At 48.1% G+C, this 228,829-nt stretch overlaps 7 protein-coding genes across 11 annotated transcripts; 4 read left to right on the top strand and 3 right to left on the bottom strand.

The window, feature by feature from the left end:
* Positions 1–8,167: 8,167 nt before the first annotated feature.
* ALPK2 (alpha kinase 2) lies at positions 8,168–28,162 on the top strand. The gene is given in 11 exon segments (XM_030969263.1): positions 8,168–9,535; positions 13,032–15,867; positions 17,833–17,980; positions 18,665–18,792; positions 18,894–18,929; positions 19,891–20,165; positions 20,286–20,374; positions 20,624–20,841; positions 21,685–21,733; positions 25,325–25,445; positions 25,447–28,162. Coding segments are annotated over 11 exon segments (5,322 nt in total). The 3' UTR covers positions 25,501–28,162.
* Positions 28,163–51,324: 23,162 nt separating this feature from the next.
* Positions 51,325–131,495, bottom strand: NEDD4L (NEDD4 like E3 ubiquitin protein ligase). 3 transcript variants are annotated; one of them, XM_030968173.1, is made up of 31 exons: positions 131,385–131,495; positions 111,395–111,468; positions 102,361–102,442; positions 99,643–99,681; positions 98,199–98,252; positions 77,143–77,193; positions 75,190–75,251; positions 74,971–75,073; positions 74,580–74,743; positions 73,544–73,676; positions 72,870–73,046; positions 71,734–71,808; positions 70,303–70,362; positions 67,567–67,698; positions 67,010–67,129; positions 66,187–66,384; positions 65,728–65,805; positions 64,335–64,389; positions 60,447–60,505; positions 59,103–59,168; positions 58,407–58,636; positions 57,655–57,776; positions 56,821–56,891; positions 56,623–56,718; positions 55,506–55,579; positions 54,486–54,546; positions 54,128–54,187; positions 53,547–53,654; positions 53,135–53,231; positions 52,783–52,855; positions 51,325–51,827 (listed from the first exon to the last, which is right to left on the bottom strand). In XM_030968173.1, exons 1-31 carry the CDS (start codon positions 131,430–131,432, stop codon positions 51,725–51,727), a joined length of 2,925 nt encoding a protein of 974 aa, XP_030824033.1. In that variant the 5' UTR covers positions 131,433–131,495; the 3' UTR covers positions 51,325–51,724. The 3 variants fall into 3 exon arrangements, with proteins under 3 accessions (XP_030824033.1, XP_030824034.1, XP_030824032.1); XM_030968174.1 differs by lacking the exon at positions 70,303–70,362; XM_030968172.1 differs by lacking the exons at positions 70,303–70,362; positions 98,199–98,252; positions 99,643–99,681; ... (1 more) ...; positions 111,395–111,468; positions 131,385–131,495 and adding an exon at positions 93,867–94,555.
* Positions 131,496–145,063: 13,568 nt separating this feature from the next.
* ATP8B1 (ATPase phospholipid transporting 8B1) lies at positions 145,064–166,628 on the top strand. Of its 2 annotated transcripts, XM_030968900.1 has the most exons (30): positions 145,064–145,117; positions 145,384–145,553; positions 147,273–147,376; positions 153,442–153,634; positions 155,772–155,869; positions 156,165–156,278; positions 156,766–156,864; positions 156,961–157,022; positions 157,433–157,505; positions 157,613–157,683; positions 158,029–158,111; positions 158,265–158,423; positions 158,588–158,676; positions 158,953–159,143; positions 159,227–159,435; positions 159,859–159,902; positions 160,037–160,193; positions 160,585–160,773; positions 160,999–161,111; positions 161,334–161,498; positions 161,594–161,705; positions 161,907–161,982; positions 162,090–162,222; positions 162,449–162,734; positions 163,319–163,542; positions 163,949–164,032; positions 164,303–164,548; positions 164,701–164,839; positions 164,921–165,051; positions 165,537–166,628. In XM_030968900.1, the coding sequence occupies exons 4-30, from the start codon at positions 153,454–153,456 to the stop codon at positions 165,759–165,761; spliced, it is 3,753 nt and encodes a 1,250-aa protein (XP_030824760.1). In that variant the 5' UTR covers positions 145,064–145,117; positions 145,384–145,553; positions 147,273–147,376; positions 153,442–153,453; the 3' UTR covers positions 165,762–166,628. The 2 variants fall into 2 exon arrangements, with proteins under 2 accessions (XP_030824760.1, XP_030824761.1); XM_030968901.1 differs by lacking the exon at positions 145,384–145,553 and having other exon boundaries at positions 145,072–145,117.
* Positions 166,629–166,831: 203 nt separating this feature from the next.
* On the top strand, positions 166,832–174,292 carry NARS1 (asparaginyl-tRNA synthetase 1). 2 transcript variants are annotated; one of them, XM_030968903.1, is made up of 15 exons: positions 166,832–166,922; positions 167,508–167,590; positions 167,770–167,835; positions 167,942–168,034; positions 168,206–168,295; positions 168,446–168,524; positions 168,862–168,932; positions 169,375–169,461; positions 170,348–170,569; positions 170,672–170,871; positions 171,030–171,165; positions 171,796–171,909; positions 172,349–172,480; positions 172,663–172,794; positions 172,931–174,292. In XM_030968903.1, the coding sequence occupies exons 1-15, from the start codon at positions 166,880–166,882 to the stop codon at positions 173,060–173,062; spliced, it is 1,680 nt and encodes a 559-aa protein (XP_030824763.1). In that variant the 5' UTR covers positions 166,832–166,879; the 3' UTR covers positions 173,063–174,292. The 2 variants fall into 2 exon arrangements, with proteins under 2 accessions (XP_030824763.1, XP_030824764.1); XM_030968904.1 differs by having other exon boundaries at positions 166,865–166,922; positions 167,511–167,590.
* Positions 174,293–175,921: 1,629 nt separating this feature from the next.
* FECH (ferrochelatase) lies at positions 175,922–186,437 on the top strand. Its single transcript, XM_030969078.1, has 11 exons — positions 175,922–175,999; positions 178,158–178,263; positions 179,447–179,566; positions 179,894–180,042; positions 182,204–182,338; positions 182,563–182,669; positions 183,363–183,461; positions 183,569–183,676; positions 184,003–184,167; positions 184,572–184,631; positions 184,889–186,437. The coding sequence occupies exons 1-11, from the start codon at positions 175,951–175,953 to the stop codon at positions 185,021–185,023; spliced, it is 1,233 nt and encodes a 410-aa protein (XP_030824938.1). The 5' UTR covers positions 175,922–175,950; the 3' UTR covers positions 185,024–186,437.
* A 12,989-nt stretch (positions 186,438–199,426) lies between these two features.
* Positions 199,427–209,667, bottom strand: ONECUT2 (one cut homeobox 2). Its single transcript, XM_030968955.1, is given in 3 exon segments — positions 199,427–200,311; positions 208,542–208,817; positions 208,820–209,667. Coding segments are annotated over 3 exon segments (1,374 nt in total). The 5' UTR covers positions 209,631–209,667; the 3' UTR covers positions 199,427–200,024.
* Positions 209,668–213,076: 3,409 nt separating this feature from the next.
* ST8SIA3 (ST8 alpha-N-acetyl-neuraminide alpha-2,8-sialyltransferase 3) lies at positions 213,077–220,977 on the bottom strand. The gene is given in 5 exon segments (XM_030968616.1): positions 213,077–217,116; positions 217,297–217,854; positions 219,598–219,720; positions 220,763–220,824; positions 220,826–220,977. Coding segments are annotated over 5 exon segments (1,143 nt in total). The 5' UTR covers positions 220,943–220,977; the 3' UTR covers positions 213,077–216,833.
* Between the last annotated feature and the right edge of the window lie 7,852 nt (positions 220,978–228,829).

Raw genomic sequence — 228,829 nt, 5'->3', positions numbered from 1 at the left:
ATATGACCCTCAAAGGTGTCTTCCAACCCAAAGTGTTCCGATTGGAATGTGGCTGCCTGTCATTTCTTTGGGGGTTATTTTGACTGTTAGGGTCTCAATATCCTTATTGCTATTTCTGGATGAGGGTGGTTGGAAGTGCTGTATTTACTGCTGAAGACCTGTTTCCTATCTGTATAGATAACACTGGGAGCAAGAAGTATTTAGCACAGTAGTATCTTGTAACCAGTTTTAGCTGCACGTCTTTCAAAATGCTTAAGAAAAAACTTGGCACAAAAGTTGCTTTTCAGCCTCTTCCACATCCCTTGAGCTCAGGGCAGTTTGTGCAATTCATTCCAGTTTGCCCTGTGTGAGACTTGTGTCCTTGGGTACCAAGAGTGGAAATACTTTCTTAATTCAGGATTTGCTTATTTACCTTTGAGGGTTGAGAATCATTAGCTGAATTTCTGTGTAGAGATTATGAAAAGTTCACTGTCTACCTTTGATTTCCTCAGCCTGCTTGTTAGGTAGGTACTGTGGATTTTCGCATGCTCAGCAGAACTTTCGTGTGCTTAACTTCCAGCAAGTAAGAAATTCCCAATGTGCCTAGGAGAGCAGTTAGGCACGTGCTTCAAAACACAAGCCAGTGCTTTGTTATGAAAAGCTAAGGCCAACACTTCCTCTGTCTCAAGGCCATTAGGAAATTCCTATGGACTTCTATGGAAGTAGGATGTGCCCTCTCCTCACTGCCAATTCCCTGTCTGGCAGAGGTTTTCCCAGGAAGGGCCATCTGCTGCATGTAATGAAATCGTCTCTCTTAAAAGTCAGACTGTTCAGTGATCAGACTCCCTATCCTGAGGTCACACTCCAAAACACCAGCGAAGCCATCGGGCTGGCTTGCAGCTCCAAACAACACACACAAATTCAGCCTCCTTTGTCTCCAGCTGGGAAGCCCAGCCCAGGACCAGCCTATCCCAGAACATCCACAAAGAGCTCGAGGGTAAGTGAGGGGTCGGGGTGTTGGGACTTTGAAAATTATTTTTCTGCTTTTTTTCTTCTGTAGGCAAATAGAATGTGAATCATAAAAGTCTAATATAGGAAGAAGAGCATGTTAGTTTTATTACCAATGCACTACATGGATATAGTGATTTATACTGCTATTGACCAGGAAATGGGATTTGTTATTTCCTTCTGCTAAAGAAGAGCCATTTTTATCTATCCTGAAACTACACTCTGCTACTATTTCCACCAAGTCTCATTAAGACAAAATTGCAAAAATTGTACAAAAGCAAGCTTCCTTCTCTAAAGAGTGTGTAAGTGATACTAGGTATCCTGGAAAACAGATTTATTAATTCTAAATGTTTATTGCATGGTCTAATGCTCATTAGATAAAAAATTCCTCCATTCTTGAGAAAAAGGTCTGGTCACTTGGTAGTAATAGACGATTCCCAGGCTTCATGAATTGCTCAGTCTGACAGGGTCAGATGCTTGACAGATGTTAAAAATAGATTAAGACAGATCAGTGTTAAGAGTTGTGCTGTGATTGCTTATTTTAATTACTCTATATTAAGGTGTTTGTTTGACATGGGCAGAGCCAGTCATTTATTAGTCTACTTAGCTGATGAATTATGGCTGAGGTGTTTTTATAGTGTGGGGCTGTTTACAGTGGGTACTGCACTAATCAAAATGTTGTCAAAAAGCCCTGGATATTGGCAGCTGAAGAACTGCAATGTATCACAGAATTTTTGACAAGGGCATATTTTCCAGACATCTGCTTTTTGAACAGCCACAGCTTCACTGATGTTTTTCTTACCTAGACCTCGTTAATCCAACAAATAGTGTGATAACTGGTTTCGATAATACAGCGTTTCTGTCATTTGGTTTCTGACACTGTGCACTCTTTGACAAGTATGCTGCTCAAGGTGTTCCATTTGGTTGTGATATCTCAAAGGACTTGGAAAAGAATAATGTGGTTGTAGTTGTTGTTTGTATTTGAGACAGAACTGAACCAGGCAGAACTCCTGTGAGGTGAAGAAACAAGTAGAAAATGCATCGTTGTAAATCTGTGCACCCATGGGTTGTCATTACTACCCTATCAAATGTTACACTGTAGTAGGTTCAGTGCTGTATAAATCCTTACTATGGCCCTGTGGTGAGTAGAGTTCACAAAGTTACAGTGAATCTGGAATTCTGGTTTCTGTTCTCTTGGAGGTTGTAACTTTTACAAGGTAGCAGTTTAAGAATGCAACCATGATCGCAACACATTTGGAAAACGTTTTTCTGGTGTTCCAAGTTGGAAAGCTTCTATAGATGAGGAATGGTGGATCAGAAATTTCATGTGGAACTAGATTCCATTAGTACTTACAGATGCACTGAGCTTAAAAGATTCCCAATGTCAGTGTTGATGAAACTTTGAACCAAAAACTTTTGAAAAATTTGATTTCTTTTAAAGGAAAAGTTTAAACAGAGAACATCAGGAAAAGCATTTAAACATAGCAAAACATTCATGGCAACCTTTCTGGAAAGATAAAGTCATATGTTCCAGATCATAAGTATATTGTATGTATTTCCATCAGGGGATATAATACCTCATTTAAGAAATACAAATTGGTGTGTAATGTCTGTGTTAATTGTATAACTGAAAAGTCTTATGTTTTGTTTTACTTTGGAAGAAGAAAAATGTAACATATTAAAAGATTTCTGTTGAGAGGTGCCCTGCATGAGGAGTAAAAAAATATGTATGTTCCCAGATACAAAACAGTTGGCAGGGTGGGAATGGTGATTGGATGCAATTATACCTGTTGACTTCTTAGAGGAGCTAAACAAAACATATGCGAAGTTCTGTAGGAAAGCTAAGACATATTTGAGGGACATTCCAGGGAGAATGGCAAGGGAATTAGCATTAACCTTGGAGCATAGCAGCATTTAAGCAGGACACTCAGATTTCACAGGTGACAGGTTTTTTGTTATACATATGGTGCTGTAGTTGGTCAATCTTGTGATCCTGTGGTTAGTGGAGATTCCTTTCTTTTTTTTTTTTGATTGTTTCTGTTCTGCTTTTGCTGCTTTCTGTTCTTTAATCAATATTTCTTACATCCTGCTGTTCATACCAGCAAGCTTTCTGGTTGGATCTATGTAATATATAACCATTTCTGCTCATCATCAAGACAAGTTTTCTGGTTATTGGTGGTTTGGTTTGGAAATATTTCATGTTCATCTTACATGAAGTCTAATTATATTGACCAATTATATTCTATTTCTTTCTGGTTTAGCTACCTGCCAGTAAAACATCTCTTAAAGGGATGTATAGGAATGTATAATGTATGCTCAGGGAGGTGGAGAAAGAGCTTTTGCTAAATCTAAGAACAGTAGTAGGTAGGGTGGGATGGGATGGGATGGGATGGGATGGGATGGGATGGGGTAGGGTAGGGTAGGATAGGATAGGATAGGATATAATTATGTTTCAAAAGAATAACTCCAGATTCCAAAGTTCAGCCTGTGGAGTGGAGGCCATAGTAGGAAGCTCAGCTGGCAGCTGGGGAGTTGTCTCAGACCAAAAAGCTCAGATTAGAAAAAGCAAAGCACACAAGCACTGACTCTAAACAGGATCTGTCTGCTGGAGAAGTGTTCGAAGCACAGGTGAGCAGACCATGTGGGGTCACATCTACATCCTCCTCAGGTGCACCTACATACAAAGGAGGAAGGCTGGCCTTCTTGTGTGTACAGCTCTGGTGAAAGTTAATCCTTGATCACTTAAGGCAAGGGCTTCTGACAGAATTGGTGTGCCCAGCAGCAGGTCAGTTCCTGCGGCCATGGTCCACGTGCCCTGAGGCACACAGTGTTTCTGGAGCTCTCTCTCATGGTTCAGGTATCCCAGAACTGCTGTCAGCTCGGTGTAGAGAGCCCAGAGTGTTGGTTGATGAAAGGCTGTTTCCCAGGGTGAAGCACTGTGGCATTATCAGTGCCATTCCCCGGTGTTCTGCTGAGATATCCCCCGTGGGGGCTCACTCAGCCTCTCCCTTCCCTCTCCTCTGGCCGGGTGGGCGTGAGGCAGGTCCCACTGCTCTGGGTGGGAGCTTTGGGGGTCACAGCTCGGCTCCATCGAGGGGTGGCCATTGGCCAGGTGCTCTCTGTGCCATGGGAACGCGTGGGACGGGCCCCGAGCCCGGGGCTGGGGCCACACAGATAACAGGAGCTGCTTCAGCAAGGGCAGGGACCAGAGAGTGCTGCTGAAAGATAGGAGGGAATCCTACTGAAAAGGATGTGGGCCGAGCAGGGCCTGCACACAAAACAGAGATTACTCCGTGAATAGATCTTAAATAAAAGAAAAACACTTCAGAGAGGTCATAAAGGGTATTTTCCCACTGACTCTAGAGGACATGAACCTCACAGAAAGGCACAAATTAACTTCTGGGTTGCTAAAATGCATAAGCTTCCTGTAGAAATAATTTCTGTGATTATAAAATTGCTTAAAAACAGAAATCACTGCTTAGAGTTTTTAAAAGTTTAATGATAATAATAATAATGATAGTAATAGTAATAGGATAAAAAAGGACAATATTTCCAGTGCTGGGGAGGGGGCATACAGACAATGTTATCTTTACACAGTTACATCAATAAGATACATGCATATTCTTGTGTTTCATGCATTATTCAAACGTTCTTTTGATGTTTTGGGGACTCCTTTGTTTGACTTCCTCATACTCCAGCTTATCTGCATGACATGCTGGGTGTCAGGTCAATATATTTTATTTCTTTTTGTGTCTTCATCCTACTGTTTCACATCCTCTGATAAGATTTTAGTATGTCCTCCTTAATTTTAACACGGTATTCTCTAATTGTCATTCAGTGCTCTGGTTTGTGTCACGATTATCTTATCACTTGGACAGGTTGGCCAGTGAATGGCCTTGCACTGGTTTTGGTTACACAAAAGCCTTTTTCTTCACGTCTTATGTTTTGCTAAGGTCTATAACACAGTACATTAATCACACTATTATTTCCATAAGTGATACATAGCTATTATATTCATTACACTACTATTTCTATGAGCAACACAGTGCATACTTTAGCTGATGGATTATATTATATTAACATGCAGCTAAAACCACTTATAATTGATACTATTTCTGAATAATTATAATCACTAACAGCATGCATAGGCTAATACATAAATGCAAAAGCCAATATTATCTGGTCATTTTTCACAGGAAGATTTTAGTTTTGGTAATAATTTAATAAAGTAGGAAAAATGTGATGGGAGAGAGAAAATTTAATGGCCACTTTTTAAGTTTGATCAAGTTTATATTTTTTGTTAGTTAAATTTTTTTCTGACATTAGGAATAATCCCTCAGTCCCTGTGAAATCACTAGAAGTGGCTTTGTCACCAGAACTACCTACAAAATATAAAATAATTTATTTTTTTTTCCTTCCATGTTAAAGTGTAACTCAAAACTGTTTGGATCTCAATTGAAATAAATTACCAAATATTGAACATATTTAATAATGTATAAAAATAAGGTTCAATTGGGAGTGATGTCATTTCAAGGAAAATAATAATGAACAGTCAAATTTTATATTTAGAATTGGAATTTCAAACAATACTTTCACTATGAATAGTGAATAGGCTTTTCACAACCAGTGTGGAATTATGACAAAGTATGAATTTTAAATAAAAAAATCTCTTCTGGAAATTGACTTGAATTTGGTTTATTATATATATGCCTTACAGAAATGTTGGGTGATTGTTTTAGCCATTTTGATGCTTTTCCCAGCCATTCTTTTGTTAAATATTATTTGAGATTGATTATTTTTCACAAACCCTGATAACTTCCTGCCATCAAAGGGTTTTGGTGAAGCAGCTCCATCTGCCTCTTGCTGCCTTGTTAATCTGACTGTTGCAGGTTTGCATCAGTTCAGTATTTCTCCTCAATCACACCCAAGCACAGTGGTCAGGTTGCTGTTCTCATGCTGCTCCCAGCTTTGTTCTCCCTTAATCTCAGTTCCCAGGCACTGAGCTCAGGCAGGGGCAGACCCTGCTGAGCATGAACTTGTCTTTCATTTGCCTCTACCATAAAAATTCCCCATGGTTCTGATCAGTACGAAATGGAAAAGATTAGAGAGACAAGAAGATTTGAGAGCCAAACCAGGCATTTTTCCTGCCATGACCTGCTCAAACCTGGTGTGTGAATTCCTCCTGTGTGGCTGTGCTTCAAGTGCCTCTTGTTGTGAGCCAGGACCTGATTCAGCGAGTAACATCATTGGTTTTCAGAGTGAGAGTTGGGACAAGTAGCCACAACACCCTGGCATGTTCTCATGTCTTCTGCCAACAAGTGTTCAACTCCCAGTTTATCGGGAAGTGAGTTAATTTCAGGTTACTGGTCAATAGCTGATTGTAAATTACCACGGTCTCTCCCATTCCTCTTCCCTTTGTGAATTTCGCTGTGCATCCTCTGTCACAAGTTTTCCTGATGAGCTGAGAGGATATTGTACTAGAAGTTCTCTTTCCAGTTTCTGTCTAAATTCAGTAATTGATTTTTAAAAAAATCTTAATACTTTCTACTTTCCTCCCAGATTTACAAAAAATAGTATCTCTTTGTCTTGGGTGGAAACCCATGCAGTTTTCTCCTGGAATGTTATTTTGCTTTCATTTCTGTGGTTGTGTCTGACAGTGCATGGAAACCCAATGTAATTTTCATATGGAGAAATCTTGACAGCTCTTTTCCCCTCAGTGGCAGAGTGCAGCCAAACTGAGACAACGATAACTGTCTAGTACAATGGCTTTAGTAAAGGCTCTGCATTAGTCAATCTGCATTAAAAACATGTTGCTAGAGCTCTTTTCAGCTGGGGAAATTACCTGCTTTTAAAATAATTTGCAACCTCCAAAAGAGAGGAGAGAGACATCTGGTCTTCTGAAAAGCAAAAATGAGAGAAGTGTTGAAATGCAACAGGAAACATTAGGCAAATGCATATTTAAGAGGAGAGGCTGAAGTCTGAAGGCTATTTCCATGGTACTGTAATAAAATGGATGAGGAAAAGATTAATCCCTACTGCTCTGTTTTCGTCCTGTTAAATATATTCCTTGGAGTCGAAAAGGAAAGCAGTGTGATCAGAAAGGCTGCTCTGGTTGCCCCATGTGCTGTTTGTCCGGGCTCCTTGGTGTACATGGACTCAAACTGCCTGTCACACATCTAATGTTGTGTCTTTCCTGTTAACCACTTTTGTTCCCCACTTTTCACCACCCAGGTGACTGTGGAAGAGGTGTTGGTGGCAGGTTTGCCCGAAGGGAACTAAGGTATCTCTGGTTGCTTAGTGCTCTTTAGGGAGAGGCAGACTGCGGGAATGACAAATACCAAGCCAGAGCACAAGAGAATTGCTTTAAACAGAAATTGCCCTATAAAGTCTAAGCAGGCTGGTCGTTCTGGGTATTTCTACACACAGAGTTTGGGATTGATGATGTCCCTATGATGCCAATCCAAGGAATAGCCTGCTGTTGTGGCAATGTGACCCCCAAAGCAGCAGGTAGCTGTAGCAGTGGTGTCCATGTGGAAATGTGCATTGTCTGCAGGTTCCTGTTTGCATTTAGAAAAGTTGAAAGGCTGTGTGCTAGAGCCCCTGTCGAGGTGCCACATGGATGTGTGGGTGTGCTCAAGGTTTTGTTCTCCTAGCACAGATCACTCCAGACACTTGCAATGTGCTGCCAGTAAGTGTCATTGCTTAGACAGCCGGGTTAGGGTTACTGCCTTAATGTCTGATGTTAAATAATGATTACTTATTTTGAAAGTGCTTGCAAATATGTGTCAACTGCCACCTTTTAGAAAATACCTATAGCCATTGCAGAAGTAATTTTAAGCTTTGCATTTCTTTTACTTGCAGGTGCACAGAACAAGATCTGCACTTCATTGAGAGCTAGAATGACTTTTCTTGACCCAGAACCACATATAAAGAACAAAACTTGCCCACAATTTGTTGTTTTCCTAAATGAACTCGTGACAGTCTTCAGGGTAGAATGAGGAAAATGGGAAACATTTTGCACAATGCAAGAGTTCCCCTTGTGAGGGTGAGACTGTGTTGATTTCATCAGGTTCTGACTCTTCAAAAATCATTCATTTACTGCTTGAGAAACCCAGCAAAGCAGGAGTTTTGCCTCCACTTGAGAAATCCCTCAAGACACTTGCCTAACACAGAAGACAACATGGATGTTAAGAATGTAGTTAAATCCCAGGCAACTTTTTCCTGCCTGAGGGATTTGTCCGAGGATAGTGATGACCTGCTTCATTTTAACGGTGTGGTTGATGTCGCTGCTGGAAGAGCGGAGGAATACTGCAGCAGACAGGTGCCTTCCCACCCCACAGACGTAACCACTTGTCACACAGGCAACTGTTGCCTTAACACACAAGACTCTGGATCTCCTCAGTCTCTGGCCGATGTCCAGGCATGTAAAAGGACTGGGCTGGGCAGACCTCTAAGCAGGAATTCCCTGCTGGGTGAGCAGGCAGACACTTCCCTAGGTAATCTCACTGATTTTGGAAAATATGACTCTGGAAATTCTGCTGCTGTTCTGGAGATTTATGCAGAGAAAGCAACAAGCGTAAGTGATGACTTTTCTGATGATGACCTGGAGTACTTTGAATGTTCAGATGTGCTTACAGTGCATGAAGATGAAATCTGGAGAAAGAAATTAGAATTTTTATTGGAAAGTGATGAAGATGATCTAAAACTGAGTAAGGATTGTGATGGGTGCGCTTACTTCCTCAGTGAAATGCCTTGTGTGTTCCAAGTGTCAGATAACACTACGCCTATGGATACCCCCATTGGCTTCTGTGAGCATCAGTCAAAAATCAAAGGAGTAAACGTAAGGAGAGACCCCTCTATGTACAGCCAGTCAGCTCTGCAGACAGAGATGACTCTCACTGTTGGACAGCACCGAGATAAAAGTGCCATTTTGAAAGACAAAGAGAAGAATCAAGTGCCTGTTGCTGCTGCAGCCACTGAAAATGAACATCCCAGAAGTGAAGAAGAGACTAATGGAAGTGACCATCTGGCTGCAGGTTCCTCAAGGGACGGACCAAAACCCACGGACACTGTCCCTGCCCAGGTAGATTCCTCTGCCCATGGCACAGGTGCTGCTTGCACTGATCAGGCTTTGGGGACAAGGACAGAAACCAGCCCCGATGGGGACGTGCTGGGGGAAAGCTCACTGCTGCTGGAGGAGGGGAGAAGGAATGTGCCAGAGGGAAATGCAGGGCACGCTGTCTGTACCTTGACAGAAAGTCTGAGGAGAAACCTTTTCAAGCTGTTAAACCCTATAGAACTGTGCAGATATGTAAGTACCATAGGACAGTCCTTCCAGGCTGCAGCAGCAGGTAGGGAATCCAGAGCTCTGTCTCCCAGTCAGGAAGGTGTCTGTTCAGCACAGATTCCCGAGGAAGCAGAGAGTGTGCAAATGCAGGCTGGTCTGTGTCCAACAGAAGAGGCAGATAAAGACAGTCACTGGGAAAGGAAAAGGACTTGGGGGCCGTCTGAGCAAAACCAGGTGCCAGATGAGAACATCTTGTTTGGGGTAAGTGACATCTTTATCATTTAACACAAAGAGCTGCTCTGCTGAACTCAATGTGATTTATTCCTGCTTGCCACAAAATAATGTAAAATCAAAATTACTTTGAAAGATACTATTCATGTACTTCTGAATGACAGCTACGTCTGGGAGGGAAATCTGGGTTTAGAAAAGGCCCAAGTAAAGCCCAAGCTGTTCTAATTATAGAGTGAGCCTGATAATGGTGAGAGGCACTAATGGGCCTCTGGACAGCTGGATAGAGAAATCTGATATGGAGGGTATTGCACAGGTCTTAGTAAAGTAATGCTTCTTTCAACCCAGAAAGTTTCTCAAATACCTGTTGATATTTGAGCAGAGATTGCTTTGATTTACTTTCTTTTCAATCTATATGCAACAAACAAAACCATCCTCCACTAATGGTGCTGGAAACCTAAACCAAATCAGCAGGGCTTTGCTCTGGTTTTGTAACAACGAAGGGAATTCAATGCAGATAGTTCATGTTACAGAGGTGAATGGAGCTGTGTGATTTTTAAAAATAAAACAATGAAAGAGTTGGATATTACAGTTGAAACATACAAACCAATTAAAAGTTCAAACCCCTGTGGTACTCTCCATGTACTTGCATATTTTATGCTGTTGGTAGAAAATGAGCTGGAGAAATCACTACAGTTGTAGAGACTGGTATGATGCTCTACCAGTTTTCCTAAGTAGGAAAATTGAATCATCATTTTTATTTCACACTGTAAGGACTCAAGATATATAAATACTATTAAATCATGAATAATCTTATTGTCACCAGTTTTTCTAGCTTGAAGCTGTGTAACTAATTGCACAGAAAAAAAACCTCATTTGTCACAAAAAAAGTTTTTTCCAGTTGCATATGCTTTTCTTCATCTGATCATTTGGGAAAAATATCTCCCAGTTCTGGGTGTAGTGTCACAGTAGAGTGACTTTAATCTCACCACTGGGGTGTCTTCAGCAGTCAGAAATCACTGAATTCTTCTTCCTGAAAAGTCCTCATAGGTTTCTCTGGTTTTATGGTACATAAAATTCCAGTCCCATCTGAGGAGCACATGATGCCCTTATGATGGGGAATACCCCTCACGGGAATGAACCTCCTCAGAGCTTCCTGACAGGGTCTATGGCCGTGGTTTGCCAGAGGCTGTGTTTGCTTTTTTTTCCCAAGTCCAGTGCAATAATTTAAGTCCCAGAAGCCTCTTAGCCAAGAGCAGCTGTCAGGTGCCTGGCATAAATTTCAGAGCAGCCCCTTAAAGTCTTGTTGTGTCTAGTCAGTATATGTGCATTTCCATGGCCAAAACTTTTCACTGGATAAAAAATGAGTATCGGTGTACACAAAAGGATGAGAGCTGGGCACACACCAAACCCTATTTTTAAACATGTGTGTATGACAGTGAAATTCAGGTGTTGGTTCAAAATTATGTGGTCTTGGAAATGAGCCAAGCAAAAGCATCCCGCCTGAATACTGCTTCCTTTTTTGGAGCACTAGAAAAACGTGGACAGCTTCTCACAGCACCCATATAGTAAGCCAGGAACTCCTCAGAAATCTGCCTGTGTAATCTAAGAGGGGTAAGAGCGAATCTGTTGCTGCACACGGGTTTCTGTAGAAGTACCCTGGGGCGTTTGCTGGAGCCCAGAGCGAGACTGCTCTGCGGGAGCAAGGGGCGGGGCTCGCGGCAAACCCCACAGCTGACTGCTTTGGAAGGGTGTGATATTTTCCCTGTCCATGTGGGAATCGGGTCTGCTGAGGGGTACAGAGCAGCCACGGGATCACAGCACTAATGACCCAAGGATTTACACTTCCCCTTGGCGCCAAGAGTTCCAACTGGAACAACCTTTGCAGTGTGTCTTGTGCAGCACCTGCTGTGCTGAGTGACTCTCCTTCCATTAGATAGTTAAAGTGGGAGGCTCCGCACTCCTTTCACGACCTCATGGGCCTAGCCTCAGGTGAAATTCTTTATTTATCTGCTGCTTCAGAGCGGCTTCATTAATAATAGGTCCAAGACACCAAAGGTGCCAGCTGTGTGATGTTACATAGTGTACAGAGAGCCAGGAGGCTTTTCTGGGTGTCATTGGGAATCTGGTTCTGTTAGCAGTCAGTCAGCACCCTGTTCCTGTCAGTGTTCAGTGTTCAGCCAGAGCCTGCTCCTGTCAGAGTTCAGTGGTCAGCACCCTTGGGTCCCTGTCAGTGGCCAGTGGTCAGCACCCTTGGGCCAATGTTCAGCACTCTTGGCACAAGGTGCTGCTGTCACTCCTGGGTTACAGAGCCATTATTCTGTTTTTTTCCATATCAGAACAGCCTGTTCACATAAAGTCTGAGAGATCCTTGGTTTGACCTTACCAAGGCAAATTTCTGTCACTTTTAGATAATTTTGAATTTTGTTATCCAAAGAGGAGAGAAGCAGAGCTGACACAGAAGTTCCAGGTAATTGGGCATCTGGCTGAGATTAGAGCTCGGCGTTGCAAGGGAATGGTCTGGCCTGAGCCGTGCCAGAGCAGCTGTAGCTCTGTGTCAGAGCAAGCAGGGGAGTCCTGAGTGGAGTAACTGCAGCTCATGACACCAGCCCTGCTCGTTCAGTAGGATCTACCCTAGGAATGACAGTTAACATCCCATTTTGTTGCCCATGTCTTAAGTTGGCTCCAGTCTTTCCTGGCAGACACACCAAGAAAAAATCCCTTAGAAAATCTGTACCGCTCTGGAGCATGGACTCCTGAGAGCTGTGCATGGTCAGCCTGTTGCCCTGTGTTGTTGGCAGATAACTCACTTTCCAGCCTTTAAAATGTTATAGTCCTTAATCTTTTCCTGCCTTTTGAGCAGGAATAGCAGGAGGCTGGCAGGATGTGCCTGTCAGTCTGCAGGGTAAAGCACAGCTCAGGTCTTTTGTTTCACTTGTCTAAAGCAGTTGAAATAACTACAGATATTGAGGTGTTTCAGCTATTCCAGGGCAGGTGTGCCATTTGAAAGAGAGTGTCGTTTTAGGAAAGGGGAATTTGAGTGGCATTGCATGAAACAGGGAAGTGGTAAGATCCACTAAGGCGGAATGCTGGAGAACAATATAAAGTAAAAGCAGTCCCAAGTGTAGTGGATTTGAGGGAGCTGAGACCCAGAGACAGTGGGTCTGTATTCTAGTCTGTATTCTAGGGATTGTTTGTTACACTCCATTTGTACAAACAGAGGGATATAAATATAACATGGGGACTTTGCTTGCAAAGGAACATTACCTTGCAAAACTATTTCTGCTTAAAAAACAGTGAGAAACTGTGAGGTAAAGTTGATTAGCTTCATTACAAATCCTTCTCTAAGGAGCAACACTTTCAGACTCAGACCCAGGAGGTTGATTTCAATCCATTATGCTGATAGTTACAAGTCAGAAACTTGACTATTGACAAATATTTAAAAAAAAGTTAAAATGCAAGTCTTCAGGCCTGTGTCAAGCTGTAGTTCTAATTTTTAATTACATTGCTCTATTTTCCTTCTTTGAAGAGTCAAAGTGCTAATCTTATAAGTGTTACCCAGAATTGTGAGAAGCTCTGTGTGGAGCCCAGCGCAGGAAAGGAAGGCATCCTCAGCACTTGTGAGAGTGCAGGAACCAGCCAGCTCTCTGCTGAAAACATGCTGCAAGTGAAGAGTGCAGATTTACAGACCTCTTCTCTTCACTGTGCTCCTTTTGAAAAGAGAGAAGGTTGTCACCAACAGGTCTTCTCCAGGCAAGAAATTATTAGGAATGGCAAAAAGTCAAAGAATAACATTTCCCCTTCTCCTCTATGGGATATGGACTCTCTTCCGGATAAACAGGAACGCTTGTGTGCTGTTCTCTCTTCTGCAAAGCTGTGTGATGAGCCAGGGGAGGGAGAGCAGAGGTCTGGGCTTGGCATACATGAGAGCAGTAACCCAGATATTCTCTGCAGCCCATCAGCCAATGAGGCTGTGTCTGAAGCTAATCCCAAGTCAGTCCTGGAATCTGGAGAACCTGAGTGCAAAGGAGATGCTGATATATCTGCAGTGCATGACAAGCTCTGGAAACTTCTTCATGAAGATGACTCAGACTATCAAATCCCATTGGAAAACAGAGGCATCCCAAGTTTGGGTATGAGGCTGACAGATACCAAAGTCACAGAACTGAACTTTGTGCTGGAGACCTGTTCCAATCATCCTTTGTCAATGGATTTGATAGAAGGGCAGGGGCCCATCACAGAACCAGCTCATAACCCCAGAGCTGAGAAAGCTGACTGCAGTGTTTCTGATATCCTCCTGCAGAGAGCTGCAGCATGTGAGAGTGCATCCATAGGAAACATTTGTCTTGCACAAGTGGTAGGAACAGATGGTGCCTGCCTAAATTCTGGCACTGGGAACGAGAGGGAAAAACCATCCATTTGTGTTTCAGCAAGCAGTGTCCTCCTAAGTACCCAGGAGTGCTTGGAGCCAAAGCCAATGTCCACAGGCAGGAATGGATCCACTGTGGCTTGGGAAGGGAAGCCTGCTGTTAATAATGCTGCCCAAACATGTGAAGCAGATTCTCCTCAAGGGTTACAAAATACTCAGAGTGGTAATTTAGCATGTCCCAAAGCTGACATATCAGATATGTCACATGGGACAGTTGGACAGTTACTTCACACTGAATGCAACACAGCCATGACAAATGAGTCTATACCTGGAGAAGGCTGTCATTTTACAGACTGCTATCCAGTGAGAGGAGAACTGGCTTATTTCCCTGAAGAGGAAGACATTTTCCCCAGTGAAAACACCAGCCCGTTTACACATGCAGAACACTCTTCTGTTAACACCATACATAAAAGTTGTGTAGTGAATTTGCAAGAAAAAGGAAATCATTCAGGCTTGAGTGCACCAAATTTCACTAATTCTGACAGCTGCCATTTTTCAAAAAATAATGGCTGTCAGGATTTTCAAATTGTTTCTAATGCACAGAAATACAGTAATGTAATGAAATCGCCTAGTTTAATTCAGATTCACGAAACTGTAACACATAAGAATCTACCCCAAAATACAGACCAACTGACAGAAATAGCAGAACAAGAACGGGCAGTCTCTCCCCCTTCTGGGGAGCCATTTTTAAGAGATTTTTATCTAGAAGTGCCCAGCTGTGAACCATGCAAACCAGGAGGAGAACAGAGAGAGATTTGCATACCTGAGGAACACAGGGCTGAAGTTTCCTGTGACTCAGGAGTTAGTCCACTTTCAGAGAGTCAGACTGCAGCTTCCCCTTGTAATACCGCAGAACAGCATTCATTTTCTGTAGACAGCACCTTCAAGTCTGATGGAGGGTTAAAAATAGAGTCTTCAAAAAATCCCACCTATGCAGCTGGAAGTGTAACATCAGCCAGTGCCCCGCTGCCCAGGGAGGCTCAAAGTGAGCACCACAGCACAGCAAGTGGGGAGGATGGAGGTGCCCAGGACTGGTTACATTCCCAACAGCTGCTTGGAAACAAAACCCTGCCCTTCCCCACATCTGTAAGCCACTCAGAGGGCCTTCCCAGTGGATCTGCAGTGGCGTGTCCTGCCACAAGAAATGAGGGAAAAACTGGATCCATACAAACTGGAGTCAAAGTAAACGGAAATTTAATTACATTGGAAATTTCCTGCAAGTCATTGAAGGGTCTGTTCCAGAGGGTCCCTGGAGAAACCAAAGGAGAAGCAGCCTTGTGTGAAAATGAGCATGAGATTCCAAGAGCTATTGAATATAACCCAGATGAAGCTGAAGCAAAGGCTTCTTTGCACACTTTGACTGGCTCCCAGGCTCCAAAGCAGATGATGAATATTAACACAGAGCAGTCTTGTCCTGACTTGATCCCTTCCAGCAAGATAGCTGAGGTTGAGAATTCAATTAAGTCCACTGAGTATGATAAAATGGAGGAAGTCAGGACAGAAGAGAGTGTGGTAAGTGGTTTAGTTAATTTGCCACCAGTTGATTCAGAGAACAACCAGCGTTTGCAAGAACAACCACCCCGCAGAAGAACTCCATCATTCTCTTTGGCGTGGACCACGCTTGATCCATTCCCAGTCAACACAGAAAGTCAAAGAAATCAGGAAGGGTCAAAATCTTGCCAGATACCAGTGGCTGCTGCAGAGCCTGAGCCCATCAAATGTAAAGAGGACACAACAAAGAGCGGGCATGTAGCTGCTGGAGCTAAGAAGAAATTACCGCCAGCAACTCTGTCCAAAAAACCCAGGCTGGAGGAGAGGGGAAGTGTCAGCAAGGATACCAGCTGCGTTAAAAAGTCTGGCAAGAGCGAGGGAGGCGTGATTCATAAAGAGGATAGAAAAGAGCAAAGGAAACTCATTTTGAAAAAGGATAGCAAAGGTAAGAGAAAATGGATTTTCTTTTCTGTCCTTTCCCATCATTCTGGCTATAGTACAAAATTAAGATTATTGAAAGGCACTGCAAGCCTCTTTCAGACTGACTCGGTCAGCTAAAGGTGTCCTGCCCTCATGGAGCTTTATTTCCAGATTTGTGCACTTAGTAATGAGTGCTATGCCCATGCCACAGAGATGAACCCTTTTCCCAGCTGGCACGTATATTCAATTCATAAGCTTTGTAACCTATTTAAAATAATCACTGCCTCATTGGCCTCTTGGAGTAGCCTTGCATGGAGGAGCAGCATCATGGTACCACATAACTACACACCACGTAGCAGCTGCAAGCCCACTACTTGTTCTGTTCTCACAGGGCTGTGCTCCCAGTTATGCTCCTGCATTGCAGCTCCCAGCTGCAATTCCCCCCTCTTGGTTACCAAAGGATTTATTACTAGCAAAGTGTTATTGTTAGTAGTAGGGTACCACTGATAAACAATGTTTTGAGGTCCTGTGTGCTGACTTCTGACTGGTTCTGCATTGCTTTGCCCTGCTGCAAAAATGACATGGATGAAATGAGCTATATTAAACTGATAAGAGGAAACATATAATGGAAAGGAGATCCAGGTTGCTGCCAGAGTTTCTAGAAGGTTGCTAACACTGTAGCAGGATTATGACTGCTGGGTGGATGAGGGATTTGTTGTTTCTATGGGTAGTTTGCAAGGACCAAGGTCTTATTTTTACCTTCTGACATGACATTTCATGTTCACATCATAAAATGATTTAATAGTTCAGAGCAAGACTGAACAGTGACTAAAGGTAAGCTACACATTTGTGGAGCTTTTCACACACTCTAATTACTGTGCGGTCTCATGAGACTTCTACTTTTTCTAATCACATTTAAAAAAACCCCAGTCTTGTCTCTGTTCAAAGATGCATCCTTTTCCAGGGAACCAGATGTGTGGGAGGAGAGACACATTCCTTCAAAGCAGAGCAAGCAAACTGCAGTGACTGTGCAATGCCTGACCTGTTTCCATTGCTTGAGGCTACACTTGCAAAATGTTTTAAACATTCAGGCTGCATCAGATAACAGTGAATTTTATTCACCTGTTTCTGCTCTGCCTCAGTCTCGACTGAAGTATGTCTGTGCTGTAGAGCACAGTTGTGGCCCTTTCCCTGGCATTGTGGGAAGGCTGGTTTGGTTGCTGTGGAATATACTCAGTGTTCTTTTGCATTATTTCAGCTGCATGAGAGAAGGCTGGCCAGGCCAGGAACCTGGAGACATAAGTTCTATTTCTAGAGCTGTCAGGTCCTGTCTGTTTCACTTTAGCCCTGATACAGCGAGGTTCACATGCCCCAGGACTCAGGGACTGCTAGTCCAGGGGGGAGACCTGGACTGGATGGGGCCTGGAACTGGGAATGGGGAAAACCATGGCAGTGTGCCTGACCCTTTAAGTTGGGTGTTACTGGAGTAACACCAGTACACAGTAATCTGCAGGAATGGGATCCCCGAGGGGCACATGCCATGCTACCTCGTTCAGAGTGCAACAGCTCAGAATTAACACAGTTGGAAACAAAACATCTTGCATTTTACGTCTCTTGCATCGAGCAGGGATGTGTCACTTGAGGTGGGGCTGTGTTGTGATCCCAAAGCATTTCTCTAAGGATATGTCGATTCCCTTTCTTTCCAAGTCCCCTCCAGCCCTCTGCCCGCACCATGCCCATGTGCAAAGACACTGGAGTGTTCTGTGAGGCAGTGAAAAGTCCTAGCAGAGGTCCAGGCTGGCAGGACCTTTTGGGACTTTTCCCCAGAGTGTGATCAGCTAAAAAATTCTACTAGTTATTATTATTGAGACACAAGAAGTCATAATTACTTACTGGCGATTTCAGCATTTGTGTTCTTAACGTGAAATGTTAAAATGCCAAAACAATGTAATTGTCTTCAAATCCTAAACTGTGGTTCTTCTGTTTCAAGCCCCCAGGCTGCTGAAGAAGATCCAAGCAGAGTTATTCCCCGACTGCTCTGGAAGTATTAAGCTGTGCTGTCAGTTTGGTGACATTCATGGCGACTCCACCATTACATGGACTAAAGATTCCCAGGTACTGGCTCAGCTGCAGAGAAGGTAAGGGAATGTTTCTGAAGGATTGGGGGTTTCGGGGTAACTTTGCTATTCATAGGAGGCAGATCTTCTCACAGTGCATTGATATTGCTCACAGTTTGTGTTACATCACCTCTCAGCTTGTTCATAGCCAGTGTCATCCAGATTTCAAAAAAATATCAAAGAGGTTTGAACTTCATTTAACCTACAGAAGGGTGGAAATAAAAGCTTCTTAAGGGCATTAACAGCACCTACCGTTTTCATTTTAACGAAATCAGTTATTTTCCTTGTAATTCTGATATTTTCCTTGTAATTCTGTATTCTGATCTAAAAAACTGTTTAGAATGTTCCAAAAATACAAAATTAACATTATCCAGAAAAAAAAAAGAAAGAAAGAAAATACATTTCCATCAAAATGCTCACTTCTAAGAAAATGAAAAATTTTGTAGGAAGGATTCTTCTTAGATGTTCTTTTAAGTGGAGAGAAAAAGTTGCATGAATTGGTTAAACTTTCTATTCTGATTCTTCTTGTTTTAACTCTTCTGATTTTGATTGTTGTATTGTAATATTAATTGTAGTATTAATACATGTCATTATCTGCTAAATAATTGTGCTGTGTCTTAACAAATAGTGCAGAGAGATCAAATGTATCAGTTTTTCCAGTGAAAACAGGTAAAATATGTGATAGGACAAAATGCTCTGTTGCAGTGCCCAGGATGACTCTCCCGTCTCTCTGGAAATAGCTGAAGCCAGTTACCAAGACCAGGGGATGTATTATTGCTGCTTGAATAACATGTATGGAAAGGTGACTGCTGAGTTTCATCTGACTGCTGCAGGTAAGCCCCAGTTTAGAGTTTTGATTAATAATAACGACAATGACAGTTTCCATTCAGTTTTTTACTACAAAATTATTGGTTTTTTTTTTGTTTCCTCCTAGTATTGGAACGTCTTTCAAGTTTTCAGAGTTATGAAGGTAAATATAAAGTGAAGTAGCATTGCATGGCATCGTACAGAGACACACACATCCACACTGGCAGCTCTTTGGCACAAACACATGGTTCTTGCAGGTCACCTGCTGTGTAACTGTATCCAGGAGCAAGGCAGGCATGGAGCTTTGGAATGCTTTCCCTGTGTGTTAACTGGTGTTCAGTGACACCGGGCATGTGGCCTGTGCTGCAGCTAAAGATAGTGCCTTGCCAGTGGGGTTGTCATTCCTGAACAGCCTGCAGAGATCCAGGCCTTCAGTTGGCATGGTGACTTTTCTTTCTTTTCCTTGAAGAATTAAAATTAAGCATTTATTTCCTTATGCAGAATAAAGACAGGACTTTTCATGCAGCAGCACTGTATAACTTTTAATCAAAGAATTTTAGGTGGAATTAAGGAGTGTTCTAATTCTGGCCTTATCTGTGCAGTGTTTCCTCTGTGCTTTGAAGAGAGGCACTAGTGTACAGAGGCTAAACCAGAGGTTTAGCAGGGGACAGCTGGAAGGAATTCCTTTTTGTGTAGTTCTGTTCTCCTATTTATCTTCTTTACTGATGGTCCTTGAAATGTTATTATTAGAGACACTCGAAGTGCAGTTAGGATGTTTTAGTTTCTCCCAGTGCTTAACTTTTTTCCCCCTTATGAATTTCGTTTGCATTTGGATTCCAATGATCATTTAAAGGTGTGAAATCCAGAGTCTTCCTTGATTTCATCTGTAATAGACTTGTTCACTACACTCTGGCTTCTCTCCGTATGACCCTGAGCTGCCACTTTCTCCATGCTGGCTTTAGATACAGGCAAGCAGCTGCATTTCAGGAGCTGCTTGGGGTCCCAGCCCTCAGGAGCACAATTTCTGCTTCCACTGAGCATTTTTTCCTCCTCTCTGGAGAGATGCATCTGCTGTCCCATGCCCACCCCTCCACGTGCCTGCAGAGATTCCTGTTCTGTTTTAGGTGTGGAAGAAATCGAATTCATGCAGCTGATGTTCAGAGAAGACCCCCTGAGCTCCAGCTACTTTGGTGGGACACTGCACGGAGCAATAATGACAGAGGGGCTGCACTTCGGCGAGGGGATGCACCGCAGAGCCTTCCGCAGCCGCGTGCTGCAGGGGCTGGCGCCCGCCTTCGCCCCCGGCCACCCTTGCGTGCTGAAGGTGCACAGCGCCCTCACCTACGGCACCAAGAGCAGGGACGAGCTGCTGCAGAAGAACTACAGCCTGGCACTGCAGGTGAGCTGCCCCTGGCCTCTGTCATCCGGACTTGTGGGCCAAAGCTGCCCTCAGATTCAAACAGATGATCTGTTGAATGTTTTGAGCAATATTCCCATAGGCATGTCTGTTGTACTACAGGAATGCTATGTCCAAAATACTGCAAGAGAGTATGCAAAGTTATATGCAGCTGAAGCTGAACCCTTGGAAGGCTTTGGAGAAGTACCAGAGTGAGTATAAATATATATTTTATATACATATATGCTTATGTATACCATCCTGTGCCATGGCAGCCCACTGATTGCTAGGACTAAAGAGGAAAGAGGAAACCTGGGACCAGTGTTACAGCTCTTCCAGCTTGGTTTAGAGTTGGTAGCTGTTCATTCACTCTCTGAGATCACTGGCCACTTTTGTCTGTTTCTTACCCTTTCACTGAAAGAATTCTCAGGATTTTATTAGTTTCTATCCCTTGATTTCAGAATCATTCAGATTTTTCTTATTCATCGCCCTGCTAATAACATCCCCTATGCCACAGTGGAGGAGGAGCTGGTTGGGGAGTTTGTGAAATACTCTGTCAAGGATGGCAAGGAAGTGAATTTCCTGAGAAGAGACTCAGAGGCTGGCCAGAAGTGTTGCACCTTTCAGCACTGGGTATATGAGAAGACCAATGGGAGCTTGCTTGTCACTGACCTGCAAGGTGAGTTGTCTGAGTAGGGGCAATTTTTATTAGCTTATGTTTTTGTAAGAGCGCAGTTCGGAAAAGGAAACTAAATCTTACACTCTTAATGGAGGAGTTGTTCTTTTGCATGTACCTTAGTGAATCTGGACTCTCAGCATGAGCCAAATCTACCTTTTTCACTCACCACCCAGAGATTAATGAAATAGCTGCTGAGTGAAAGACTTCAGGTGTTAATGACACCCTAGTCCTTCCCCTTTCTTTGCTTGTCTTTGAATACTCACCAGCAATCACTCAGCAGTGGAATGCTCCACATTTGGGTCCTGGTTAGTTTTGAAGAAATATATTCCTTCAAAAAGAATAGTGAAGAAACACCCTCATGTTTGCTAAGTGCTACCTCAGCTTCCATGGGTGTGACTCCTCTTCGGTCCTGCAATATATTTGGAACAGGGGAAGAGAGACCCTTCTTGAAGAAAAACAGAAAAAGCTGGAATCTTAGGAAACATCCTATATTCTTTAACATGTGAAGGCAGAAAAAATAGCAAAAACGCATCTAAACAAGATCCCTGAAGTAATTTAAAGGAAGGAGAAAGAACAAAATCCTAGCACAGGAAACAAGCTGTGCTGTTGATCACCCTGACAGCTGTAAAACAGTGGCATGAGCCTGACTTCTAGAAACTGCTGGTGACACAGAGAGCATCCTCTTCTTAACTGGGGTGCTTTAAAATGCTTTGAAAAAAATGTGACAAGTAATTAAAGTGAAAAATGTGACTCAATAAATAATATTTAATGCCTCCATATGTGAATATTGTCCTAGAAATTCCAGCGTAAGCTAAGCTCTGTGTTTTCCTTGCTGCCTTGCAGGTGTAGGGATGAAGTTAACGGATGTTGGCATAGCAACCCTGGCCAAAGGGTGAGTGAACGTGATTTCTCAGCAGCATGGTTGTGCTTTACTCCTCTGTCTCTTCACAGTTAAATGTGGATGGGGGAGGGTGCCCTGGAAATTCATTCTTGCTTTAACTTTAGAAGAAAGCAGTCCTTATCTAAGTGTTTTAACTTCTTCATGTTCATATGTATGGAAAACCCGCCTGTAAAGGAAACACTTTTATTTTGTTATGAAAGAATGGGGCTACCCTGTAGATTGAGCTTTGTTTTTCCTGCATGCCTCCCTTGAAACGGGCTTGTCCAAGGGGCATTTCACAAGTGACACGAAGGGTTCTGGTGACAGCAGGTAAGGCTCCTGGTGGTCCATCAGCTGGAGGAAGGTAGGGCTGAACACACAGGGCCAGCACTGGCTGCAGTCCAGGGTAAAAGCCACCCCAGAATCACTCCTGCAGCCAGCAAAAGTGCCAGAACTTTAGGATATGTATTTGTGACACAAGCTTTTATAAAGACTCTTCTCAGTGGGATGCTGTGTTTTGGCCACTTCCCTGATAAACAAGGACAATTGTGAAGGGATTTGATGGTATCTCTCCCCTTTCTCTCTCAAAAACACCAGTTCTGAGCCTTAACAAAAGATTGCTCAGGGCACTGCTAGAGCCTGTTTTCTAGTGGTGTTGCAAAGGCTTCAGCTCTTTTGGGGAAACTTAAGTGTATGTGTAAAGATGTAGACCTGTAATATTCTAACTTTAGTCCACTTCTCTTAAGTTAATTAAGGCTTCTAGTTATAACACAGGCCAGCAGAGCTGTGGATAGGAGTAGGCAGTGGCTGCTGGACAGGGAAAGGGGATGGGGGTAAGTGCTTTAATTTCATATTCCCCTTTGAGATCTGGCAGGAGAAAGAAGATGTGATCATGTATTCAGCCTTTGTTCTAAAGACCTTGTCTGTATACCTGGGATACAAGAAGAAACCTCACAGTATCATCTAAATTATTAGAGCGTTATTAATATTATATAATAACGTATTATTAAAAATGTGACTCTAGAATATTCTGGGAGAATCTTGAACATTTGCAGGCTGGCATCCATTCAGTTAGGCTGATTTAGTGATTTACTCTTGCAGCTGTAGATCCAAAGTAAAAGCAGTTAAAATGAACGTACATCATCCTGTTACAAACCAAAAGAGTAATAAATGTTTTATTTAGGCAACACCGTTCTCAGGAATCAGAAGATTTATAAAAATGCTTCAGTGAATGTTGTCCAGCTCACTGTGGGAAATTATTCCTATAAAAACACACATTGTGCTGGGGAGGAGGAAGTGAGCACACAATGCAAGTTGTAGTAAGGATCACCTCAGGCATATAGAAAGGAAAACAATTTCCCCAAATGAACAACCTCCTGAAAATGTTGAGTATCATTTTGTTTGTTATTTAGCTAATGGTATTCCTGCAAGATGACAGATTTTTCCTGGTCCTGTATTTTGTTTGCATGCTCTTTTCCTGGAAAGAAGATCTCTGTATTAATGTCTGCAATTGGATTTTGAATTCTGTGAACATGGGTGGGGAAAATCAACTCAGTGCCCAGAACTCCCGTGTGTTGCTGCTTTGGGTGTGTTCAGCCGAACTGCGGAGAGCTAACCTGGTCCCATGAAGGGGGAACACAGGGTTCTACTGAGCCAGAAATGCAGAGTGGGACTGCTGTGGCTTGCACTGTGCTGGCAGAGGGGACACAGAACATATCTCTTCTGTACTCCAAAACAGAGTCCACGATGTGTGGAGGAAGGAATTTTGATCTTTTGTCCTCGCTCTGTGTGTTTTGCCAGGGAACTAGAAAGCAGAGGAGCCCAAAGCAGTGGTGTGGTGAATGTGCTGCAGGAGCTGCGCTGCAGTTCTGTCAGGAGAGGGCGAAGTGGATCTAGGAACGCCAGGGAAGCATTTTTAATGTGGTCACAGTGCCACTCCTGAGTTTAAAATCAGCTGCTCTGTAGCTTCTCTGGCGAATGGAAACAAAAATACCACAGCCCAGTGCCTGGCTGTGTGCACACAGTGTGCATGAGGGCCCAGGGATTTACCCAGGAATGGTGCACACAAAGGAGGGAATCAGGAGCACGGTAACCCACGGTTATGGTCATTAACTGGAGCACTGGTTGCCAAGTCTGGATCTGAAACTCTGCCTGGTTCCAGGGCACTGACAAGTTTAGCTTTACTCCACATGGTAACAAGAGGCATTGGGGAGTTTAAGGGGGAAAATCCAACATTTCCCATTCAGATTTAAGGAAGATTTGGTTTGGTTTGGTGCTGGATAGAAGAAATTCCCTTGCTGAGGGCAGGTGTGCTTGCCTGTGGAATTCCTGTTCTGTGGGTGTGTCTGGTGCATCCACCAACACAACACATATCTCTGAGCTCTTGAGAGCAGCTCAGTAAAGTCTGAAGTCTCCAAGGCAGCAAGAGAACCACTGATGACCCTGCTGGACTCTTGGTTACTCTTGGGGTAACAATGACATGGCTCTTCGACCTGCTTTGGTTAAACAAACACAGAGCTTACTTGGAGAAGAGGGGAAAATCCCTTCAAGGTTCACCTGCTATTCAGAGCCAGCTGAGTGGGGTCTCCAGAGCAGGGTCTGTCTGTCAGCAGGAGCCTGACCTTCTCAGAGCAGCAGTATTCTCTTTAGCACTGTGTAGTCTGCTTGAGGAAGGATGCTCTCTGGATGCTGGGAATGAGCATCCTCTGTTCATTTAAGAACCAAATCTTGTTTGGCTGGCTTTGGGTAGTCACAACTCACAGCTCACCTCTGAGGACACTGGATGTCCAGCAAGCCAAGAGAACAGGGTAAAACAGGCACTGATTAAGGTTAAAAAAGGAGAGGAGCCCCCTGGCCTTTCTTTTTCCTTCTCCATCCTGAGAATTTAACCAAAAAGGCTCCTTTGAAGAGCAGGTGCACCTTTTAAAATAAGCTGATGCAGCTTACAAAGCAGGCCCTGGGAGGAGTGTCAGCATCCAGAGCAGGGTGAGGAGAAAAGGGATACATGTGCCCTGTAGTTCTCATGGTGGGAGGTACAGTAGGGGCTGGATGAAAGTGCCTTCCTCAGGAACATTCCTTCATCTTCCCTGAGGGGCTTGGCTCCTTGAGATCCTGTAGGCAGCCAGGGGAGGGGAGCAGCACAGCATGGAAATTATGTACATGTTTAGATGGAAATAGCTTCTAGTTCTGAAACTCCTTGTGCAGCAACCTTGTTTCTTCATGGTGGCCAACAGAACAGCTCATAGAGAATGATGTAGCATGGATTTGCTGTGTATGTGTTACTGAGAAAGGCAGCCAGCAGACAATTTTATTCCCAACTTAATGCCATGAAAGACAGTGCCAGGACCCAGCCCACTGAGCTTTGCCTCTAATGCTTTTCCCTCTTCTGTCACCATTTGTTATCTGGTTCCTCTCACATCCCAATGACCCAGTCTGAGTTTCTATGGCAGTCGATGCTTCTCAAGCCAGCATGGGCAGAAGAGATTTGCTTATTGTTTTCAAGTTGCTTATGAGTCAGCAGTCATACTCTGCCTCCCTGTGCTGAAAATGAATCTTGAATTCCCATTTGGTTTGTTGTTTTTTGTTTTCCCTTTGTTACTACAGATACAAGGGGTTTAAAGGCAACTGCTCCTTTTCCTTCATTGAGCAGTTCAGAGCCCTTCACCAGTGCAATGAGTACTGTGAGATGCTGGGGCTGAAATCTCTCCGAACCACTCATCAAAAACAGAGGAAAGCAACACCCACTAAAAGCAAAAATCTGCCAAACTCATCAACAGTAAAGAAAACGGTGCCCAAGAAGGCAAGAGAACCTAGAGACTTCATTTCTTCAGAGCACTGAGTCTCACTATCCCACCTTGTGAAACTACTCTTGAGGACATGGAGCAGTGACACACACCAGTGACCTGAGGGGATAACTTCAGTCTTTTGCCTTTTGACATTGTTTTGGAATCATCCTGATGCTGATGCCAGCAGCCAAGGAAGAAGCTGATCCTCTGCTCTTGGTGCCTGAGATTCAACATTGGGACAAGATTTTGGAAACAAACTAAGCCATCTCCTGGATTTCCTTACAGGCTTCTGTAGACTGGTATTGGAGAACATCTCTGTGTCTACATCCATGGCCCTGTGGTTCAGCTGCTATGGAAACATCAATATATTTAAGATGCCAAGTACAGGGTTTGCACAGTATTGCATATGCATATGCATGCTGGGTTAATTAGAACTAGAAGTCAGGAAAGATGAAGTTTGGAACACACTGATGAATATTAAAGTTACCACTTCCATTGCAAATCAGAGCATGACAAATCTCGGGACTGTTCAGTGGGATTTAAGCTTCTCAGTGCACTGCTGGTACCTGGCTTTTGGAAGTCCCTACAGATGATGCCTATTCTTTACAATAGTGTTCAGAAGAATTTCTGTGAGGACATTGTGACTGTTTCCAAAACAGGAAGTTTAGAACATAAGGCAAGGGGCTTGAGCGTGGTGGGACGGGAACAAAGCTAAAAGCGTTGGATAAATGGTGTTTCAAGTTAGAGGTAATAGATTTTTATCAGAATTTTGGGAAGTGTTCTGTTTGAAAAATGCCATGAGCATCTCAGCCAATTGATATTACAAATGTATGTTGTAGTTTGGTCCCAAAGTCAGAGATGGAGTTTCACTCTATTGGCTAATTGCCTTCAGTTTTATTGTCCTGGTCAGTTCAATGAAAATCACAAGCTGACCTCTCAGAGGTAAACACAGCCCTATTAATGCCAAGGAAATCCACATCCCTAATGATGACAGTATAGTGATGATTCCTTAAGATGTCTGGTGTGCTTTACAGTGGGGATCTGGAAGTGCTTGTGTGAGAGTATTGATTTCTCCCATGTTCTGGTGCTTTTGCCTCTAAAAGAAGGAGAAGAGTCATCCTCCTGTACATGTACCACAGTTATTTATTCCTCAGCACAGTGGGAAGATGGACTGCCAGAAGTCCCAAACCTTCCTGATCCGATGTCTTGTCTGCCAGAACTATTTAGTGTGATAATGGCGTTTGATAGACTGGACACAAACACCATTGTCACACTCCACAGCTCCGGGAGCAGGTCCTTACCTGGGGAAGAAGTGTTGGAGGCATGCTGCAGTGCGTGAAAGTCTAAGCCCGACTAACCCACAGAAAAGGCACCTCAGCAGCCTAGGTGTGACAGCCACGTGGCCTGCTCAGCCCTGGCTACCGGCAGGAGGCAGGCGCTGCACACTTCAGCAGAGGGGGTTTCAAAGACCTGCAAAACAGACACAAGACCAGGTTTGTGCATATTTATATGTGGCACATCAGGGTCCTCACAAGTGGGCGGGACACGGGATCCTGAATTGGTTTGAGGTGAATATTGTGTCTCTGCTAGCTGTGAGAATGTAAAAGCTATGTGGCTTTGAATGCCCTTACAGACAAGGGAGATGGACAGCACCTGAGCAAGTAATCTGTACTATTCTAGAGGCAAATTCCTGAGGAGAGGGATGAGTCATTTCTGCAAGGGCCTGGGTCTTCCTCTAAGTGGTGGAGTCAGCCCAGAATGTGCCTATGCTGCAGCTGGTGAGAGTGAGAAATGAATGCCAAAGGGATGGAGGTGCTGTACCTGGCTTTCTAATTCACCTCAGTGTTGGCGTCTTCCCTTACCTTTCCTCAAACACATTTTACTCAGCTTTCTCTCTGCAACAGAGGGGAAGGATCATGCCAATTCATACTAATGAAGCTCCCTGAGGAAAAGGCTGGCAATCTTGTGCAGAGCAGGAAAGCCCAGAAATCCAGGGAGAAGGACTTGACTTCACTGCAGAACATGTAAGGAGAAAGCAAGGCAGCTGATGCCACTGCAAATAGGCAATTTTTAGTCCCTCAGCTACGTGGAAGCTTCCAGCAAATCAACAGGAATACTTCCAAGACAAAATAGCATGCAAGAAAGAGAAATGGCCACTAGTTTTTAGTACTGCAAGGGGGAAAAAACCCCAAAATAATAGGAAAGTTACAGAGAGAAAACAAAGCATAAACATCAGAGAAAAATCCCCCTTTTGCTTCTCTTCTGCTGGACATTTGTGTAAAGAACATCATTGGGATGTTCCAATGCAGAGGGCATTGTGAAGAACAAATGTGTTTTCAAGAGGGTTTTTTGAAATGGGTCACAGAACCTGTCCTTCCCACATGGCCAGACCTGGAAGCATTCCTGGTCCCCCAGAAAGTCTGTCAGCTTCCCCACCACCCCATTTCTTAAAAACAATAAACAGGGTGGCTTACACTACCCTAACAAAAGCCTAATCTCTTTCCAGGTGCAGGCAGAGATCACTAGGTTCAAGACATTAAATCCTGTTAAATTACACAGTTGAGCCCTGGGTATGCGTGGATATTTTAGTATGCCGAAGTGCTTAGTGTCGGAAATCCACCTGCACTATGTTATTTTTGTTAATCTCTTTTAGCATTTCCTTTTCCTCACATGAATTTTGCTCAGGAAGACACTTACCATCGGAGACAACAGCCAAAGGATCCTCTGGTTTGTTGTTAGGGCTTGGCAGAACTGGGATTCTCTCGCTGGACGTTTTGCTGACTGTCTGTACTCGAATCTTTGGAGTCGTGGTTTCTTTTCTGAGTTCCCAGCAGTGGGCAGCTGCTGCAAGCCTCTGCTTCCAGTGGACACCTTTCCCTCTCCCTTTATGGGATCCTGAGGTTTTAAAGTAAACAATTCATTCTTGTTCTGATAAGTCATATTAAAATATTGATCTGGGGGAGGGAGATGACCCTCGCTGCACTGAGGCGGAGTCACCTTTAGTCAGACTAAAGAATGGAAAAAAGCTCAGAGACTTCAATTTTCTCTGTTCCTTCAGAGAGCACATGTCGGGAGGGAAAAATGCAAAAGATAAGGGGGTTTCAGCTCTTTGTTTTGCTGAACCCTGAGATGAAGAGTGTTTACTCTGGCTGCATATTAATTGCTTACTTCTGCCAGTGAGACTGATTTCGTCAGTTTCTCAGTGCTCATCTCTGTTCACTGCTGAGGCTTCCCAGTCTTTTTTCTTTCTTAAATTTTGATGTACTGTCTGTTTTGCTTGGTAATTTTTAGGTTTTACTTTTTCCAGCACACATGGGAGGTAGAGGGAAAAGCCTGGCTTCAGCTGGGCCTGTCTGAACAGCACTGGCGAACCCAAGAATGGTACACACCTTCCAGGACCTCATCCAACAAAGAGACCATTGCATAAACCTCCAGTTTAGGGCCTGATGAATTTAACTTTTTAGGCTAAAATAGGATTTGAACCTGAGATTTTCTCTGAACATAAAATAAAATCACATTTTGGGTATGAGAACATTTGCTAGTTAACTAACAGTTGTTTCATCACTTACTTCCATTACCATACTTCTGTTCCATTAGAACGTTTTGGAAAAGTCTGAAGTAATAGTTTGGGAGTTTAGGAAGCAAAGTTTTCAATATAAATACTTCACAAAAGTGAGGAACCAGGTAATTTTACTGATTTTGGCTGGATATGTCCATCCAGCAGCAGAAAACCACCATGAAATCAAATTTGGAAAACATTCTGTGTCTTGCCCTCTCCTCCTTACACCCTCTTTGTTACCAGCTGATGACACATCTTTTTTGCTTAACTTTGTCTTGGACTGCAAATCTGTCATGGCAAGAATAATCTACAGTTTCCTAAAATGCTGATTTCTAATGCCAGTCCTGTTATGTAAATAGTTATTCCTTGTTTGGAACTGGTACATGCACACAGTGTAAAGGTGACAAAAATACTACTTCTACTAGTTCAGAGTCTGCCCTAGTAGTAGAACATGTTTTGGGGAAAGCAGGTATCTAAAAATGACCTGTAAAATTATATCAGCATCCTGTGTGCAAACTCCTTATGCTACTCGGAACTGCTCTGAAAGTACTGATGTGCATCAGAAGATATATGACAATATGCTTAATCAGAAAAAAAGGGGACAATATTAGGTCAAGAAGACCTCATATTAAAAAGAAAACAACCAACCCAAAACCAGAATGCCACATGTTGTCCAAAACTAGCAGAAAAAACCCTAAAATGTGCTACTTTTAATCACAGCAGAAACACCACTTACTTGGTGTCTGTGGGTTGTGTTTCTGGGGAAAAGAAAATCCAGTTTCCCTCAAAATGGGGCTCTGCAACTGTAGGTGAAGCACTGGTCACTCCACAGGGAGCCTGGGGAAAGTCTGGAACTGCATTGCAACATCCAGCACTGCTGCAGACTGGTTGGGGTCCAGTTCTCTGAAATGAAATGCCAAAGTATTGGGAAATTCCTGGAAAAAGAAAAGGAACTGGTTTGTTTAAATGTTACTAAAGGTGACACAGGGGCAGATAATGCAACATACATTGCACACAGACCTGAGGGCCAGATTCTTCCCTTGGAAATATGTACCTATGACCCCAGGCAAAATCATCTAATTTTGAAGTGCAATCTAACTGTGAGGCTGGCACTGCTCAGAGCAGAGGACTGAGTCCTGTGATCTCCAAAAGTCCCTTGCAGCCTAAATGATTCTGTGCTTCCATTTTATATGCAGAGTTCCTGGTGAGTAAGGTGTCACTAGACAAAGGACACGATTTGATCCCTACACAAGATCTTTCCTCTCATTTATCTTATATACAATATGAAAGATATGTTGAAGGAAATGCAAATCACAGGGATGGTGTCTTTTCTGTGCAGAAACAGTGGAAGAACAGCTTCAAAACTGCAGGAATAACTGCAGGGGCAAAAACCCAAGCTGTATCTTTGTGGATTTACTCCAGCACATAATACTCTTCAAGAGATCTGGGGCTGGCTATTATCATCTTTGGAAAAATCCTGCCACTGTCGCACCAGCCGTGGGCATGGCTCCCTTGGCTTAAGGGAGTCAGACAAATCTGGGTCAAAGATTTAGGCCAGAATCTTTTATGGAGAAAAATTACACATATCCAACAGTGGAACTGAATTTATCCCTTTGCTTTCTTAATGTCAGTGACTGTGCTGACTCATACTCACTTTTGGATGTGGCCGTATAATTTTTGAGAGGACATTGCTACAGGAATTCTTGGGCTCAGAGTAGGCAAAGGTGGTGTTTATCAGCTTATCCCAGAGTAGTGCAGCATTCAAAGGGCATATTTACCACTATCTCATGGACAGAGGTAAGGGCTACAAGTGCTGGGACAGCTCAGATCCCAGAGGAGAAAAGCTGTGATCCTTGTCAGTCAGTGGCCACTGGTTAACGATTACCTGCGCTGGTCACTCCGATGGCTGGGTAGAGAAAGATTAACTCAGAGCAGCAGAAAGTTGAGCAAAGGTCTTTAACCTGGAAGCCATGATCTCTTCTGATTTCTGCTGGGCATCAGTAAACAAAATTGATTAGAGTTTCCCAATCATCAAACTCATTACATCAGTTCTGGATCACCCTGGCATTTCCTGTAACCATTCACCCTCTGACAGAGAGGGGTTGGGAATTATCTTCAGATTAGGAGAGTAAGGTCTGCCTGACAATGTACCCTCCGTGACATTGCTTCTTCCCCAGCAAAATAGTTGTGGGCAGAATTAAAGCAATTTTGCTGTAAACAAAAGGCTAACACAAAACCCTTGTATTTACCAGTCCCTCAGGGTGGCTCCCCTTCTCCCAGGAGATCTGCTGGCTCTGCAGACAGGTGCGCTGGGCACACCAGTGTACAAAGGATGCCCTAGGGGGGGTTTGAGGGAGCACTTCCAGCTCTGTTAGTCCCCTGTCCCCTGAGCCACACACGAAGATAAGCAGCTTTATTAATTTTTTGTCTCTGCAAGTAAAAATTCTGTTTCAATCCACTTCTGAGAACTTGAGGAGACTTTGGTGACCTGAACTCTGCCAGTCCCTCGCGCAGTCTGTGCCCGGGGCTGAGGGTGGCTCTGCTGAGGGGCCCTGTGCCCTGCCCCTGTCCCTCCACAAGCCCAGCCCCAGCAGACAGGCCTGGGGCAGGTCTGAGGCAGAGTTTGGGGCAGCGTGGGTGCCCTTGGCTTGCTGCAGCCAGCTGTAATTGACTGCTGCTTGTTTGAATTGCAGCGCTGCAGTACAGCCAGGAGCAGGGTGACTCCCATGGCTCAGGAGATGCCTGTCACACAGGTGCAAGTTTTGCTCTTTTGAGAAAAGCAAAAAAATCAGTTTGGCCCCTTGAAAAATTGCGAAGACAAAGTTTTTACAGTGGTTTTATAACTCCATGCAATGTTCTGCCTGGGTCCAGTGGTGACTGGAGGAGCTCCCTACTGGAGGAGCTAGTCTGGCCGCCAGGAGGGCTTAAAGTCAGGGGCCCAGAAGTAGCCAAGGGGCCTCAGCTTGGCACTTGGACTGGACTTGGCTTTCCTTTTCTGTACTCATCTGCTCCTAATTCCCCAGTTACACAGAAAAACAGTGCAGCCGTGATGGTGAAAGAAGAGCTAAAGTGGGGAGGAAAGTGAGGCAGCAGCTTTTGTGAAAGAGTTGAAGTGCTCTCTTTCCACAAAGACAAATATTTGTAGCATTGGTAACTGGAGAATGCTCCAGAAAGGATTTGCTCCCAGTGGGCAGAGGCCGGTTGCCAGTGGCAGCCCGAGCCCCTGTTACCTGGCCAGGGATAACTGGAAGTTCCCATGTCAAAGCTAGAGAATCCCAGAATGCTTTGGGATGGACATTAAAGATCATCTCCTTCCACCTTCATGGGCAGGGATGTCTTCCACTCTCCCAGGTTGCTCCAAGCTCTGTCCAACATGGCCTGAGACACTCCCAGGGATGGGGCAGCCACAGCTTCTCTGGGCACCTGTGCCAGGGCCTCATCACCCTCACAGCTGAGAATTTCTTCCCAATATCCCATCTAATCTTGCCCTCTGGAAGTGTGAAGCCATTCCTTGTGTCCTGTGAGTCCAGGACCTTGTCCCAATTCCCTCCTCATCCCTCCTGTGCGCCCCTTAGGTGCTGCAAGGTTGCTGTGTTGGAGGGAACCTGCACACAGAAACAGCAGGGGGGTGAAATACAGATCTTGAGCTCAAAATAAAGTGAGCATTGGCAATTCCCAAGCTAGCACCGGGAATTGCAATATTGTGTATCAAAGGAATGGAAAGAAGAATCATTAATGTCTAGTACAGGCTGCAGAAGCAGGCGTGGGAATTTACACAGGTGTTCAGGTGTGCTGGAAGTCAGTTAGTCCTGACTAGGAACAGGTGTGCTTCAGGGGCCTTGTAACGGTGCTTTAGTCTAAGGTGGTTGTCAGCGTGGTGAGGCTGCCAAATTGGAGAAGCTTATCTATTGTATTGAATATTAAATTTACTAGATAACAACAGCTCTGGAGCTCCTGAGACTGCTCTTCTAGACTGACTTGCCTGGAGAGACTTAAAACTGACAAGTAAGTGGACTTCTATTTTTTGTGGTTGGAATGGGGTGACTGAGGTTCCTGTACTCGGCAATTAAAATAGCTGGTGGTGTGCCTTGGCATGTGTTAGATTTGGTGAGCTTTATGGAATGATTATCTGTGGGAAATGTGCTGGATCAGAAAGAAGTTACCAGAAAACTTTTTGCCTGCCTGCCTGCCAGCATCTTCATGCTCTCTGAGGATAGCTTAGAAAGAGAAAAACTGAAATAAAACAGGGTGTGGTTAGTGAATCAGAGGTGGCCTTGTGTTTCAGCCTCTGGATAATCAAGGGTGATGGTGTCTCGATCCTGGACACTTCTGCATGTTTCCTGAAGCCTTTTCCTCAAAAACCTGATTTCAAGACCTCAGAGAAAAAGAAGCTGCTATGTTTTCCCAGTCTGTCCCTGTGGGTAATCCAAAGCAACAGGTTTGAGGGGCAGGCTGTGGCTGCGCAGGTGCAGCTGGTCTGTAATTACTTAGGTTGGTGCAGGTACTGACCATCAGACAGCGTCAGGTGTTCAAAGATAGCTTTGAGTGAAAAGAAGGACTAAAGTGGGGAGGAAAGTTAGGCAGCAGCTTTTGTGAGAGAACAATTCCCTGTGTTCCAGGGCGTTTTCCAGACCAGCTCTTGGAAATCAGTGGGTTTGTACTGTGCTCACTGAGCACCGTGGCACAGAGCTCCCAAAGGTATTTAGCTGAAGTGTAATCCCAAATACTGTGTGATGGACTAGGTTGAGGTATTCATGTGCCCGCATTTCAGAACCCCCATGTGATGTTTGTACCCGGCATCTGCTTCAGTGTGTGAGAAACAGGAGCACTGTGGGCGCTGGAGTCCCAGCCACTGGGGCAGGCGGTCACTTTCTGCCTCTTTGGGAGCCCTGGAGCTCAGTGACATGGGCATGGCCGAGGGGCGGCTGCAGAGTGCCGGCTGTCCCCCGGCACCCGCTCGGGGCGTGCTGTGGAGCTGCGGGAGGGCTGGCCGCCCCGCAGGCCGGGCTGTGTTTCCAGGCGGTCGCAGGGCGCTCGGGGGCTCAGAGCAGCGCGGCAGGGCCCCTTGTGCTGCCCCGGGGGTTGTGGCACTGCCTGCCCACGGGGCCAGGGTCACCTGGCAGGCTGCTGCCCCTGGGCCCCGGGCAGCGAATGCTCCTGCGGGTAAAGGGCTGGTGCGTCTGCTGGCATTAGAGAACAAAGAACAGCCTCTCCTCTCGCTCGCTGCGAAAACAGACACAGTCACTAACCTGCTGCTCCGTGTCCGCCTTTGTCCCGCACACCGTGGAGATGTCACTGGGCAAACGGGGCGGCCCGGGGCCGAGCTGGGCTTAAAAGGACACGGGTTCTTGCTGGGTGGGGAGGGGAGGAGTGCCCAGCTCTGTAAGGAAACATCTGGCTGTCTTTAACCACTAGGAACTGCGTGCACGACCTGCCTGTGTAATCACATACCAGTTCAGCTCACCAGAGCTTGAAATCTACTGCCATAGCCTCACAAGGTTTCCCAGTTACACAATGTTGTCCTCAGAATACAGTTAAAGAAAAAATATTTTGAGAATTCCTTTTTATGTGTTTCATTTCTTACTGTTTCACAGCGTTAGCAGTATTAGTGTTTGAGAAAGGAACTAGTTTGCTGGTTAAATTAATTAATTTTTTTAAATAGAGAAATGAGATCCAACAGTGAAAAGTTACCTTTTTTAAAAGAAACACAAAATAAGGGAGAAGGGAGGAAAATTCTGTTTGATTTCCAGCCAATGCCCACTTTATATATCAATGTATTGATATTCTTATTTGGAGATACTGCTAAGGTGTTTCAGTAAATTGTTTTTGGACCAAAGGTACCTGCTCTGTCAGTCTGTATCAGTCTCACCAGGGATTATATGGCACAGCCACTGTAGAGCCTGTTAATGCTGTATGGGACCCCTCTTTTGCTGAATCATTGATATCAGCTTGCTGTGTTTGGGAGTGTTTTTTTATTTTAAAGGCTAAAACTTTCTACTGGCTCTAAAACAAAACACTTTCCAGCCTGTTGGAATTTTTCAGTTGTATTGGAGAACAATTCAAAACATGCAATTCTTGTTTTAGTGATCTTGGTGAATGAATCTTTATTTTCATTAAATAGGAGATAGAATGTGCCCATTTAAAGATCAAGAAACAATTAGTGAATTTCATGTCCAAGTGAAGACTCTTAAACTATGTAATTTGCAGTTGTTTCAACATTATTTGCTTCCAAGACTGATTCAGGCATCTAGATATTATTCTTTCTGCTTACTAAGAAAAAAACCCAAGGTTTAATTAATGCTTGCAGGATTAATTCTGTATGAACTGAAGTTTAGAACTCGCCTGCTGTTCCTAGAATACTCCTGAAAACTTGGTTTTCTTCCTCAGAAGTTTATTATGACTAGGAAAAAACAAAACACCGCATATACAAATCTGAATCTTTATCCCCAGTGGGAAGTGAGTTATTTCCTCCAGATATCAGCTGACGCTTTTCCAACTTAGCTGAGAGCTTTCTGCCCCTGCCAGGCTGTGGAGCTGTCTTTGGCATGGATGGGGTGGCCCTGGTCCCTGCCAGAGCCTCCAGCCACGTGTGTGGCTGGAGCTGGGCTCTGGGAACGATCCCAGAGACTGCCCCGGCTCTGGCTGTGCCAAGGGGCTGTGCCAGGGGGCACCTGGGCTGCTCTGTGCCCCCAGACAGGCTGTGCCAGGGGGCACCTTGGCTGGGCAGCCCATGGCACAGGAGGGGCCGGAGCTGGTGGATCTCAGCTGCTGGGGACACGTGGACGGAGATCTTTGGATCTTTGGGGCCTGGCTGGGAGCAGCTCTGGGGTGGCAGGGACACGGGGTGTGGTGACACCTGCTGCTGGTGGCACAGCTCCTGTGTTCCCAGTGTGCCTGGTGAATTAAGGCACCCTCTGCCCATGGCTGGCATGTTGGAGCTATTTCACATATGTGAGCTGGAGCACATTAGACATTAATCATTCCTCTCGAGCCTCTGTGGGCGTGGGCCAGGGCTCTGCTTTACCCAGGTCAATGAACAAGGCTCTGGGGCCATGTTTGAAGCTAAGTGGTTGTGTGGCAAGATTATGTGTGTTTCACAATTCTTAAATGCTAGTAGAATATTCCTGAGTGCTAGTGGAGTGTAAAGTCCAATTTTAATCTAGCATCAGTGAGTAACTTAACTAGACATGAGTACCATACTGCTGTGACAGGCAGTCTGGGAATTCCTGAAGTTTGTTGAGGCTAATTTCTCATTACAAGCGCTCAGCGAGCCAACTAGGAAAGGTGCTCTGCCACAGGGGTTTGTGAATAAAGGACTCATGGCAGGAGTGATGGTTCTGGTCACAGTGACCATGAAATGGTTTGATTTAAATTTTCTGGTGTAAAAGCACAGTTGTTGTCCTGGATTTCAAACTGAAGCTGCCAGGGGCAGTTGGCCACATCCCCTGAGGAGCTGGTCAGGTTTGACTGAAAAGTGCAGGAGAGGCAGTGCCATTCAGGCAGAAGCCAGGTGGGGGGCATAGATGCCAGCTTGGCTGAACAGAGCTCGCTGCTCTTGGCTCCCTGGAAGCCAGGCCAGGTGCCACAGGAAGAGGAGAGCCTGTGGTTTGCCAGCAGAATGCTTGGGTCTCAATCCAAGGGCTCACACTGCTCAACGCTGTTATCCAGGGTCTGGGTGCAGGAGGGAGTTTGCTGAGGATGCTGAAGTGGGAGGGGCTGTGGGCTCAAGGGACCAGAGGGATCTAGAGAGGTGGAACACTGGGCAGTCATCAGTGGCAGGAAATCGAACAGAAACAGCCGTGCTGCTGGCAGGAGAATTCCTGGTGGTTTCTGCAGGGCCTGGATTTCACCCAGTATGTACTAGTGCAGCGCTTATTGTGTGAATTACAGGATTTTGCTGAAAAGCATAAAGATTAATGACTGTACCTGCTGGGAGCATGGGATGAAGTTCTCTCACAGTCAGGCAGTGGCAGCCACAGGTTTGTGAGGACTGGCTGACTCACCTTTACTCCAAACTGGGAATTTTTTATCAAATTAAGTTTTCCTGAAATGCATCATTTGACAAAATATTCCTACTCTGCTGAAATGGTAACTTAAAAAAGCTTCTATTTAATTTGTAACTGTATTTTTATTTAACTCCTGAAAGCTGGCATGAGTGTGGCAGTTTGAATTAATGTTGCTTTTAAAGAGTTGTTTAAAGTTGTGCTTTTATTTACATTAAGTCTTGGGGGTTTTGTGGTTGGGTTTTTTTTTAAAGTCAGCTTTAGATAGTACAGTTTGAGCATAAGAACAGGAGGAAGCTGAGTGAGGGTTGCTATGTATTTCTTATGTGTGTTTGCTGATCCAGCACCTAGTGAAGTAATGGTGCTGGATTAAGTTTTTGGGTTTTTGTCCCCCAGCACTTTCTAAAGGCACCCAGTTATTTTCAGTACCAGATAAATAATGATTTTGGTGCCGTGCTACATGTCTGAACTATGCTTTACCGACAGAGAAGTTTCCACAGCTATGCTAGTAAACAGAGAGCCGTCCTGGCTCTCTGGGGCGGCCCCCTCTGTGCATGCAGGAGGTGTAGGAAGGGCTTGGGTTGCCTTGTGCCTCTCCCAGGCTGTTTTCCCAGCAGTCCCTTGCCCTGCTGAGCTGAAAGGAGCTCAGGAGTTGATGTGGCACTTTCTTGGTGCCTTTCTTCTCTCATGGTGCCAGGTGAAAGCTCTGAAAGGTGATGTTAAGCAAACTGAGTCCAAAATGTGTGTGTTGTACCCAGGCATTGATAAATCATAGAAGGACAATTTGTACTTACGTTATTATTACATAATTGGAGACGGTGAAGCAGCTGCTTGCTTGCTGAGCAAGAGGAACAGTTTCAAACTTGACAATTTTCTTAAAAGCTGTGGTTGACAGAAGTAATGCACTAGGACAAAGGAAATTACTGGTGTGGTAGGGAAAATGTTGTCACTTGTGCAAGCAGGTGGCCCTCAGTTCCCTGAACTCTAGGTGGGCTGCAGAGGAAGGTAATTACTGGACTTACACTGTTACCCCACTTTTAGGCAGCTGGAAGTTATTTAGTGGTTGTGCTCTGTGAAGAACCCCTTAAAACTAAATATCTGTGCTGCACCAGCACACTAAAACATGTAGAGGTACAGCATAGAGGTATCTGCCCGTGGCATGCAACTAATATTTGCCAAGTATTATCTAGTGTGCATGCATCTCTTATCTTTTAGCTGTAGTCCAAGGTTCAAAGTTTACCTTTTGTTTAAAAACTGATTTCACAGGGAGGTCATGTCCTTTAGCTAATCCAGCAGCAGTTGAGGTCTGTAAAATGGAAATTGGGTTTACCACTACTTGGAGGAAAGCCCTGAAGCCCACATGGAAAGCCCCTGTGGCATAGAGGTGTATCCACTGACATGGCAGTATGCAGAGAGCCTGGACAAGTGACCAAGTGGAGGAAATAATTAGTCTGCTTTGGAATATTGTGGTGTTGCCAGACCCAGCCTCAAACCAGGAGAAGATAAGCCCTGACCATTTGCTCCTGACCCAGGCACACCCACAGCCCCTTCCCAGGGTACTGGTCACTCATCCCCACCTTCATATTTTCACTGCAAAGAGTCAGTTGAAATTATTCCCCCAAGCACACTGGGAAAGGCAGGTTTACCACAAAATAAATGGCCACAAAAAAAAAAATCTTATGTAGCAGAGGGTGTTAGTTTTTACTTCTGGTTTTCCTTCATAAAGTTATGTGCATTTATATATAACAATCTGTAAATAGGGGTGAGGAAAATCTCTCCCTTTAGAGGCAGAATTAAGTGATTATGCATCAAGAATTTACTCACAATTTTAAAACTGAAGCGAGCACAGAGTAGTTCCTGTCCACAGCAAGTTTGGTGCATTTCATTTCTATTTAAGTGGCACTGGCCACTCTGGCCAGGGCTGTCTCTGTGTCTCAGGCACTGGGGACTGCAGTGACCAAGGCATGGACAGTCTGAAACCAGAGCAGATCCCTCTGGATCAGCAAGCAACACGCTGGGGACAACTGGGGACAGGAATGAGCAGAAACCATCAGCTCTGGGACAAGGACTTCATTTTAATCACACAGATCATGCCCCATGTAGGGATACAGATCCTCAGACCCTCTTAGCACAAAAGCCCATTCTCATCTAGTTCTCCTGTCCTCCACAAAAACCACAGGAATTCGAATTTTGGGCTACCTTTACAAACTGCATTTCAGCTTTGCTAAAGCCAATCCCTGAAGGCCCCTGCTTTCCACAGCACCAGTCCTTACTGATCTCCAGTTCCCTGGAAAACCTGCCCCAGTCCCAGTCTGAGCCAGCGACAGCCGCAGCCTGGCTGAGCAGAAATCTGGAGAGGATTTCTGGACTCCCCTGGACTGCTGCGCTTGGAGTGAGATCCAGCTACAAATGGAGCTCTGGGAACAGCCTCCAAAACGTTCTAGAATCAGACCTTTAAAATGGCTCTAAAGAGCTCCAGCATGAGTCCTTGTCCCAGCCCTGGCTCACGCGCACACAAGAAGCCAAGGGTCACACAGGCCCTGCTTGCAGAATTCGTGATCCAACCCCACCTTTTGTGCCCAGCGCTGAGGGAAATCTGACAGAGGATTAATAAAGTACCTTTGCAGAGAGCAGTCATCACCCCAGGCCTTCAGGCTTTGGCAAGATTTTGTAGTGAACGGACCCAAATTCAATTCTTTAATCTGAATCTCTGACAGCTCTTGTTAGAAAGATACCAGACAGTCACGCAGGCCACAGAATTAAAAGGCTGCAGAAGGAATAAAAGAAGCTTTTCTAGTAATAACAGAAGTTCCTTTCTTCCCTCATCAGTCTGGGACTGTAGGACTAAATCTTTGCTAACGCTTAAACCCCTCACAGGTTTTATTTCTCAGACCTGGGCCGGTGCTGAGCTGCTCCCATGTCTGCAGTGCTTTCGGCAGGGGCAGGACAACATCCCGCTTCTGCCTGGATAAATGTCAAGCTCATAGGAAGTAATTTCCCTTCCCTCTCTCTCTGCCCCGTAGTGCTGCGGGAAATGGTGCTGAGGTGGTGGGGTCTGGGTTGGGGTCGGGTTAGATGCCTTTCCGTGCCATTTTCCGTCCCTACCCAAAACAGCGCCGCCCTCTTTGGAAGGACGCCCGATCTGTGTCTCTGGTGTCAGGAACTCCACTTTTCTCACCGTGCTGGGTTCTGACAGGAGCCACTGGTGGCCACTGGTGTGGGTGTGCTGCTGGGGCAGGGCTGGCTGCAGCTCCAGCTCTGCTGCTGCCAGGGCTGCTGGATTCACCTGTGCTGTGCCAGGACAGCAGCAACAAGGGAAACAGGCTGCCGGAGCTGGGGCCCACCAGGCTGTGTTTCCCTCTGAGGACAGTCTCCATCCTTCTCTGGAGAAGGGAATGAAAAACGGGAAAAATGAGGCGATGAGTAGGGAAAATTGTGGGAGTAAATCTTGAGAAAAGCTCCGTGGTATTAAATGAATATTTTGAAGTAAAAATGAGGGAATTTGTGGAAAAGTAGGGGAATTTTGGGGGATAAAACTTAAAAAAAGTCTAAGAATGAGTATTTTTGGGTAAAAAAATAAGGTAAGGAAAATTTGGGTTGTAAAACTGGAGATAGTCCCTAGAATAGATGATTAATATTTTCTTGTAAAAATGAGGAAATCAGAAGTGGAAAGATAGGGAAAATTTCAGGAGGAAAATTGAAATAATCCTCAGAGATTCAGGAATTAACATACTGAGGTAAATTGAGGTCATCAGTTGTGGACATGGAGGAAAAATTTTGGGTGTAGAAATGGATGTTTTCTCCAAGATGGAGAATGAACATTTTGAGGAGAAAATAGGATTACTGGTAGTGGACAGGTAGGGAAATTTTGGGGATAAAGAGTTAATCTACATGGAATAAGTAGGGGATGTTTTTGAGGGAAATTGGGCCCAGAGGTGCAAGTCAATCCAAAACCAATCCTGCTTCACCTCTAAATCCCAGGATAAATTCTACAAGCTGCCAGTTGCGGGACTAAAAATTCAAAAAAATGGAGCCAAGAATATTAAGGTTTCTAAGAATCCCATCCCAGTGTTGTCATTGAATTTTTAACAGATCTTGAAACTTTTGATGACAATAATGCATTTCTCTTGCCGTGGACTAAGTGAACCCTCAGGACTTGTTTTGCTCATTTCTCCCTGGAAAAGGATGTTGCACCTTCTGAGCCATTGAGGAAATGCTGGAAAGGGCAGGAATGTAAAATTGTTTGGAGGAGCTGTATGCTGTCTTGTCAGGCATCAGCCAGTTCTGCCTTAGGGTAGTTCAAGGGGCTTAGTGTGTAAAACAGCATTAGCAGAAAAGAAGGAGCAGCCATTCCCATCCTAGCCCTTTCTCGTGATCCCAAAACTTGCTTAGGAGCTGAGAATATGAATATTCTGAGTTCAACCCCTAGATGGGCCAATAACTTCTCATCATTTGACCTGATGATCCTTGGGGGCCTTTCCAATTCAGAATCTCCTCTGCTCGGGAAAAAAGGAGGTAACAGGGTCCCCTGGCATTTTAAACCCAGGGGTTTTTCCATTGTAGGGAGCCACAGTGAAAGCAGGGGAGAGGAAGGAGAGCATCAGGTCTCACCCGGCAGGTGTCGGATGAGCGGCCCGAGCAGGGCCCCGCTCTCACCCCGGGCGCGGTCGAGAGCGACAGAGGGGGAACGGCTCCCTCTGCCCGCGGCGATCCAGCCCCGCTCGTTCCGCTGCGTCCCCGGGGGCGCGGTGGCCTCGGGGGCCCGTGGGGGGGCTCGGTGTCCCCGCGGGGGCTGCGGGGCGGCGTCGTGTCCGCCAGGGGGCGCCACGCGGGGCGGGCGGCGGCGCGGAGGGAGCGGCGGGGCCCGCGGGGTCCCCGTGCCCCGCCCGCTGCCAGCCGCGATCCGGCGGCTGCTCCAGGGAAAAGCGCCCCACACACCGCCCGCCGGGGAAGAAGCGGCTCTGCCCAGCTTCCACAATAGGCACCGGCGGGACCAGGACCCCAGTCCCCGGGCCCAGATCCCGCTCCCGGCCCTACCGGAGCGCCTCGGGCTCCGCGCAGCGCCAGGAGCAGCCCCCGGTCCGAGTTCCCGCACAGCGCCGAGCGACGGTCCCGCCGCACGCCGAGATGAGCATCCAGCGCAGAAAGCGGGGCGGGCGCGGATCCGCCGGGATTTACGGGCGGGGCGGGGCCTCGGGGGCGGGGCCGGCACAGGTGCGAGGGGCGGGGCCGGCACAGGTGTGAGGGGCGGGGCCCCGGGGGGCGGGGCCGGGCACAGGTGCACGGGGCCCCAGAGCGGCTGCGCAGGGCGGGGCTTACAGCATTTAAACCGCGGAGAGGGCCTGGCAGAGCCATTTGCTCCTCGGCGCTCGGTGAGTGTGGCTTCAGACGGCCGGGCTCTATAGTTCTTTTTCCCTGTATTTTTCTACTGTGTTTCTTTTCTTTTATATTTCTTTTTTTCTATACCTCTTCTTTCTACCCTCCCTTCCTCCCTCTCCCCCTAGCCCTGCCCCCCAGGCGCTCCCCCTTCCCCACGCCCCCCTCATCCCCTACTCGCCCCTACCCTACCCCTCCATCCTCCCTCTTGCTTCCACCCTTCCTTCTGAAACACAGTAGAAATCCTCCACAGTAGAAATCCATTTTTATTTAATTGAAATGTACATCTTTGAGTCTGTGGTTAGAAAACATAGCTATGTAGCCTTACTGCAAAAGCCTAGGCTCAGAGAAACTGTTTCAGTGAAAGACAGAGATAAGGAAGAAGACACAGAAGGTAATAAAGAGGTACAGAGACTGCTGTGAGAGCAGGTCAACCTGACCTAAGAATTCTTTCTGATAAAGAAGAACTAGCAGCAAATGTCACGCGAAATTCCTAAAAATGAATATGTATTAACCTATTGTGAAATTGTATGCATATGTATTTGAGAGTGGGATAAAAAGAGACCTGAAGTTCCCAGAGCTACGCATGTCTTTTAAATGGAGTAATCTCCACATGCGTCCAGCGCTGTAATAGACATACCTGCTTTACAACTTTCACAAAGTTGTAGAGTTTTTAGTTATCTCCGCAAAACACTTCCCTCCCCAGCTGGGCTCCTCTCTGACCCCTCTCCCTGCTCCCCTTTCCCCCACCCCGCAGTCTCTCCGCACATGCCCTCTGCCCCCCTATTTCCAGTCTCCATCTCCTGCTCGCGCTCTCTCTCTCTCTCTCTCCTTCTCTCTCTCTCCCCCTGTCCCCCTGTCCCCCCCTCTCTCTCTCTCTCTCTCTCTCTCTCTCTCTCGTTCCTCGCAGCCGCGGGGCTCGGGGTGCCGGGCAATAATAAAGCCCTGAGGGCCGGAGCCCGGCGCCCCCACCCTCGCTGGGTCCCCACACGGGGCCGGACCCGTTCTGCGGGTCCCCCCATTCCAGCCTAAAGCACCGCCCCACACCGCCGGGGTTCCGGCTTTCCCAACATCACACTGGGGGGGTGGGGGGTGCGAGTTGCAGGGGCCCTCTCATTAGGAGGGGGTCCCGGGGGGGTTAGGAAGGGCCCCCTCATTAGGAGGGGGTCCGGGGGGAGGGGGGGCGGTTAGGAAGGGCCCCCTCATTAGGAGGGGGTCCTTGGGGGGTTCGGCCCCGTCCGGCCCCCCCCCCCCCACCCGCCGTAATTGTCATAATAGATTCCCAATTTCCCCCCACCCCCAAATTTTTACCGTAATTCTCCTAATACACTCCCAATTTCGCTAATTTTAAAACCGTAATTCTCCTAATAGATCCCCAATTTGTTCCCAAATTTTTACCGTAATTGTCCAAATAGATTCGCATTTCCCTCCCAATTTTCTACCGTAATTCTCCTAATAGAGCACCATTTACCGTAATTCTCCTAGTAGAGTCCCAATTTTTTACCGTAATTGTCCAAATAGAGTCCCAATTTTCTACCGTAATTATCCTAATGGATTGTATTTTAAAAACCATAATTCTCCTAGTAGATTCCCAATCTTCTCCCGTAATTCTCCTAATATATTCCCCAAAATTTTTACCGTAATTATCCTAATAGATACTCATAGTTTACCGTAATTCTCCTAATAGCGTCCCAATTTCGCCCAAGTTTTTACCGTAATTCTCATAATAGAGTCCCAATTTTCCCAGAATTTTAAACCGTAATTCTCCTAATATAGGCCCAAAATTTTTACCGTAATTCTCCTAATAGATTCTCAATTTTATCCCGTAATTCTTCTAATAGCGTCCCAATTTTCGCCCAAGTTTTTACCGTAATTCTCATAATAGAATCCCAATTTTCTCAGAATTTTTAACCGTAATTCTCCTAATAGAGTCCCAATTTCTACCGTAATTCTCCTAATAACGTCTCAATTTTTACCATAATTCTCCTAATATATTCCCAATTTTCTACCGTAATTCTCCTAACATAGGCCCAAATTTTTACCGTAATTCTCCTAATAGATTCTCAATTTTCTACCATAATTCTTCTAATAGCTTCCCAATTTTTCGCCCAAGTTTTTACCGTAATTCTCCTAATAGAGTCCCAATTTTCTACCGTAATTATCCTAATAACGTCTCAATTTTTACCATAATTCTCCTAATATATTCCCAATGTTCTACCTTAATTCTCCTAATATAGGCCCAAATTTTTACCGTAATTCTCCTAATAGATTCTCAATGTTCTACCATAATTCTTCTAATAGCTTCCCAATTTTCGCCCAAGTTTTTACTGTAATTCTCCTAATAGATCCCAATTTTCTACCGTAATTCTCCTAATAACGTCTCAATTTTTTACCATAATTCTCCTAATATATTCCCAATTTTCTACCTTAATTCTCCTAACATAGGCCCAAATTTTTACCGTAATTCTCCTAATAGATTCTCATTTTCTACCATAATTCTTCTAATAGCTTCCCAACTTTCGCCCAAGTTTTTACCGTAATTCTCCTAATAGAGTCCCAATTTTCTACCGTAATTATCCTAATAAAGTCTCAATTTTTACCATAATTCTCCTAATAGAGTCCCAATTTTCTACTATAATTCTCCTAATATAGGCCCAATTTTTTTAACCGTAATTCTCCTAATAGATTCTCATTTTTCTACCATAATTCTTCTAATAGCGTCCCAATTTTCGCCCAAGTTTTTACCGTAATTCTCATAATAGAATCCCAATTTTCTCAGAATTTTTAACCGTAATTCTCCTAATAGAGTCCCAATTTTCTACCGTAATTCTCCTAATAAAGTCTCAATTTTTACCATAATTCTCCTAATAGATTCCCAATTTTTCTACCGTAATTCTCCTAATATAGGCCCAAAATTTTACCGTGATTCTCCTAATAGGTTCTCAATTTTCTACCATAATTCTTCTAATAGCTTCCCAATTTTCGCTCAAGTTTTTACCGTAATTCTCATAATAGAGTCCCAGTTTTCTCAGAATTTTTAAACTGTAATTCTCCTAATAGAGTCTCAATTTTTTACCATAATTCTCCTAATAGATTCCAAATTTTCTCCCAATTTTCTCCCGTAATTCTCCTAATATATTCCCAAATTTTTACCGTAATTCTCCTAATAGAGTCTCAATTTTCTACCACAATTCTCCTAATAACTTCCCAATTTTCGCCCAAGTTTTTACCATAATTCTCATAATAGAGTCCCAATTTTCTCAGAATTTTTTACCGTAATTCTCATAATAGAGTCCCAATTTTCTACCGTAATTATCCTAATAGAGTCTCAATCTTTAAACCATAATTCTCCTAGTAGATTCCCAATTTTCTCCCGTAATTCTCCTAATATATTCCCAATTTTCTCCCAATTTTCTCCTGTAATTCTCCTAATATATTCCCAATTTCCCCCTTTTTCTCCCAAATTTTTTTACTGTAATTCTCCTAATACAGTCACAGGTTTCTCCCAATTTTCTCTAGTAATTGCCCTAATATATCCCAATTTTACCGTAATTCTCCTAATATATTCCCAAGTCCCCCCATTTTTACCGTATTTCTAACAGATTCCCATTTTTGACCATAATTCCCCTAATAGATTCCCTATTGTCTACCAAATATTAATTAGCGATTGTAAATATTGATTAATCAAGTATAGGATCTATTAATGGGTCAATGAAGGTAATTGTTATTATCAAATCAAATAATTGACAAAAAATTAGAAATCATTTCTGGAAATCCAATTTGAAATAAAATAGGAAATTAATTAGAAATTAATAAATGTTGGATTTAATTAATGAATGGATGGAATAGTTTATTAAGTGTAAAAAAAATTATTTTAATAGTAATAATTTTATAATTAATTAAATAACAAATTCTAATTAAGATATTGATTTTATGAATTGGCAGGGTAAATAAAAATATTGAATTTATTCAAAATAGCAGCTAAGAACTTTATAATGAAATTATCTGAAATAATCATCAAATACAAAAGACTGAAATAAATAAAATTTACTAATTAAATAATAAATTTTTTATTGTGGAATATTAATGAAATAGAAATAATAAAATACATCAAAATAGAATCATTATATTAGTTGTTGTGAATATTAATTAAGTACATGAAATTAAATTAATTTAATTTAATAATTAATAAAATTAATGAAATACATGAAATGAAATGAAATTAATATAAACTTCTTCATTATTATGGAATAGTACACCCTGAATACACTGTACATAACTGCACACCCTGAATACACTGTACATAACTGCACACACTGAATACACTGTACACAACTGTAGATATCTGTACACAAACGTACACATTTTACACGACTGTACCTTACACACCGCACACACTGTACATAACCTAACACAACTGCACACACTGCACACACTCTAGCCAGTCCATATCCTGCCCGCACTGCCCACAGATCCCACCGCTCCGGGGCTGCTGCCCCGCTCTGCAGGGATTTTGCCGCCTCATGCTCTGCCATTGCTGCCGTTCTATTGTGGGTTTGAAATTTCGGCGGTTTCACTTTTTGTTTTTCACTTGTTAATATGGTTCCATATTTTTCCTTTGTGGTATTTTTCCGTTTTTCTTTTTTTTTTTTTTTTTTTAATTTCTAAACTTGTTCAGGATTTTTTGGTTATTTAATTATTTTTTTGGTTAATTTTTTTTAATTTTTATTTTTTCTATTTTTTATTCTATTCCTTTATTTTTTATTTTACTTTATTATTTTATTATTTTATCTTTATTTATTTATATTTCAATTTATTTTAGTTTTCAATTTTATTTTTATTTAAATTTCTTCAATTTCTATATTTTTATTTTATTTACTTTAATTTATTCTGCTTTTACTTTCCTTAATTGTATTGTATTTTTATTTTATTAATTTATTTAATTATTCTATGACTAACTTTTTTATTTTGCTTACTTTATTTTATTTCATTTCTCTATTGTATTTTCTTTATGTTATTTTTTTATTTTAAATTTATTTTTATTTAATTAAATTTTATTTTGTCCTACTTTATTAAAATTTCTTTTAATATTTTTATTTTCAATTTTTTTGATGGTTTTCTTTAAAATTATTTTATTTTATTCTACTTTATTTTACTTTCTTTTATATTGTCCATTCCTTCTTTCCCCTCAGCCGCGGGGCTGGGGGTGCCGGACAGCAATAAAGGGTCCCGGGGGGGAGGGGAAGCAGAGGGGGGCGCGTCACTCTGCGGCGTGAAACGCGTGTAAAAAAAACCCACACACACACACGAACGGCCCTCCCGCCCGGCCCTAATGAGGGGGCCCTTCCTAACCCCCCCACCCCCCAGTGTGATGTTGGGAAAGCCGGAACCCCGGCGCTGTGGGGCGGTGCTTTAGGCTGGAATGGGGCGACCCGCAGAACGGGTCCGGCCCCGTGTGGGGACTCAGCGAGGGCGGGGGCGCCGGGCTCCGGCCCTCAGGGCTTTATTATTGCCCGGCACCCCGAGCCCCGCGGCTGCGAGGAACGAGAGAGAGAGAGAGAGAGATGGGAGACTGGAAATAGGGGAGCAGAGGGGCTAGTGGAGAGGAGGGTTACAAGGACAGAGGGCATGTGCGGAGAGGCTGGGGTGTGCAGGGCAGCAGGGGATGGGGCTGGGGGGAAAGCAGGGCGGAGAAAGGAAAGGAAGCATGGAAGGCAGGTTGAGGGGAAGGAGGAGGAAGGTGTGGGGGAGAAGGTATCATGCAGAGCGGGCAGGTGGAGCCGGGGTAGGGGGGAAGGAAGACTGGAAGGAGAAGGACTGAAGGCAGGTGGGGAGAGACTGCGGGGAGGAAAGGGGAGTACGGAGAGGGAGCAGAGAGGAGCCCGGCTCGGGAGGGAAGGACGGGTGGAAGCAAGATGGAGGGGTAGGGTAGGGGTATGGGGGGGGGCGGGGGGCGGCCGTCGGGGGGGAGGGAGGGGAGGGCTAGGGGGGAGAGGGAGGGTGGGTATAGGGGGTGGGGGAGGGGAGGAAGGGAGGGTAGAAAGGAGAGGTATACAGCAAAAGAGATACAAAAAAGGAGAAAAAGAGATACAAAAGAAAAGAAACGCAGTAGAAAAACAAAAGGAAAAAGAAATAGAGAGGCTGGCCGGCCGCAGCCCCACTCACCGAGCGCCGAGGAGCAAAAGGCTCCGCCGCGCCCTCTCCGCGGTTTAAATCACCTCAGCCCCGCCCCGCGCAGCCGCTCTGGGGCCCCGTGCACCGGTGCACGTCCCACCCGCCACACCTGTGCCGGCCCCGCCCCCCGAGGCCCCGCCCCTCGCACCTGTGCCGGCCCCGCCCCCGAGGCCCCGCCCCGCCCGTAAATCCCGGCGGATCCGCGCCCGCCCCGCTTTCTGCGCTGGATGCTCATCTCGGCGTGCGGCGGGACCGTCGCTCGGCGCTGTGCGGGAACTCGGACCGGGGGCTGCTCCCGGCGCTGCGCGGAGCCCGAGGCGCTCCGGTAGGGCCGGGAGCGGGATCTGGGCCCGGGGACTGGGGTCCTGGTCCCGCCGGTGCCTATTGTGGAAGCTGGGCAGAGCCGCTTCTTCCCCGGCGGGCGGTGTGTGGGGCGCTTTTCCCTGGAGCAGCCGCCGGATCGCGGCTGGCAGCGGGCGGGGCACGGGGACCCCGCGGGCCCCGCCGCTCCCTCCGCGCCGCCGCCCGCCCCGCGTGGCGCCCCCTGGCGGACACGACGCCGCCCCGCAGCCCCCGCGGGGACACCGAGCCCCCCCACGGGCCCCCGAGGCCACCGCGCCCCCGGGGACGCAGCGGAACGAGCGGGGCTGGATCGCCGCGGGCAGAGGGAGCCGTTCCCCCTCTGTCGCTCTCGACCGCGCCCGGGGTGAGAGCGGGGCCCTGCTCGGGCCGCTCATCCGACACCTGCCGGGTGAGACCTGATGCTCTCCTTCCTCTCCCCCGCTTTCTCTGTGGATAGCTCTACCCAAGTTTGAGGGGAGAGGGACGGGGGAGGAAGGGGCAGAAAGAAAAGGAATACGGGGAGAAAGAAGAAGGCCTAGGTGGGCAGGGCGGTTTTGGGGGGCAGAGGGGACGGGGAGAAGGAAGAGGAATACGGGGAGGAGAAAGGAGTGATAGAGGGGGGAAAGGAGCGGTGGTTTTTGGGGGGCCGAGGAAAGGGGAAAATGGGGAGGAAAAAGGGGAATACGGGGAGAAGGAAGGAGGGCTAGGTGTGGGGGAGAAGGCGGGGAGGTTTTGGGGTAGGGGGAAGGAGGAGAAAGAAGAATATGGGAAGAAAGGAGGGGGAGAGGTGGGGAAGCCGAAGCCCCCACGACTCACCTGGGAAGCCGGGCCAAGGAGCTCCTACTCTCACCGCGCTCATAGTGAGCAAAGGGCCGACGGGCGATTTCCGGGGGTTAAATCACCTCGGCCCCGCCCCGCGCACCTGTGTCGGGCCCGCTCCTGAAGCTGCCTGGCCCCGCCCCTGATGTCGCCCGGGCCCTGCCTCGCGGGACTCTCCGGGTTCCGCGTTAGAGTCAGCTGTGCTTAATGTACAGGTCAGTGGGAATACCCGGATTTATCTCTTCTATCCCCAGAGCCAAGCAGTCAGTCCGGCAATCCTGTCTACTCTGATGCCAGCCACTGTCTTGTGTTCCAACTCGCTCCTCAGATGGAAAAGGTCAGGCAGGAATGTCAGGAAGCATATTTAATAGAGAGGGAATCTTGAACTGCATTCAAGTACTGCCCTAATCTTCCTCAGGACTGGGACCGTAACTGCTGACTGCTACTGGCAGTGAGGCTTCTTCCCAGCTGGGTGATGCTGTATCCCAGGCTCCGCAGCGTGGCTGGACGCAGGCTGGACACGCAGGTAAGGCTAGGGCTCAAAAACTGTTGGCGGTGAGGTGGAAGTTTGTTTTGGCAAGTGGTGTCATCTTGCTTGGATGCTGGGGAGCAGGCTGGGGCAGAGCTGCAGGTCAGTGGAACCAGCCCTGCTCCAGCAGTGCTGTCACCATGTCACTGCACTGGGGCAAGCACAAATCTGTCACCTTTAATCTGCCAGAAAACAGATGCAACTCAGACATTATAGATTAGGCATGCAACATATCATAGGTAACAAAATGAATTAGATAGCAGTGTATATTAAATAAATCTTTGTAAGTAAAAAAGAAATCACAGAAACAATTACTGAGGAACACGTCTGCAGGCTCCGGTCTAGAGCTGGTGGGGTTTTCTCTTACACAGCAGCAGCCAAATTCACCATAGAAGGACATGTGTAGTGGGAAGGAGTAAAATCCCATTAACTTTATGCTCAAACCAGGTCTGCCTCCCTGGTGGTACAGAAAGTGCCTTCAGAGTCAGTGCTGTTAGAAATGAACAACCCCAGTGTTAATTAGGTTCATTAGCAAGTGCACACAAACAGGAGCCAGAACAGAGCTGTGTTCCAGAGTGCAGATTTCATTTGGAATGCCTCCATTGCAAACAGGAATGCGGAAAGGATGGAAAACGAATCACTGTACAGAGAGAATGACAGGGTTCAGCGTGTTCTCCTAAAAGGCTAAATGCCAGCCCCAGCCCAGATGCTTTGTAGCACATGTACAGCTTGGCAGTAACGAGGCAGTTTCAGTAGAACAGAGATCTGGACATGCTGTGTCAGGGCTCTGCTGTGCCTTGACACTCTTCTAGTACTTATACAAAAATGCAACATCCAGCCGATACTTCTGGATACAGAACAACAGTGATGTGCTCAATGAAGAGAGTTGCTTTTGAGAGACAGCCTGTGGAGGGAAAGCTTCCAACAGAGCTTTCTCCTACTCTCCTGGTTTAGGAACACAAGGCTCAACGTGCTTTGAAAAAAAAAGTCTGGTATGAAATTAAGAAAAATGCTCATTTTTCCAAGTATATGATATTTAATTGTAATGAAATAAAATCTGAAAATGCTTAAATCAATTAAGAAGTAAACATGAGTTGTAATACTATACCTGTAAAATGATTAATCCCGTTCATTGCCATTAGAAATTGTGTAAAATATTTATTAAGGGCTTTGCCTACAGAGGCACAACATAAATAGAGTAAGTCCTGCTGAAATGTGATCAGTTCGCAACGGCTGCGGGAACATCAGCAAGGCCACCCCAGGTGCCAGCCCCAGCCTCGGGGCTCGGCCCCCGCACTGCCGGGCTCTGCTCCAGAGCCAGCGCCGGGCAACTGCTGTGCCACATGCCCTCCGAGTCCCTCGGGCAGGTGCCAGAGGCAGCAGAACGTGCTTGGAGAGGGAATGGCTGCTGCCAAGTTAATCCACCCCTTCAAACCCTTGGGCATTCTCCACGGCCATGAGGAGCTTCTCCCGCAGGTCCTCGAAAGATTCATACAGAGGTAAGTCTAGGCGGTTAAAGCTGGAAGGGACAAGGAAAGGGTCACTCAAATAATCCATGGGAGAACAGAGTTTTAAAGAACTAGAAAAGATTAAATAATTAGGAGCCTCGATTAAGAACGTAGCTTGTGGTCCACAGTGTTCCCTGCATGCTTCACACCTGCCCAGGGTGAGCTCTCCAGTAACTGTGTGCTGCCTTCCTTTGGAAAGCTGGAAGCAGGAATTTGGTAAGAATCATTTCAGAGAGGAAAAAAGCCAACAGAAAGCCCTTCACTGTATTTAGATGATGGAAAACAATCTTTGTCAAAGGACTGATTTCTTGAAGCTCAGCAAAGATATTCTGGATTTAGAGGACAGATCCTTTGCTCTCTGGAGGGGAAAAAGATTAAACATCCAAGAGTAAATCTTCCAAAGGTAAAAGCTAGCAGAGAACTGGAACCCAAAGAGGATGGGTTGATTTTGGAGCATGTTTGGGGTAGTATAGTTGTTTGTGTTCGGTAGGCTTTGTGTTTTTGTTTTCAGGATTTTCTTTTTTTTTTTTAAACCTCATTATTCTGTAGAATTATTCGTTTCACAGAAAGATCTCCTAGTCTGTACTGATAGTCTATTCAGCACCATTTTTCTTTAAAAAGCCACATTCCTGAAATGTAACAGAGCAAGACAAATTTGTACTGGATGCTTTCAATGTTTGCAAAATCTATAAACCAGGGTTAAATTATTTTATAATCTTACATTTGTTTTGAATTCTCCAACGATTTATGGGCTTTTTATGGCTGTTTGGTGATGTCTGACTTGCTGTAGCTCATTACATCCACTTACTAGGATGTGGGAAATAAAATAATATCCTTCAGTTTGTCAGTTTGTGAAGGCACTGGGGACCCACAGGATCAAATGCTGTTTGATGCAGAGCTGAGCGTGGTCAGCAGCATGGCCCTTCTGGCAGGAGCAGCTCTGGAATTCATGCTTTGGTGACTTACCAGGTGTGAGCCCGGGGCAGCTTATCAGGACTTCCCCACTGCTCTATTGTAAACAGCTGAGGACCATTTGAACCTGGGTGAAAATGAAAACCATATGAAAAAGAAACTGCTGGACACTACAGAGACTGCCTCAACATTATTTTTAACGTGAAATGTTGGCATCAATTGTGGGCTGGATTCTTCACCTGTAACAGGTACATTAAAGCAACATGAATGTGGTTCTTTCTTTCCAAGCCCAGTGAGCTGGTTTCAGAGCTTGCATAATGCCAAGGAGCTCAGCTCAGAGATCAGCATTTGCAGCTGAGTGCTGTGTGTGGGTCAGAGGCTGGCTGGATTGCCATGAGCAGCTCACCGTAAAGTTCAGCAAATCCGTTCATAGGCACGCGTGACGTCCCGGTCACAAACTGCAGGAGCCGGATCCGTTTCTCAGCATCCATCAGCAGAACAGCCTGTTGGCAAATGGACACTGTCAGCCTCAGCCTCCTAGCCTGGCCTGGATGGGCCCTAAGAGCAGCCCAAAGGCAGCAGGAATCTCCTTTTGTGTGAGCCAACCCTCAGGACACAATGGATTGTCTCTGCTGCAGGTGCCATCTGTGGGCTGCTCTAGCAAGAGCTACACCTGCCCTCGCCCGAGGGAGATGGGAGCAGGTCCTGCCCCCAGCACAACACCTCCCATTCTTAGCAGTTTGCATGAAGAAAAATGATTGCAAAAAAGGGCAATAACTTTCACTGACAGGACCAGTCAGAGGTGGTGCCAGTCTTACCTTCCAGAACCACTGGATAACAGGATGATTTGGGCAGTAACCATTTTTGTAGATGGTGTGTTGTCTCCAGTCATTGACATCCACATCGCCAAGGCCACACATCAGTAACTGCAGGGAACACAACGGTGGGATGTGAATGAGTGTGTGTTTCCCTGCACTCATGGGGCGACAAGGTGTCACTGCCCCTCAGGACTCTGACCTCCAGTCATTTATGCACACACAGGGGAGAGTCAGAGCTTCTTCACAGAGTACTCCAGTCACTGCAGAATGGCTGCACACTGCCCTAATGTGACAGCAACTTCCATGTGTTTGGCTCAAATATGACCGGCTGAGGCATGATGGCACTTACCCACTAAGCTACTTCCAGGCTTTCAGAGGCACACCCTCAACCACCTCCCTGAGTGCAGTTCTTTGCATGCCATGAGTAGATTTATTAATTAGGAAGAAACATCTAATTTCCAACTCTGAGCAAGACAGCTGTGTCTGCACATTCCCTTAGGGAGAGGGATGGATGACTGAAGAGCCCAGAACATGGTGCATCTCTCAGAGAACTGTCAGCTTGGGGCACCAAATTGACTCACCTCCAGTTCATTTTCATCAAAAATTTTAATCAGATCAATTGGAAGCAGTTCTGTGAATCCCTAAAAAGAAAAAGAGCAAAGTTAAAACTCTCATCCCACATAAATCCTAATTAAAAACATCAATGACCAAATTACTTCAAGCTCAAATAATTAAACTTGAAAGAAAATGACCTTATTCTCAAAAGGGAAAGATGATATATTCTTACACAAGGTAAAACTGAAAAATCATAAACGTAAGTATTCTATTTGCATTCCCTGCCGAGCTCCCTGCTCCCTTTTCACAGACATCAGTGGGTAAGAAATCTGTGTTAGAAAAAAATCCCTACTTTTGTGAAAGAAAGGAGCTAAAGAGCCTCACCTCCAGAAAGGCATTCATTTGTTTCTGCACTCTGTTGACAAACCGCCACTGGATGACCAGGCTGCAGAAAGAAACAAAACCCCATCAGAAAAACAAACTCACTAGCAGGTCTCAGCCAAGTGTTTAGGTAACTAAGCAGCTTTCACCAGCTGTTCCCATTTATTGGCTGGTGTCTGATGGAATTTTGAAGAAACAAACCAAAAACCCCAGTGACTATGACCAAATCACAGTGGGAATATTTTTGCTCCTGTAGGTACCTATGTGAGCAGACATTTTATTCTTCCAGAGCACTGAGTAATTAAAAATTCCCAGCAAAGTCTGCAAGCTCAGAGGAGAGCTGTCAGGACATCATCTCACCTATAAATAAAGAAATAAACTGCAGCATCAAAGGGACACCTTGCTTTCAGTACCAGTCACCCACAGCACAAACACCTCACAGGTGCAACCATAAAAAATCAGTTCCAGGCATGGAATTGGTCCAGGTCCAGGCACTGGAAATGAATTCCCAATTTGCATGAACGTATCCATTTTAATGTCCTTCACCTTGGAACAGGCCCTGATTTAAAATGCCAGCAGGTATAAGTGAATTTAGCATTTTACATCCTGGTAGGCGAAAGAACTGGGAAAGCTGAAAATAAAACCTAGTTTCAGATTTGGCCAATTTTTGCTAGGAATGCTGGCACTGGAATCCTGGCTCTGGTCTGTGACTGGCAGAGGAGGACAATGGGATGAGGGTCAGGCTGGAGAGCACCTTCTGGCTCATCTGAACTTGAGCCAGATATTGGAGATGCACGTTTCCATGGGGGGGGAGGGGGGAATTCCAGGAGAACAAAGCATGGCATTTAATTTACTCTTTGTTCTTATGTCTGACTGGATATAACCAATGATAACAGTAAGGGTTTTTTTTTCCAGCGATCCCTGATGCTCCTGTGCAGTACAAAGGACAGGAATTGCAGCAAGGTCAATTGTAAGTACAACTGCTCTTTCTTACCCCCAGGCATGTTCCATAATGATACTTACTCAATGTATTCCCGCTTGTTTTCATTTGTCACCATGATTTCGGACCCATTGGGCTTCAGGTCCACTTGATATGTCTATATTTCAGAAGACCAAAAAACCTCCCATTATTTGAGGACATTTGGGACTTTCTCCCAGAACCCACTCTCCCTGAGCAACATTTTACAAGCAGGAAATCATTAGTAAATTGATTTACACTTTTGAACAAACTTGAGCAACAGAACAGAAAACTGGCAGAGAGAGGCTGGCCATTTACTAATAATATTATTTATAATAATAAAATTATATATTTATATAACCACTAAGTACGTACTTTACATATACAAAATTATAATAGTTTTTATAATAAAAGAAGCTAAATCACATATTGAAACTGCCAAAGCCAACCAGTGTATTACAAAACCTCTATATTCTGTGGCTTCAATACTCTCCCTAGTTCTCCATATAATCCATAACCTTATGTTGCTTCAAGAAAAAGGCAGTACACACTGAAAAGTGGATCAGAATGTTTTTGACAGGACATTGAGTGCATAGTTTGAATTGTTGAAGTAAGTTTTTATAAAAAGCCCTATAGTCCCCAGGTCCAGTCGTACCTGGAGCCAGGATCTAGGTCTCGGAAGTAAACAAAGGGAAGACACTAAAAAAGGTCATAAAAGCCTCTAAGCAAATTAATTTAATTCAATGTCTACAACATTTTCATTTGTAATGGCAAAAGTTACCCATTGACTGTGACCCTTTTAAACCTGGCAGCTTCCCCCCGTCACACCAGCTGCCCCTGTGACAGGCAGGACAGAGAGGACCTCCCTGGCATCATTCTGCCATTCTCCTCTGAGAACACCTTTGACGTCAGAAAGCCAAGCAGTCCCTGGGCTTGCACCACATCCCAGCTGGACTGTGGGACACCTTTATTGCTCCTCATTGCAAGTGTTTTACTCAGGTGCATTTCCAGCTTGTCCCGGAGATGTCACAGCTCCCTGGCAGGAATGTGGCACCCCCAGTCCCAGCTGGGAACACAGCGAGGTGAAGGCTGATCAGTGCATTCACCACCACGAGACTCTGCTCAGTACTGAGGTACTTGTTGGCAAGAACCAGTTCTAAGATGTAAATAACCTTTGCGTACCTGTCCAAAGTTTTCCTCGTCTATGCAGAACATGAGATCCAGCTCTGTAGGGTCATTTTCCAGGATCCACTTCAGAGAGTTGTAGTATTCGCTATCCTAGGGCAGATCACAATTAGGCAGTTTGAAAATGGGCAATTAGTGCAGAGTTGTAGAAACCCATGGCCTGTGAGCCCTGGCATGGGTTAAATGGGGTCTTACCACTGATTCCATGTCCTTCAGCGTTATGGGCTTGCCCAGCATCATCTTGTAGAAAGGTCTGATGAAGAAGCCTGCAAGAGAGAGGAGAGTGTTATGTGCCCTGCTCTGCACCTGCACCTTCCATAAAGGTACGACTGCTTGAGGGCACCACCCCTGGCATTTCCTCTTACTCCTCACTGTAACAGTCCTGCAACTGCAACAGCATCATAGCAGCTCAGCTTTACTGAGGCACAGAAAGTCCAGTTTTTCAGTTTCTACAATTATCCACTAACTCCCATACTCCACTGACCACCCTAACACTAATGGCAGAGAGAGCTGGGGAATTGAGCTCAGGGCACACTATCCCATTTAAAATCACTGCTCCTCTGTCCAAGGAGCTGCCTGAAAACCAGGCTGCTGAGCTGCCTCTGTTCAGGATTCCTCTGTTTCCTCTTCTGCACCAGGGCTCAGGAAAATCTGATCAGTAATGTCTGCCTGGTGTGAGATTTCACAATGCAGCAGAAATTGTAATTAAATCCTTCAGCAGTAATTTTACATATCAAAATATGCTGCATGTGATCCCCCTAGTTTGGCTGCAGGTTTTCATGGAAATGACTGACACAAATTCCATGCTTTTCCTCGAGGGACAGTGCTCATGCTGGTTCTAGAGTTTTAACTTGAGTGGAGAACGGAGCAAAACTTTATATGAAACCCACTTGTTGAGTAAGCCACTGTAATTTTGTGAATCACCATTTAAGTCTCAACAGTGCCAGTCCCAGACTGTCCCCAGGGCTCCCAAGCAGGTGCATTTCCTTCCCCAAAGCCCAGTGGCAGCAGCAGCAGAGCAGGACTCACCGTCCAGCAGCTTCCCGTGGTACACGGCCAGGCCGGCCACCCGACCAATGAACGTGAAGTATGACAGATGGTCTTCGTTACAGAGACCTGAATTAGGATTAATCTGAAGTGTATAGTTGTCCCTTTTTTGGGGAAAGAAAAAAAACAGCTAAAGAACCAAGTCTTTAAATAAGCACATACTCAGATACGTTAATAAACAACTTGTGCTTAGGGGCATGTCCCTTCAACAGCGCCATGGGGCTGTGTCCAAGTCCTTTCCAGTCTGTCCCACCACGGAGCCACTGAGGGCTGAAGGGCTGACCCAGCAGCAAACCAAACCCACTGTGAGCAAGAGACGCCCTCTCCCCTTGCACTAAGAGACTGCTCCATGATTTTAAAGCTGGGCAGCCCCCATTTTACAGTTCTGGGGGGCCACTGCTGTGTGAACGAGCAGCTGCATTCTGAGCTTGCTCTACAGCAGTGCTGGAGCTCTGGGCAGCAGAGGAAAGGGGCTTTTCTGTGACATTGGTCCCTTCACCATTACTGGCCTCAAATGCACTTTTGCTGCCCTGGATATTGTCTGAGCAATGGAAATGTTTTCTGGGTTCTCAAGGAGAACTCCAGAGGCTCTCTGAAGGGCAGCAGGAACAGGGCAGTGGGGCTGCCCAGGGCACCCCGGGAAGGAGGAGCTACTTCTGCCCAGAGCAACTTTGCCTCTTATGCAAAATATAATGTGTATCCCTTGAGAGTACAAATATTTAATGGACACTTACGTTGCTGAGTATTCAAAGAGACCATAGTAAGGGTTAAACATCTCCTTGGACAACAGAAAAAACCATTCTCTGGCCACACCACCATAGTCAAGTCCTTTTTCTGACTCAAATTCAATCCAGAGCCTGGCTTTTAGTACATCAGGTCTCTTCACAGACATGATTCTTCTGTAGGACTCTTCAAAAATGTTATTTCTGTGTAATTTCATCTCAAATCTGTTGGGTATGTCAGCCTGTTGAAAGAAGATTAGATTACCCTTGTTAGTCTCAAGAAGTAAGTCTTTGGGCAAATTACTGGTTGACAACAGCCCAGTGACAGCTCAGAAACCTGGTGTTCCAGTACCCCATGGCTTTATTTCCCAGTGCTCTCCCAGTCCACGGGCTGAGAGCATGGGGGAAACTGGGCCAGTTCCAGAACAGTGCTGCAGACTTCTATGGTAAATATTTGATGAAAATAACAAGAAAGTATCAAACAAACAAAACAAAAAAGGAGAAACATTGACTGTGCTCTATTTTAAGGGCATTTGCATTTATCTAGAAGAATGTGAGTCTTAAAGACTTAGAAAAGCTTTTTGTTGAGAAACCCATCAAATTCAAACTTTGCTTCATGTTTTTGGCTCCTACTTGAGCCCCTGATGAGCAGCACAATGGAGTAACCTGGCAGGTGTGTCCTGCAGCCCCCGAGCTGGTTCTACTCACAGGTTTCTTTAGCTTCTTGCGGAAATAGTCGTACTTCTGCTTGAACTCCCTGGAGTACGGCACCGCCTGTTGGGAGCAGTGGGAGGACGTGTCATTCCTGCTACTCAGCACTTTGATACCCCACAGCATTCAAAAGGGATGAACAACCCACACATTGTGCTATGGGCTCCCCTGAACCCACCCATGAGGCACAGCAGCCAGGAGAGATGTAAAAACCCCACAAAATGACATCATTTCACTCTGATCATTTTACTGATGTTAATATGACTTTACTACAGCCATTAAATAATCTTTCTACGTGTTTCCTTTATTTAAACACTATGTGAAATGCAATTTAAGTAATTCTGTTTGTCATGGCACCAGAAATATTATTGAAAGCATTCAGATGAATCCTTAGTGCCTCTGTGAAATTGATTAGCTCCTGCTTTCTCTTAAAACCAACAAACAAACCACTGTCAGTTGCTCAAGGAGACTGTGATAATTTCATTTCCTGCAAGCAAACTTTCTCAAATAGTCTCTCATTTATGCTCAGCGTTTCTGGGGAGAGGCCTATTAGCAATTTACACAGTGCTGTGTGTGAGGATCTCCAGTTTTAAATGCCTGATAAATGAGTAAATCCCTCCAAAAGCAACTATGGTCAAAAAGTGACTATTATTGATATTATTACTAAGCAATTGGAATTTAACCCTGCAGCAGGCTCATCTGCTGTGTTCTGGAACTCTTTAAGGTCCCATGGACTTATGCAGAATAAAAAGGTATTCTTGGCACCAGGAAACATCTTGGGATTGAAGTCTGATCACTCAGAATACCATAAAATGGCATAGACTGGCATAACCCAGCAGAAAAAGTCAAAGAATCACTCTTTGATATTTTTAAAATTTGATACTGAAGTAAAATGCTGTGTTTATTTTTTTCTAAGGCTGATAGTCTGAAACCATTGTTTTATGTCTCTTAAACTGACAGACCCATTTTTTGTCTTTTTCTTTCACACTTTGAATCTACATAGGCCCACCTCTCTCCTACCGAATGTAAAGAGCTTTTCATTGCCCAGAGATCCCAAAATCGACAGAACAGTGTGTCAGCTCAGTAAAATCCTACTGTCAGTAATGACCCAGGTCATGGCTCAATAGAAGCACTTCTCCACGACCATCCCCAAACCCTGGACAATCTGGGAGACTGCCCAGAGCTTGGTGTGACATTCCCAGCTTTTTCTGACTTAGGACGTGGACTGGCAGAGCTCCTGCTCCCCAGGCTGCCCACCCCTGATCTGGGGAGCAGGCAGGGCCTGCTGCTGTTCCAGCTGTACCCAGTCCATTTCATGGAAGAACCCAAAGCAGTACTTACGGGGCCCGTGATGGCTGGGTTCTGCAGTCTGGGGTCTTCCCACTGGGTAATTTTATTATCTGCAAATAACAAAAGAAATGATTCCATGGCTTCTCTGGTACCACACTGTGAATTTCTGTTCGTTTTTTCTCCCTAGCACTGCTCAGGTCTGTCAGGGTTAGCAAAGGCTTGTGTCCCCCCCACCCTCCCCAGCTCCAACACACTGTTTAGTTGAAAACATTCACTCAAAAACACAGAACTACCCCAGAACCCAGGGAACTTGCACTGCTTTGATGGCAACATCTGCAGGAGTGAGTGAACATGTTCATTTGAACATGGGCTGGGATTGGAGATGGACAGCCCGACAGGTAAAGGAATCCAGAACTTTTGGCAATGACACCCTAGGTTACTTTGAAATTTTGCATAGACAGCTGAAGTATCATACTTCTAGATTTGGAGGGAATAACATTTTTCCTAGACTCTGATTTAATGAGAAGGTAAAGGGAGGCAGAACTGTCCTGTTTTGGTGCAAGAAAACCACCCAGTTATGACCAATGCAGATGCTGGCAGCGGCACAACACAGCCCAGTTCTTTCCATCTACAGCTTTGAAGAGCACCAGGAGAGTGACAGGAAAGGTTCTACAGGACCATGGTGGGACTCCCCTTCCCTGCCTCCAGACAGCTGCTCCTCCCAAGATTCTGAACACGACAGAATCACAACAAAACAATGGTGTTGCAACAATAAGACAATGCTCCAAACCCCATCCCAGGTGCCACCTGCAATGGCGAGGTGTTGGTCACCCTTGGCCTGCCATCACTCTGTTTTTTACAGCCATTGCTCTGCGTTAGGAACTGGATATCAGGAATCAAGATTGCATTTTCCACGTCTCTAGAACTGGAAAAGCCCTGTAAGTTTGCATCCCAAGCTGGTTTAAGAGGGACTGGGATCTGAAAGGTGTCATTCAGCAAATGTTAACTGGGGAAAATTCTAAATGATTGCAAGCACATTTCAAGACATTTGATCTATTAGTTAATTTAATAGTAAAATACTAGTTCATTTCCTTTCACACATTAAAGCTATTTATCACTTATGGGAATGCTGGAGGCCTGCCAGCCTGAGCTCCAGAGACCCCATGGAGCAGAGCTGCTGCCAAGGTGGACACCCAGCCCCAGCCTTTCCCTTTTCAACTCCTACACTGCAATTCCCTTCTACAAAATTCTCTGGTCACCTTCTTGACAACAGCAGCCACAAACCACAGTGCCAGTTTTCTGTGGAATCAGAGGTAACTCAAGTGGAAATGACTGACAGTGTGTCAGCTCTTTGCTTTCTGCACTTCAGGGTGTGCGATGACACCAGTGAATCTCAGTCTAACTTTCTTTTCAGAGTCCTACAGGGACTCCATATTAAAAATGGTGTTCCAGGGCTACAAGGGTCTGGCACGAACCACTTCACCTGGAACTGTAGCTCAGGATTCTCTGTCCTATCCCAAGTGGACATGAATAACAAACTATTCTTTTTGAAGAACATTTTCAAAAATTTCAAAAATGTGAGTCTTCCCACCAATAAATTCTCTGTCATAAACCAGGCTCTCAGGCCTTTGAGGATTCCCTCTTCTCCCTGCCTTTCCAATGGGGCCACTATTTCCCTGAAGTCTGGGACCCCCTGCCAGATACAGAACTCTCACAGCCATTCCCAGTGCTGATGGCATCAGAAGGGTTACTTCAGGTTGGATTTAGGCACTCCTGTCAATACATCACAGGGTGAGATGGCTCATGACCAGTTGATGGTATTTTTCATGCCCTTTTCAACCCAAATTCTGCTAATTACTCCCATTCTGAGTAACACTTTGCTATTCTCCTTCCACAGCCTCTTCCTGCACACTGCAGTGGCCATTTGCCAGACTCACTCTGACTCCCCATCCCATTCCAGTGAGCCCCTCTCCCCTCTGCTGCCCTGCTGCTTCCTGCTGAGCTGAGGAGCACTTCCTCCTAATTCCCTGTGGAAATCACTGATGCATATTGTGAATATCACCATGTGCAGGTGGATGTGGACAGACTTTGAGGGGAGCCCATTCGGTGTATCCATCCTCCCTGTGCAGAAAATGGTTGCAGAATGGTTGTTTTCCCTTCTGATCCCTTCCAACAGGCAGACAGCACATTCCTGGGAGGCTCCCAGGAACAGCAGCAGTGTGCAGGGAACACCAGTGTGTCCATGGAAGGTAAGGGCCCAGAGAGCCAGGGAGAGGGGTTCACTGTCACACCCAGCCTCTAGTATCAGTAGCACGGGGGTGCTGCATCAGTACTCAGTGCTCCTGGGCTCTGGGCACAGCACAGGGGCTGTGCTGGCTGCAGGGGACTTTGGCACTTTCCTCCAGGGATGAGAAAAACATCTCAAAAACAGGACAAACAGCGCTGGAGAACTATGCAGCAGAGGTACAAAACGTAGCAGGGAAGCAGGACATGACCAGCAGCTGACTCTGTCACACTTGTCCTGCTGGTTTTGTGTCCTGGCAGTGGCACAGCCCCTGGCTCTCCCTCCAGGCCCCCCAGCCCAGCCAGCACAGCAGTGCTCAGGCACCAGGCTGGGACCAAAGGGACATCTGCTGGAAATGGGCAGCATTACCAAAAGCTTCCCTGAACTTTTGTGAAAAATGCTATATAAGAAGCTAAATCCACTCAGATCAAAAGAGACTAGAGGGAGAATTCAGATGCACATAAATTTTGCTTCCTAACAAATTCTTTGAGGAATTCTAATTAATGTATGATTTTAACATTCCATTTTAGAGACTAACACATGCTCAAATAGCTTTAGGAGACTGAAAAATTAAAGAGTTTTAAGAGAGATTGGGAGGCTCAGCAGTTACACAGGTGCTTTAAATGGGACAGCTTTATCCTGTGACTCCTTAGTTGCAGCAGTTAAGAATCATTGGCCATAGTTATATTTCCAGATCTCTGTTGGGAAAAACAATAACAGAAGGGATAAAGGATAATAACTCCGTACTGAAGTTTGGAAGAGGTTCATCGGGTGCTTAACAAGTGTATTATTTCTAATGTTTAGTTTAAAGTATACCATTTCAAAATTGGTATTTGAAAGCAGTCTTTTAATAATGACTTAATGTTGTCATCTCTAAGGACGAGCGTGGGAGTCAGCGATACTGAGGGACAAATCCAATTCTGCCAAACATGGGTGAGTTTAGGTTTGAACTCTCTGTGCACGCTCCTCTGATGGTTATGAGAGTTAGCTATGGCTGTGAAGAAACGTCTCATTATAAGAAGACCCAGCCCAGCCTTTGTGGGCTGCTTTGTTTCCAAACACCAACAAAACTCACACAGCAGTTCTGAGATGCTCTAGGAAGACAAATCTACAATGAAACATCACTTACACTACAACTCCACTAACAGAACTGGAGAATATTAATGGGCTGGTGCAGTTTCACATGCTCTAAATAGGAAATAAGATCAGAATCAGCACTGCCACAGACCTGAAAGCAGAGGAAAGTACTTCTCAGTGCTAATTGCTCCACTGCCTATATGTGGAGCTGTGGCTACAGGATCTTTTCTCATCTTATTTTCTATTCCTAGTTTATATTTTAATTTATTAAGTGCAAATAAGCCATGGGATCATCAACAACAACAACAACAAATCCAAAATATCAACAAGAACAAAATAAACCACAGAGAGGAAATGTTAATGCTTCACAAGTCAGAGAGGGACAAAGCTTGATGAGCCAATTAAAGCAAGCTTCCAGTGAATGTACAGTACCGTAGGAGGGCACTAAGTCTCTGGTATCAATGTCTCCACATATCAACACCTGGCTTCCTAAATGAAGAGTAAAATCACAAAGCTTTCACTTCAATACTTAGTACCTCCCTTTGTCTATTTGCTCTAGTACCTGAGTGCTTACTTACTATGGTCTATATAAAATGTTCTTCCATCCAGGTGTATTCTTTCCTCCCAGCCAGGCTGGAAATGGGAAATAAAAACAAAGAAAAGAGAGAGTAAGTGAAATAGTATCAGTGTCACACAGCCTGAAGCAGCGCATTGCTCACACCTACTGGACTTGTCTCAAAGATGTTTATGAGGTAGGAAACCCCAAGTGACCAGATGGATAATGGCAAGACCACAATTCCAAGCAGACTCAGACCTAGCTCTTATACAGGTGACTGCATCCTGTGCAGGGAATGTTTTTTATAATGGAAACCTCTTGCCTCAGGATTCCCACCCATCTCCTCTGTGAGCAAACAATCACAGAGAACAGATGGTCCATCGTGGCTTAGTTGGAAAGTTTCTGCTCCTACTTCTGAAAGCCATGTGGGTTATTTACTGTAAATGTGTAACGCAGGCTCCCTGTACAGTGGGACAAGAATGTCCTAACCTAGTCCTCAGTGCTTCCCTTTTCATCCCTTCCCTTTTCTCATGTCCCAAGGGCCTGCAGTGCAGAAAGGAGAGCGGATGGCAGGCTGTAGGGACAAGCAATGCTGGCCAGCCTGGGCTGCCAGAAAATACAGAGGAGAAATTATTTCACTTCAGTCTTGTTGGAGAAACTCGTGTGAAATTCTGTAGTCATCCCAACCTCGCTCCCAACCAGGAGGTTTAACTGAGGTGAAATCTGTTACTAACAATCTGTTGCTAGTGACAGGTCAGGCTACCCTGGTTTCACCGCATGTTTCGCCCCTTGCAGTTAACAGAACAAATTGTAATTGGGCCCCATGTACCTGGACAACTGCAAAAGCACAGCTGTTTCCTAAAGCCAAAGAGCATTCCTGCTGCTGTGACCAGGAATGTGTCAGCTTTCACACATTACTCTCTACCTTTAAGAGCTGGAAGTATTTTAAAAACAAAGCAAAGCTCTGCATTTGACATGTCTGTAAATCCCCATTATACTTTGATTACAAGTATGATAAAACTTCTGACATTAAATTGATGACTTGCTCTGCAAAATGTGGAGGTTTCATTGAAAAATCAAAATTTATTCTGATTTCTAAATGCTAGAATATGCTGGTGCACTGATAGAGCTTGCTTGGCACAATCTGCTCTGTTTTTGCTAAGCAGTGATTATGATTATCTAAAAGCACAGTCAGACACAGCCCAGGTGAGAGTATGCAAAGCTCAACACTTCAGTAGCACAGAAAAAGGCCATGAGTTAGGGCCTCCTGGGCTGCCTCTGGAGGGCCTGAGCCAGCCCCAGGGCACAGCAGGGCTCCAGAGCCTCCAAGAAGAGCTGCAGCAACCTGTGCCCAGAACAGAGCAGAGCCCTGGGACAGGAGGTGTAGGTTAGAACACAGGCACAGCATCACTTACAGGAAGAGGGCCCAAATCGTTGGGGTTCAGAGACGCTTTGGATCTCAAATGCACCGGAAACTTGAGCCGTGGATCCTCCTGGAACACAGGTATGCAACTGTAAATCCAACAGATCAAGGCAGATCTACAGAGTCAAGCACAGACTCTGGAAATCCTCCTATGTTATGTTACAGTTATTCTTTTCAGAGAATAAAACAAAACATTAGGATTTCTACAGTGCAATGAATAAGCAAGGGTAATGTAAGACCTGACTCCATTAAATGTGTGCTATATTCAGGGATATGCTTCAAAACCCATAGGCCTGTTCTTAGGATGCCTGCACTCTACAAGGGCTTTTACATGCACATGGACATTTTTGGCTCTTAAAAACAAAAAGACAAGTGCCATGCTGAAATAGGGGCATGCAGCAGGAAGACAGAGAGGGACCGTGGCCCCGGGCCTCGGCTGGAGCGCCCTTACCCAGGTGGTGGTCTTGGTGTTGTGGTCGATGAAGAAGGGGCGGCCGTTCGGGGCGATGCGCATCTCCCAGCCCGGGGGCAGGAAGCTCTGGGCCCCCTTGTGCTGCGGCTTGGGGGAGTTGTAGGGGGACGGCTGTGGGGACTGGGGGTTGGACAGGGTGTCCTTCACCGCCCTGCGCACCGGAGAGTCCTTCATGCCCTGCGCAGAGGAAACAGAACCATTGCACACACGGCACTCGGGGCTGCAAAACCAACCTAACCTGGCTTCACAGCAAATAGCTTTTCATTGCACGTGGAATTAATACCACAATTAAATGCTGGGACTGATTTACTAGAACTCAATTAGCTCTATCTGTGCCTTCTAACATGCTCAGTCTTTTGCTGTAAAGGACATGGTGTTCCATGCCTTCTTCTGCAATAACAATGCCCCCAGTATTTACACCTGACTGTACCTTCCTCTGGATGTGTCCACATTTCATTTTACCAAGGAAAAGACAAAAGCAGTGTTTTGTGCTTCAGAGGCAATACATCTCATTTACAAGAAAGCCTGTAAGTGCAAGGCTGTGTGAGTCACAGCTCTTCAGACTCTTAAGCATGAAGAGGAAATCTGAAGAACTGGCTCTCTTCAGCACAGCCATGAGTAGCTGAGACAAGAGTTTGAACCACACCACCACAAGTGAAACACGCACAGGCTTTGATCGGGTAGGGAGCCACTTCGGCTATTCCTCAGCCCCGTCACAGTGAACGTCAGTCCCCAGCATTTGGGAAGACACTTAGAAGCAATGCAGGGAGGAGTGTGGGCGTGGGACTGGCGGGGGGCTCACCTCGAGCGGCGCTGACAGGGTGACGGTGGGCGAGCTCAGGCTGCGGGGCCGCCGGATCTGTGGCTCGCTCAGGTGGTTGCTGCTGCTCGTGCCCGGCCCCACCATCCCGTCCTCGGCGAGCTGTGCAGAGCAAGCCCAGGTCACAGATGTCACAAACACTGCCCACGTGCGGGACATGATAAAACTGATGGCGTTGTTATCAACACTACTGTTCTTAACCAGATTTCCTTAAAGGCCATGAAGTGTATTTAATGTAATTCCACTGGAAGGGCCAAGAACCTATGGTTCTATTAATGGCTCGAGCCAGCTTTCACATTTAATCCAAAGAACACATTTGCCTCCTTTTAAGAGCCCTTCTGCATCTCTGGAAACTCCTTCTCTTGCAGGAATCACCTTAACCCTGTGCCTTAACATAATTAAAAGTTATTGCAGCTTTTTATGATTCATGTGTATTGTCATGACAATGATTAGGATTATTTCCTTTCAATTTCAGATTTCTGGAAGCTGAATGCCCCTCAGGCAAGCCAAGTGCTGGCTCCCAGGGTGCAGCAGGGTACCTGCATGATGGGCCGTGTCCACGTTGTGGTCCGGTTGTTGTGGTTGACGTAGTAGGTCCGGCCCTTGGCGTCCTTGCGCTCCTCCCAGCCTGAAGGCAAGCCCGGCGTGGTGTGCACGTAAGCCACAGAAGGCTGCTCAGGCAAGAAATCATTGAATTCTTATTTTATAATTGATAAAAAACCTTTACATTTTAAACTCTTGCTTGTAAAAAAAAAGCAACTTGTTAACTTACACTCTTCTTAATCACAACAACCATATGGAAAAATCCAGTTTCTGATTTAATTTAATTCAAGCTCTTTATCATGTGCCTTTGAATCAAATAATTTTTTTCTCCCAAAAGATCTTTTGGGTCAGTTTGACACAGATTCAGCAAACAGACAAGTTTATATGCCCTCAAACATTCTATTTTGTTACACATAATGACAAAAAGGAACTCTATGTTTTAGTGAGTTTTCCTTAAAAGGCTGAGGTTTTTTCCTTTTATCAGGATGGATAAGTAAGAGTTAAATAACCATAGAGTCAAGATCTCCCAAGTCCTGCTCTCTCTTCATTACCCCAGGGTATCTTGATTCAGTTGCCAGAAACTACTGTGGGTTTAGAAAGTTAATTTTAACCATTTTGCTCTGTCACAAATGCTGCACTCAGGGCTTCTGTGTCCCAACGAACACCAGATAACCCCAAACTGAAGCCTCAACTTCAGCATGACAAAAACTTGTAGTAAAAGCTCCACAAGCTCCCTGTACTAAGAGCAACATACAGGTAAGGGAAGAGTCACATCCTGCTGCCCACAGGAACTGGCCCTGTGTGTGGCTGACATTCTCTCGTGTCCTTCCTGTCCCCAAAACACCCAAGCATGAGTTCATAGACATGAGCTAGGAACTGGAACCAAGTGGGATGAAAGACCTGCCTAATTCAGAGGCTGAGACACTACAAGCTCTGGGCTTTTGCCATGAAACAAGGCAAAAGGCTCCTGCTGAAATCCAGGACACATTCTCTTCCTCCCCACTACATTCCTTGGTTCAGCAAGATAATGAACTTAATTCTTGTTCTTGCTTCATCTCTGCCAGACCTTTCCCAGAGCAGCTGCCATGGGCAGTGCAGGTGTTGTTTAAGAGCAGAGCACAGTTGACACAAGGAACTGGACAACTGTGGGGATAATGAAGAAAGGAAAGGAGAAAAGATACTGGATGGGTCAGGAAGCTGACATACTCCAATAGGGAACAGAAAACAGAGGGAAATAGATGAGAACCCAAGTGCAGACTCCCAGACTCATTTCCTTCTCTCCCGAAGAGCCAAGGGCTACTTTCCCCATGTTGTTCCCAGAGCTGGCAGGCCATGAGGAGAACACCTTGCCCCAGTGGTTGTCACTCAGTTACAACTCAGAGACAGGGAGAAGGACACTGCCTCTGGGCCTGAGCCTGGCTCCTGCTCCAAGGAGGGGCTTTGTAGGGGTTCTGAAGGCAAAATCAAGGTGACCAGAGACTTCTACTGCTGACAGGTTGTTCGTCTGCAAGCATCAGGTGCCCAAGGACCCAAGAGAAAGCAGCCTTTGAAGATAAAGGATTTAGACCATGAATCCTGTGTAAGCCCCAATTCCTCCACAGGTCTGGGACTCTGGGTGTAAATGCTGAACAAAGACAAGGGGGGATTAGATACTGCAGCATGGTGAGGTAAAACATCTTGGTATGGCTACACTAATGATGAGTCAAAATATTAGTATTTTGCTCTAAAAAGTCTAATCAAGACAAGATGCTCTACCAAGGGAGTACCACTACTGTGCAAGTTCACCTAGCACAATTAACTAACTACTAATGAGTCAGGCATTTTATTTAGACTTTGCTATTTGCAAGTGTGCTCCTCTGGTTCTAAAATTAAAAACCAGTGAATACAGACAATATAACAGAATGATGCATCAATACCCAAAGTAAGATTTATTTATTTCCCAGATGCAAATAGCAATTTATAGCAAGTATAAATTAAATTTCTTTCTCTGAAACACATTCTCTAGGAGGGCATAAATTCATAAAAGCCATTTATGATAGTCACTGTAAATGATTTCCGTCAAATAACTCACTTCAGACTGGCAGTTAATTAGGTTAAAGGTTCAACACATATAATTAGATTAAAGTTCAATATAGATTAAACCCACTTTCCTTGCATTACACTTTCAGCAAAGCATATCAAGAATTTTATGGGTTGATCAAACTACAGTCTCGGACTGCTGAGGAACTGCTGGAAAACAACACTGGCATTCAGTAAGACCATTAAGAGCTCTAAGCTATATCACTGTACCCCCAAGGCTCTCAAATTATGACCAACTTTAAGAACTAAAATTAATTAGTCTGGTGGAAAGTCATGGGAAGACAAGAAGACACAAGATGCAAACACAGCTACATGTACAATGATTTGATGTCTCTAATCACTGCAGCTTCCAGTACCTAAAAGAATTAGCTATTGTAGCTTTCAGGAGCCCATGGCATTTACTTAGTGCACAGCTTTGTCATAATTCAATGTCACATCTAAGTCCCTCAAACCATGCCAGTATTTGAGTACAATTGCAGTGTTTTGAGAAATGTTGAGAATATTTGGGACAAAAATATGTAAGTTTTCATTCAATAGCTGTATTTCATTCAACACATGGCTGCTTTTTTTAAAAAAAAAAGTTCCTCATTGTACAAGACCTACACGTCCCCCCATTTTATTTAGAGATAGTGCTTGATAAAGAGTTTTATTACCGTTGGCTCCTCTCCCCCTGTGACAGTTGAAGAACGGGCTCTCCTAGAGGGACCATTCTGCTGTTAAATGATAATTAATGTTACACAGATTAACTGAAGAAGGTCACAAGTTACTGTCACATCTTAAGGAGCAAGGCATCAGACACATTTGCCAAGAGAGAGCAGTTAGATGGGTAATAGCAAATCTGAAAGTCATCAGTCACTGGTTACCAAGCCAGAATCCCAGAGGAGCGCTGGATTTAGGAAGAATGTGTACTCAGTTGCCAGAAGAGAAATGATCATTAGCTCAGGAAGGATGAGATGTGGTTAAGCTCAGGTAAGGTGATGTTTAGGGCAATGCTCAGTGCTGCTGATTGGAACAGTGTCCCTCAAGAAGCAGGAGAAAGGCCCCCTCTCTCTCTCCCCAGCCCACGCTCAGCCCCTGGCTCCCGCATGCTAAACACAGCAAGAAAGCAGCACAGCAGCCCCTGTTCCCCCTGCAGCCAGGCACAGAGCTGCACTGGGACTGTTCCCAGAGCCAGGGACATGCTTCAGCTACACTAAATAACTGCTACAGCCAAGAGAAAACCTCTGTGGTTTCTGGAAATGTTCACCCAAGAGCAGCAGAGAGAACAAGTAACATAGACACACCAAACTTCTTGGTACGCACAGGTTTTCTACTTGCACATTCACTTGGGACATATTTATTTATAACTTTTAAAAAATGAATAAAAAGCTCTTGGAAAAAAGTATAATCTTTTGAAAGAATCTTTTGCAATCTGACCAGTTGTATTCAAAAGCACACCTTGCACACTCCTATTTTAAGTGGCCTCTGTACCTACTGCTGAGAGGTGGCAGAGAGAACAAACCTGCCACCTCTGCAACCCCTGCACGTGGGCTGTAGGAGAGGCACCACGTTCTGTCAGCTGGAGCACAGTGTGCATGGGTCTGATAGGAGAGAGAAGCTTTGTTTACAAAACAACTCTGTATCTTTTCCTGTTTGAACAATCTCCTTAAATAAACTTGCAGAAGTTGCCTCCTTTTCACTACAACCAGGCAAAACACCAATCCTTTGGGATTTTAGACAGATTTATATACTGCAAATAAAATCAATTTATGGGCCACAGAAATATGTCTCCTATCAGAGTCCTGTGGCTGCTCCAGTTCCAGGTAGAGCTGGCTCTCCTGCCCTCTTCTCCCTTGGAGGAGTTTCTCCACTGAGTGCACATAGGAGTGCAGTAACCTAAATTTCCATGGTAAGTAACTGGAGAGGGTGACTTGCTCAGTCTCCAAACATTTTTCTGTCCAGGAATGTCGTCCTTTTTTAGCTCACATGAATTTGGTTTGGGACAATCAGATGCCCACCTTGGTGCCTGACTAGAGCTGGCCCAAGGCAAGGTGTTATTCAGAATGAGAGAATATCCACCTGAAAAGGAAGGAGCTCTGGCTTACCAGGGATAACTGGGACTGCTCAGCGACTGCGTCTGTCACACTGCAGGACCTCAGTCGTGAAGAAGGTTCTCTTTGCTGCGAGGAAAAAACCAGAAAGGTGTCTCCACGTTAGCGTGTCTTAAAACATGATGTTTATTCAGGAAATTCAGTAATTATAGGTGCTAACCTCTGAGAGCTCAAAGTCTTAAAAATTAATTTACTTAAAAAAAATCTGTTTCAATCTTCCTCTTTGCTGCTAGCTTTTGAATTAGTTATGTCTTTTCCCAAGACACATCCTTCGTGACTGTGAACTAGAAACCAAACCCCCCTAAAAAAGCAGACATACATCACGTCTGACACTACACTGTAATTCCTCCCCACCAGTCCAGCTGGGCACTCCAGGGCTCAGCAGTGTTTAGGAAAAGATAGCACTGACACATCTGCAGTAAAACCAGTGGGGGGCTACTAAAACTGCAGTTCTCAACACAAGCCCAAGCACCTCTGCATGCAGATCCAGGAGAGCATCAGAGCTGTCACTGGCTGCCCAACCTCCAGGTGACATTCCCACCAGGCAGAGACCAACTGCACTGGCTCTTTGGGAAAAATGCACCTAATCAAGATTCTACTGGATGAGAACAAGAGTATTTCTTATCTCTTGAACTGCAGAGGTACCTTGAGAGCATTGTACTAAGAATAAAAAATAAATAAGAGTATAATGATCTGTTTAATATTTACAATTATTTTTGTAATCAAAGAGACATAAAACATTCCCCCACTTGTACATGCATTATCCTGATTTTTTAATGGCATCTGACTAATGAATAACACAAATAGACAGACCATTTTTTGGTTTTCCCTTTCCTTTGGAAATTCCTAGCTTGATACCCTTGACTCTCATCTACTTTGTTTCACTAAAGGTCTAACAAGTAGCAGAGTCTGAAGTTAAACTCACACAGAACTCTTGAAATCTGAACAGAGGAATTCTGTTGTCTGAGGCAGTTTGCTTGCTGGTGAAGCTGTTTTTTGGAAGGGAATTTTAACTACATGCTCAGGTGTTCCTGAGCCCAGCAGTCACTCCCCACGCATGAAGTGGTTCAGGTTATGTCAAAGAAATGCACATTTCTGCACTAGAGCTTTACAGATGGCACGTTACGTACAATCAAAGAGCCGAGTTGTTCCCCATTGGAATCAGGCGTGACCTGGAGTCTTCTGCTCAGCTCCTCAGAGAGCTCCTGAGGACTGGTCCGGGACACCGGAGATGCAGGAGGAGGTGGCAGTGACAAGCTCAAGGAATCCCCACTGGCACTTGCCTCCTCTGAAATGGTTTCCCAAGGCTAACAAAAGAGAAGAAACTAAGTTTAGGTTTTACACAGACAGAGTCTTCTTTCCCTCTGCCTTCTGTGTTATCATCTCACTGTGCCCAACACACAAACAGCTTCGCTTCACCCTAAATCAAGGCACTACAGAAAACTAAGCACAGGGCAGCTACAGCCAGTCCACTTCCCATTTTTTTATCTTTTATTCCACTGCTGTTTAGAGCAGAATATGAAAGTGTTTCTATCAGTGTATATAAGACAAGCAATTTGGAATGACAAATGTTTCTCCCAGCATTGACATGGGGCTCAGTGCTGTCCATAGGGCACCAGGCAGCTGCAGCTGCACAGGAGCCTGGCAGTGTGCCTCTGGCTGCACTGTCATTGTGCTGCTGGCATCTTCCCAAGGCAATGTCCACAAACGCCCTGTAAAACCACGACTTTCTGTGCAGCTCACATGTGAGAAGCACAGCAGCTCCAAGTTTAGTCAGCTCCTCAAGCCCAAGGCTTGGGCTTACCTCAGGAATGTCTCCACTCTCCACAGGCTCTGGCTCCAAATCCTCGCTGATGTGGCGCCGAGAGCGGAAGCGCCTGTGAGCTGCCTCTTGGTTTATCTGTCTGATATTGTTATCTGACTCAGATCCCACGTCGCTGCAGGGGGGAACCCAGTGCGGGAAGGAGAAAAGAACAAGAAAATAACCCAAGTTAAACTCAGCCCCCCATTTTGTCCATTGCCTTCAAAACCTCGGTAATGCTTTCGATTATAAAAATCATTATTCACGCATGTATCAAGCTTCATAATTGGGAGACTGTTAAATCCCTCTGTCGAAGGAAAATAAAACTGGAAGCACTTCACAAATATCACAGAACACCAGGTTGGGAAGGACCTCAGGGGTCATCTGGTTCAGCCTCTGCTGGCAGGGAAACCATGGCCTAGACAAGATGACCAGCACTCTGTGGAGCCCAACCTTGAACGCGCCCAGTGCAAGGGGGATCCAGCACTTCCTTGGACATGATTTAGCAGTCCAATTTGGCAGTGCAGGTTAAATACATGATCTCACTATAACTCCTAACACTGTCAGTTATACACTGTGTAAAATGTAAGCTTGCCACAGCTTTCTAAATCTAATCTGGAGAAGATATTGCCACAGAGCTCTCTGACAGCACACCACAGAGCTCTCTGACAGCACATCCTGGGAATGAAGTCTATTCACAGAATAATAACCAGGATCTCCTCAAAGCTAATCTGTTCAACTTCATTTAAACTTAGTAGAGTAGACTTTTTCCTTACCTCTTCAACAGTCTCTATAAACAAAGTCATTTACTCCTGTTAAATTACTTACTGAAAAAATCCTTATCTGTCTCCTAACATTCTAAGGTGTTTTGTTAATGTCCTGCCTTCCCTGGCATCCCAGAGCTCCTGGAATTTCCCAGAATACTCTGTGTCTCTGTGATGTGCTGGGGGCAAGCAAGTCTCTTCCAGGCATAAACAAAGCACGTTTTCCTTTGTGCCTTGAGCCTCAGCCTGGCTCTCCATCCCCCCCAGCTGCTTACATGAGGCTGGGCCGGTGCCACTGGGTGCTCCTGTTGTTGTGGTTCACGTAGTAGGTTCTCCCCAGGTTGTCCACCTTCTCCTCCCAGCCAGGGGGCAGTGGAGGAGGCGGCAGCTCCTCCTGACGAGATGCGGCATCGCTGGAATCCACCACGTCCCAGCCGTGCTTAGGAAGGAAGGAAAAACACCTCTGTGGTTACTGTGTGCACCTCACTGCAATGAGAAAAGAGCTAAATCCCCAGCGGTCTGTTGAAGAGGGATCTCCAAAGGTGGCTGGGTGGTGGCTTGGTGCCAAAGAGAACCAACTGCCAACTCTGTTTCCAGGGCTTTATCCTTCAAGTGCAGCTGACTCTACAATTTTTCTTGAATCCTTCCTTGAGGATTCAGCCTTACCTCAGAGTCATCCCTCTGATCACTATTTTCTTCCTCTTGGCCACCATTTTTGGGCATATACGCCATCTTCAGTCTCAAGAAACCCTTCACACGAGATTTGTGGCTACAAGAAAAGGAGATACATTGCTTTTAAGAACTCTTAAATAATTGTAAATAAAAAAATCATGAAGTAAGAAATGTTTTAAAGTCCTCAAATGTTTTAAAGGTCCTTCCTCTCACCTTCTTGGTCTGAGGAGGAAATCCTTAAATGTGTACGGCCTCTCCATGGTTGGGTCTTCAGTCTGTAAGCAGTGGAGAAAATGGCAAATTAATGGGCTTGCCCACAAGTCCAGCCACATAAAGAACATTCACACATCAGGCTGACAGATTACATCTCTGATTTGCACTGAATCCTAAGTTACCTAAAGCCTGGAACCTTGAAAACTTTCTATTCCTTGAGAATTTCAGCTTTCTTACTAAGTAAGTCACATCCTTCACATGTGCAAACACACAGCTGCTATGGGCACAGAACTAGGAGTTTCAGATGCCAAGGGAAAAGGATGATGAATCCATACACACACTTCCCCTGCTGATTGTCTGGGGAGCTTTACTCTAAACTTAAAGCATGAGCTGTGTTACTCTTGGCAGCCAAATCCCACAGAGCCTCTCCATTCACTGCCTGACCCAGTGTCCACTTTCTCTGGGAGAGACATGCTGCCCATTTTGCTCAGAGATGGCAGATCTGAACAAGCTCACCAGGACACCAAGGCATGCAGGATTCACACCGCTGCTCAGTGCTCAGCTGGAAGGGATGTGCTCCCAGTGAGGAGCTATATTATTTACCCAAATTCTATCCAGAGTAATTAGCTGGCATTGGAGAAACAAGGACTTTGACAAACAAATCAGCAGGATGAGAAAGCTGATTATTAATTTGCTAATAAATGCATCCCAATGGCTCCTACCAAGGTAAGGAGGGCTGAGTGCAGATGTACAGTGTGCACCCACACCTTCCCAACAGGTAACTCTCTCCCTGGAAAGGGCAGGAGCAGCAGGGAAGTGCCTGCAAGGTCACAGCTACTGAAGGAAGGACTGCTCTGAGACATAGCAGCTTTGCCATGGAAAATGTCTGAGGAGGAAACTCTTCCCACTGTCCCACCAGGGCTATTTAGATCATGTGTGTGCACAAGGACACATAAATGGAGATACCCACACAAGCCCAGGCCAAGCAATCCTGCACAGCACAGCTGGGATGACAAGAGCTCCCAAGAGAAGGGAGCCACACATTTGTCACCACAAAGTGTTCCTGATCCTTCCCTTGCAGCTTTCCACTGTTACAGTTTATAACCCAACAGGCTCCAGATCAACCATAACAGATATATCTAAACAAGCATCACAGTGCAAGTCATTACAAAGCAATTTTTCTCCTACAATAACATCCATCAATAGCAAGAAGTCAAAATCAGACTCAAAAAGCCAATTATGCTCAACTGACATAACTGGCATATGTTAAGATTAACATGCACAACATTTAAAAAATATTAACTACATTCAGCCAACGTCAGTCATCCAAAACAGTATATAATATCAGAAATGTTTGTACCAAGGCTAATGCAATCACTGTACATACATACACATATATATTTATTCCTATTTATAAATCTATAAATAGAAATTGCACTTAATTTAGCATCTAATTTTACAGCCCATGCAGAATCCTGGCTGCTGGGGGCAAACCAGACAACTTTACAGAATTACAGAACCAGCTTTACTCTGAATTCCTCCATTAATTAAGAAACAGAAACAAACATTACCACATTCAAACCAAACACCTCAAATGTCTATTGACAATAAAATTATTCAAACCCTGTGTCAAATTACTTTCAATTGATTGCTATTGAACACTTACTGTTGGCAAAGAATTCAATTTCAGCTAAAATAATGAACAGATGACATAGTTCTGGCAGCCTTTTGGCTTTTCATGCATTTGCTGAAGCAAAGCTGCTCTCATGAAGCTTTTTTTGCACAGGAAGTGCATCCCTTCCATGCACAGCTGATGCATCTCCCTGTCCCTGCACAAGTGAGGCTTGGTTGTCCACAAGAGTTTGTTTTAAGCTCTGCTGGGAGCGCTTGCTTTAAGAGAAAGTGCAACCAGCTGTACACAGCCCCAGGGGTTTCCAGAGATCTGGTGCTTACCGGGAGGTGACTGAGCGGCACATCCACCTGGCCCAGGAAGTCGTCTCGGGTCTGTCACACAAAAGTAAACTTACATCAGAAAAGCAAAAATAATAAATATCAATCTAGTCCCAATGAGACAAAAATAAAGATGGTTGAGTACCATTATTTTAGGAAACATTGGTTTGTACCCCCTTATTGTTGCCCATTATTTGTTGTTGTAACTCGTTTATCTTAGCACAGTATTTCTTGTGACACTCCAAACAGGTTTCTGAGCCCACAGCACATGTGGTGGTGCTGACACATTCTGCCTAGGGGAACCATCAAACCAATCCAGAGCCCCCAGGCACTGAGGAGCCCCAGGTGGTTTGAAGGAGGACAGGTCCAAGCCTTCCTTCATGGACTATAGCCCTACAGCTACCCACGGTGGGAGCAGCTCAGCCAGCAGGGTGAATTCCAGCTCTTGGGGCCCTGGCTTGAGGGACACTTGGGACTCACTGGGGCAGGAACTGTCACCATCAAGCAGTTGTGTTCTTCCAAACCCAGCCAGGGAACACAGCTTCTGTTCAGATACTGTTTGTGACACCAGATATCAGCCCCAGTGATTCCCAAATAACCTGCTGCCTATTTATAACCATGCTATGCTTGGAATTCCAGGAAGTGCATGCTGCTGCTGCACAGCCAAGTTTACATATTTCTCATAGCAGAGCATTAAGTTTAATATTAAAATTCATATTTTATATGATAACCTCATAAGAATTCTGTTTCTACTACAAAGATAGGATGACGTTTCGTGATCCCCACAGAATGGACACATCCTGCTGTGCTGGATGATACAGAACAACACAAAAAGCATGAAGGAGACCATGGTTTTTCCAATTTTAAGTAAAAAACAGGGAGTAGATGTTTCATCACAGAATTTTGACTGTTAACCTTCTTCCCAGCAAATACTAGAAAAACCTGGTAGCATGCCCTGTTTTTAGGGAATTAACATGTTTTCCCCTTGGCAAATCCCAAGTACTGGCCACCTCCTGCTTCAGTACAGTCACTCCAAAAACAACTACTCTGAAGAAAATACACACCTCTTGCTACATCTTTTCTTGCAGCTTTTAGCTCAAGAAAAATACAACTCATGGATACAGGAAATGTTCAGGTAGATTAGAAACAGCCTCAAAGAACCTGAACCAACAAAATATGTTTGCAGCTTGCAGTGGAACTGGAAACCCCTCAGCCTCAGCCAGCTCTGTAGGCAGAATCACTTCCTCATCTAATTCTGCATGCATATGGTCACCTCTGCCAGAACTAGGGCTCTTGTAAAGCTCAGTCTTTATGTAACACTTGACTGTACACATACATCTGTAAGAAAAGGGGGGCAGGCTAGTATATCAATATTAGTATATTCAGTATTTTTGTCTGTGAAAAGAATTTTCTCTTGCAAGCCTCCACAGCTCTAAAATTTAGGCATTCTCTCTTTGGGGCTTGCTGCTTCCAGCAAAGGCACCTCATGAGCCACAGGAATCTTTTCCACTGCCTTCTTTTTCCATTTCTCATTATAATGACGCTGTTTGGGGTCTGCCCTTTTTTTCTATGTTCTCTGTATTCTTCACACATATATTTCTAACTCTGTCCCCTATCGTATTAGTAGCTATATTTCCCAGTACTTTTCCACGGCCTTTCCCTAAGCAGAAAGACAAAACAAATTCCAAAGCTCCAAGCCCTGGGAGGTACAAGGCTCCAGTACTGTCTTGGTTCTTCCTGGGAATCAAGGCTGAGAACAACCCTTCAAGATACATTTTCATGGACAAAGTACAACTAGTGCTGAAGAGGGGGCTCCAGAGAAGGGGCTTAACTGGGGGAAAATTGCATCACCACTTGTCCTCCTAATTGGTGCTTTTTATCAATCATGCTAATTTCCTAAAACCTATAAAGATGTACTCACCCCTGGGGGGGTACGCTTTTGTGGACATCTTTCCATAACTGCTCCTGAATCTTCAAATAAAGATTATCTCCTTACTGAAATTATTTCCAGGTTGGGAAAAAAGCAACAATATCAGTGTCTGTTTTGAGAAACTCTCTGTCACTAAAATCCACAGAGCCACCCAAGGCACCAGCCTGCTCAGCTGTGTATCACAGTATCACACTGCTAACTCCTGCTCCAGTCTGATCCCCCCAGACAGTGAGTAATCCCTTCTCCACCACAAAGGCACAGGATGCAGATGCTCACCTTGAGTAGGACTTTCCCAGCCAGAAGGAGTGACCCCTCAAATGCCATTGCTCCCTGAGTATTGCTCCTGTCCCACCTGGAACGTGGCCTCTGTGTGGGCAGCAGGACAAGCACGCACAGGCAGGGGTGGGGCAGGGCTCAGATGCTTTGTTAGAGTCTTACTGCAAAGCCCAAGTATAACAAAAGCTATCCCAAAATTTCCTAATTAGCCTTTAACATTCAGAGCAATTTTACCAAGTTTCAACATCCCCTGGTCCACCTGTTGGGTTGGTTTAGCACATGTGTTGTGGAAGAGGAGAAAGTCAGACACTGTCCTATTTTCCAAGGAGCTCTTGAAATGAAAGGTAATCACTGCAGTGTTTTGGCAGACATAAACACCCTGTCTGTTGAGGAAACCCAAATCTGTCCAACCACCTTGCTCATTCATGCACTGATTCTGTGGAAAGCAGCACCAGGCTCACACACACCAGGCATGGCAGGGGTTCATTCTGTGCACTGAATTTTCCTGAGTGTGTGAGGGACCCCTCACACCTGCACAGACACTGCAAAGAAACCGGGTCATCACTGCATCCCAAGAACAGCCAACACCTCAGCTGTGCAGTGAAAGACAGTGAAAAAAAAACAAGGAAACACTTCATTAAGTGTAATCAGTACTCAGTCACTGAAAAAGCCTCAAAAACCAAGAGAACTACTTGGAAATTCTACCTTGTGCCAAACACCTCAGAATGCGAAACAACTCCCTGTTCATCTTAGGAGACTGAGGCGACAAGGTGAAACTCCCAAGCCTAATGTACATAAAAATTAGGCTGCAATTTGGTGCCTGTCCAAGCTGCAAGCCAGGAAGAAAAGCCTTGGATAAAATTGCAGTGCCCTAAACACCCTTAGTGTCCAAAGCAGCAGAGAAAGGAAAAGCATCCATTGACACTTCAGTGCAAACCAGAACGTTTAGCTGAGACTCGGGATTGTATACATGCACATCAGCTTTACTTGGAACCACACAAAAGTATGAATAAACTGAACTGTTGCATTGATGCTCATTTCAATCACTGAAGCTTGTTGTTTTCCAGAAGGGAAAGTGTCAATAATAACAGTTCAGCTGTTAGAGACTTGCTCATTTCAGCTCTGGAGTAAAAGGTAAACATTACCTCAGATGTGCACCCATAAATAAAACAGACATTACAGCTGGGTAATAGCTGAGCACACAAGCAACTACAACAGGCAACTCAACTCCACTTAGCTTTATTCCAGCCTGAACAGAAATCAGAAGACGGAAAACAGCAGAGGTACAACAGGTTAGTCAGGATTTGACTAAAAGGTCACACAAACAACGCGAAGGATCTGCGGGAGGGGGCAGGTCTCACAGGGACTAAATACTATTAAGCCCCCCCCAAAATGTGCACACAAGCTGACATCCCCAACACTAGCAGCTCTCCCAAGGAAAGGCTCTACTGCTGCCATGCAGCACCAAGCTGCAATGCTGTGCTTACCTGCTGCTTCCTTAGACCAACACCATCAGGACAGCTCTCCCAGCAGCCCTGCTCCTGGACTTTTCCTGCCTGTCCTAACCTGGACCAATACACCATGCTGGTACAGCTGATCACCAACAATGCAGAACAAACTCCTGGAAGTGCCTGAAAATTTCCTAAGGTTGGGAATGATCCAAAGGGGTTCGCTTGGAATGCCCCTGTATGAAAACGTGATCACCTTGGCCTGGGAACCAGCAAGAGCCACAAACCACAGAGCCATGGCTCACCCAAACTAAGCACTGGACAGAGCCAGTGACAAGCTGTGAACAGAGGAACAGGCCCCAGAACCCGTAGTGCTGCCAGCTGCCAGCCAGGGCTGAGGCTGGAGCACTGTGGGTACAGAGCTCTCAGAGGTGTTTTGCTTCCCTGGCCAGACACCAGGCTGGGAAATAACACTCCACCCACCTGCAGTTCCCTTGGCATTTTGAGATGATCAGATCAGGATGTTCCCAGCTTCCTGACCTGAAAATTGTTGCGTGCTATTTCTGGGCACTGTTTAAAGAGATGCAGCATTCCAACCCAGATATTGCTTAATTTCAGAGCAGGCAGATATGAGCCCTATGGTAAATGTAACTGGTTTTTAGTGGCCTTAAAGTAAACCAGAGTTCACACCTTTCTCAGACCACAACCACATTGTGCTGTGCTTCAGCACACAGCTATGTGCCCAAATTATTATGCAGGTGGAAACCCTGCTGAGGTTCAGAGCCCATCTTCTCTTGACATTTATTCTAAATGTATTACAGCCATGTTATTTCCAAACTTTTCAAATCACTGCAGCCCTGGCGGGTGACACGGAACGTAACGAGAGTGACTGTGAAGGTGCTCATGGGAACACCATGTGGAATGTGTGCCAGCAGGGGTTTGGTGGGAAAGAGGAGAGAGGGACAGGGAACCCAGCCCCTAGGGACACGGCAGCTGGCTTAAACCTGCTGATCCTGACAGCTACAGGCCAAAGGCACCGTGCAAGATGGGATAAACCCACTTGGCAAAGCCAAATCCCAGGCTCTCAAGAGGGCATTCTCACCTCCACTGAGCACTCAGCAGCCACTCTGGTACAACAGAAGTGAAAAATTAAGTACGAATTAAGCCAATTTTCCTGATGTAGTACTTAAAGCCAGCACTTGAGATGTGATGTGCCTTTACTGCCAAGTCCTGGAAAACTGCTCCAGGTTTCAGAGCAGGTCCAGACTGTCTGGCTCAGACAGCACCACATTTCCCAGCACAAATACAAGAGCTGCACACAGCAACAGGAAAAACACAAGAGCAGAAACCGCTGCTCCCTTCCCAGAGAGCTGCAGGAAATCACCTGTCTCGCCTGGAGAGAAAACTCTTCTGAACTGTACTTTTACCAAAGGCTTGAAAAATGAAAAGGACCCCAAAAAAACAAAGAGGATTTGTGTTCATGAAAGTATTGTTAATTATTAAAAAAAACCCAAAAAACTAGCAGCAAAACACAATTTTATTAATTGAAACAAAGCACATTTAACTGTGCTTGACTAAAACCTTAAAGTATTGATTAGACATAGATGTGTCTGTACACCTAAGGCTTATCAACTCCCTGATCTCATTCTCATAAATAAAGCTACAATGATACTTTTATGATATTCCTCTATCATTTGATTATATGATTACTAAATTCTTAGCTGGAACGTTTCAGCGATCTTTCTTTCTTTCTTTCTGAACTGCAATAAAACTCCATTTATATAAACTTTCAGAAATTCTGCCACTTGCCACTGTCACCACTTCTTTCTTAAGCAAAATATTTTCAGCAGCACTTCCCAAGCATAACTAAAATTCCACCTTTCATTTGCTAACAATAGCAGTTGACTATACTTTTGCAGTGGATCTCTGCGATCTGGCTCTGATATTTTCACTGTTATATTCTTAATCAAGAATACTGCACTGTAACCACAGAAAAAAAACCCTAATTGATGTGTGTGGGGGTGGTTTTCCTACTCCAAATCTATAAATGCAGGTAGAACAAACAAACACATCTGGGTTATTTCTTTAAAAATGATCTGCTATTCCTTCCCACCAGAGTAAACAAACACTGACTTTTCCTCCAGGCAGCTCAATACAACAGTGTCAGATTACACTTTCCCTGGTGCCTTCCCTCTCAACTTTCATTTTACAGCCCAATTGCTGCCCCAGGGTGTCAGTGCCACGCACGGAGCACAGGGAAGGACAAGGAGCTCCACGAGGCTCCCAGGGTCACACACAGCCCTCGCTTTCCAGCCTGGGACACCACAGAGCCAGGGAACACGCAGGCTGCTCCTGGGAGCCAAACCTGAGCTGAGATGAAGGAATGATGTTCTGAGCTGCAGTTTCCCAGATGAGGCACTGGTGCTCCAGAATCAGCACAGCTGAGAGACAAATGTCTCCTTCCTGGCACACATGGTCAACCACAACTGGATCAGCTCTTAAACGGATTAAGCAAATCACAAGCCATAAGCGCCAATTATTTAAATCCTGAATTATTTGTCTTGCACTGCCACTGCTTATTTAAACATAACAAAAACCCAAAAACCACCGGGCACCTCTGCCGAGATCTGCTATACTCCTGAAACCCAGTAACAGCCAAGAAAACTGCGGACAATGTGGGAAAAAAAGAACCAGTTAATCCTTACTCTGTTCACGACAGGAAAATGGCTTCCTAGTGAGCAGCCCACTGTAATTAAAGGGTGACACACAGGAGGGCTGCAAACAGGAGCTGCTCCTGCTCTCAGCTACCAAAGGCTCTTTATCTGTGATGGACAGAGCGAATGCCTGCTGCTATTACCATGGCTACATTACCAAGAGCCTCTGCAAACATAGGAATCCATTCCTCCTTAGACACTGAACAAATCAAACATGGACAAAGTATAGGAGTAGCAATGGCAGGAAGAACGAGCTGATGCCCAAGACACTTAAAACAGGCCTGAGCTGTGAGAGGATGTGGAAAACAGGAACAGAATCAATGTACAAAAGTGAAAGAACAGGTAGAAAGTGTAGGACAAAATAAATGTGTTAGGACAGCCTCTGTCCGATGTTCTGTAAGAAATGAAGGAGTTACTGAAAAAAACCACTCAGAACAAAAATTAAACAATCTTCTTATGAAGTTTCATCATAACTCCCCAAGAAACAACAGTGAGGCACAATGGGCTCAAATTCCCAATGCAATAGCCAGTAAGCACCACTAACTTCTAAACATTCTGCACAATAATCTGCTCTGTGGAGTAACAGAAAAACCTGCCCTCTGCAATCCATGTAACTGCAGCCTGTGATGCCAGCCAGCCCTCCCAGAGCTGCAGCATGGGCAGGAGCACAGAGCCCGGGACCCTGCTGACACGACCAGTGCCGTTCATGTCTCTGAAGCCACACGTGAGCAGGTGCCACCTCGGCAGCTCGTGCTCAGAGCTGTGCCCAGCAAAGCCAACCTTCCCCTGCCCACACCACGCACACTCTGCCATGGCAGGAGAAGGGCACTGTGCCAAGAACACTTTTCCAAAGAACTCTGGCTGAAACTCTTTGCTCAGAGCCCTCAAGCCTTCCTTACCGGAGTTTCAGAGCCAGAAAATCATGGAAGTAATTCTCATACCAAGTTTGGGAAACGTTGCTCTTCAAAAGAGCAAAGAAAGGTGTTTTATGAAGCAGCAGCAAAGTACATAGAGTACGTGCAGAGCTGTGGCACACCACGTGTAACACAAACACCTGCATGCCTTTGATAGCTGACGATTCAAAAGGTACAGAATTTCAAAAACAATGGCCTTCCAGCTGACAAACTGTAGATGTGAGGCCAGCTTGGTAAAGCCAGCAAGTGAAACAAAGGCAAATTTACAGCAGGAGGATTGTTCCAAGGAAGGGGGGCTGTGGCTCTCCAAAGCACCCAACAGCTGCCTTCTACTACTTGGAACTTGCACAGGGCCCCCCAACTGCTCTGGTGGCACTGCTGCTGCCTGGGGAGGTGCCCAGAGCACACTGCAGCACCCCTGACACCCAGGGACTCCCAGCAGAAGCATTCCCACAGGGAGGGGCACCTGGAGCTGGGACCTGCTCCTGCAGAGCCTGGCAAGCAGGCAAGGGAGGCTGGGGAAGCTCTGCTATGCTGTCCAGCACTGAGCAGAGCAAAACCAGTATAATTAGCTGGCAAATAGTTCATTAATGCTGTCTTCCTGCAGACACCAGGAACGATGCAAACAACAGACCTCTTACTGTCTCCACTACCACTTCTCCTCTGCACTCATCTACTTATCCACTTATCCTACCTTTTCCTTCTGCTCAGAGAAACGTCCTACTTTCTGTTTCTTTTCCTCATCAACGGCAGTTCAGATTTTTGGATATATTCAGACTTTTGGATTCCACTATATATCTGTCATGACCAACTTTTCTGTGTAAGTGCTTTCTTGGCAGAAAGCAGTTAAGAAATATAACCCTCAGAAAAGCCAAGTACTGTTAGAGTAGAAATGCTCTCCTGTGCTAGGGGGATTTATATTCCCCCTAAAGCTATTCCAGGGCTTCTAATATATCCTGGAGAGCTGCAGCAACTGAGATCTGAAGGGCCTGAGATGCAGAATGTATCCAGCTCCTGCAAGCATGCTGGAAGATGAGCAGCAGGATAGCTGGCTTTAACAGAAGGTTAAAATGGTCACCTTTTAAAACACCTTCACCTGCTCCTGCAACTTGAAGAAGGCAGCTGAGAAAGAAAAAAAATGTTCAGACTGTGACTTCTGTGGGAATTGAACAGAGACAAAACTGAAGAAATCCATAGATTCTCTCCCAAAATCTTTCAAAAATGGAACTGGTGTTTAAATAAATAGGTTGAAAAATAGAGGGATTAGGGGAGCATCACTTACAGAGGCATAATGTGTACATATTCTGCACAGACATGCTGAGTAAGCAAAACTGTGCACTTTGGAAATTTTCTAACTAATGATTCCTCTCTGTGCAGCTCTTCTATGATTCTGGTCAAATTTATTGCCATTTTTCATACAAATTAGAATAATTCTCAACTCAAGAACTCTGCAGCAAAGAACTGGTCTTGCAGAACAATGAAATTTTAGTCATCCATCCCACTGACGTAACATCCTTCATTACTGAGCACTATTCCTGAATATGCACACTGCTCATTTCAAAGCAGCACTAAAATAATATAAAATGACTCATGGCGAAGCAAAAGTCCCCAGCAGAGACACTCATTTCTGCCATTCCACCCTCCCCTTATCCACACCACAAACTGGGCCATCAGCCACTCCCAACAGTTCAGAGCAGCCTCAAATGCCTGCATCAATCCTCGCTGTAACCCGAGCATGACAGCCCAAGCTCACGGGACCAGGGACGGTTTGGAACCAAATGTTTGTCTGACCCGTCCAGAACCCCCAATAAACCCTCGTGGGCACACCAGCTCACACTCACACAAGCTGTGATTGCCCTGTGGGCACACCAGCTCACACTCACACAAGCTGTGATTCCCCGGTCAGTAGACTCCTGTGGGCACACCAGCTCACACTCACACAAGCTGTGATTCCCCGGTGGGCACACCAGCTCACACTCACACAAGCTGTGATTCCCCGGTGGGCACACCAGCTCACACTCACACAAGCTGTGATTGCCCTGTGGGCACACCAGCTCACACTCACACAAGCTGTGATTCCCCTGTGGGCACACCAGCTCACACTCACACAAGCTGTGATTCTACCCCAAACCCCCAAACTGTGATTCCCGGTGGGCACACCAGCTCACACTCACACAAGCTGTGATTGCCCTGTGGGCACACCGCCACATTCCTAATTTTTTTTTCCGTGGGCACACCAGCTCACACTCACACAAGCTGTGATTCCCCGGTGGGCACACCAGCTCACACTCACACAAGCTGTGATTGCCCTGTGGGCACACCAGCTCACACTCACACAAGCTGTGATTCCCCTGTGGGCACACCAGCTCACACTCACACAAGCTGTGATTCCCCGGTGGGCACACCAGCTCACACTCACACAAGCTGTGATTCCCCTGTGGGCACACCAGCTCACACTCACACAAGCTGTGATTCCCCTGCCAGTGTGGTGGCTGTCTCCAGCTCACACAGTTACAGCTCCCTGTGTGCCCAGCTGAACTCCTGCTCTCGGGGGAAGCTGAGGGTGCACATCTTTACCAGCAACAGCCCAGAAAGCTGCAGTTTAAGTTCACCTCCGTAATCATGTAGGATGAAGCCTTAGTTTAAAAATGACATCCTAGGACTGCAGCAGTGCTGTGAAAGCTCTGCTCTCCCCAGGAGTGTGTGAGTACCCTATAGACTGCCAGGGATGAGCAGAGCAGCCCCTGCCAGCACCTTGGTGCAGCCCTGTTACATCAGGAGCATCACCAGGCTTTTCTGGATCATGATGCACTGCTTTAGCTATGTGGGCTGGGGTTAAACAACAGAGAAGCCATGGCAGGGAAATCAAAGTCGTGAAAGGCTCTGCAGGCAGGGAAATGAGATTGTTGGAATGGAATCAGGGAAAGCACGCTGACATTTATTCAGCCTGAATTTTCCAAAGGTACTAAGTACGTTCTTTCAACTGGCTGATCCCAGCAGCACTTACACTCAAGAAGGCATTAGGCCTGGCAATATGTGACATCATATTTTTGCTTTAATGATTTTCCTAACGTTATGGAAAAAAGCAAGATCCACTGTAAGAGTTCTAAGGTCACTCCTCTGTGACATGAGACTTTGTTCTACTAGGTAATAATCAGAATCCTGAGGGGAAACATGGCTGTGCACTGACCAGAGGGAACAGTAAGGTACTTCATGCTTAGGCCACTGACATGCTAATTAGTGGACATTAACTACTCCTAAGTTCTGCAAATTAATAATCATTTACACCTACACATGTCCAAGCACCTCTTCCTTGCCGAGACCAAGAACCTTCACACCTGCTCGATTTTCAAGCAACACATTTGTTTGTAACAGAAAGGAGAGCCAAGATGATATTGACTAGTTCATGAGGATCAGTCACTAATATTTAGTGCCAGATTTTTTATAGTGGATAATTTAAATTGCAGTCAGTTGAAAACCCAGTGGGTTGCTGGTAATATGAACTCTCTGGGTGAAATTTCAAGAACACAGAAAAAAGCTTGAAAAGTTTGTTCCATGCTTTATTTTTTATTTTATTTGTATTCCGGAATTCTGCACAATGAATTAGAGCAAAAACTAGAAAAGCCAGAACTCCAGCACTATTGGCTGCAAACGTCTGGTCAGAACGGCCAATCCCCATTAAATTTAGGAGCAGAACAAAAGGCAAGGAAGAGTTCTGGCCAGCTCCAAGCTCCCAGGAAGCCTCTGCAGGAGCCTGCCTGTACTGGGAAGGGAACACACGGTGCCAACTCCCACATCAGCTCCGTGGAGAATGGAGCTGGCCCTGCCAGCCGGCGGCTCCGCATTCTTCCCTCCCTCCCTCCCTCCCCTTCCCGCATCTGTTTTGCCTGCACCTGGCACAAGGAGCCCGAGTGATGTCACCTGCCCAACCAGGCCCTCTGGAAGCCACTGCTGGGACACAAACAGTGCCCAGCACAGCCAGCTCGGCACCTGGGGGCACGAGGAACCCACAGCTCCAGCCGCCGTCCCCTCCCAGGCCTTCCCAAGCAGTGCCAGGCAACGTGACTGAGACATTTCACAGGGATCAGGTCCTACAGAGGGATAAAGGTGCATCCATTCAGGTCCTACAGAGGGATAAAGGTGCATCCATTCAGGTCTTACAGAGGGATAAAGGTGCACCTACTCAGGTCCTACAGAGGGATAAAGGTGCATCCATTCAGGTCCTACGGAGGGATAAAGGTGCATCCATTCAGGTCTTACAGAGGGATAAAGGTGCACCTACTCAGGTCCTACAGAGGGATAAAGGTGCATCCATTCGGGTCCTACAGAGGGATAAAGGTGCATCCATTCAGGTCCTACAGTGGGATAAAGGTGCATCCATTCAGGTCCTACAGAGGGATAAAGGTGCACCTACTCAGGTCCTACAGAGGGATAAAGGTGCATCCATTCAGGTCCTACAGAGGGATAAAGGTGCATCCATTCAGGTCCTACAGAGGGATAAAGGTGCATCCATTCAGGTCCTACAGAGGGATAAAGGTGCATCCATTCAGGTCCTACAGAGGGATAAAGGTGCACCTACTCAATGGGAAAGTATTCTTATGTACAGGCTGGCCAAAGTTGGGCAGTTCGTTAATTACACTGAATTCACAGGATTTACAAGCTTAGACAGGGACAGCAACCAAAGCCCCTACAGAAACTCTCCTCTCCCTCCTCTTTTTAACTGAACCTTCGTGAATGGACAACAGAATACCCAAACCCCAGCACAATGCAATGTTAATTCCCTAAGGAAAAAACACTGTGAGGCTTACTGGGAGATGGCAAGAGCAGGAGTAGATTGATTTCAGTTCCCTCACTAAATATAAAGCAGGTGAGGTTCGCCTTCCTGTAATACATTTGCACTGGGGCGCTGCTGTAAGGCCAAAAAGATATTAAAAAATGGTGACATCAGACCAAAACAAATCTGTTAAGACCAGTTCCCACAGTGCAATGTTTCCTGGAAGGTTTTCCCTACTCAGCCAGTGTGCCATTCCCCACATCTGCAAACAACAAAACAAAGTTGTATTTCACTTGCTCAGTTAAGATCAGGTATTTTTACACAGTAAATTAAAAACACGTAATAGATCTCAAATAATGTCACCACAAATTAACTGATTACTGAAAACCTCTTTTTCATACTTCATGTGTTACTAAACCCTTTCAGAACTTGCTGGCATCCAGCCTCACATCAGAGACAAGGCAACTGCTCACAAATGGAAATAGAATTTATTTCATTATGCAATTTTTATGCACAGAGCTGACTCACAAAAGTATACTTAGGCCCCGGATAACATCCAAGCTAATAATTAATTATGTTTTAAATTGCTTGCAGTGTAATTCCTACTATTTCTCATTTTACCTGTTCTTTTTTAATGTTGTAGGTATGACTGCACATGATTCACTGCTGAGCAAAAAGGGGAGAAACAAGAAGAGACTGAGTATTTGATGGACACATGGTAAGAGACAGAAGCAATTACAGAGTCAGCATCAGATTTATTTTCTAAAATAAATCCCAGGCTGAAAGGGAAGCTGCAGCTTTCCACCAAAGCACTGACAGCTCTGGACTCACACCACAGCACAAAGTGCAATTTTCATTTTATTTGAACAACTCATCTCATTCCTTTGCCTTCAGCTCTGGAAGCTTCTCCCACGCACCCTTTACATTTTTTCATTCCTTTCAGAGACAAAAACCTGGCTGGTCATAATGCCAATTTAATTTATTTTTCTGTACATAACTGCTGACTTTTGGAAGCTCCCAGTGTCATCCTGGTATTCATCCTGGACTTCAGATGAAGACATTACATACAGTAATGTATTTTACAATGAGATGTAAACAGGATTGATTTGGCTTTGGAATAGCTGCTGAACTAAAAACTTCAGTTCATGTGCAGAACTTCTGTTCTGTTTATGTGTACAAAACACGCACATTCTGAAACTCATCGTTACTTGACAGCTTTTCTCAAATAGGAAACCAGCTGAAGAGCACAAAAAGCAATCAACACTCTCTGCTTATCTGTAATTTTCTGTGGCTAGATCTGCACCAAGGCAGCTCTGGCTGGCACCTGCAGCGTTAAACCCATGTCAGCATTTCCATTATAAAGTCTCCACTTCAGAGATTGCTGTGTACCCAAACTCATATACAGATTTTCCATGCAGGAGCAAGGAGTTTATTCCTGCTATTTAAAAAAGTGATACTATTTCCATCTCTGCTGCTCAAAGTTTTATTCTGGTTTCTTCACAAAGAAGTCCCAACACATACAGTTTTCAAGGAGAAAAAGAAAAATGCCTGACACAAAATTCAGAATCCCAGGGAGCTCTGGGAATGTGGAGGGATGAGGTAAAAAGACAGCACTGCCAATTCTTGACTCTCTGAAAATCTGACTAAAAGTTACAGATGGGTTTCTTAATTCTGCAAGCTAATTTACACTACTGTGTAAATTAGTTATTAGCCGTTAATTATTTGTCCCCCACCCAGAGGGGGAGAAGAAAAAAAGCAAAATTTATTCAGGTCCTCAGTACTTGCTGCCTTGAAAACCAGCTCCTGCTCTGCCCAGGTCTGAGTGTGCCCCAACAGCCAGAGGGCTCCAGAACAGGCCTGCAAGCTGATGGACACCAGAATCAAGAAGGGTGATTTCCTGGGGAGAAGAACTGATTTTGTCCTTAACAGAAAAGCTAGAGACCCAAGGAATGGAATTCATCATCCTCTACCTGCAGCTGTCAACAAAGTCCTTATCCGCAGAGAGCAGAGGCTTTCCAGATGGCCATCTGCACTCCTTGCAGAGCGAGTGGAGAGCCAGGAAATTCACTGCGCTATTCATTTGAACCATTTAAACCTCCAGCTGCGGCCACATGAATTCTTTCCTAGAAATGCCTGTTAGGTGTCCAGGTAGCAATCCCTGAAGCAGGAGCAATATTTATTCTAAAATGATTTCTAAGAAAGGAGAGGAAGAGCTGAGCTGTGAGAAATGCAGGCTTGCCAAGCCCAGAGGTGCCGCTTCTGCTTGTTTACTAAATATAATTCAGTCCTACTCCTGCAACACTTTGTTAGGGCACACTGGCTTTTGCTCACAAAGATGCCTTTGTCAGCTCTCTCCAGCAGTTGTCCAATACATTTTTGAAGCGTTTCCCACAAATCCAGCTCTGCCCTCACAGCCCCAATGATAAACAACAGCAGTATGTGGGATATGCACAGTGCACAGACATTCTATTGCATGGCATATAAAATGTCAGAGCAGGCAAAAGACCTTTCAACAAGGCTTCCAAATAAAATTTTTCACAGCTCGGCATGAGCTCAGCCTTTACTTAATATTTTACCCTGTCTGGTAATGAAAGACATCCTGCCTGCCCCAAAGCACTTGTCTAAAAGAGCAGATATTTGAAAGGTCACAACCACTCGGAGCAGCAGGACTGCAGACGCCCGCTCGGATGTTTGCTCTGAGATAAATCAGGCTGCAGCAGCTGCTGCTCCCAGCCCCAGCCCAGGCCCTATATCAATCACATCCACATAAACTTCTTGCACTGGGACACACCACAATTCTTTTTCTTTCACACTATCAACTATAAACCATGGCAACCTCTCCCCTCAGCACAAGAGATCAGGTATTTCAGGCACTCCCTTACTCACATCACAGATCTTTCAAACAAACTTCTGTGGGACAGATTAAAAATGGCACCTTAACAAGTAATGTTCTGTGGTCAAAAAATGCAACAAAACGCACACCAAATGCTTCCATCCCCCACACTTCCCATGGCATCCTGCCCAGTCCATCACCTCTACCCACAGTATTTCTGGATTTACTACAAGGATGAGAAACACCACAAAAAAGGTCTAAGTTTCGGTTAGTTCTTTTCCTTTGAGAGTTTCTGCCCTGCAGGATGCAGTGCCATGTGGGCTGGGCTCCTCTGTGCCTGCCATGCTGCACAGCTGCCTCAATCCATTCCTCACGGTCACTCAAACCCAGAGCACAGAGGAACAAATTTCCTCATTCTCCTCTGGGAACACTGAAGCATGTCCTTGGGATGGGAATTGTTACTCCAGGGGGGATGAAAGCAGGGACTTTGAGGGGAGATGCTTCAGGAAAATGAGAACTGCTGCACAGACTCCAGGGCACATCTCTGCAAACCTCTGCTGCCTCTGTGCTGGGTCTGACACCCCACAGCCACTTACAGAACTGGCTGTAGTGGGTCTCCATGAACAGCTGATCTTGGAACGGAGCGAGGGATAACAAAGAGGAAAGGGAAAATCAGACATATTTTTTTCTGCTCCCTTACATGTCCTGGAACCAAATCTGTACCAGGAAGGGATTTCTTTCTATTTTACGCATTCAAGAGGCTCCCAGAAAGAAGGCTGGCAAAACACGGCATCCAAAAGCTTTTCCATGGGAAAGCTGCAGAGTCAGCCCTGGCCTTGCTGCGGGGAGCAGCTGTCCCTGTGCTGCATTTCAGTGCCTGAGAGCACAGGAGCCATGGAGCCTGAAATCTCCTCAGCGCCCGTGCCACAGCTGGAGCCAGAGCTCGCTCTGCTAAATACAGCAGCCCCGAGCTGGGAACTCGAGTGGGCCGTGTTGGATTGCACAGCAAAGCAATTTAAGCAAATGACTAATCCAAACCCTTCAGTTTCGTTCCTACTTTGGGCTTTGAAAAAGTGGCTGAAAAACATCAACCATCAACCCTCACCTGCTGTAACAAAGCAAACCCAGAAGATTAATTCTGCCATCCTAACACCAAATCAAGGCAAATCCAAACAACAAGACTGTTTACTGAGTTGTGCCAAGCCACTTGCACTTGGACTTGGATCAGGACTTGTGGCATACAAAAGGCATGACATGTTTATCACTTCCAGAAGGAAGAAAGAAAAATTACTATAAGATTACTATAAGAAATTACTAAAAAAGATTATTTTTCCCCCAGACTTTGTGGTACCTTAACTAAGTCACTACTTTGACTGAAATTACCCTAAAATTCCCAGAGTCTTAACAACTATTTCATTACAATACACATTTTAGAAGTGTGTAGAGGTACATGTGTGTCCATTACACTTAGAAAGTGCCAAAGTATTTGTTTTTGAAACCAGAGTGCACAAAGAGCTCTTCATGCAGCAAGATCTCAGGCAACTAAACTAACAGGAACATTTAATTTGCTATTTCAATGCTCTGGTTTTAAAAAATCTTTCCAGCTGACGTAACAGTGAATTAAGAAACATGTGACAGTAAGATCTGAAAATATTTCACTGGATGTAATCATAACTGAGAGCAAAGTTACATTAGATTAGAAATAAAGCTGATTTGTGGCTTGCTCCACAGAAAGGCAGAACATTCCAGCACTACCAATGGAAGTGCTGCAGTTGGCTGCAGCCTTTGTAAGGCAATCTGTGTTTTAGCAGCACAGCACACCCAGCATCAATACTTACTGCGGTGCCGGCTGCCGCAGGACACGGGGTGCCACGACCCTCCTTACCAACACCCTGACTTTGTTCCTCTGGCCCACGCCTGACAAGAATCCTGAAGTGCTGCTGCCTCATGTTTTGATCCGGTCTGATTTTAAACAAGCATCCCTGCCCTTGAGGCATCCGCTCTACTGAATTGCTTCTAGGTATTTCTGCCCTGTTCCTGCTGTTTCCAGGCAGCTCCAAATTCAGCCCATCACTTGTAGGGCTAATTCCTTCTGCTGGTGGCTGGACAGGGTAGGAAGTACTCCTTTCCAGCCGTATCCGAGGGTACCTGACCAATCTGTCCCCTTTTGTTCCGGTAAAGCCAAAGTTACCTCCACCTCCTGCACCCGTACTGTTTGTCTGTGGCTGCTGTAACTGGAGAACAAAGAACTTTTTCCCTGAATTTGCTGACAGATCTGGCACATGCTGCAAGGACCAGCGCCGGGGTTCAGAGGTGGGAGCACTATTTGGAGCCTCGGGACCAAAGGGAAGTAAAGTAACTTGAGGCACCTCAGCACTTGAGGCCCGATGCTGAATCCTCACACCACTTATGTTTAAACCTGAAGCCGCTTCACTTGCTTCCTCTCGTTGGGCAGTCGGCAGAGCCTCCTCTCTCTGGGGATTAGCACTACAAAACATTCTACGGTTACAGCAAACAGTTCCATCTGTCTGCTGCCCCAACTCTTCCAGCAGCCTGGGTGAAGAACTTTCAGCAGTCACCTGTGGAGCGCTCGGAGAAGAGCGCTTTCAGCGGGGGATGCGTAATGCTCCCTGAAGTCTGAGAATTTCCAGGGAAGCATCTCCTTGGGAGAGTCCGGGGCTGCGCACTCGTCGGCGCAGCCGTCGGCAGCCTTGCGCTGCAGTGAGATCTGCATGGACGAGCTCCTGGTGGGGCGCGCGTCCACGCCGTTCAGCAGCTGCGGGATAAACATGGATGTGCTCCTCTTCAACGAGCCCGCTTCATGCAAACCTCCATCGCTGCCATCCTCCGCTCCGTGCCGCGAGAACGCGTGAGGGCTGCTTCTTCTTGGCAAGGTGTGGAATGCCATGAAAAAGTCATCTTCCCTCTCCCGGGCGAGGATCTCCGATTCGGGGGCTGTGTTGCTTCTCCCAGAGCCAAAATGAAACCGCAGCCGATGGGCCATGGTTTTACAGAGAGGAGAAAAGGAGAGGGAGAACAGCAACAATTCAGGCACTGCCAGAAGTTAAAAACCAAAGACATAAACTCCAAGAAAAAGTGTCCCATCTGCCAAACGGTTAGCACTGCAGCCCTGGGAGCGACAGATAGCAGAAATAGCCCAAGTGGCAAGCGGCATTCCAGGCATGATTGGGCAGGAGCAGTCAGCGCTCCTACACACACGGTGACATAGGGTAGGACGGTGGCAGTCACGTGGCCTGGTTCCCCCTCTCCAATGTAAGTGCGTGTGAGGAGTTTGTTTTTTTTTTTTTTTTTGTAATGCCAGCAAGAGCCTGAAACAGCACCTTCCCAGCTGCTCCTTTTCCATCAGGGAGGAGCGGCCCCAGTGGGAAAGCTCTCGCAGCTGACAGAGGCAGCGAATACACTCAGCACTGCTATAAATCTAAACCACATCAGATTCACAGGGCACACTTGGAGAAAGTACTTGCAGAAAAATGTAACTACAACAAAACACTTCCATTTTGTGTTAAAAGTTTAAGTCAACACCACGTGCAAATGAGGAAAATTCTTTCAAGCATAACACTGGTGTGTTACAGCTCTGGGCTGTCACGGCAGGACAGGAATAAATACAACATGGTTATGCTTTCCATTTTAACCATGCTCATAACACAATTAAGCAACAAACTTTTGTCTTTAAAAATCTCCAACAGCAATATAACCTGCATTTCTCTTTGAGCAACTACAAATTACAAACAAAGCAATCATATGTATGGCAAAGATCTCTCACACAGTAAAACCAGCAGAAACATGCAGGAGAGCAAGACAGAAAGCTCCTTTTCCAGATTTACCAGGCAGTACAGGTGAGGGAAAAGCGGAGCTGGGTGTTGCATGTCCGTTTGTACCGATTTGTCTCAGACCCTGCACAGAACTGCCTGCTCCTGGCTGGCCTCCAGCGAGGGAGTCAGCAATGCCACCACGCGTGGCACTGCCAGCACGGAGTACAGTTACACTCTGAGAGTCAGAAGAGCTCAGGAGGACAGGCAGACAGGATACACCAGAACGTGAAGCAACCACCCTAAATCAGCTCTGCTACAACAAAGATACTCAGTGCCCTGAGGGCACTCACACGTGAAGGGACACTTGGCACATACCAGAAAAGAAACTCTGGTTAACCAGAAGGGCAGCTCCATCTCAGGGCCTGGACAGCTGTTCCCTGAGAGAACTGGAAAGCCTAAATCTTGTCAACAGCTCTGAAAACCTGTATGTGGCAGGTCAGTCCTCTGCCATCTGAACTCTGCTTGCAAGCAGCTTGCTTTCAAAAGCCAGAAAATTACCAATTCCAAGAGCAATGGCAGCTCAAACTGATGAAACTGCCAGCAGCCAGCACAATCCCACAATTTTTTATATGGATTATGAGACACAACAAAAATGTGAACAGCTTCCACACAGCAATGGTCTTGCAGATTGCCTTGTAGAAGCACAGGTGTTGGTGTTACCTTAATTTTCAGCTAAAACATGTTACTCAATAATACAGTCTCTGCATCCAAAATGAGGCTCCATCACATTTACTCTGTTGAGATTGGGGAATAGAAAGGCAAAGACACCTGCAGAGACAGAGCGTGCTTTGGTAATTTGGGAAGAAGAAGGAACTAAGTCCTTCCAATAGAAGCCATTTAAGTACTGACAATAAGTATGTGAGAGGAAAGCCAAAATAATCAGTTCAGTGTCTCCTCATTCTGTAAACAGAATCTGATAGAAACCTGCTATTCCAAACCCCCCAAAGCAGTCACCTTGCCACAGACGTCCCGCAAGGAAAGCCATGGCTCCTAACCCCAGGTGCTGCCTTGGACAGGAGGTTCCAAGCCCAAGGACAGACTGACTTTGGAGGCAGGACCAGAAGGAGAATACACACAAATTGGTTCAACAATAAAAAGTGCTGAAACTGCCAGGGTAAGGCCAGTACTGCACACTCAAACTCGAAAATCCAAAGCAGTATGTCTGCAATGAGTATCCCAAACCTGTCATTTCCCAGCTGTCACTGCATACAAGGTTTTTCTCTAACCCACCTCCCTGCTCCTGTGGCACCTTTGCATTCCAATGGCAGTTTGAGTAGGGCAAGTGGTCAATATGAGCATTATATACAAATAAATATGCTCCTGGTCAGCCACCGTAGAGGCACAGTGCCACCAGTTCACTAATTTACTTCCTCCTGAGGAAAGATCCAGTCAACTATTCAGCTGCCAAATCCTCCTCCTCCCCAGATTACAGCTTGTGTGGTTTCCTTTGCTCTTTATTTATTAGGAAGATAGAAGGAAAGAACCTATTTGTTGAAGACAGATGCTTTTACACTGTCTTTTTTTAATGAAAGTATCTTTGCAACTCTGATCCTGATCTTCAGAAAGCGAACAAGTTCAGTAATGGTTGTATTTCCCTCAGCCCAGAAAATGTTAATTCCCGATCTCAGGAACAGAGATGGTGTTACAATGTTCAAAAGGCAAACACCCAAGAGCCATTCACCAGTGTGCCACTGCACTGGCACGTTTAACCCCGGATGTACAGAGGGACAATGCCACTTTTCCCATGGATCAGAACTGTAACAGAAGCTGTAACAGCAGCAGTCAGATGGTGAAAGCCTCCTCCAGAACAGCTACTGCATCAGCCAAACACAGTGTAAGACAAAACCCACTAACAACATGTGAGCGTTGTGAGGCAGAGATGAAACCCAAGGGAGCATCATCCTGCCATGACCTCAAACCTTCACACACGCACTGTGAGCACAAGGTGCAGCTCTGTAAGCTGATGCACCTCCCCAAGCAGGATGCAGAAACATTAAAGGACTGGAAAGGGACGCTAACATGATAAAGCAGCTGCTTTATCAGCAACTAAAAGGGTCAGGACTTCATTGGTTTGAAGTGGAGAGGCCTGCAGAAGGACAGAGTGAAGGTTTTGCTGTCAGAGGGCTGGGTGAGGAGGACCATTTTGGTCTGACCCAGAAGGGCACTACTTTAGTAGTGCCCTTTTAGTCCCAGCTCAAATGGTTTTTACGCCTCTATTTGTGTTTCTTGGCTCACTGAAACGACTGTCTGAAGACACCTCTAGGCTGTGTTGTGTTTCTATCAGCTGTGGCACACAGAGCCTGCGATTAGTGTAACACAACTAAGACAAGCACTCACCAGTCTGTTTTCATCAAACACCTCGAACAGGAGTCGATGGTTGGTTGGGTTTACCTGTGAGAAAATCCAAATGTCACTGCAAGTTCAGGAGCTGGACAATAACAATCTGGGTACCAGCTCAGGCAGCAATTAAACCAAAGTAATTAGGACAGGACTAACAGGTCTGATGTAAATCTTTACTTGAATTGGAGCACCAGAACCTTACTGCAACTGGGAAGAGCCTGGCAGTTGACATGAAAGCTTTTATTTGCTGTGCTCAGTTACTGCATTTCCCTGGCAGAGGAGCCCAGTCCCAGGCTGGACAGACTATCAGGACCCCCTGACTGACTGACTGATTTACGAGGAGCAAGAGTTTTGCTGCATTTCCTTCAGAATTGCATATTCAGCTATGTTTCTGACTGTCCATTGCTCACCATCTCTAGCCCATTTAGCAAGCACCCTTGGAACTCCCAGCAGAAATCTCCCCAACACATAAAACAGCAAATATACCTCCAGAAAATTATTTACTTAAACTGAAGCAGAAAGACTGCCAACATTTAAAAGGACAAAAATCAAACATAAAAAGAACTCTGTCAGAAAGACAAAACAGCTGCTATTAAACAACAAGTTTTATAATTTTTGATCCAGTTGCTCTGTTTTTTCAGAAAATCTTTGCAAGCTTGGTTACTATGACCAGCATGTTTAATTAAGAAAATTTAGAAATAATATACCACAATTTTGTGGCCTGGAGATGGACTTCCCAGTTTTGAGAAAATCAGAGAACTGTGACACACAGAATAGGGTCTAAATTACTTTACAGCTCCCATTATTGCTGAGGACATTCAAGATGTTTTAACAGAGCATCTGTGAACTATACCAGAGGTTTTGCAGCAGTGTTGTGCATTCCCTTTTCCTGAGATTTTAGATCTGTATTACTCAGAAAAGCTGTTTGGTGCACGTGTCCCAGAAGCATTCCCCATGGAACATTCTACTGGTGGCACTGCTGTCCCAGAGCTCCCCATCCTGGCAGCAGCTCCCCACAGACACCCACAGAACTCCCAGCCAAACCGTCCACCACATCAGCCCTCAGGCACTGCCTGAAATTAATGCTTGAAACCCCCTGAAATTCTGCCTGACCTGCTTCTGTGGCAGCTACAGCTGCACTAAAAAGCCAATTGTTCTTTGGAAAAATATTGTCTGCAACCGAGTAGCAAAGTTACTGCCCTTCACAATTATATAATTGCAGGTTGGGAAACAGTTTCTAAGGAACCCGGAGCCAATTCCTGCTGAGCATTCCATCCCCTCAGAAACACAACAGCAAGTACATCAGGGCAAGCAGGCCTTCGGAGTAAACACATAAACAAATAGAAAATAAGATCAGCTGTACAATCTATTTGATAAACAAACAGAAAACAAGATTAGCTGTTCATGTTCTAACAACGACTGCAAATAAAGAGAAACTTACTCTGAAGTAAAACTCTTCATTCCATTTAGGGTTCAGTGTCTGTAAAAGAAATAACAATATTTACATCTAATGTTTATATTTTCTGGTGTGAATTATAAAAACATACATGCAAGTGACAGTTTTCTAGGGAAATAAAAGAGAAAGAAAAGCATGTAATAAAAGAAATTGAAAAATATATTGCCAACTAGAAATTCTCTATTGAGTTAACCGAATGTGGGAGGATATTTGAGTCAGATGATCCTAAAATAGACATTAAATATAAATAGAATTTGATGATTAAAAGACAAATCATTGAAAACCTATAGAAATAAAATCTGAAGACATTTCATTCTCAAGATTAATTTAAATCCAGACGAATTTTTTAAACACAAAGGTAACTTTAGGGCTACAAGAATATGCTCAGATTTATACTGAAATATACAGAAAAAATTTAAAAAACAAACAAAAACAAACCCCAAAAAACCAAAACCAAACCAAAACAAGGTTATTCCTTGGAATAGGTAAGATATTCTTCCAGTGTCCTCCCAGCCCAAGGATTTTAACAACCTGACTAAAATGCACAGAATGAACATGCATATAGATTGCCAGCTGAAGTGAGCTCAAGCATGACATAATAAATTGACAAAAAAGAGATGAGAACTACAAACAGTAATTTGGGCAATTCAAGCTTGGTAAGTATAAAAACAATTGGACAATATGTCCAATGTTTTTGTGCTCATGCCAAATCATTCCCTCATGCTCTCACACAGCAGAGATTTACGGGCAGAGCTGACAGGAAAAATTGGCTTTACACCCACGACAATTCTGTTCTAGCAGAGAAGGGGAATCTTGGCTGTTTATTTTACTCCTTGCTAGAGATCCAAGAGATTCCTCATATGCAGGACATGGGGGCTGACTATACTGCATCTCTCTCTACAAACCGGGTATACAGGAGCTCATGGCAGAGCAGGAAATACTTCTTGGAAGAAAAGACCACTGTAAAGGGCAGGTAAATCAATGACAGGAAGAGCAGGAATGGGCTTGTGGACACAGAGAAACTTTCAGCTGTTTTCCCTGAAGGAGCACAATGTATTCAGTAAAACACAAATTAAAATGAAGTGGTAAGAAAATAACGTTACATTTTAACCACTTGTATTCATCAAATGCTACTGCTGTTGCAAGAGAGGATATATACAATTTAACAAACAAAGCACTGGCATAACAGGGGTTTTGAGGGCACTGCTGCCCATTGATAATCAATTAATTCTGAATGCTGCTTAACCACAGAGTTCAGGGAAATCTGATGGACAAGGCAGCAGAGTCTTTGGTAAACGCCTGGTAACTCACAGAAATCTGTCCCACCTTTACAGGCCCCACTCTTAGAAAGTGCAGACTTGTCCTAGCGCCAGCACAGGAGAAGGAACTGCAGGAATGGCTCCATACAGGACTTGAGCAGGGAAACAATAACAAAATTCAACCTCAAGAAGAGCCACATCCTAAAAAGGGCAAGTGCTGCACACATAAAGGACTGCCAGGAGTCAAGCTGAGCTGGACCTTCCCCGGGTAGTCAAAAAAGGGTTTTCATTCAATCCTACACAGAAAAGGAGGACACGGAGACAAATGATGCTCCTGAACACCAGAGCTCAATGGGGAGACTGGACCTTCTCAGAGATGGAGATATTTTTAATATTCCATATGGGAAAGGTAGAAGTCTTTGGAGCTCAGCACAGTCAAGGTGAAGAAATTGAAGAAACTGGAAAATCTTCATCTGAACTTTTAAATTCCAGCAGGTATTTAAAGAACACACTGACCACATTACAGGATTGAAGCCAGCAAACAGCAAATCCAGCTTTGCCTGCTTCAGAGAGAACCTTTTCAGCAGGGCATTCCAAACACGGCTCCAAAACGAAGCACAAAGCATTAATCTGACCTTACAGTTGCATTAACTATGAAGGGAGATAAATTGAAACAAAAAGCCTCAGAAATTTAACCCAGGTAGATCATGCCACATGAAGCTGATATTCTTCTGGTAACTTTATTTTTTCAGAGTAAGGAAACAATGTGCATTTAACCCCTTTGGCTGTAATGAAGCACTTGCAGAAGCACAGTCCAGCTGTGCAGTAGCATACAGGACATAGAAAAGGAGAACAAAAAGGGGACACTGCAGTTCCTTCTGTTGTCCCAAAAGCACTCCTGCAAGGCAGGGCTGCACAAAGTTACCCATTCAAACTGAGGAACACAAAAACGAGGAGAAAAATGAGGAACTTGTGAAGGGTTAGACACAGTTACAGAGATGAAGGAGGTAACTGCTAGTCAGTCATTCCTCAGATCGACTGTACTTGGTTGTTTTAAATTTCCACATTAGGAAAATACTTTGAAAATGGTAATTTTGAACAGAATGATAATTTTTGCTGAAAGTCAGATAAATGATAGTTAAAACAGCACTTCTCAGTCCTTTATTTCAGCCACGTCTTCTGATGAAATATGAATCTGCAAAAGAACCTGTGCATGGTGCAGCCAAGCTTTAGGGAACAATATGCAATATTAGGCGCTGTCTCCAGGCCAGAAACACTGAGGTGCAGGCGCTTGTTCTCAGATTTTGCTTAGGAGACAAGCACACTATCCAGTTGCTAGACAGGTATGTAATGGTTCTAATTAGTGCTGCATTATGTTATACAGTTGTGTTCCAGTGTTCTTAATCCTTCCAAAGCCATGGAATAACAAAGAGTATATACATACCTTTTTGATAGTTTTTGTCTGCACAAGAGCAAGTTCTCTGTTCTCATCTGCTACATACAAGGAAAGTTTCACATACGGGTCACTGCAAAAGAAGACATCAGATTTAATGGCCTACCAAAGAGCACTGCAGAAGGAATTTTTCATTTAACTGGCTAACAACAGCACCTCCAAACACTTCTAGTGGACTTGTCTTCGGTGAAAGCTCAGAACTCTGGTAAGCTACTGACACATTGAAAATGAGTGTTTGAATGTTAAACCCTGCCCATAGCAGCAGAGATCATTCCCTGCAGCTCTGTCCCTGATCCCACACAGTTCCTGCCCACAAGCATGCCCGTGGCACTCCATTAAAACCAGGCAGGGAAAATGTGAGCCATGGGCTTTGGAAGAGCTGCAGCTAATCCCTGGAGGCTGACACAAGTGCATCAGGAAGTATTTGGAAGCAGTGGTTATAATTGTTTTGAACCATAAAACCAAGCTGCACAGTATCAGCAGTGATTCAGACAGACAGGGTAGAGAGCAACCTGCTGTAGTAGAAGCTGTTCCTGCCCACAGCAGAGGGTGGAACTGGATGGTTCCTAAGACCCCTTTCAACACAAACCATTCCATGGTTCTGTGCTCTAAGCTGGGACAAAGAGCATCCTGCAGGAACAGACGAACCTCACACAGGTACAACGTCAGGAGGTGGAACCAGAGCAGAGCCTCTGCTTGAAGGGGGAAATGGGTGCCTGAGTAAAAGCAGGACCCTGACCTGCTCTGGTGCTTCCCTGTCAAGGCTGCAGCACACTCTGCTGGATGGTGACCCAAGGTTTCTTGAAAGCATCAAAGAGAGACACTCACAATACCACCAGACACTCAGATTTACCAACCAAGTCAATGAAATGCTGATACTTTTTGAATTTAAGGAGCTATTTTGTGACAGTATCACTACAGAACAATCAGCACTTGCATGTTCATTACATTGGATGTTCCATGTATCGAATACAAAATGCCACAAAGGTGGAAACAAGAATAAACAAGACATCTTGTGGGATTGATTATTCCTATCAGTAGATGCACATAAATGCATCTACTTAATCTGCAATTAAGTCGAGCATTAAGCAGCAAGGTTTAGAAGAAAGTAAAGCATCATTGTGATTATAAAGAAATGCTGGTGCTGCTTTGAATTGCCTAATGTACCGTACTAATATTTACAGGTATCCTCCCAGATTTGGGTTATCAATCCATACTTGGGCAATGTTCTTTTCAGAAACCCTTAGAAATAGTGCAATTTTTTAGTGCTAAAATTCCCTGGATGAATCTTCTGCCTACAGAAAATGAAAACTGTGGCACAGTGGCAGAGATTATTTTTTAAATCTATTTCTATTTTAAAAAACTAGAGAACAATCAAGTTTATTACAAATTTCAGTAAGGAAATTTTGCTTTTACTGAACAGACTACTGACATCTCTGCCTGCTCTAAAAGTGGGACAAAGTGAGTCAGACTGAGCTGAGCAGCCAAGCTCTTGGTCCTGAAGGTGAAGTTGGAGTTTACCCAAACGACTGGATATTTGAGACTGTTTACTTACATGCATTTGTTTACTCAAAACGAACTGGAGAGCAAGGAAAGCTGACACTGCCCCAGGTGGAAGTGTCTCACACAGCCCTGCACTGCAGCCACCCGCTCTGCCCCCTGGGCTGCCCAGCCCCAGTGGCAGACCAGCTCTGCATGGAGCTTGCACAGGAACACAGCACAGAAGGGGATTTAAAAGGGCATGCTGGAAAAGCTCAGGAGTGTAAGTGACACTGGATGAGCAGAACGAAGCCCTTCCACTCACACAGATAACATGATGTAGCTGACATATGGAACTAACAGTTCTGCACCTTGCTAGGAAAGCTCGCTGCAGAGCTCACTTGGAGGAAAAGTACTGGGTTTGCCTGGGGAAGAGGATCAAGGATTCAATGTGGAAACATCGCAAAACAGAAAACTACAAGTGGAAAACTTTCTCTACATCAATTTTTACACTAGTACCAGGGCTAAAATGCCATCCTAGTGAAACCTGCAGCACAACAAATTGGCAGTCATGGACTGCTAGGAATCTGTTAATGTAGGAAATGTCCAAGTGGCATCTACACGGTGTTCTGGTAGAATCACTGTAACACCAGAAAATGGACACAGGAAATGAACTGCAAGCCTGGAGCCTGGGGACACTACAGATGGCCAGCCCATCCCCAGAGTTCCACTGGCAGCACTCAAACAGGGACACCAACACAGGGGCACGACAGACTGACAGAGAGTCGCCCAATGCAGCCCAAGAGGTGACCCAAGGGAAGCCACAGTGATAATAAACCTACATGTAGAGCAACAAAGAGAAATTTCAAAGCACCAAGTCATGTTTAAAAGAGAAATGAGCCCAGTCACCATCAGACCAGTGACTGGAGATGAAGAGGAGTTGATTTGTGGACACCTATCTAAAATGCTCCTCGCTACAAAATCGAAAACTATTAAAAGCACCAAATCTCATCTATCCGAACATGACTGGCCAAAACCTAAAGAGAACATCAGTGCCTGCCAAGATCAGGAGAACCTTGAAACTGATAACAGTTCTCTAGATAATAAAAGGGAACCCTAATAAAATGATACTAATAATCAAAGTTATATTAATCATAATCACAACTTAGTACAAAGCAAGTTTGGCAGAACAGCCATCAAAACAATCTGAGGCTTTAAGAAATCCTTTTCCTGACCTCAGGAATCCCTCAGACATCCAGAATTAGCTATGTGCCGTGGTTTTGTCAACTTGCAGTATTTGGCATTTTCTTAAAGCTCATGCAACTGCAGATATATAATTATCATCTTTCATTTGAATCTCAGTATGAAAAGGCAAGCTTCCAGCTCTTCTTCTGGAGGACAATAAAAGCACTGATGACTTAAAAACTCCAGCAAAAAATCTCGAGAAAGATCAGCCTCCTTTAAAAATCACATTACTTTAGAGCAGTGTGAAACTGGGGCCAATGAACAGCGTCCCATTTGTTCACTTGAGTCTGGAATCACATTTGCTCTATACTTTTGAAACAGTTTTGAAAGCAAGTCTCAAACTAGCTTCTGCCAGTGACATGATGTATTATTTACTTATTTTAAGCTCTAAAAGAAGGGGGTGGAGAGCACAGGCACATGTGGAAGAACAATGGAACTATCAAGGCCTACATGGCTCTATTTTTATTTTAAAAGCTGAAACCGCCTCCCCACATATAAAATTTAGTAACACTTGTTATGCAAGTGCGTGAATGCCAGGCTTGTCACATGCAGGCAAACTTTGCATTTCAAAATAGCCTGACTAGTTTCCTTTGAAACAGTCTTGCACAAGATAATTTTGCTTCTGTAAGAAATACACAACCATTCCCTTTGTGCTGCCCCTTTTCTGCCTCACATATCTGAAAGAACTGATCAGCAGCTCCTGTAATTCTGGCTGCAGAAATACCAGCACACTCCAACATGAAGGCAGAGAAGCCTCTTTCTCTGATTCTTTCCCTGGTCTTGAGGAGACCACTCTTTGGCTATCAGTTAATCTTCATCCATCCACTCTTCCCACCCCTCACTCCATCCAGCCTAGCTGCACTCTCCTCAGTGCAGGTATACATAGAACAACACCCTTACTGAGCCCTTAAGGTATGTGCCTCTTTGTACTCCTAAGTCAAAGAAATCGAATGTTTCCAAAATCCCCAAAATGAGCACCTTCAGATTTCTGCCAAGAACAGGGAAGACCTCAGGCCACCTCCTCCCCACGGGACTGGATGGCTGAGGGCTCTGGTTTTGCCTGCTCTGGGGATCCCTCCACCTGTGGGCAGGTTCGGAGGCAGATGTGCCCAGTACTCAGCACTGCAGGGACCGACCTGCTCCACAGGGACACGCTGGCAAACCTGCAGACTGGGGGCTGTACAGGGGAAATGTGCTTTTACACACATCATGCCTTCAAGAACACCAAACTCTTACAAACTCAGATCCGTAATGTACACTGTCTTCAAAAACATTCATCTCAAGGAGTCTCCACAAAGTTATGGGAGCCCTTGGATAGCAGTTAACATCAGGGCTGAAAAGCAGGTTATGCTTGGCAAAAGGAAATTCTGTGAACCTGGAAATGTTTTTCAGAATCATTTAATCATACTTAGAGAAACTCTGGCTGTGCATGCACTTAGTGGAGCTTTAAAAATTCCAGATTTTTTTTAACTCCAATGTTTTGCTTAGTCACTTTTAGATCCAAAGAGATGAAGGAAACAAATTCCCAAAACATGCATCTTCAAAGAAGATTAGAATTATAATGAGACACTTCTAACCAAGCTTTATGGAGAGCAGTAAAAACAATGTTCTAAGGCAGAGCCTCTTACAGTCGCTGTCATTTTATCCCTATAACCATTCCCCGGTGACTTTCCCCATGCTGCACAGTAAGGAGAAGTACAAGAAGAATACACAGCAATTAACTACAAGGAATACTCCAGAGCACACTGCCTGTGTTTGCTCCCTGGCTTTATTTTAGCACGAGCCTTCTGGGTTTCATCTTTCTGCCTTTACTGAGTAACATCCATTAAGAGTTTTTCTCAAAGAGAAGGAAGATTTTGACCTCACTGTCTTACAAGTCTCATGTCCTGTGACACAAAGTGTCCAATACACAAGGATAAAGGAATATCAGCTTCAGAAAAGAAAACAAAACCTTACCTTATCCTTCACCACAAAGTCAAACTTGCAATCCACTGTGCCTAAGCATCCCAAAATCTCATTCCTCCATACCAAATCCCAGAGTCGTTTTACAGACCTCCCACTTCCCTTCTAGTGTTTTATTTTGCAAAGAAAGGCTCACACTTCTGACTCTACAAGAAATGTAGCGAGGCTTTAGCAAAGAGCTGCTAGAGATAATGACTCACATCACAGACAGCTGCGAAGAAGTGCCTGTGGGTGAAAAAAGGAGTTAAAAATTATACCTCAAACCCCACCTCCAGTGTCTCCACCTTCCTTTACCATGTGTTGTTCTAATAAGGAGTAATGAGATGGATTCCTTTTGTATTCCTGCTCTCTTGGAAGTCTCCCAGAGCATAAAGAATATTTTAATCTTCCAAAACAGATGGAAGTGTAAATATGGGTTTTTTTTCCTCCCTGAGGCCATTTTTTTCCGCAAAGGTTAAATGAATGCTCTAACAGAATATGCATACATCAGCCCCTGGAGCTGAGGGGCTGATGTATGCATAGATCTTCCTATGCCATTTCACACTCCCAAAATATCTTAACAAGTTCCAAAATTCAGCGGGGGTGGGGAAGGAGAGAGAGAACTCCATGACACCTGGCTTTTGGAAGAGAAAAGCTCAGCACAGTAGTTCTGCCTTAAATATTTAAGACCAAAATATTTTCCTTAGATTACTTTATTGACATGCCCCTTTTTTCCTTTTAAAGATACCAGATTCAGGTTAACTCACAGCTCACAGTAGACAGCAAGCAGGTAGGAAAGCTGAGGAGCTGAATGCAGAAGCTTCCTTTCTTCAAGTAACAAGAAACATTTTATGTTTCTGTATTTGTACAATTTTTCCACTAAGCAACTATCTGATGAGAATTATTTTTCACTATGACATTATAACTGTCAGGAGTTATTACCAAATCCTCTTATAAAGTAGCAAGACCACATCTTCGAAAAAGCAGCGTTTCTCCATTTAAAGCTCCTGAAATATATACCCGGTGCATCCTAAAGACCATGTAGAAATGGGTAAAAAGCTGCTGATTTCAGTGGAAAACCTGACAGCCTAATTCGGTCGGAAGCCATCAGGTACCGGTTGGCGGCGGAAGCGGCGGAAACGCTCTGGCGCCCTCTGCTGCCAGGCACAGCCCCGGGCCCGCCCGCACCGATGTAAGGGACGCACGGATACCCTGCGCCCACACCTGGCGGCCCAATATTCATTTCACACACCTGTATGAGCACCAACATGACGGTTTCACAAACAAAACTATCGATTACCCAGCATATTTCTGCCCTGCAGCCAGCAGTGACTGCACTCATCTCAGCATCTGCCCCCAGCTGCTCCCTGCACCCCACGGCTTTTATGGGAGCACACTTCGTTCCCCAGGGAAAGCACGAGCCACGTGTGCTTGCTCCTTTCTTTCCTTTCCCACACTGGTAATAACACTTAATTTCCACTACACTGGGAAAACTTCCACTGCAAATCAGCTAGAAAAACGAAAAAGCAACAACAGAGTATGAACTCTCCCCTAGTTGAGCAGCTGCCCTCTAGTCAAGTGCCTCTGGGAATTCAGTCCCAGCTCTGTTCTACCTCCAGGACCTCCCTCGGCCAGGACGCACACAGCACTCTCCCTCTGGCACATGTGCAAGTGCTGAAGAGGCATTCAGGAGCCAGATTATTTTTTTAATAGTTTGATTCATTTGTGATAGCACCTCCCTTCAATGGATTTGTCTCTGCTCGTCAGGGGAGCCATGGGTACAAGAAGGGGAACAGGCTGTTATCCAACCCAGTTCCAACGCAGCACACGCTGGAGGAGATAACTCCAGATCCAGTTTTCCCAATAGTTAAAACCAGACATACCATAACTCAAAGTGGACTAGAAAAGTGATAACAGACTTAAAATAATAGGTACAGGGTAAACATCTGCTATCTTTGTCACCTGCAAAGCCACAGCCACATGTGCTCTCCTCCCATCATGAACCACAGTGACAGAACACACATGAATTAAAGAATTCAGCCACATTTCAAGCAGCCTTGCTCACAAAAGGAGTATACAGCATGACTTACAATCCTACCAGCAGCCTGGAGCCTGCCTTCCCCAGCTCCATCATGGATCCTGGACACATGAAATCAAACCAGAAAAAGGGCTTTTCAGAAAAGAGCAGGTAAAAGCAATAAACCCAGAGGCAACCCATACCTAACTCCTATGCCATTAGAAGCACAGCTCCCTGACAATGAAAAACATCTGCAATTTTAACTGAAAAGCACCTTACATTTTCAACTTCCAGACAGCCACAATTTTCACTTACTTCATGATTTAGAAGGCAAAATACAGTAGCCAAGGCACCCCATCAGCTGTACCTTTATGGGATACACACTGTCTAAGTTCACCCACTACTTGGATTCTTGTATGAAATTTATTAAGACGCTTCAATTAAGAAGTTGGAAGGAGATAAATATCAAACATTCAGACATGTAAGCTGACACTAAATTCACAAAATCCCAATCTGCAGTATCTACAGTTCGCCATCAGTACACATCACAGACTTGTAATTTTACAGGGCAAAATATAAAGCAGGTTACAGACCCCCACTTACATCTACACTAACCAGCCCCTTGTGCCCACCTCCACTGCACCTATGCAGATGAAATGCCCCACATTTAACCATCACCTCAGGGTGCTCACACTTACTAATCCACTCTACATTCTAGTTGCTTTGAGTCACTGCAACTGCAATTCCATTAATTTCTGAACTATTAGGAGAATCATAGGAAACTATGAGGTTGGAAAAACCCTCCAAGATCACTGCGTCCAGCACAAGTCCATGTCCCCAGGTGCTACATCTAAATGGCTTTTAAATCCCTCCAGGGATGGGGACTCCACCGCTGCCCTGGGCAGCCGTGCCAGGGCTGGGCAGCCCTTTTGGGAAAGACATTTTCCCTAATACCCAACCTAAACCTCCCCTGGCACAACCTGAGCCCTCTCCTCCTGTCCTCTGGAAGCAGAGCCTGACCCCCACCCAGCAGCACTTTCCTGTCAGGGTGCTGTGGAGAGCAAGGTGGTTTTCCCTGAGTGTCCTAAGATATCCTTACTTGCTGTTAAAAAGATTTCCTAAGTCAAGAAGTCCAAAAAAGCAAACTCAAGAGCACTGAGATTTCTTTACTGTTACAATCTTCAGAAGAAAAGTACAAGTTCCTCCAGTGCTCTACACTGTAAGAGACTTTCCTTAGATTTAATCAAGAAGGAAATGGCTTTTGGACTCTGCAAGCCCACAGGCAGTGTTTTATAATGGTAAAGTTGATTAAAAATGGGCAGGACAACCCACTGAGAGGCAAAACACAATGTACACCTTGTAGCCAATCCTGCACAGTCAGGCAGGAACAAAGTAACTGTTCTGCTCCAGTCTGAAGCCCTGCACAGCTCCACCACGCGAGGCACAGCAGCTGCTGGGGCGGCCACTCTGCAACACCGTGTTTTCACATCGCTGCACATTAACTCATTTGAAAGATTCAAACAAATTTAAAAACACATGTAGGGAATATGTTTTTAACTCTGTTTTTATGGAAATCCTACTCATCTTGAGACCAATTTCCTTAAAATATGTTAACGACTACATCAATAGGATTCAGTACTAATTACACTTGGATTTAACTTCATGCATTTTGAAAGATGAAAGTTATGTTGCTTATGGTCAGCATCAAAAACTGTTCTTCAAAACAACACATTTGGAGAAAGAAAGTAAAAAAACTTTGGCATACTATGTTCTGCACACAGCTACCAAAGGAACGCTTGTTGCAAATTTCACCCAAAATACTAAAGTTGATTAAACTTTTAATTGCTGCTTTCATGTAGTTTTAAGCTAGATACACAAGCTAATGAACAATTTGTAAGCATCATTAAATAAATACAGGAAAACCCACAGGGAGGCTTATTCATACATTAAGAAATTAGTCATTTCAATAAAAGCTAAAATTGGATACCACTAATTTCCAGCAGATAAAACCCTTCTAAGTAGATTGGAACACTTGCAGTAGAGCATTTTGTCATGCTTAGGCTTACGAGAGCAGGAATGTCAAGCCCAAATTAACCGTCAGAAAATTACTGGGTTTGGGTTCATTTTAGCTTCAGAACCAGCTTGTCCCCCAGCTATTCCTGGCTGGGTTCTGCAAGCCTGGGCCTTGAGCTGCTTCCTGGGCTGGCAGAGCAGAGGGAAGGAGCGGGCAGGAGCAGCCAGAGCTGCATGACAGCTGTGCCAGCGCACGCCCAGCACCTGCAGGGCCCTTGCCCTGCCCGGCTGATCATGTTCCAAGCATCACAGGTGCTGCACAACACCCACCTGGCTCCAAAGATGTCCTTCTTGGCCAGATCGATGCCAGAAACCACCTTCACCCTGAGGATTCGAGACTCCTCCTGCAGCAGAAAAGAAATAAATGGGTTTAATGTTTATTCTCTATGCCATTTTGCAGCTCAGCAGCTGGCAAGAGGTTAGCAGATAGCAGGAGTCTCTCCTAGGGAGGATTTGGAAAAGAACCACCTCTTGGAAGGCTTATCTGAGCCCAACCATGAGGAGTATTCGACTCCAGTCAGAGCTGTTAAGAGTTCAATAAAGGCAGAGCAGAAGTAGATAACAGTAATAACATCACAGCAATAATACTGTAACAATAACAGCAATAAAAGTAGAAGAATATTTGCTGAACAGGGCCATTTCACATCCTGAGTGATCCATATACCACAAATTCATTCTGCATTGACACTGAAACTTTTCAAACACAAGGGAAACTATTCATAACATTTTAGTAACGAGAGATGTCTGTAGTGTAAAAATCGAGGATGCACAGTTAAAAATAAATACTTAAAATGAATTTTGTAGGCCTGTCTCACCACCTTGGTGTATGTGGAGAGCTCAAAATCAGCATTCACTGACAGATGGCAAGTCCTGCAGATGCACATCACTGGAGCATCAGCCTGATGCTCAGTTTATCATTTCACTGCGTGAAGCGCCTGAGGAACATCACTAAAAATGGTCTTTTTTCACTTTGGTTTTTTTCACCGTGTTTGAGCAACAAGAAGAGGCCACCAAAACAAAACCTGGAAAGTCTTCTACAGAAACAGGTTCTGCAGTCCCCCATATCAGTGATACCTTCTCTCCCCTGATAAGCCTCCCAGAGCTGCAAGATACTGGATTCAATTACAGTAACTTGAGACTGTTCCTTGAAGCCTGTTCAGAAAACAATTACACTTTCCCACAGGTTTCTCCTGGTCTGTTTGCTTTAGGCAGCTGATAGTCAGACACAGCTTTGTGTCAGCTGTCTTGGCACAGATTTCTCCAGCTGTGAGGAAGGTCAGGACCAGCTCCAGAGTAAAGCCATACCCAGGCAGCCCAACTCATCCCTCTGGAAGGAGGCACAGACAGAGGATCAGAAAACAACAGTCTCATTGAACCTGTCGGCAGGGCAAGTTCCACCCTGGCACAAGTCCTGCCCGAGGAGCTGGGCTGCAGCAAAACAACACTTGAGACACAAACCCTGCCTGTAAACCTGGCATTTGGTATTCTCCCCAGCAGCACTTAACACCACAAGGTACTTTCTAAATAGGGAACAGGATTTTTTCCCCCAAAAGAGCCCAAAGCTTACCTGAGAGGTGACAAAACAGCCATGTGAAAAAGAACAATCCAATGGACTCACATTAGTGGACATTTCCTACACACCATGTGCCTGGTTTTCTAGAGCAGTTTTAATATACAAAAGGCAATGAACTTGCAAATTGCGATCAAGATAATTCCTTCAATAAGAGAAGAGAGCATAGGAAAAAAAAAAGCAAAAACTCAGACTGCTCAGACCCCACTGAAGTAGAGCTACAGGGGAAGTTGCAATAGTTGTTTCTATCTGAGTGCTACTCAGATTCCCTCTAGCAAAGTCCAACACCAACTTTGCTAAAGTGGCATCTTTCTCCTCCTGAGGGCACCTCTGCATATTAACTGATTCAAAAGAAATCAAAGAAAAACCCAAACAAACAAACAATCCCCCCACCATCTTTGAAAGAGGAAAAAATGCAAGAGGAAGTCCCAGTGCTGGAGGATCCCTAATTGAGTTCTGCAAGATACAAAAGGTGATGCTGCAGATGATCTAAACAGATGCTCAAAAACATACCTGAAGGGTCACATCCACTTTAATGATCCCAGAAGCTACGACCCTGTTCCCTCCTGCCAGAAAGCTCTCAGCCTCTACTCAATATTCCAATTTAACAAGCAGAACAAGTGCTTTTGCAAATGTTTGCTCTAATTTTCACATGCATGAAATATGAATACATATATATGTAATGTTTAAAAAAAATTAAGCCACTTCCTCAGTTAGTGATGAGGTCTACCATATGCACCATATGTATTAACTTTTGCTGACTCCTTGTATCTCAATTTCGTCCTTTATTTCCAAGTGTGCTGTGTCTAGGTAAAAAAGGAGTTAAATGATTACAGCAACAGCGAGGTGATCTCACCTCATTGTCCATGAAAAAATCAGATAAAGGATTGCTTGGCTGGGCACAGCCTGAGACTCACAGAGTACCAATTACCTGATGCAGGTTTCCACCCAGCCCTCTCTGAAAAGACTCTACAAGAAAATTGGGATTTTGGTTGGTTTTTGTTATAAGCCCAGGGCCCAATGACAGGATCACTAACCAAAGAAAAATTCTGTGTGAGAAGACCCAGGATCCAAATCCCAAATAATAAAGGGATCCCCAGCACAAGCAGAGAATGGGATAAGGAGACAGATTGAGAGGATTAAGAAGAAGTGGGGATCTGACATGGCAGACAGTGAGGCTGAAGGATAACAAGCGTACAGCTGGAGTCCTAATTTTCAAGTAAACAAACAAGAGCCAGCAAAGCAGGATAACCAGGCTGATCAGAGACACAGCACAGCTCAGAGGGACTCGAGTCAGGGAAGCAGGTACACACACGGCAGGAACAAGGCTCCCTGGGGAGGAGCCACACAGAGGGAAATGAGGGCTTCCTCCAGCACCAGTGGCTGACCGACCACAGACACCCTGCTGCACTCTAAAAAAGCACTTGCTTAATTAGCCTGGCCGTATCTTCAAAAGCAAAGAGATGCCAGAAGCAATGGTGCAACCGTGAGTTCTCTCAGCTGAACAGCTTCAGGTCCCACATGAACTGACACTGCTGCACACACACACAGACTCAAACAGTCCAGACCACAACCCGATCCACACAAAAACTGCACAGCACAACTTACTGGCAGTTAAGTACCCTGACTGAAAGACTTCCATCAGTGATCAATCACCTAACAAATTTTAAAGAGCAATTTCCCAACACAAGCTCCCATCTTCTGGCAAGACCATCTGATATCCTTTGAGTCAGCAAGCAGTGGAGGCAACTGCACACTACAGGGCACAATCTTGGGATACTCCTTGCCTTCTCCTGCACCCAAGAGGCCAGCACCCACCCTCATCTGCTTATCATCCCACCCCATCCTTCCATGAGCAGCCAAATTCTCCTCCGTGCAACATCACAGAGATCAGGATGCAGGAAACGGCAACCTGGGAACAGTTAAGGGGAGATAAGTCTTCAGAAGCCACTTGCCACTTGAGTTGCCATTTGCCAAGAGAGAATCTTTGGTTCTGCCCAGAGTTGAAACTACACAACAGAAAGACGTTGTCTGGTGATGAGGCTAAACTACATTCACCTGTGCAGGAAGCGAACACCTGACTGCAATTTTTGTGTTCCACTGAATTCCCTGTGTTTCGTAAAGCACATATCCTAAGCTGCTTTTTGAAGCACAGTTTGAAAGAGAAGTTCAGCTCACCCCACAGAGATATTTTTCTATCCATCCTATTTCAACCTTGCCTGGAGCATATTGAGCCTGGAAGGGGCTCCAGGTGCTGCCTCTCCCTACTCTGGGTGGCTCCTGCTTCCCCAGGCCAGGCTGTGCTCAGTGCAGCCCCAGAGCCGATGCTGCAGCTCCATTCCTGCCTGGCTCAGGTTTGGCACCTACAGTGCAGAACACAGGCAGGGATTCCAACAAGTGCTGTCCTGAGCACTGTGACTCAATCCACTGGCTGCTGGGAACACGAGGCTGTGTGTGCAGGTGGGGATGGCGGTAGGGCTGGCAGCATGTTGGCAGCTCCCTGTGGACATTCTAGCAGCTGTCCCTGCCCACGCTCCTGTCCTGCCCCCAGACATGGCCTCCCCAGCTGCTGCAGCAGCCTGCCCTGAAGTGCCCGGTTACCTATTAGTGCTGAGCTCCACTGCGCCGCACATCCACACCGACTTCTGCTTTGTCCAATCATTAACACAAAGTTTACATATTCCTGCCTTCCCAAAACATGGCAAAGGTTACAGAGTTCTCCTCTCTGCTGAAGGAGAACCTCTACACAGTTCGTGCTCTCTTAGCTGCAGTTCACAGTGCCATTTCAGAGGACTCAGCTTATTTAGGTGGAACCAAGCTGTGGAACTGGAAGCCTATTATAGATCAAAACCCAGACTTCAACAACAGTGAACAAACCTCAACTCACCTCAGAAAAGATGAAGGAAAACAGATGTATTTCCAGATTTAGCAGACTGTTGTATGTATATTTATCTGTATTATTCACATTTTGTTAGTTCTTTGTTAAACACACACCACATTCCCTTTCTCCAGTTGCCCTGGAAAGCCAAGTAATTTCTTAGACCCATTAAAGTACTCACATAAAGAAAACTTATTAAGTTCTCCCCTTGGATTAGTAAAATACCCTGGAGCTGGGGAGTTTAGAGAAGAGCTGTGACAGCAGAGAGAAAGAATGAGGGCCAAACACAGTGTCCCAAGCTGCTTTCTCCCCCACAGGCAGGGTGAAATGCTGCCCGTTCAAAGGGTGATCCAGGAGACACAGCTCAGCCAGCACCAGCTTCAGCGACATAGAAGTGCTGTAAAACCAACCTGAACAAGCTTTGCAATACACATCTGTATGTTCTGAATGCACAGAAAAGCAAGCCGCAGCAATCCAGCCTGGTGTAAGAAGGAAAGCTGCAGATGTCAACTTCCAACAGGACAAACAATCCCATGACACATGTAGCGTACGCATTAAGAGAACAGCCTGAAAATAACAATCGATGGGGGTATAAAATTAGAAGGTTGACTCGTTTAAATGAACAGACAAGTGTGAAAGGCACAATGGCTGGATCAATGCAAACCAATATTTGAACAGCTGTCACGCAGACCAGGAAGATTAAATATTTAACGTGTTTTTCCAAAGGTATACAAAAGAGTCAAACACCCGAGGCAGGCAGGTTTGTGCCCCTCTGTTCTGAGCCACCCAGCCCGTGAGGGACGCCAGGCTGTCCCCCCGCAGTCACAGCACAGCCTCCGCCCGAGAGGCACCGAGAGCTGCACTTACCGCCGACCCCCGCGCCAAGCGCCCCGTCAGGCACCGCCGCTCGGCCGCCGCCTCCGCCCGCACACGCGGAAGTTCAGCAACGGCGGCAATAAATGGCCATCGCCAAGGCAACGAGGGGAAAGGCCAGCGAGCTTGGGTTTCACCCGGAGAGAGCTTCACCTGAGTCACCGTGGGGGAGTGTCGGTCGGGCCCAGTTTGGTTACTTTTTTCCCTTCTCTCTCTGTAGAGACATTTTTGATTCCAGCCCATGATAGGCGCCAGAGAGGTAAATTTCCACTAACTGCGAGGAGAGAAACCAGATCCCACTGGAATGTTACCTGCACATAGAGACTCTGTGAATCCAGTTTCATCCACTGAGCACCTCATCTCTAGTTTCATTATATCTCAAAGTTTGCAAAACATAACATACTGAAAGATAACAGATCTTTAAGTCAGTGTTTTGATGGCAAAACAAATCCAAATGGAAAAGACAACAAACCTTTAATTCAATGCTTTAACTGTGGCACTTCTGGTTTCCTGAATGAAAACTCACACACAGAGCCCTGTGTGCTACACACCCACAATCACCCAAACACACAATGCTCAGAATTCTCCCCGTTTGCACGGGATAATTCAACCAGGATGTGCAGTTCCAAAGCCAGGTCCACTGTGTGTCACCTACTTAAGGGCCAGTGTTGGCCACAGCAAGCCTAGTAACCATGTTAGACTTCTCCTAAATCTCCCAGCAACTGAAACCAAGTTCAGTGGCAGAAGAGTTGACCTGATTCTTACTTTGATTTGGTGGATTGAGCCAATCCACTTATAGCTGAGTGAAAAAAAAGCGCTTTAGGAAGCTATTCCACATCACCCTCCTGCAGAGAGTATTCCCAAATTGGCTTACCCCGTTCTGACTGGCACCTCCCTAACATCAAACAGTGCTGGGCAGCCCAAGAGGGAGAATCCAAGTGGGGTGCCCTGTCTGGCAGGCTGTCACCATCACCCCCAGGGAAGGCGGCTGAGAGCACCCCAAGGAAACAGCTCGGTCTCTGATCACAGTGACTTTCTAAAGGCCATAGCAACGGAATGTGGAAAGCCTCCCTGTAATTCCTGCAATATCTTACTAATCTTGAAATTGTCAGTGGCAATTTTGCCAACAGTGTTTGATAAAATCTCAGTTGTGCAATGCAAACAAAACCATGCACCAGGGCTATGACCCAAATCTCCACTCTCCTCTGCAAGTTCAGCACAGAAAACAAAAGGTCACTTGGTTACAACTCATCTGGCTCAAGCATTAAAATCTCCTTTCAGCTTCACCACAAGCAGCCTAGGAACCCAGCTCAGAACTTTGTTCTTGCATGTGTTCATCACACTCCTCACCAAATCCAAAGTAAATCAAACTGTGCCTTCCTTACCCACAGAGTTCTCAACCCTCACTGCAGGATGCAACATATTTGTAAAAACCCCATTATTTTCTCCACAGATCGTAAAATTAGAGCAACTAAACCTAAAAGCTTTTGGACAAAAGAAGGCTATGCAGTTTGGATCATAAAGATCCTCCTGGCTGAAATGCATTGGTCAGTTCATGGAGCATACCTGGTCCTCCAGAGCATTCCTGGCCAAGCAAGGATTCTCACACAGAAGGAATCATAAGATGAAGCAAACACCAGTAAGTATTAAAAGAACTGCAGAGTTTGGAGAACTATGGTATTCAAAAGCTCATACAACAGAAAAATAGTAAATGTTTTACAATAGTGATTCAGGTCCTATTTCAGACCTCTAAAGAAAAGGAACTATATTCATGTTTTCCTTAGCTAGAATGGCATACTCAGCAGAAAAAAACATCAGGCAAAATTTCATCAAGGCACCAGTTTGTCTTAGAGGGACACTGTAACGATACTGCTCTTCCAAGGGGACAAACCAGAAGAAAAGAGCACACAAAACCGGAATGAGCAACTTGGAACACAGACACCAGGAGTGGTGAGTAGGGATCAAAGGTACCCACACATCAGTGACTGTGCATGGGACCAGGAGTCCAGACACCCAGCCCAATGCCAAAAGCACACCATTAACAAACAGGCTCAAACCACAGCGCTGCCCATCTGCATCCAAACTGAACATTTACTGTGAATTTCAACAGAAAATTCCTAAAGAAAATCCGACAGAACTTCTTTTCCTTCCCTCTGGGGACACAAAAACCAAACTGATTAATTAAAACATCAAGGTTTTATTTAAACAAGTACCCACTTTCTGACATGCACAAACTACCATAAAACAAAGGAACGATGATTCTCTGTGTAGGATTTTGCCAGTGCCAGGGCACTGGCCCTGACACTGGCAAAAGAACAAGGCAGGTTGGTTAATTTCAAATCCTCATTATCCTCAGGTCAGGATCCATTACCTTCCAGCAGTAGTTCAAAACTTACTAGGCAAAAGAGAATCACTAAAAAGCCACGTCCCCAGTGGATGTCTGACAACCCCGTCCAGTAACAACAAAGAGTCTGAATTCCCAATTAGCAGCCTGCAGCAAGGACTCACAGAAGGACCTGACAGGAGGACTTGCTTTCAAAGCAGCTGCTCTAGAACAACACAAAGGATTTTACCTTTCACTAAATGAACCTCTGATACATTTATACTTTAATTGTCTTTTTAAAGAAATATTAAACATCTTGAACTGGTATTTTTTGATCTCAAAATGCATTAGGCCCTTAACATTCAAACTTTTTAAAAGTGAAAAATTATGCCTTACACTTAATACAATAATCTCCATTTTATCCTGTGTGAAATGGCACACAAATCCAGTGTAATGCTGTATTTCAGACAATCAGTTCCCACAAAAATCCACCAATGTATCCAACAGCCTCCCTCAGCGCTCAGCAGACACACCCACTCCCCGCCCGAATTCAGCAGCGATGTCACTCTGGTTAATGCCATTCCTGACTCGGGGCCAGGCCGGGCGGGGCTTGGAGCAACCTGGGCTAGTGGAAGGTGTGGCAGAGCACGCAAAGCTCCTGTGTCAAACGGGAAGTGGAGCTGCATTCAGTCCCCCAGCCCAGCTAGTTGCCAACGGATCACACAAACATGTTTATGTAACCACAATCTATACTCTTGTTAGATATTTAATGATTCCAGACCATAAACCATCAGTGGCTGCATTGTTTAATGACAAAACACACATTCAATAAAACCGTAATCCAACAATAAACTGTGATTGGAGGCTCATTTCTAACCCAGATAACTCCAGGGATCGATTCCACGGCACACACCCACAGCCCAGAGCCGCACAACTGGCTGCTTCACCTGGAGAAAAATGGGACAGGGAGCTTCTTAAACAGGCTTTGCTGGAAAAATCTTGAGAGAAGGAAAACTATGCCAACTGACATGAAAATGCCAGTGTCACTCTTAAAACCTGAAATAGCTCTGAACTTCTTCAGTCTCAGAAAGACACAAGGCTCAGGTACCCTGGGTGACGGACACTCAGCCAGGCTGGGAGAAACGTTTGCCAGAGGAAAGAGCTGGTTACATTGCAACTACTTTGGGAGACACCAGAACCCACAAGTCACCTCTCCTAACAGGCCATGGAATGTCTAATGTGAGGCAGTGCTCTTGTTACTGCTCCACAGAGGCTGGAAAAATGCATTTACTTGTGCCTCAATGGGCAAAGGGTGCTGGGGGCAGAAGCAGAGAGGCTGAAGGAGGGGGGTTTGCTCAGACTGGAGAAGGCAGTAAGTCCTAATTCCTATGGATCGCAGCCTGACATCTGCAGGGAATTCAGCCTGTACTTTTCACTTTCTAGCTGTTGTAATAGCTTACCTGCGGTAGCTTTAGCTCAGAGCAGAAGTTGGGAATGTCAGTTTTCAGAGACACTTCATTTTCTGACACAGTTTGTTTCATTGCATGAATCATCCTATTATCCAACCAGAAATTAAATTAGATCTTCCAGCTCTTGGCTGCAGTTAATAATTAATGTTCCGTATGAGTTTCCAACCTCCCCTGGTGAAAAAATTCTTCCAAACATATTAACATTTCAGTGAGAGGGTAGTCAGTCACTCCAGCAGTTCACTCCTTTGACTTCTCTTCTTCATCTTGATTAAGTTTCTTTTTCCAAAAGAATAACAAGTCAAAGCCTCTAGCAGTACTTCTTGTCCATTAAGGCTTTGCTCCCCAGGAATTTCACATTTGGGGGAAGAATCTCTCCATTACAGCCTCTGCCCCCCCCTACAGATTAGGGGACAAAAACCAGCCACTTAAACCAGTGAAAAGGCCAAGTCAATAGGGAAGGGATCTGCTCCCACCAGAAACATCTCGCGTCAGGCTTTTGGATCCTGGTTGTAGTCCTGGTGTCTCCAAACTACTTGCGCACTATGTTCTACCACCTCCTTCTACCTCTTCCTTTCCTGCTCCCTTTTTATCACAGCATTCCTTGACAAAGCTTTGACTCTTTTTTTTCATTATGAGTATTTATTTGTCATATAAATAGATAGCCTAGGGCTAGCAGGCTCTTCCATCTGAGAACTGTGTCTCACAAAGAACAAGAAAACTGCTCAGTTACTAATCCAGGCTTAAGGCTGACTAGATTTTGGCAACTGAGCAGGAGCAAGCACAGCCCCTCCTGGCTGAAAGACAAATCTTCTTCACTTCCTCCCCAGTGCATCCACTGACATACAGGGATATGTTACAAACAGCCAAACATGAGAACAGAATTGAAGTTCATGTGAAAAATAACTGGAGTGAAAAAAAAATATATTAACAAGAATATGCCCAATGCAGGAAAATGAGTAATTCAGCTGCAGAAGCTCTTTCCTATGCATACATGCATTGAAGGTGCTTTTGAAGAGGAAAAGTAGGTACTATCTTAATTTAAAGACATTTTCTTTTGTTAATGAAATATGCTTGTCTTTCACACACTGTAAAAGAACAGACTAAAGAAAAACAAATACAGTGATAGTGATACTGAGTGCTTTTTCGGTCTGTATCAGTTCTGCTTATACATTAACGTGGAAGGCTTGGAAGTGTTTCAGGGAGGGTTGGAGTGTTGCTTGCATTGGTTGTTGGATTTGGAGTGGCCATTTGTTTTGTTTTTTGGTTGTATTAATGGTTTATGGGAAATTCCTTGAAAAATTGTGAAATTCTATCAATAAATGGATTGTTGCCGGACCAAGCTCAGAGGTTAGCTCAGTCACTTGTTCCCAAAATGGTACTTGACAGTGACTAGACTAAGAAACACTCATTAAAATATTCACCACTCATTATCTAAAACAAAGGCTGCACTTTGTGTCCTGCCAGGCATTCTGGATGCAAACTGGGGCTCGATGTCCCAAACAAAAGGCACATTCAGAATCCATGTTTTGCAGAAGCGCTGCAATAGGGTCAGTCATTCAGCATCCCAGAGCAGGACCTTGTCCCGGGGAAGCACAGATGCATGTTCCTCCAAGAGGCAGAACAGGAAGGGAGCGGAGGGCACAGCAATGCTGAATTCCTCAGGCAACTTACAGGCAGTGGCTCGGCTTCCACAGCAACCAGCCGTGTAAAGAAACTGTTGCTTCTACCTGCTTATTCCTGACCCTGTATCACATTGCTACCTGCAGAGATGATGAGGTACACACAGGGCTGGTGCTCCTGACACCACAAGCACTTTGAGAGAGCTCAGTCAACAACTTGGGAATAAAGAATAGGATTTTTCTTCCAAGAACACAAATGCATATTACAGTGACTGAAGTACGGCAGTGAAAAGCTCTTGAGGTCACACAAATTAACATAAGTCTGAAGAACAAACTCAGTTTCCTCCAGGCAGGTTTAAATGAAGTCACACCCCCTTCCAGAAATAACAAGATGATCTACACAGAGTCCAATTCTGCTGCTAAATGGTGACTATGCTGTACAAAGCAAAGGGAGAAAACCAGCTTGGAGCTGCAGAGCCCAAACTGCAATGGCACAGAACTGCTTCCTTTAACAGGCTCCCAACTGGAGATAGGCTGAGGCTCCACAGCAACAGACAACCTAACACATCCCATGAGATGGTATTTGTCCTGTATGCAAGCCCATACTGCAGCTGCTTATACTGAACACAGCAAAATCTGCTCCAAAGATCAGAAAACACAAATGCTGGTAAGGAACTTGTGACACTAAGAAAAGTGCTAAAGTGGTCAGTGAAAAAACCAAAGTTGCCAGGCACAGCAATGCCCTGAGGGCAACTAAATCAAACCACAGCACCACCACACCCGGGTCAGCAGTTTGGTTTGTGAAGACTCAGTCTGTATTAATGCACAAGACCCAAAATATGAATGAGGGAGGCTTTTTTCTAAAAAAAGAAGGTGACACAAGTAGGCACATCATATCAGAAGGTGATCACAGGACTTGAAAACACATTAGCTACAAACTCCAGCATCTTAACTCTGCAGACTTTGAGGCCAGTCACTAACAGTTGTGAAGGGCCCATGGCTTCCTCAGCTTCCAAAGGGGCTCTTGTCAGGATCTTGCATGAGGAGCATGCAGGAACATGGTGACAAATGACCTGGCAGGTAATCCACACCCCGCCTGTAACCATTTAGCACGGTCTAGTTTACAATGTTTGACTTTCAAACTACAACAGAAACTAGTTAAGACAAAACCAAAACCTGACTGCAGCTTGATTTGGCACAATCTCTAGTACAGCTGCAGGATATCCCTGGAAAAAACAACTCTGACCTTGCTCCCAGCCTGGTCAGACCTGCCCAGCACAGCACCTGCAGGACAGGGGGGGTCTGCTGGCCTTTGCTGCAACCACCTGTCCCATTCTGGGGTTCCAGAGTGCCACAGCCACCACCCTTGGGATGCAGCTGGCCCTAAAACAGGGATAAGTAAAATCTCAGCCTCAACATGGGAGGAAAATGCAACACGTTCTTTATCATGCTAATCAGAACACAGAATGAGAAAGCAGCTTCTGGATAAGAGAGGTAATAGAAGCATCAGGATAATCCACTTTGTACGAAAAAGACAGTTTGGAAAAAATATCTATAGTGCTACCTTAAAAAGAGAACAACCCATTCAGGTTCACTGCCCCTTATGTCTCCTAAAGGCCCACATCCAGCTCTGGTTTCCAGACCTTCAGGCAGCCTCCCTGACGGCCAGGGGAAGCCTGTCCCTGTTCCTGCCCAGCTCTCAGGTCGCTGCACCTCCAGCGAGCACCCAGCGGCACTGCTGGAATCCTGATGTCATGGCCACAACCAGAGAGCAGCTTCTGAGGAAGGAAAACACACCCCGGGCACTCTCAGGCTACCCATGCCATGGAAATTGCTAGTTTTCAACGACAATGCTCTCGTCTCCTACAAGGCTCTTAGCAGCATGACTGGTAGGAGAGGATCAGCCCCAGAACTGTGGGCGACAAACAGCACCGGAGCCAGCCGAGGCAAGGACGGCAGAGGAGAAACCAACCCTCCTGCTGGGCTGGAGCGGCCAGGAGGCGCTGCCGACAGAGAAGGCAGGAAGCAAGATTCATCCCACTCACTGCGCTCCCAACGCTCCCTGCTCCAGCAGCAGGGACGGCGAGTCATCAGCACGGACGCTGGCAGGATCCCGGTGTGTCACCGCATTGTTGTGGACAGCCTACCCTGCCAGGGAAAACCACACTGCAAGGCTCCCTCCCACAGGGAACAGAAAGGAGAAGTGCCTCCTCGGGCCACGGTAGCGGGAGTGGTGTTATTCACACACAGTCCAGGCCAGGCATGCACAGGAATATACCTGACCCTGAGGACTCAATGTTTTTTTATAGACACTGGAAATAAGGAATAAAATAGTAAATGACCAAACTTGACCAGATGGGACTGAAACAAGCCAAACAGCCAGCAAGGATAAACGCAGAGGTCTTTCTGGCACCCACCCAAATGTGTGCCTCCAGCACTTATCCTACTGAAACAAGCGCAGGCTGTGCAAGGAATGTGCCTCTCACTGTGGCACACAGCACCCAAGCTGCCCAACTCACCACTCCTTGGATCGGGCAGTTCTCCATCCCAAGTGTCTACCCCCCCCAGTGGGACGGGTGTAAACTTTAGCACTAAGACTGCCTTTTAACAAAGGGGTGGGGGGAAGGCACATACGAAGATACCAAGTGAGGCAGGGAGGTGATCCTGCAATCCTGAACTCCAAACAGTGACACCATTCCCTCAGCTATAAAATGGTGCTGCATCTACACCGCTGCTGTATGCTCTCAGTTCACTAAAGCAAGGCCTGTCCAAGACAGAGCGTTTTCAAGTTCCTTCAGCTCAACTGTTACAAACAATAATCAGTATTTTATATTACCTCAAACATCACTGTACCAAGAGCAGAGGTTAAAGAAGCACATCCATTGCTCATCGCTGCACAGCAAAGCTGTTGCTTTGTTAACGAGGCTGAATCAGCACAAGCATAAAGCCCAAACTCACAGTTTTGTCCACTCACCACTTCTCCCTCTTACCACTCCCTTCACCACAAACAGCAGGAATGGTCAACTCAAGAAATCTTTAAAGAAAGGTTAAAAACTCCACTTGGTTGTTAGGGAATTCATCTATTTAACATTCTGCTTTTAGGCAAACTTGTCAGAGACTTAATCAGGGCCAGGATTCTAGCCAAAGCTCTGGATTCACGAGACCTACACAGCCAATGTCACAGCTCACAGCCACCAAAAAGCAGGTGCCCTACCCTCCCTTCACACACACCCCCCACCACCACCCCAGCTCCTCGTGCCACATACCTCTGACTTCCACCACCTTTCCACAAGTTACTGCAATTCAACAGCCCTGCAAAGACATGGGACGCTGTCCACAGGTGGTCCCAGGCTGTACAAGAGAAAGCAGCATCTCTCTTTCAGCAGTGCAAATCCACTGATTTGAGTGGACCCCTCCAGAAGCCATCAGCCTCAACTTCCTCTACTACAGGGTGGAGGTGCAAGTAAACTGTCCTGGGATCAACCACTAACACCAGCACCAGCTGAACGTCCTCAGCACATATTAAATACCAGCACCAGCTGAAGGTCCTCAGCACATATCAAGCACCAGCACCAGCTGAAGGTGCTCAGCACATAATAAGGACCAGCTGAAGGTCCTCAGCACATAATAAGCACCAGCTGAAGGTCCTCAGCACATATCAAGCACAGCACCAGCTCAAGGTCCTTAGCATATAATATTAAATATCATACAATATTAAATATATAATATTAAATACCAGCACCACCTGAAGGTCCTTAGCACATACAAGTCCAGCCTAGAAGCTGCATTCTTCCCACAACATCCTAAGATGTAACACCGATTCCTTTGTGACAGATAAGCTCATTCAGCACTCATAGCATGCCTGGTGATATTTTCAAAACAGAACACAAAAAATCCCGTCAGAAATCTGTTAACCGTAACTCCCAGTGCAAGCTGTGCCCCGGGGGTGAGGTGCCTGCTCATCAACAGGTGTGGGGCTCACAGTCCATGTTCGCTTCCCAGGAAAATGGCCTCTGTGCAGGGCAGAGGAAAACCTCCAGTTCCCATTTCTTGTTAAACAGCGCCCTCCAGCGGCCATCCCTTCACATGAAACGCAAGGAATGCTTATCCCCCTTCCCTAAGGCAGCAGCGGAACCATGGGCTACGCTACCTACACACCACCCTCAGAGGACAGGACAACAGCCGGGGGAGACAGAGCATCTCTGAATGGGGGTATAGCTAAAACTAACATTCCTCGTCTCCCTCAGACCCTCTTATTACCACAAGCCTCCTTCAATGTCTTTACATTAATTTTATAATAAAACTGGAATTTACTTAGTGTCAGCACTAGTGACCAAAACATGCCGATAACTCATCAAAAGCTGGTTTAAAATGCAGGCTGCTATAAAAATCTATTGACCTCCTGAGAACCACAGCCTATTTTGATATTCTGCCACACAAGTAGATATGCAAGGCCTGTCATTTATTAAATGTTTCCTTACCTGGACTTTTTAATCATCATTTAAGGTTTACATGTTAGCCCTGAAGCCAGTGCACTTAGTCTATAAAAACAATTCGAAGTCAATAAAAAAGTCACTATTCTGAATTGCTTATTGCTAAGACACTGTTGGTGCTGTGACCAAGGGAGGCCCCTCTCACACTCAGATGGCACAGTGAAGCTTTTATGTAACTGGAATATTCAGAGCAGAAACAACAGAGCTCTCATTTAAAGGGTCTGTGTTCAGTGGTGGTGACAAAGGGTGCATCTTCTCAAGGAACTCAAGGGTTTTTTCACATAAAGCCTCCAGGTTTCAAGAACACAGTGGGCTGGGCTGAGCTCATGGGGCCAGGGGTGCATCCCTGGGCAGACTGGCCCCCCCCACTGCCCCTTTCCACCTCACAGCTGAGGAGCCACAGCCACCCACAAGCTGCTTCTCCAGCACATCAGTGCCCTGGTCCTTCATCCAGCACTCCTCCAGTGCCACAGCAGCCGGAGCTCCAGTGCTGCTCCAGGAGCTGAACTGGAAATGAAGGGACATGGCTCTGGAACCCCTCCCCAGCACCAGTCCTGGCAGGGGCTCCGTGGGGACAGCCTGGGTTCAGGAAACATCTTTGGCCGTGCCAGCACAGCACAGAAGCTGGGTGAGTTGCAAGGTACAGCCTCACCACAAGACCACACAACAGGAAACGTCACTCGAAATCTAACTGCAACCATCTGCAACACTGACACTGCCCAAACAACTCAGGATTGCCATTACTTCCAAAGTTTATGGTTTGCTTCAAATGCAAAGTAGAGAGACCCAGCCCTGAACTCCCACATGTCACTGCTGCCACCAAGTCCAGGGAGGGAGGGAAAATCGCAGCCCTTTTCCTCCCCAGTAAATCCTGCTGATAATGAGCAATAATACCTTCTTGAGGCCTTTGCAGCCCCATCTCATGGATCTGTTAACATGATACTCGAGTACTGGGAAAGAGACACCCTCAAGGGAGATCATTCCAGAGCAACAAATCCATCAGGAACATGTAAACACGAGGCACAAAAGCCAACCTCCCATATGCCTCAGTCTGAAACAGTTTGCACAGACAGTTTATCCATCACAGCACGAGCTGCATTTCACCACAGCACCACTGTGGCAAATCCTGGCTTATTCCTTACCTTAATGCCAGATCCAGTACAGGTGAGCCTGTCCTTTACAGGAATCCATCCTGTCCATAGGAACCGTTTCCATCATACTCAGAGCTGGGTTTGTTTCCCTTTCCCCAAAGTGTGTCTCAGTAAAGCGAAGCACAATACAGGCTCCTGAGGTCCTGAAATCCTTCAGGATTCACTGTTCAGGCACAAGGCTTTGCCCAGCACAGCACACCAGAACTAAGATGAAAGGTTAGACTACAGTGACTACACACAGAATTATTTATCTTGAGGCACATGGGATTGTATCTAACACATTGAGATATTTTCAGGAACATAAGATCCTTTTGACAAATTCTAAGGCATGACAAAATGTCATCTCAGTAGGAAGCTTCTAATTCCAATTGACTCAATCAAAAGTCACAGAAGTTGAACAGAACTTAAAAAGAGAAGAATGCTGGAACTGCAGAGAGCAGTTTCACATATGAACCTCTTTTCCTCCTAATAAAGTATAAAAAGACACTCTTCAAGGATCTTTTTTCTGAAGTTCCATTTTTTATTAAAGCAAACAAGTTCCAAGGAGCTGCAAGTTTTGCTTCCATCCAAGGACACTAAGAAAGCAAAATGTTTGTGGATTTGTGTGAGTAACATCTGACTCTCAAGAAACCCAAACTGAAACAAACAAGAGGTGCACTTCATTCACAAATATTTTCCACTACAAAGGGCTGTAAGTTTTTATATACACTGATATTTAGAGATTGCATGAAAGCACCTAAGCTTCCAGGAGCCTGTATAAATACTATTTCACAGAATCACAAAGAGGTTGAGGTTGGCACGAGCCTCTGAAGGTCACCTGGCCTACCCCTGCTTAAGCTAGAGCTGGCTGCCCAGGCCTGTGTCCCAATGGTCCCAAACAGCCCCAAGGATGGAGCTCCAACAGCCTCTGAGCAGCCTGGCCCAGTGCTGAGATCATCCCGACAGTGAAAAATTGGCAGGGTATGAATCTGATTTACAACTCATTTTAACTAATTAATATAACACACTTTACAGTTCAGGTTTACAAGGAGACTGATCTATGAACACAACATCATCTGCGATGAAAAACTGCAATGGTTGGCTCATCCCCTGTGACTCAGTGATCCCCAAATCCCCAAAAGGCCTAGTGTTCCAACACTTGTCAGAGTCCTTGGGCAAAAGGGAACCACATTCACATGGAAGGCAGCCCCGTGCACAGGGATGAGCGCAGGCCCACAGTCTGCAGACACACCGGCACACGCAGCCCGGGCCTGCTCCACGCCTAGCACACACATCAGCTGTGGAGCGGGAGGGAAGCCTGTGCCTCTGGTCTGCAGGAGAGATTGCTGCTTCTCTCTCTGGAGAGCCACTCAGCAAGTCCGGCTCACATGTAAATCACTGCATTTTCCAATCAGCAAATGTGCCAGCAGTGGAAGCACTGCGCAAGGCCAACTCAAAGCCCTCCAAAACCCATCTACAACAGATCCGCAAACTGCGTTTCAAACCCAGGCAGGAACAAAGGAAATGAATAGGCTGAATGTGTCCACGTACGTAACTCAGCCTCTCACGGCTCTCTCACAGCTAATAGAGCTCTGCTTTCCAAAAAATGATGAGCCAAGTCCAGGCCAATGCTAGAGGGAAGTCATTACCCACAGGCCAGCATGCAGAGAACTGTCAGCACACCTTCCTCAGCCCACCTGAGCTTTACCTTCACTAGAGCTTTCACACAGCCACCTTCCTGAGAGAGACCATCCTCCCCTCCCTCCGTGCTCTCCTCTGCCCATTACTAGAGACTCAACAGTGGGTCAGGCTCTCAGGGTCATGAAAATACAGCCCAACAGGCTGTAAGTATCACCTGCACCCTTCTCCGTGCCACCCCTGCCTCAGATCCTTTTCCCTCTTTCTTCCATCCTATTTCCATTTGTGGACTCCCACTGTAGTTTTAGACGGTCACTGCTCTTCCTGAGAAGTGTCCAGCATCAGCAGATGCACAGCAAAGCCAGAGACAAAGCACAGTCTGCTGTCCCTCAGGCAGTGTGGCTGTGGTCATCATTGCAGCTGTGACATCGGTCACTGCTGAGAGACCAAAGCCTTTCTTTTCCCAGCAGCTCCTTTTCTAACAGCTTGGTTTTACCTCGGGAGGTGACTGACAAACACATCTCCTTGCCCACTGCTCCACAGGCCAAGTCCCCAGCATCTGCTGGGGCTGAGCATCATGGCAGGAACAGCCCCTGCTGTCCCAAGATCCCTCCACCTCCAAGCCAAGGTGAGAGCAGCCAGCAGATTTCTCCCTGTATCCATTTCTCTTTAGCATTCTGTGCAAGTACCAGCATATGTCGAGGCAGGAGGCAGGGACAAAAGACACAGCCAAGCGCACGCACAACAGAAAAGGCAGCAGCCAAGCTCCAGCGTGATGTTCTCAGCCACCTCCCTGGGACCTGGCAGGGTGGCTCCAGGTTTCCCTTTTCCTCACAGATCACACTTGCTAATATAAGCACAAAAGCACCTCCAACCAAATGTCTTGGAATGCCCATGCTGGGACAGCAAAGCCCTCTGCCTTTAGCTGTTCCCTAAGCGTGTGCAAACCCCCCCAGCAGCAGGCAAGATCACCACAGGCCCTCTGGAGCCCAGGACCAGCCAGGATTACCGCAGACCCCCCGGCAGCCCCGGAGCAAGCACGGCCCAGCAGTGGGCCCAGCTACCTGCAGGGTGAGGCAATGCACCGGAGCTGGCCCAAAGCTGCTTGGGGACTGGTGCCAGCCACTGCTGTGCTCACGCGAAGGCTTATGGAAACAGCCCAGGGAGGAGAAGGTTCTCCTCTGCTGTTGTGCTCGCTATCTACATCACCCAACGCTCCTGCAACGCCCTCTCCTCTCCCCTACCTTCAGACACACGCAGAGCGTTTGCAATCACTCTGCTCTCAGCTTTATAATTTAACAACAACAGAATGACACCCCCCCCTTACCAAAACACCCACTCCTGCCCAGGATCCTCCTTCCTAATGAGAATTAAACATTACATTTATCCAGACCCGGTGCCGCTGAAATACCAGGTAAGAAACACTGTCAGTTTCACAAGGCAGAGGATGTTTTTAATGTTTCTTCTACACTACAGACAGACTGACACATCACCCGTTGTGTTCAGCCCCACAAAACCGGAAGCAATGCTGTTATAATTACTATTCACTCCTGTAAAAATAAAAGACATACATGCGCTCCTAACAGCCGATACCCTGAAACCACAGCCCAGTAATGCAGCCTTGCCCATTGCTGATGCTCTACGACACTGGCTCCTAAGAAAAGGAGCACCTGACCAAGGCAATGAAACAAAAAGGGCATTAAGTAAGATTTTTAACATTCACCTAAAGTAAACTGGACTATTCTCCCAATGCCTGTATGATTTGCTTGATTCTGCAGAAGACATCGGCTGATAAAGCCGGCACACGGTGATTAGTTATCGCGGCTCCTACCCCGCTTATCAGCTCCATCTGCATTGGGGCCAGGCTGTGTCTGACACAGTACTCGGCGCACCGGCCCGGCGGCTGCTCCGCTCCGGCCCCGCGGCCGCTCCCTGGGGACACCGGCAGTGCTGCGGGGAGGAGGCGGAGAGGGGCGGCCGCCCCCGCCCGCAGCACCGCCGGCCGTGGCTCTTTGTTCGCCGCCGGCCTCACCGAGGCACCCGCGGGCTCTGGGCGGCCGCACCTGCCTGGGGTGCGGGCAGCGCTCCCCGACCCGGGCCGCCCCGGGCAAGTGGCCGCTGCGAGAGGGGCGCGAAGCCCTGAGGGGCGGGCAACGCTTGCCCTCCCAGACCGACCGCCGACCTTCGCCCAGCTCCCGAACCTCAGCCGTGCCTCCCGCCGACGGGGCCCCGGCACACCCCACTCCAGCCCGTCCGCGCCGACCCACCTCGTCCTCCGAGAGCCCGTACACCGGTTCCGTCGCCGCGGTCGCCATGGAGCCGCTCCCGGGCCCGCCGAGCCGCCCGCCGCCGCCTTCGCCCCCGCCGCCGCCTTCTCCTGCTGCCGCCGCTGGCCCGCGGGCGGCGGAAGACGCCGGGAGCCGAGCCCGGCGGAAAGGGGCCGGGGGCGGGGCCGCCGGGGGCCGCCCGCGCTGCCGCCGCCGCGGGCCGGGGCTGAGCGCGGCCGCACGGACGGGAAGCGCCGGCGGGGCGGGGAGAGCGCCGGGCCGGCCCAACGGCGGCGGGCGGGGCGCGGCACAAAGCGCGGGAGGGGCCCCGCTCCGCTCCCGCACCGCCCTGAGGGACGGGCGTGAGGGGGCGCGAGGGGCTGTGAGGGGCTGTGAGGGGCTGTGAGGGAGCGCGTGAGGGGGCGCGTGAGGGGCTGTGGGGGGCGCGTGAGGGAGCGCGTCGGGGGCGCGTGAGGGGGCGCGCGCGGAGAGGTGGGGGGGAAGAAAGGGGAGCGCGAGGGATGCGCGCGGAGCTGGCGCGCGGGGGCAGCGGGCGCGTGTGGGTGGCGCCCCCCAGTGGGCGGGAGCGGCGCCGCTGGGCCCGGACCGCGAGAGCGCTCCCCGTGCGGGCCCGGGCCGTGTCCCGGGACGCGTCCCCGTGCGGGACCGGGATGCGCAGCAGCGAAGCCCGCGCTGCTCGCGGCTCTCCGGAGCAGTCGGAGGTGGTCACTCACTGTGGCATTTCTTCCCTCCCCATCACGAGTTTTAGGGGAACAAAACACCGTGAGCCCTTGGAGGAGGGCACTTCTGGGCAAAATCAAGTCCCGCTTTAGCTCTGAATGAGGTTTTGATTTGCCTCGTGCCCCTGAGCTGGCTCTGCCCCCAGCCGTGCCCTTCCCTGTGCTACTCTCCCATTTATGATCTCTCGATGTGTCCTGGCAGTACGGTGGTGCTTGAGTGGAGGCTCTTGAGGGAGTTCCATGGCAGCGGTGCCCAGACACGTTTATGCTCTGCCACATTTACCTTTATGTACACAATGTGTCACCAAAGGCACGTGGGGCTACTGGCACGGGACAGATCTGTCACCACAGCCCAACACAGGGCTGTTCTGGGCACGTCAGACAAGTGCACTGGCTTCAGCAGCCTGCCTCTGTGTGCCTCTTTCTGTTCCACAGAGCCGAGCAGAAAATGGGAAAAAGGAGATCCCTTTTTCTGGAGAGATCCCACAGCAGTCTGTAGGCCAGAAAGTGTTTCCCCAGCCTTTCCAAAGCCCTTTGTGGGGCAGGAAGGATGTGACCTCTGCCCAGGCAGCAGTGCCTCAGAGCTGTTAAAGTCCAGCCTGAGGAGACATCAGCCTTTGCACTGCCCCGGTCCCTCCTGGCCATAAAGCACACGTGGTGCGGGCTGGGCTGGGCTGGGCACGGCAGGGGTTTCCCCAGCAGCACAGCCAGACTGCCTGTTCTCGTGGCCAGGCCTGTCCTGGGATGCTGGAGCCCAGAGGAGCACCTGGCACCGGGCTCACTCCACATTCTCTCCCCAAGATACATTCCCTTTGATTCCTCTTTGTTCCGAGCTCAGCAGACCATTCCCAGCTCTGGACGTAGCTTTGCTCCCCTGCTTTACACTCACTTACTTGGTTGCCTTAACAGAAGCATCTCTGCCACCTCTCACTTCTCAGTTCTTTGCCTCCCATGTCTTTCTGTGCTGACACCAGGAGCTGGAAACCATCAGGAACCTGCATGTTCCTATCCAAGAATCTTGGTTTCTGAAGGGCAGAATGAAAAAGAAACAGTTGTTGTAATTCAACATCTGTAACTGGACTGTATCCCAGCACAGTAAAGATGGTGATACATGGAAATCTCAGAATCCAGATTTTTTCTGCAGCACATGTTCATGTACATCCCTCTGAAATCACATCCATGGCTTTTCCCGTGCACCTCGCAGCACTGGGCTGCTGGTGGTGTACAGTCAGCCAGCATTCCCACCAACAGGTGCTCCCCAGGGACAAGTACACCTGTACAGGAGCAGGATGGAAGGATCTCTGAGGCCAGAGCAGAAAATTAGCACCACCAACAGCTCAACTGGGTTGCAAAGCTTTAGTATCAAATCCAGGCTGAAGATGACTTGTTTGTTTGCCTGTGCATGTCACATGCATAATTCCTCTTTGGAATTGTGTTTACAGTAGTAGATGGCCCTGGAGAGATGTAATTCATGTGATAATGCCAACATCAGAAATCTCCAGGTGCAGCTCGGATGATTTATAACTGGCCTCTTTATAGAACCAAGCCCCATGAATTATTTACCATTTTCTGAGAAAAATAGATTTAGTGTGTCTTGGGGCTGGCAGTTCTCCACCCACCTGTGCAGGAGGGGAGCAGTGGCAGTGGGGGACGCAGCACCCCTGCCTGCAGGAGCAGCAGCTGTCCCCACACAGCAGGGGCCGCATGGCCCCGGGCATGGGGACATGGGGACATGGGGACAGTGATGGCTCCCTGGGCCAGGTCTCCAGTGGCTGCTTCACTGCTTCCCTAGAAACTCCAGGCACCCCTGAGACAAAAATGCTGCCTGAGCATTGCCGTGTGTTTCACAAGGAGCCTTCGGGAGCTGCCAGTGAAACGCCTGGAGGAACACTGAAAGCTCAGCCTTCCCCACTCCTCACAGCCACTCTGCACTGCCAAAGCTCAGCCATTTCCAGCTTTTGTGGCTGCTCTTTGTTTCCCTGCTGGACTTAACTGTACCAGCTGTTACCCAAATATTGGAGATGCTGCTTAGAAGGTCACTGTAACGTGCCAGTAGTGAGACTTTACACTGTAAATCCCTCGTACTTTTAATCATCTACTGACAGCAGACACAAAGAGAATCCAAATAAACCACGATCTTCCCAAATACAGATGGTTTGGATTTTAGAGAATTGGCTTGAACAGATTAATAGAGCCCCGACCTAAGCAGAAAATGCTCTTTAGGAAATGAGCTGGATGCTTCCAGCTCACCAAACAGCATTATGAGAGCAAACTGCTGCCAGAGGCTGCCCAGAATGACTTGCTTTTTGCTGTTCAATTTATTATTTATTTATTCTCAACAGCTCTGGTGAAACACAAAATGGGAGTGCAGAGGTGAAAATCACCCAGACAAGGCTCCCTTTGGTTCAATGTGGCACCAGCTGCACATGGAGTTTGGTGATTCCTGTATCTTTTAAATTATTACTGTACTTCAGTGACTGCCAAGGGGTATTTAAAATGTTCTATTCACACTGTATTACTCATTCCAGTGAACTTAACAAATCATAAAAGTATAGTGGAAAGGTACAGATTTTATCTGATTGGCTCTTCCATCGTGGTTTAAAACAGGATTTCGTGATTTCTGCAGAGGAGGAAATAAAATCTGCATCACACTGGGCTGAAATGAGGCTGTGTACAGACACACCTCAGCATCGTTCAATATTTAATGGGGTTACTTAACAATTTTTTGCTGAAAAAAGGCTTTTCCCACTGCAAAGCTTCTTGCTAGTGATGACTTTTCTCCTTCCTTCTGGAAAAATTTCATAAGAAATGTTAATATTTTATCAGGTTGCTGTTGGACTAACATAATTGCCTCTGTGTTCTCAGTATATACCTTCCTTGAAGCATTATTGGAATGGCTGGGGGCTGAGCATGGTTCAGAACACAGAAAACTAGTAAAAGATTAACTATTTAAAAATATATCAGTATTTTATAATGTATTCTTGAGAATGTCATAGAAAAAAAGCTATAAGCCAAGTTGAATCAAGCTCCCACAAAACATAAATTGTTAATTGTTGCTCAGTTCCCAGTGACAATATAACACTGCAGGCATGAGCAAGGAAAGAAAGATTAACCCTGGAGAAGTCAAGAGAAGCCCCGTGTTTCTGTCAGTAATTGGCAGTTCACAGAAAAGGAAAAACCCAACATTTTGGGGCTATTTAAAGAGTAATAATAGAATTGCACGAGGTGTGGTGCCACAAGGCTTTGGACAGGGGCTGCTAATTGTTCTGGAAGGCCTTTGATATAGGCAGGGGCCTGTTTTGCAGACAATTCCTTCCAGCTCAGTGTCCCACAGCCTGGAAGTTCTGGACAGTGTGGGAGTGGAGGGGCCAGGTCCCCAGGGAGCAGTGCCACTGGCAGAGGCCTCTGGGCAGTGCTGTCACAGGGCAGGGACTTCCAGCTCAGTACTTAACCTGGGCATGTTTTACCTTGCTTAGCCCGTGAGCAATCCAAATGCCGTGAGATTTGTTCTGTGGACTCTTCCTTTCACTTGGATTTCACATTCTGTCTTTTAATACACCTTGGGTTCGTGGGGATGTGTGTGGTACTGAGAATCACAGGCAGGCATCCCTGGGGAGGGCAGCAAAAGAGAGAAAGAGGAAACATGAAATGAAGCCTGAAGCGTGTGTGGAAGTACAGTTGCTGAGATTCACCCTGTGTCAGGCTCACTGAGCAGTGTGTGAGTCCCAGCTGCGTGTGACACTCACTGTCTGGTGGGTGGCAGGAGGGACAGCATCCAGCAGACCCAGGGTTGATTGCTGGGGCTAGAGTCAGCCTCAGGAGCTTTCCACATCTTCCATGGCAATATGGGTGTTCAGGTGAGTTACGCGGGCCTGAGTCAGGCCAGACACTCTAATCTTTGGGGCATCTCCCAAGCAATGCTGTCCCTCCTGTTCCACCACACCACAAACCACTGCGGGCACGGGAGCTCTCCCTAATGCTCCCGGGGCTGCTCGCCCCTGAGGGAGGAAAAACCCCAGACCTAAAAGACTGGTGCAATAAACATTCAGGCTCACCATGCCTGGTCTCTTGTCTCTGGAACTGGCCAGAGTGGAAAATTACCTCCTTCTGTTGGCCTCTCTAGAATTCTGTCATTTGATTTCTCCTGGTTCTTGTATCATGGTACATAGGGAGTAAGTATCAGCTGTCCATGTTCTCCAGGGATTTGTGCTTTTACAGGCCCATAACCCTCTCCCTCAGTCCCTTTCCTGCTGCAAATCTGTAGCATATCCCATCCCTCCAAGATCCCCAGCTTTCCTTAACCTGTGAGAGCTTTCAAACAATCCATTCCAGTTCCAAGCAATGCCTTTGCAATCCTCATCCTCTTTTCCTCCCCTCCCAGCCCGTTACAGGGTGGCTCTTTGGGAGTAAGAGCCATGACAAGCATCACCCAGAGACAACAGACCTGCACCTTCCTGTAAAGCACTTTTTGGCTGCGGATTTGGTACTTGCAGCACTGGGCTACCCCCCAAACATGGCTTTTCTTAGCTCACATCCTGCTAAAGCTGGTGTGCCGCCTGAAGAGCTGTCACCACCCCAACACACAGCCCAGGTTGCTTGTATTGCTCATTCTATGCAGGATTATCAATAGGGAATTTGCACTAAAATCCCTCTCTGCAGACAAACTGGAGAGCTCTGGGAAAGAGCCCAGCTTTCGTAAATCCTCTATCATTCCTGCCCCAAACTGTAATCAGCACAGCCACCCCACCCATCCCACTGGAATTCCAAATCAGCATGCATATCTCCTTTCAGGGTGGAGATTTCTCCTGCACTTTGGGTTTCGTAACCCCAGTGTTTGGGTTGCAGCTGACAATCATTTCTCCTGTGTCTGCAGGGCACGGAATGGCTTCTGCCATTCCAGATGCCAGGTGCCTCACAGTAGCTTGGTGGAGGTTTACCCAAGTTAGGACAAGTCCTCCTCCTCAGGGAGGTTTTGGAAGCACGACGATAGATTTTCTCACAATGGGCTATCCCTACTTTTAATGTCATCTTTTTAAAGGAGAATTTGTTCCCTTACCTCAAATCCAGACAGCCTCAGGATTTTTGCTTCTTGTAGAATTGAAGGCAGATCAAACTCACAGTCTCACCTGACCCTGTCTGAAGGAGAAATAGGAGTTATCCCCAAGACATGACCTTTAGACCCTTTCAAGTGTGACAAGCATACAATTAGTTAACAGCCAAACTGCTTCAGTGGGGTTTGGCGAGAGATCTCAGCCCCCGTCTGTTCCTGTCCAAAAGAGAGAGGTTTGATATCCCTCTCTCAAAAGCAGCCATCAGCTTTACCATTTCCGTGCCTTCATCTCAGCTGTGTGAATTCAGACAAAACTGACACCTGAAAACTGGTGTAAGAAGCTTTCAACCATTTCCATACAGGGCTATAAAGATTTGGGAGAAAAGTGTCTTTTTGTGGTTTCCTTCACGTGATGTCCCCAAATCAAATCAAATCTTTTAGGAAATACCTGCTCTTTAATTAAACATGCTCATTAGAAGAAGGATAACAATAACCTGGAGACCCTGGAAGATCCTTGGGCACAGAAGGCAAGAGCATCCCTGTTAATGGGGTGGAAGATTTGGCTCCAAGCCCATGAAGTGCTTGCTGGGCTGTGGCACCGTCCCATAGCTCACACTGAGGCATTTGGATATTCCTGTTCAGTGAGCTGCTGGGTTCCATTCGGGTTTGTGTTGGTTTTTAAACAGAGGAGGGAAGGAGAGGAGGGAACAAACAAAACCAAGCAGAGGGAAACAAGAGGGATTAGTTAGAGGAGAACTGGGAGGAGAGTAGTGAGCAAAAGGGTGAGTAGGAGGAAAATCAATCTGAGCTGTAGGCGGGTAAGAGGTACATAAAGCCATGAAGATGGCACCAGATTAGAGTCGTGAGTCAAGCACTAAAGCATGAAACAAGTCTACAAAGGGTGTCCCAGGCTCTTCTAATTCACACAAAAACTCGGGGAAATAACCCCTCTGCCAGAGGCCTGTTACACAAACCCATTATTCATCATGTGCACTAAGTAATGCTCAAAGGTGAGTCACGGAGCTGATGCACACCTCTGGGGTCAAGTGGTGGCACAGGTTCCAAATGGCCCAAAATACAAGGAAGGAATAGAATGGGATTAAGAATTGTGCAAAAATGTAAAAACTGAGATTACTTTGAAAGTAGTTACCCTGAAAAAGGAGGAATTGGTATGGTTTATACTTACAGAGCCAGCTTAGGCTCTGAAGAGGAGTCAGTTCAATCCACCCAGCCTCTGACTTACAGTCATGGACATTTTTCCTCAATCAACCACACACACCCTGAAAACCAAAAATGGCCAGCGCCAGATTACACAAAACTGTGATGTTTCCTCTTGCTCTAAAACCTTATCTGCCTTACTATTTAATTCTGTAAGGTTACACTTCATAGCACCCTCTAAACTTCTGGCAGCCGTGGATGAAACTCAGGCTGAACTGGCTGAACCTCATGTGGAGACTGTTCTCCTGGTGCTGCCATGTTCATCTCCATCTGGTACACAGGGAAGAGGAGCCAGAAGGATGAGGTGAGTGACACCTCCTCTTGCCAGAAGACCCCGCAGGTAGTAGTTCATGCCAGTGGCAGAACACGCTCTCCAGGGATGGGATCACATACCTCATGTACTCAAACCACCCTCAAAAGAGCAAACTCCTTCTCTGGCACAGAAAGATCCAGAGATGAATCTTCATCAGCAAGGAAGACATACAGATCTGTCAAAAACACCATCTGAGGCTACCTGAGGTTCAGAAGATTGGCATTTCTGTGCCAGACAAACATGTTTTGCATTTCTCTTCATAAATTCTGAGCACAGTCGTTTCTGCTGACACTCACAGGGATGGCAACACATGGCAGAGGGAAGCTGGGGACAGCACAGCTCCATCCACCCAAGGGAGGCTCCTTGGAGCTTCTCTGGCAAGACAACAATTTGCAGGAATTCTGAGAGCAAGATTAGGAAACAGTAATCAAGCAGAACCTAAATATGTTGTTTATCCAAGGGTACAGGGTGAACTGCAGGGAACCCGATGCCCAGCCTCCCTAAACAGGAGTCAGGAACAGTTCTCCAGGGATGTGTTAAATTATTCTAGGGTAAGGCTGATAGCTGGCATCTGTGTGAGCTGTGCAGCTACTTTTCTTGCTGAGTGGGAGGAGGATTAGCGGAGAGAGAAGAAAGGCATCGGGGAAGGTGCTGTGTGTTGTCAGAAGCTGCAGCACGTGTCGCTGCGTGGGTGGCTGCACATCCTCACGGAGTCCCCGCGGACTGCGGCGGGCTCTGCCTGCTCTCGCCAGCCGGAGCTGGAGGCACCTCCTGTGGGCACACACCTACAGCACAAACACACTGGGCCTTCGGTTTGGTCCAAACAGCAGCACTTCTGAACAAGCTGCATCCATTTAATGCAGATGTGCCTACATCCAGATTGCTGGCATTTTTATAGAGCAACACACACAAAGCATAAATCACGTTTACCAGCAATCCAGTGCTAGGCATTTCCACTCTGCTTACTTTGGGAGTTTAATCAAAGGAATGCTATCACCATCTAACATCATTAATCAGCTGTTTTAAGCAGTAATGGGGGCTTAAAGTAGGATGAGTGAGTGAATTTCTAGTTAGCACATGCTTCTCTGCATATTAATTTTAAGTCTTGAATAGAATCATAAAATATCCTGAGCTGGAAGGGATCCACAGGGATCAGCAAAGTCCTACTCCCAAAGTCCAAGGAAAGGATGACCTCTCCTTGCCCTCGTTCTGTTTCAAATCAATCTTTGCCACAGCTCCACATGAGCTCTGCCCAGTGATTCCTTTTCTGGAATACTTTCCCCTTAATTTCAGGCTTCAAGCCACGTCTCTAGGGAACAGCATTTCAACTTCCATAAGGCACCTTCCTTGGTGCAAAGACCAAAGGGATTTCTTTTTCCTGTGTATATGGAGCCTGCAAAAGAACCATGGGAGCTCTAAGCCAGGAAAAGAAGAAAAGGGTAAAAGGATGCTGTGACAAGTTATAAATATGTGTATATATATATATATATATATATATTTATGTATATATGTGTGTGTATATGTGTGTATATATATATACACTGTAGCCACTTTATTGTAATGCCTCTATTATATATATATACACATATACACACGTACATGTATAATAAATATATATATATATACATATACATCCATAGCTATTGGTACAGGCCCAGTCATGAACACATTACATAAAATGACATTGTGAGGTGGCTAAAAGCAGCAACTTCCCTCAAAAACAAACAAACTGACTCACTTCCACATGTCCCTGGTAAAACAGAGGGACGCTGCACATGATGGATAAACCCTGTGAGTCCTGGGGACAGCTGCCTTGCCAGTCCCAGCAGAGCTGTGGGGTCCCTGGCAGGACCAGGGTGCTCTCAAGAGGCTCCTCACCTGTTCCTGTGTGCAGGGAACCGTTGCTGGAAATGTGTGCACAGAGCTGGGTGTCCTCCTTGCACACTGCTCCTGCCATAGAGTCAAAATAACAATCCACATAACCTGGTGTTCCTTTTGCGTCTCAAGCCGCTGCTTCCCTGCCCAGACACGCTGCCCATGTGCTGAGAGAGCAATGCTAGGGCAGAATAATCCATTAGGAGCATCTGAATGCATACCCTGCAGCCACAATTTGTCTTTGGCGTTCTTATTTTCTTCTCCTTAATTGTATTCCTTGCCTGCTGCTGTGTGAGCAGCATTTCAGTGGAATCACTTCACTAGGACATATCGCTTGGAGTTGCTTCAGAGATGATTTAATCTTTGCACAGTGCTTTGAATTCATAAGTAATATTATTGCTATGTACCTTGCTCTCTCCTGGAGGATTCCCCTACTACTGAGGATGTTCATGGAATTACAGCTAGAATTGCCTGGCAGACTGGTTTCTCCCATCTTTTTTTGCATGCCAGCCAGTCAGGAGAACAGCAGTGTGCACTATCTGGGATAACATCCCAAAGTAAACGCCCTCACAAAGGGCTCTGAGTAATGTTGTAGTAATTCCTGATCACAGAAGTGCCTCCAGGGAAACATGAGATGGATTCCCTCTTCAAACCACATAAAATAATAGCAGGGTTTTGTTGCTGCTCTAGTCAAGCCAACACACATTCCCTTCCCTCAGAAAGTATGAAAGCAGCAAATTGCCCCAAATGGCTCTGGTTTTGTGCAGACAACAATGCAAGTCATAAAATCAATAATATCCCAAAACAATTGCCCAGAGCTGAACAATGGGATACACTGGGTGAAAGCTAAGCAGAAATAATGCTCCCTTAAGGAAAGACTCCTCACAAATCACAGAAGACAGGATGCAGCAAGGAAGAGTGACAGCCAGAAAAGCCAGAATTTTGATTTGTGGCAACTGAGACTCATAGGAAGAAAAAAAAAGAAAAAGAAAAAGAAAATAAACCTTCTACTGTAAAAACAAACAAAACCCCTAAAAACAAAACCCAACCAAACCAAAACAAAAACAAAACCCACCACCACAATGAAAAACCCAAACAAAATAAAATCCCAAACAAACAAAAAAACCCAAACAAGAAATAGAGGACTTCCTAAGTGTACTCTGGTGGGAACATTTCCATGTTCAAAAGAGTCCAGAGACAAATCTGTGAGCAAAACTCACCTTCCCACTGAAATTCCAAGTGAGAACCTGAGAAGGAATGAAGTGCTTGAGCACTGCAAGGCTTCAGGACTAAATCAGTTCAGCTCTTTTGGGGAAAGGAAATTCAGAAAAGAAATACAATCGAAACAGGCACAGAACTCAGGTCAGTGACTTTCAGTTCCTCAGTCTTATCCCTCATTTCCAAATACCCTGCAAGACCACACGTATATTCTACTGCTCCAAATGTATCACTGCGCCGGCAGCATCTGTCATTTCCCAGATCCCAGGAGCTGCATTCCCTCCTAGGCTAATCCTGAGTGACAGCATGTAGATCTAACGCTTTTAGAGCGTTGTTTTAGGGCCAAATGTGCTCTGTCAGGAACACAGCAGCAAGGCTGGAAGCAGCGGCTCGGTCCGTGCTGTCCCGCAGAGCTCACGGCCGGAATTCTGCGGTGTGGTTCCCCATCTGTTGGCAGAAGCAAGGAGTAACACTGGAGCTCCTCAGGAAAACAGATTTGGATCCAGATGGAGTCAAAGGCCCCATCCTGTGTCAGCCCCTGATTTCACAGCTTGGGAAAAGAGCTATTCTCCACATGGGAAACATCCCTGCCATGCTTGGAGGAGAGGTTTTACAGAAACATGAGCTTGTATAAAATCCATGGACTTGATGGGTCACAGCCAGAAAGGGTAAAGCACAGGAAACATTTTTTGAATAGCTGGAGTAGGAAAAATCTCCACACCTGCATGTCCTTGCCATGAAGTTTGTGTTAGGATTTCTGTAAGCACGAGAGGATCCCTTATCCAGGGCATAACGAGGTGCATGCTCCAAGTGCAGCCACTGCTCTGTCTTTGTGGAATTCTCTGCTGGGCTGCTCTAACCCCAACTGTGGGAATTAACAATTCCGCTGGAATGGAGCCTGATTTAAAGCTGAGCTCTCTCCAGCAAGTGCCAGATGTGAGGCAGGAAAATACCTGGGCAGAGGAAAGCTCCCTGGAGAAACCTGTACACAAACGCACGAGTGTCCTGCCAATGTTCCTGCCCTTAGAAGAATTTCTAAGGTCTGGCACAACGTGCACCCCGCCTTTAACTGATCCAGTGACCATATTCCATCTGAAATATTCTCACACTGCTGTGTGAGGAGGCCCTAGGGCACAGGTATCCCTCTGCCAAGGGTTATCTCTGGAGCTGTGGCTGCTATCGATCTGTTGGTTCCTTCTCTCTTAGATATTGATTAGGAAACTGAAACTTCCAAAAGATCTGGGCTCAGCCTTCTTGACACTGAAGCAGGGCTGTAGCCTAGGAAGACCTCTAATCTATCAATTTTGTCTGAAAGTTTTTAATTTAAATGGGGAAGAAAAAAGGAAAAAGAAGAAACCCTCCACATTTTAATATAGAAAGGCACACTTCTTTCGGCATGCAGAATTGCCACCATCTATTTGCTGCCTACAAACTATACAAGCTGCAGCATCTGCCCTTTCCTCAAATTAATACTTTTCAAAATTACCATCTAAATTACTTTTGATTCCAGATTAGCTGAAAGGTATAGAGAATTAAACTCTTTCCCCCATTTGGATTAATTGATAGAGAAAAAAATGGAAAGATGAACAGGGAGAGGATTGCTTAGAAAGACAATCTGCATTATCCTCTGGTTTCTGCATATTAGGAAATGACTCAAATAAGAATGTGAATAAACAGTTGTGTTCAGAACTGCTTAAATACAGAATTACTGATATGTATAACCCTTTCAACACAGTTGTGTCCCAAACCCTGTCAAAACAAGACAAACAGGAATAGAGGTTGGGAAGGAGAGAAGCAGCAGTGGGACAGAAAGGAATGTATTTTTCCTAGGGCATGTTGCTGTTTTGGGGTGAAGGGGCACGAGTGAAAGATGAGAGTGATGAATAAAGGAGAGGATGGAGGAGAAAAGTCCTGAGGCAGAACTGGAAATACCTGCTGGAAGTGACCAGGAGCAGGGTCTGAGCAGGGTCTGGGTGGCAGATGCTCCTCCTCATGGCCCCAGTGTGGGGAACAGCTGCTGTTTCCCTCAGACACGGATCTGTACTAAGTGCAAAACTAATATTTGGGCCGGGCCATTAGTCACTGTTAAGGGGCCCTTTTATCTGCAGTAATCTCCTTCCTGACAGTGTGTCCCACAGACCAGGCTACTGAAGTCGAAGCCAAGCGTTCAGCCCTGGACAGGAATTAATGTCCTGCCCAGAGCAGGAATTGTCAAAAGCACAAGTAACCTCTGCTGCTTTGTTCAGCCAAAATGTTCCTGATTTTAATTAACTTTGGTTTTCTTCTGGTGTGAGGAATTTGAGGCAGGCAGAAAACCAGAAAAGTGCTGAAAGACACAGCTCTGGAACTCAGCACCACATTTTTGGTCTAGGAAAATCAAATCTGTTTGAACAAGACTTTTCTGGCACAGGAAAATTGAGTATTGTTGCTGCTGAAAAAGAAACTAAGTGATCTCTGCAATACCTGCCAGTCCAAAACAAAGATCACTTTCAGTACAGAGCAGCAGCCCATCATCACTTTAAGGGACAGAATTTTCCAGAGTTTTATACTTAATCAGATCAGTAACCATATCTGCATTCCACTTGCCCTAATTGCATTATTTGTGAACAAATGTGCACATAGCAGAACAGCACTACTGTCATCCCTAAATATGACCGCTTTATCTGTTAATTAACTTATCTACTTACTAATGAGCAAACTCATCGGTTAACTACACCACTCCTGCGCATCCCCCAACTCTCCAGTCCTTTCTCAGAAGGATTTGGGAACCAGGAGTCCATTCAGAGCATTTAAAAGGTCAAAAGGTTCAAATCCTGTAGCCCTTCCAAAGATCTCTAATGCGGTGCTGTCCAGTGAATAAGGAGCGATAAAGTAACCCCGTCATTTAGAACGACGCCAGGAGGGAGGTCCCGGCTATCACCCGGGCAGGGCTGGACCCGCACCTCGGCACGTTCGGCGGGTACCAGCACTCGCGGTCCCGCACCTCGGCACCTCCCGGGGATGCCATCACCCCGGCCCCGCACCTCGGCACCTCCCGGGGATGCCAGCAGCGGCCGGAGGGTCCCGCCGGCCCCGAGGGGCAGCGGGGAGGCGGCCGTGGGAGTGGCCCCGCTGTGCCGGGCTGGGCAGGGGGCCGGGCCCGCGGCCCCTCCCCGCTGCCCTGCGGCCCCTCCCTGCTCCCCTACACCCCGCCCGCAGAACCGGGGCAACCCGTCGGGCCGGTCTGACGGCGGCTCCCCGGGAGCCGGGGCGGGCGCGGGGCCGGCGGGGCTCGGGAGGCGCTGAACGAGCGAGGAGCGAGCGGGACCCCGCGGGGCAGGTGAGGCCGGGGCCGGGGGCTCCTGCCCGGCTGCCGGAGCGGGGCCGCGGGGCTCGAGGCTGCGGGGCTCCGGTGCCGGTGGCCCGGTGCTGCGGTGCATCCATCACCGCCGGGGCCGTCCAGCGCCGCCTCCGCAGGTGTCGCGCTCGGTGCGGGCCGGGGGTCGGGGCGGGCTCTGTCCCGGCCCGCCCCGCCGCACAGGTGGGGCCGGAGCTGACCCCGGGCGCACCCGGAACACCTTCCCTTCTTTTCTCTTTCCTTCCCAGAACATCCCCTGCTCGGAGCGAGGACTCCGACGCGTTGTTTTGGAGGGTTTAACCCCGCGGGAATCAGCGTCCCCCTCGCTCCCAGCCGCGGGATGTGCGGCCGGTGATGGGGGAACTTAGCGCAGTCTCTCCGGTCTGAAGTTTAAGAAAGCGCAGGAGTTTGCTGGAAGGTGAGCTAAGGCAGCTCGGCCGTCTCCGGTCTCCCCGAGTCCCCCGGGCACTGACTCCAGCTCATGGCTCTGGGCTGGTTGCCCTACTCCCGGCTTTTCCCCCCATACCTTTATACAATGAGAACAGCCTTCAGGGCTGCGGCGTGATTACTCATTAGTCAGTGTTTATACAGTCATCAGAGCAGCAATAGGTTTCTGCATTAAGGAGCAGTAATTCTGCAATAGAAAATGCTGGGCAAGTTACTTGTGAGGGCAGTGACTTGCTTGGAAAACAAAACAAAACAAATTCGGTGTCTTGGTCCTGTTAGCTGGTGCTTCGTGCCGGTAGCTTAAAGAGCATCCCTTGCTCGGAGCCGGGATGGAGCTGTGCTGAATGCAGCAGGGAATGGAGCATTTCCCCGCTGGCTCGGGGGTCAGCAGCAGCGCTCTGAAACCCAAGAGGCCGAACAGCACGGGAGCTCTGGCAGGGAGCGTGCTGGTGATCAGTAACAGCCGGGGTGGGTGTTTGGTCTCCGGGCTGAGGGGGGTTTGGCTCTGGAGAGCGGGGCCACTGGGATTTGGGCCCTTGAGCAATCCCCACCGGTGTGGCTGCTGCTGGAGTGAGTCCCTGGATTAACTCCCTGTAGGTGTCTGTGCTGGATCAGGCTGCTCAGGTTTCTCTTTGGTCGTGGGATTTGATTTGTCTTTGTCCTCAAAGCCTGGTTTAGAAGATGAGTAGTATCTGGCCATTTTTGAAGTTTTCCTTGTCAGCTTCTGCACTCGTGGTCACCTTAGAGTCTGGTTGCTTTTGTACCTGTCCCAGGCCTCTGTTTGTCTCTGTGTTAACTTGTAGCTATCACAGAGATTATTTTCAGTAATTTCTAAACTATTCTCACTTAATTCTGCCGTAAAGATAGCATGTGAATGTTCTGGACCTTTGCTTTGGAGTTTGGGATGGTGAATTCCAAAAGGCACTTGCACTGAAGTTATTTTAAAATGAGCTGGAATTTATTTCTCTGCTCTCTTGTCGGTGTGGCTGTTGTCTGAGGGCCGAGAGCTTGAAGCGCTGCCTGTTCTCAAATGTGGAAAGGGGGCTGGCTGTTGTTGTTTCAGATCCGAGGGGTTTTGATGTTCTTCCTGGCCATGGGCTTTGTCGGGGCTCTTTTAAATGAGCTGCTTTGTGCAGCTGTAATTGAATGCAGGACGTTGGCCAGGAGCTTCTGAAACCCAACCCTGGCTCTGTCAGTGACTTACCCAATGGCCTTGGGCAAATCACTTAACCTCTCTGTCTCTGTGCTTGTCGGGTGAAGGGCACATTCTCATTCTCTGAGCCCTCCTCGGCAGGTGCCCAGCTCTGTGACAGCCCTGCTGCTTTTTGGCAAGCTTACACAATCCCTCTGCAACGTGTGCTGCGTTTTCCCCGTGTGTTCTGATAGAAACTTGAAATGTGATTTTCATTTGACAATTTGACAATCGCTGGTGATAGGAAAGATGTACTAATGACTTTACAAACAGGGTGTGGGTGTTAATACCTTTGAAAGGTCTCTACCAACCTCAAGCCACAGATTTATCACAGAGCCCAGACACCTTAGGGTCATAGGACAAACGGCTCCACACAAAGCCTAAGAAATTTTGCAGGCAAATTAATTTCACTATTTTTCTACAGAATAGTTTTTTGTTATAGTGTGCACACAGGGTGGAATCGGCCAATAAACCATTTTCTACATTGTTTCATTGCAGATGGAGCCTGATTTGAAGATGAACACAGGGGATCCTCTGTGAGTGGCTGGTGCCAGCATCTGTGATGCAGTCTGGGCTTCAGTCACACACTCCATTGGATAAAGGTCAGTTTAGGAAAACGGCTTCAGTGTCTGTTGTAGGTGCTGCCAGAAGAGGTGTGTTAATGGCATCTCCAATCTTGGTAGCAGGAAGTAACCGTTATTTACTCCAGTTAAAAATACCTGCTGCTTTTGATCATGATGGTGATTGCTAGGAAAAATCTCTCTATGAAGTTCCAAAAACCTTTTACCCCAAACAGTGCAGTTTAGGTGTGCACAACAGTAATTATTTTTTCCTCTATTAACTTCAATATGTGCTGTTGTATAACATGAACCTCGAGACCAAGGTAACACCCTCTAAAAGGCAGGCTGAAACCCCTTCAGAGAGGGCAGCTTGAGCAAAGGTTACCCAACCCTCTTATCTTCTGCAAAGATAGCTTGCCTTGCCTTGGACTTTAAATGGCACAACTCTGCAGATCTGTTAATGAGAAATCCTAGGGCAGATAATGGGGAAATGATGATTTGGTTTCTGCAATGGCCCATCTTCAGCCATTTTTGTGTAACCTCAGGCAGCTGTGGGTCTCTTTCTTGGACTGATTTTCTGTTAAATTCTTGGTGTCTAGTTAATCTCTTCCCTGTGTCAAACCCCGTTGGCTCATCAGGATAAATTTGTTCTATTGGAAAGTCCTTCATTCTTATTTTCATACAAGTTTTAATAAGTAGCTACAGCGGGGAGTACACAATAGCCTCTCCTTTTGTTTTAATTTTTTCCCCAAGATGGGACTTGAACATTTGTCAGCAGCACAGAACTGTCCCCTCTCTCCTCCCTCTAGAGCGTTTCAGGGTCTTGGTGTCTCAGCTTGCTTGAGCAGGTCTGCAGTGTGCTCAGGGGAGGAACTGTCCTGCAGCCTGGTTTGGCACAAGCAGCTTTAAGTAAGATTTTCAGAGCTTGGTGGTGCCAGTGTTACAGTTTTACTGTGGTGTTTGCCTCCTGATGGTGCAGGTAATCAGGGTTATTAGGGCATCGGAGGAGGGACAGGGTTGGTTCCTTGCAAAGTGTTGCAAGGTTGGCTGCATACAATAGCAGTTTAAAAGTCTCTTGGAACTGGAATTAGTCTTTAATCCTCAGAGTTTGTCCAGCCTCCAGAGCTGTAGTAGGTGCCTGTGTTAGGGTCCTATTGTGAATCAAATAGGTACACTTTGTATTTAAAAATGGTGTGTAAAATGTGTGTAAAATGTGGGGCTGAGTGCACAGCAGCTCTCGATGGTGCAGCCAGGCTGACTCCTCTGGGACCTGTCACTTGCAGAACAGGATCCCCAAGGACCTCTCACCTTGCAGGGAGAGCTGAGTCCTTGGTGCTTCTGTTGTGTGGAGATCTCGGATATGACACGTTGTGTCTCAGATATGACGTGTTGAGCTCCCCTGAGTTGTGAGGGTGCATCACTTCCCCACGAGCATTTTATCTGCAGCTATACTGGAATCCCTCAGGTTTTAACCTTTTGGGGTGATTGTGGCTCACCTGGTGTTGGCAGTTCCAGTGGGAGCTGTTCCCAGGGTCACAGTGCAGGGAAGGTGTGTAGGGTCAGCAGCTGGGTTTCATTGCCCTACACTCTCCAGCCTCAGCTGCCTCAAAGTACATCCCTGAACTCCTGAGCTCACCTTTCTCTGGGGCATCCCAGCAGCTGGGCTTTTCCTTTCCTAGGGCACATGTGACAGCCAGTGTGTTTGAGAGCAAATGACTAAAGGAAACCATTCCCTTCAAGATATAATTTTTGTGTGTTCAATTACTGTAAAGCAGTCATTCAAGGAAGTAACTGGAGCTGTTGTGTGTGAAATAGATCTATAAATTGATCAGCTTTAAGCATGTAATTTGCATGGCAATCTACCTGAAGCTTAGTAGTGTTTGGAGTGAAGGTTAATTTCCTTGGCCCATTTGTGCTGATTCATGCTATTCTAGCTGCTGTTTTCTTTTCCTCTCAAAATGTCATAAAGATTACCTGGAAGGTTTTAGCTGTTCAGAAGACCTGTCTATCAGCCTGTCCAAGCACTTGTTACCAGTCACATTTCACATCTGCTGTGAGTAATCAGTGATCCATCTCATCTATTGGAAGCAAATCCAGTTTATGATTTGCTGGTTTCCCTGTAGCAGCTCTGGTTCCAGGGAGATGAGTTGCTGAACACATTTTTAATGAAGGCCCATACTCTGCCAAAGCCTTAGGCTGGGATCCCTGAGGGGAGAGCAGAAATGCAATATCCTGCTGTTTGGAGCCCTGGCTTCTGGCCGTGCTTTGGGAGTGTTAAAAATAACTCCAGGAGCATTAACTGGTACCAGTTGGGTCATTAGTGGGCTGAGCGTGGATCATGACCTGAGAGCAGATGCTGGGCTGTCTTAGCAATTCCAAATTTCAGGTTTCAAGTGCTGTTACAGCCATCCCTTGGTCCTGTGCCCACGGATGAAAGATGAGTCTGAAACCTCTCAGGGTATGTATGGGCTCGAGCCCCTTGAGTACAGATACCTGCTCTGGTGGAGCCATGCAGGGGCTCTGTGGGCTCTGATTCCTCCTTTGGTGCTCTCCAGGGTGGCAGCCCTGAGTGCCCTCTCGGGTGCTGTTCCCTACCAGGCTCTCTTTGTCCATGTTTCCATTTTGGCTCCAACTCTCTGTTACTGGCGAGAGGAGCAGTGTGGGACAGCTGAGGATGGCACAGTAATTACTGCTGTCTCTTAGGGAAAATGTAATTGGAGTGATCATACACTGCCAGCAGGTCCTCATGGGAACCCCACCCCAGAGGCTGGTGTCAGACATGGCTTTCTGCTGCAGTTTGGGGAGTTTGTATTCAGCCCTCCTGTAAGCAGGTTTTGTTTTGCAATGCTGGATGCTCCAGTAACACCTAGTAAAGAAATAAATCTTACGTCTCTGTGGCTCAGGCTTTGCATTTAAGTGCTTTTTTAAATGCCAAGTTAAATCAGTGAAACATCTTGCTGTAGCTGTTTTGTCCTATTTGAACTCCGGAGACCTGAAGCAGTTCAGAAGGGTCTCTGAGTTACTTCTTGTACTATTTGAGTTTGCTTTCTGATTCTTGTTTAAAATACTGCTCTTGTTGTGTTCCGGAAGAACACTGCGTGGCCAGGTTTGAGCAGCTGTTGAGCTTGGCACTGCCCCAGTGTGTGAGGTAGTGCAGAATATGGTGCCAAGGACAGGACCATGCCGGGTGTGGGCTGTGCACGGGCTGTGGTGGCCAGCAGGTGTGTAATGGTGAGCCTTGTAGGTCTTTATATCCATAATAAACACAAAATAACACCTTTAGTGGCATCTTAATCCTTTTACTATCCATGTCCCTTGTTCTAGATGGATTCCTTAACTTTCAGGGCACTTTGAGTGATGACCCAATTTGCAAGAAGTCGCCCCAGGTTCTTGCAGCAGTGTCATGTGCAGTGACTCTCCAGAGAAGAATTTAGAATAACATTACTTTGGGTTGCTGTTTACTGCCTTGAAACAAATGCAGTAAGTGGAGTTTTTACAAGGTTTAATTTATTCCCAATTATCTGATGCTTGCCCTGAGGCAGAAGTAGACACAAAACCTGAGTTACTGAAGCCCTTTTGCCCTTTTAGTAAATAAACTGGATCAGGTATACTTAAAGCTGTGCTTAATACTGTTTTGATCTCCGTTATGTCCCCATATATCCATCCTGCTGTTGGACCAGCCGGATTTTCCAGGCTGGAAGGCAGAACTGGGAGCTGGGCACTGTTCCCCACCCACCCAGGCAGTGGGAGCTGATGCTTCCTCTGGACTGAAGTGGTTAATGTAAGGTTTTCTGATCTGAAACTGGTCTGAAGCAGTGTGAAAGCCCCTGTTGTCAAGTCAGGAACTAGAAAATGAGGGCTGTGCAGCCAAACCCAGCTTTTTAAAGTGTTCTCTGAGTATTTGATCAAGCAGTATTTAACAACCGTGTTGTTCCACCTCAGGCCCGCCATGAACTGTTTCCACAGTCCTCAGAATAGTGACCAAAAGCAGTAGTGGCCCCTCTCTTCTTGCCGTGTTTGTTCCCCTCGAGTTTCTGCTGGGTGCTTCCTGCACCCAGGCTCTGCTGGGTGTGTGCTCCCCTCTCTTACCTGCTGCCTCGCGGTTAGTTGGCATCTCTGCTGCTCCATGCTGTGGTTCCTCCCGTCTCCCTTTTCACATCATGATCCCTCCCCACCTTCCTCTGAATTTCTGACACGGCTCTGCCGTCCCAGCCAGCCCTTTTCTTCCAGACCAGGTGTCAAGAAACTTAACTCTGAACCAATTTGTCCGCCCGTCAGGGGAGAACTCTTTGCCCCGGGTCCCATAGCGACTCTCATCTCTCTCCCAGCTGCGGGAGCTTTTCCTCAGGCTCCCGGCCAGCCCCGGGCACAATTCCATTGCCTGCTGCAGCATGCTAATGGTGTGCCCGTAGCACAAAGCACTTGTGCTGCCTGCAGGGTAGCACTTAATGAGATCTCCTCTCTTAACGAGGTTTTCCAGGGCAGTTTAGTTCTCTGAGGAGGGAAAGTGACTACAGTTAATTTAACCTTACCCCAGGTCCCTTGACGGGCTCTGTTCAGGGAGCATCGCAGGCTGCTGCTGGTGCCATTGTAGGAATTGCCATGCAGGCACACATCTGTAATGGAGAACAAAAGCAGCAGTTTTTGACATCTCATCTACCCCTTCGCATGACTAATTACTTCATTAATCATTAAGCAGTTAATCAGTAAAATTTAATAGACTAACGGCTGTGTGCCAGGGATATGAGCTCGTTTCAGTTGTTGTAGAGTGAGAGCCAGTCAAAGATCTGGTGGCATTTTGTGTTCTAGGGACTGTGTATGGGAGGAACTTGTTCCCCCCAGCAGTCCCCATGAGAGGTGTTGGCAGGACAGAAAGAATTAAAGCACGGAAAAGAGGAGAAATAAACCAGAATATCACAGTGAGGTATTCAGGGGCCTGAACTGGAGCTTGAAGTGTATTTCCTAGCTGCAAGGCTGTTTAGGAAAACAGGATCTGTCACAAAAGTCTCAGGTTCTACACCTTTGTTAGTGACTAGCTGTCATACTCCTGGGTAATTCCATCAGGGAGAAGCCTCCAACAGCTTGAGTGGGTCTTGGGAGAAGTCGTGTGGGTTCCTGTGCACTCAGCCTGGTGGATTTGTTGTATTTCTGGGCTGTCAGTCTGTGCTGGGTGGGCCCTGCAGCGCTGTGGCTCCGGAACATGGCCTGCCTTGGGCTCCCTGCCAGCAGCCTGCCACTCGAGTAGCACAGGCTGTGCTCATGGAATATTTATCTCGCTCTTATAGCAGATATTGGGCAGGGGAGACGATTCAGCTTTGCAAAACCAGAAGCTGAGGGGGATGTCAGCAGGTTTGGTGCCGACCCTGCTGTTGCTGAGTTTGTTAGCAAAGGCAGTGCCTTGGTGGTGAGGCAGGTCACGGGGCAAGCTGGGAATTGATGTGTGGTTCAGGATTAGGATCACAGCCAGTGATGGCTGGAGATGTCCAGTCAAGGCACAGCTGTAGGACACATGGGCATGGCCACAGCTCAGCTCATCCTCCTCTGATACAGCTCAGGCCAAAATGCCTCCCCTGGTGTTCTCAGGTGTCTGGACAGCGAGATGTGGGATCTTGCAGTGGCAAACACTGATGTTCAGCCATGGGAAGAGAGGGGAAGCGAGGCTGGGTTGGGTGAGGCTGGGCAGGCAGGCATGGAGGATCAGCTGTGTGACTGAGCCCTGGATGTGTGACCTGGCACTCCATGCCCAGTTCCGTGTCCCACTGTGGCCAAGCAGGGCTCCAGCTCCTGTGGCTCCTCAGGGCATGATGTAATGGCCCTGGGAGACGTGTTTGTGCGCTCCCCAGTTCCTACATCCTGTGTTGGGAGCACACGGTGTTCCTGGGCTGCAGAGTGTAATTACACATAGCACAACAGTAATGAAGGGCTGCCTGGGACAAGAGCTGCCCCTGATCCTGCTCAGTGCTGGAAAACCAAGCCCGTGCCCTGCGCTGTTCTGGGGTTTCACATGTGGGGTTTGGTGAGCAGCACCAGCAGAGTAAAACTGCAGATGTGGTTTCCAGCACTTGCCACGTGAGCTCTTGTCCCTAACTTGTCCCACATGCTGGCAGGGTGCTAGCAGCATGATCTCAGAAAGGGATTCAGAGACCACCTTCGAGGAGGATTCCCAGCCCAACGACGAGGTGGTGCCATACAGCGACGACGAAACGGAGGACGAGCTGGACAGTCGGCAGCCTGGGGCTGAACTGGGACCCAACCAAACCAGCAGGGACACCGAGGAGAGCAGAGAGCCTGGCAAAAAAGGTAACAGCAGCATGGCCCGAGAGCCTGGCAAAAAGGTACCAGCACCCTGGCCCTGCTTTGGGCAGTGCACGATGCTGGATGCAGAGGCTGAGCCTCAGGGACCGATTGCACTTCTGTGTTCATGTGTCAGGTAAGGTTTGGAATGGCTTATCTGACTCTGGAGGAGTAAATTGATGGCAGTTCAGTTTAACAAATGTCAGAATGAGACTCAGCTTCATTCCAAGCTGCAGCCCAGTTCTGTGGCACTGCTCCTTGCGCAAAGATAATGAGCTGCATGGTGACCTCCTGCTAATTAAGGCAGGCCCTGGATGTACATGGCCTGTGCTCTGGGAACCTTTCAGACAGACCTTCAGGTACTTGGTTTCCCAGCCCTCTGGAAATGGGTTCCAGCATAAACATTTTGCTGTGCTCAGTGTTTTCCCTGGATTTCTGCTCGTGCAGCGCAGATTTTCACCTCACTGCTCATTTTATAGCCTCATGAGTTTCCTAAAAGGTAAAAGGTGAGTAGGAGGAGTTCAAAGGAACCGGCAGGTACAGCCTGTGGCTGCTGCCAGAGTAAGAACCTCAGTGGGAGGAGCCTTTCTGGCATCCCTGCTCTGAACCTCTACCCAGGAAACATCTGTAGCTCCCCTAAATTCCCTTTTCTCATGCTGCAAGGCGAGTATTTTCAATGTAACCAAAGCCTCTGTAATTTATACAGATTTTTTCCTGTTTGTGTGGGAACAGTTGATCAGCTCTCATTTCATAACCACCTGTTGCGTGCTGTCATTTTACAAGCACCCGTCACATGTTTAGTTTAAGAGTTTTTTTATGATGACATCCTTCAAAGTTGATGAATTACCAAAGCAGCTTGCCAAATATTAGGTGTTAGTATCACACTTCAAAGTAATTTTGAGGAGCTTCCTTCCTTCAGGTTTTACCTCAGACCTAATTTGTCAGTTTTCGATCAGTTTTATCAACACTGCAATGTTTTTGGAATGTGTTAAGGAAATGTTTATGTAGACTTTATGTTTTTCTTTATGCCCTGTCATTTTGACAAACTTAGTAACTTTCTAAATTCACACATATAATATTGAACTCAAAACATGCTTCCTCGAGATAAATATTTCTCTATTATCTTCTGGGCTTGTAACCAATAAGGTGCTGGAAATGAAAGTTGCGTAGTCCCAGGAAAAGTCCAGATATGTCAGTGTGGAATTTGCTCTGTGGTGGGTGGGAAAAACAAAACCACCTTTACAGTTGGATTTGGGTTTTGAAGTGTTAGTCACAGCCGTGCCCACACCTCTGCCGCCGGCAGTTTCACCCCGTCCGTCCGAGGAGGATCTCATGAAACCAGAAGAGCAGCCACTAGGGACAATCCCTGTGGGCTGCAGGAGAGAGGAGATGCTTGGCCGGTGAGTCAGGAGAGCTGCATTTCCAAACCCTGCCTGCGTCATCCTTCCCAGGCAGGCAGCGCTGTGGGAGCCGGCTTCCAACCTGGGAAGGAGCTCCTGGGATGTGGGCAGGGCCCAGGTGTGTGGCTGTGGGCACAGGGTGTCCGTGCTGCAAACGGGAGCTGAAGGGGCTGGGAGGGAAAGCCCGTGAAAGAGCAGGCACAGAAAATTGTGGTGGATGCAATTCCTGTTCCTGGGTTTTCACACAAACGAAGAAAACTGGTGGCTGAAGAAATAAAATGAGCACTTCAGAGTTGTATTTCTAATGGGCGTGAATGAAGAGCATGGCACAGTGTGCTTAAATCAATTAATTGCCTTCAAAAGGTGAACTGACCTCTTCATTTCCAGCAAGACACATACCTGGGTTGGAGTGCTTAGTGCTTCATGGGCCTCACAGAGGCAAACCAGAAGAGGGGAGAGAAGGGAATTTGGCATGAATAAATGTTACTCTGCAGGTGTCCCACAGAACTTTCAAATGTTAAGCAACCCTTCTCTCTTCCTCTGAATGTACTTGAATTGCTAATAAAGACAAACAGCCTGGAAATGTCTTGAAAAGGTTTCTTTAAGGATATGTATTATAAAGCAGGTACCAGCCTTGCTTCAGTCGAAAGTTCCTTTAACTATGGATTTGAGAGAAAACCTGAAAGTGGCAGATTTGTTCCCTCGTGTTCATAACACTTTTCAACTCCTTTTGTCCCTTCCAGACTGCAGCTGGCAAGTTAAAGCAAACGACCAGCGTTTTTATGACCAGCCGGGCTTCAAGAGAACAATCTTCCTGTGCTTCAAGAAAAGCAAATATGCGGTAAGTTGTCTTATCCCAGTGAGGTGCTAATTGTCGGGTGAATCTCCCTTAATCCCGGTAAGATCTTTGGAATGGCTGGTGAGTGCTGTAAAAGCCACCGTTCACAATTCCTCAGTGTTTCCAGCAGAGGGAGGGAAGAATAACTGGGTTGGGGTTTTGGAATGGAAAATCAAACGTCTATCAAGAGACGTGTTTAAGGTCAGATAGAGAATTAGGAACTTGAACATATGCACTGTACATTTTTGTTGGAAGGAGAAGCTCTGCTGTGTGACTGATGTTTGGATTTCTCCCACAGGGAAATGCAATTAAGACATACAAGTACAACCCCATCACTTTTCTACCTCTGAATCTGTTTGAACAGTTCAAGAGAGCAGCCAACTTCTATTTCCTTGTTCTTCTCATATTGCAGGTAAACAAGGTGGATAGTACTCGCTGTGAAGGGAATCTGAGCTCAATAATATTTATGACACAATTCAGTGCTGTCCTGCCAGGGAATTGAGGGGCACCATCTGAACTGCTGCAGAGACCAAGCCCATCATAACAGAAACCTGCAGCAAATCCAGATGAGCTATGGCAGGCTCCTGGGATGAGCTAGTTGCACAGAATTTGAATGAACTCGTTGCAGAGCTCATGAATTTCATGAGGAAAAGATATTTCTCAAGTTCATCTCATAAATCAGAAGCACCACCAGACTATGCAAGCCAGTGCAATTGTGAGAGGGAAGCTGACTCCTAACTAGTGTAACAGCCAAACTCTTCTTTTGTTCATTTTCACAACCTGACTTAAAATTCTCTCTGATGTGTTGTTTTTTTCTCTAGTCAGGTCACTGTGAAATATCTCTGATTTCAATTTGATTGATGATGCCGTACTGACCTGATTTTATTGGTCTTTTGCAGTCGATTCCTCAAATAAGTACCCTGTCATGGTACACAACTCTGGTGCCCTTGCTCTTGGTGCTGGGAATAACTGCAGTCAAAGACCTGCTGGATGACATTGTAAGAACCATGTTCTGTAAATACAAAAAGCAAAACCCTCCCAGTGCAGCTCATGTCTCCTGTTGTGACACAGGGCATCGTTTGCTCTGGTTTCAGGCTCGTCACAGGATGGACAACGAGGTCAATAACAGGACATGTGATGTCATCAAGGATGGAAGGTTTGTGCGTTCCCCTCTGAGCTCTGATCATGTCCCTGTTGCTAAGCTTTGCCACAGTAGCTGTAGATGATAGGAAGGGCTCAGCTCTGTTCTCTGTCTGAAAACCTAGCTGAAGCTGGAAGAGAATTGCTTAAAGGAGTAATTTAAAGTTAATTCTCTGGGACTAAATCTGTACTAAGAGCAACTTCTTTGGAGAGCAGGGCAGGAATTCCTAACTAGGTGAAGCTGGAAGAGAGGAGGTAGGTTGGCTTCTGAGCTGTAGTCCCTCAACTAAATTGCAGTTTCTGAGAGGCAAACCCACAGCACAACAAAAGGTAATTTTTTTCCTAAGAAAGTTCAGTATTGTAAACTTTATAGTGCATCATGTTCTAGATTAGAAGTAATAATTATTAAACTATTTTTGGTATTAGGTTCAAAGCCACTAAATGGAAAGATATTAAAGTTGGTGATGTCGTTCGTCTGAAGAAAAATACTTTTGTTCCTGTAAGTTCTTTTTGTTCCTGCTTCAGATACATTTGTTTAATGTTTCAAGAGAGCTCTGTAGGAATTTTTACCTGGCTTTATTTGATGTCTATTTATTTGTTTTCTAGGCTGATATTTTGCTGCTGTCCAGCTCAGAACCAAACAGTCTGTGCTATGTGGAGACAGCTGAACTGGATGGGTAAGGTTCTACTCAAGAATGTCTTGGGAGTTAATTTGGGCCGAGTAGGAAAAGAGCAAGGATTGTGTATGTTACGTCTGCTTGTTAAGCCACACCTGGCAAACTGCATCCAGCTGCTGATTCCCACAATTCAAGGATCATTAAAACTTGTCCACTGGAGTGCTGCAGGCGCATCAAAAGTGTTGGAGAAAGTGACATAGGAAGAAAGGGGGAAGGACATGGATTTATTTTTTACTTTAGTATGGGTTGCCCAGAGAAGTAGTGGTACCTTAATTTAATTGTGTTTAAACTTCTCTCCTGTACTCATGGTTTTAATAAAATCACCTTTTTATTTTTTCTTCTTAGTGAGACTAACTTAAAATTCAAAATGGCCCTAGAGGTGACACACAGACACCTTCAGGAAGAAAGTGCCCTGGCAGACTTTGATGGTTGGTACAGCTCTACACCTAACACTGTTAGAGCCTAGCTCAAATTGTTTGCAAGTCAATAAAAGTAAAGCAAAGCTGCTTTGATGGTGGGTACAAGTCAATGCATTTGGATTTAACTTGTACATTAAACACATTCTCCTCCACATTTTCTAGGTCTGGTTGAATGTGAAGAACCCAATAACCGACTGGATAAGTTTACAGGAACATTATCCTGGAGAAACTCAATTTATCCCCTGGATGCTGATAAGATTTTGTTGCGTGGCTGTAAGATCAGGAACACGGACTTCTGCCATGGAATGGTCATATTTGCAGGTGTGTAATATTTCCCCACTAAAAGCACACCTGTAGAGTGAAAAAGAATCTTCATCCTGTAGACAGCAACTGTATTTCATGTTCCAGTTTGGTAAAACCGTAATACTGACGTGTATTTGCTTATCCTATCTTTCCCTTTTTTTAATTTTTCACTCTATTTTTAGGCGCTGACACAAAAATAATGAAAAATAGTGGAAAGACAAGATTTAAAAGGACAAAAATTGACTCCCTTATGAACTACATGGTTTATACTGTAAGCCTTCTTTTTTTAAAATTCAGATTTTAAGTGAATAGTGAATGCAAAGTTAGGCAGCTTCTTCCTGTGTGTATGTAATAAATATGTTTTGACTTTTTTCTGGCCTGTGGAGCTGGGATGGAGTAGGAGGAAATCTGAAATGTGCCTTTGTGGGAAACGTTTGCTCCATTTCTCCTCACAAATACCTGTCATATTCTGTTAGGAACATGGGGATTTGGGATTTAAGTCGAGCAGATGTTCCTGAAGTGTGAGAGGCCTCTCTGTGCCCTGCAGATCATCGTGGTCCTTATCCTGCTGTCGGCAGGGCTGGCCATCGGTCACACCTACTGGGAGCAGCAGATTGGCAACTCCTCCTGGTACCTGTACGATGCACAGGACTCCAGCCCTGCCTACCGGGGCTTCCTCACCTTCTGGGGATACATCATTGTCCTCAACACCATGGTGCCCATCTCCCTCTACGTGAGGTAGGGCAGTACCTGAGGAGGTGTCTTTGGGTGGAAATGGGAGCTGCAGCTGGGAGTGAGAACCTCCCTTCTCTTTCATTCAGCGTGGAAGTGATTCGCTTTGGCCAAAGCTATTTCATCAACTGGGACCTGCAGATGTACTACCCCGAGAAGGACACGGCTGCCAAGGCCAGGACCACCACGCTGAACGAGCAGCTGGGCCAAATCCAGTACATCTTCTCTGACAAGACTGGAACCCTCACACAGAACATCATGACCTTTAAAAAGTGTTGCATAAATGGGCAAAGATACGGTAAGCTGTGCAAAGGAGGAGGAATTTTAATACCTGCTGGAGGTCAGGTACATACAAGTTCTCTTAGTTCCAGCTGAACTTCCACAATTTAGACCTGACACTGGGTAAAGCTTAGGGTTGAGTTGTTGGGGTTTTCCCACTTACAAAGTGGAAATTAAGGAACTTTAGTGGGAAGTTCTCAGCTTTCAGAAAAACTGAAAATTGGTAATTTGCACAATTTTTTGTACAAATTTGCTTTCGCTAGAAATGCTTTGGGGACAAAGTCAAGAAACAGACAAGGAAATTTTAGTGTGAGCAGCAGTTTGTCCTTTTCGTTCCCTTCCAGTGGCAGGGCGGTACGTGCTGTAGATCTGTTTGATTTTGTGGTGGGCTGTAAAAGCTCTGTTGTGCCTGGTGCCCTGAGTACAGGTGCTTGCCTTGCAGGGGACTGCCGGGATGCAGCGGGGCAGCTCCAGAGCCACCCACAGGTAGGTCCATGCCAGCTCCATCCCAGGTCCATCCCAGCCACCGCGTGTCCCGTCTGTGGCACGGAGAGATGTGGGTGGGCACAAAGCAACGGCACCTTGGTGACTCAGCCTCTCTTCCCCTGTTGTCTGAGCAGCAAGTTGATTTCAGCTGGAATGTGTACGCAGATGGAAAGTTCTTGTTCTATGATCACTATCTGATAGAGCAAATAAAGGCTGGAAAGGAGCCAGAAATCCAGAAGTTCTTTTTTCTGCTTGCTATTTGTCACACAGTCATGGCTGACACTTCTGATGGTGAGTGTGGCTTTTGCTTAGTTTGTTTTCCTTGTGTAGCAGAAAACAATAATTCAAATCCAGTTCCACGAGGGAGACATCTGCAACTAATGCTGATAGCATAAGGGGGGAGTGTTAGGCTACCCTTTTAAATTAAACAAAACTAAATGTAGAGGTCATCAGCTATTGAATTTGTGAATTCGTGGGTTGGAAGATTCAATTACAACATGGAATATGAATATTGCTTTACTCCCTTCTTTGTGAAATCTCCATGAAACCAAGATGTCCTGTCGTTTCTTGTTCCTGGGCAGTAGGTGTAACAGACTGGGGGGTCGTGGTCCCTGCTCTCGGTGTGCCCTGCTGGCGGGTGTCCAGCTGCACCCTCAGCTGTGTGCTGCCTGCAATCCTACAGGTCAGCTCCACTACCAGGCAGCTTCCCCGGACGAGGGGGCCCTGGTGACGGCCGCGCGCAACTTCGGCTACGTGTTCCTGTCCCGAACGCAGAACACCATCACCATCAGTGAGATGGGCGTCCAGAGGACCTACGATGTCCTGGCCATCCTGGATTTCAACAGCGACAGGAAGAGGATGTCTGTCATTGGTAAGCTGACTGCCACTGGCCTGTGTGGAGAAGGTCACTTGTTTAGGGGTGAAAAGGGATGTGCAGAGGAAACTTGGGGTCAAGAATTAGCAGTCCTGGGGCATGTTTGAGCCCTCTGAAGGAGAAATGCCATCTTGCACTTTGGTACTTGGCAGTAGGCTGAGAAATCCAATCTGAAATGATTCCTTCATGTAAGGGTGCCACCTGTGCTGTTTCCCTCTGCAGTAAGAGAGTCCTGTGGCAATATCAGGCTGTATTGCAAAGGAGCTGATACGGTGATTTACGAGCGGCTGCACCCCAGGAATGTCAAGAGAGAAGCCACAGAAGAGGCCCTTGATGTATGTTTGTATTTTGTATGCTCTTTTGAAAACAAAAATTGTTTCTTTCTGACAGTAGTGTTATTCATTTCCTTTTCCTAAGCTATTAAGACAAATGGAAACCTGCAATTGGTTCTGGAAGTTGGACTTGTTCTGTCAAACACACACATTCTTACCCTTATGTTTGGATTGCAAATGAAGAGTTTTCTTTTGTGGATATGTGTGGTTTTAATTATTTTTCAGGTCTTTGCAAATGAAACTCTCAGGACACTCTGCCTGTGCTATAGAGACATAAGCCAGGATGAATTTGAAGTGTGGAATAAAAAGTTTCTGGAGGCCAGTTTAGCTACAAGTCACCGGGATGAAGCCCTGGATAAAGTGTATGAGGAAATAGAAAAAAACTTGATTGTAAGGAGCTGTACATTTTTAGTACATTTCAATTCTTATGTTAAAAGAAACATGTTTCAATGCTACTAACCACCTGTATTTCAAATGCCTTCCAGCTGCTTGGTGCAACAGCTATTGAAGACAAGCTACAGGATGGAGTTCCAGAAACTATCTCCAGACTCTCCAAAGCAGACATTAAAATCTGGGTGCTTACTGGTGACAAAAAAGGTGGGGTTGCTTACAGCCAAACAGCTGAAAACAGGAGGATGTTTTCCTGTTCATCTACACTGTGGCATTGAAAGGGAGTTCTCATACTGAAACGTAAATCAGAAATTACTTAAGAGCACTTGAGGTGGTTCTGGCTGCTCCTAACAATTAGTTGTGGCAGAACTTTCAGTAAATACTTCCCTCTCTTAATTTTTATTGTAGAAACTGCTGAAAATATTGGATTTTCTTGTGAACTCCTAACAGAGGAAATGGCCATCTGCTATGGAGAAGATACCAGGCAAGTAAAAACACAGAGGAGTTAGTTTTCAGGATTTTCAGTCTGGGACTGACCTAGTTTAAAGTTTATCCTCGACTTTTCAGTACAGTTTCTCCCTCTCTTTCCAGTGCTCTCCTTCAAACGAGGCTGGAAAACCAGAGGAACAGGGCTGGATCCAGTCCACATTCCTCTCTCAGGATGAATGAGCCATTCTTCCAGGGCAGCAGAGATCGGGCTCTGATCATCACTGGCTCCTGGCTGGTATGTACAAAGGCTGTTCTCCCGAGTGTTTGGGATTTTGGGGCACCACCAGCCTGCAGTGTCTCTCACTGAGGACTCTGTTCCTTTGGCTGCACGAGCAGATCATTAAAATGCCAGAAATGGGTGCTGGGAGCATAATGACCTCAGGTGTGTTGTTGGGCAGTGCCTGGAGCAGGACTGGAAATGGTGCAGAAGAGAATATAGTAAGTTTTATTTGTTTTCACAGAATGAAATCCTGCTGGAGAAGAAAAAGAAGAAAAAGAAACTTAAACTGAAATTCCCCAGAACAGCAGAAGAGAAGAAAAAACAAACTGAGAAAAGGAGGAGGGCAGAGGCCTACAAGGAGCAGCAGCAGAAGAACTTTGTTGATCTGGCCTGCGAGTGCAGGGCTGTGATCTGCTGCCGTGTGACACCCAAGCAGAAGGCCATGGTGGTGGAGCTGGTGAAGAAGTACAAGAAGGCCATCACCCTGGCCATCGGGGACGGGGCCAATGATGTGAACATGATCAAAAGTAAGGCAGCTGACAAGCTCTCCCGCTAGGACAGATCTCCTCTGGCCTGCTCCTGCGGTCTCTCCACTGTCCCTCTCTGTCAGAAGACTCTTCCATCTGCTTTGCTGCCGTGGGCCTTTTAGCTTCTGTGCCTGTTTCCCTTTCTGAGGAAGCACTTTAGGAAATGGTTAGTGATTTTCCTGATCTATTTTTTTTTCTGTAGACATTCCCTGAGCAGGAATCTGTTCTCATGCTGTGTGTTACAGAAGTGTAATATAAAGACCAAAGCAGTAGCTTGGCTGCCCCCTGCCTGGTGGCATTAGCCATCCCAGATTGTACCTGCTCCGCTTCCCAAGAGATGCAAGTGAGGAAAAAACGTCTAGGATAGGGTTTATGTCCCAAGGGTGTTTGTAAACTGCCTGGCCAGTTTGTTCAGCACTTTACTCACTCTGTCTCATCGCTTGGTTCTCCTTTGGCCAAATTTCCCAGGTGCGTTCTGACAGAACAAGCACTGAGAGACAGTCCAGGTGACAGTAGAAATGGCCCTGGTCGTGTTCCTGTCCCTCTGTCCAACCTAGTGTGTGGTGTTTGTCTCCCTCACCCAGCTGCCCACATTGGAGTTGGGATCAGTGGCCAGGAGGGCATGCAGGCTGTCATGTCGAGTGACTACTCCTTCGGACAGTTCCGCTACCTCCAGCGGCTGCTGCTGGTCCACGGGCGCTGGTCCTACATCAGGATGTGCAAATTTCTGAGATACTTCTTCTACAAAAACTTTGCTTTCACGCTGGTCCACATCTGGTACTCGTTCTTCAATGGCTTCTCTGCCCAGGTAGGAAGGTGTGCTCATGTGGGATAAGAACAAGCAGGTGCTTCTGTCAGTGTGGAACAGCAAAGGCTTAGCCTGGGAAGTGTCAGGAATGTGAAGTTGTCACCAGTGATTTCTGCAAGAGGATGTGATGAGTACTGAGCAAGTTAGTTACAAGCGGTTAGGTACGACTCCAGAGCACTGAAGTCAGGATCATTGTTGTACAGGGAGGAACATTTGAAAGGAGTGGGGCAGCTTAACACAGACTAAGGAGCTTCAGCAGAGCCTTGAGCCAAGGTGCTGCTGCCTTTGGGTGAACACCGAGACAGGGAACTTAAAGCTGTGGTAGAGCACATGTGGGTTTTCTCAGGAACTGGAGGGGAAGGATGTAATCAAATCACCAAGTCCTGCAATTCCCCCTGTGTTGCAGACAGCCTACGAGGACTGGTTCATCACACTGTACAACGTGCTGTATTCCAGCCTCCCGGTCCTGCTCGTCGGCTTGCTCGACCAGGTATGCCCATGTTGTTACAACAATGAACCCAAAGGCACCTGTCGCCAGGTCTAAGTTACGCTGCTTGTCCATGAAACAAGAGGGGTTTGGTTTTGTGGCTTGTAAGAACGCCTTCCTTTTGCATTACTCTGTGGAAATCCCTGCTATTGGAAAGAGAAAGGGATCTGCCATTCCCTTTGGGACACTGTATAGTTCAGCTTTTCACTCTCCAAAGCTCAGGCCTGAGAGCAACAATTCACAACTTTCTTTTTCTTTTTCCTCTTTATTAAGGATGTGAGCGACAGACTGAGCCTTCGGTTCCCCAGACTTTATGTTTTGGGTCAGAGAGATTTACTTTTCAACTACAAGAAGTTCTTTATAAGTTTGCTCCATGGAGCTGTAACTTCACTGATCATCTTCTTCATCCCGTATGGAGCCTACCTTAAATCTATGGGACAAGATGGAGAAGCCCCTGCAGATTATCAGTCCTTTGCTGTCACAGCAGCATCCTCTCTGATATTTGTGGTCAATTTTCAGGCAAGTAAGCTTAGTTCCCTGAGCTCTGGTGTTCTGAGAACACTTTCTGCTCACTGTTCTAAATTTCTCCACTAGAAAGGTAACAACATGTAAAAAGTAGCTGACATTATTTGGAATTAAGAAACTCATTTGGCACTTTTGTTTGCTTTTAGATTGGCCTGGATACGTCTTACTGGACTTTTGTTAATGCTTTTTCAGTATTTGGGAGTATTGCACTTTACTTTGGGATCACATTTGACTTGCATAGTGCTGGAATCCATGTTCTCTTCCCTTCAGGCTTTCAGTTCACAGGTCAGTCCTGGTGGTTTGTCCTTCTCAGTCTTGTCTGATGTAGCTTTGTCATAAATTAGCTTTTGCTCCTTTTATTCCCAGGAACTGCTCCGAATGCTCTGCGGCAGCCATACCTTTGGCTTACCATGATTTTATCCATTGCCATTTGCTTACTGCCTGTAGTGGCACAGCGCTTTCTGTCCATGACAATCTGGCCTTCAGAGAGTGATAAAGTGAGTGAAATCTGTTATTTGGGTGAATGTGGCAGGTGTTTATTTGCAGGGGCTGGTGTCAGTGCTAAGGTGTGGCAGGGGATGAGATGGGCATTAAGGTCCCTTCCAACCCAAGCCATGCTGGGATTTTATGATAATGTTAGAGACAACTAAGTGATGGTGCCCTTCAGAGAGCAACACAAGCCTGGCTTGGGTCCCGTGAGCAGAGTGGCTGCAGGGCTGGCCAGAAGCAGCAGCTCAGTGGGGGCTGTTTCCTCGTGTGCCTGGCTGAGATCTGGTGGTGCCACTGAGACCCCATGAGGCTGCTGAGGGCCCCAGTCTGGGTTTAATTTAGGCTGGGCTGGAGTGCCAGGGTTACATGTCAAGAGTGTAGGGGATGGATTTGGCTACCTGCTCTGCCTTGAGCCAGCACACAGCTATGAGAACAGATCAGCTGTGGTGACGCCGCCTAACGCACGACCCGCGGTGTGTTTGCGTGCGCGCAGATCCAGAGGAACCGTCGGAAGTACCTGCTGGAGGAGCAGCAGTGGAAGCGGCGGCAGAGCGCCTTCCGCCGCGGGGTGTCCGCCCGCCGCTCCGCCTACGCCTTCTCGCACCAGCGCGGCTACGCCGACCTGATCGCCTCGGGGCGCAGCATCCGCAAGCGGCGCGCCCCGCTGGACGCCGTGCTGGCCGGGCCGGGCTCCGGGGACACGCGCGACACCAGCTGAGGGACTGCCCGCCTGCTGGCCAGGGCTGTTCGTCACAGCGACTGCACAGAACTGTTCCGGACAAACTCAGGATCTTGTGTAACCACCTGGCATGAGGATGAAGATTTTTATGTCTTATCATAGAACTTTCAGGGTTTGGACTCCTGGGAGCACAGAAAGGGCAAGAATTCTCTGTGGAACTACTGGTCCTTGTGTTCGTGCTCTGTATGACAGCGAAGGATACACGTGCTGGGAATGGAAACCCAGCAGTGTCTGTTTTTAGTGATGCCTGGAATTGCAGACTTTTGACTTTTGAATACTATGCTGGTATAAAACTGTATCTACATTTCATCCTTGTCTTTGGAAGCGATTTCGCTTGTGTGCTCCATTTCATTAACTGCTCAGACATGATGGCACATGGGGTGCTCGGCCCTGGAGAGAGCTCTGGATGCTCCCATTGGAGCTGTCACAGCTGAGCTGGGATGTCTTTGGTGATAAACTCCTGCCAGTGTCAGATTGGATTAGGAATCAGAATGGATCTTAGCTCTGGAAGCTGGCCCTGGAGCTGGCACAAGCTATTCATTTCAGTTCTGGACAGTCAGTGATGGATAACTAGAAATCAGTCACTTTCACTGGAATGTATTTCAGTTGCTGGTGCCTCAGTTCTTACAGTGTAAAGTGGTTTTATCAGTCTCTTTACAATTGCACATTCTTTACTCGAGTTGAGGTGTTTGAATGTTTCACTTTTATCTACTTCCCCCTCCCGAACTAAAGTTAATTATTGAAATGGTTTTATAGAGGTGTTTGAATGTTTCACTTTTATCTACTTCCCCCTCCCGAACTAAAAGCTAATTATTGAAATGGTTTTATAGTAACAATTATGACCTACAGCTCTCATTCAATGGAATGTACATTTCAAAAGCGTAATGCAAATAAATATGCGATAGTGTACTTCCTTGCAATGAGTCCGGGGGTTAGACCGGACCATGCCGACGTGTCAGCACCTGGCGGGGAGGAGGAGCGGCCGGGGGGGCCCCGCCCGTGTGCGGAAGGGAAGGAGCGGAAGGGCAGGGCCGGCTGACGCAAGGCGGCGGCGCGTTGGCTCAGCCCGCCCGTGATGCAGTTCCTGCGCCGCGGCCATGGCGGGGGACGTGCTGGGCAGGACGGCGGCGCTGGCCCTCGGTGAGAGCCCGGGGGGCCCGGTCCCCGCGCCCCGGTTCCCCCATCCCCTCGCAACCCCGCCTGTGCCGTGCCCCGGCGGGCCGGGCCCGGAGCGCTGCGGCTGGGGGGCACCGGGGGCGGCCGCAGCGCCGCTGGGCCGGGCCCTCCCCGGGCACGGGAGGAGTCGCTGCGCTCCTCGTTTCGGGTCCTCGCTGGTCCCCAGGCCCCGTCCCATGCTTACCTGCTCAAAGCTGCGCCCGGGAAGGAAGGGCTGCTCCTTCTGGGCCCCCATGTGCAGCCGCTGGCTCCCGAGGGTTTGGTACCTCGGGAACCCTTGAGATTTTAGCGAACGCGCTACATTGCTTGCTTTTTTAAATGAAATATATGATATAATTCTTATCTTGACTGACCAGGTGGTGCATTTGAAGGTTTATCACTGCTGATAACCAGCAAGATCTGGTATAATAGAAAGGGTTGGGTTGGAAGAGGCCTTTAACGATCACTTCTTGCAGCCGCCTGCAGTGAGCAGGGACACATCCGTGTGTGTGTCCATTTTCTTTCTCATCATTTTTTTGAGTAATTGCCCTTATTTGTCATGTATCCCAGAAGAGCTGTATGTGTCTGAACGAGAGGGCAACGACTCCACTGGTGATGGAACACAAAAGAAACCATTCAAGACCGTGTTGAAGGTGAGTGTGGAAAACACACGCTTTGTTTGGCAGTGTGGAGTGTGTTCTGGGGCAAGTGGTGGCCCTTGTATTTTTAAACGTTTCATACCTGTTTTTGCAACCTGAGCAGCAGCAAGGTACCTGCTCAGGCTCTATAAGGATGATTTTGGTTCATTTTGGTTATTTTTCCCCCTTTTTAGGCACTGATGACTGCAGGAAAAGAGCCGTTTCCTACAATTTATGTGGATTCCCAAAAAGAAAATGAGGTGCTGTGGCATTGAGGGGTTTCCTAGTGGGAATTATTTACTGCATCTTGGTGTGAAGGGACACAGTGTAATCTGCTGTCTCTTGCTCTCTCCTTGAATTCTTTAGAGATGGGCCATCATTTCCAAATCACAGATGAAGAATGTCAAAAAGCTATGGCACAGGGAGCAGATGAAAAATGAAGCTAAGGAGAAGAAGGAGGTAGGTTTCAAAAGGAGCAGACCAGCATTGTTTTCCAAAAACATTAGTGTCATCATCATTCCTGCCCCTCCAAAAAAGTGGCAGGTTATTCCTTACTGGTGCTGTTGTTTTACATGTTATTTACAACTGGCCTGGTTACAGCTATTTAATAAGTAATTTTATTCAAACCAGGCAGAAGATCTCTTGAGAAGGGAGAAGAACCTGGAGGAAGCCAAGAAGGTTGTTATCAAGAATGATCCCAGTCTTCCAGAGCCCAAGTGTGTGAGTATGAGCCCGTGCCTTGGCACATGGTCTGTGCTAGGGCATCTGGTCAGCACACAGATTGTGCTGCTCTGGGGGGGGGGTCTGGATGAACTCTAAGAGGTGGTGAACCATTCCTCTGTTTAATGGCTTTTATTCCCTGCCTCACAGGTGAAGATCAATGCTCTGGAGGCTTACAGAGGGCAGAGAGTGAAGATTTTTGGCTGGATCCACAGGTTACGGAGGCAAGGTAAAGCACAAGCACTGTTGAGGCCATGCAGGGAGATACAACAAGTACAGTGGCCTTCAAAATTTGGACACAGAATGAGTCTGACAGCACCTGGCCTCAAATTTTAAACCAGTCAGGTGCCTTCTTTGGTTGATCTCAATGATCACTGCAACACTGACAGTTCCCCCTAATGTGTGGACATACACACATTTCTTAGTTCAAGTCCTATGGGATTTTCAGTTTGGAGGCTAGTCCTGCAGAATTTCCTCAACTTGTGTGTTTTAAACTAGTCCTGCCAAATGAGGAGCTAACCAGCACCTGCTCATAGTGAAACCAAATTCCTTCTCTTTTTAACTAGGGAAAAATCTGATGTTTATTGTCTTGAGAGATGGCACAGGGTTTCTTCAGTGTGTCCTTTCTGATGAGCTGGTAAGTTGTGATGATTGTGTTCTGTTGTGAATGTAAGAGTTCATACCTCATCTGGTGTTCTCTTATGTAGATGTTGTTAAGTTCTCCTCAACCTACAGACTCAGTTGTGTTACTGTTAAATTGTATGTCACTGCAGTTTGTCCGTGTGAGAGCTGTTCAGGAGTGACTGTGTGCTAATGTGTGACTCCAATAGATGCAGTTTGTCAGTGTGAGAGCTGTTCAGGAGTGACTGTGTGCTAATGTGTGACTCCAATAGATGCAGTTTGTCAGTGTGAGAGCTGTTCAGGAGTGACTGTGTGCTAATGTGTGACTCCAATAGATGCAGTTTGTCAGTGTGAGAGCTGTTCAGGAGTGACTGTGTGCTAATGTGTGACTCTGGTGGATGCTGTAGGAGAGTGAGGAGTAAAATCTTGCTCACCTGTGCCTCTGTCTGTCGCTGCAGTGCCAGTGCTACAACGGGCTGGTGCTGTCCACGGAGAGCAGCGTGGTGGTGTACGGCACGCTGAACCTCCTGCCCCAGGGCAAGCAGGTACAGGAGCTCCTCGGGCTTCTCCTCCTCCCTCACGGGTCATTGGTGTCCTGAGGGAGGCACAGGCAGAGGTGGGAGGAATCATTGCATTATTTCAGAGGGAATTAGGGCTAGAGAAAGAACAAAGCTCCCAAAGCTGTGCTGTCCAGTGTGAGACAGGTGAACTGTGGAACTGTTCTGCTTCTGTCTGAAACGATTTTCCACTGATAGACAACTCCTAGACTATAACATGGAGAGCTATGTTAAGTAAATGGCATGGTTTCACTTTCCTTAACAGGTTTATTCAGTTTTTATTTTGTGAAGCTAAGAATTTTTTCACATCTGTTTTACTGGGCTGTGTTTGTAGGCTCGACCCAAGGTTAGGTAATATGAGCCTCCACTATCACATTTTGGTAAAAATCTGTGGGTTAGCCTTTGAAAATCTGCATTTCTACCCTGAAAATTGCAATGAATAAAATAATTTTAGTTGAACTTAGAAGTTGAACTGCAAATGCCATTTGTCGGGGTGGGAGGCGGCTGTGACCACACGGGGGCGCCCGTGAGAGCAGAACTCGGTCACGGACTGTTTGGGTGGAGGGACCTTACGGCCCATCCAGTGCCAGCCCTGCCACGGCAGGGACGCCTCCCACCATCCCAGATTGTTCCAAGCCCCATCCAGCCTGGCCTTGGACACTGCCGGGGGTGAGGCAGCCACAGCTGCTCTGGGCACCCTGTGCCAGGGCCTCACCACCCTCACAGGGAAGAATTCCTGATATCCCATCTACCCTGCCCTCAGTCCGTGGGAAGCCATTCTCCCTTGTCCCATCACCCCAAGCCCTTGTGAAAAGACATCCAAGGGGCAACCAGTGGACTTTTTCCCCAGTGTTGGTTTCTCTCCCACTGGCAGGCTCCAGGAGGCCACGAGCTGAGCTGTGATTACTGGGAACTCATCGGCCTGGCCCCAGCAGGAGGGGCTGACAATCTGCTCAACGAGGACTCAGAGGTGGACGTGCAGCTCAACAACAGGCACATGATGATTCGAGGCGAGAACATGTCCAAAATCTTCAAGGTGCGCTCCATGGTCGTGCAGGCCTTCAGGGATCACTTCTTTGCCAACGGATACTATGAAGTAAGCGTGTGTTCCCTGGTCAGCAAGTGACTGCTCTGGTGCCCTGACTCATCCGTGTGCTCAGTTCTTCATTCAAGCAGTGACAGCCCTGTTCTCCTGCAGGTCACACCACCTACCTTAGTGCAGACGCAGGTGGAGGGAGGCTCCACCCTGTTCAAGCTGGATTACTTTGGTGAAGAGGCGTACCTGACCCAGTCATCCCAGCTCTACCTGGAGACCTGCCTGCCAGCTCTGGGAGATGTCTTCTGTATTGCTCAGTCCTACAGAGCTGAGCAGTCCAGGACCCGCAGGCACTTGGCAGAGTATGGACAGTTGTCCTTGTTTCTTTTGAAACAGCTTGATTTCCTTTACGGTGTGGGAGTAAAAGGGGTTTGGGTTGTGGGTTCTTTAGATGAGTTTGTTTCATAGCTGAAGATGTGTTGCTTGTATGTGACTTTGCAGTGGTGTGGCTTTGTTCCAGGTACACTCACATCGAAGCTGAATGTCCTTTTATAAGTTTTGAGGATTTGTTGGACCGTCTGGAGAACTTGGTGTGTGATGTCGTGGACAGAGTCTTGAAATCACCTGCAGCGAGCTTACTGTACGACCTCAACCCGGTAGGCAGCAGCAATGGGAGCAGCCAAGAAAATAGGATCTTAAGCCTTTCCTACTCAGCACATTCCTTTGGGAGATGCAGGGCATGGCATGAGCTTACTTACTATTTGTAAGGGCAAGAAGAATATTAAACATAATAAGAATGAAAAAACTGCAAGGCCGGTAGAGACCAAAGCAGGGAACTGTGGGGGAAGATGTACCTTGCTAGCGTGCTCCAGAAACCAGCAGAGTGCCAGGATTTATGGGAGCATGTGCTGTGCCAGTGGAATAAAATCCTCCATGCCAGAGATCAGATATTAACCCTTGTGCTACTGCAGCTACTGCAGCTGAGCTCCCTCATGATGGACCATGAGGGAGTGATGAAACAAGTGGTGTTTCAGTTCCTCTCCTGGGACATGGAGCCCTAAAGCTCTGGAAATACTTCCTTATCTTTCCTCCCAAGTGATCTGTGAGATTTCCTGGGCTTGAGATGGTTGTGTTTGGTTCTAGCTTTGTAGTACTGAGCTTAATTTGTTCATTTAATGATAATTTGATGGCATGTGAGCTGGGAAAGGTTATGGGCATGGTGGTCAGCTAGAAAAGTATCCCTTTTAAAATGGTGCTCCTGCACCTGTGTTTGCTCTTATCCCCAGAGTTTCCAGCCCCCCAAGCGTCCCTTCCGACGCATGAACTATGCTGAAGCCATCGAGTGGCTGAAGGAACACGATGTGAAGAAGGAAGATGGCACTTACTATGAGTTTGGGGAGGTATGTCTTGCTGGGAGCTGGAGTAATGTCATCTAGGGATGCAGCTGTGGGTTGGGATTTGACCTGATGTCCTTCAGCATTGGGATAGAAACCTGTGTTGTCACCTGTCATCAATTTCCTGGCCACGCTTCTCCAGCATGCGAGACAGTTGTTTGAAGGAGCTCAGGAGAACTTGACAGCATAGCCAGGATGTTTTTTCCCCTCGGTTTTCTGTCTCATATATTGGGGAGACTTAGATTTTAATGGAACGGGTTTTTCTTTTCCCAGACATGTGGGTTTTTATTTCTTATAAAATAAGTTTTAAGAGTTTAGGAGCATTAGGATGAAAGCGTGGACATGTGCATTGTGAAACTGTCTCGTTTCATGCCCGCTTCATGTGGGACTTGTGTATGGGTGTAGTTTTGGTGCTGAACGAGAATAAAGCCTGCTCTGACCCTAGGACATTCCCGAAGCTCCCGAGAGGCTGATGACAGACACCATTAACGAGCCCATCCTGCTGTGCCGCTTCCCTGCAGAGATCAAGTCTTTCTACATGCAGCGCTGCAGCGATGACTCGCGCCTCACCGAGTCTGTGAGTCCTTTTACCTGCTGCGGTAGCTTGGAGCATGGGGACGTGTGAGGGCATGGGTGCTGCAGGAATCCCTTGGAGAATCCCTGCTGGGTTTTGTTGTGGGTGTCTTGGCACGGCTGTCTGGGCCCAGTGCCCTCTGTGGTGGCTCAGCTGTAAGTGGGCCGTGCTGTGGTGCCCTGCAGGTGGATGTGCTGATGCCCAACGTGGGTGAGATCGTGGGCGGTTCCATGCGCATCTGGGACAGCGAGGAGCTGCTCGAGGGCTACAAGAGAGAGGGCATTGATCCCACACCCTACTACTGGTACACGGATCAGGTCAGTACAGCGCCCTGTGCTGGGCTCACACGGCACCTGGGGCTTCTCCCCTCCTACAGGGCTTCTTGTTTCTGGTGGTGTTAATGCAACTGCAACTTCCTAGAAAATGTGTAATATCCCTCCCTGGATTTCACAGAGAAAATACGGTACGTGCCCTCATGGAGGATACGGTTTGGGATTGGAGCGGTTCCTGACCTGGATTCTGAACAGACACCACATCCGAGATGTCTGTCTCTATCCACGCTTTGTCCAGCGCTGCAAACCTTAGCCATCCTTGGGAAAAACTCCTAGAAAACTGAGCAGCTGATGCTTGGGAAAGAATGATACACGCTGCTGTACTACAGCCTGTCTGACAACAAGACTTCCTGCAACCTGTTGCTAATTCAAATACCAGTTTAGGATGTGAAAAGGAAAAAAACCCAAAACCTCTTTTTTAAAACAAAATACTAGTAATTAACTGGAAGAAGCCGTAGAAAAATTGTTTAGGTGCATTTATGCTCTTGAGTCATCACAAAACAAAGATCCTGATAAGTTGTCATTTAGAAAACAAGATACACTTCTGCTTTTAATTTTGTGACTTAAAATATGCTGGGCATTTGATCATTTTATTTTTAAATTTGCTTTCATTTTAATCTCTTTTCTCTTGGGGTTTCTTGTTGGGGAAGTCAGGAGTTCAAGCTCTCGAAATTCCCTAAGAGTGCCCTGTGAGAACGGTATGGAGAGGCACGAACAAAGGATAAAAATAGGAATAAGTACCTTGAGCACTGCACGTTTTTAGTTTCTGCTGATTTTAATGGGGGTTCTCTGAGTTGATTCGGTAGCAGGGTGTGTAGTACAGTGCACAGGACTCCACAGTGAGAGGGGCGGGCTGGGGCTTTGGGGTTTTTTTGGGTTATTTATTATTGCTCAGCGGTGCTGAGGCTGGCGAGGCAGGCTTTGCTCCTTCCCCAGAGCTGTGGGTGGAGCTGCCGTGGGTCCATGCACGCCCAGCTGCACGTGTCTGATGGCTCCTGGGCACGGGGGTTGTGGTGCCTTTTGCTCCCTGTTTGCAGCCAGAAGTGACTGACTGAGACCCGGAGGAATAGCAACTGAAACACGTTGGCTTTTCAGACTGTAGTCCCTGCAGGGCTTTCCCATGTCACGCTGAGGTGTGTTCATAGAGCAGCTCCCTGTTCCCTTGTGCTACTGCAGCTGAGCAGCTGCCTGGCTGTAATGAACTTATCAAATAGGGATAATGAAATACTTCATGTGTTCAGTCATTGGTGTCGTTTCTAGTCATAAAGCAATTCCTTTACCAGAGAGAAGAAAAAGGTAGGTGCATTGTTTGCCACCTGCACTGAGACTTGGGCTGCATTTGCCATTCACTCCTGGAATTGTTGAGCTGTGGATACCCACATTTTTGTAATAAGTGATTGGTTTTCTTCATCTTGCATGTTATATAAACTGGTCTAAATCAGCAACCAATAAATTATGGCAACAGAAGCTGGTGTGCAGGACAGTACTTGAATGCCTGTTCCTTTTACTGAGTCTGTGGAGCTTGCTGCTTGATACAGTGTGGATAAAAACCCACTTACCCAAGCACAGTAAACATATCCCAAGAACTGGCATGAGATTTTCCCTTTGTAAACAAAATCCCCACTAATTAACTTAAAAGCATGAATTTTTCTAATTTGGAGGGACCGCCTCAGCTGCCCAGTGAAATGTGCTGGAGAGAATCAATGTGGTGCTGACTAAGGCAGCAGTGCTTGGGGGAGCAGGCTGGACTTCTGTCAGGCTACCTGTCACCAGGTAAAAACTTTATGAAATACTTTCCTTTTAGTGCCTGAAGCGATGGGAAGGCAGGAGTGACAGGAAAAGATGCTTCTAGAAAAACATCCCTTGTTTGGGATGAGTTCTCAGTCCTTAAACCTGACATGGCTGAGCTGCTTTGTAAAGGTTAAAGGCCTCCTTATCAGGGGAGCTGCTAGAGGAAGGGCTGAGGACTTAAGAAGTGCTCATGGAAGAGGCAGATCAGATAAGGAGCTTATAAGGTGACTGGATGAAAGATGCTGTGGAACTTACCGGAGACTGCTGTGCAATTCCCTCGGCAGCTGGTGGAGAGAGGTGGGCTGGGATCTGGGACAGATGCTGCAGCTGCTTGGAACACGAGAACCTGCATTTATTTTTATTAGACAGGGAAAACAAGCCTGTAGAAGAGAAGAAAATGTGTAATCAGAACTTGGATCTCATCCTCACTTTCATTTTCCTTCACAGTATCTCCAGAAAGTGAGATTGGTAATGGGATTAGGAACTGGTAAATGGGGCTGGCAGCACTGGTTTCAGGACCTTTCAGCCATGTCCCTGGCAGCTTTGGGATGACTATCCTTCAGCTTCGGTTAGATTGCACTATTTTATATTTACCTGTGTTAAAGTTTACCTGGCCTCGCTTTGTAAGGCACTTTTGAGGAGCACATGGTGGTGCCAGCCTTTGGCACCGAGAGCTGGCTCTGCCCTCGGCCGGCTGAAACGTGGGATGCAAGCCACCCACATGTGCAGGGTAAGTGCTGTGGTGTTTGTTCCTTTAACTCGCAGTATCCTTATCATAGAATCATCAAGTCCAACCACCAACTTAGCACTACCTCTGGAATTCCTAAACCACTAAACCACATCACCCGGTGCCAGATCCAGATGCTTTTTAAACGCCTCCAGGGATGGTGACTCCACCACCTCCCTGGGCAGCCTTTTCCAGTGCCAGAATTCCAGTGCCTCAGTTTCTATGGGGAATGGAGGTTACCAGCTGAGCTCCGTGCTCCTGCACCCATGTGTCTGACGGGGCGCAGAGCCGAACCCTCATCTCTCATGAGGCGCCCGCTGAGAAAGCCCCCAGCATTTTTTACAATAACATATTAAATCTCTTTTTAGAAGATATTGCAGTTTTAAAACGTTTTGCAGTTGAGAGCGTCACTTCAAACCGGGCATCACTCGTCTTTATTCCGCAGGACTTCACAGGGGCTACGGAGGGGAGCCGGGGCACCGCCCCTCACGGGACACCCACCCTGGCCCGCCGCCGGCTGTCCCCGGCCCGCCCCCTGAGCCGTGCGGGTGCCGGGGCGGTGCCGGGGCGGTGCCGGGGGCGGTGTGAGGCGAGGGGCGGTGGCGGCGGGGCTGTCTGAGGGAATGCGGGCGGCCAAGATGGCTGCCGCTGCCGCCGCTGCCGCGCGTCACCGTGAGTGTGAGGGCGCCGCCGCGATGGCGGGAACGGGGGCCGGGGGCGGCGGGCGGCCTGAGGGCCGGCCGGACACCGCGGGCGCTGCGCGGGCGGGAGCGCCGCGGCACCGGCGGCACCGCGTTACACAACGCCCGAGAAGCGCCTTTCATAACGCTGACCGCGCTGGGGCCGGCGGGGCCGCGGGGCCGGCGGGCTTACCGGGGCTGCAGGAGGGCTTCCCGGGGCTGCGCGCGGTGATGGCGGCGTCCCCCCACTGCGCTGAGGGGGCCGCGGGCGCGGGGTCTCCGCGGGCGCCCCGCAGGGCTCTGTCCGGCCGAGGCCAGCGCGCCCCGGCCCCGGTCCCGGCCGCAGCCCCGCCGCGGAACCGCGCTCTGAAACAGCCGCTTTTCTGTGCGCTTTTCTGTGCGGTTCTATCTGCTGCCCGCCGCGGAACCGCGCTCTGAAACAGCCGCTCTCCCGTCTGTCCGAGGGGTTGGTGCGGAGATGCTGCCCGTGCCGCTCGCTGCCCGCCGGTGCGAGCTGTGAGCCCGGGCTCAGCGCTGCCCTCCGGCCGCGCAGCGCTCGCTGTGCCCCTGCCCGGAGGCACTGCGGGCTTACCCACCCCGCTACTCGCTTTAGACTTTGATACCCTAGTGCCGCTTCTAAAACGTGTGAAAGGACACTTTTATCAGTGCTCCATCAAACTGGAACCGTAGTCGTTGCACTCTGCGCTGTGTCCTTCATGATGCAGGTGGAAACGTGCCTAACCTCCCCCTAAGTCAGACACTTGCAGGATGTCCTGGGTTGGAAGGGACTCCTGGTCATTGATTCGGCTCCTGGCCCTGCACAGGACACCCCAGCAATGCCAACTGTGCCTGAGAGCGTTATCCAAGCCCTCCTGGAGCTCTGGCAGCCTCGGGGCTCTGACCATTCCCTGGGGAGCCTGGTCGGTGCCCAGCCACCTTCTGGGCCAAAACCAAAAGTTCTTAGAGTGCAGAAGTATCAATGCAGCCATTGAAACTTCTCTTTTTATTGTTCTCTATAACTGGCATATAGTGCCAGCACCTCAGAAAGTAATAACCCCAGAACTGGAAGTAAAAAATGATTATATGAAAAGGACCTTTCAGGCATCAGCGATGCTTGAAGTTCTTTAGTTTGCAGCCTTTTGTATCAGTGCAGATGCAGGCATCCACAGCCAGGCACTCGTAATCCCGAGTAAGAGGCTGGATTTGCAGGATGCATTTTGTTGCCATTCATTTCAGCGGGTTTTGAGGCCGTTCAGCGTCTGTTCAGGAGGTTATTAGAGAGCTGTGAGCTGTAAGATGCTCTTCCCAGCGGGTGGGTCGGCTGCTGAGGAGCTCGGTGCTGTTGGGGCTCAATTGCTGCTGAGCTCCTGTGGTCTCACAGGGGAGATGTCGCGCTGAACAATTGCCAGAGAGACGGGGATGCAGAATTTAACCTTATTTTTTTTTTCACTGTGAGCAATTCACACTATTTCTGTGCTAAAAGAATACCATGTAATGACGTTGAACTCCTGAGGAGAATGAAGTGTGCCTTTTGAAAAGGCAGGCTGTAACCAGCATGGAATTGTATGGAGCTGTATGGAATGGCTTGGAAGGAACTTGAAGGATAATCTAGTTGTGTTCAGCTGCAGGGTCCCTGACACAGGGAGATGCTGGAGTGAGTCCAGAGAAAGCCATGGAGATGCTCCAGGGCTGGAGCCCCTCTGCTCTGGAGCCAGCCTGGGGGAGCTGGGGGTGTTTAGCCGGGAGAAAAGAAGGATCCAGGGAGACCTCAGAGCCCTTTCCAGTGGCTAAAGGGGCTCCAGGGGAGCTGGAGAGGGAGGGGGATGTGCGCAGACTTGTACATGCATTCTGGAGTTGCTGCTCAGCGTTCAAACAGCAGCAGATGTCTAACCTACATTGTAGACACGGTGTGGAAATCCTGTCCTGTCTGGGATTAGCCCAGGTGTGTCTGTCCCACAGGAGGAGTGACACAGTCTGACGCTTATTCCTCAGGGTCAGCCCCTTGTTTCTGCCGGTTATTTTGGAGTTATGATTGGAACTCACAGATTAGCAAGGCTTTGCTTTGGGTTTTGGTGTGCTGGGGGTTTGTGTGCTGTGCCTGGGGGATCAGCACTGCCTGGCCCCGGTGACAGGGCTGTGTCTCTCCGCAGTGCTGAGGAGCTGCAGCCAGCTGCGGGTGCCGCTGCGATGGAGAGGCCAGGCCACGGCGGCGGCGGTGACGGAGAGCGCCCGGCCGCGGGAGCAGCCCCAGGAGCGGTGGGTGTGTGTGTGTGCCCTGTGTGTGTGTGCACTGTGTATGTGCCCTTTGTGTGTGTGTGCGCCCTGTGTATGTGCCCTGTGTGTGTGGGTGTGTGTGTGTATGTGCCCTGTGTGCATGTGCCCTGTGTGTGTGTGTGGGTGTGTGTGTGCGGGCCCTGCCCGTCCCGATAGCCGCGGGGCAGCCTGGGCCGGGCTGCTGTGTGTGTGTGATTGTGTATCTGCCAGCCTGCACTCACCCTGCCTCGGCAGGGACAGCCCTGCTCCTGCACAGCCCCTGAGGCGGGCCCTTGTGAGGCCTGAGGTGCTGCAGGAGCAGTGCAGGGACGTTCATTATCATCATTGTTCATTGTCATTCCTGGGTTTCATTCAGCAGCCTGCTGATACACACTCCAGCAGAAAGGGAATGGAAGCTGAGGTCCTGAAACATTGGGGCAGGCCTGGCTCCTCTCAGTGCCCTGTTGTGAGACTTTGGCCTTAACAAAAGGGCAAAGCACCCTGTGCAACCTGAACCATCTGCTGGCGAAGTGAGGGACTTGTCTCTGAGCTCCCTTGGGCAGGGGAAACAATTCCATGGGGAAATGGGGTGAGAGTTGTGATCAGCAGCCGTTCTGTAAATGCTGATACCGCCATCTGTGCTGCTGTGCCCTGCGGGACATTGTCCTTACAACAGTGTGCCAGACCTGCACCCAGATAGAAAATCCATTCTGGAAAACCCAACCCAAACACAACTGGCCCTGCAATGAATTTGTGTGTAGAAAGGCTTCTTGCTACTGTCACTGCTGCAGGAGATGTGTCCCCACAGTAATGAAGACAAAGACTTGTGTGAGTGGCTCATTTGCTTGCCGGGGAAGCTGCTGCTTGGTTTGGTTGGAATGCACAGCTGAGACCCTGTTTTATAACCTCCCTTAGAGCCAGCAGCTGAGAGACGGCTTTCTCAGTGTGTTTCCAGCTGAAGTTTCTGTTACAAAGTGGTTTCCTTTTAAAAAAGCAAAGATCATGTAGATACTTGTGTCTGGCCATTCCTGTTCCTAGTGCAAGTGTTTACATAAGCAGGAGGAGCCTTGGGATAGGAGCTGCCTTTGCAAAAGGCAAATGTGGGAGGATGAGCTGGTTGTTTGTCATTGTAATAAAAATACAAGCAGTGGGTCACTAGGATTTGGAATCTCTCTTGCTTCCCTAGGAAACCTAAGACAGGAATCTTGATGTTGAACATGGGAGGCCCGGAGCGGCTGGATGACGTCCACGATTTCCTGCTGCGTCTCTTCCTGGACAGGGATCTGATGACCCTTCCTGTTCAAAAGTGAGGAGCACTGGGATCTCCTGTGGTACAGGCGGCGTTGGGTGTTGCTGTAAATCCTTATTTCTGTGGAGGGCAGCACTCCCTGAGAGTGCTTCCTCCCGGGAGCAGTCAGTGCAGGGGACAGTGCTGGAGCCCTCTGGATTGGGCTGCCGTGGCTGTTCTCTTTGAACTGCAGACCGAGGTGTGGGAAGGGTGGTGGAATAGAGCCTCAAACAAGCCGTGCTGCTTGGCTGCAGTTTGCAGAGACTGCCAGGCAAACCCCGCAGGGCAGAGCTCGGGGAGGGAGTTTGGGCTGTGCTGGTAACCCGTCCCTCTCCCACGCCGCAGTAAGCTGGCCCCGCTGATCGCCAGGCGCCGCACGCCCAAGATCCAGGAGCAGTACAGCAGGATCGGTGGCGGCTCCCCCATCAAGAAGTGGACGGCGCTGCAGGGAGAGGGCATGGTGAAGCTGCTGGACAGCATGTCTCCTCACACTGGTACTGCTCTGCTCAGCCCCCCACGGCTTGCTTCTGCTCTCTGGCTTGGGAAAAGCAGCTTTGGCTGCTTGGTTTCCTTGTGGGGCGGTGTGCATTTCCTCCCTGCTGGGAAATCCCATGGCAAAGACAGTGCAGAAGGGATTCCGTTCATTGTGAGGTTGTTAGGAAGGCTGGGCTCAGGGAGCCACCTCTTTCTCTCCTGTGACCATGGGCAGATGGCTGTGGCAGACTGAGTGTGTTATTTTCAGGTGCCAGGAGTGTCCCTTGGTGTGTGGCACTGCCAGGCACCGTGCCTTGCCCTGTGAGCCCTGCTTGGGCCTGAGGAAGCCAGCACTGAGGACAAGTGGCTGAGGCCTGGAGGGGAGGAAAGGGGAATGTATTTCATGTGAGCACCAAGGTGGGTGTGGGAGGGGGGTTCAGAGTGGTGTCTCAGCAGCTGCTGCAGGGCTGAGAGGAGCACAGCTGGAGAAAAGACAAGGGTTTGCACATGAGCAGTGCAGGGCAGGCTGAGCGATAGCAGCGAGCCCCACCCAGGGACACAGCAGGAGATAAGGCTGGGCAGCTTGGCTGGCAGGGAAGGAGATGCTCTCTTTGCCAGTCCTTCATGAGAAAACTTCAAACATGAATACAGCCTCCTTCCCCTGTCTGTGTCACAGAATCCCTCCCAGCAGGGAGTGCAGGTATGGGATAGCCTGTGCCACTCTGCCTGGTAGCAGCAGTTTGAGCTGTGGTCCCTGCAGGTGCAGTCAGAGCCTGAGGCCTGCTGTGTCATCCAAGGCAGGGGTGCTCTTGGAGCAGGAGCCCTGAAGGGTCAGCCTTGCAGCAGGTTCTGCAGATAAGGCTTGGAGGGTTTATCTGCTTTTCCCAGTCTCCCGCTCCCACTTGTTTTTGTTTGGTGAGCACTCTCTGTGCAGTCACACCCTTCTCTGGGCACCTCTCCCACCTGATAAGTCCTCTGGAGGCTTCTTTTTGACTTGACAGCAGCTGCAGTTTAACAATAGAATGTGCTGAGCACTATTATTTAAACAGCCTGTGTCCAGACACCAGCACCTCTCTTTGCTGCCCATGGTCCTGAACAAAACCTGGCACTGGGAGGGTATTGCTTCCAGGCTGGCCATGTTCTTCCCAAAATGTCCTTTCCCAGGTTAAACTCCTCCAGTCCCTGCTGTGATCAGTCAGACTTCTGTCTTTAGTGCCATTCAGAGATGTTAATGACGTTACTGGCTCAAGGGCTCCTCAAGTTGGGTCTTTATTTGCTGCTGCTCCCAGCTGGGAGCTCCCCTGCCTCCTGCAGAGAACTGGGGCTGACTAAACCTGTTTTCTGAATCCTGCACAAGTGTACGGAGTGGAGCCCAAGCATGGGACATCTGCTTCCTTCAGAAACCTGCTAAGTGTTAGTTCAGAGCCACTGACCCGGAAACCCTGACAAAGAAACTTTGCTTTTGTTCTCCTAAGAACCTCTGTCCTCTACTTAAAAAAACAGAACAGCAAACCTCCCCTGCCTGCTTCCCATCCCCTAACCAAGCCATGCTCCCAAAGCTGGCACCCAAAAGATTGGAGAGAAAAAATGGAGGAACCTGAGATGTCCTCAGGGAGAATCACGTTGCTGCCAAAATTAGGTGTTAAAGCCATGCAGCTTTTTATAAAAGCCCTCCAAAATCAGGATGGGAGAGCACGTGTCTCTGATTCACTGCTCTGCTGCCCCAGACAGCAGTGCTGGCCCTTGGGGCTTGGGTGCCATCAGGGCAGGCATGCTGGGCCGGGAGGGCAGCTGGAGCTGTGAGGGCATCGGGGTGTTCATTTAGCTTCTCGTAGTGACACTTTTTACCTTTATGTCCTTAAAATCAGGACTTGCTCGGTGAGACACCGGGGCTCTGTCCAGGCTGGGAGCTGTGCCTCTGCTAAGTGCAGGAGAAGCAGGCAAGTGATGTTCCTGCACAAGCAAACCATAGTATAAATCACTTTTAAATTCTAATCACAGCCGAGTGAGGTACCAGAAATGTGCTTGGCCAAAGAAAGGGCTTACATGACAGAGCTTTACTGAAGCAGCCAGAACATATCAGCAAGTTAATTTCAGCCTGGCAGTTCCCGTGTGTTTGGTGTCTAACGATGTGTTGCTGTGGTTCTCCCTGTCCCTGCCGTGCTGCGTGCCTGCTGGCAGCCCCTCACAAGTACTACATCGGGTTCCGCTACGTGCACCCGCTGACCGAGGAGGCCGTGGAGCAGATGGAGAGCGACGGCATCCAGAGGGCCATCGCCTTCACGCAGTACCCCCAGTACAGCTGCTCCACCACAGGTGAGCCCTGGGCGTGTGGGTGAGCCCTGGGAGCTCTGACCAGCCTGCTGCGCTGTGTGAGCTGGGCGCTAATGGTTCCCACCGGAGACTCTCCGCTCTGATTTACGGCTCTGTTTTAATTGGGTAGCGTTTTAAAATATGATTGTAGCTTGCTGCCGAGCTGCTCCAGTCTGACAGCTTGCTGGTGGCCTGGCTGAACGTGTGTTGTGAATTCTCTGTTTCAGGAAGCAGTTTAAATGCCATTTATCGCTACTATAACCAGAGAGGGGAGAAGCCCAAGATGAAGTGGAGCATAATTGACCGATGGCCCACACATCCCCTTCTCATTCAGGTGTGGATCTGAAGGCTTTGAGGTTTATACATTTTCTTTTAAAATATGGCAATAATACTGAGGAAGGATAACAGGAAGGCTTCAATCTGAGGGTGCATTTTAGTTGTGTGATGAAACGGGTCTTGCCTACCGTGTCTGAAGTTGCAGGAGAAGGAGAATTATTTCATGCCCCATGCTTTGGCAGGATAATGTGTGAAAGCAGCCACTGTGCACCTCCTGGTTTAAAGGTTGGGTGATGTCACCCTAATGATGATGGCTGGAAGGAACCTCTGCAGGCCATTAGTCCAAATTCCTGCTCAGAGCAGGTCTGTGACCACAGAGAGATTACGTTGGTTTGTCAGATTCCCCTCTGGCAGCACAGAGTAATTCCTGGCTGTGGCAGGAGCAGTGAAGGGAAGCTCTGTGCTGCTCTCTTTCCAGAGAAAGTGGCTCTTTGGTCCTTATGAGGGAGCTTTTGTGTGGGTTTGCAGTTCCTGTGGTGTGCTGAGCAGGTGAAGAAGCACCAAGGGCAGGCAGGGTGGAGCTGCCTGTGCTGGTGACTCTCCTGACGCTCTGCCTGGGTGTCGTGCACACTGAGGGAATTTGGGAGTGCTTAAGGCAGCAGGGGCATGGGAGCTGCCTGTGTGCATCACTGAGAGCAGGGATGCCTGCAGCGTTCCCCACTCAGGGCTTTGTTTGTGTTTCCCTGAGCAGTGCTTTGCCGATCACATCCAGAAGGAGCTGAACCTGTTCCCACCAGACAAAAGGAAAGAGGTGGTCATCCTCTTCTCAGCCCACTCGCTGCCCATGTCTGTGAGTTACCCAGGGCAGGGTGTGGGCGCACAGCTGTGAAGTGCCAGGCAGGCCTGGTCCTTCCCGGGGTGTTCACCATGCCAAAGGTGTGCTGTGCTTGGGTGCAGGTGGTGAACCGTGGCGATCCCTACCCTCAGGAAGTGGGAGCTACTGTCCAGAGGGTCATGGAGAAGCTCAACTACTCCAACCCTTACAGGCTGGTGTGGCAGTCCAAGGTAAGTGCTCAGGGGAGCTGGTAAAGCCTGTGCAGGGTCTCACTGGGCTGGAAAAAAGACACCTTTACTTACATTTTTGGTTATTTTCTTCAGTCTCATTCAGGCCAGCCCAGGTTCTGTTCCTTTGAGATGTAATGGTGGGAAGTGTGTCTTCATTAAACATTCAGTGGAGAGAGTGAGAAGTACAACCAGAAGCAGGGAAATAAAAATAACTGTTTGTATCCCATCCATAACCTGCTCTGTCATGCTGCCTAAGGAGATGTGGGTGCTCTTTGTAAGAATGACTTAATGAGTGTTTTCCCTTTTTTTCTGCTTTTTTGTCCCAGGTTGGACCAATGCCCTGGCTTGGTCCCCAGACAGACGAGACCATTAAGGGCCTGTGCCAGAGAGGAAAGAAGAACATGCTGCTGGTCCCAATAGCATTTACCAGTGACCACATTGAGACTCTGTATGAGCTGGACATCGAGTATGCCCAGGTTTTGGCCAACGAGGTGAGTGCTCTGTGGGTTTGGTCCCTGCTCTGAAATTATTTCTCCTGAGTTGCAATTTGCTTTGTAGTTGCTTCTTGCAATATTATTTGGGGTTAGCTTTATTTTCCTGTAAATCAAAAATTAATCTGAACTGGCTTAACCACAAAACAGGTGGGAGTTTGTCTTTCTAGATTTAGGTGTTTAAACCATTACAAGTATTGCTCAAAAGCAACAAGTCATTTTCATTCATTCAGTGAATGAATGGCAACAAAATGTAATGTTGCCCCATAGTAATTTTTGCTGTGATACTGCATTTAATCCTGTCATTTTGGGGCAACTTTGAATGAAGTGCAAAGATTTTGGAGGCTACTCAGTGAAGGATCAGATGAACAGGTTTAACTTCTTCCTCCTTATTTTTGATTCAGTGTGGAGTTGAAAACATCAGAAGAGCGGAGTCTCTCAATGGAAATCCACTGTTCTCCAAGGTATCTGCTGTGTTGCAGTGGCTGTACAGGTTTGCTGTTGTGTTTCCTGCTGGGTGTGGATGTTTTCAGGTGGTTTTAAGGCATTTTGAGTTCCAGAGCAGAAATGGAGCCCCTCGTACCTGATCTGCCCAGCACGGAGGGGTTGGTTGTGCCGCAGTTCGCGTGGTTTGGTCAGAAGGGGACACGGGGTGCCCAGTTGGGCTGGGGGGATTGCACAGCTGGATTTGCTCCCTCTGACCTTTCCCCCCTCCCTGCAGGCCCTGGCAGACCTGGTGTGCTCCCACCTGCAGTCCAACGAGGTGTGCTCCCGGCAGCTGACGCTGTGCTGCCCGCTGTGCGTCAACCCCGTGTGCAGGGAGACCAAGGCGTTCTTCAGCAGCCAGCCCCTGTGAGCCAGCCCAGCAGCCCTCAGAGCAGCCCGGGGCTGCTGTGCCCCCTGCAGCACGCACAGCCTGGCTTGGGGGCACCCTCCTGGTGTTTTCTTTGGTTGAGAAGAGTGTAGGAAGTAGGGAGATAAGGGCATTTATCCTGTCAGGTGTGAGGAGATCTCCTGTCATCCGACCCCGATGGGACTTAGGTGAGCCCAGCAGGACACACTGAAAATCCTACACAGCTTTTTTACAGTTAGCTTCTCTTTCTCTGCAGGGATTTACTTGTGTGCAGGGTGGTCAGGAGCTCATTAACTTGGCCAGGTTGAAGGTACACTGATTTTGGTTTTGGTTAAGGTGCAGTGTGACCAGCACAGTCTGTGGTCTGTTCTGAGAGGGACTTTGCAGCTGGCTTTGGAGACTTTGGAGATCAGGTTACTTCTAATGCTTTTTAATAAGGTGTGTATGTATATATATTTTTTGTAATTTTTTTTTCCGAGTATAAAGATAAGGCTTTGTTTTGGTTTGGTTTTCTCCTGCTGGAAACTTCCTGTGAAAGCTTAGCTGGGGTAGTAGAACGCACAAAACTTGTTTACATTTTCTAGGAGAAACATTTTTGTTATCTGCAGGAAAGTATTTGAAGAGTATAAATGGAAAGGAATTAGGGAATTAGCCTGCTTGGGTAATACTGGAGAATTTGCTCCACTGAAACTGTGTGTTTCAAGTCCAGCAGGAGCATGTGTGGAAACATGTTGGCTTATGTGTTAAGCAGAATGGCTGTTTAAATTCTTCTTATTTTTATTTAAAAAGGGCTTTTTCTGTTCGGTGAAGTAAACTTAGGAAGTCAGGCTTGTACTCCAGGAGGTTTATAGATCCACTCTGTGCTTTCTACTGTGCCACAGTACTGTGGTTTTGTGGGATGCCTATGGAGTGCCATAGGTGGGATTGATCTGGCTTAATTGCTGTAGTTTAAACGGAGGTGATCAGTCAGGAGCGATTTAGATTTCCCGTCGCAGATGCCTGAGCGCAGGCAGCCCGGTGCTGGGCTCTCCTGAGAGGCTGCCAGCCCCAGTGCTGGGCAGGGCCCTGGCAGCGGGTGTGCCCCCCGAGGCACAGGGTCCCCTCCTGCCTGCCGCGGCGGGAGCAAAGCTGTGACAGTGGCACTGAGCCCTTCGTGTGGCAGCCTGCTGGCACCTCCTTGGGCACACGTTTACTTGATGTCCTTAGCACTGAAATGCCAGGACCTGGGCACTGCAGGCTGGTTCCTGGGAACTGCTGCTGGCTGGGAAGCAGATGCCATGCTGCTCAGCCAGGCTGCCTACTCAGCAGTTTGCACCTCAGGTCCTTTGGGAACAGGGTGTTTAAAGAGAGAAGAGGCCTCCTGTGGTGTATCAGGGGTTTGTCCCGTTCTGGTTTGTTGTTGGAATTAAGGATGGGGTACCAAAGGAAAGGATGGATCCTGTATTGAGCACCCATGGAGTGCTGTCTATCCCAAATACCTCTGGAGAGCTGCTTGCTCCACTGCCATACCTGCTTCCCAGGGTGAGACAGACTGAGATTCCAGTGCCAGAACCTCCTGCAGCACCCTGTTCCCCCACAGAAAGTCTTCCTTGACCCGTCATGCCTGTGCCTGTTTCAGTGGCAGGGAGCCAGGAGCTTGTCTTCTCCCTCCTCTCCCTCCCCCTGGGCTCTGCTCGCTGCCTGGGCAGGGAGAAGGAGCACAAATGTCCAGGATGTCTGGGAACACTGGCCTTACACCTCTCCTTGGACAAAGAACTTCCTCTGTTTCACTTCTCTGCGTGGCACTTTGGGATCAGTGCAAACAGTCTGGTCTGTCAAATCTTCCTGCCCGCTCCTGTTTCCTCACAGCTGGAGGGAGCGTGGACCTTCAGGTGGTCCAGGCTGTGACCACCACATTTACAAGTGTGGAAAGCAGAGGTTACCATCATATGAACCTTGTGGTATTATAAACACAGATGGCTTTTCATTTTCATACTGGAGAGAGTCCTGTAAATACTAGCTGGCACTGATTCTGAGGCATTACATTTGTCCCCAGTAATAAAAGGTACTTAAAATTCACTTTTGAGTGTTCTAACCACAAGCAGGATAATTACTCTGTTGCTGCTATTACACCATCATGTGGAAATCACTTAATTTTCCAGCTTTTAGCAGATGGAGCCTGTCTCACAGAGCTGGTGGTGCTGTTTGCTGTCAGAGGGTGGTTTCTGTCAAGGTTTCTGAGGGGCTCCTCATCTCCCAGGCCAATGCCCAGCGGGTTGGGTGAGTGTGTGCCCTGAGCAGAGATGGATCCATGGTGCCCGTGCCTTCCTGAGCCCTCTCAGTGCTGTGTCCCTCTGAGTTGGCAGCCCACCCTGCCCCACGGGTGTTCTGGGAGCCGTGGGGGACTTTGGGGCTGGCAGGGGTCACTGTGCTCCTGCCCCAGCAGTGAGCTGGGCAGGGGCTCTGCCCGCCAGAGCTCCCAGCACTGTGGAGCTCTGGCCTCAGGATATTGACTGAAATTGAGGAGTTAGGAACAGCCCGTGGTGTCCTGAGGGAAGAAATGGGAAGGAAAGGGGTGAGCTTGTTTTCCTGCTTTAACACTCTGCAGTTTGGCTTACTTTCTCATTATTGAGTGGATTTTTCTTTGAGTCTCTTTTTGTCCCTCGGTCCTCGCTGCATTTCAGAGAAGGTGGAAGCTTCCAGAAGGTGCTGTGACACCAGAGGGGTGTGGATGGTGTCAGAGCTGGCCTCCTGCTGTCCCCTGGAGAGGAGGATGGCACAGCTGAGTTCAGTGGGGCCAGGGTTTCCCTAGGGGTACCTGAAAGCTCAGTGAATTCTCCCTTCCCACCACGATCACCTTGGAGTGCCAGCTGCAGGCCAGAGCAGCTCCTTTGGTTCTGTTAATGCCAGATGTGTACAGATCCTTGCTTTTGGCCCAACAGATGCATTTCAGATTGACCAAGGACTTCCATTTGATGTAACACAGCAAATTTGGATACTCCTTCTGTGTGTCATTTGCCGTAAGGATGGAATTCCAATTAAAGTTCTTTTGAGGAAATAACTGAGCTGTGTGTCTTTGTCTGGTGTCAGGCTGGGCTGAATCTGAAAAGACTGGAGAAGAAGGTGAATCAGGAATTGCCCTGGTGTGGGATCCCACCTGAGATGGACAATTTATTCTGTTCCCTGTTAGTGGTCTCTGGGCAGCTCCTTGCTGATGTTATTAATTAAGTGCTGGATTGATTATTTTCTAGAGCAGGGATTGGAGATGTTGGATACTTAAGCTGATCCATTAGTGAGCTCTGCAACTGGGCTGTGATGGGAGAGAGCAGGATGCAAACCCAGCCCAGTGGAAGGTGGGAAATGGGGAGGAGAGCAGTGGAGGTGCTTCTGTTCTTCTGGAATCTCAGTCCAAGCTGTGCTGGGTTACCTTGGCGTGGGGATTGGCTGTGTGAGCCTGGCAGAACTTTGGCAATGTCATATTTGAGTCCAAAACAGTCTCTGACATTGTGGAAGCGCTTTTCCTTCCCTCCCTCGTTCTGAAGGGCTCACTGTCCACCTGCTTTCCTGCTTGGCTGTGGTTTTTTTGTGTTTCCAGGAGCAAATTCCCGAGGATGTATGGGCTGTGCTGTGTCTCTCGTGTTCCTTGGAAGTACTTGTCTCCAGCAGCACAACCTGGGTGAGGGATTTAGCTGCCAATCAGCATTTCGAGCCCTCAGGAGCAGGTTCTACTTCTGCCTGTAGAGCCACGGGGATTTGCAAATTTGGACCAGGTCTAAAGCCTGCCTTTTGTTTTCCTGCTATATTTGTGCTCAGCAGTAAGTGCCAGGAAGAGGTTATTTAATTTGAGTCCATTGGCCTGGCTGATGAGCATCCTTCCCATGACTCTGGAGATGGATTGTCTGTCCAGAGAGGGATCATCACACACACAGCCTTTGATCCCCGGGCTCAGAGGTTGCTCTGGTGACACCTGAGCCCCAAAGGCCAGCAGAGCACAAGGCCACGAAGTGGGGAGGGAGGGATTGCTCCTTCCCACCCCAGAGCTGTGCAGAGCAGGCTTGGAGCCCTGCCCTGGTGGGAGCTGTCCTGCCCCGGGATGTCTGTAAGCTCTGGTCCAGCCAGCCTGGGGTTCTGTGAGTCGCTGGAGGTGCTGCGGCAGTGCCAGGGCTCACTGGGCAGGGAAGGGATTGCAGACCTGGAGCCTGGCAGTTCCTGGAATGGTGCAGAGGGAATCCAGAGCGCTGCAGTCTCCTGTCATCTTTAAGGATGATCCATAACGTGTGAACATCACCCGCACTTGAGGCCTAATTGCGTTTCTCCAGCGAGCAGGGGCATTTCCAAGGAAGCTTAAACGAGCACTTAAGGGATAATGCTGGGAGCACTCCGGGGGGGCTCCGTGCCCAGGCTGGGCTCCTCACAGCCATCTCCCCCACTGGGCTCCCTCACACCCGCCATGCTCCCGCGTTGGGCTCCTCACAGCCAGCTCCCCAGTGCTTTATCCCGCAGTTATTGGGCTCCTCACAGCCAGCTCCCGCATTGGGCTCCTCACAGCCAGCTCCCCAGTGCTTTTATGCCGCAGTTATTGGGCTCCTCACAGCCAGCTCCCCCATTGGGCTCCTCACAGCCAGCTCCCCAGCACTTTATCCTGCAGTTACTGGGCTCCTCACAGCCAGCTCCCCAGCGCTTTATCCCGCAGTTATTGGGCTCCTCACAGCCAGCTCCCCAGCGTTTTTATCCCGCAGTTATTGGGCCATTACGGTTCTCTTTTACTGCCCTGTCAGGCGGGAGGGGAGGGAGGTGTAACATGACCCAAAGTGGTCTTGTATGTTTTAATCTGCTGGTTTAATATCTTATGGCTTCCTGCCATTATCCCTTTCTGAGCTGGGCCCTGGGGTCGCTCCTGGAGGTTTGCTGCGTGCAGAGGCTGAAGGCAGCTTCCAGTGGGTGCAGCTTGTGGCAGGCAGGGCTGCCCTTGTTCTCACCGTGTGGGGGCATTGGTGACAGATGTTCCCACCTGATGATCCCGCTGTGCTATCCTGCCATGCTGCCTATTCCAAGGTGGTTTTTTTGTCCTGGTTGTTTTCCTTCAGCACCTCCATCCCACGAGTGCTGAAAATCAGTGGCATTGCAAAAGCTCCTGCTGTTTTCCTGCAAAAGAAACCCACTTCCCTCAGCCTGAGTTGCTGTTGGTGTGCAGCTTTCCCTGCAGGCTGCACCCCAGGCTGTTTCCCGAGGGAATTCCCGCAGGGTTTCAAGTGCTGTGGAGCGTTGGGATCAGAAGAGCTGCCAGCACTTCGTCTGCAGCCGGGAGGGAGCCGTGCTGTGCTCAGGGCGGGTCCCACGTGGCAGCTCATTACTGCCGAGTTCATCCTGACAGATGCACTGCCCGAGGAGCAGGAGGAGGATGGGAGCGCGGTGTCTGCTCCTGAGGGGGATTTACAGCACTTTAACCTGGGATAGCTGTGATTCCTGGCAGGGTTAGGGAACCGTGAGCTGAGGAATGAGCGCCATGGGTCCAGAGCTGGCCCTGGACCCGAGCTCAGGGGCACAGCCTGGCGCTGGGAAAAGCTGGTGCTGATGCAGCATCCCAGCCCGGCTGCAATCCTCCCACACGCCCAGCTCATCCTTCAGCTTAATGAAATGGTCCCATTTCCCTCTTCCAGCTGTGCCCACTGCTAAGTGCCTGGAAAATGCATCCCCGGGGGAACAATCCTGCAAGTGAGATGGAAATGACCTGCCGTGGCTGCATTAGTCTCGGTGTCACCGCTGTTGCCTCTTTGCTGTTAAAGGGTTTTTACCCTTCCCGTGCCTGGTGGCACTGGCTCTGCAGCCCTCCCCAGGAGAGGGAGAAGGGAAGGAGGCTGCAAGAGCCACGTCCTGGGCTCTGTCACACAAAGTGCTGAGGAGGCAGCTCTGCCTTATCTGCACCCGTGGCCACTCAGCAAAGTGAAATGAAGCAGCGTAAATTTAATTAATGGCAGAATCTGGCTCAGTGTCGAGAGAGGGACACAAAGAGAATGAGCATGAAAACAAATTTTTCAGTGAGTTTATTAACCCCAAGGTTAGACATTGGTGCCAAGGTTAGATCCCAGACAATAAACCCCACGGCAGGGCCTTGTCACTGCTCTGGGGCTGGGACACGGTGCTGGGGGGGGCTCTGGGGGCTCCCCATTCCTTCCCCAGGCTGACCCTGCTCCAGGTGGTCACAGGAGTGAGTTAGGGCAAGAAAGGGCTGGGTTTGTTTGGATTTTAAAGACAGAAATACAACAAAGTGCTTTTCTTGTGCACTTTGTTTTGCTTTTTTCCGAGGAAACGAAACAAACAAGATTTGTCCACAGCTAGGGTGACTGAGTGAGTGAGTGACTGAATGAATGAATGAATGAAGGCAAACCTGCTACATCCTCCTTGCCATGGAATTTCAGCTCCAGGAACCTCCTGCCTCCTCCCGTAGAGCTGCTTCAGGGAAAGAAAGTGCAATAACTAGCATAATTTTATGGTAATTACATTGCATCATATAATTCCATGACTTACACGAATACAAAGTGGTTTCTCCTGTAATATCACAGCTGCACAGGCTGTGCTCGTGGGAGAAGGTGCCAGATCCTTTTCCAAGTGCTGTTCCTCACGCTTGGCCAGGCCCCTGGTCTCAGGTGGCATTTTTGGGATGTGGTCCTACATTGGGGCCTGTGCTGAGCTCTCCTCACCCCTCAGAGCTGCAGCAGCCTGAGCCCCCCGTGGCTCCACTGCACCCCTTGGTGTGGGATGGAGTTGTGGTGGAAAAAACCCTGGGAAAAAAGCAGGAACTTTTGATCGCACAAGGAAGCAAAAGCATTGTTTTCCTCCTTTATTGAACTTTGGCAAATAATATGTGTGGGGGGTTTACATCAATAGCTATAAATAAAACTTTGAAAGCAATGTAATACTTGTCATTGAGATAAAGGACATCTATTGGCACAAATCAGTGAGTAAAAACCCTTTAATGATAAAATAACATTCACTCTTTAGCTACTTTATTTGTCTGAAAAACTCAGCTTACACTCAGTTCAACATACCACCTTCCACAAAGTTAAAAAATGACATAAAATGACATAATAAAATAGACCTTAAATTTCATAATACAAGTACCTTGGCAAATTCCAGCCAGCTGGAGCAGCTCGTGGCAGCCCCGCCGTGCCCTTGCCATGGCCTCCCATACCCCTGGTGGCCTCTGGGCTGAGGAATGCAGGTGTACTCGGCCTGGGTCACAACAGCTGCGTGTCGGTGAGGAGTGGTGGCATCTGCCAGCAGGGCTCTGCCCAGCATCCCGCTCTGCTTACTGCGGAACAACGTGGAAAGTTCTGGAAGATGAACCACTGTTACAATCATCAACTGTCTTACAAAAACCCCTGTTTAAAGTTCTTGTTACTGTCTTTGGCAGAGAAATCGGGAAAGAAAATAACCCGGCTATATTACACAGCTTCCATTATTATCACAACCTACCGAGTAAGGCCAAATGAAAAGGTCTCCTTGCACTAATGAGAGCACATCTCTAAAATACCCTTAATGACAGACCATATCAACACTCAGAGGCCTCCTCAGCAGACTGCCACTGCCCCTCCCCAGGCCTGCTTTTCCACACAGAGTGCAGGGCACAGAGCAGTTGGTTTGGCTTTATGTCCAGCACGGCCTGGGAGCAGGGGACATCAGGGCTCCGGAGCTGGACCCGGAGAGAAAACACAACCCATCCTTAAACGGGGGGGCTCAAGTGTGAATCTGGACAGACCAAAGGGGGATAAAGCACCTCCACAAACCTGGCCCCAGGGCAGGGGGTGGGCAAGGGGCTGCCGGAGTCAGGGCGGCAGCAGCACAGGACACAGCTGGAGTGCTCGGATGGACTCGGGCCAGGTGACACGGCTGGGACAGCACTGCTGAGCCCAGGCTCATGTGCCCTGCCCCTGCTGGCACAGCAGCTGCGATGGCTAGGCCGGGCAGGAGCAGGGGAGGGGCAGGCTGGTCCCTGAGCACCCACCCCGGCCGGCCCTGCTGTGCCCAGGGGCTGCCATAAAGCCAAAGGAACTCCTGACCCTGGGAGAAACACATGGCAGCCTCCGTGGGGATCAGGGCTTGCATTGCCAGGGGACTGAGGGAATCGAGTCGCTGGGGAGAAGCTGCCAGTTGGCCAAACTTCTCCCCAGATGGCAATTTCATTGGAATTGAATTTGGGTGTGTTTACCACAGGGACAGAGCAGAGCTGATCTGGACACCCGCCCCGAGCAGTGCTGAGCTGCGTGGGGCGAACCCGGCGTGATTTCAGAGCGTAAATGCAAACACAACTGCGCCACGACTGCGAACAGCTAACAGGCTCCATGCATAAATAAATACCACCAAGCCAAAGACCTCGTCCCAAACCCAAAGGAAGAAGTTGCCATTAAGAACCACGATGCATCACACTGCTAAGGGTTTGCCTCATGCATAAACATGGGAGCGCTGATTGGCAGTTGCTAATTATAATACTACACCGTCACACAGGACAATCAGCTCTTCAGATCAAGTAGCACAAATGTAGAAAATAATTTTTTTCCTCTTTTTTTTTTTTTTTTTTTCCAACAGAGCAAATGAACACAGATTGTTTCTTCAGCAAAATATGAAACTGTAAACTTTGGGCTCATTCTGCAACTTTTCCCCGATCCATAAAAACAAAAAAACCCAATGGGAAGAAAGACTGACGTACATTTTTAAGCGCACCTTCTCCGTCTAGTACAAAAGCACAACCTAAAACATATAAAGCTTCTTCTTCAGGTTTTTTTTCTTTTAAATCACAGTTACCAAAAAGAAACAGTGAATAATTTATTACATACGCTATAATAACATTACGCTAAACAGCTATTCTCTATGAGGTATATCTGAGAAAATTCGGTAAGGGATTGCACGGTCTGCGTTGCCAACATGCCCAGTTCGTAATAAAGCTTTGGAACCATGGAGAAAGAGAGATCAGGGACAGGGGGAGAAGGAGGAGGAGGAGGAGAAAGAGGAGGAGAGCCTTTGGTATTATCAGGAGTCTGTTCTTTGCAGGGCTGCATTGCAAAGCACCACAGTACAAAAGCCCACCAGGTACGATTCGGCGGCCCAGTCGAAGCTGAGGTATTCACAGGAAGAATAAAAAAAAGCACAGAGAGGTCTAGACTGGCAAAATCGTTGCTTTGGTTCAAGCAAGGCACTCGTCCCGTGGTAACATCACTCTTTGCAAGTGAAGCAGGAGTCGGGGGGGCCGCGGGGACCCTGCCAGCTCTGGGGACCGTCTGCGTCCGAGGGCACAGGGACAACGGGCTCCCCCCGCCCAGAAGGCATCCTGAGAAGTATTATAGCTTTGTATTGAAGGAACACACAGACAGAGAGAAAAGCACACTTGTCAAGTCCTACCGTTTCCAACACAGACTTAAACCCCCAAAGAAACACAAAATAAAAGGCAGCACTTAATTAAAGCGGAGCGTTTGTGTGGAGCTGTCGGTAACTCTGTGACTGCACAGAGGGCACGGCCCAGCAGATTCCTCAGGGAATGCTCAGGATTCCTCCTGCCCGGGCCCTGCAGCAGCTGTGCCAGCCTGGGCTGGGGCTCGGGGCAGGAGCAATGCCCAGGGCTGGGCTCGGCTCCTCAGAGCATTGCTTCAGCCCATAAACAGCACAGAACAGGCTCAAACCCAAGTGCCAAAGGGCACCGCTAATTCCCCAACCAAACAACCAAACAACCTGGAAGTAATCACTCAGGAACGTGATGCTAATGGAGCTTAATGTAGCCTCACTTCATTGCCAACTTGAGAAAAGTAATTAATTGATTTTTATCTGAAAACGGTAATTGTACAACAACCAAAGGTGAGGAGAGGGAGCAGCTCCTGGATGCGTGCACTAACTCCTCCCCTGCCCCGGGCTCTGCGGCCCCAGCCCGGCCCTGGGCTCTGCTCGAGCGCGAGAATAATAATAATTAGCAATGCTAATTGCTGCTGCAAACACAGCCCATAGCGGCCCGGGCAGCGGCCGCAGACTGCCCGGGGAATGTGCGGGCGGACAAAGCCCGGAGCGGCCTCCAGCTCCGCACAGCCCGGCGGGCCCTGGACGGGAACGCTCCGCGGCTGCAGCCGGCTGTGGCTGGCAGGAAGGAGACAGGAACACAGAAAAGGGCATCACCAGAACTGGCAGCTTCCAGGGTAGCGTTTCTTTGGGAATCTGGGCTCTGCTGGACGTTTCTGGGTGTAGGAGAGAACAGTGGGAGCTATCAGAGAGCACAAGCAGAATGCAGACCGCACAGAGAAAGAAATCTTTGGTATCTTTGGTATCATCAACACGATTAAAATTACAAATGGAAAAGTCAGTGAGGTAGCCTCTTTGGTTCTCACTAGAAATAGAAAGGTTTTTTCTGTTTTTTTTTTCTTTTTTCATTTTTTTTCCTTTTTCTTTTTTTTTTTCCACACACACAAGTTCATTCTTGGAAGCAGCTACTTTAAGGGTTTCTCTCTTTTTGCTTGGCATGGATTATTTTCCCCCCAGCTCAAGTTTTAAGAAGCCACAAAGTTCAGGCAAAGTATCCCAGTGTCTTTTTTTTTTTTTTCCTATTTTTTTGAACACACAGTTTTAGGTTGAATATTCATTGCTTGTCCTCAAAGTTCGTTCCGCTGCTCTTACAGGAAATCAGCGCTTTATAGATAACTCTAATTAAAAAATAAAAACTCTACAAGGGCATCCCCGGGTGACAATGAATAAGTTAAATAAATAAGTTATATTATGAAGGTTTCATGTGCCATACTAAAGCTATGTCACACTTTCTAATCAGGAGGGAAGAGATTAACTTAAATAATTTAGACGTTGATATTTAAACAATTGAAATGAATTAAAAGAAGGAATTAAAACTAGACTTTCAGGGAACGAGTTGTTCTTCCCCCGTGCGACAGAAGCTGGCTGCTCTACAAAGCAGTACCAGCTCTGAAGCGTACTTACTAACAGGCTTCGCATCCCCGATGCGCTACAACAGCCCTGCAGATAAATAAGCAAAGTTACTCCCAAATGAACTCCCAAATGGCTGAATTAAATAGACACAAATAGCTAACACCAGAGCCTGACCCCCATCTACATTCAGGCAAAACTCCCACTGAATTCAAAAGCTAAACCAAAACACAATGGCATTCAGACTGAACAGAGATCTCAGGACCTGCCCTAAGACTAAATTAAATAAATTACATTATTGATAGATAATATATCGGATTAAAACCCACAGGTGTCTGGAAAAAAATAAAACCATTTTAAGCTTTGCCTTCTTAAAAAATTTAAACAATAAAAATTCCCCATAATAAATATAAAGGAGGCCAAGTAGAAAGTTTCCCCATCTCATAAAAATCCTCGGGAATTGTGACAAGCAAGGGAAGCGCTGGCCGTGTCCGAAGGCAGCACGCTCGGCAGTCCGGGGCGGTGCCGTGCCTTCCCTGGGGAAAGGAGAGCCCTGCCCTCCTGCGGGCGGAGCGAGCTCTGCGGCCGAGCGCTTCGCGGCTCTTTGGCTTCAGCTGTAGGTACGAGAGATCCGCAATAAAGCTTTGCAACCGAAGTCAGTGAGCACATTCTTTGTTCCTGCGCGGCACACCCAGCAATAGCCGAGGTTTCTCGAGAGCCGAATTCATCTCGGCTGTGCCCAAGGCCGTGGCTCCAAGTTCCTGCTCCAGAAGATGCTGGGATACTCTCTGTACACACGAGTCTTTGGCAGCACGATAAATAAAGCAACAAGTTACATGACACAGCTCTATGGATTCACCAGTACAGGGCCCGGAGGTGGAACACGCCTGCTGGGGTCTGGTGGGATGTGGGCAGGACAAACACCTCACCACAGTCCGGCTGCCACGCTCCTCGTCTCAGGGAGCTGCTACATAAAGGCCTAAGGGGGTGGACAGTGAAATGGAAGACACACAGGGCCATGAGAGATGCAGGGATAAAAAATGCAGCAGGATCTTTGGGTGAAAATGCATTGGGACTGATGAGAAGCCTCGTTTGTGTTGCTCCTCTGTAATGCTGCATAACAAACACTCCCACAATTTGGAGAGAATTTCACTGAGGAGAAATTTGTAAGTAATTCAGTGCCTGACCTAAACTCCCTTTGCTGGGGCTATTGGATGAGCTCTGAGCAGGAGCAAAAAGCCCAGGTCTTTGCTCCCAGGCTCCACCAGAAGCTGTGGGCAGCTGCCTCTGCCTCTGGGGAAGGTGGGAGGCAGAGCCGGGGCCATCTGGATGTCCCTCAGGGGAGTGTCCCTCAGGGGAGTGTCCCTCAGGTGAGGTGGGCCTCACTGAGGTGTCCCACACGCCCAGAGGATGCCTGGGCTCATTCCCTGTGGGATACAATGCACCTCCCTGGCCTCTCACTGCAGGAAGGGCAGCTGAGGAAGGAGCACTGGGGTTTTCACTGGTCCTGTGCCATCCCCTGCCACTGCAGACTGCAGGGGACACTTCAGCATGACACAGCTCCCCTGAGGGCAATGCCGAGTTCAAAATGCACCAGGGGCTGGTCTGATGGACACTCAGGTGGGAATGAAAGTGAAACTTCAGCTGGGCCCTGCTCCACAGCCTGCTGGCTCCAAACTCTGCACTCAAACATCTGGCATTTGGGTGAGAAGCCCTCAGGATACATCCACACAGATTGGGACCATTTTTGGCAACTTTATTCCATGTCTGGCTACAAGGATTCTCCAAATCTCTTTGGAATCTGCCAAAGGATCCTTTGATCCCCAGAGCAGGCACGTGCTGTCAATTTAGCTGTGAGGATCCTGAATTTGCTTTCCAGAAACTTTTCTTGTCCTGAGCAGATGAGGCTTCTTGGGTTTTTTTCTACTTTAATTGGCAAGTGACTGCAGCAGCTGTGTGAAGCAGTTAAAATGAAGCCCTTGTTTAATGGCAGAGAGGAGCAAGATGTGCTCCAGCTCTGAGGACAAATTTGGACATGTCATGATCTGGATCATCATGACCTGGATCAAACACCAATACAAGACTAATATGTCAGTAGCTCCTGAAGTGCCCCAGGAACTGCTGAACACTTGGGTTTGGTTCAGGTGGAGGTTTGGAGCCGGGCTGTGGCGCTGCTCAGCGCTCACAGTGACAGAGATGGGAACACACATATTGCAAGTTTTATCCCTGGGGAGGAGATAGAAGGGTGGAGGTCACAGGACCGATGTCACACGCAGGAGGGTGGCTGTCCACGGCTCCAGACACACAGGAGACCAACACACAAGCCACAGCCAACCCACGAGTGTTTCCTGGAGGGAGGAGCTGCACCAGGGTAGTATCCCAACATCCTGCACTTGGAGTCCACGCAGCTCTCAGAGAGGTACCATGTGGGGCAGAAAGAGGGAAAACACAAAGGAACCCACCCTTCTGGCTGCACAGAGACTCACGAGTGGTTACCTGTCCAGAGATCAGTGGGGTTATGTGCATTAGTCGTGCAAGAGGAGAAACAAACTGAAACACAAGTAGTGAGAATCCTCATCTTTGGTATTGTAGCTGTTGAGGTTTTGGTTGCTCTGTTCCTTGTTCTTTTGAAAAAACTGCATAGGCACAAATTAAAGACAATCTTCAACTTTAAGAGGACTTGAGTTGTCAAATGAAGCAGCAATTGTACTGGCTTTGCTTTGTTCTCATTCTTGTCAACCCTTTCTTTGAGATCCGCTTCCGAAAATGTCCGAGATGTTTGTAGAACACAGTGTGGGACTCGTTTGCTTCCTGACATGCTTCCTTGTTGTTTTTTTTAAATTTTTTTATTTTATCTTTCAATGGAACAGTTTGTTGCAGAAGAAGTAGGTGCAGAAAACGTTTCTTTGGTTTCGATTAAGTAGTACATAAAAAAAGTCTCAAGTGTCTGTGGCGGAGCCCAGGCCGGTCAGCAGCCGGCGGCCGCCGCCAGGGCGGCTCCGCTGCACGGAGCTGGGGAGAGGGCGTGCGGCTCGCCAGGCTGCCCCGGCGCCGGCCAACCACCCGCACCAGCGGCCACAAGGAGAAATGGCAAGGTATAAACATCTTTGGCTTGCAGAAATCCTGTCTCTTTGGTGTGCTGTGTTCCTGCTGGCTCGGGGAGCTGGCAGGGAAAAGGAACTTAGGGATGCGATAGAGCTAAACGCGGCACATCTGAAACGGTCAGTGGCATCTGAAGGGCTTGTTTCTGTTTCTTTTCCTGCTTGAAAGTACCATAAAATACTGATAAAATGAACAAAAATACACTGAACGCTGAAAAGGTTTCGGTAACAGCCGTTGCCGGGGAGAAACCAGGTTCCCAGAAACTAAAAAGGATGTAATAATGTAAATTAATCTAAGTCTTCCAAAACAATGTGTTTGCTCCATGAACTGTAGCAGTTCCATCGACCTCCTGAGTGTGCATTAGGTACAAGCACAGAGCTTGTGAGGAACTGCCAGCTGTGCTTGAGGCTCGTGCGGTGTTCCGGGGATGTCAGGCTGCAGCTGGCACAGCCTCCCTGGGCAGCCCAGGGCCGGGCCGTGGCTGTAGCCACCGGCTTTGTGCTTGATACTTTGAGCTCAAGAGAACTGAACTTTTCTGATCCAAGAACAAGCTGATTAAATTAAACTAAAAAACCGACCAAAAAACCTTAAATCTGATCTTTCCCCAAAACACTTAACAAAAAACCATGCCTGAGTTTAAAAACAGGGTCTTGGGTTTTTAGTATCCAACTTTGTGCTCCGTTGTTGTGCGGCCGCAGGGTGGTGTGGCCAGCGCACGGCAGGCGCCGGGCACGGGAGGCTGCCGGGTCGGCCACGGAAACACGGGGCTCAGGAGAAACCTGGCTCAAGAACGGCTCCCCTACGTTTCAGACCTGCTTCGCCCGTCCTGAGCATAGTATTGTGTGGAGAGAGGGTTAAAGTGGAGCCTGCGCCTGCTAAGACTGAGAGAAGCCGTAGGAATGGGACCAGCTGGGCTGGGCTTGGTTGCGGGGATTGTGCTTTAGTCACGGGCGCGGGGCCGCGCTGCGGGGCCGCTCTCTCTCTCCGCGCTGTGCCGGCCGTGCCGCGCCCCTCACGCCTTGGTGCAGGTGCTGGGGGCCGAGGAGGAGCCCCCGGAGCTCAGGTCGTCCTGCCACTTCTCCAGGCTGCGCCGGCGCGCGTTCATGAAGAAGTTGCTGACGGTGGTGAGCTCCAGGCCCAGCTGCTGGGAGATGGTGATCTGCATTTCTTTGGAGGGACGCTTGTTCTCCTTGAAGATGGCGAAAAGCGTTCGGCGCTGGAGGTCCGTGAAAACCAGGCGGGATTTCTTCTGGGAGTTGTTCCGCTCTTTGTTGGGCTCTTGCTCTTTGCGTTTGCAGGCTGGGAGGGGGTGGCAGAGACAGAGAGAAAGTGTCAGGGTGGTGCCCACAGAGCCCGCCAGCCACCCCGATGGCAGGCACTGTCACACGGCGCAGGCAATGTCACCAGCTGAGCCAGCACCACGCTGGCACATGGGACCGGAGGGCTCCCAGAGAAATCCACTGGGCTGCATTGCTTTTCTATCCCCAATACCTCTCAATAGCCGGGAATAACAGCTGTACGTTACTTTAGTCCCTTTAAACAGCCCAAAGCAAACCCCAGTCAAAGCTCTGGTAGCAGCAACTTTGTGTGAGCACCAAGGGGAAAAAGCACCATGGACCTCCTTGGCCTCCCAGGGCAGGCACTGGCTCACCTGGCCCTGCCCTGCTCCTCCCCGGCAGTGCCAGCACCCCAGGGCACCGCTCCCATCCCTGTCCCCTTCCTGGGGCATGTCCCGAGGGTGAGAGCCTCAGAGCTCAGGTCACGCAGGGCAGCAGTGCTGGGCCATCGCTGAGCCCTGCTAATGGATCCTAAACCCCATTCGTATTAATAGCTGCTCTGTATTTATTAGCAGAGAGAGAACAGCAAGTGCTGAAACCAATACCGCTGCCGGAGCACACCCACACTTAAAAATAGCCTGCCCAGGCCGTCTGCAGCGGGCACAGAGAGAAAATCCATATGTTGACATGGTTAGGTAATGTGCTGGGACAAAATGAGCCCAGAGAATTGATAAGCGGGCGGGTTTTAAGCAGCCCTGTTAAATAATTCTGCAGGTCTGGAACGTGAAATGAAGCTGGCCCAAAAGTAAAAGTCAGACTGTGGCAATGTCTGTGATTAACCCAGTCAGGGCTGTACCTGTGTGTCAGCCACTGTGGCACTGACTGTCTCCTTCCGTGCAGGGGCAGGACCTCACTGCATTTCTGCAGGAGACTGGGGTGTTTTCTTGGAGTGCCTGACCCCGACCCCTCCCAGCTGCCAAATTCCAGTGGCTGCAGCCGAGCTGCCTCTGGGCGGGAGGTGAATGTCAGACCTCAAAGTATCCCAAAGCACAAGAGAAGGCTGGTCCTGAGAGTCGGGATGGAACCAGACAAGGGCTGTGGTGAACGTTCCCAGCACAGCCACGGCAGCAGGAAGCAGCAGGGATGCCCCTGGGAGCATCAGGGTGAGCCTGCCCCGGCCCCAGTGGCCAGACTCGCCTCTCTGAGGCAGCAGGAAGCAGCAGGGATGCCCCTGGGAGCATCAGGGTGAGCCTGCCCCGGCCCCAGTGTCCAGACTCGCCTCTCTGAGGCAGCAGGAAGCAGCAGGGATGCTCCTGTGAGCATCAGGGTGAGCCTGCCCCGGCCCCAGTGTCCAGACTCGCCTCTCTGAGGCAGCAGGAAGCAGCAGGGATGCTCCTGTGAGCATCAGGGTGAGCCTGCCCCGGCCCCAGTGGCCAGACTCACCTCTCCGAGGCCATTATCCCAGAGGAGCAGGAGGGAAGAGTTTAGGCTCTCTGACTGCACCCCTGACACTGCACAGATAACATCCAGCTGCCTGTCAGAGCTGAAAAAGCAGATGTTAAGCTGGGTTCACTTGGCCACGTGTCCGGAATCCACGAGGTGATGTCCCTGGCGCTGGGGACATGATGAGCAGCAGCATCTTTGCTGCAGCTCCTAATCGGTTCCGGGACACTGGGACGAGTGGAGTGTTTCCTACCATCACTAATTTATGTCCTGAGATACTCTGCGTTTTACAGTTATTGGTATCTGATAATAAATAATGCAGAGGTATGTGCTTTTTGATGCATTCAGTAAATACTTTCCTTGAACTGTTGAGTTTGCTCTTGAAAAGGCCCCACAAAGGCAAACGCTGCACCTGACGTGCATCTCTCAGCAGAGAAAAATGGGGTGAGCACTCTAATAAAATCAAGTGATTTTCCGGGAAGAAAGAGAAAGGTTTTAACAGCAGAGGGAAGAGAAGAGACCATCTGGATTCTAAGCACAATTTGATTTATTAGCTGTGGTTAAACCTGAACACATCCTATGGAAGAAAATGGACAACCAGCAAGAACTGAAAGCCATAACTGTGGATAAAAATATACATAAAAATATAAAAGATAAGATTTTTCTTCTGCATTGGATTAAAGATGCTCTTCAATAGAAACAACACAGGAACTGCTCAGAATTGGGGTCACTGCTGCTTCCCTCAGCATGGACCAAAGTGGAGCCCCATGACTTGAAGGGCATTAAGAGGATGCAGGGACCCGACCCTGCATCCTGACACCCTGAGTATCATCAGACTGAATTTCCCTACTCATAGTTCATTTGCCTGACTTTCTGCAACAATGACTCTGATTTTCCATTTTCTTCCCCACAGGAGAGGAACCTAGCCAGCCCAGGCATTCCAAACAGCCACAAATCCTGAAAAACACCTAAAAGCTCTAGTGCTCAGCTCAATCCCCCCTGTGAGCCCTCAGGCACGGGGCAGGGACTCTCCAGGGCCTCCCTCAGCTCCTAGGAGGGAGACAGAGATGAGGACACGAGGGTCACCAGCATCAGAGGGAGGAAGAGGCCCAGGAGAGGTCCCAGGGGTGGAGCAGTGCCCGAGCAGCCCCGGGAGGAGCGGGATACTTGCTGGGACACTGGAGACATCACAACCCAGCTCCTGTGCCTCCTGGCCCTGGGTGCTTTAACTAACAGCAAAAGTGACTGTGCAGCCACAAAACAAAGAGCAGGGGCTAAGAAGGAGCCAAGCACAGACCAATCCAGCAGTATGTCCTCAGCAGTATGTTCCCTCAATCCAGCAGTATGTCCTCAGTCCCCATTGTTCCTAAGGACAAGTGGTGAATATTGATCCTGCCTGTGCAGTTTGTGTGGGTGCAAAGTCACCCAAACCCAGTTATCTGTCTGATGGAACTAAAACTGCTCCTCTATTCGATTTTGGAGAGGACTCAATGTGAGGGAAATGTAATTACTCTGGTAATACTGAACACAATGAAATGACCATCAAAACATTTTCTAAAGATTTAAAATGTTTTTCTTTTGCTGTGATTCACTTAAAGCAACCCCTTGTATATCCCTGTTACTACAATCTTTTAAAAACTAGGCCTCAGAAATCAATTTGATTACCTCTCTGAATTAAGTATGCACGAATGAGAGCGATTGAGATCAATACAAATTAGGTTAAGTACTCCGCTGTGTACAAAATCATTATGGAACAAGGAGCAATCAGAATGAAGATGCAAATAATCACATTGTCGGGCTGGCCAGCCAGTGCTGCTCATCCCTGCTGCTGCACACACACCAAACTCCTAATTTTTGAAACCCTAGGAATGCCCTTGATGGCATTTATCCAGAAAAACAGATTGGATGTGTAGCACAAAGTTAATTCTGTTCTTCCAGGGAAGAGCTGCTTGCTCATCCATTATAACGGTGAGGTGTTCCCTGTTTGGACATCCAGGGTTCCTACAGTGCTCTAAGATGTTCACAGCTGGCTGTTTCCAGCCAGGGAGGTGCTCTCTTGGTACCCCACCTGATGTTTCCCTCTCAACACAGAGGAGAAGGTGTGTGGGAAGCCCTCCAAGGAGACCTCCTCTGCTCTCCCTTCACCTCCTGCAGCCCCGTGCTGCTTGCCAAAGCTTAATGCCTCGTGCTCCCATCCCATTATGAGGGGATGAGAACTGCTGGAAAATCACCGCTGCTCATAAATATGTTCCCTGCTTACTGAGAGATATTTTGGTCTTGGAGACAATTTGCGTTTTGGGAACCTGCCAGCCTCTAGCGCTTGTCTAATAATTCCTCTGAGCAGCATTTACCAGTGGTTTGAGTCCCTTTTTTCACAGCGGAGCAGTTTGATTTTATAGCTCAAAACCCCCAAACAACCCCAAAACGCTCCAATTTCTTTTTTGATTGCATTTCTCTCTGCCATCAGCGAGTTGTCTGGCTGATGTTATCACCAAACCCATTTGAGATTAGTCTGTTTGGTATGATTTCTGTGTGCAAACCCCTCTATAAATCAGAGAGCCTTTTATGTAAAAGTCTGCAAGATTGATAGAGCTGGATACAAAATCTTTTACCTCAGAAAAAGAGATGTATTATCTGTCCCGCTGGATATAGTGCTTTCCCTGCATATTCATTGCCCAGGTATGATGGGCTTTTTCCAGGGAAGACAGGAGACAGGATGGGAGCCTTAAATACGAACAGATTGCTATCACAGGGAAGGGAGTGCTCTTCTTCGCTGTGTCTAGTGGGGATAAGATGAGAAGCAAAGGGTTTAAAAGACAAAAAGTGAGATTAAGGCCAGTCATTAAGGGGTTTTTTGTACCTGTAAGCCCTGGAAGAGATTGCTTAGGTAAAAAACCCCCCTCTGGAGATCCTGAAGAAAGGGGCAGGCTGTCAGGACAAGTGATGCCTGCAGTCCCTTTCAGGCCTGCCTTCCCTCTGAGCTCCATTCTCTGCACACCTGCAGAGCCCCATGAAGGCAGCTCCAGGGGAGCTGCTCTGATGAGCAGGCTGTGCCCTAGCGCTCAGAGCTCGGCACAGCCGTGTTGGGGACTGCAGGAAGCTTGTCATCTCCCTGTAATGGCTAATTGGGAGGGAAGGAAAAGCTCCTGCAACTGCTGGATGGCAGCAACATCCAGGACAAGGATTTGTGAATAATACCAGGGAGGAGCATCAAGGATGAGCACCCGGGGCCACGGTGCCGAGCAAAAACGCTCCTACAGAGGGTGGGAAGAACCGACACCAGTTACTGGGAAATAATCCTGTTGGCAAAAATGTTCTCCCCTCTACGCATTCCTCACCATAAATAAATTGTGGCAATTTTCAGCTGGAGAGGAATACTTGAGTTTGGGATATTTCAGTTCAAACAGTGATGGGCAAGAGATACAGGGAAAAAAAAAGATGCTGGGGGAAAATATTCTAAGGAAATAGTGAAGAACAGCTTCAGAATGAGTAACACATGATGAGCAGGGGACGTAATACAGAAACGCATTTAATCTAGAATGTACTCAGAATGAACTTCATCAAATAATCAAGAAACCGATAAAACTCGTTTGCTTTGCAAAAACAGGATTCAGATTTCTGTGTGGCAGAAATGCCTTCAGAAATGATGTGGAACAAAGAGCTGGGGCAGGGGATTATTTTGGAAAGTTGGTACACGAGAAATACAATTTATCAGCCAGCACCACAATTTACCGCATGGATTGTTCAAACACAACCACTAATCTATAGCTGAAGAGAGCACCAATATTTCAAGCCACTAAGCACCTTTCAAAGAACCTTTACATACCTGTACATTTAGTTCAACGCTAAGAAATAGCTTTATAAATAGTTAACGTGCCTGATACAGATGTTGTCATGCCTCAATTTTTAGCTGGGGATGCAGACAACAAAATAATCTCAATCCAGGGAAGAAACATTTGGTAGGGCACAAAGGGGCAGAGGATGGGCGGACAAGTGCCACAGCCCACTCCTCACTCTAAGCCCGCTCTCCTTGGCCTGGGGCACTCGGCGGTGCGGGGGCTCAGCCCTGGGATGTGACAGTGCCAGCGCCCACTCCTGGTACCGCCACCCACGGCTCGCCGCGCCCAGGGGGACCCCGCGGCCGCCGCCTGCCCCGCGGCCTCGCTGCCGCGCCCGCCCGGCTCCTGTCCCTCTCCGCCGCTCTCCAGGGTACTGACAGGGCAGAGCGCGGAGCGGGCACCGGGCAGCTCCGCACGAATGAGCCGCTGACGGTGTTTCGGTACAAAAGTGTTCAGTCATCAACAAGGCACCGCAGAAGGCAAACAGGCGGCGGAGCGCCCTGCTGAGCCCGCAGAAATTTCGGGATTGTCCGTTCGGGGCTTTGCCGGAACCTTCCCGCGGCGGCGAGGGAGGGAGCAGGGAGGGTCCCGAGGGCGGCGCCGCTCTCCCGGGGCAGCCGCAGCCAGGCACGGGCACGGGGAGCCCGGCAGGGCGCTGTGCCCGCGGAGCACCCGCGGAACTGCCCCGCACAGCCCGTCCTGCCCGCACAGAACCCCCAGCGCCGCCCCCGGCCGAGGAGTCCTAAAGACCCCCGAGAAAAGACAATAAGCACAGAAATAATAACATTAAATTGGATTAGGTTCGAATAGGATAGACAACGCTATATATCTTCTATAATAAGAAAAAAATACTAAGCACACCCGCATTGCTACGGCTCCCACAGGGAGAGGGGGATTTCCCTTCAAGGACAGATTTGCACCCCACTTGGGGTGGCTACCCGGTGGGTATTTTTTGTTTTTAAAAACCTGAAATACTTGTGGCTTTTTCCCCATGCTCAGAGGGATTTAAGCAAGCGAGCGAAGGGGAAGAAGGAAGCACTGAGGCAATGGGGCCGCATATTCACACGTGGTAATAAAAGGAAATTAAAATAATCGATTTCCTGAAGGGAAAGGTAATTTGCAAAGGTCTTTCCCGCTCCATGGGGAGTCCATGGCCACTTAGCACCTGAGCTCTCTCCAAACTTTATTCCTGGATGCAGAGGCATTCAGGGGGCCTGGTAAAGCAGAGACCCAGAATTCTACAGGCATAACTCTGCATGCAGCTGTGATTCCTGATTTTCTGCTCTATATGCAGGGCTCCACAGGGAACCCCCACCCGGGACCAGTGCTGGGAAGGAAAAGCACCAGCCACGTTACTGGAAATGAGCCGGCTCAGGTTCCAGATCAATGAAAACTGGGTCCACGCGTTGATGCTCCTGTTGCCAGCATTAATGCTCTTTTAATCTTCTAAACATTATCTGCATCGATTTCCCTCTCGACACACGTTTGTTTGTGAAGGCGACATCACCGCGTGCTCGGCAAAAAACCCGAACCCCTTGTGTCCCTCTGACGCCCGTGTCAGACCCCGGCACCTTCCTTTGGCTGCAAGCACAGAAGAGCCGGCTGCCCGCGGCTGCTGGAAGGGACAGACGAGTTTGCAGTCGGCGTTAGAGCCGAGCAGGGGATCAGCGTCCCTCTCCCGAAGCGGGACTGCCCCGCATCCCGGCAAAGCCCGAGCACTCTCCACGGGGGTTCTGGAGACCCCAGGCCGTGGGTGTTTAACCCGCAGCACCTCTGGTTAGAGGTCGGCCAGGGATTAAGGCCATCAATCATGCGCGGCTCCTGTTCGCCCTGCTCCGCCGCATCCCAGCCTCTCCCGGCAGCTGCCCCTCGTGCGGGAACTGCCTGTGCCCATTTCCCCACCCCAGAGACCCCCGGGGCCCCTCAGACCCCTCCGGCTGGGCCGGCAAGGCGGGCAGCCCTGGGAACAACCTGCTGTGTACCTGCCCGCTGGGAAACCATCTGCCGTCGTCGGGATCAACTGAAATAAAAGAAGGGCGGACTCGGTGGCACAAATATCCCGGGATTTTAGTCGCTGTCAGAGCAGAGCGCCCCGGCCACTGGACCCCCGCCCCATGCTGCGGTTTGTCCCACGCGTGTCTGCCCGTGCCACAGTCCCCCGTGTCCTTCTACACCCCCGTACAGGGCCGTGGGATTCCCGGGGAGCGGGAAGGCAGCCCCGGGAGCCCCGGGACCGTGCTCCACGGCGGGGCCCGGTCCGCACCCGCGCGGGACCGGCCGGGAAGCCACCTCCGGGTACCCACGGCGCCGCGGGCGCACCCCGCACGGCCTCACGGCAGGGACAGCTCTCGCTGGGTCTGTCCCGCTCCCCGCGGGTGCGGGCGCTGCCGGGGTCGGTACCGGGGGTCGCTGCCCGCGCCCCCCCCGCGGCCCCCGCAGAACAATGGGGGCTGCGGCGCCCCGCGACCGCGCCAAGGGGCGCCCGCGCGCCCTCCGCGGACAATGCGGCCGGGCCGGGGCCGCCGGGGCTGCGCGGGGTCCGGCCCCCGCCCGCTCCCACCGGCCCCGCCTGTCCCGGGACGCGGAGCCCCCGCCCGGCCACCCCTCGGTGCGCCCGGCAGCGCCGGCAGCCGCAGGAGGGGCGCTCACGGAGAGCGCGGGGCGGAGAGCGCACCTTCAGCACCCAGCCCTGGAGAGCAGCCCCGGCCCGCCGCGCGGCGGTGGCAGCGGAGCGCGCCCCTCCGCCGCCCCCGAGCCCCTCACAGCCCCGCAGGACACAGCCGGGGTGCGCGGTGCCGGCGCTGCGGGAGGCGGGGACCGGCTAGCTCCGCACAGCCCCGCGGCTCACGGCGGAGCGGGGAAGCGGCCGGGCCGGGCCGGCGGAGGACGCGCTGCGGGGCCGGCCGGCCGCTCGGCGCTGCGCTCCGAGGGTCGCGCTGCGCTCCCCGCCTGGCACCGGCTTGCACTTACCTGCTAGCCGCAGGGCAGACATCCTCTGGAACTCCGGCTCCTGCAGCCACTTCCACATCCTGCGGAACGTCTCCCGGCCGGACTTCAGTTTACTCCAAGGCTTGGGGTTCCGCAGCAAGTCCGAGAGGGTCCCCTGGGAGCGGCACAGCACTCGTTGGGCGAAGATGGCCTGCGGGATGCTGTAGCGCTTCAGCTCCGCCGTGATCCTTTGTGCCACCTCCTTGGTGTTGATCTCCTCCAGCTGCCCCGCGCCGCTCCCCTGCGGGCCGGCGGCGGGGGCGGCCGCTCCCGGCCGGCGGGCAGCGCGGGGCCGTGCGGCGGCGGCGGCCCGGGGGGCGCGGGGTGGTGCGCGCCGTTCAGGGGCGGCAGCATGGCCGGGGGCGTCCCCAGCCCCCGGGGCAGGTGCTGCTCCCCCCGCGCCAGCATCGCCGCGTGCGCCTCGAAGTTGGGGCTCAGCATCTTGTCGTGGCCCGGCGGCCCGTAGCCGTGCAGGCCCTGCTGGGAGCCAGGGAGCGGGCCCAGCCCGTTGCCCAGCGGCGAGAGGCTCTGCCCCACGGCCGGCACCTCCTTGTAGGGCCCGTAGAGACTGTTGACGGCCGGCAGCCCGCGCTCGTCCCGCATGAGCGCGAAGCCGCCGCCGGCGCTGCCCGGCAGGCGCTGGTGGTGGTGGTGGTGGTGGTGGGCGTGCGGGTGGGCGTGCGGGTGGTGGAACTTGTCGGAGACGGCGGAGATGGGCGGCAGGGGCTGGAGTGGCGTCAGCGTGGTGTAGGTGCCGCTCATGCCCATGCCGGGCGGCGAGGCCTCGCAGGGCACGCTCATGGCGTGGTGCAGCGGGATGGAGAGCTCGGGCCGGTACTCGGCGGCGCCGTCCAGCAGCGAGGCCATGCTGGGCACCATGGCGGGCCGGGCGGCGGGGGGCAGCTCCTGGTGCGGCGGCGGCGGCGGCGGCGGCGGCGGGGGGGGCGGCACCCGGAGCGGCCCGGCGCTGCGGCCGCCGTGGTGAGGGCTGGGGCTGCCCATCATCTCCGGTTCGTGCCCCGCCGCCCCGTGCAGGCTGCCCAGCGGCTCCATCGCCAGCTCGGGGTTCATGGCGCACGCAGCCGGTTCCCCGCCCAGGCACCGCCGGCCGCCGCGCCCGCTCCTCATCCGCTCATCGGGGCGGCGGCCGCCGCGGCCCGGGGCCGCCCGCCCCGCAGGCAGCGGCGGCTCAGCCGGGCCCGCCGCGCCGGCCCCGCGCCATGTCCTCGCCTCGCCGCCGCCGCCGCCGTCTGCGGGCGGCGGGAGCTGTCCGGGGCCGCTCCGCCCCGGCCGCGCCCGCAGGGCCGGGCTTGAGCCGCGGGCGGGCGGGCGTGAGGGCGTGAGGGCGGTGGGAAGGGCGGGAAAGGCGGGCGCGCGGGAGCATTGGCGGGCTGAGGGTCGGGGGGCGTGGCCTCCGTGAGGGGACGTGAGGGGACGGCGGGGCCGTTGAAGATTCCGCCGCCTTTGTAGCGTCCGGTGCCACCGGGAGCTCCCGGGATCGGCCCGGAACCGGCCCCGGCAGCGGCCGGGGCTCCTCCCGTACCGCCGCCACGGGGATCCGCGGTGCCGGCTGCGCGGCGGCCGCACGGCTCTCCTCCCGGCAAGTGGCTCCGCATCCCCCGGTCAGGCAGCCCAGCCCGCAGCCGGTGGCTCCCGGGGCCCCGCTGCACACAGCCGGCCCTGCTGCCTCCCTGTTCGCTGCTGCAAACCAAGGTACAGCGCTGATCTGTGCTGTTGGTTATTGGTTATTGGTTGCCTTAAATGCGGCTGAATTCGGTCTCATTAATAAGGTGCGATGGACGTACCTCACCCGGGGGTGGATGGTGAGTACGACGCCATCCCCGTGCCACCCCGCTGGCCCATGGCTGAGGGGTCCCGCTCCCCGGTGCACACACACACGGACAGGCGTTCTCCCCTTATCCCAGGGCAGGGCCGGTTCCCCGGGCCGCCCCTCAGCCCCGCGGCTGGCAGGGCCAGCTCCGCAGGGCACAGGGCGTGCGGCTGGCAGCGCTGCTCTGTGCGCAGGGCCAGCGCGGATGGGAGCGGACAGGGACGGGGGCCCGAGGGGACAGCACACCCTGGCATGCAGCTGGCAAGCGGGGACCTTCCTGCTATGGCACAGCCCGGGCAGGGCACCCGTGCCAAGACACACCGGGTCGGGCTGTGCCCGCTGCTCCCAGCTGTGCAGTTCACTGCTTCTCCCTGCTCCTTTAATCAGCAGCAGCAACAGCAGCCTGGAGTGTCCTTCAGTTTTGTATCGTCCTTATTTCGGCCCTGATAACCGTCTCCGTATTTGTGAAAGTCCCATCTCCACTGGGTCTTTCCAGTAACTAAAAGAGGGAAATGAGGAGAAATGTCACCTTTTGGACCCTCGATCATCAGGCTACTCACTCTCCAGAGCGCCTGGTATCTCCTCACAAACACGTTGTGTATGACAGTGCCCAGTTTCCCTACAGATTGCATCCCAAAGGATAATGATCAATTTTTTCCATGCTGCCATCACAGCGTCTCTGGAGCTCACGGTGTTTTCTGAGCTGCTTTTTAGCGCTATCAGGGGGGTATAAAGTGGAGTTCCCCGCACCCCAGCTACTCCTCCCGCTGCCAGCTTGTGGTGAGGGAAAAAAAAGGAAGAGAGAAAAGAAAGCTCTGGCGTGAGGTGCCTTTGTTCAGGGCAACTTAGGCGTGAAATCTTTTTGTCCTTCCTAAAGGAAGGCAAAAGTTGCGGTTGATATGGGGAAAAAAGAGGCGAGTGCAGCGCTCCTGAGACGGAGGTGCCTCTGTGGGCAGGCGGGAGGAGGGTGGGTGGGCAGACCCTGATGGGAATCTGGTGCCGCAGATGAGCTGGTGTCTGTGTCCTCCCTTTTCCTCTCTTTTCCTCTCTTTTTCTCTTGCCTTGCCTTCTCCTTCTCCAACAAATACATCAGATCTTTGGCTTTTTCTTTCCAAACCTGCACCCGATGGCTGTGTCCCCTGAGGATGTTTTGTTACACACCGTAGTATTTAAGTCTGGTCTCTTTCCAAGTTAATTTCAAAACCTTCCTGGGAATCAAGGTGTAAATATGCCTGTGTGGTGCAGCCGTAGCCGAGGGTCCGATCTGATGGGGCAGTGCCTGCCCTCAGAGGCAGGAGGGTGCTGGGTGTCCTTTGTCACACAGGCAGGACAAGGTGCAGCCGAGCTGGCAGCTGGGCACGGTGGGCAGGAGCAGGGCCGGGGGCCGGGTGGCTGCTGCTGCTTCCAGCCCAGCCAGCTTGGGCTGCCCAGCGGGACAGCGCTCCCTGCCTGCATGGCTGCCTTTGCCAGAGGCTTTCCCTGCTCCTGGGGGAGGGAGGAGGGGGTTTCTTTGTTAGCTTTCCTTCTCCTGTCTGCCTGCAGCCGGGCCTCCCCCTGCCACAGCCGGGTGCCCTTGCTCCCCGCAAAGAGGCAGCGGTGGGGTGTCCAGGGGTGGTGGGCTGGGACAAACCTGGAGATTGACCTGGCCTGGCTGAGCTTTCTTGCCCAGCATCCCTCTGGTTTGGGCTGTGGCTCCCCTGGGAATATGAAATTTAATTCCTCTCCTCTTTTGTTCTCTGGGGTTATCTGTGGTGTCCTGCAGCACCCGCACCTGGCACCTGACCCAAACCATGCAGGGAAGAAGGGGTGACTCCAGGGTGACACCTCAGTGCAGGACATGGCACAGGCACAGGGAGCTCTCCTCTAGAGCAGCTGGCCGGGGCCTGCAGGTGTCATTTTCACCTGCTTTTAAACAAACATTGCAAGTGGTTTCTTTGCATTTTGAAACTGCTGTCACAAGCCCCTTCTCTGCAGAGGGAGCAGCTTCAGCCCCTCAGGACAGAGCTGGACATGGGGCAGGGGGTTCAACCCATGCTGGCCACTGGCACCCTCCAGCCCCAGCACCCATGGCCAGCAGAGGCTTCCTCACATTTACCAGTGGGAGAGGAAGGAAAGGATTTTTTCTATCCCATCCCCATACCCCCACTGGGTTATAGGACTATAAATCCCTGCCTCTCTGCCAGGCTGGTCTCAAGGATAAATATATGAGCTGTAGTGGGTGTTAGAGGTGGGAAGCACATAGACAGCACAGACAGAGGATCTGGCATGGCTCTGCTCCTGTGCCTGCCAGCCTGAGGGACTCTGTCCTGGGAGTTCATGTGAACTCCTAAAGACACACGGCAGAATTCCTGACAGTGAGGACAGTGCAGTGCTGGAGCAAGCAGCAGGTCACCTGGAACAAGTAACAGCAGTGGGCTGTAAGATGTTCCTGGGGATGTAATTCACCTCAATGGGCGAACACCCTGAGCCAATCAGTGCCCAGATTCCCACACTTTTTATCTTCGCGTATTTCACAGGAGTGCAGAATTTGATCCATCATACCAAGCTTGTTGCACTGCATAATTAAATATAGGCAGCATTAAGCAACACTTTTGGCAACTACTCTGGTGAAGTTTTCCAGTAAAACCTATCAGTGGCCCTGAGCAGTTTGGGAAATAATAATAAGGAAGAAGCAGAGGCAGTGGAGTTTTACAGACTCCCAATGCACAAGAAACCATTTTATTTAAAAACAATGCATTCAATATCAGGTTATGGCACATGAGTCAATGCTGCAGGCACGTCACACCACGGGATCACACTGAGAGCTCCCGAGCCCCGATGCTCGTGCCGAGGGGAGCCAGGGCACCAAGTGCTGTGCAGGCACGCTCCAGCCCCGGGCTGGGGACACACACAGCCTGGTGCCAACCCCCAGCCCCGGGCTGGGGACACACACAGCCTGGTGCCAGCCCCTGCCCCTGTCCCAAGGCTCTCCGTGGTCATGGGCGTGGAGCAGGTCCGCTTGCAGCGTCCTTCCCACCGCTCACCTGAGAGGTGCCCTGGCCCTTTATGAACATCAGCCTTTTAAAAATAAACGGTGCTTTTAGTATGGCCCTTACTAATGAAACCTTTTTTACAATTATGGCATTTTTTCTTTTTTTTTTTTAAGTTTATATTTTTTTATCGAAAACAACTCCATCAGGCATTGAACTGTAGAGCCATTGAAATGAAGACACATTCATTTACAGAAAACCTGCTTTTTCCTATTTGCCCTGTTTTTGCAGCCTCCATTCACAGTTAGTAGCTCTTTTTCACAAACTCTTGCTTTTTGGCTTAGTCTTACAATTAAACCTGGTAGCCAAATGCCTGTTTTCACGTGCCTTGCTACCATTCACCAAGGAGATGCAAGCAACAAAAATAGAGACCCAAGATGTATAAAAGAAGAGAGGAAATGTATTCCCAGTCCTATGTACACCCCCAGCACCTTGGCAAAGGGGCTGGAGAGGGATGTGGCTGCCACTGGATACTGTCCTGGCAGCCCAGGGCCAAGCAGGGTGTCCCAGTGGAGGGAGCTGCTCAGGAGGACTTGTCTGGATTTTGGAGCCTCAAATGTTTTGTACTTACAGGTATTGATCACGCTGCATTAGCTCTGCTGGCTTGTCTAGACATTCAGGCATGGGAAGGAGAGTTCTCCCTGGACCATCAGGAATTCATGCGGGAAGGTTTGGGGCCAGAGGGAGGGAAGGAAGAGCCCAGCTGCGGTGATGCCACTTGCAGGGGCCACTGGCTGTCCTGAGCAAGGAGGGCAGCCCTCAGCACCTTGTAAATAACAATTAAATAAATAATAAAGATGCTTTTTTATTAATGCAAAGGCATTTGTGCTGGAGAGAGGCAGCCCCAAAGAGCCTCTCCTCCTCAGCCACTGTCTTGTCCATCCCCTGCCGTCCTCACCTCTCCCTCAGACCCCACCTGGCAAAACAAAAGCTGCACACTTTGAGATGGTTTTCCACCTTGCATAAGCTTGGGCAAAAGAATATTGATACTAAGAAGCAATTTACTTTGGGCTGTGCTGTGCCATCGATCACGGGGCAGAACTCCCCATTAAAATCAATGATTCTGAAATGTTCAGTGTGGGTCTGGAGCATCGATGGGGAGTTTTGCTTAAAAATCAATGATGTAATATGGCGTTCTGTCAATAATTTTTCTGTATTCCCATTTCCAAATATTTGCAGTCAGTTTTGTGCTTCCTTCTCTGCATTTGGTGCCTCTTTGTGCTTTTGGAAAGTTGTGGTGGTGATGCCAGGGCTGTGCCCAGGACTGGCAGGGGTTCTGCCCCTCTTCAGGACCATGGGAGGTTCCAGAAACTGTATGGAGCACACTGCTCCCTGCTTTCATGCCACTATAATGGTAATAGTTCTCATTTCTTTCATTTGCTGAGGAGAAATGATGGGTCTCCACAGGAAACTGGTAAAAGGCCTCTTGATAAAAATATCTGGCATTCAGAGAGGCCAAGAAGGGTCACTCAGGGTTGGGGGTGACCCTTCTGCACCCACAGGCTCTTTGCCAGTAGGGTTAGTGTTGCTGGGCACTGCTTTCCCATGGACCCCAGTGACCAGCACGGCTGCTGTACAGCTCCATAGGAAACAACAGCAGAAATTATTCCTTCCTGCACTTCATTAACGACCAGAGCAGAGCTCTCCTTTCCCTGTGCAATTTCTGGTTTGGGGCTAAACCATCTGTGTGCTCCAGCACGTGGACAAGGGTCCCTGCAGTGGTGCCCAGGCACTGCCAGCCCCACAGCTCCCAGAGGCAGTGATCCCACAGCCCTTGCTGGCACTGGGGGGACATCACCACTGCCCCACTGTGACTCCATGAGCACAGGCACTCCAGCTGCAACCTGCTGAGCAAGTGTGAGGAGCACAGGACTGGCTAGAGCCCCAGCAACAGTGGCTGGGGCAGCTCTGGACACGGGGCAGCATGGGGGTGATCCAAGCCCCACCACAGCCCTAAACAGCCTTTGGAAAAGCATAGCTGAGAAATGTGGGATAATTCAGATGAAGGAGAAAGCCACCAGCTCCTTCTCCACCCAGGGGTGTGGGGGAGAACCGTCCTGGCTGCAGGGCCAGCAGAGCTGCAGTGCCACAGTGGGCACCAGGACACGCCTGGGCTGCTCAGCTTGGGTGCTGTGCTGGAGATCTCCTTCCTCATCTCCTATGTCTGATCACAGGTAAAGAAGCTAAGGAAAATTAACCTGTGCCATTTTAAATGCCGGATTTTGCATCTTCTGTCATTGTGGGGTCAGTTCTCACTCAGAACAGTAAAAAATGGTTAAATACTTGCCAGCATACTCATAAGAAACCCAGTTATTTCCCAGGCTCCTTTTTCCTGAGACATAATGGCCAACAGTCCCCAGCTGTAAGTGACCCTCTTGTTTGTCCTGTCCCCAAACAGCTGGATTTCCTGTGGTGCCAAGCAAGCAATTGCCCTGTCTGCCTTGGAGTGCTGCTGGTGATGGGAAAAGGGGGACACTACTCCAGCTGTCTGACTGGTGAGTTACAGACATAAATGGGGAAATTTGGTCATGGCATTTGCTCTTCCCTGCACTCCAGCTCTGCTCACTTCCCTACAAAAAACCGGTTTTAAAAATCCCAGCACCTGGCTTCCATTTTTGCCCATCCTGCCAGTCTCTGCCCAAGCAGAGGGATGGGGTTTGGGGCTTTTCTCACCGAATAGGTCTCCAGAGAAGCCTAATTCCATGTATTGTGGTGGTTTAAGTTTAACATCAAATGACAGAATGGTATCAGCTGGATGGGAATGAACATGCCTCTGTCTGTCTAGTCTGGACTAGGATCTGTCCCAAAAGGAATTAAAACACTGAAGTATTCCAAGAGTGATATAAACACCTAGCTAAGATATGAGCCACTTTGTGACCTTCTTCTTGTTATTCTTTAAAAAATGTAAAATTCAGTAAATAGGAAAATACCCAAGCGGTGGAAATCAGGATCCACACTGAGGAACTTGCGTGTGACAATGCGCTGGAATTCCGAGTGGCTTCCTCCATCGGCCACGGCAACGCTGAGCTATTGACAGCAACAGATACAAAAGAAGCAAAACCTTTTAAAAGTAGCATTTCTAGCTCTAATGGCAAGGAACAATAAAATTATTTAGGGTGTTTAGTAGAATGCTAAAATATGAACAGATATTAAAACATACTGAGTGGCTTATCTAGAAATGCAAAATGTTTCAACTTTGCAGCTGCACAAATCGCATCCACAGAACATGATAAAAGCTTCTGCACTGCTAAATACGCTGAAACCTTGGATGAGCAGTAGCTAAAAAGCATCTTTAAATTATGGAAAAGATTCTAGGGTGGGTTTGTTTCCTTTTTAGAATTCTATCTGAAGAATGTTTAATTTGGTTTTGGGCACTTTTTTAGACAATTGTTTGGCACTTCAAGATTTAGGTTCTTAGGCACAATGCGACAAGGTGAGTTTGGCCAGTCCTTCACCGTGCATCCTGTAGAGCAGCTGGAACTCTGCAGGCAGCTGGTGGGACTCCTGCCACTTGGTGGTGAACTTGGTTCCCTTCTTGTCGTAGTAGTGGTACGGGAGGTCCTCCCGCGTGTTGGGGTCGAAGGCGAAGGGCCAGAATCCGTACAGGTGGACCTCGTCACAGATGGCTGAGGCCAGGGTGTACATGAGGATACCTGTGCTCAGCCGCTTCGGGGACAGGTGCTTGTTCCGCCAGTACCTGGGAAGACAAGAGGGAGTCAGGCTCAGTCTGCTCAGAAGTAGCCGAAAGCTGTTCTGAAGCAACCACAAAACTTCAGTGGTCCTGACTAGCCAGACTGTGCCTCCCACATCAGGCACGAGGGGAAAAATCAGTCAGGAGATGTACTTGGCCAGTTAAGTGCAAGGCAAGCCCACCCACCTGTTAACGTGCTGCATGATATTTCCTGGCCAAGCCAGCTGGACCTTTAGCTGCCCTCTGTGCTCAACAAAGAAGTCAACCAGTGTTCGTGTGACTGTCGCCGACGTGTGGAAGAAAAAAGCGGGGATCCAAAGAATGGCCCCATCGAGCTTTTTCAAACTTAAAAAGAAGTTGTTGCGATCCTGAATGGTCAAGAGGTTGTTGTAATACTTCTCCAGGATGCTGGGGTTGAAGGTGGTAAGGTTGGTTTTCCTTCCAACATCTTTCTGGAAAGCCTCAGTCGGAGCAAAGTTGCAGCGAAAGACAAAATCCGATTTATCAATTTCCTGCCCGCACTGGCTCCCGGTCAGGATCCCGCTGTTGCCAACCACAGCACAGATGTTGTAGTGCTTGTTCATGATGGGAGACACGTCAGGAAGAAGAGACCTGAAGTTATTGCTGATGGAGAACACATACTTATGGCTGGAGTAATCGTAGTGCATCAGCTGCCCGATCCGAACGCTGCTCTTGATCAGAGAAAAGTTTTTGATGACGTCAACATGCTGAAGGATTTCTTGCCTAAAACAAGAGCAAAATAACAGAAAACAAGGAGTTCTAATTGCCCTTTTTTGCAGTGGATTTGTTTTCCACCTAGACTTATATTTTTCCTTTTTTAAATTTAAAGTGTACTGAAGTAGTTTCCTGAGCAACATGGTGCAGTGGCTTTTAAATCAATATAAATAGATGGGAATGAGGGAGCTGGCTCCTCACTTAGAGCTCCACTTGGATTTACCGTCTGGTCCCTACTGATGCCAGCTCAGGCTGTGCCTGTGCCTCTTGGAATAGTGTCAGGATTAAAATATGGGATTGGCTGCTTAGGGGTGCAGCTCCCATTACACCCCGCACAGTCACCCAGCACTGCATTGCCCTGTCTGGGCTGTGACACGGTGTGGGGACAGCTTTCTGCTGGGGCTGTGTGTGCCTCTCATTCCTGGTGCAGCCACAAACCCAGGATATCCAACTGAATTAACAGGAGACAATTTATATATATATATACTTATGTTTTCATTAACAAGCTTCCAATCACAAAACCAAGCGACAGTCACTGTCTCCATCTATGCAAATATAGTTCCTTAATTCATATTTGGGCAAGCACAGCAGCACTTTTAGGAGGGTTATTAGGGATACTTACAAAGCAAACAAAACAACCCTGCTTGGGAATTTCCCTTGCAGGGCATAAAATTAGAAACTGAATAGGACTTTATTTACTTATGTTTATGGAAAACAAACAACCATTCCTCCAGCTCACATCCTCCAATGTCTGAGCATTAATGGAGTCCCACTGGGTGCCCTAATTATGGGTTCTGGCTGACAGACAAGTGCAAAGGCAGCTCCTTGAGGCATCAGCTAAAATCATCAGAGGGGTAGCACAGGAACAGGCTTAAGGAGCTGCTGGTGCCAGGGATGGAGCAACACCGAGGGGGGCCACTGTCACTGTCACACAGCCTGGGAGGTCCTGGGAAAAGGTGGGACTAAGTGCCACCTCCCCTCTGTAGCCCACGGCTCCTGAGGGCAGGCGTGGCAGCACTGGAAGGGAATTACTTGTCCTGCTGTCCTTGGACTGTGGCCTGAAGGGAGGAGAAAAGCCCAAACCCTGCACTGAGAGGTGCAGCAGCCCCATCCTGCCTGGCCACAGAGCCAGATTCCTGCTCCCCAGGTGGGACATGTGAGCAGAGCCACGAGGCAGCCCCTAAACCAGCGGGCATTTGGCAGGACAAAATTACAGTCCAAGATGGCAGTAGCTGTCCTAAATGGCTACATGGTTTTATTTTCTTTTACAGAAATGCTAAATATATGCAATCAGCAAATAGATGTATGTATAAAGAGCACAAAGCTCTGTGCCTGCCCCCGCAGCTGGAGCGGAGCTGGAGGCAGAGCAGCACTGCACTTGCTCAGAACTGCCGGCAGCTGGGAAGTTTCTCTGTGTGCCTTGGGCCTCCATGAGCACAGCCTTTCATGGCTGTTACAGGCCAGATGTTCCCACTCTTAAACCACTGCTATATATCCTGGAGTAATGACAATTCCACTTGCACACCAGGAAACTGGGTCACGTTCTAGTACAATAATGTGTGTTGCAGCCTGGTGTCCTGCTCTGAAATAATCAAGTCTTTTGGGACAGCTGCAAGCGTCTGGGGGAAAGCTCTGGTTCAGCCTTTGTCTCTTGCCGCTGGCAAATTCCTCGGAGCACTTAGCAGGGTGCTGCATTCCCTTAGCTGGGAAGGGGCACGGCCGGGCCATGGCAGTGCCCAGGTGCTTGCTCACCTCTGGTGGGCGAAGGCGCTCCGGTTGAACACCCACTTGGAGGGCTTGTCCTGCAGCTCCTGGCCCAGGGAGTTGGTGAGGGGGACGAACGAGGGGTCCAGGAACTTCAGTGCAAACTGAGACCTGCAGGTGGGCACAGACACCAAAACATGCACACGCATGGGGACGCGTGGAGCCACAGAGACAGCAATTTACATACGTGTACACACATGGAGACACAGAGACAGCAATTTACACACATGTACACATATGGAGACACAGAGATACCCATGCACACACATGTACACACATGGAGACACAGAGACAGCAATTTACACACATGAACACACATGGAGACACAGAGACACACATGCACACACACGGGGACACATGGAGTCACAGAGACAGCAATGCACACACATGTACACATATGGAGGCACAGAGATACCCATGCACACACGTGCACACAACATGCACACACATGGAGACACAGAGACGGCAATTTACACACATGAACACACATGGAGACACAGAGACACCCATGCACGCACATGGGGACACAGGGAGTCACAGAGACAGCAATGCACACACATGTACACACATGGAGACACAGAGACAGCCATGCACACACATGTACATGCATGGAGACACAGAGACAGCAACTTACACACACGGAGACATCCATGCACACCCATGGAGACACATGGAGACACAGAGACACCCACGCACAAACATGGAGACACATGGAGGCACACACATGGAGACACCCATGCACACACATGGAGACACCCGTGCGCAGACATGGGGGCACACACGGAGACACCCACGCAGACACATGGAGACACAGAGACATGCGTGCAGCACACATGAGGACACCCACGCAGACACAGAGACGCCCACGCAAGCACACAACACACGTGCACACACAAACCACACATACCCCCCGCCACAGACCCGCGGCCCGTTACCGGCCGTGCCCGAGCCGCCCCCGCGGCCGCCGCCATCAGCACCACGGAGAGCGCCGGGCGCCGCCGCCGCGCCGTGGCCGTGCCGGCGTCCCCCGCCCGCCTCCCCGCAGCCCGGGCCGTGCGGCTGCCGCTGCCGGCGCTCCCCCGGCCCCGCTCCCGCGCCCCCTCGCTGCCCGGCCGGGCCGGGCCCGGGGCCGCCATGGCGGGCCGCGCCTCACCGGAATCCCGCGTGGAACATGTACATGCGGGGCCCGGCGGCGCCGGCGGCGCGGGGCGCCCCCGAAGATGTTGTCCTTCTTGAGCGAGACGTAGCTGATGAGGGACAGGATGAGCAGCGCCACGCTGAGCATGACGAGCCCCAGCACGCTGGCCACCCGCACCATCTTGCAGCTCCGCATGCCGGAGGCGGCCCCGCGGCTGGGCGGGTGCGGGGCGGCCGCGCCGCTACATTGGGGGCGGCGGCGGGGCCGGGGCCGGGCCGGCTCCGCCGCGCTCGCAGGAAAATGGAGGGACGGGGCGGTGAAATGGCAGCCGGGAGCGCCCGCACGGCCCCGCACGGGCCCCCCGCTCCCGCGGCAGCCGCGGCGGGACGGCCTCGGGCACAGCCCGGCGCGCCGGTGACTCCCGGCAGGCCCAGCGAGCCCCCGGCAAGGCCCTGTGCCACCCCCGGCCCCAGCGTGCCCACCAACGACACCAGGTTTCCCCCCGGCGTAGCCAGTGTGCCCCCAAAAGCCCCAGTGCCCCCCGGAAAGCCCCAGTACCCCCCAACAGCCCCGGGGTCTCCTCCACAGCAGTTCCCTCCCCAGTGTGCCCACCCTGACATCCCCAGTGTTCCCCCAGCAACCCTAAAGTGCCCAGGCTACCCTTTCCACTGCCCAAGTGACCCCCCAAAACCTTGTGCGGCCCAGTCTGGCAGGCACAGGGACCCCCCTGGACCCCACGGAGCCCCCAGATATGCACGAGGGCTGAGCATGGCTCAGCCATGGGGGGCCTAGGCTGCTGGGGACCCTGTGCCTCTGCTGGGGACCCTGTGCCTCTGCTGGGGACCTGTGCCTCTGCTGGGGACCCTGTGCTCTGCTGGGGACCTGTTCCTCTGCTGGGGACCCTGTGCCTCTGCTGGGGACCTGTTCCTCTGCTGGGGACCCTGTGCTTCTGCTGGGGACCTGTTCCTCTGCTGGGGACCCTGTGCCTCTGCTGGGGACCCTGTGCCTCTGCTGGGGACCTGTTCCTCTGCTGGGGACCCTGTGCTTCTGCTGGGGACCTGTTCCTCTGCTGGGGACCCTGTGCCTCTGCTGGGGACCTGTGCCTCTGCTGGGGACCCTGTGCCTCTGCTGGGGACCCTGTGCTTTTGCTGGGGACCCTGTGCCTCTGCTGGGGACCTGTGCCTCTGCTGGGGACCCTGTGCTTCTGCTGGGGACCCTGTGCCTCTGCTGGGGACCTGTTCCTCTGCTGGGGACCCTGTGCCTCTGCTGGGGACCCTGTGCTTTTGCTGGGGACCCTGTGCCTCTGCTGGGGACCCTGTGCCTCTGCTGGGGACCTGTTCCTCTGCTGGGGACCCTGTGCCTCTGCTGGGGACCCTGTGCTTCTGCTGGGGACCTGTGCCTCTGCTGGGGACCCTGTGCCTCTGCTGGGGACCTGTGCCTCTGCTGGGGACTCTGTTCCTCTGCTGGGTTCCCCATGTCCGAGTGGGTGTATGGCATCCCCAGCTCCCATTTCCCTGTGACACCGCAGATCCCGGGTGGCACATACGGAGCTGTTGGAGCCTGTGCTGGGCAGTGCACGCTCTGAGCCAGCTCAGAAGACCCCTTGCTCTTTAAAAGCCTGGTGTTTGGAGCACGGGTCATTAAACTGCCCTCTAAACCACCAAGCGAATCCCATGTGAACTCCAAGAGAGCCTTCTGCACTCCTAGGGATGTCTCTCATGAGCACGACCCCTGCATGCTGCATCACTCTCAGTGTTTCTTCAAGCTCCATTTTTCCCCTCACAAAGGTCCCCCCCCAGCCCACTCTGCCTCCAAGCCCCAAGTTCACTGAAGTGCCTCATAAATAATAGATCCTGTCTTTGTAGCCCTGTCCTTGCTCTGGGCTATTTCCTACTGCTCTCCATGCACGGAGCTCTCTTTGAAGAGCAGCAACACGAGGAGCTCGCAGAGCTGGGGCTTGCATCAGTGAGGTTCTACTGCCTGCAGTGGGAGTTGGGCCCGAGTACAGCCTGAGATCTATATCTGACTGCTGTGGGATGCCTGTGGCTTTGGTGGAGCGAGAGAAAAGGCTGGGAATGCAGGAGATAGCAGCGGTTTGCTACAGGACATAGGCATTTTATGTGGCTGTCACCTGATGTCCCTTATTGTCCACCCAGTGCACGATGTCCCCAGCTTGAACATGGATAGTGTTGTCCCAGTGGAATCCAAGGCTTCCCACGATAAACCAACTGCAGACTTTTGCTTTAAATATTTTAGGAATCAGTTCTGTTACATTTAATATTGTCTGTTGTAGTTTCTGACCTTGAGTGCTGGGGGTAGGAATAAACCCCAGAGAGAGACTGCGAAGCCCTAGTGTCACAGTCCCGTTCACTCTCCTGGCTTTTCTCTTGCAGGAGAGTTTGCAGCTGCTGGACTGGGAGAGACCATTCAGTTCTAAGCCCCTGCCATGGACACCTTCCACTGGACGAGGCTGCTCCAAGCCCCATCCAACATGACCAACAAGAGAAGCAGCACTACTGCAGTGTCACCTCTTTTGGGGACAGTTCAGCCAGAGCAAGGACATTGATGGCACTCTGGTCCTGTGTTTGGACCCATTTTTCACCTGATTCTGCCCATGCAAAAGAGGTTTGGGAGGACCCTTGGAAGGGGTTTTGGTAAGAAATGTTTAAACCCTGCCGTGTGCTGCAGCCTCTCCCCTGACCCTCAGTGAGCTCCAGCCCCACCAACAAGTTGCAGTGGAAACAAAGGCAGTTCTAGCTTCAGATTCTTCAGAGATAGCAATATGTCAGGAGCCCCTGGAGAGGCTGAAAGTAAATGAATCAGTGCTAGAAAGTGAAGGATATCATCCGTGCTGAATGGTGAAAAGGAGTCCTGAACAGTATCTTCATTGATTTTCCTGTAATTGACACAGAGCTCGGCTCGCCGGAGGCTGCGGCAGGAGCGGGGAGGCCCAGGTACCGCTCCCGCCTCAATTAGGCAGCTCGGGGCTGGGGGCAGCTCCACAGGAGCCACAGGGCCACAGGGTGCTCTGCAAGCTGCCTCGAGGACTAGGGCCAGCTTGGAAGGACGTGTCCCAGGCTGTCAGCAGCTTCCCACCAGTCCTGGGATAGGCCCAGGTGCACCGAGCCCTCAGCTGGTGAGAAACACTGGCCCTAAAGTCAGGAAAATCCAGCAGGGGCACTGGCAGGAAATCTGATTAGCTGAGATCTGAGGCTCTCCAAGGAGAAATGTGCCTCGTGTGTGAAACCTCTCAGCTGGGCAGTGGGACAGACCCATGGACACCCTGTCCTGGGGCAGAGACCGTGGGCAGCAGGGGTGGCACTGGAGGAGGGAGGGGTCCCATCGAGGAGAAGCACAAAAGGATCCTGGAGCATCAATCACTTCACAGCCCAGCAGAGGATCCACCTGTCAGGTAGGGTGAGTGCTTAGGAAATGTTCCCGCTTTTGACTTATTCATGCAAAAGGTACATGGTCTTTATAACAGCACAGGAAACTTGTGCTTTGAAGATTTGCCCCCACTGAAATCCGCTTTTTCGAGGCTATCTTTGCAATTTCCCTCCCTCCTTTGAAGCTGGTGTTGGGGTCTCCAAGCATAAGGGGGTCTCGGTCTGCCTCGCAGTGCTCCAAGTGGTTTTAAAGTCTCTTTAAAACCAGGTGCTTGTCAGCCTGCTGGGGCGTGAAGATCCATGAATTTATTACCACGGGTATGCTGGATTACAGCAGCTCCGCTTGGGCTGCAAAGGTATTCCCGGGGGAAGGGTGTGAGGAGCGAGCTCCTGCGGCTCCTGAGTCACCCTGCTGGGCTAAGGAACCCTCGCATGCCGGCCCTTGAGGCAGCGGGAGCAGCCACGGAGGCAGAGCCAGCGGCAAACAGGGCACAGCGGGGACACTGCCGTGCGTGCCTGGGGCCAGACGGGACACTCGTGAGGGCTGGGCAGGATCCAGGCTGGAGCCGGGTGGGATCCCAATGGGACCCAGGCACGACCAGGTAAGATCGCAGTGGCAGCCTGGCAGGAGCCAGGCAGGGCCCAGGTGCGATCCAGGGGGGGTCCAGGGGGGAACTCGTCCTCCTGAGCCCCGCGGTTTCCCTGAGTCACTCCCTGCCCGGAGCCCCGCGTTCCTGCTGATGCAGCGCCGGGGTCACTAAATGCTTTGTTGAACGCCTGCCCGCGTGTGCCTAAGTGCTTTCAGCCTGGGTGGCTGCTGAATCGGGTTTCCTGGGACAATTATTTTGAACATAAGTACCCAAAGTCTGCTCGAGTCCTTTTCTAAGTGCTTACGTTATTTTGTTTTAAAAACCTGGCATTGCATCCTTATCCCTGTGGTCAGAGCTGTCGTAGAGATGTACTTATTTTAATTATATTTGGAAAAATGCTTGCTGGGCACAACGGGCACGTCTCTCTCTCCTCCTGACTCTAAAACGTGCAGTGATTTGTCTCAGCCTATAAGCTCTCTCCCTGCTGGCATGAGGTCACATCCCATCAGGAATCTTTGGGAATTCAGTCCCAAGCCTCAGTGGGAGACAATGGGAATAATCCTGGTGTGCCCATGAGGAGGGAGTGGGGTGTGTGTTGCTACCTCCTGCACTCACTGCTGCTCTCAGTGCAGGACCAGGGTTAGTTAAGCCAGGCCTGGCAAGGCCGGCTGCTGAAGGAGGTTCCTGGGGGCTCAGGAGAACCAGCTGCCCCTGGAACAGGGAAATTGCCACTTTCCAGGTAATTATTCACTCTTCACCTGGTTAAACCACCAGGAATTTACTAAAGGCTTCAGGATTTAGGCTCATTATTTCTTTAATAGTTTATTACATTTAATACATTTATACATTTAATAGTTTATTACATTTTAAAACCATCCCACCACCTGATTTGTTGCGCTGCATTAATGTCTCCCGTGCCAATTGCTTCACCTCCTTCTCAAGGAAACTGGAGAGATCCCAGAGTGGGGAGCTGGTTCCAGAGGCTCCTCTTTGTAGTGGAGAAAGAGGTGATGAGCCCAGGCACGTGCGCAGCACTGTGGGGTTGGAGGGCACCACAGGGATGCGTGGCACTGCAGGGACTCGTGGCACTGCCACCCGCCCAGGCTGCTGCCGTGGCCCTGTGGGCTGGCACATGGCCACATCCCTCGGGATGTGTCTGTCTGTCTGTGGCAGCAAGGACAGCCAGCCCACTGTGGAAAATCCTAATGAAAGAGCTAAAGCTGGGAAGAGTGCGGAGCGATTAGTGGTGTGCATGCAGCTGAGCTTCCTGCAGATTACTCATCTTTAGACCTAATCCTCTGCGCTGGAAAAAATCCCAAATCTCTTCATTTTTTTATGGAGTGATTATCATAGACTGCGGAATGATTGTGTAAAAATTAATCCTGGGGGATGAGCTCAGGTTTGGAGCTGCAGTGTGGTGCTGGCCAGAAGCTGGTAAACAAACCTTTCCCAGAGTGAGGGCATTAAGATCCAGTGGCTCCCTTGTTTTCCCCGCTCTTTATCCAGAGCTCCACTGGGAGCAGGAGCAGCACATCGCGGGGTGGCCAGGGGTGCCCACAGGTCCCAAGGGCTTTGCCCCTGAGGTGGGAGGGGACGGTGGCAGGACAGATGGGGACACGCCAGCAGCGGGGCCGTGCCGGCACCCCCGGCTCCAGGCGCTCATCCATCCTCAGGGCTCGGGTTCAAGAAGGTGCTTAAGCCCAGCATTAGGAGAGCACGCCATCCCCATCCCGCTGCCAAGTGTGATGGATCTGTAACTATTCTGAAGCCATCCATGAATATTGCATGTGCATCCACTTATTGGAGCCTCCCCTGCATGGCTGCCTGGGCCTGGTTTAATGTTGGGCTGTCAGGAAATGCAAGCCAGGGAGGAATAATTGGGGATCAGCCCTTTTGGTGCCAGCAGGCAAGGGTGGGAGGGGAGAGACAGGGAGTGAGCCAAGGTGTTTGATCCCTGGAAACAACAGCACATGGCTTTGGGGGAGCTGCCTGCTGGCAGAGCCCTGGGCGGGAGCAAAGGCACAGGGACCACCTGCTCAGCCCTGTCTGGAGCCACTGGAGGGAGAGGTGACAGTGACTTGCAGTCTTGCTTGCAGACTCGTGCCGTGTTTCCCCAAGCCAAAAGCAGAGGCAGGGCACCCAGGACGTGCTGCTGTGGTGGCAGAGCGCTGAGGGTGTGCACATGGGATGAGCAAGGTGAGAACTGCTCGTGGAAAAGCAGCCCGAGAGGGGGCTCTGCAGTGATCCACTCAGTCAGGAGTTGGACATTAAGGCTGGGTTAATTTTATGCATTAATTAACAAGAGAGGGAACGTTTTACTTTACTGGAGGGCCGTTGTCCCTCCCATTTACACCGCACGGCTCCATTGATTTCATTAGGATCTGCCAGGCAGCAACGAGAGCGGAACTTGGCCCCCTTAATTAAGACGACTGTTGCTAAAGGCAGAATGATGGAAAATAATTAACCCTGTAAAAAAACCACCCGATGCTGAGAAGGAGAAATACATAATTTAGGAATCAGGAGGCCATTATGCAATATTAATTGCAGACAGCATGTCTGAACAGCACGACACACGGTGAGTCGTGCCGCTCCTCACAGAGCTGCTGGAGAGGCCAATCTCGCTCTTGATGTCCAACCAAGAGTCCCAAAGTTGCGTCTCTGGAATGCATGGTAGGGTCTGGGTGCATCTGGGGGCCCAGGGTGTGCTCAGGAGAGCCAGTAGGGAGCTGCTGTCTGCACTCCCAGAGCTCCACAAATATGCTGCTTCTGCTGGTGGAGGCTCAACCAATTTCATTAATTAAAGTTCTAATTGTGCTAAGGGAGCTTTGACCTCCTAGGTGGACCCTTGCCCTTCTTTGCCAAGAAAATTGGATTATTCCTCCTAGTGCTGATTGTGAGAGCCTTCTCTGCTGCTAAAATATTCTCTCTACTTCCTAATCAAATGATTTAAAAAGGCCAAATGCAGAACTTTCAACAGCAATAGCAAACCCACCCATTTATTAAAACAGACACAAGAAACAGCAATCCCATAGGCAATTTCTGGAGAAGGCTATAAATGGATGCAAAGGGAAGGTCCACTCGTCCCTGGTGACACTTTAGGGGCTGGATACTGGCTGTGAAGCTCCTCTTAACAGAAAAGGAACCAGCAATGCCCTGGAGATCAGGATGTTGGTCAGCCCAGGGCTGGGATAGCAGCAGGAGCAGCTGGCTGATTTCAGCATGAGGGCACTGCCACACTACATGGCTCTCATATCTGCTTCACCACCGTGAAACTGCCTTACCCCATTGGTTCCAATATTTTGGTCTCAGAGGCAACTCCATAATTGTGGAGGGGAAAGAGGGTCGTGAAAAATCAATTAATGTTCATTTTCTGTATCATTAATGGCAAAGCTGGTAAGAACCCTCTTGTTTAACTGCTAGTAGGAGCAGCACATGGGGCCTCTGCCCTCAGCCCCCTCTCCTTATACACTAAATCAAGGAATTATTTCCTAACTGACTAATTTTATTTTGTAGCTCTCACTAATGAGCTCTTTGTGTAATGTATCATAAATTACTTACAGCAAGATTTTTCTTTTACTTAGAATGGGTAAAAAATCGGCCTTGGCTCCAGCCTGTGCCCGCCGTGCCCACACCGCACTGGATTTTTCCAGCTGAAGCTCAAGCCCTAATTTTGCAGATAAACAGCTTCTATTTCATTAAATGAGCTCTGCACAGAATGTTTATCTTAGTTATTTCCAGAAAATTAATTCATAGGGCTTAATCTGTTTAGCATCTGATTAATGGGATTTTTAATCACCCATAATAATGATAATAACAGGCTTAAAGTAATAACCCAGGCAAAGGTGTGTATTTGTCTTTGCTCTGCCCATTGTCCTGACAGCCATCAGTGCTGCACAATAACTCCGGATATTTGGCATTGTTCCTTTCAGATCTATTGATCAGGTGGGAAAACCAGGCCTATTTTGAATGCATCTCATTTAACAATGTTTGTAAAAGCACCTGTTATCAGAGAAGGAGTTTGGGAGGCAGCACCGGAGGCTCAAACTGCATCCAAACTGCTCCCTGCTGGGACACAAATGCCATTGAGCCCTGTCTCTGATAATTAA

The sequence above is a fragment of the Camarhynchus parvulus genome, chromosome Z (assembly GCF_901933205.1).
Source record: "Camarhynchus parvulus chromosome Z, STF_HiC, whole genome shotgun sequence".
NCBI lineage: Eukaryota > Metazoa > Chordata > Aves > Passeriformes > Thraupidae > Camarhynchus > Camarhynchus parvulus.
The sequence above is the reverse complement of the archived record's forward strand: the minus strand, read 5'-3'. Positions and strand labels throughout refer to the sequence as shown.

Bases quoted from the DNA above. Each gene is read 5' to 3' on its own strand.
- NEDD4L (XM_030968172.1), bottom strand. From the start codon at position 94,526: ATGTTTTGTAGTGCTAATCCCCAGAGAGAGGAGGCTCTGCCGACTGCC. The intron at 59,169-60,446 runs GTAAGTACTGCT...TGCTCCCAACAG, and splicing joins ACCCAGCCATCACGGGCCCC to GCGGTGCCGTACTCCAGGGA. The intron at 54,188-54,485 runs GTGAGGCTCTTT...TTTTCTTTTTAG, and splicing joins AAATGAATGCCTTTCTGGAG to GGATTCACAGAACTGCTTCC.
- ATP8B1 (XM_030968900.1), top strand. From the start codon at position 153,454: ATGATCTCAGAAAGGGATTCAGAGACCACCTTCGAGGAGGATTCCCAG. The intron at 158,677-158,952 runs GTAAGCCTTCTT...TGTGCCCTGCAG, and splicing joins TGAACTACATGGTTTATACT to ATCATCGTGGTCCTTATCCT. The intron at 162,735-163,318 runs GTAAGGCAGCTG...TCCCTCACCCAG, and splicing joins TGATGTGAACATGATCAAAA to CTGCCCACATTGGAGTTGGG.
- NARS1 (XM_030968903.1), top strand. From the start codon at position 166,880: ATGGCGGGGGACGTGCTGGGCAGGACGGCGGCGCTGGCCCTCG. The intron at 170,872-171,029 runs GTATGGACAGTT...GCTTTGTTCCAG, and splicing joins ACCCGCAGGCACTTGGCAGA to GTACACTCACATCGAAGCTG. The intron at 172,795-172,930 runs GTCAGTACAGCG...TGGATTTCACAG, and splicing joins ACTACTGGTACACGGATCAG to AGAAAATACGGTACGTGCCC.
- FECH (XM_030969078.1), top strand. From the start codon at position 175,951: ATGCGGGCGGCCAAGATGGCTGCCGCTGCCGCCGCTGCCGCGCGTCAC. The intron at 178,264-179,446 runs GTGGGTGTGTGT...TTGCTTCCCTAG, and splicing joins CGGGAGCAGCCCCAGGAGCG to GAAACCTAAGACAGGAATCT. The intron at 179,567-179,893 runs GTGAGGAGCACT...CCCACGCCGCAG, and splicing joins ATGACCCTTCCTGTTCAAAA to TAAGCTGGCCCCGCTGATCG.